Genomic DNA, 288,358 nt, shown 5'->3' with positions numbered 1-288,358 from the left:
TATAGATCAGGGTCTTGAACCCACATCGCAAGTGAGTGCCTGGACCCCCAGGCTGTTGGCTCTCCTTGGGGGCTGCCCCTTTCATTTGTTTCTGAAAAGGTTCAAGGGGCCTTGGCTTCATCCCAGTGCAGAACAGGAAGTCTCACATCATTTTCATGGGATGGGAAAACCGTTTCTCACTCAACTCTACGTGGACCAGCTCTCGAAGTCAGAATATACAACCTGTCCATGCAGCACAGAGCCACACACAGCCGGGCGGACGCCAAGACTCCAAGGATACAGCAGTGAGGAGCTGAACATTCTCAGCATATCTGTGGTGCTGCTGTCATCAGTCTCAGTCAGCGCTAACATGCAAGTCCCAAGGGCTGGGAATGCCCATTTGGTGGACTGACACAGCTGGCACCTATTGTCAAACCACTAAACAAGGCAGAGTTGTTGTGGGGGGCAAGGTGGACATGCATCTACTGCAGCCAATTGTAGCTACTCAGTGGAGCTCCTTCACGATCAGAGTTGGAGAGAAACCAGCAGCTGGAGCAATAGGGGACTCCTTCATTCCACTTCAGGGATGGTGATGGATCCAGCAGTGGTAGGATTGCCACCTTGAAAGCTCTCACCTTGGTCACACACAGCAGCACAGTATCGCAGCTAGATAGCCGGACAGAGGCATGTTCTCCAAAGGCTAACCTCTGCAAAAGATAGATCCCAGTGGGGACAGATAGCTCCAGGCAGGTAGGTCCGTGCCTCTCAGCTATGACTGTGGGTGTCATTTTTGCAACTCAGTGTTCATGGTGGCACCTCACCAGCAGGTGGCCTGTGCCTCCACATATTTGTCTGAGCTAAATGAAAATACCTTCCCCCCCCCGCCCCCCCAACAAAGTTTTAGGAACAAACAAGTTGAGTGGCAGGCTTCCAGCACAGAGGAATGTTTCCCCAGGCAGCAGCAGGGAGGAGGGATGAATCAAGCAATCAAAGCAGCAGAACAAAGGACTCTCCCACCTGTCAGCGGGATGGGTGGGGAGTTACAAACCATCACAGCTCGTACATACCATATCTGTTAGGTAGCTTAACAGCTCAGGACCAGGGCCTGCATCCCAGCACGTACATGAGACACGGTGCTGCGAATGGGATCTGTCTGCAGACACTGTGTCCTGAAAATTTGTAGGACAGGTACGTCCATTCCTTTCCATTACTGCAGAGTCCCTGAGCTAGTAACAATGCACAATGGAGAATAAAAACTGGTATAAAACTGCAAAAAAGTGACACTGTCAAGTCCATGAATCGTGAACAGCTGGGAATTACTTCAACCATTGTTACTGAAATTGCAACACCGCACCTAACTACTGTGTCATTTCCGAAGAGATGCACCAATAGCCTAACTACAATGCTGAATAATAATATGGCAAAAAGCCCAAAGACTATGGGCTTGATGCAAAGTCAGTGGAAGTCTTTCCGTTGACTTCAATGAGTTTTAGACCAGCCCCTACTGATGCAATGTACATTGCCTACTAGGGATTCCTGCAAATAAATCTCTCACTTCTTGAGTCACCAGGTACAAATAATATCAGTTACATCTGTCGCCAGAAGAAAATCAATCTCTCTGTCCCTCACGTGATCATTAATGGCTAGAATGTGCCTGGATCCTGTTTTTAAACACTACAGACTTAGGGACTGAAGATATATGCTAGGGAATAATTTTGGCTTCTGTTTAGAGGGGCCGGCAGAGATCAGGGCCCCATTGTGCTAGGCCAGGGGTAGGCAACCTGCGGCACGCGAGCTGATTTTCAGTGGCACTCACGCTGCCCGGATCCTGGCCACCGGTCCAGGGGGCTCTACATTTTAATTTAATTTTAAATGAAGCTTCTTAAACATTTTAAAAACCTTATTCACTTTATATACAACAATAATTTAGTTATATATTATAGACTCATAGAAAGAGATCTTCTAAAAACATTAAAATGTATTACTGGCATGCGAGACCTTGAATAAGAGTGAATAAATGAAGCCTCAGCACACCACTTCTGAAAGGTTGCCGACCCCTGTGCTAGGCCCTCTACAAACACAGATAGAGTTTCTGCGCCACAGACCTTAGGGTCTAACTAGACAAGGCAGACACAGACTGGGAAACAAGGGGTATTATTATAATGCACTTTTTGTAGGGAATCGAGGTCCAGCTAGATTAAGAGACAGGCTTACAGACTTACTCTCACACGTAACATTAAGCATGGGGTTGGCCCATTGAGCAGATGGCTCCAGAGGCCCTACAATCAGAGGAGCAAAGGGCCATCTCTCCAGCACCCTCTTGAAGGTCCACGGGAAGGGGAAAGGAGCTAGCCAGTACTCTGGCATGAAGGCCACTCCCTAACACTTCTAAATAACCAGGAGAAAGAGTAGCAGCCGGGAGGAGAAGCAAGGACCGAAAAAGCCTCCTAACTCTTCCATGTGTCCAAGAAGCAAGAAGCAGGACACTTGCTCTCTTTCATCAGCACTAAAGTCACCTCCTCCCCTCTTAGAGAGACTCTCTGGAGCTCACGGCTGCCAGGAGATGCAAGCTAGTCATCAGCGGGGCGGGGGGAAGCTTGTCCCTTTTTCTTCCTAAACAACACACATCACCTCCATTTCAGCCACAGGGGATAAGTCCCCATGTAGACAATGCCTAGGTACGTATATGGCCCCCGCATCACCCTACTGTCCAAACACCTAGTCCTATGAGCTCTGCAGCACCAACCCAGCTACAAGAAAGTGAGCTGATTTCTCTTCTGCCTCGTGCACCCTCAACAATTGTTACCTGCATTTCAGCTGGGTAATCCCCTTTCTGGGTGCCAGGCTGACCTGCAGATTTTATAGCACGGTCAGTCAGAAGAATCACCTTTCTGCTTATAGACTGAGCACACCTCATGTAGAAGTCACTGAAACCTGGAAAGCATGGAACCCCACAATGGCACGTCTCTAAGGCCCAACAACTGCTTGTACTTACAGTTGTTGAAAAAGTGTTCTCCATTTTCCTTCTTCATCTCTGAAATGAAACACACAGCAGACAGTCAGAACAGCTCACACTTCCTGTCTCAGTTGGTCAGGGTGGATTTCCTTAAAGTCCTTTTGGGACATATGTGATGATTGTTTTGGGGTGCTGCCAGGGGTATTGTAATAGGAGATAGATGAACATGCCTTACTATTTGAGGGGGGATTTCACAGTTAGTAAGTCTATTTGGGACTTGATTAGGCTACTGTGGGGTCCCCCAAGTACGAGCCCTCAGATAGTCTCTTGGCTTCAAGACTGGAATCCTGCTAAACTCCTGGATTCAGTGGTATCATGTGGCAATGAGTTCCATAGATTAATTGTGCATTATTTTTGTGTGTGTGTGGTGGGGGAATCCTTGTATCAGTTTTAAATTTGCCACCTGTATTGTAATTGATTGCCCTGTTGCTCTCTAGTATTATGAGGGAGAGCAAATAGGGTGTCCATTCGTTAGATTGTCATGTAAACTTTCTATAAGAAAGAGCAGTGGCTGATTACAACTTGGATCCAGCAAATGGTGATGTCCGTGACTTCCAGCCTTATCTTATCTGAACTAATCCATTTAGGGTTTTATACCATGCTCATCCGCACAGCATGTTAGCAGTTGGTTGCATTTACGGAGTTACTTAGACCAGCACTTACAGATACTCCATCCAAAACCAAAGAGGACTAGAGCCATTGATATAGATAATGAGATCATGCACAGGGTTTATTAGATAAGAAAGATATATGATGGACGTAATCTCCTCTGATTCAAGGGATTAACTAACCACTAACTGCTTGGCATAAGGGGAAATTTCCCATAAAGGCAGATTATTCCATAATGCTCTGTTACAGTCATTCTTCCTCTGGAACACCTGGTATTAGACACTATTGGAAACACGATACTGGGCAAGATGGACCTCTGACCTGATCCAGTGCAGCAATTCCTGTGTTCCTACAAGTTACACAATATGGCTAGCATAATTATCCTGACCTCGTTGCTTATGTTGAGGCCAGGATAACGAAGAAAATCAACTGAAAGGTAGCCACTGTACTTCACAGCTATAAAGCTGATCAGATAATGTCTCGGTGTTGCAATTTAAAAAGTAACCATTGCCTGTAATTGAATCATTAAAAAACTATCTGGTTGAATGCAACATATCAGCACAATTAGTTATTTAAGCACCTTTGTCAACACCTCGCCAGCTCAGTATGAGCATAATTCTCACTGTAAGCAATCAGACACCCATATGGGAGAGTTACTGTCCAGGGAGATGGAGAACTACACTCCAACTCATTGCAGGGCAAATCTCACATGCTGGTGCGAGGCACCAGCTTCTCTGCTCCACACACAAAAGCTTCATCTCTTCCAAGGAGGACCATGAGGAAACCATGTTAACTGGGTCCGACTCCATTCCTTGGAGGCATTCCATCCATTATAACGGAAGAGTGGCTGGCTATTATCTCAGCCTGGGAAAACCCCAAGATCCAGCAAGCATGGAGTCTGACCCAGTGCTCCTGCATTGTCATGGCTACTCCTGATGCTTCCACATACCCATATGGCCTATACCTATCTGCAAGGGATAGTGTAAAATAGTGTGGTGATGAAGTGGGGTCAGTGTCTCCAGCCCATTAGGGATTCAAGTGTTCTTCTACAACCCCGGATTCCTGTTACCAGGAGACATGCTTAGATGTGTATTGCATTATCACAGGATGGAGAGATTGGGTAGCTCCATGCATGGGGCTGGAAGTACGTAGAAAGGCTTCACTTCATGATGGCACAGGTGTTTACCTCTCCTTTCCACTCAGGTACTCACCTTGAACAGGGGGCGGTTCCTCCCCCAAAGAAAGAGAGACTAAATAAAGCTCAGTCCTATTCCCACGCCAAGACAAGAGCCTAATGTATTGCATGGAAGTGCCTCAGTCTACAGCAACCCAAGAGAGGGAGTAAGAAGAGTGGGAAACGGAGATTCTTAAAGTGACAGATCTGTAACATTTGATCTGTCAAAATTATAACACCGTTACTTCTAAAACCAATGGAAAAGCTTGCTTTACAATATGTATTTGCCTTAAGAATATACTTTGCAAAGTATTTTAAAAAACACTTCTCCGATTAATCCTATTTTACAGCTTTTCCCCAAAATAACGAAATCTCCTTAGAGAGTATAAAATGACTGCACCAGGCTGATGAGCAGAATGTTCAACTGCATCATTTCCTGCATTCTGATGCTAAGCGATCAATCCGACGTCCATTGGGGAATATTACCGTCCCTTGAGATCAAGAGCTAGGCTGCAAAACTCATTGAGCAGGGGACTGTCAGTGAAGCAGGCAGGGAATTTTTTGATGAAATATTTGTAGATGAAAAATGCCAGTTCGTCAAAAACAAAACTTTGTGGACCAGGGTCGGTTCTGACGACTTTCCCAACATGAACATTTTTTGAAAAATGTTTTCAAAAATTGTCAAAAGGTTTGTTTCAGCGTCTTCTAAAATGAAAAAATTCTGGTTTTGGGTTCAAAATAAGTGTTTCAAAAAGTAAACTAGACAAAAAAAGTGGGGAGGGCGGGAGCTCAAAACTGAAACCAAATATTTCAATAGACCCAAATCCAACCCGTTTTGTTTGTTTGCAAAAATCTGAGATGGACTCTTCATCTTGATTCAAGATAGGAAAATGTTTTGAACTCTCAAAATTATTAATGAGATAAGAAAAGTGTCCTACCCAGTTCTGTCGTATGATAACAGCGAGGACAGAAAACCAGGGGCCCTTTTGTGGAATACTGCCAGGTTTGCATATTTTTAATAGTGTGATGGCTTTATATTTGGGCACCTGACCACAGAGTGGAGAAGTGACCTTTTATTCATTTGTGTCCACACCAAAATTCATTTTTCTCTGTGGTAGGCTGGGAAGGGAGAAGACGGAAGGACACAAAAGCAATCTTCATTCAATATGGATTCTGGGGCTAACTGTGGGGAGAAACAAGTCCAGAAAGGAGGCTGCAAAACAAGAGACATAAGGTGAACCAATAGGAAGGCTCTTCACACCATTGGTTTAGAAAATTTGAAAGCAGAAGCAAAATGCTGTGGAAAAAATAGGAACCTGGAGACAGAGCTTTTGCTGGGGTAAATCAGTGTAGACGGGGTCCCACTGATTTATGTCTGCTTAGAATCTGGCCCACTGACTTCAGTAGCACTAGGTAAAGTTGCATCAGCTGTACCCTTGTCATAGCTTTATAGTACCCTCCCAGGCTATCAGCTGATGAGGGTGGCAGTGCTGTTTGGGAAGAGGGAAGAAGGAAACAGCAGGGACTCACATCAGGGCTATAAAACAAAATCACATTGCACAGAGGAAAGGGAGGCCTGAGCAGCAAAATCAAGTAGAAAAGGGAAAGCTCAAGAAACTTGCCTGAGAATTTAAAAGTTGAAGGGTCAATTTCCAAGTGCCCTGTGTTCATCTGCAGCCGCCTAAGCAAAATGCTCTTGATTCTTTCCGAGAAAGCCTCTCTGTTATCGTGTGAGGCGAATTCAAACATCAGCACCAGCGTTACCAACACTCCGCTGGCATCTGGGCTGCAAACCAACATGACATTAAAGACAGGTGAGTGAGCGTGTTTGCTACTTGTCCTCTCTTTCTACATGGCTTTAGTTTTCATTAGGTCCTCTGGGCCTTACCTGGGGACTGACACACAATAGAAGAAGACAGGGGGACGGGAAGCACCTAAGCAGCTAGCAGGGGATTTTGACTGAGCTCACCCTGTCAGAGTGATCGGGGAGGTCAGTGGGAATCTCGCCGAGAGCAAAGAAAAAGACGTGGGCAAAGGATGATGTTAAGGAGAGCAACATCCCAACTCCAGCCTGATGATGGTGGTGAGGGGGGCTCAGTGAACGACCATGTGCATCATGGTCACAAGATGACACGTGGGCATTGGAACCATCTTGCAGTAATCAGAAGAGCTTCATGCCCAACAGCTCTCATTTAGGCACCTGAATTAAGTGTGTTGAAGGACGGAGCATCCACCACTTCCCTTGCAGCCTAAATTCACCCTTTCTTAATTTCACCCGCTGCTCCACAGCACTCAGTGGTTCCTCTCCTTCTATAGCGATCATGCCCTGGATATGGTCCCCAGCCTTTATTTGTCGCTGAGTGAAGCCCCATTTTCCTTCTCGCCTTGAAAGCCAATCCCCCTCCAGCAACTTCATGACTTCTCTAGCTCAGCACTGAACCCCCTCTCAATTGTCAGTATCTTTCTGGTAACAAAGCACCTGGACCTGAACATACTGTTCCCACGGCATTCACACCAGTACCACATAGTCCGTGCTATAGAGCAGCCGTAGTCTGCAGCCTGCCTATCCCATGATGCTGCCTCTGGGTAGGTTATTCAAAACTGCATGGGCCTTTCTTATTTTTGCACTGCTCTATCACATTGCGTGCACCACTCCACTTATGAGCATCTGATATAAGGTTCACTGAATCCACTCCGAGGACATCGAGATGAGAAAGATCCTGTTACACTGGGCCACTTTGCAGAGCAATCTGGAGACCTTGAACTGGGTCAGGTCCCACTAGAGTTTTGTGCTTCTCTTGGGTCAAGTGGATACCTTAAGTCAGTGGTCCCCAACCTTTTTCATCTGGCAGGTGCCAGACGACAAGCCACGGAGGACCGTGGCGGCAGACGAGCATCCACCAAAATTCCGCCAACAAGTGGCAACGTCAACAGGTGTCACCACCGAAATGCCGCTGACAAGTAGCATCATCCAGAGGCGTTGCCACCGAAATGCCACCGAAAATCGGCAGCATTTCGGTGGCAACACCTCTGGATGATGCAGCTTGTCGGCGGCATTTCGGCAGATGCTCATCCACCGGCCAGTACGCGGACACACTTAGATGCCATGGTGCCCGAGGGCACCACACTGGGCACCCCTGCCTTAAGTGCTCAATCTTGGCTTCTTGGAGGTCAATGACCATAAAGACACTGTTGTGGGAAAGACAGAGGCACTGGGCCTTCCTCTGACTCCCCCTGCCCTGCATCCTGTGCAGACACTTATACTAGCTCAGCACGGCAGCCTTTTATACCCATTTTGCACAGGTGTAAGTGACTGAAGAATGGGCAAGGGGCAGCCATACTCCCCGCAACTGCAAGCCATGCAGGTGGAATAGCCTCCAGGCCGGCATCTTGATACTGAAAATTTCTGGTTGATGGCAAGTGTGCGTTCCCCCTGCCCTCACGCTGCCTGGCCACCCCAGACTGGGAGAAAGGTTCATTCAAGCTAACCTCAAGCAGGAAACAGACCTGCTGAAGAAGAAAGGGGCATTTCATTTTACATACCTCAGATTGACAACGTAGGACCTGATGTACTTCTTATTTAAAATGGAGGCTCGAAACGTATTGGTCACCTGTTAAAAGGATAGAAAATGTTTGTGAAACAACACAATCGGGTGTAAGAGCAGTGCACTCTCAGCTAAGGCGTTCTGCTCGGAGAGGCCCTTGGTTCCCAAAGTGCTATTCCAGCATGGCCCTAGGGTGACCAGATGTCCCAATTTTATAGGGACAGTCCCGATTTTTGGGTCTTTTTCTTATATAGGCTCCTATTACCCCCCACCCCCTGTCCCAATTGCTGTCTGGTCACCCTACATGGCCCAGACTTGCTGTAAATGAAGTGGTAGTAGCTGTTGTGAGAATACACACATTAAATACTACTAAGATGGGGCCAGAGAAAGGCCTCAGACAATTGGAGTGCAGTCCTTTCTATTGCATTATCTTAGCCTGCTTTCAGAGTCGTAGCCGTGTTAGTCTGTATCAGCAAAAACAACGAGGAGTCATTGTGGCACCTTAGAGATTAAATTTATTTGGGCATAAACTTTTGTGGGCTAAAACCCACTTCATCCAATGCATGGAGTGAAAAATACAGTAAGCGGTATACATATGAAAAGATGAGAGTTGCCTTACCAAGTGGGGGAGGGTCAGTGCTAAAGAGGCCAATTCAATTAAGGTGGAAGTGGCCTATTCTCAACAGTTGGTTACTTTTGTAGTGCTAACGAGGCCAATGACCCCCCCACTTGGTAAGGCAACTCCCTTCTTTTCATATATATACCGCTTACTGTATTTTTCACTCCATGCATCTGATGAAGTGGGTTTTAGCCCACGAAAGCTTATGCCCAAATAAATGTGTTAGTCTCGAAGGTGCCGCAAGACTCCTCGTTGTTTCAGCCTGCTTTATAAGCCTTAATGAATTAACTCTACGAGGGAGGAATCATCATTCTCATTTCTTCCACTGGGAAACTAAGGCATGGAGGGATTGGGTGACTCAGGTCACACACCAGGTGAATGGCAGAGCCGGGAATTAAATGCAAATTTCCTGACTCTTAGCCTTCTTCTTTACCCCCAAGACTATCCTTCCCTTTGGGTGGAGCCCGAACACTATGGCCTGGAGAAGAACAGCATCTCATTCTGGTTTCCAGTCATGTAGCCCAGGACATTCAGGGACACCCTTGGAGGGGGAAAGAAAAGTTCTGATTTACCAGCATCTCGATGCTTGTGCTCAGGTCTCTGAACTCTTTTGAGGTGTGCTTGTCAAACTCATGGCTGTACTGGACATTAGTGATTTTAAAGGACCCATTGTAAAAGTACGTATCCTGATCTATAGAGGGAGAGAGAAGGAAAGGTCAATGCCTAGGTTACCATTCGGAGATGGGTAGCGTGGCAGAACTAGATAGCAGATATCATGGCTCCCAGAACAGGAATCTGGGTTCCTGGTTCTAATCTCACTTATTCCACATCAATGGAGTTACATGGACTAGATCTGCAGCTGAGCTCTGCTCAGTGCTGTGGGCAAAGGTGGCTCTAAGCCACCTTCTGATCCTTGGACAGCCAGAGGCTCACTTTTGTCTTCAGTGTTAACCTGAAGGAGCCTTTAAGATGCTCTAAGGGAGGCCAGCTGCAATAGGGCGCTCAGGGACCACTCTGTCAGCCAGGGATTGGCAGCATACAAGGCACACCAGCCACATGCCCATTCCGTCCCGCCACAAGCCTTCCCCTCTGCTCCATGCCCTGCCCTGGAATGTCCCCATCCCCAAGAGGGAGCAGTAGAGGCAGCACAGTGCTAGCTACACCACCTTGACTTCCCTGTGCAAGGATTGGTCCACACAGGGGTAAAGTGGAGGATTAAACCCGGGATATTGCATCCAAGCCTACATTTATTTACAACTCTGAAGCAGAGACAGCAGAAGCCACCGTGCATCACAGAACCAGAGCTACAGAATGACTTGAGGCTTTCCGAGCCTGCTCTATTCGCCACCTTCTACAGGATGGACCATGTATGAAGTTTATGAATTTGCAATATCCTTTCAGCTAAGAGCGGCTTCTTCAGCTGAAACAGTAGGGGCTTGTGCTTTTAGATTCAGACATCCTAGGTTCAGTCCTTGAAGACAACCCAGCCAGGGACATCATTACATAAAACACTAAAACGAGAACATAATCCTCCAGTGGCTGGATGTTAGTAGACCTCAGATTTACTGTGATAACTGTCCATCAACCGCTCTACCTGGACCCCAGCACAGGAGACAGAAATAGAATGGACAGAAACTTTAAATCCCTGCTTTAGACAAATGGCTGGTTTTTAAAAGGTGTTTTTAGGAAACTGTTAATTACACCCTTAACATGAGACTAAAAGGCCCTAAATGGGCTCACGCCCTGGGGTTAATTCCATCCTTTGTACATCACATAAAGATCACAATAGTAAACTCCCAGCACATACAATTCACCCATGATAGCAAGACTGTCACACTTACCAAAGAGCAAAAAATATACAAGCAGACCAATGACTAGTGCCATAAAGAGCACAACGGCCAGAATAATAAGGGCGAACTTCCATGGTTCCAGAAGCTTCATTCTTGTGTCCAGCTGAGTCAGCCTAAGAAGGCGGGGAAAAATCAGACTTTGTAATAACAATAATAATGATCCCCTGAGCCAGACTCTCTGCACAGGTAAGTTGGCTCAGCTCCATTGACTTCAATGGAGTTACTCTGCTTTGCCTGAGCTGGAGATCTGGACAGTTACCTTCATAAACATTCCCTGCTGATGGAACAGCAACGACACTATGCTGAGCCAGGAGGACGGCTATATGGGTGCATTGAGCATTTCCGCACTCAGAGAAGGAATAAAGGAGGCTCCAGGGACACGAACTGTACCTCTACTTTCAGGAGCTTTCTAGATGACACGCACTCAGTAAGGCATTTACTCTGAACCCAAAGGGCAGACAGGAAATGCTCATTTCCTAAATCGAGTCTCTATTTTAGTAATTTTTTTAAAAAATAAACATGCTTTTGGATGGTTTCCCAACATTTGTCACATTCACCATGTTCTTCAATCAATCACTCTCTGTTTATGTCCAATCCAGTGCTGTGGACACACCATCTTCCATGCTGAAATGAATATCGGGAAGTCGTGGATGCAGCAGAATACTTCCAGCTAAACTCCAGGGAGCTCATTCCCATCGCGGGAACTTGCTGGTCTCACGTTAGACATTACAGGAGGTGCACAGAGAGCAAAATAATTCCTTTCTATACCCCAGGGCTTGGGGAGAATCCAGGCTCTGGAGGTCCAATCCATGGAGAATGCTGAACACTCAGTTTGTCTGCACCCAACTCACTCTGTCTCTACAGAGACGCCAGCTATGGACACTGCTAAGATACAGGCCAGATTGTAACTAGTGCACAAGAGATAAGGAGGGTACAAGGAGCCTCACTTCCCTTGCAAACCAAACTGCATTCCCTTCTAGTTCCCTCAGGGGCGCAAATCAGTCTAAAAGGGGACACAGAGCCTACAGGACCACCCGCCAATCAGCAGACATGGCCTGCTGCAGCGCGAGGAGCACCCTGGAAGGAGTGTAGCCATGGACATGCACTCCCTCTCTGAGTACAGTACATGTCGCCACACTCTGAACCGCTCCGCAAGCTGCTGTGAATGGCATCTCACTCTGGCATCTCAAGTGCATGGACCTTGAGCTGTAGGGAGAGCTGATAAAAGTACCACCAATACTATTTTATATCCCACTTTATCCCCCTTTTCCCTTGTGGGGGAAGAGTCAAAATGCCTGGGAGGAGGGGGGAAATCCTAGGAAAACCCAGAGAAAGAATAAAATATCCAATAAAATCAGTCACCCCAGAGATGTTTGGTTAAACAACAAAATATGTCTGCATATATTATTGAATATTTGGACTGCAGTAGTGCCTATGATCCCCAAACATAGATGAGGATCTCATTGTGCTAGGCACAAACAGAGAAGAAATATGATGCTCGCCCCCAAAGAGCTTACAATCCAAGTAAAAGGCAACTTTCCTCACACATCCCTCCAGTTCTAGAGACAGAAGTAGACTGTCATTCAGCGAGAGGTTCGAGAGCTGCAGATAAAGCAGCACCCTGACTTTTGCCCCCTCCCTGGGTGAAATAGTTAGGGAATACCTTGTCAGAGAGCACTGAAGTTCTGGGAATAGAGAAAAGACCTAGAATACATATTTAAACTCATGCCATAAATTAAAGCAACAGGCTCAGAAAGAAAAAAGAAGGAAGATTCCCACTCCACACTGTCAAAGGCTTTCTCTGCATCCAAAGACTTCCAGAGACAAACAGCCCATTGCACAGAGCAATCATCTATTATTTATTACTTAGTGCCTTCCCATGTCAAACTCAGTTTGATCAGGTGACAAAAGAGGTTTCAAGAGTGAAGCTCCGAGCTTGGAAAGTATTTGGACATCTAGATTAAGAAATAAAATCTGGGATAATAGGACCCACACGCTGTATTTGAGATTCTCATCAGGTTTTAAAATGAGGGTGATATTGGCCAGATTGGAAAATAATAGGAGGGTCCCGGTGTCAAAATATTGCAAATATACAATGAACCCATCCCTCAGTCCTGCAATTGTGTGGGTGAATTGCTGTGTGCATATGGAACCCCGTTGACTTCAATGGTGCAGCAGGTAACAGTCTGCATGCATGCTGTCAGTTGCAGGGTTAAATTCACTAAGGCCTGTGAAATTTCATCCACCTGCAAGCTCATCAAGTCCAGGAGCATAACTCAACCTACCTTAAGGGGAAAATAGTAGAAATCTTACACTGAACTGGCCATCTATAGAGCAAAAGTGCTTATCTGGTCCCCATAACTGTAATATCTGAGCCCCTCACAATTTTTAATATATTTATCCTCAGTACCCTGTGAAGTAGGGCAGTGCTATTATCTCTGTTGTACAGATGGGGAACTGAGGGACAGAGAATCTAAGAGATTTGGCCAAGGTTACACGGAAGTTTGTGGCACATCAGATAACTGAACCTGTCTTCTAAGTCCCAACTACCATCCTAACTCCTGGGCCATCCTTGCTCCCCACTCCCTTCCTCTACTTTGCCATTCTTCAGGAACCTGACTTGCAATTCCTTGATTTGCCCCCCTGCTTCAAAAAGCTTTACATCTGACTCCCTTTACTGGTTCAGGAATCTGACTGGCTACCTCTGTGGCTGCTTTCTTCTAAGAGAACTACATTACTATTCTTTATGGGTTTCATTTCCTTAGAGAATCTAAACGGATGCTCTGGATACACTGAATGCTGAAACAGAGAATAACCCACCACTGGATTCTCTCTCATCCCCTGCCGAGTGGCTTGGTCCATCATTACATTAATAACAGTCTGGCCTAAAATTAGAGTATTACTGGTGGTAGCTGATAAGACATATTCTACTAAGGAGCTAGTTTGGAAAGTGAACCAGGGAAACTGAACCAAGAAAATGAAGTGAAGTTGGATTTCTCAGTGTGTAACAACCTCCACATATCAATCAGCAAAAGGTCTGCAACCAAACCTCTCAGCAGATTCTAGCATAGCTTCTTGGGTGGGGGTATTTGAAGTAGATGAGATTCTAGGCTACAATTAAAATCCCCACCCACCAGGACGTGTTTTCTTACATGAACAAAGGAAGGGAGAGGGCTGTGCTAAAAATAAAACCTGGGATCAGGATTGCTGGGTGCATACATATTATAGAAGATTAATTCTTCTCCTTATATCATTGCCCTGATTATCATTATTCTACCTCCCTTATCATTGAAAGTTGTCTTATCTGTTAAGACATAGGTCCAGATTCTGTACTGCAAAGAGATGTGCTTGGTGTGGTGCGGGGATGAAGAAAGTAACCCCTCGCCGACTCTTATGACACATTTGTGCCGGTTATATCAGTGTAACTTGGAGCAGCTTAGGGGCTTCTCTAATTTACATCAACTGGCCCCGGTCTCTATAGGACCATATGCCAGGTATGAACTGGCATAATGCAGGCACATTCCACCTCCTTCTCACAATGTGCAAGAGCTAGCTATATACCATCTTACATCAGCTCAGAGCACTCCTACGCTACAGGAATTCACAGCTAGCCAGTTAAGACCAAATTCAAGCTATTTTGCACCATCTGAATAAGGAGAAAATCTGGACAACCTGCTCCTCTGCTCTTTGTGTTGGAGGTGGACGCCTAGACAGCTCCACTCAGTCCCTGCACAATTTAATATTTCCAAGAGAGTTAAGATCGCAGAGGGATAGCTACAGGCACATCTTGCCTCTAAATCATGACTAGGATGTGCTTTCTTTTAAGTCTGTGACAGTGAGTTTAATCCCAAGACACCCATTTAATTACAGGAGCAAGTACGCATTTAACAATCTGAAGTAATGAACCTGTCCCAAAGCCAAATAACAAGGCTGAAGAGGAGTCAGTTGTGTAAAAGGGCCAGGTACGGAATTCGGCAAACTTCCTAGTGTAACAGGAATTGTTCCTTGAAATACCACAGCCCAAGTTATTGAAATGGATGCTGCAATACAAATCAATCAGTATAGCAAAGTCCGGAGTCCGTCAGATGTCTTATACAATATGCTGGGCATACATTTATATTTACCACCAAATCAGAAACCAAGCCAGAAATAGCCATGGACACCAGGCAGCGAGAGGGGGACATTGGAGCAGGATAAACCTGACCTGAAAAATCTCTCTGTGGCCCCCGTCATAGTAGTACCTGACCTCTTCGCAACCTTTAATGCATTTATTCTCACAATACGGTTGTGAGGCAGGGCAGTGCTATTATCCCCATTGTACAGATGGGGAACTGAGGCACAGAGAGACTAAGTGACTTGACTAAGGTCACATAGAAAAATCGGTGGCAGAAGTAGGAATCAAACCTGGTTCCCATGCTAGTCCCCAAACCACTGGACCAACTCGCTGTTTGGCCGAATCTTGGGGAGATTTCCAAAAGGCTTGTGCTACTACATTCTTTAGGTGCTTTTGAAAATCTAACCGCTAAGTCTCTGATGACTACCTTTAGGTACCTAAATGTGTGACCAGGTGCCCAGCACTTTTGAAAATAAGGTCACTTGCTTAGAGGTCTAGAGATGGGTGAAGGAACATAACTGTAGGCCCCTGCTTTTGAAAGTTGTAGTCCACGTCCTTATCACCTCAATGCTGGTCTTCTCCATACTGCTCTGCCACACAACACTTCATGATAGCTCAGCCCATGACTGCCTGCCTGTTGGGTAGGGTAGGTGACAGAGAATATAATGCTTGCATTGCCAATTTCACAGCCTGCCAACTCACTCTGTGAAACAAAGCCCGCATTGGGGTAGGACCTAGATATTTCAGAAACTACTTCTTGGCCTATTCCCCACCACCTTCAGCAGGAATCCTTCTGTCCCCAGGGACAAACTTGTAGGAGATGCCAACGGTAGCAGGCCCTCATCCAGGATCTTTCCTCCCTGCAGAAATCTACCTTATCCTAAACTGCACCTGGCTGCTTTTGCAGTTTGATTTAAAGTCCATTGAAGCCAAAGAAGAAACCTCCCATTCATTGGTCTCTTGGGACACAGCACAAAACACCGGGCTTGGCTCAAGCTTTTCACAAAAAAAGAAGTGATGGAATCTCTCCAGCAATTACTATTCTCATTTTACAACAAAACTTTGTTCCCATATAAAGCCAAGTCAATGTGTCTGGATATCTTCATCTGGCACTTTCAGATACAACCATGAATGTTATGAGAGGCAATTATCAGATTATTCAAAAAGCACGCACAATCAGTCTCCTTGCTGGTAATCCCCTGACTCCGATCCATGTTGGGAAAGTAGTTTGGTCAATGAAGAGAGAGTATGCTCCCTGACTGGGGGGAAAGTGTTGCAGTCCCTTGATCTAAGTGAGGTGAAGGGAGCCCAGTTACCAAGATTAGGGCAATGTATAAATGCATGAAGTAATTCTCTCAGTTTAGATTTTGTTTTTTCATTCCAGTTTAAGGCAGCTGTTGCCACTGGATTTTCTTACGCAGTGAGTATTGTGCAGTCAGACGTACCAGTAAGATGTGTGATGTGCTTGATTTCATAAAGTAATTTGAATGCAAGCGTAACATAGCATGGATAATTAAATCCAATTTCTGCATGCTTTGTTTCAGCTCTGTGAAAAAACACCCAACCCATGAGTCAATCTCCTTGACTCTTCTCTGCAGCAGCTATATCACAAGAGCACCCACAAGCCCCCCAAACTGGGATCATGGCCCCATTGTGTCAGGCACTGTGTAAGTACATAGCAAGAGACAGTTCCAGCCCCGAAGTCCTTACCATCGAAATAAGTGAAAAACTAATATAGGGTGGGAGAAATGTTGCCATCCCCCATTCACAGATGGAGGAACTGACACAGAGGTAGTGGCTTGCCAAAGCTACAGAGGGATTTGTGGCACAGCCAGGAACTGAACCAGTGGGGGAAGAGAATCCACAAGGAGCCTCCATCACTTAGGTCCCGCCGATCACAAGCCAAGCACACCTTGGAGCACAAGGTCTGCTCCCACTTAGCAAACCCCGGGGCTGCAGCCTCCTCCAAAGGGTCAGGAAGAGACTGGGAAGGGATGAGAAGATGGGATATTGGCTATATCCCACTGCACCTGCCAGCGAAGCTGGCCAGCCATAAAGAATGTCACAGGCTGCACTGTCCTAAGGGGAGGAGTTCTGGAATAGGGTGTGGTGGGTCTGTACGGTTCCCTAGTGCCCATCAGCTAGAATGCAGCCTACAGCCTTACAGCCTGCAATCACAAGGGTTGAAAATTCACTAGCAACTGATATGCCAAAAAGTTATGACAATAGCACACAGAACTCCAGTCAAAATCGGGGCCCTGTCGTGCTAGGTACTGTACAAACGTAGGAGACAATAAAGTCCCTTCCCAAAGACACTTACAGTCTAAGATGAGAGACAGCAGAAGATTGCGAGATGGAGGGACTTAGGCCAATAGCTACACCATAGTTTTATATCTGTAAACACACACACACACATACACACACACACACATTTGCATTCATTAGACACAGCAGAGTACGTGCTAACTCTCCCCAGCACTCCTCAGTGGAAGCATCACCGACTGGCTGATGTCTTAAAAGCTCCCCCACTGAGGTGGGCCACGTTAGGAAGAGCATAGAGGGGTACAGACCTTTCAGATGCATTCCAGCAGGATGTCCCTCGCGTGCAGGGCGGCGAGGCAGGCGGCATGGGGGGTGCTCGTGTGAGACACTGACAAACAGGTGGACGAGGCTAGCAGCGCGGCACCATACGAAAGCAAAAAGAGGGGCTGAGTGGTGAAGATGAAGACAAGCATCTCAAACCAGAGGCGGCATAACAGGGAGAGCCAGTAGAGGGATAAGGAGCGGTGTGATCATCAGAACAGCCAGAAAGGAGGATGAATCTAGCAGCAGGATTTGAATGGACCAGAAAGGGGCAAGGTGGGTGCTGGAGGCCCGGAGTGAGGGAGGTGATGGGAACTGGATGAGAGAGAGAGCACACTCAGGGAAAGGCCAGGTCTGAGAAAGGCCACAGAGGAGGAAGCAAGATTTGGACACAGCCTGTACATGTGCAACAAGCGAGAGAGGAGTTGGGAGATGACTCACATTTTAATCCTTCTATAGGAAGGCTTGTCTAAAGCTATTGCAGGCCCCTGGCAGATGTCCTCGCCCTCTCCTCCGGAACAACCAGGTCAAGGGTGCGCTGCTGGCACAAAGCGATCATACTCTGAGGGACAGATGGGTGAAGATAACTCCAGACCAAGATCACCACCTACGCAAGGGAACAATCACTGCACATGGGGTAAAATATTGCAGCTAGCCTACATGGGACACCAACGTATTATGCTCTTGAAGGCACTGCACTGGTGGGCCAAGCATTTCTGCCAGGCAGGAGTGGTTATCCCCACGACATAGATGTATACTAGTGACAAGAGCCGTGCAGATTCTCTGCCTGAGACAGCAGTTCTGCTCTGGCACTGGGCAATTCCAGCTTTACCGAGCCTCTTCAACTCCCTATCAGATTAGCTCTGCTTACCAAGCACCAGCCCTGCTTCCAAATGTCAACCTGGGTCATTCCCTCTCTGGCATCATCACTTGGAATGAAGATTCCACCAGCTAGATTATTTTTTTCTCAGTGACACTTGCACAATCCCTTCGTTTCACATAATTTCCTCAGCAACACTGGCTCAACTTCGTTAGTCTCGCTGGGATTGCACGGGTGTTGATGAGTACATAATATGAAGGCAATGGGCTGGTCAGGTTTAGTGGAGGGCATGATCTGAGGACACCATAAGGCCACATGGACCTTCACCCCATGCAAACCCCATTTATATCCTGTGGGATGTCTTCTTCAGGGAAGAACCAGTGGCCTACTATCTCCCTCCAACCTGCTGGACACAAGGACCTCTCTTCCATCCCATGTCTTTCAGGAGGTCCAGGCCCTCAGCACTAAAATCCTGGAAAGCCTGTGCAAGCCTTTTGCATGTGCCGATCCCCAATCCACCCACGCAATCATGGTAACTGCATGCACAAATGAAGTGCACAACAACTTATGCATTTTTGCTTGAGCAAATGCACATATGAGTTTTAAAGAGAGAGGTGCACTATCTTCAGGAGAAGATTTTTTTCGGAAAGTCTCATCTGAGTGGGATTGAGAAGTTTAAACAAGGACCAGGTTCAGGATACAAGACCAGCAAACCAGTAGAGTCAACAGAGGCTGCAGTTCTCGAGTTTTACAGATACACTGAGATTTGCCCTTCACTTATTTGCAGATGTGGGGACAGAGGGCTCTCCTGCTTGCTTTCCAAATAGCAAACTTCCTTCCCCATCAGAGAGAGTCCATCCACTTTACTGAGATGCAGCCTCACACCAAGCTGGGAAAACTTGAGCACTCGACCCCTCTGCTCAGAATACTCATGCCTGGAAAACGAGAAGGCAGCTCTCTGTTGGACTTCATGCTCTGGCAGTGCAAGAGTTCCTCTCATCCCTGCCCATTTTGCATAATGTACAAACTCATCATTATGTAATAAGTTTTAGCGGCTGCTGAAAATAAGTGCAGGAGAAGCGTGTGCCATAGCACCCCCCTCCCCCATTCTCTCCTCCTCCCCTCCTAGTGCAAGTTTAACAGATTTGCAAGGGGAAGGAGATGCTTGGGGGAGTAGGGAGATGAAGTAGATTGAAGAGGATTCTGAAGTAGAGGTGAGAAATACTCCTCCCATCTAGTCCCCTTTCACAATGAAAATCTCGGCTGCATTACAGTAAAGTGTGTGGTGAGAGAATCCCAAGACTTATCCTCCTGCAACTAGACTGGGTTGGGAATTTTTCAGTTGATGTTTTGTCAAAATAGATTGATTTGCCAAAACAAAACTTCTCACAGGAAAGAGTCAATTTCACCAAATGTCTCAACTCCAACTTTTTGAAAAAGCTTCTTTCATTTTTACAATGAACTTCTGGTTTAAAATGACTTTAAATTTAGAAATGTAAGCTAATTAAAATAACTTTTTTAAGTGGTTGAAAACAAACAAAAAAAAGGTATTGATCTGAACTGCATTTTTTTTATTTGATTTTTGGTTCAAACACATTTTCAAGGTTTCAACTTTTTGTCCTGATCCAGAATGGGGAAAAGCTTTTGAAGCCTTGAAAATTCATAGGATGGGAAACAGTTTCCCACCTCGCTCTAATTTGCAAACTACCTGAAGTCACCCAGTGAGAAGACGCTCATGAAAAAGGACTCAGAAAACAAAGCCTTATGCTTCTCTGAGAGAAACTTCTTTCCGACAGCCCGGGTATTTCCCACCTCTCCCTGAAAGGCCTCGTGCTAAGCAGAGTGGAAAGTTGAAACTGAAATACACCAATGCCTTGGAGCGATTCATAGTTTTGCTTTTGCTTCTTCAAAAGCTTCATTTGCTCCCATGGGCCCACCCCACTTCACAATTTTTTCTTGAGACTGGGCTGGTTGACGTTGATAAGAGTTGACGTTAACGCTGTGTAATCGTACATAGGCTTGGTTGAAAGTGACCCAATGGAATGCTTTTCTGTTGGGCAATACCAATTTGTCCCACTCTGCACATTCTCTAGGAGTGCGTCAATTGCAACGAAAGCTATTTGAAAAAAATGTGATGTTTCGAAGTGCTATATTATTAGTTATCATTTAATACAAAAAGTCAGAATGGAAACCAAACATTTTTATTGAACCGAAATCAATATTTTCCAACGTTGTTTTTTAGGATGTTAGTTCGTCGGGCTTTGCTCCAATTCAGAACCAGAACAAATTTTGAAACAGAGAATCTGCCTCACAACAAAAATCCCAGTTGCCGTACAGCTGTATAATTTAACATTGCCAAAGAAAGACTCCGCTCTGAAACATTTTTGTGCAGATCAATGGTCTGTGTTTTGAAGGAACGCATCCCTCTGCAGGGATGCCGGTTCCCAAATAAGCGACTTGATTTGGAGAAGAGACAGTCATTCCTTTCTTTAGTTCCAAAACCATATTTTTTGCATGGTGTCTGCACCCTTTGAGGATTCTGCACAGCTCCACTGTCATCTTCCCAGCTGTTAATATGAACACAATCCAAAGAGGAAACTATTTAATCCCCACGACAACCTGCTCCATTGCTCTCTGAAATGCTGCTGAGACACCAGCTACACCAAATGGGAACAATTCATAACTAAACATTATTTATATTGCAGTAGCACCTTCACGCCCCGCAGGACTTTATAGTGCTAGTACCATACAAGCAGAACAAAGAGACAATCTCTGCCCTACAGAGCTTCTGGTCTAAGAAGCCCGTTATGCACTGCTCTCCCAGCTAGGACTGTTTAGAGTCTGACTCTAAAGGCACTTCCCACTTCCTTGGGACAGGGCAAAGGATGGCCCATGGCACCGTCCTCCAATCCAAAATAAGCTGACAACAAATTCAGGCTCATTTCCTTCAGTCACAATTAGTTATAATGGCAGTTAGGTCCCTTTGTCCTTTACAGTGACTGGAAGGCATCCTATTGTTTCTCTCTCCCTGGCTAAGATTTCCAAAGCTACAACAGCTTGTCAGTTTTACAATAGGAAATTTATATTCCTCCAGTGATCGCCACCTCTATATCCAGTTCTGCTCATTTTCAGAGTCTTTGTTTTTTTGTTAGCCTGACATGGAGCACTGACTACCATGCATTCTGCATTACATGCTGTTCTGGCATAGCCTTGTGCTTGTCATGGGGACTGCATAGTTCCTGAGATGAGTTCCTCTGCAGTCATATAGATAGCCTGGTGATTCACACCTGTAGGCATCAATGACTTCGCCATGCATTTTTCTCTGTGTGCATGACAGGGGATGTGCTGCCCAGGTTTGTCACTCCAGCTTGCTGAAGAAACACTGCTCCAGCTGATGAGATGTTCTCAAACAATGGAAACTTGGATTCCTCCAAATGGATGAGGCACTCTGGGCCATGGTGCCCTGGGTGTCTCCTTTGCCTGTAGACTGGACCATGTGGCAAGTGGGCAGAAGTGCATCCCCTAAGAGAAGAGCATTGTCTTTGGTTGACTTGAACACCAAAGCTACCTCTGCAACTCCCTCCAGCTCCTTTCACACTCATTTCCTTTCCACGAGCCTCTCCCCTTATGTCCTGGCAGGACCAATGTGTCGCTTCCTGAGATACCAAGGGTTGTGAGGCCCCTTGCTACCACCTGCCCTTAGCATGAGGAAACTGGCCTGGGCCTGCCAGGGATCAGCCCCATGACTCCACCAGCCACAGGCAACACAAGCACTCCCCTGTAGGCCTCTCCTCTGCGAGCCTAGGGGCAACGAGAAAGCTGCTGGTCAGCAGGAAGGAGGGGAAGAAGTAAGGAAGAACGGCCTATCTGGATTCAGACTGGAAATAAGGGTGAACTGTGTCCAATTAGTTTTTAGCTGAAGTCAGTAACTGGCAGGGACATCACTGGTTTGTTATAGGGCATTCAAAGTAAACTCTTAAAGGGTTCATTGCTAATGTCGGAGCCAACCACTATGGGTCTGAGCATCCCTGGCTTTAGTTCATTTGTAAGTATCTTGATCAAATGCTTATAAGCATTTTATTACTGTTTGGCTATACAGTATACCCTCACTATAGCACCCTTCATAATAACGAACCTTCAGATATAACGAAGCGGGTCCCTGGATCCCACCTCAAGCCCTGCCAGACCTGTGGCTACAGCGGGGGCAGGAGGAGCTATCACGCCTCCCGATCCCCCCAAGCCCCTCACTATAATGAACAAATGGCTTGGATTCTGAGAGGTTCGTTATAGCAAGGGTGTATTGTAGTAAATTGCTTATTAGTTAGTCTTTAGGCATCTTTACAGTAACTGTATAAATACCATTTGGCCTTTGGATTTAATAAAGGAATTTATGGTTAAATTAGTGTTTGGTGCTTTCCCATATTAAAAATTTCAAATAATAATTCCAACATTTTGGCAACCCACGTGGGACCCCAGACATTAATTTCAGTTGCTCTGAAACCCCAGGGTGAAGGGGGAGTGACTGTCCTCTGGGACCAAGACAGAAGTCTCTCCTAAAGAGAAATTCAGTTACATAAGGGAACTAGAGGGAGGTACTTTGGATATCCTTGTAAAAGAATGCTTGGCAGAGGACAGCAGAGATCCTCTGTATACCATAAATGAATTCCTGGCAGAGCATCGCAAAGATCGGTTGAATGATGTAAATAGATACATTATTAGCAGAACACAGCCACTGAAATTTTAAAAGCAAATGCCCCATGGGCGCCCACAGAGACAAATACCAATACTGCCTTCTTAAACAATCCCAAGGTAAAGAAAACACAGAAGGTTACTGCAGTACAGGGATTGTACTTGGTCGTTAAGTCTTTCCAGGCAAAGTGCACCGTCTTGAAGAATGAGTGCCAAAAAGCACAAAAATAAGCTCCGTGCCTCTGAGAGAAATCAGCAGATAAAGGGGTTGCTTTGGGAGATAAATGATTGAAGGAAAGAGTATGGAGTTAAAAGGAGCGTTGTGCACATTACCACTGCAGAGTGCAGAGGGAATTAAACAGTAGGCGGTTATGGAAATGTTAAAGAGTGAACGTGTTGTAAGAAGAGAATGCTTGGTTTGATTATAAAACCCAGTTATGGCAGTACAGTTTGGTACAGTCACACCAGGTGGAACCCTGGTAGTGAAACAATGGGGGCTGGTTGTGGCTACCACCACCCAGGGTTGCTGGAACTCAGGGTGCAGCAGCAACCCCTGGCTTGCAGTGATTTCCATCGTGTACAGGTTTTACAGTTTTGTTCAATGGCTTTCAGCATCCCCCCCTATAAAAATTGTTCCAACACCATTGCTACCACTACTGTCTTTGTCCCCAGGTGCCTTTATAGCCTCTCTGAGGGAAAATGGGCCCTTTCCCCAAAGGAAAGGTCTGTAAATAATCAATTGTAAAGAACTGCTGCAGGCAGAGAGGCAATTTGATCTGAATCATTTGACTACAGACGATTTAGTCAGAATCACTAACAGGAATTAAGGGGTTTCCACTGGAACTTGACTGCCTCTGAATGTACAAGAAGGGAATGTAATCCGGGTACAGTTGTGTACAAATAATCAGAGCAATGCAAGGGATGTTAAGCAAAAAATGTTTTGGGGGAGATGTAAATATGTTTGTGTAATTGTGGAAGGTTTTTAAGGACCTAAACCAACACAGTCCTGGTTTGTAAAACCCTTATTTTAAAACAAATTGGCTTTTTACAAATGGCACTAAAAATCTATTTGAATCTTTCATTCAAAGGTGCAAAATCGAAAGGTGTTTTTTGCCCGACCCGGGAAGCTTTGCTATTTACCATTGAACTCTTTGGGTCCCTCCATGCTTTTATAAAGGTCAATCTCTTGTTAAAGAAGCACCAAAGGAGGTAGGCATGGCTGTAGCAGGGCAGCCAGAACCAGGAGAATGGGGAAAGACTCTGGATCCTTTTTCAGTAATAAAATAGCAGCTATAAGCCGCAGGAGAAGAATGAAATCATTAAAAAGACAGGGCATTTCTGGGGCAACTGCTGGGAGGAGGTGCACAAGAGAAGCAGTGTTGGGAACACTGAGCTTTGAGGTGACTCTGAGGCCTGGTCCACACTACAGCGTTAAATCGATTTAAACAGCGTTAAATCGATTTAACGCTGTACCCGTCCACACTACAAGGCACTTAAAATCGATTTTAAGGGGTCTTAAAATTGATTTCTGTACTCCTGCTCAACGAGAGGAGTAACCCTAAAATCGATATTACTATATCGATTTAGGGTTAGTGTGGACGGAAATCGAAGTTATTGGTCCCATTCTTTTACTGAGCTACCCAGAGTGCACCGCTCCGGAAATCGATGGTAGCCTGGGACCATGGACGCACACCACCGAAGTAATGTGCCCTAGTGTGGACGCGTAAAATCGATTTTATAAAATCTGTTTTATAAAATCCATTTTATTAATTTCGATTTTACTCTGTAGTGTGGACGTGGCCTGAGTAATCGGACAGTCACTTTAATGAGGGTACAGGCAAACGCTGTAAGCACCAAACAAACAGTTACACTTCATATGAAAATTGACACAGCGAATACAATGCTATAGCAAATCTGAAGTGGAAGTTCAACTATGGAAGGAATGTGCACTTCCCCATGTAATATGCAGTAAAAGAAATGTAAACAAAACACGCTACTTAATTAAAACCCTATAAAGGCTCCAGAGACGAGCCACAATAGGGTGTGTTTTCTTCTCCAGATTGCTGTGTGCTTTGGAAGCTGAAACCAACCCAACACCAAGAAAGATCAGTATATGTATATATGTATTAATCTCAACGAATGAGCAAGGCAAAGCGCTCGGTACTTAAGAATTTGGGAATGTATCAGCTTTTGAACCACTACGTGATCTCATTCATTTGTTGAAGGAAGTACAGCGTAGAGTGAATGCAATAGTTAGCCAAACCAATAAAGATCATCAAAGCAGGGGAATAGCCAGGGCCGTAGCAGGTTCTGTGTCTGGAGAGGATGCACTAGACAGAATCAAAGCCACACTCACGGATGCGGAACAAGGTAAATTGCTCTTTTATCACCGCAAAGAAACTAAAAACTTGGTATGGCAAAGGTCATATTAATAGTGTAAAACAAAAAAACTTCACAGGGGGTTAACTGTAAAAAGGGTACAGGACTCTTTATCCCACTCGCGCAATCCATCCCAGTAATTGCAAAAACCCAGTCATTCAAACCATGGTCAAAATACAACCCGTACTCTGGAGCACTGGAAGACACTGCAACACATAAGATTTGAAAAAAGTTTGTTTCTCCTCCTGTTGCAAAATAATGAAAAGGTATAGAAAGCAATAAACTTGTCCTGTTGTTTGCACCTGGGAGACACTCACACGTGTGAATGTAATATCTTGCAGCCAGAGCTGCTGGCATGTGGGTTCACTCTGGGAGAGAAATCTCCAAACTGCACAGTATGGTTGAGATAGTGGGGAGCTGGTGAAGTAAAAACCGCTCATGCTGGAAATGGTAAATATTGTGTGATGACTGGAAATAATCATTTTCGGTGTGGATCCAAATATGGTTATGTTGATTGGCCAATATTTTGTTTCACACCAAAGTTTGCTGCGGTGATAAATGGAAAAACTTTGCATCCCACACTCATTTTTCGTAATGTAACTGAATTACAGGCTGTATTCAGATAACAGGAGAACGCCTTAAAAGCAGTACCCAAGTCTGGGCATCCTGCTCTTCCCTTGAACCTAGATCTTAAAAGCTTAATAGCCAGGAACAGGGAATTTAGGAGTTAACTAGCCCCTCCTGGTGGAAAAAAGTGTACAAAGTGGGATAACAGCCATGGTGCGGATTGTCATTCAGAGCTTTGGTAGTTATCAATGTCATTGTGGTAATGATCATTTTAATTGTGAACTGTCGAGTTAATTAACTGTACAAGATATTGCAAAATCATAGATGTTTGAAATGCTTAATATAGTAAAACCCTCACAGTACATATGGTTTAAGGTGAGGAATGCAGGATAAGTATAAAATGAAAGAATGAGGGCTTGTCTACACAGGCACGTTAAAACCTGCACCACTGCAATGGATACAGCGGTGTCAATTTAGCAGGTCTGGTGAAGTCATGATAAGTTGATGACAGAGCGCTCTCCCATTGACTTCAGTACTCCGCCTCGCTGAGAGGAGGAAGGTAAGTCGGTGGGAGAGCATCTCCTGTTGACATTGCACAATACAGACACCACATTAGGTCGATGTATGCTACATTGAAGGAGTTCCTGGGTCACAGCCACTCAAAGGTTTTGGGAGGCCCAGGACAAAAATCTGAAACTGAGCTGCCCTCCTCCCCTCCATTCTTTCAGAAAAATTATTACAGAGATGAAAGTGTTTAGGAAGAATAAAATATACATAGAGACCTGATCAAGGAACAACCACAATATAAATCAATATACTTTTGATGTTATATTCATTGTAGAGCTCTACTTTCTAAAGAGAGGACAAAGGAGATGAAGTGGCTTGCTGATTTACAATATGAACCAAGAATAAATCACCAAGTTGGACAGGCTAATTTGAAAAGAAAAAAACCAGCACTTCTTCTCAAAAGAGGATGAGGCACGATTAGAGGTGGTTGAGAAATGATTTCTCGAGAAATTTTTTGCAGGTTTTTGACAACTCCCCTCCAAAAAATTTACTGAAAGTTTCCATTTTACCCAGAAAAGCAAGTCACTTGCTGTCCAAAAAAAAAAGTTTCCATGGAAAGTTTCCAATCAGCCCTACTGCTAACACTGGTCCTGGGGCCTTACCCTGCAAACACGTGTGCGCTGAGTAACTTTGGGTTCATGTGGCCTACTTGTGTGAGTAAAGTTACTCACAAGCATGTTTACGGGCCCTCAAGTCAGTTAACAGTGATTTACAACTCTTCTTTTCTATTGAACTGGGACCTTTCCTTAAGGGGACATTTCACTTTGTCATTTCATCTTTTTCTTTTCGCTTTCAAACCAGGACACTTCCTAAGTGCTGCTTTGTTATCAACGTTGCTTTTAAATTCCCATCCTCATCATGAAGTTTCTTTCTTGCATTTTCCATGCACAACAAACAAAACAAATACTTTCAGTCTGGTAATTTATTTGAAGTTAAGGAAAACAAGCAAAGAACAAATGTAATCTCAGATAGCGAGTACATACTGTTCCAGTATCTACATCAGCCTCTCTTCTCTCCCCTCACACGCCGTTCAAGATTCCCAGTTGTTGCTGCAACCAAAGCAGATCCATTCCAATGGTGGTAGCATTAGTGTAAACAAGTTAATCCCACAACAGTATGGTGATTAAAATACTGGCCCTTTCACTGGCCTTTGCTCCACTGCTGGTTCTGGTGGAACTTCCCTGAGCAGTGCTAGTACCAATGGGGTATCATATAGTCCAGGCCACATGCGTCACTCTAACAATCATTGTGAATAGACTCACAACACTGCCCTCAGCAAGAATGCTGGTCAGGAATGGATTTTCCATTTCATGGGAAATTCCACTATCTCAAAGTTTTGTTTTCGTTCCAAATCTCAGAACAAAACATCAAATTTCAAAAACAAAGTTTGGGAAAAAAATTAATTTGGTGTCAATCAAAATGTTTCATTTTGATAAAAACCAAGATGTTGGTTTAATTTCTCTTCTTTATTTCATTTGGGATTTATTATTTTAGGTTTGCAATATAAAAATGTAATAAAAAATAACATAGAAATATCAATAAGGTCATTATTGAAAATTGTTTAACTTTGTTTAAATGAAATTTCATTGAAACAGACACATTCTTGTGGATTTTGACACATTTGTATTTGCCAGTGGGAAAAATGTTCTGATGGAAACTTTTTGACCAGCCCTAGATGCAGGGAGTCTCCTTAAATTTAAAAAGTGTAGTGCACAATCATTGTACCTCCCCTTCTTTCACACAGCTATCTACTCGACCACTTAGCGTAGTCCCACCATGGATTTACATACACACACACTCACACACACTTCACTTTGCAAGGAGAACCAGGCAGACAGAGCTGTGCTGCAGCGATCCTCAAGGAAGACAATGGGGTTTTGTTTGTGTACAGGAAGTTGCCCATGCAGTTCTCCTGGCAGGATGGGAATCTGATCATGGAGCTGTGTAGCAGTCTGTGTTTAAACACACACATACACAGTACACACACCGTGTATTCCGACAAAAGGCACATTTACACTTCATATCTCATATGAATCTGCTGGCCTGAGTGGTACACTGTGTAATCTGCAGCATATGTCCTGTGCAGTTTAGCAGTACAGGTCAATGGATCACTGGCTCTGTAAGCTTAAAAGCCGGAGCAGCAAAGCCAACAGACCTTGACCGTTTCATCACATCCACCTTATAAATTCTGTTAGGGCCATGACTCCACTTAAAGCCCAGGCTCTGGTGTGCTGCTTAGGCTTTGCTAGACCCACAGTGTCTGTTCAGGACACTTGGGTGATACACCAGTAGGGGTGGCATGTCTGGTAAACCCCAAACCGGTCTGGCTACTAAACAAAGAGTGAGACAGCAGGGTATGGGGGGTGGGAAGGTCTGTTCCTAGCTTTGCCGCAACCTCCCTTTGTGACCCTGGCAACCTTGAGTGATTGGGAAATCCTTAGTTAAAAGATGCTACAGAAAGAGTTGCTTAGCGACCATAGAAATAATTATCTTAGAGTTCAAGGTGTCACAGGGCTGTTCTTAGAGAATGGAAGAGACAATTACACACAAAGCAAACAGTGCATGTGCACTTTTCTGTGCTCCGTTCCAATACAACGTGTCTCCCCACACCTTCTATGTCCCACAACGACAGCAGACACCACACCCCAGCACTCTGCTGTGAAATACTCAACACACAGGACCGAGGCACCAAGTCCCAATGGACACAACCTCACATTTTCCTCTGGTTTCCTCCCTTGACAAGCCAGTTGCAACAATGTCTTGCCTCTTCCCAACTGACTCTCACACACTCCATACTGAGAGCACAAGATTTACATCTGTCTACTGACGTTCCACAAACATTGCCTTCCCTTAACAACTATTCACCGCTCCACCCCTCTAACAATGCTTCAAGTGCTGTTAGATCAATCTAGATGCAATAAAGGCGTTAACATAACCCAGTCACTGTCCAACTTTAAACAGTGTTAAACAAGGCCCAGGACTGGGCATACAGAGACCTCACCCTGCTCAACACTACCGGCAAACCCACCAGTAAACATCCTTTTAACCTTTTGTTCAGGATAAAGGAAAGAAGGGAAAACAGTTACAGCATTGGACATGTAAAGTATTAAGTCGGGCTTTCATTTTAACAACATCTCTTGTTTCCTTGCCCTTTAGGTGGAGAGCATTTTAGAAGGAAACTCCCTTGTTTGACCGTCTCTAGACGGAATCAAAGATGGTAATAATTGTCCTTTGGGAGAGAAAAGAAGTTAGTTGAGTTGGACTGGAGCTGCTGCTGCTGCTGTTGAAGTCCCATCCTGTTTTATCCCAGGTTGTATCTGGAATTCAGCTGAAGCCAGGAGAGTAGGAATTGGCATCTGGGTCCTGCTCTCTGGCCTGGCCAGGACATCTCTCAGGACCAGGATGAGAAAGTCCCGGGGCCCCAGGATATGATAAAGGCAGCAGCCGTGATGATGAAGTTCTCCCCAGTAGCCAATTTTTCTCCCCAAAGTCTCTTTCTTTAAGAGCCACTGATCTGGGCTTCCCCCTGCCCTTCTCCTTCTTGCCTGGTTCTCCTGCTGGTGTCTGCAGTGATGGGGACAGCAAGGACTACGAGGGCAAGGCAGTACTGAGTCCTCCCCCAAGGTCCCGTCCCCCCCCAAACACACACACAAGCACCTCAAAAGGAAGAGGAAACTGCATTTGTACCAGCATAGTACTGCCCCGGGGTGCTGAGGACAAGTCAGCGAGGGCAGAGAGGAAGGGTCCTGTGGCACCAGCAACATAGTGAAATGGTTGGTCTCCCCTCTTCTATCACCCTCCAAACATCGCTTCTCAGGGATGTGCAAGAGATGGAGGAACTGGCACGAACCACCAGTTCTCAACCCTGGAAGCCAGTTAAATCTCAGGAAACACCTAGCCAGCACAGTCCCCTGGACCACGGCATGGCTGCAGATCGCTGCGCTATGGACCTGCACCTGTCCTGAGCTACCAGCCACCAACGGTCAGAGAGGGAACTCTGCACGAACCTCTGGGTGCTGGCTGAGGAGCCCGTCTGTTCTGTCCAGGCTAAGTTCCACTCAGAGCTTCACCATCCGCTGTGCAGCACCTCCGTACAGATTTGAGGTTTTATGGGCTGGATTAGGATTTTTGAAAGGAGAGTCACAGGCAAGTTAGAGAAAACAAGTCCAACAAGTCTTGGTGACAGAGGCTTTACCCAGTAATGCAGTTTCAAAGGAGTAATCATAACAATAACAGTACACTTACTTAGTGCACTGTCTTTCATCCAGGAATCCCAGTGCCTTTTGCAAGTAATTAATTATCCTTACAACACCCTTCACTCACAAAAGCCTTGAGAGTTTTGCAAGGAAGGAAAATTAATCTCCTTCTGCCATCTAAGTAAAGACAAGTGAGACAATAATGGGCAGTACCTAGGCAGGAGATCTACAAAAATCTGCAGGGCGCTGCAGAAATACTATTGGAGATTCTCAGCCAGATCGTTAGCAGTGTCATGCCATTAATTCAGCTATGCCAGTTGACACCAGGTGAGGATCTGGCCCATTGACTTGAGTGGAACTATATAGATTTACACTAACTGAGGGCCTGTCTCTAAAGGTATGGCTAGATTAGGCCATGTCTACACTACCACTTATTTCAGAGTAGCAGCCATGTTAGTCTGTATCCCTAAAAAGAACAGGAGTACTTGTGGCACCTTAGAGACTAACAAATTTATTTGAGCATAAGCTTTCGTGGGCTACAGCCCACTTCATCGGATGCATAGAATGGAACATATAATAAGAATGTATATATACATACAGAGAAGATGCCATACCAGCTCTAAGAGGCTAATTAATTAAGATGACCTATTATCAGCAGGAAAAAAACTTTTGTAATGATAATCAAGATGGTCAATTACAGATGGTTGACAAGAAGTTAAGGATAGTTATAGTAACGTATCAGAGGGGTAGCCGTGTTAATCTGGATCTGTAAAAGCAGCAAAGAATCCTGTGGCACCTTATAGACTAACAAACGTTTTGGAGCATGAGCTTTCGTGGGTGAATACCCACTTTGTCAGATGCATCATCCACGAAAGCTCATGCTCCAAAATGTTTGTTAGTTTATAAAGTGCCACAGGATTCTTTGCTGCTTTTATAGTAACGTAATGACTCAGCCATTCCCCTAGTCTCTATTCAAGGCAGAGTTAATGGTATCTAATTTGCAAATCAATTCAAGCTCAGCAGTTTCTCTTTGGAGTCTGTTTTTGAAGTTTTTCTGTTGCAAAATTGCCATCTTCCGGTCTGTTACTGAGTGGCCAGAGAGGTTGAAGTGTTCTCCTACTGCAGTGGTCCCCAACGGTGTGCCCGTGGGTGCCATGGCACCTGCCGGGGCATTTATGTGCACCCGCCTAGTGCCCAGCAGGGGAGAGAAGCTGTGGCCCCGCCCCTGCCGGGGACAGAGAACTCCGGGGCTGCCGGCTTCATTCTATGTTAAAGTAAGAATAATAAATATATTTGGACCAGCAGTTCAACAATGTTTTACTTTTTAAAAATAAATAAGATGAAAACTGTTTATGATATTTATTTTGTAAAAACTCCTTAATTTTTCTTACAAGTAGATAAAAAAGAGCAAATTCACATAGTAAGGTGAAAGGGTAATTGCCAAATAATTGAATTAATATCTTTTACATGTAAAATTACCCTTTTTATCTTATGGATTCATATATTATGTAATATTAAATATGATGGTTTTTGTATTATTTAACGTACAAATACAAAATAAGCCTGAAAAATTGTTGGTGCCTGCTCCACTCTTCTGAAAACATGAATGTGCTACTGGCCACAAAAAGGTTGGGGACCACTGTCCTACTGGTTTTTGAGTGTTATGATTCCTGATGTCAGATTTGTGTCCATTTATTCTTTTGCGTAGAGACTGTCCGGTTTGGCCAATGTACATGGCAGAAGGGCATTGCTGGCATATGATGGCATATATCACACACCTTGAGTGACAAAATTTGCAAGCATAAGTGGTGGCGAGCACAATGCTGTCGGTAGGGGAGCTTTTTCTACCAACACAGCTACCAGTGCTGGTTGGGGTGGTTTAACTTGTCTCCATGGGAGAACTCTTTCCCACTGGCGCATGAGAGAACTGACAGCCATGCAGTTGCATCAGTACAGCTGTGCCAATGTATGCTTTATAGCCAGCAATTCATGGTCCTCTTTGAAACTTGAGTTAATTGATTGCCAATTAGCTCAACTTAACTAATATGATGGCAAATTCTGGATTAGAACTGCCACAAATGTAGGTGTCCTGAAAAAATGTATTCTAGTAAGTCAATCACTTGTGTGATGGAACAAACATTTGCAAAGTGTCTAGACTAGCATAGTGGTGTTAGTTCTGTCCAGTGAACTGCCCGTCAATTAAGTCAAGATAAAACAAAAGCACAAAAATGAATCTTAGCCAGTTTCTCTCAGCCTTTTCAGGTTGGGGACTCATAACGAAAAAGTGTTCATGAACTCTTTACATTTTTTACTCTTCTACAAAGAAAGAATCCCTGATGATGCTCAGCTACATAATTAACAAATGTGTGTTTTGAGAGACTGACAGAATACTTGACCTTGAGAGGCAAAGATGTGTGCAGAGCAGGGGAGCAAGATTTTCTTTGCTTTAGACTGTAATAAAGTTTTCAATGCCTTGAGCCCCGCCCCAGCCCAATTGCCTTGTGATCCCCTGGTCTAGACAAACGAAGCATAGGAAGAGCTCTGGCCTTTGGGTGAATACTGACTCAGTAGCTAACAGTGCTGTTAGGGGGCACTGTGGTGCCAGAATGACAGTGTGACGCACACTTTGGGTTGCTGAATTCAGTCGAAAATTCCACAGCTGGACCCAGTGTTCTTCATGTTATATCAAACTTCTGTACGCTGCTCAACAGTCACCACACTCCGCTCCAGCAGAGGCTGCACTTTGGCAATGGTAAAGCTACACCTGTTATATATCAGGGTCTGATTCTCCGCTTGCTTCCATCGTTTGGCCGTTGCTGTTATTCCTGTGTCATCAGTGGAGTTACTTCTGCAGGGAGACTCAGGTCTGCCACATGTAAATGAGTTTGCGAACTGCTGAGAGATTTTTCTGGATGAGTTTTGGCTGGCTATGCCATGTGTAAATCATGATTGTTAACCTGGAAAGCAAGGGCCTCTTGGGTACATCAGTGGTTGCTGAACAGAGACTAGGGAAGCATAGTTATAGTTTGGGCTGTGTACTTAAACTTCAGAATCACGGGGTTAGAGACAGTGCTTAATTTGTAATGGAAGAGTTACCGGGGCTCAAGCAATTAGGTCCTAGAGCTCAAGTAATATTGTTTTTTACATTCACAACTGATGCAGCAAGCCCAGAGGTGCTGGGGCTATGAACTGCCAAGTCTAGAGGTGCAGTGGGGCGCAGCCCAGGCATAACTTAAGCACCAGTTAGAAGAGACTGCCAGGGTCATCTAGTCTAACCGCCCGCCAAGATGCAGGATTTGTTGTGTCTAAACCACCCTGGACAGATGGCTGCCCAGCCTCCTTTTGAAAACCTCCAGTGAAGGAGCTTCCACAACCTCCATAGGCATCTGTCCCATTGTCCTCCTGCTCTTACAGTTAGGAAGTTTTTCCTGAGATTTAATCTAAATCTGCTGTGCTGTAGTTTTAACCTGTTGCCCCTGGTCCTGCCCGCTGTGGCAAGACAGAGCAACCTTTCTCTATCTGTTTTATGGCAGCCTTTCAAATATTTGAAGACTGCTGTCATGTCCCTCCCTTAATCTCCTCTTTTCCAAACTAAACATACTCAGTTCCATCAACCTTTGCTCATATGGCTGCATTCCATCTCTGTGATCTTCTTTGTCGCTTGCCTCTGGACCCTTTTCTTTCTGAAAGACAACACATCACCTAACACCAGTTGATTGGAGTACCTTGAAAGGGAAAAGAGAGCTTTGTCACGTGTGGTATATTGAAAACTGTTAAAATTGTAAACAATCACTTTAAATTCCATGGGGTTTTCCTGGTCCTGCTTGCAGTTAAGAGGGCTCTGTAGGGAAGAAGGTGATCTGAGTATTTTGGAGCTAGAACTGACTAGGGGTTTGTACAAATACTAGAACAGTAGAGCCTTGAGCTTGGCTGGATGCCACTCTCATACAAAAATTGACTATTAACAAATCAGGAGGCCTTTACTCAGTTTTTCTAATTTCCGCCCAAATTAAGTCAATGGGAGTTTGCTTGAGTAAAAAGTACCTGAGAACCTCAGGATCTGGAACAATACATACATACCTATTATCCCTCTGGGTCAGGTCCCCAGCAGGTGCCAACTGGCATGGCTTCATTGACACCAGCTATTAGTTTGTATTACAATAGCACCCATTGCATGTAGTCTGTAGAATGGAGGTAAAGATCAATTATACCACTAGTGTCGCAGTAGATCCCAGTTAGCATTCATCTACACAGGGACACAGCCCAACCAAGTCTCCTTGTGTTATTACATTACACGATGCCAGGCGGGTGTCACTGTTTGTGTTCCAAGTTCTCTCATATAGGGCCAAAGGACAATGAAGCCAAACTGAATGGTCCAGTCTAGGATGAGATGAAAATGAAACTCTTCGTCATATATATTGAGGAGGGCTCTTCTTTCTGGGGCGATACTGAGCAAGCAGTACCAAGCACCACCAAGCAGGAGAACTTGGATGCGAATGCTGCACCCAAATCTCCTCTCATTTAGACCAGCATTAACCCCATTGGCCCTGATTCTCCTAATTTACCCCAGCATAAGTGAGGAGAGAAACTGGTGGGCTAGGTGGCTATATATCCTGATTCTCATCTGCCCTGCACCACAAGAGGTCCGATGGGAGGGCAGAGCGAGGATAGGACTCACCATTCTGATTGGGCAGCTTTCCACCCCTACATCACGACATGTGTGCAGTCCTTTACACCTGTAACACCTGTGCTGATAGAGTAAGTGTAGCTCATGCTGTTGTCCAGGTCGCTATTAGCTTAGCAGTATTTGCCTATCAGACTGTGTGGTTGTTGGCACAGCAGATGGGCGGGTGGAAAGCTAGTAGGCACTTGTTGCACTCAGAGCCGGGGTGGTGCCAGTTCCCACATACTTCATCAGTACCTGGGCAAAAAGCAGGAGACACATCTGCTGGAGGAATTATGACAAATTCACCCCTCCAACTCCCAGTCCGCTGGCAAAGCACCGGATTTGCAGCTCCCCAGAGCTAAGCTGAGCTGGAAGCCTTCATTCCCCTGCACAGCCTGGCTCCACACACACTTCGTCCACTCCCGAGTGGGGCCGGCAGTGTGGAGGCAGGGAGCTGCTTCCCTCAAAGGGGTGTAGCAAGGGGCATGCTCCTTTTATGTGCCAGGCAGCTCCAAGAGGGACTCCCCAAGGCAGAATTCCTCTCTGATCTCCCCCGGCGGTTGGGAGGGGAGAGCTTGTGGGCTGCTCCACACCCCATCTAGCACAGAAAGAAAACAGAAAACAATAAATCAAAGCACTGGGCAGCAACTGAAGACTCAGAGATTTGTAAACTACAGGCTACAGAGCATCAAACCCAGAAGTCCTTCCCCAAAAGAAAGTTTCTATTGGCTTCCATGGGAGTTCTTCCCCAGAAAGGACTGCAGGACTGGGCCCCAGAAGAACAGCCGGAGTAAGGCAGTCTTAGGTGGTAGAAACTGAGCTAAGCTGGGAAAAAAGGAAAGGAAACCAGATATGTCCATGACTATGGTCAAGCAGAGAAAGCTTTGTTAGGATTCTCCAACAAACAGGCAGCGTCTCCTGCAGACTGCCTGCCTCCCAAGCAGCAATGGATCCTAACTGTAGCTCTTAGAGGACTTCCTCCACCGGCTCTGAACTTATCCAGAATTAGAAACCTAGGACATCTTACAGCTTATTACTGCTGCAGTGCAGATCTCTACTCTGACAAACCCCACATTACATGTGCCTCTGTCATTGATAGACAGAACTAGCTATGCATCACACACGCTTTACATGGACAGGACATGGACTTGGAAACCACACCATTACCCTGACACAGAAATCCCCATCGGCACCAGGGCTGAAATAACAGCCATGAAATGGATATTATATGAAAGAATGCATATTGCTCTATACCTTACAGTGGCCTAAATTAACTGTATCTACTCTAGGAAGGATCGTAGGCACCACTGTAGACAGGTCAGTGAAAACGTCTGGTTATCGTGCAGCTGTGGTTAAAAAAAAAAAAAAGGCTAAAAAGAGGTTTGAATGAGATGGTGAATCAGACAAAGGATAGTGTATTGTCTTTATACCATTTAGTGGGGAGGTCTCCTCTGGAATACTGTGTGCAGTCCTGGTCATCCCTTCTTTAAAGGGACATTGCAGAAACTAGAGGCGGCTCAGGGCATAACTCCATGGGGACACTCAGGAAAGTAAATTCACATCTTTAGCTAATGTGGATTAAAAATGGATTAGTTAAACTGCTTTAAACCTCTGTGTGGACACACTTATTCAGAATTAAGGTAGCCTTAAATCAGTTTAGTTTAATTCATTTGGAAGTGAATTAAACAAAGCTGAATTAAAGCCACTTGAATTCTGAATGAAAGTGTCCACACGGACATTTAATGCACTATAATCCACTTTAAATTAATACTTTGAATTAATTTAGATTAATTTTCCTAAGCACCCTCATGTAGACGAGCTCTCAGAGATGAGCCACAAGAAAGATCAAGAGCCTGGAAAAGCTCTCATCTGAAGAGAGATTGGATTGTTTACCTTAAAAAAACTAATCCGAAGAAACATAAAAGTATATCGGATAATGAAGGGAACAGAGAAGGTTGATCAGTACTTTCCTTTTCCTTCTCATAGCACAAGAACAAGGAGACATCAGAATATTCAAAACCAATCAAAGGAAATACTTTTTCACACAACATGTAATTAGACTCTGGAACTCCCAGCTACAAGAAGTCGTTGAGGTCAAGAATTGAAGATCTGGTTTGCATGGACATCAAGAACATCCAAAGTTCTCATAATTAAGGAAAATAAAACTTTTGGAAAGTATATCAAACTTCAGAGATCAATTTAAGCCCTGAAGGGTGACTATTTCAGACCAGGATGATACCTTTAGTGAGGGGCAGATTAGCCTACATCTGCCTACTGCAGGGCTCTTACACCTTCTTCTGAGCATCTGGTTCTAGTCAACATCAGAGACAGGACACTGAACTAGATGGACATTGGGTCTCATCCAGTCTGACAATTCCTATGTTCCTGAAATGTGCTATAAGACAAGACACTATGGCTTCTGTGTAGAGCTGCTCAGCATTTAGATACCCAGACTAAGGGCTAGAAGGCTGTGAGGGCAAGAGTGTCTCTTGATTTACACACATACAAAAAGGATTAAGGAGTTGAGGCATTCCCTTCTCCCTCGCATGTTGCAATGTATAACATCACTGTAGCTAAATTTGAGAAGTACATGCCCCCACAAGGTAAACATTGCCCTGTCAGCACAATGAACCATTTACAGCCAACCCTCTTTACAAACAGTAGCTCACAGATTCCATAAATGTCCTAGGAATTATTTTAGTGCATCTTCTGTGATGTCCTTGGGTCTTTGCTGCAAAGATCTGCATATTCCTCCAAATCAAGATTTAAAAAAAAACAACAGGACTTTAAAATTAGGCCTCTAGAGTAGGATTTAAAAAAGGAGGCTGATTTTCAAAAGTGCATGCAATGGGAGCTACTGTGTGCGTATCATGTTGGAAAATCAACCCAGCAAGGACCAGATCTTCACAGGTATTTGGGTTCTCAGAAGTGCCTACGCAGGTTCACTCCATGGGAGTTGAGTGCCTAACCCACTTAGGTGCTTTTCAAAATCCCATTAGGCACCTCTCTCTGCATCTTTGGGTGTCTAAATACCCTTGAAAATCTGACCCTGAATGTGTGGAGCACCAGGAGCTTGCATGTAAGTCCCTGGAAGTTCAGCATTATGCACCGTACATGATCGCTTACTCCTGGCAATTATCCTTCCTGCTTTAATGGAGCAGATGGGTCAGTTTTCCAAAGATAAAATTAGTATCTCGTGCTGGTCCAGTAAAATGGGCGCAGAGGAAGGAATGTGTGCTGGTACGTGCCTTGTATTTCAGCTCTTCTCTCTATTCTCTTGAGGCTATGTTCTGTTGCGGATTGCCAGGAGATTAGCAGCTGGGGTTATTTTCCTGATCATTTGTCTAACTCAAGGCAAAGGTGCCTGGAATCTGAGATAGAAACGAACCCCCCCAAAAGGCACCTACGTTGAAATACATCAATTTTACCAGCTTAACCTCACTGTTTGAACATTAGAATTTACCTGTCAAATTCACTAATAAGAAAACTACTGGCAAATAGAAGATGACAACAAATGACAGTATACAATTAACTCCATTCACAGTCAGCTCTAACCCTAATTACTCAAGTCGTACTTTAATATTATTGCAACCACATAATCCCTGGAGAAAATGCAGGCTGAAGCATGGAAGCAAAGATCTGACAAAGAGTTTAAAAAAGTCTCCATGTACTCAGGGGCCACATCCTCAGCCCCTTTGCACCATTCAACGGGGATTTAAAGTCATCCCCTCACAGCTTCTTCTCTCTCTCACCCACTCGGGGCCTTGCCTACATGGGAAACGGTATAATGCAAGCATTCTTATTTCAGTTTAACCTAACCCTGTTCCCACACGACTTAAACCCAACCAACCAACCAACCAACCAGACAAGCCATTTTAAACTCAAAGAAAAGTGTTAACACAAGAGTTTGTGCCATTTGGTTGTATCAGTTTAAATTCACACCTTAAATTATACTCGTGCAATTTCCCATGTCGACAAGGCATGTTGGATCAGCTACCTACAGCTAATTACTGTCTTCAAAGACTCCAGTAAAGAAGCAGCAATTGTACTTTAGCACTTGCTAAGCTTATTGAGTTAAAGCCTTAACAGATTAAATAAAATCCAAGCAATCATGCTTTCATGAGGTCGAAAGGTACTTTGTAGGATACAGTGGCAGCATGCACCCAAGGCAGCAGAAAGTTACACTGCTGAGCAGGCCCTATATGCACTTTGGTACCGCAGCACAAACCACAGACATATAAGGAGCTTGTGCTTGTCTGCCAACACTATGGTCTGCCAGACTGAAATAGAAGCATCGACCGCACATATAGCAGGCATGGAACAGAGAAACGTGATAATCAAACTACTGCATGGGATAACACACGGTGTGACAGATCACACAGCAAAACCAGCAACAACCTAAAGCATGAGGCATAGCATTGGGCACAGCACCAGTGGTGTTCTTGGGGCCATGGCTTACACCAGGGAACCCTGTTCATTCTGACACACCCGGCTTTCTGGGCTAAGGTGCCGTTTCAGAGAAGCAGCAGGATTTTCTTTGCCCAGCCCACTGTGGGTCTGACACATACACCACTCAGCCAGCACCTGGGAGCAGATCACCATGGAGAAGAGTGTGACTGCATACATCCCCAGCTGGCCTCCAGACCTCAGAAACAGCTCCCTTCTCTGACACCTCGGGATCCTTCTGATGGATCGTCCTCTGGGATTGTGGCTGCCTGCAACAGATTTAACATCCTTTGCTAAATATTATTCCTCTGTGTAGTGCAACAACTCAGTTCACGCCCCTGCCTTTATTGGCCTGGTTAAAAATCCAGATATACCCACTGTTCTGAACAGGGGCGGCTCTAGGCATTTTGCCTCCCCAAGCACGGCAGGCAGGCTGCCTTCGCACCCCCAGTACACGCTTGGCGTGCTGGTGCCTGGAGCCGCCCCTGGTTCTGAAGAGGGTACTAGACTGGTGGTGCCTGAGTATTTATGCAGCCATCTATATGTTTATACTGTTGTATCTGGGTAGATATGAGAGACAAGACACTTGTCTATTGCACGATCCAACCCCTACACCCATCCCCAATACCTATGGCCCTTTTAAAAAAAAATTCCCTGAAAGATTCCCAGGTTTTTAAAAAGCCTTGGGGGGGGGAGGTCACTGATTTTCACCCAAATTTGGGAAGTGCTGGAACTCATTGGACTCAGCTCTGGAAAGGGAGATGGCACCTCATTCCCCCATTGCAGAATCACCTCCAGATGGCGCAGGGCAACTGTGCAGAGGAAGGTAACTTCTAGCTCAGAGGTGGGCAAACTACGGCCCACGGGACCCTCCTCCCAGCCACTGAGCTCCTGGCCGGGGAGGCTGTTCCCCGTCCCCTCCCCTGCTGTTCCCCGTCCCCTGCAGCCTCAGCTCGCTCATCCCGCCGCTGGCGCAACGGTCTCTGTGCTGAGCGGTGTGTGGCTGTCTCCAGCTGGGCAGCGTGGCTGTAGCATCACCAGCCACCGGTGCTTCAGGCAGTGTGTAAGAGGGCAGGGAGCTGCGGGGGGGGGGGGGGGTAGAGGGCAGGGGAGTTCAGGGTGGTGGTCAGGGGGCAGGGGTGTGGCTAGGGGGTGGGGAGGTCGGAGGGCAGGGAACAGGGTGTTGAATGGGGGTTTGGGTCCCAGGGGAGGCCAGTCAGGAATGAGAGGAGGGGTTGGATGGGGCGGGGGGGGCAGTCAGGAGCGGGGGTTTGGAGGCTGTCAGGGGACAGGGAGCGGGGGGTGTTGGATGGGGCAGAGGTCCTGGCGGGGGGTTGGATAGGAGGCAGGGGCTGGGCCACACCTGGCTGTTTGGGGAGGCGCAGCCTCTCCTAACCAGCCCTCCATACAATTTTGGAAACCTGATGTGGCCCTCAGGCCAAAGGTTGCCCGCCTCTGATCTACCTGGCTGCTGCTGTGCTGCATGGGCTGCAGGGGGGGTGAGATAGTCAAGACCCCAACTACTGTAGCAAGAGGCTCACAGTGAATAGAAAACTCCCTCAGCTGCTACATTATAAACACCCCTTCCCCACCACCACCCACTGCCCTTTGCTTTCCATTTTTACATTTCCCCCCATTATAAAATTTTGGATAAACACTGATCAATTCCCTGGAAACGAAGAGTCTTACCCACACTTAGCACGTGCTCTTTGTCAGCGACCGTGATGGGTAGAGCACCAGTGAACCTGGCAGAGCATCCGTTCACTATCAGGAACAAAGGTAGAAATGTTCTCTGACCTTGTGTGAAGCAACCGAGTCAAAGTGAACTATGAGGGATGCAATGGAGTGAACTGCTGCTGGAAGCAGAATGGTCCAAATAACTGATTTTTTGGTTCACTGGCCAGATGGAAAAAAATTCCATTTCAAGTTGAACAAAAGGGTTGGTTTGGCTCCAAAATCTTTAATTTGAAATTGAATTAAAGAAAATAAAACACTGAAGTAAGTGTCTAAATGAAAAATCACTCTGAACTGAAAACTTGAGACGTGTTTCAGTTAGAATGAGCCCCCGAATATTTGAAAGCCTAAATGCTTTGGAAAGTTCAACATGACTTTAATAAACATTTCGGTCCATCTGAATCTGCATTTGCAACTCAAAAAGTTTCAGCTGAAAAGTTTTGTCCAGCTCTTGCTGGCAGGGCCGGCTCTAGCCATTTCGCTGCCCCAAGCACGGCGGCACGCCACAGGGGGCGCTCTGCCGCTCGCCGGTCCCATGACTCCGGTGGACCTCCCTCAGGTGTCCCTGCAGAAGCTCCATCGGAGCCGCAGGACCAGCGGACCCTCCGCAGGCACGCCTGCGGGAGGTCCACCGGAGCCGCCTACCGTCCTCCCAGCAACCGGCAGAGCGCTCCCCACGGCATGCCGCCCCAAGCACACGCTTGGCGCGCTGGGGCCTGGAGCCGGCCCTGCTTGCTGGAAGAGAGAAGGGAGGCCTGAGAGGAGCAGGACACGTGGCTGCTAATCCCCAAGAGCTGCATTTGCTACCCAAAGACAGTAGAACAGAGAGCATGCATGGGATGTTTTACAGCAAAACCATTCGCTTCCCAAGCATGAAAAATTGACAATGACACCAGCACTGGTATCATTATATCTGTTCCCATTCCAGGAGGAAAAAAATCCCCTTCCCTGAAACCTGTTCTGATTCCCTACACTGTAATGTGTGATGCATTGACAGCAAGTTTGTTCCCCTTGTGCGCATAGCACTATTGTGCTGTTAATAAAGTACAGCCTGTTCAGAAACAGATGCATCTTTATTGTAAGCAATGCCATTACAGAACTAGTGCTGGCAAACAGGGGTTTCATACTGCCAGAAAACATCCAACCGGCCAGGTTTACCAGCGCATTTTCTGTCTGCAGACAATGGGTGTGACCATCTCCTTTCCAAAATGGGCCACTAGCACAAGCATCAATAGGTCATGGCCAGGTTGGGGATACTTACAAAGACACAGCAAGGTCAATCCACGCCCCAAAGAGGGAGCTAACAGCTATCCAGCTCACAAATGAGGGTGACTCAGAGCACATAGAGTAGATAGCCACTTAACCCCACCCAGCAGAGGCAACAGAAGCTGGCAGAGTCAGGACCAAACCTGCAAAGAGCAGTGCCCAGGTTAGAGTTCCAGTTTAGCTGGAACCCAGGATTTCTATTCTGACTTAGCTACACCAGCGTGAACTCCCAGTGCAGTGCAGTGCAAGCAGGTGGAAGCCAGGGCAAGCTGCGCCAGGGCAGCCAGTATGACAGGGCTGGAGAGTTCCAACTCTGGGGATTCCTCTGAGTAACTATGCTAGTGCCAGTTTGACCTCATATTGACAGGCCCTAAGAAATCCTCCCCATCTCACATTGCTCAGAGTGGGTCATTCTATTTTAATATTAAACACCCCACATCACAAATTCATTTCCCACTAAGGCAAGGGTTCTCAAACTTTTGTACTGGTGACTCCTTTCACATAGCAAGCCTCTGAGTGTGACCACCCCCCAATATATAAAAAAGTGTTTTTAATTTATTTAACACCATTATAAATGCTGGAGGCAAAGTGGGGTTTGGGTTGGAGACTGACAGCTCGCAATCCCCCGTGTAATAACCTCGCAACCCCCTGAGAGGTCCCGACCCCCCGTTTGAAAACCCCTGCACTAAGGGTATGTCTACAGAGCAGCAAGACACCTGCGGCTGGCCCATGCTAGCAGACTTGGGCTGCAGGGCTATTTCACTGCTGTGTAGACTGCTGGTCTTGGGCTGGGAGGGTCCCAGAACCCAGGAGGCTACAGAGCCTGAGCCAGAGTCAGCTGGACAGGCCAGCCGCAGGTTTTTCTTTGCTGTGTAGACACACTCACTGGTAGGTAGCAACCCATGGCATCTAAGCAGCTATTGGATTCCATTCAAGATAGGCTCATTGGGTCAGGCACTGTGCAAACATGTATAGCAAGGTTTTCTGTCCCAGTGAGTTTATACTGTAGTGACTATAACAGGTGTCCACTTTACATGAACCCCCCATAAATGTAGGCTCCAATCCTGCATGCACGCACGCACACCTTTAAACACAGGAGGGGTGCCACTTCAGACAATGGAGTCTTGTCGCTTTTCCCCAGCTGAGGATCCAGCCCACAGAGCTGGCAGTCACTCTGTACAAGGGTTATGTGATTCTGCACAGTACAGGATAGGGAAAATCGGGGTGGGAGTGTTGTCTTGGGCCTTGTCTGCATATAGAAATTGCGGCAGTTTAAGTAAGCATGGGAATGTCATTAAAGTGGTGCAATCCCCTCTGCGGTCATACTGATCAGTTTACAATTGGTTCGAGTAATTAGGCTTGTGCCTGTACAGTTACAGACATGAACTGAAATAAGCCAGGTTTACACTGAATTAAAGAGTATCCAGGGGGCTTTGCTCTGGTTATCTAAATTGGTTTTAAAAAAAAATCACACACACACACACGCACACACACACAGAGTTAGTGCCAGTCTGTGTAGACCAGGCCTTACAGCAGGAATGCTGCTGTCAGGAGAAGATATATTGATGGCTGTTGTTTTGTGGGCATAGGTGCTAGAACGAGGGGTGCTGCCGCACCCCTTGGCTGGATGTGGTTTCCATCATATACATGATTTACAGTTTGGTCCAATAGCTCTCAGCACCGCCAGTATAAAGTATTTTTCCAGCACCCCTGCGTGTGTGTTGGTTTCCTCTTCTTCAAGAATATGTTGTTTTGGTTTGTTAACTGTGTAGCTGAATCACTGACATTTCTTATCCTGCTGATCAGCCTCTCTCGCAGAGGATAATCCTAAACAAGATCCATCCTGCAGAGTTGCGGTGAGATAATTGTACAGATTGGAAATTTCTGATGCTCTGTCATCCTTCCCTAAAGGAGAGATTAATGTTACATGGAACTGCCCGGACTTGCAAACTGCTGAAAACTAGTGAAGAAAGCTGAAACATTAGCAATTTGTTATGGTATTGGTGTGTCATCATAACATATGACAACTGCTAGTGACCTTCAGAAGACCTGATGACTCAAAAGTCTCTGCCACCCCCAGACATCTTAGCCAACAGAATTACAATATGTAAATGGCTACAATAAATAGTACTGCTACACTGTAACCTTTTCTGGGTTTCCAATGGCCTGATTCTTTATTGTCAAAGCCATTGTTGGGGAGTAGGACTACTATTCATAACTACAGCAAAGTCAATTGTCTGTGTTAAAGGAACCACCTAGCTCACAGAATCAGAAACTGATAGAGAGGAACAGCTCCACAGCTGATGTGAAATAACTTCATCGTAGTCAGTGGAGCTACATGATGCTGATTAACACCAGCTGAGAATCCAGGTGCATAAAGCGATGCACGTGCAAAAGTGTTTGCAAGATCAAGACCCACGTACTGTTAAATTACAAAGGTAACAAATGGAAGGGAAAAAAAGAGAAAAGGAGAGAGAAGCATATTTTTCCTTATAATCTGCTTCAGTACAGTGATCTCAAGAGTTGTTCGTAACATTATCATTTAAAATAAGTCTCCAGAGAGAAATGCAGATTTTAAGCTCCCCCTGTCCCTAGGTACTCTGAAAATACACTAAAATGCAGGAGGATAGAGATGTTTTCTGGATGAATTGAATGAATCAATTCATTTCTATTGTGAAATGTGAAATACAAGAAATGTGATACAAGGAAATCACACCATTGGGTTTTGCTGATATGTCATTCCAGCTTCAGTTCAGTGACTTACTATCTTACCCGAGCCACGCAATCGAATGGTATATTTTGAATGTATTGCTATTGCTATCCTATTGTTCCTGGGAACACCCTTTATGTAACTTCATCATTTTGTGTTTCATATGATTACTTTGTTTATTATGTACATTGGGTGTTGTCTCTTCCAGGGTATTACTCATGTGCTAAAACCGACAAAAGTTCTTCGTTTGCTGGTGAAAAACCATCTTGTTTCAGGTGACAGAACAGGGTGTGGGCTGTTTTTCCTGATGGATGTTAAAGAAAGAGGTAGTAGCAACTCCATAGCTATAGTTACAACCTGCTTCCTTTATGAAACCATAGTTGAGACCCTCTGCAACAAGTCTGAAAGCTGGTTTGGCCTGAAAATGAACAGAAATATTCTGAAAGGAAAATTGATATTCAATGTTTAAAGAAAATTCATCGAGTTGTTTCCAATTTACCAACTTAAGTTGTTCATGAATGAGAGAGAATCAAATACAAAATCTAGGGTGATTTTTAACTGCTGCATCAGTCTTGCCATGTCTTCAGATCTCTTTAAACTCATTCACCAGCTACATTTGAGGTTGCGATTAAGCAAAGGTGTGTTATTTGCTGTTGGTCATTAAAGGGTTCCAACCCAGGTCCTCAAAAGGGATTAAATCAATAGAAGTTAAGTGCCTACATACTTTTGAGGATGTGGGCCTCGCTCCTGACTTCCCTGGGAATGGTGTCAGACATCATTGTGGTTCTCCACTGCCTGGTCTAGTCAGTTACAGCTGCACAACAGGGCCATTCTGCCAGGTACTGTTTTACACCCACTTTGTTCAGGTGTAAGTGACTATACAAGGTGGCAGAGAATCAGGCCCAGCATGTTTTCATGAGCATGACACTTTCCAGGAGCCGGTTCCAGTTAAGAAAGAACGTAAGGGTCTCTCTAGAACTGATTTCACAGACCTTTTATCTCAGCCATAGGGACCTGTAGGAACAGGATCCAGTTCTAACTCTGTAGGTTGATGATGGAGAGACAGTAGCCTAGCCAACTCCAACTCCATTAAAAAGAGACAAGGTGGTGGACGTAACATCTTTTATTGGACCAACTTCTGTTGGTGAGAGAGAAGCTTGGAGCTCACACAGAGCTCTTCTTTGGGAGGTATTATCTCATTCACCTTGTTTCTTTAGTAGCCTAAGACCAACATGGCTACTCCAACTCTGCAATTCAGTTACAAGTCAGCTTGTGACCATTCTTGAAACCCCCCCAAAAAAGGAGAAAACATCCTGATGCTTTCTGACTTTTAGAGTTAGAGCTCACTGGCGCTATAGTTTTTCTATTCACTTTGGATACAATTAAACAAGTATTTTGTGACACTGAAAGTTAAGTCTCACAACTTTGTGTGTGTGTTTTTGTTTTTTTAAGGCCCCAGTCTGCAGGATCAAGTAATTACATCAGAACCTCAGCTTCCTTGTTAAAAAAAAAAAAGTGAACATTTGTTCAAACCCACATGGTTACAGAGAAGAGCTCAAATGTGAACTCTAAAAGCTCAATAACCAAAACCCAAATCAAGAGTTTTAAGCTAATCTCATGGTTTGAGGGGGCTGATTTCATGACTGAGCACTGGGGTTTGGCGATACTAGCCTTTTGAAAGGCACCTACAGTAGTGCTTGACTTCCATGCACACTCCTAACTCCCTTAGGCTCCTTTGTAAAACCCAGCCAAGGCCTTCAATATGGCTGCCTTGCAAATCACGTAACATTTCTGCATGTCCTGGCTGAAACGGCAATCTCTCTCAAAATTCCAAAAAGGTCCATCTCACTAACTTCCCTCAGGCAACCTCCCTGTTAGCTCTCAGTCCATGGGCTGTGATTAGTTACTGTGCTAATTAGTGCCTTAGAAACACTAATGATTAGAGTAGTGTGGAGAACACCTCCATCCAGCAGGAACTTTCCAAGAGAAGAAATAGTAACATTTGAAAAGTGAGTGGTTTTTCGCTCTAAGAAAAAGCTGATGGCAGGTATACTTGAGGCCACATCTCCACAGTTTTTGTACTAGTATAGCTGTTTGGGTTAGAGCATGTGTTTTAGCAGAATAGTTATACATCTGTAAAGGTGCATTATGGTGGGATCGTTTATTTCCCCTCTCACTCATACAGGGATAAGCCATGTTTATAGGAGTAGAACCTATAGGGAGAGCTGTACGGCTTTAACTATATGCCAAAGCTAAAGCCATGGAACTTCTGTGTTTAGACAAGACCTAGGATGACCCCACTCAGTGACCTGCTGATAGTAAGGTGATGAAAATGTACTTTGCACAAGTAATACATCGACATGTTTTCCCATAACAATTTTAAAGCATCTGGGGAAATGTGCATGTTGTTTTCAAGCCATTAGCTAGGGCAGCACCATTCCAGGTTTTAAGTTAATTAGCCAGGGACCTTTCTCACATGATGTCCCAGGGTGGGACGACCTATAGAGCAATCTGCTGGGAGGGGTGGCAAGGAGACAGGCAGGGAAGTTACTTTGCTGTTTACTGTGTATGTCTGTAAAGTGCTAGATTCTTAAGCAATAACGACCTGCCTCATTTTTATCACACACTTCCTATTATCTCTATTTCCTCATTCTTCCCTGAGCAAGCCAGCACTGAGTGTATTTGCCAGGAAATCATTCACCTCTGCACCACTTCCCACTCAGAGTGCTTCAACATGGGCTTTGGTCTTCTTGGCTTCAATTGGCATTAAGCACATACTTAATGCTTCGCTGAATCAGGCCTCTGCCGTGTAGCAGAGAAGTCGATGGGTCTCTTCCTGGAATATTTCAGTGCTGGTTTTGAACACCGATAACATGAAAATATTCTGTCTGCAAAAGTTCTGAGTGTACGTTCAGCTACTACCCACCCACACCCCCCATGACACAGCTATTGCTGGAGCATGCTCCAACTATTACTGTGCTGGTATCAGTTCTCCTTCCTCTCACCCATGGGCTCCTCTTGGTTGCTGCCCTCAGAGCTCTCCAGGCACCCACACCAAACACGGTGGTCTCCTTCCCAACCTGCCACTCCATGCAGGATATGAAGGAGTCAGACTGGAAAGTGCTGAGTACTTTGGCCCCAACTAAGCACGTGCTTAACTTAAAGCACATGAGGGGTGCCACTGAATCAAGCATGGGAAAAGTGTTCTGCTGGATGGCGGCCAGAGCGCGTTGAATGTTGCAAAATGGCGCTCTTGCTCACTTGCCTGAGTCTGTGACCCGGACTCAACAAAAGCATGTGCCTAATTTCTCCCAGCATTTCCCACCACGTGGCACCCGGCAGGAGCACCCGGGGGTTCTGACAGGCACAGGAATTGTTCTCTATCACTTCAGCTCGCCATTAAAAAAAAGGATCAAGTTTCTAGCCTTTATGGCCGTAAAAACATGAACCGAGTTCAACTAGTGCACAGATGTCTGCTTGAGTTTGCCGAGACACAAACAGCAGTTCCATGTGGTGCACCCTGCCCCATTCATCTCAGAGGATGCTAACTCACTTCACGATGACATTTAAGGAATCATTGGCATCTACTTCACAGCTCCAAGAAAGGTCAGGATCAAGCTGGCCTGAGCAGTTAACCATTATTGGAGGTCTTCAGGATTGTTGTTTCTGTTATGAACAATCAATGACTAATCAGGTAGACTGTTGGTGTAATCTTATATACAAAAGAGACACACAATCCTGCTTCCCAGAACACAGTAGACAATTTCCCGGCTCAGAAATCCCCAAATCTTCCAGTCTAACCACCTCTGTGCCCAAGGAGGTCAGTCATGATGCTTCCTTGGGAATCACACCCACAATGACAGTTGTGCTGATGGTTCAGTTAAATGGAAGTTCACAGGGGAGGGAGGAGGATAAATTGGTTCAGGTTGAACCAAAACTCAATTTTTCTGCAAATCAGAAGGGTCAGCAAAGTTTGGTTGGGGTATTTATTGAAACAAAAGGAAGTGAAGAGCTAGACTCACAAAAATGGAGAGGCTTGAGTTGGTGCCACCCTTAGTCCAGTGGCTACAGCACTCACTGGAGAGGTGGGAGACCCCAGTTCAGTTCCCCACTTCGGAGCAGGGACTGGAACTCCCAGATGAGTTTCTCTAACTTCCAGACTATGGGGCAGTCTATGTCTCTCTTGAAGCTGTTTGACATTGTTTCATCATCGGGCCAGAAAAATAGAACAATTTTCTAGCCCAGGGGTTGGCAAACTTTAGGGCAGAGGGCCACATCGGGGAATAGAAATTGTATGATGGGCCATGAATGCAGACAAAATTGGGGTTGGGGTGCAGGTTCCAGCTGGGGGTGTGGGCTCTGGGGTGGGGCTGGGGATGAGAAGTTTGGGGTGTAGGAGGGTGCTCCAGGCCGGGATCAAGGGGTTTGGAGAGTGGGGGGGGATCAGGGCTGGGACAGGGGGTTGAGGCATGGAGAGAGGCTCAGGGGTGCAGGGTCTGATCAGCACTTACCTCAAGCAGCTCCCGGAAGTAGTGGCATGTCCCTTCTCCAGCTCCTATGCGTGGAGTGGCCCCTGACCCTGCTGGAGCGCCAGAGTGGGACCATGCTGCAGCTTCCGGGAGCCACGTGGTGCTGCCCCAGACCCTGCTTCCCAGCAGGAGCTCACAGATCAGCTTAAAATGCCTCACAGGCTGTAGTTTGCCCATCCTTGCTCTAGCCTAATGGTTCAGGTGCTAATGGGAGAAGCAAGGGAACACCTGGGATCCAAGTCCCTGCCCCAGAGCAGAGATTCAAAGGTGGGTCTCCCAGGTGATGTCCCTAACCACTGATCTAAAGGCTATAAGTGAGGTTGCACCAACACCTGTTGTGACTAGTGCCAAACCTCCCCCCCTTGTGAATCCAGCCCCCCAAAATAAAAAGTTATATCAAGATGTCGGGGGTTCTCGCATTTCTGAAATTCTTGTTTTACCCAAAACAATTTGCCAAAGCCATGGTCTGATCGGTCATTCAGGGCATATCTACACAGCAATGAGAAGCCCACAGCTGGCCCATGCCAGCCAACTCAGGCTCACAGCTGGTGGGACACTTTCAGGTGATGCAGACATCTGGGCTCAGGCTGGAGCCTAGGTTCTAAAACCCTGCAGGGTGGGGTGTCTACCTGCTCTGTAGACATACCCTAAGTCTGCTGCTTGGCTAGTCCCCCATTGCCTGCAGCTTCTCTTACTACTGGAAAGGTGTTTAATTGCTCCTTCTGTTATGTCTGAAATGGTGCTTGGCACCCACTGGCTTTAATGAGGTCTGTCTTTGGATCCAAGATTCACCTCATGGCAGCCATTTGCACTCCCTTCCATGTAGTCGTCCATCCATGCCGATGCTGGACAGCTATCCTCCCCCACAACTGCCCGGTGTCGCCTCTCCTTGCCCTTTCCTCAGCAAGGTGAATGAGAAACTGGAAAAAAGCTTTTTCCAGCGGCACCTGACCTCCTCTAACCACCTGACACTTTCCCAGGGAGGACAGAAACAAGTACCTGGAACAGACCTGGGCTGGTTGTGCTAGTACACAATCTCCTCATCTTCTAATGAACACACTTCCAGACTCAGGCCGTGTCTACACTTACAGTTCAGGTCAACACAGACTTTCATGCCCAGGAGCTCTGTAGCTACTAATAGATACCATGTGGTCAGTTACCATGTGTCAAGGCTGATTCCCCACTCTGGCACTCCAAGTACAAAAGGTGGGAGCCCGCAAGGATTCTAAAAATTAACACTGGCCACTCCAGGCTGGTATCGAACTCCTAAGGTTACAGCTTCTCTCTGACCTTGCATTGGTAAATGCCGCTGCCACCCAAGTGCAGAACCCCTTTGATAGCCCAGGAAGACACACTTGGGAATTCCTTCCTGTGGGGTACCCTCAAGTCCTTTCACCCCCCTCCGGGGAAGAGTTGAGGAAGCCGATTTCCTTTGTTTTTCTATTGCCACCAGCTAATTTAAACACATGCACAAACCTCTTAGACACAAAAAATCCAATTCTGTTCTTTAAAAAAGTGTAAATTTTATTAATAAAAAAAGAAAAATACATTTGGGAACTCAGGCTATTGCTAGACTTAAAAAAACCTACAAGGATTAAGCACCAAGAATAGCTTTCTTGAGGTTCAGCTTAAAGGTTACAAGCAAAACAAAAGCGCCTGGGGTTAGCACAGAGGAATCCATAAGCCATAAAGAAATAAAAGGAATAAACCTAATGGCATCTTCCCAGACATTTCCTGATCTACTTATATATCTGAGGTTTTAAATGAGTAGTTTCTAGGTATGATACTGATGATTTTTCATACCTGGCCCAAGCTTATTACAGCATAGCTCTGCCCTGTCCCCTCTCTCTGGGAGAACAACCACAGACTGACAACAGGGGAGTCATTTTCCAATCTTAAAAAGTTCTAGCCTTCCCATTGGCTCTTTTGGCCAGGTGCCCACTCACCTCCTTTTATCTATGCATCGCACTGAGACTTTTTAACCCTTTACAAGTAGAGCGATTAGAGAACAGCTACTAAGAGGGATTTTACAGCTACTGGCTGGGTGTCCAAACCCCTCTCCCCCTTCATTTATCACACCATTCTAACTTGGATTATGTTTATTCTTGCTCACTTATGCTAGGTCATATATCCCACAATGCCCCAAGACAAGTATAGCTCAGTATGTGGCTTAGTCAAATACAGGAACTGTCCAAAGCTGGATGGACGTGTTTTATGAAACAAGCTACTATGTAGTACCAGAAAATAGTGCAAGATGCATGAATGCTTTGTATTAGGGAGCATTTTCATGCCCCTCCCTGTTTGGAATTTAATCTTCAAAATGAGCAGTGGGAAGTTTTACAGGGAGGCACCAGAGACAAAGCCAGGACAAGTTGGCTGGTGAAACTTAAGCTCCAAGTAGTGTGACTGTGAACAACCGTGTGACCAGGATGGACCACTCTGATGATGCCACACTCAGGGCAGACTGCAAGAAATAGGACAGACAATCCCCCAAACTGGTGGTTTGTTCTATATTTAGATTCACCAAACCAGTAACAAGGGAGCTTCTGCAGTACTGTACTGGTTACCAAGAAGCCAAACAAACAGTCCCCTTTAGTCTTTCCAGCCCTTAGCTCCCATCTAGACAGCCAAACCTAATATAGTGAGAGGTTATTGAAAACCCTATTCACCAAATCCCTAAAGGATCGGACACTTACCTTCAAGCCAATATGAATCTCCGATCTTACCCCTGGGGCACTCTGATACCAGCTGCCAACTAGACATTGAGCCATTGATCACTACCCGTTGAGCCTGACAATCTAGCCAGCTTTCTATCCACCTTATAGGCCATTCATCCAGCCCATACTTTTTTAACTGGCTGGCAAGAATACTGTGGGAGACCGTATCAAAAGTTGTGCTAAAGTGAAGATATCTCACATCCACAGAGCCAGTTATCTCATCATAGAAGGCAATCAGGACTACCACCAAAATGGACTTTTAGTCAATACCTGGGCGCTTTTGAAAGTTTCCCCTTTAAATAAGCTAGTACTGCTGGTCTCAAGGGATTTAAGCCTGGGTCTCCCATATCCCACATAAACGTCTCAACCATTGCACTATTGGCTGTTCTGGGTTGGATAGGTGGGCCAGTAAGACTCTTTCCCCGCCCCACCTCCCCACACACACCACACTCCATCCTGGACCTGAGAAATCTTCTCATTGAAGTTTGTCAAAACTAGGGTGACCATATTTCCCTATGCAGAATATTGGACACCTGGTAACATTACTCATATTCAACAGCAATCAATCAGAACTATGCAATACAAACGTTCAAACTAACATCAAGTTGACTGAGCCTCTGCTAAAGAAATACTGCATACACCTCTACCCTGACATAACGCTGTTCTCAGGAGCCAAAAATATCTTACTGCGTTATAGGTGAAACCGTGTTATATTGAACTTGCTTTGATCCGCTGGAGTGTGCAGCCCTGCCCCCCACCCCCAGAGCACTGCTTTACCGTGTTATATCCGAATTCATGTTATATCGCGTCACGTTATATTGGGATACAGGTGTAGTTGGATTCTTTTAATTTACCTTATTACTTATCTTCAAGGCGTTTGGGTTCACACAGGGAGAAGTAACACACACACCTCTCACACAAGGGGTGTGACCAAATGACCTGACCAGGCCTTCCCTGCCTGGCGCTCTCCACCCTGTCTGTCTGGGCCCCCGGGATGACCTTGCCTCTCCTAGTACCTGATACCGCATCTTCCTGAAGCAACACATGGGAGAGGGCACGTAAAGTCACACACACCCCAGCCCCGATTTCCACTGGGGTTCATCCCAGAATGTGGCCAGCAGCAGCCTTTCAGCACTGTGTGGGAGGAAAGGGAAGGGAGCTGCTTCCAGCCAGAGGGGGAGGAGTGTGGGGAGGGGGGAGAGGAGGGATGATCTGGTCTGTGTCTTTGCAGAGCTCTTCTCTTCCCGCTCCCCTGTGTCTGGAAGCTGCTTGTTCTTTCCTGCCCACATAGTGTCCAAAGGCACCTAACACCCCCAAGCTGCTGCTAGCCACTAACATAAACTAGCTGCCTCATGACACTTGGCCACAGTATGGGCAGGAAGGGGTTAAGCCCCAAGGATGCTTTGTGCACCAGGGCCCAGGGAACCTGACTGTAAAGGCTTCAGCAGGGGAGGGTGCCTAGGGGATGGAGCAGCCCCACACTCCCTGGGGGCAGGACCCGGGGGGCGGGGGGTGAAGAGGTTGCTAAGCCTTTGCCCAGGGGGCTGCTGTGGAGCCTGCAGGTTTGGGCCATGAACAAGCTGGAAATTGCTTCCCCCTGACACTCCAGAGTTTAACTGAGGGGCAGAGGCTTCCCCACGCCAGCGCTGTGTGGGGCTTTGGCACATGCAAGGCTCAGCTCCTCCTGGCCAGCACTCGGGGCCAGAGGGTCTTGGGCTTTCCTGGGACACCAACCCAGCCAGAGGCAATGGGGAAAGGAAGGAAGGAAGGAGCTGCCGGCCAGCCTGTGGTGCATGGAGTGCTCTGACCAGGGGCTGGTTCTCCACACAGTACAGAGCAGGATGCGCCCTGCCAGGGGGTAAGGAGGGCAGGATATGGAAGAGCAGTGGGGCTGGGGGTGGTGAGGGGGCAAAGCAGGGAGAGGACAGCGAGAGAAGGAGCACGGAAAGGTGGGCAGCAGAGGTGACATGTAACCGGACACCAGCTGGTGCCTGCCCACACTCACCAGCCACTGCAGCACGCAGCCCATGCTGGCTGGAAACAGGGACGGGGCCCTGCTGGCTGAGAGCCAGCACACAGCAGGGGCTGAGCTGATGGACCAGCACAGGGAGTGATGAGACCCATGCATTGCAGCTTTGCCTCACCACCAGCCTTGCACACCCACCCCTGTCGTCGGCCATTGGGCGGGCAGCTGGCGAGCAGGGATCCGGCCAGCAGCAGGACCCACAAGTATTGATGGGGGGCGGGGAAGACAGAAAATAAGGGACAATTTGCCCATTTTTAAGAAAAAGTTGGGACATCTGCAGGAGGGCTTAAATACAGGACTGTCTTGTCTGGTCACTCTAGTCAAAACCAACCCCTTCCAGCAAGAGGTTTTGACAATGAAAAACACTGTCAAAATATTTCCAGCCAGCTCCACTGGTCTTGCTATGCTTGGAAGCACAGCTTGTTGCTAACTGAACATGTCACTTTGGGTTATTACTGCTAAAACTCATACAGACCTGCCTATACTAGGCTTTTAAATAGCCTTGATCAAATCTGCATAAGTACTGGAATTGGAAAACCAGCTTCTTGTTTTTATGTGGCAGCTATGAAGTAGCTTCTCCCCAACCCCGAGCAGCTCCCCTTTGACCCAACTGCAGCTTCAGCCTTACTCCTTCCTTAAGACCTGCAATCCCTCCAAATCCCCCCCCCCCCATCCCTTTGTCTCTGCCTCCCAGCTCTCCGTGCCCCATTTCTGCCCCCAAAATCTCTGCCTGCCTAGAAGATCTGGTCAATATTTTTAATTTGAATAATGTAACATGGCTTTTTCACAAAAATCTTTCAAACAGATTCTAGTTTTTCCACTGAAATAAAGCCTGTGTTTTGAGTGTTGGTTGTTGTCCCCTCTGCCCTCCCTTTTCATTGGCCACTGGAAGGAACAGATTTTATTTTTTCTCATAATTTTTCTCCCCCACCACCTTGGTACTCTAATAGTTCCAAGATTGTCTTTTCCAAAGCTGAACAAAGAATCTTGGGAAAGTTAGTTTAATTCTTAGGTACATTCGGAAGAGTTACAGTAGCAAAGTCCAAGTGGAAAAAAAAACCTCTAGGCTGGACATTTGCTTTATTGCATTCAGTGGCAGAAAAAAACCCCAACAATTTATGTTTTTAAAAAAATTAATTCGACAAAAGATGGTTTCAGAATAGAAACCAACTTGCAACTTTTCACAAGAATTCCCATCTACCTCTCCATTTTGTAGCCAGCTCCATCCATCTACTGTAGGTGCTTATACATACTACCACACCCCTGTGATGGAAGGAAGTTAACTTTGCCCCCGAGAGACTAAGTGATCTGCCCAAAGCCACAGAAGTAGGCAGGGTCGCTGAGGTCACAGACTAGCATGCTAACCATTGGCCCCATCCTTCTTTCACAAGCCAGCTGTCACTGGCATGCATGTGCTATGCAGAAGGGCTGGGCCAGGGAAGAGAGCCAGAGTTTCAACTTCCTGCCAGGAAATGCAGAGGCCTCTAGTACAGAGGTGGGAAAATTACGGCCTGCAGGCCAGATCCAGCCTGTCAGGGCTTTGGATCCAGCCTGTGGGATTGCCACCCCCGTGGCGCCGCGAGCCCTGCGCCGCTCCCAGAAGTAGACGGCACCAAGTCCTTGCAGCCCCTGGGGGAGCAGAGGGTTCCATGCGCTACCCGCGCCTCCAGACACCGCTCCCTGCAGCTTCCATTGGCCGGGAACGGGGAACCACAGCTAATGGGAGCTTTGGGGTGGAGGGGAGGCGGGGAGGTACCCACAGGCGAGAGCAGCACGTGGAGCCTTCTGCTCCCCCAGGGACGTAGTGCCGGCCACTTCTGGGAGCAGTGTGGGGCCAGCGCAGGCAGACAGCCTGCCTGAGCCCTGCTGCGTGCTGCTGCCACCCCAGAGCCACTCCGGATAAATGGCACTGGGCCAGAGCCTGCACCCTGAACCCTTCCTACATCCTGCACTCCAAGTCCCTGCCCTGAGTCCCCTGCTACACACCCCTGCACCCCAACCCCCTGCCCTGAGCCTCCTGCCACACCCTGCCTGCACCCCAACCCCCTGCCCTGAGCCCCTGCTGTACCTTGCACCCCTCCTGCACCCCAATCCCCTGCCGTACCTCGCACCCCTTCTGCACCTCACACCCCTCCTGCCCCCTGCCCTGAGCCCCCTTGTACACTCCACAACCCTCCTCTGCCCCAACCCCTTGCCCTGAGCCCCTTCCTGCACACCACACCCCCTCGACTCCCCAACCCCCTACTCCAGCCGTACACTCATGCCCGTGCGCAATTTCCCCACCCAGATTTGGCCCTCGGCCAAAGAGTGTGCCCACCCCAGCTCTAGTAGGAGCCAGGAGGGAAAGCTATTAGATTAAATTAACTCTGCTTCACTACCAAGATAAGCTACAGGTGTAGAGTCTCTAGCCAAAAACCACTGGCCTCTGGTGTAACCACAGGGGACTCTGCACTCCTTGCACAACTACATGGCAGTGTCAGAACTAGGCCTGCTCAAAGCTCAATTTCTGCCTCGGAATCCCAGCAGCCAGCCAGGTGTGCTGGAAGGGAGCCGAGCAAGTTTGTCCATGACACACTCCTGGGGAAGGTTTTGGTTCTGACAAGTTGGCATTTTCCACTGAAAACTTTGACCAATTCTAATCAGGTCGGGCCGCATCTCACATCCTGAGAGAAAAGAGAAAGGGAAGTGAGATATGACAGGAAGCAAGACACCTCTACAAGAAAGGGAAGGTATGTCTCCCCAGCACCAGGAGGGGCTGTGCTGTCAGGGTGGCACTTATGTAAAATCCTCCTCCTCCTCCCCCCCCCCCCCGAGTCACCACGCCACCAACTGCCCTGGTGTAGGCAAGGCACTAGCAGCAGCCGGCCACTCCCACAGTTAGTTTCACCTGCTGCATGTATAGTTAAAGGCTAATAATATCTGGGGCCAGAGGAGCTTTAGGGTAAGCGAAAAGGAGGCCTACAGATCTGAGTGATTGAACATTTTAATTGAAATTTTCCAAAGTCACACATGGACAGAGGTCAGTCCTGGAAAGATTCAGCTCCACGGGTAGGAGTGACTAAGCACACAGATTTATAGGCTAAACACTTAGGCTGCTTTAACTATAGCTGTCAGTAGACCTCCAGCTATAATAAATTTCCTGTCTTGTCGCCCCACCTATAAAATGGTGATGAAAACTTACTCACCTGCCCACTAGGTAACTTTAATTAGTTAACATTGGCAAGCATGCTGAAAATGAAGCATGCCCTAAAAATGATGAGGGCACTTGATGAAATTAAAAACATTAGTAGGTTTAAAATAGATTTTTCTATAACAGAAATAGCAGCCCACTGTGGGACAAATAACCTTTTTTAAAAAAAAATATTATAAAGAGTTAGACACTTGCATCACTGGCTAAGAACAGCAGGCCAGTTCCCAGCTGGCATCACTCCACTAACATCAAAGGATAATTTGGCCCAGGAGAGTGATAATGTTAGAGATGCTCTCAGGAAACCTGTGTCAAGGCATGAGGTGAAATCAGGAAGAAGTTTATTCCATGGTATGGTGTTTCAGCTTCTTCTTAAGAATGGTTTTATACACGCCTCTTAAGCGGCAGGCATTTGGCACAGTAAGAGGTAGGCCAGCACACTAGATATGCCAAGGGTGTGCTGGAGTGAGACTCTTCCTTCACCTAACACTTCCTGGCTCCAGACTCTCCCCAAGCATTCTGTATGCAATGGGGGACACACAAAAAGCAATGGCTAAGGGCCAAGCTCATCCATGCCGTATCTCCTGTGAAATCTCATGTTAGGCTCCTATATCCATATTCAGGACCTGTAACAGGGGCCACTTACCTCTCATGAGCGCCTCCTGTTGGCTGGGTGCACAGCTGCACTCTCTCTGCTCTTGGTGCCCTCATCAGCTGGTGTCCTCATCAGGGACTTGGCTTTCCAGCTTAGTCACACAGTCAAACGGACGAACAAACAAACTCATACTAAAAGGCCTAACAGGGCCTGTCCCTGTGCCCTTGGACATGTCTGCAGTCCTGTCTCCAGGCTCAGTCCTCAGCTCCTTCTGGGATAGCTTTAAATCCATCCCCGCCCTGATGTAGAGCAGTGCCCCCAGGACTTCCTCCATGGAGGCTGTTTAAGTTTGCCCTTCACCTGGATCTCTAAACAAGCATTAGCCCTTTCTCCAGGCTTAGGCCACCCTGTCAGTAGCCGGGGGGACATGACCCTGGCCCACACACTGTTCTGGCTCCTGACCCAGGAACCCTACAAAGAGCAGCCACATGCTGCTTCTTATAATAGTTACCACTGCTATTCCCTGGGCCACTTCCCACATAGCCCCTCCCACTTCACCCTTATCTCAGGGTTCTCTGTTGGATCCCTGCTTGAGCAGGGTCTCTCCCAGGTCTATTTACCTAGGAAGTCTCACAGACTTCCCTCCTTCCTCACCCTTCTGGCCCCAACTAAGTAGCCATGGCTCATCAGCTCCTTTTATCTGAGCCTGCTGAGCTCTGATTGGCTGCTTCCCTGCAGACTTTCTAGGCAAGCCTGGAGGACCCACCTTCGCTGCTCCTTTTCTGGATGAGGCTGTGGTAGGATCATGAAGGGGCCTGATACACCCCATCACAGGCCCCTATTCAGCAAAGCATTTAAGCACGTCTAAAGTTAAGCAAGTGCTTAAGTGCTTCCCTGAATGGCAAGGAGTGCTGAATCAGTAATAACCTATTCTTCAGAAGTGCTGAGCACTCACCGTCTGAAAAATCAGACTCCTCCAAGGTGGGGACCCGAAATGATCAGTCACTTTGGAAAACCTTGGCTGTAGTGTGTAACTGGCATTCTCCCTACAAGATTTCCTAAATGTTTTTGTCCAGTGCAAATGAAACCCTCAAGGCCTTTTGACATCTCAGGTCACATAATATTCTTATAGTAGAATGAAGAAGTATATAAGCAGGAACTTGTGTCACATCCAAGCACGGAACAGAGCCTAATTCCCTTGTTTTTAAAAAAAGCATATAAGTGAATGCAGTTTTATGTATATATTGATCTGTTGGAATGTCTTGATGTTGGTATTTATGGAGAAGGGTGGTACACTGAAGTATACACATCAGTACTTCACTATAATAATATCATTATATCATAATATCTTCTAGAGGCTCTAACTGAGATCAGAACCCCATTGTGCTAAGTACTGTAGAAACACGGTTTGAGACAGTCCCCGTGCCAAAGATCTTACTGTGATGATGACAGAGCAGGTGCCAGCTCCTGCCAAGGTCCCCAGGTCTCAGCTGAATACTGACATATACATACTAACTGAGGGCTTGTCTACATCAGAAAGTTGCAGCGCTGGTGAGGGAGTTACAGCGCTGCAACTTAGGAGGTGTACACATCTGCAGGGCACCACCAGCGCTGCAACTCCCTGTTTGCAGCGCTGGCCGTACTCCCGTTTTGTCTCGGGTGTAGAGGATCCAGCGCTGGTGATCCAGCGCTGGTAATCAAGTATAGACACTTACCAGCGCTTTTCTTGACCTCCGTGGAATAAGCAGGTATCCCAGCATACCTGAGGAAGCCTCTGGTAATCAAGCTGGTCTCCTTCCCCAGCTTGCTCTCGCGTTCCCCGAACCCCGAGCAAGCGGGTCTCCTTCCCTGAGGTTTGCTGGGTGGTTCCGGGAACGCGAGAGCAAACCGCGGCGAAGCTGGTCTCCTTCCCCGGTTTGCTCTCTCGTTCCCCGAACCCCCGAGCAAGCAGGTCTCCTTCCCTGCGGTTTGCAGGGTGGTTCGGAGAACGCGAGAGCAAACCGGGAAAGGAGACCAGCTTCGCCGCGGTTTGCTCTCGCGTTCCCTGAACAAGCAGGTCTCCTTCCCTGCGGTTTGCAGGGTGGTTCGGGGAACGCGAGAGCAAACCGCGGCGAAGCTGGCCTCCTTCCCCGGTTTGCTCTCTCGTTCCCCGAACCCCCAAGCAAGCAGGTCTCCTTCCCTGCGGTTTGCAGGGGGGTTCGGGGAACGCGAGAGCAAACCGGGAAAGGAGACCAGCTTCGCCGCGGTTTGCTCTCGCGTTCCCCAAACAAGCAGGTCTCCTTCCCTGCGGTTTGCAGGGTGGTTCGGGGAACGCGAGAGCAAACCGCGGCGAAGCTGGTCTCCTTTCCCGGTTTGCTCTCGCGTTCCCCGAACCCCCCCTTGAAGCCGCCCAACAGCGCTGCAGTGTGGCCACATCTAACACCACTTGCAGCGCTGGTTGCTGTAAGTGTGGCCACTCTGCAGCGCTGGCCCTATACAGCTGTACTAATACAGCTGTAACAACCAGCGCTGCAAAATTTTAGATGTAGACATGGCCTCACATTTAGTGTTTAGACTTTCTGGTATGGTTGTAAGTTGCTGCCCACATTAATCACACTTATAACAGCTGTATCCCATATTATAAGATAATATTTGAGTGCTTGCATTGTAAACCTCTGTCACAGAGTAAATCACCAGACAGGAGAGAGACATTAACTAGTGTGAGATGCTGGTCTCCCAGAGAAGGTGTTACACCGCTCCCCACAGGGAAGATCCATCAGCACCAGATGAACTATTGTAGAACATCAGAGAGGACAACAGACTTTGTTGATTCCTCTTCCCTATCATGAGATGAGTCATACAAGCTGATTCCTCCCATCAGTTGAGGTTGCAGCTCAGAGCACAAGGGGGGAAGGGATTAAAAAAACCCTCACAAAAAGGAGCTGTACCTCTGTACTCCTTGGACTCTGGAGGGCAGGGTTTTCTAGGCATAAGCAAGAGATCCCTAGCTGTTCAGGATGGGTTAGCCCTAAAGGTCATATACAGCTTGCTTATTATAGGAGCTTCTGTTACCCTTTGAAACTTAAGATTGTAACTCATTTGTGTATGCATGTTTATCTGCTTTAACATTGTAAATAATTCTCATTTCCTTTTCCTATTAATAACTCTTAAGATAGTTTACTATAGGATCGGCTACAAGTGTTGTCTTCAGTGTGAAAGCTAAGGAGCGACTGACCTGGGATAAGTGACCGGACCTTTGGGATTGGTAGTAACCTGAATACTGCTGGGAACTGTGTTGTAAGGGACCATCTATCACAAAGGCAGGCTCGCCTGAGTGGCGAGACAGATCAGAGTATCCAAGGAAATTATCTGTGACTCCAAGTTAAGGTTGTATAGTACCTGAGGAGTTTACACCTGATAATTGGTTTGTGACATCTAAATATAGGACTCACAGTCAAGGTGGGGTTTGTGCCACAGTTCTTAACACTCTCTGAGGTTGCTATCCATGCTCCTGAGTCACTGTGGGACAACTTGACACCTACAATCTAAATAGACAGAGACATACAAAGTGAGAGAGGAAGCAGAGATGGGAAGTGATTTCCCCGAGGTCACTTAACAGGTCATTGACAGAGTCAGGCATAGAACCGAAGACTTCCTGAGTCCCAATACAGTATCCTACCCATTGGGCTGTACTGCAGCTCAAGCATAACTATGACAGTGATTTATCATTTGCATAGTGCACTAGGTTAGGTGCTTTGTAGAGAGACAAAGATCATGCCTCTGAAGCTGAAGGCCAAGCGCCACACTGCAAAATCAAAGTAACAGTTTGTGCCTAAGAGTAGGCTGTCTTCAAGGCTATTGCTCTTGAAGACAGCAGGCATTTGTGTCAGTAATTTGGGGATATTCCTAGTTCACATATTGGGGATGTCATAAACAACATATATATATATAGATATAGATATATAAAAGGTCATATAACCCCCTCCTTGGCAGCTGTACTGAATCGCTTTACCTGTAAGGGGTTAAGCAGCTCAAATCACCTAGTTAGCACCTGACCAGAAGGACCAATGAGGGAAGAAAATACTTTCAAATATGGGGTGGGGAGTGTTGTTTGTGGCTCTCTTTGTTTGTTCCTTCTCTGGATGGAGGGAGAGACCAAGCAGGATAACATCTCCTGAAAATATACCTGGAATGATCCATCTAAAATTACAGAAATTGTAAGTAGACAAGGAAATGCGTTAGGTTATCTTTTGTTTTAGCTTGTGAATTTTCCCTATGCTAAAGTGGTAGTTTCATTCCTGTTTTGTAACTGTGAAGCTGAGCCAGAGGGGAATCCTCTGTGTTTTAAATCTGTTTATTTACTCTATAAAGTTACCTTCCATCCTGATTTTGCAGGTGTGATTCTTTTACTTTTTCTTTATTTATAAAGTTCTTCTTTTAAGAACCTGATTGATTTTTAGTGTCCTGAAGACAAACAGTTTGGTCTGTGCTCACATTGCTAACTAATTGGTTGGTATATTATTCTCAAGCCTCCCCAGGAAAGGGAGTGAAGAGGCTTGGGGGGATATTTTTGGGGGACAGGGATTCCAAGTGACCCTCCCCTGAATTTTTGTGTAAATCACTTGGTGATGACAGCAATACCATCCAAGGATAAGGAAAAGAATTTGTGCCTTGGAAGCTTTTAACCTAAGCTGGTAGAATATAAATTTAGGGGGTCTTTCATGTGGGTCCCCACATCTGTACCCCAGCATTCAGAGTGCAGGGTGGGGAAACCTGACAGGGGGTGGGATGGGTTCAATCACAGAGACCTCCTTGGGACTCTCACCTGACATGCTGAATTTACCTCTGAGCCCATTTTCCCTGCCAGCTTGGGACTCCAGAACCCTGCCTTGTTGAGCCAGACATGCTAGCCTGCTGCAACACAGACCCAGGTCTTGTCCATGCCCCCAAAGCTGCAGACTTTAACCAAAAACTGCTGTGGTAAGGCATCTTCTCAGTCTTCCCAGCCTCTGCTGCTTTTAGCACTGGTGAGACAGGCTTGGGTAATGCGGTCCCCCTTGGGACACAGGGGAAGTCTGCTCCCCGTATCTCCACCAGTCCTATTTAGAGTATTCTTTTACTCCCTTGTGGGAAAGAGTACTGCCTCTCCTCCTGGTGAGGCTCGCTGTCTTGCTGCTCCTTCTCTCTCCACTCCTTCCTCCTAGGGAAGGGTTTAAAAAGGTCTCAGGCAGCCCTAAATTGGAATCAGCTGATACTAATTAACCTCAGGTAGCTCCCCTCAGCTGATTCTAATTGCTACCTTGGTAACACTTTCTCAGTAGAACCTGATTGACCTGTAGTTGCCTCCCGTTGATAAGGAGGAGGGCCTTTTAACCCTCTGGGACTGATTCCTACACCTCCCTTGCAGCTGTCTGTCCTGAGTTTATCACACTGCTCAGCAGGTCCCCTATCTCCAGCACCCAGACACCCAATGACCAATGAGATCCAAACCCCAAATAAATCGGTTTTACTCTGTGTAAAGCTTATACAGGGTAAACTCATAAACTGTCCACCCTCTGTAACACTGATAGAGAGAGATGCATGGCTGTTTGCTTCCCCAGATATTAATCACTTACTCTGGGTTAATTAATAAACAGAAGTGATTTTATTACGTAGGATTTAAGTGATTTCAAATAATAACAGAACAAAGTAAGTTACCAAGCAAAATAAAACAAAATACACAAGTCTAAACCTAACACATTAACAAGCTGAATACAGGTAATATCTCACCCTCAGAGATGTTCCAATAAGCTTTTTTCACAGACTAGACTCCTTCCTAGTCAGGGCCCAATCCTTTTCCCTGGTACAATCCTTGTTAGCTCCAGCAGGCATCTTTAGTAAAAAGTCCCTGCTTTTCACCTAACTGGAACCCTCCTTGTCCTGCTCCACCCCCTTTTATAGCTTTGGCACAAGGCAGGAATCCTTTGTCTCTCTGGGTTCCCACCCCTTCTTCTAAATGGAAAAGCACCAGGTTTAAGGTGGATTCCAGAACCAGGTGACATGGTCACATGTCACTGTAAGCCTCGTTTTTCATTGCCCAGGGCCTGGCCTACACATACACAGGCAGGCAGGTAAACAGAGCCATTTACAGTCAATTGTCTTAGTCAAGGAGAGCCATCAAGATTCTAACCCACCATTAATGGCCCACACTTCGCACCATTACAATAGGACCTCAGAGTTAGACTTCATATTTCTAGTTTCAGATACAAGAATGATACATGCATACAAATAGGAAGAATATACTCAGTAGGTTATAACCTTTGCAATGAAACCTTACAAGAAACCTTTTTGCATGAAGCCTATTCAAATTACCTTATATTCACACTCATTAGCATATTTCCATAAAACACTATGGAGTGCAACATCACAGTGGGTACTAACTTTCTTTTCTTTTTTTAAATATAGAGATTGCAACATTCTGGAAGGTGTTTTTTTTTAACTGTTACAGCAGTGGAAACTCTGATGCTTCACCCTGATTTGTGATCTAAACTGTACATCAAACATAAAATGCTGCCATCTTTTGGTTTGGTATGGGATTGACATAACAAATACAAACTGTTTTATATAATGATGGGATCCTATTCTACTTTTCAAGACTGAGGCATTCAACCTACTTAAGAGAGGTCTTGTCTTTAGAGAGAGTTTGTATTTCTCTAAGATTTCCTGGTGTTATAATCAATTTATTTGAACATCTAAAATCTAAGTCACCTGATTAGTAGAATATACAAAATCCCAACACACTTTTAGTTTACTTGGAAAAGAGATGACACCTGCTATCAGTATAACTATTTGGCTAGGAATGCGTGTTGTTCTTTTTTTAACCAAAATAATTATACCAGGAAAAGCCCTAGTGTGGAGGCAGTTATACCAGAATCAAGGTGTTTTATATTGGTATAGTTGTTCCCTTTCCTGTACAGAAATAAACCACACTTTCTCCCTGATATAACTGCAGCCACACTAGGGTATGGTGCCACTTCAACTATCCTGGAGAGAAACATATGGAGAAAGTAGTGCAAGCTTTTATGCACAGACAAGTCCTTAGAGACAACTTACATAGAACTGCACTCATCCAGAGTCTGGAGATCTGCCTCTAAACTGATGCTGCTTTCAGTAAATTACATCATCTGTACTGGACATAGGTAAAAATTAGGGCTGTAGATAAATCACAGTTAACTCATGCGATTAACTCAAAAAAAATTAACTGTGATTAAAAAAATTAAGCACAATTAATCGCACTGTTAAACAATTGAATACCAATTGAAATTTATTGAATATTTTTGGATGTTTTTTACAATTTCAAATATATTGATTTCTATTACAACACAGAATACAAAGTAGCTTTGGGGTCCATTGTATTAAAAATGCAAAATGTATGTGTCATTGTGAGATTTTTTGGAACTTGTCTAGGTGGGAGACATGATTGGTAAATCTCTGGGAAGTGTTAGGAGCTTCAAAGGAGTATTTCAAACAGTGCGCCAGACAAATTTTTGGGACAAAGTGGGTTTCCTAGTAAATACCTGTGGAAAAGCTAGCACTGCTGCAAGCACTGGTCTGTGTGCTCAAGGGAGTGTAAGGCAATTGCTTGACAGAGGTGCCAGAGGTGGTCCCCAACCCTCTGGCCCAGCTGCAGAGGGCCCCAAATGCATAACAGGGTTCATCTCTTCAATTAAAAAGTGGTGGCAAGTCTCAGAGTCTGGGACAATTGAGTCAGGCTTCTGTGGCTCGTGCTACGGGGCTAAAATCTGCAGAGTAGATGTTTGGGCTCAGGCTGGACACCATCTGAGACCCATCCCTTCCAGCCTGAGCCCGAATGTCTCACTGCAATTTCTAGCCCTGCAGCATGGGTCCGAATCAGCTGATGCAGGCCAGCCACAGCTGTGCCATCGCCATAGGTCTTTTATTGTAGTGTAGACATACCCACAGAGACCCCTGAAATAGGTAGCAAAGGGCCTGCATTCATAGCAGCCTTTTAACAAATAAAAAAATAGGTATTCAACTGTAAATGTGACAAAAGAAAACAATAATGAAATTTGCCGTGGTCACCACTGAAAACATGGAGCCAGATGCTCACTGTCATAAATTAGTGTAGCTGCACTGAATGGGGTTACACCTGTTACATTAGCTGGGGATTGGAACCATGAAAATTACTGTGGCCATGTCTACATCTAAAATTTTGCAGCGCTGGTTGTTACAGCTGTATTAGTACAGCTGTATAGGGCCAGCGCTGCAGAGTGGCCACACTTACAGCAACCAGCGCTGCAAGTGGTGTTAGATGTGGCCACACTGCAGCGCTGTTGGGCGGCTTCAAGGGGGGTTCGGGGAACGCGAGAGCAAACCGGGAAAGGAGACCAGCTTCGCCGCGGTTTGCTCTCACGTTCCCCGAACCACCCTGCAAACCGCAGGGAAGGAGACCTGCTTGCTCGGGGGTTCGGGGAACGAGAGAGCAAACCGGGAAAGGAGACCAGCTTCGCCGCGGTTTGCTCTCGCGTTCCCCGAACCACCCTGCAAACCGCAGGGAAGGAGACCTGCTTGCTCGGGAGTTCGGGGAACGAGAGAGCAAACCGGGAAAGGAGACCAGCTTCGCCGCGGTTTGCTCTCGCGTTCCCCGAACCACCCTGCAAACCGCAGGGAAGGAGACCTGCTTGCTCGGGGTTCGGGGAACGCGAGAGCAAACCGGGGAAGGAGACCAGCTTGATTACCAGAGGCTTCCTCAGGTATGCTGGGATACCTGCTTATTCCACGGAGGTCAAGAAAAGCGCTGGTAAGTGTCTATACTTGATTACCAGCGCTGGATCACCAGCGCTGGATCCTCTACACCCGAGACAAAACGGGAGTACGGCCAGCGCTGCAAACAGGGAGTTGCAGCGCTGGTGGTGCCCTGCAGATGTGTACACCTCCTAAGTTGCAGCGCTGTAACTCTCTCACCAGCGCTGCAACTTTCTGATGTAGACAAGCCCTGTGTTCAGATACAATTATTGTTGCTTTTTTTGTTCCTTTTTTATCCAAGCAGCTTGTCAAAGTTTGAGGCCCTAGTGATATTTTAGACAAGAGTCGAAATTGTTTATGGAGTTTGGTATTTTCTTTTATTCAGTCTTGTTTATTTACCAGGAATGTACAAAATCCTGCTTCTCCAAATGCAGAAGGAAAAAACAAGAAACAAAAGGAACATTTTTTTTTTTAAATTTACAGGTCCGTATTTCCTTTCTGACAGTATCCCTGAGCCAGAACTTCTCTCTAGGTTTATATCAGGGTCATGCCATGCTCACAGGCTTCTGCTTGGATTTCTTCATGCTGATCTCTCTCTCTCTCTCTGTGGTTGTGTGTTCTCCTTTCCCCTCCTACAGACATCCTTACCTGAAACAATAACTTAGCAAAAACTCCTCCAGCCACAGAGTCCAAAAGTCCTGGGCAGGTTCGCATAACCATTTTGTCTTAGATGGAGGATTTTGATCAACTTATCCTCAGAGTTATGTTAACTGATGGCAGTATTCACACCTACCAATCTCAGTGAGGTTTTAACTCAACTCTAACACAATTTCAGCCACATCACAACACTGCTGGTTATGTCATTTCCTCTCCTACAATGCACTGACAGGGCCAGAGTCTCAGCTGGTGTAAACTGAGCTATGCTGATTTACACCGGCTGAGACTCGGACTACAATGGAGCTACACCAATTTACACCAAGGATCTGACCCAGAATTTGGAATATTGCAAAATACACCCGATAAATGCTCTGCTGCTGTAAATGGACATGACTTAAATGGAATTTAGTCCATTACCAGCAGCAAATTTGGCCCACTGTGTTAATTGTCAAGCTTTTAATGGCAACAAAGGTACTGTAAATTTTTGATGTTCTGTGCAAGAAGGAAGCAGATAGTACTTACGATGTCAACTCCTTGGGGCAGGGACCATCTTTCTGTGGCATGTTTGTACAGTGGCTACCACAATAGAGTTCTGGTCCGTGAGTGGGGCTCCTAGGCACTATTGTAATAAATAAATAAATAGTAATAAAAAAATAACCGGTGGTGTAAAGGTGTAAGAAGAATAATTGTTTATTTAGTCTCTTTTCTACTGTCATTATTGCTATTAACATAAGCAGAAACATGATGGGCCAAATCCTTAGCTGGAGTAAATAGACTTATCACCATGTAAGTTGATGAGCCAGATTCTCAGATGGCGTAAATCACCATAGCTCCACTGATGTCAATGGGACTAAATCTTTCAGCAACCTCTTCCCTCAGTGTGTAAGTACAGACACATCTCGTCATCAGGTATAGAAAATAATTATAAGCAAAATAATTGGCATTTGAACTGAACTAACATATTATTACTTCCCTTAGTAGGAAAGAGAGAAGAAAATAACACATTCATTAATTAAATTCCAGCTGAAAGATAAGGCTGTCATTAGGGACTGTGGCTGGCTGAATGCAGCTGATTCCAGCAACGCAACTAGATTTGGTGGATTATTACTGTAATAAGCCTAAGGATTCATACTAGCACAGCACTTGTGACATTACTGGCAGAAGATTAAATGAGATAAGCTATTTAAATGTCACTGAAACTTTGTAGCAGTCTTACTAAACTTTCCAGAAGTAGCATACCTTAGCTGACTGATTCCTGCCCAGATGTTGCTACTCCAGGCCAAGATTTTAAAAAATAGGAAGCCTAGATCCTTATTTAGGCTTCTAAATAGGCAATTTGATTTTCAAAAATGTTGAGCTGACAGCATCTCCCAGTGAAGTCAACGGGGCTTGCTGGGGGCTGAGAACTTTTAAAAAATAAGGCTATTCACTGATGTGCCTAAATATGCAGCTAGGAGCCTAACTGTAGGTCTCTTTTGCTGTTTTTTTAAATGTTGTGCCTCCATATTAGATGTGGTCTGTAAACATTGGTCCAGTTGGTCAAACGCTGTCCTTTGCTTTTGCACCTATGAATTGCAGGCAGACATAATTGCAGGCACAATTTAGATCACCTAGATGTATAAGCATCTGCACTCATAAATCTAGTATCTATGGTCAAGAGACCTTAGCTGCAGTGTTCCAGCAAATAATTTGCCTCTACAATTAGTTGTGCCTGCAAATTATGGGAACAAAAACAAAATCCCCACCAATACCAGGCTGAAAATCTGGTCCACCTTATCTGTAGGGTTACAATCTAATACCCATTAGTCCATCTGTAAAACTGAATAGAGCTAAGAACTGGGGCCAGATCAAAATCAAGCTTACATTGTAATCAACTGGGTATTCTAAAGCGTCACATGAACCAACTCTAACAACCGTATAACATAGCAAAACAAAATAAAAATTTTTTAAGTACATCAGAAGCAGGACACCCGCCAAACAATCAGTGGGGCCATTAGCTCATTGAGGTGCTAAAGGAGCACTCAAGGAAGACAAAGCTATTACAGAGAAACTAAATTAATTTTTCCCATTGGTCTTCACTGCAGACAATGCGAGGGTGATTCCCACATCTGAACCATGCTTTTTATCTGACAAATCTGAGGAATCGTTCCAGATTGAGGTGGCGATAGAGGAGGTTTTGGAACAAAGCGATAAAGTAAACAGCAATAAGTCACCAGGCCCAGATGGTCTTCACCCAAGAGTTCTGATGGAACTCAAACACGAAATTGCTGTGAAATACTAACTGTGGTACATAACCTTTCATTTAAATCAGCTTTTGTTCCAGATGACTGGAGGATAGCTAATGTCAGGACAATTTTTTAAAAGGCTCCAGAGGCAATCCTGGCAGTTACAGGCCGGTAAGCCTAACTTCCGTACCAGGCAAACTGGTTGAAACTATAGTAAAGAATAGAAATATCAGGCACATAGATGAACATGATTTGTTGAAGTGAAGAAGAGTCAACCTGGCTTTTGTAAAGGGAAATTATGCCTCATCAATCTATCAGAATTCTTTGAGGGGGTCAATAAACACGTGCACAATGTGATCTGGTGGATATAATGTACTTGGACTTTCGGAAAGCCTTTGACAAGGTCATGGGATAAGAGGGAAGGTCCTTGCATGGATCAGTAACTAGTTCAAAGACAGAAAACAGAAGGTCAGAATAAATGTTCAGTTTTCAGAATGGAAAAAGATAAATAGGGTGGTTCCTGCAAGGCAGGGCCACCAGGGGGGGTGGGGGGGTAAGAGGGGCAATTTGCCCGAGGCCCTGCAGGGGCTCCCACAAGAGTTTTTCGGGGCCCCTGGAGTGGGGTCCTTCACTTGCTTCGGGGGCCCCGGAAAACTCTCACAGGGCCCGGGCCCCCGGAGCTTCTTCCGCTCCAGGTCGTCGTCGTCAATTCAGCGGCAGGGGGTCCTTCTGCTCTGGGACCCGCCGCCAAAGTGCCCAGAAGACCCGCGGCGGGGGGTCCTTCTGGCACTTCGGCGGCGGGTCTTCAACTGCAATTCGGCAGCAGGAGCCCCCTGCCTCCGAAGACCCCAAGCCCCCTGAATCCTCTGGGCGGCCCTGCCGCAAGGGTCTGTACTGAGACCAGGGCAGTTCAACATATTCACAAATGATCTGGAAAAAAGTGTAGATAGTGAGGTGGTAAAGTTTGCAGATGATACAAAATTACCAAAGCAGACTGCGAACACTGGGATCTCACAAAGCTAGGTGACTGGGTGACAAAATGGAAATTAAATGTTGATAAATGCAAAACAACGCACATTGGGAAACCTAATCCCAATTATACATACAAAATAATGGAGTCTAAATTAGCTATTATAACTCACCAAAGAGCTCCTGGAGAATCACTGTGGATAGTTCTCTGAAAACATTGGCTCAATGTACAGTGGCAGTCAAAAAAGCTAACAATGTATTAGGAAAGGGATAGATAACACAGTAAATATCATGTCACTTTATAAATCTATGGTACACCGTCACCATGAAACTGCGTGCAGTTCTGGTCACTCCATCTCAAAAAAGATATATTAGAAATGGAAAAGGTACAGAGAAGGGCAACAAAAATGATTAAGGTACAGTGTTTTTGATTCTGTTTCTCCTCATTGCTCTGAATTATCCATGACATCCATACCGCATCACATCGAGTCCAAATCATTAGAGCAGTGGTCCCCAACCTTTTTGTGGCCAGTAGCACATTCATGTTTTCAGAAGAGTGTGGTGGGCGCCAACAATTTTTCAAGGCTTATTTTGTATTTGTACATTAAATAATACAAAAAATCATATTTAATATTACATAATATATGAATCCATAAGATAGGGTAATTTTACATGTAAAAGGTATTAATTAAATTATTCAGCAATTACTCTTTCACCTTACCATGTGAATTTGCTCTTTTTTATCTACCTGTAAGAAAAATTAAGGAGTTTTTACAAAATAAATATCATAAACAGTTTTCATCTTATTTTTAAAAAGTAAAACATTGTTGAACTGCTGGTCCAAATATATTTATTATTCTTACTTTAACATAGAATGAAGCCTGCAGTCCCAGAGTTCTCTGTCCCCGGCAAATGCGGGGCCATAGTTTCTCTCTGGCTTAAGCTGTGGCCCTGCGCCTGCCGGGGACCAAGAACGCCGGTGCCCGCAGCCTGCAGCCCCGGAGAAGCTGGAGAGAAGCCACAGCCCTGCGCCTGCCATTAACAGAGAACACTGGCTCCTGCAGCCTCCAGGCCCCCGAGTTCTCTGTCCCCGGCAGGCACAGGGCCGCGACTTCTCTCCCCTGCTGGGCACTAGGCAGACGCACATAAATGCCCTGACGGGCACCGTGGTAGGCACCACTGCATTAGAGGAATGCCTCTGCTTGCACTGACCGGAGGTGCATTTGGATTCTGATGCCAGTTCTGCAGCCCGACAGGCAGAGGCGGCTCTAGACATTTCGCTGCCCCAAGCACAGTGACATGCCACGGGGGCCATTCTGCCAGTCGCTGGTCCCGCTACTCCGGTGGACCTCCCGCAGGAGTGCCTGCGGAGGGTCCGCTGGTCCCATGGCTTCAGTTCAGCCTGCGGGAGGTCCACCGGAGCCGTAGGACACCGCCCTCCTGACGACTGGCAGAGCTCCCCCTGCGGCATGCCGCCCCAAGCACGCACTTGGCCTGCTGGGGCCTGGAGCCGCCCCTGCTGACAGGAATCAGGTGTTGTCCCCAGTGTACAGAGAATTCTTTGCAGCCAAACTAGTCTAACATGCATCTTGTTAACTGGGACTGGAGCACCGAAACAAAGGAAAAAAGTGCCTCATTTTCCAGCTTTGTGGTTGAGAGAACTATAAGTGAAGATTATAATACCGGACACTGATGGCCTTAAACCAGCTGCCTCAGGAATCTGCGACGAACTTTGCTGAAACTATGTTCCTCATCTTAACGACAGAGCTAAGACTTTTTACACATCTGCCCACCTTTATTCGAATGACACTCCTTCTCACCTGACAGCTCAGGCATTGTAGTTTCATCCAGAACAATTTACAAACTTAGGTAATCCTGTAAACCCTTAATCATTTGATCAATCCCGTTGAAGACAATGGGACTATTTGCATGACTATGGATCGCTTTTGTGGACTGGTAAGAGTTTCAGCAATCTGTTCCTATAAAGCAGTGGTTTCCAAACTTTAACAATTCGCGAACCCCTTTCACTAAAATGTCAGGTCTCATGAACCCCTTCCTAAAAATGAATATTTCCATGGATTTTCTCCTTACCTCAGCATAAATTAGAAGCATTGATCTTTGACATATAAAATTTTTATGACATGCTTATTACACACTATTTATTAATTATTTATCATTACAGTATTTTTATTACATTACGAAAATGGCAACACTCTTCAAAGATCTCACTTCTGTAGCTTGTATCACTTTTGATTAAGCCTGTTATAAGACAAGGCTCCTATCAGAGGTGCCAGTAGAAAAAAGAGGTGCAGGGGCAAAGCCCCCACACACCCTGGGGCCTGGGGGAACTGCCTGAAAAGGGGGGGGGGCTCACAGGGGCCACCAGAAAAAAAGGGCAGGGACCCATGGGGAGGAGTGTTGATGTGGGGGTGGCACGTGATCCTCATTACCCCCCCATACTGGCGCCCCTGGCTCCTATGTTTCATCAAGGAGTATCTGATGTGAAACAGCATGAAGGTATTTAAGAGGCCAACTCAAAGAGTTCCTCCTACACAAGCATTCAGGTCTTGAGCAGTCCAGATAAACAATGCATATTACAACAAAGCTTAAACTTGTTCTTATTAATAATTTAAAAACAGTAGCAGCCTATTTAATTTTAAAAACAGCAAAAAATATCCACCTCCCTTTCTATTTCGTAAAAGGAGTTTTGAAGTTAAAATCTCCTCAGCGTGATAGATATGTTTGCTTTGATCTGCTTAGCTCTTGGAAGTCCCCAAAGCTCCAGGCTGCTGGCCTATGCTGCCCAGGGTCCCTATGGACAGTTCTGTCCACCATTAGGGAATTTTTTCCTGAGAACCCCCATAACATTTAATGAGCCCCAGTTTGGGAACCACTGCTATAAAGGAAGTTGAATCCCTCCATTGAAATGCAATGTTTGGGTATAATACCATAAAGTAGTTTAGGATACAGTTCTACTTAAAAATTGTCTTTAATAAGTCCTACATACGTTGAAATGGCTCCTTTTCCAACTCCCATATTCCATATAAACAGACTGAATACTACATATGGGGGGAAAGTGAGTAGTTAAGCATGTTGATGTTTTATATACAAAAGGGGGCATCAAAGGGGAGGCGGAGTGCAAACTGGGGGTGGGGTGGGGAGAAGTCACATGGAGGGTGGCAAGGGGAGGTCACGTGCCCCACCTTGTGTCTCTCCCATGAGTGCAGTATCCACAATAAATGATTTCTGCTTGCACCACTGCCCTGCTGCCTCACATTAGATGTTTCATAGTGCATTTTCATCCTGTTCCTACCCCACTTTGGATCAGGAGTATATCAAATTGCACAAGGATACTTTTAGTGCGTAACAGCAGGGTCCACATAGATACTTAATGTGAGGCAGACTAGTGTGGGGTCGATTTATACCCACCTGGCTGAGAACTAAGTGTTCATACAGACAAGCCCAAAGTCAATGAAACACTTTTGTAAGTCCTGTGTTGTTATTAGCTATAGAAGTGAGGGAGGAATTGGACTGAATTGCCTGTTGTGTTCTTCACTGTTGTTACATTCATGACAAAAGGAAGCAATAAAACTTGTGGCAAAGTTGTTGATACTTGAGAATTATGGGGCTTGTCTACCAGGGGTATGTATACCCCAGGGGGTATGCAGAGGTCTTCCAGGGGGTACATCAACTCATCTAGATATTTGCCTAGTTTTACAGCAGGCTGCATAAAAAGCACTAGCGAAGTCAGTACAAACTAAAATTTTATATAGACAAGGACTTGTTTATACTGTTCTATATACTGTTCACTGAAATGTAAGTACAATATTTATATTCCAATTGATTTATTTTGTAATTATATGATAAAAATGAGAAAGTGAGCAATTTTTCAGCAATAGTGCGCTGTGACACTTTATATTTTTATGTTTGATTTTGTAAGCAAGTAGTTTTTAAGTGAGTTGAAACTTGGGGGGCATGGAAGACAAATCAGATTCCAGAAAGGGATATAGTAGTCTGGAAAGGTTGAGAGCCATTGGTCTAAGCTACAAAAAATTAAAAATTCTGTCCACAATATTCCAAAATTCTGCTAATTTTGTCAAATAAATTTGGAGGTTCCAGCATGGCATTGGTGAGCACAGTTTACTGGCTGCACAGAGGTGGGACATCACCCTGCAGCTCCCTCTGGGACGCAGACTCAGAGGTGAGGCCACACCCAATCCTGATACATTGCAAGGATTGGGCCTGCCCCAGAAACACCCAAAGGTCCTGCCCCTCTATGCCAGGTGTGGGCAGGCAAGTTTAGTCCGGCAGGATCCAAGTGTGGAGGGGTTTAGTGTGCGGGGATCCAGGTGTGGCTTAAGAGGGTTCTGTGTGGGGCAATCTGCGTGCAGGCAGCTCAGTGGGGGATCCAGGTGCAGGGGTTATCTGGATGCACAGGGGTTGGTTGGGGTGTTCTTGGTGCAATGGTAATGGGACTCTGCAGGGGTGTGTGTCCAGATGAAGGTTGTTGGAGCTCAGTGGGGGACAGGGGTCTGGGTGTGTGTTGGGGGATAGAGCTCGGCAGAAGGGGTCTGAGTATGGAGGGGACAGATGCTGGGGGAGTGGGGCTCAGTGGGGTGGGGATCCGGGTGACTTGTTGGGGTGATCCAGGTGCACGGGGAGTGGGGCTCAGCAGGGGAGGGCCTGGTGTTGACCGAAAGAGGAGTAAAAATTAAAAGTGGTTCAGATCTTTTGGTCTCAGGTTCCTCTCCTACCCGTATCTATCACCGGGGGCTTGTATCTCCATATAAAATTCAAACAAACAAAGGTACAACTTAGTTTATTAAAGGGGGGTGGGGGGAAGGTGGCAAAGACTCCCTGAACAAACAAGGTAAACCAGAGGGCAACCAGGCAGACAATAAAACAAGGTAGGCTGTAACAATCAGGGAACTACATATACAGACAAGTAGTGATCACAATACCATCTCTAGCAGCTTGGCTTCCTGATGTCTCCTTCTCCTTAGGGTGGCACAGCACCACAAGACTACTGGATCTCTTAGATGGAAGCAGGATCTTGAGACAGTATCAGACAATCGTTTCTTCAGGTAAGCTGTTAAATCCTTCCTGCTCCCCAATACCTGCGACGTCGTGTGTGCAGTAAGTGAACTCCATAGGAGATGGATCAGATGCATGTAAGTAAGTATATTCCCTTCAAGTAACCCTTGTGGGGTGAATGGCCTACCCTTAATTACCTGTTCTGTACTCAGGGCCGGCTTTAGGAAGTGCAGGGCCCAATTCGAACAGTTTCTACGGGGCCCCGGCAGGGAAGACAAAAATAAATAAATAAATAAATAACACGTTAAAAAACCACGTGGGGCTTGTACTCACCGGGCGGTGCTCCAAGTCTTCGGCGGCACTTCGATGGCAGGTCCTTCACTCGCTCCAGATCTTCGGCGGCACTGAAGGGCCTGCCGCCGAAGTGCCGCCAAAGACCCAGAACAAGCGAAGGCCCCACCGCCGAAGTGCTGCCGAAGACCCAGAGCGCCGCCAGGTGAGTAAAAATTAAAAAGGCGCCTCTAGCCAGGGAAGAGATTCTCACTGGGCGCAGTGCCCTCTGAGGCACGGGGCCCAATTCGGGGGAATTGGTGGAATTGGCCTAAAGCCGGCTCTGTCTGTACTCTACCACTCAGATGGGCAGCCCCAATCGCATCTAAACATTGCCTTATATAGACTCTTGATCACTAAGCAGATCAGATGATTGACAGCCACTGTCTTTTCCCACCTAAACAGGAAAAAGGCGCCAAACTAGAATAAGGAGGGAACAAGAAGGGCTCACAAAAATGGATGCCTAGTTGTCCTTTAGAGGATCCAAGATGGCCTTAGGATTTTTCCCTCTACAATCCCCTCCTTGGTGATGATGAAATGTAACTATTTACATAATCAGAAGTCGCCACATCCTTAAGGCATATTGGTGTATCTAAACTTATGCTCAACCTCACTTAACTTGGCCTTGGTCCAAGTATACAACCATGTATACAAGATAAACAAAATTAATTGCACACCCAATATAATACAAAATGGATGTGCCAAGAAATGCCAATTCTCAGACATATCAGTTGGACAAAAGAAAAAGGAATTCCAGCAGTGAGCCATCCCTGCTGTCTTGAGCATCCTCTTTAAAACCGCACCAATTATATTGATGGAGTGATGGACAGCTAGCATGGTGACCCTGCCTTGTTTCCACATGTTATTAATTTGTTGTGCCAAATCAGGGTGGTTAACAAGATCTTTCAGCAATGAAGCACTGACACCCAGACTTATAGGCTCTAAGGCCATGTCTACATCTAAAATTTTGCAGCGCTGGTTGTTACAGCTGTATTAGTACAGCTGTATAGGGCCAGCGCTGCAGAGTGGCCACACTTACAGCAACCAGCGCTGCAAGTGGTGTTAGATGTGGCCACACTGCAGCGCTGTTGGGCGGCTTCAAGGGGGGTTCCGGGAACGCGAGAGCAAACCGGGAAAGGACACCAGCTTCGCCGCGGTTTGCTCTCGCGTTCCCGGAGCCACCCAGCAAACCGCAGGGAAGGAGACCTGCTTGCTCGGGGTTCCGGGAACGAGAGAGCAAACCGGGAAAGGAGACCAGCTTCGCCGCGGTTTGCTCTCGCTTTCCCGGAGCCACCCTGCAAACCGCAGGGAAGGAGACCTGCTTGCTCGGGGTTCCGGGAACGAGAGAGCAAGCCGGGGAAGGAGACCAGCTTCGCCGCGGTTTGCTCTCGCGTTCCCGGAGCCACCCTGCAAACCGCAGGGAAGGAGAACCGCTTGCTCGGCGGTTCGGGGAACGAGAGAGCAAACCGGGAAAGGAGACCAGCTTGATTACCAGAGGCTTCCTCCTTCCACGGAGGTCAAGAAAAGCGCTGGTAAATGTCTACATTGGATTACCAGCGCTGGATCACCAGCGCTGGATCCTCTACACCCGAGACAAAACGGGAGTACGGCCAGCGCTGCAAACAGGGAGTTGCAGCGCTGGTGATGCCCTGCAGATGTGTACACCTACAAAGTTGCAGCGCTGGAACTCCCTCACCAGCGCTGCAACTTTCTGATGTAGACAAGCCCTAAATGTTTATATAAGTGATATGCAACCTTTATGGTATGGGATGTCAACTTCTCAGATTTAAACATAATGTCACACCCTCCAATGGTAAACACAAAACATAAACACAGATTAGGTTGCACAAGATTTGATACATTATAATAATAATTAACAACAAAATATTTACATATACTTCTTATACATTCGCAATGATCATTGACAACTACCACCTGTGAACAACTCCTCGGTTGTGGATGCAACTCATAGTGACATCTGCCTTCTTTCAGGCTTAAACAAATGTGTATACCTGGTGCTACTTCAGCCAGGCAATCGTATCCTATTGACTGCCTCCATAGACAAGAACTTACATCTATGGCATAATTCTTTATATCTACGGGGTTACCCATTTAGGAGTATCAGTAGGTAATATAACCAAATCTGGAGCTATTATTCCCAGGGTAAGTAAAGGGTACACCCAGAGGACGTTGGCATTAGTTATAGTCAGGACTCTAGCAGTTATTTGCCGAGTACCGGGAAGAAAATAAAAATCAGTAAGTTCCCACCTGGCAGAATACTGTTTCTCAAAAGGCGAGGCACTCCCCATCATCTTGGGAGAATTCCTTGGAGCCCAGACCTTACCATGTTGCTCGCAATTGACTGTAGCCATAGTTGTGCTTCAACACACGCATGCGACCAGGCAGAAGAGCTTTCTAATACCTCAAATGCCTTCTCCACATGATGCCAGTCTTCCAATTGTTTAGCATTCCATGACTTAATTGCATCAGTGATATTATATGACAAATCTATCACTCTATCAAGGGCAGATGTTAATGGTTGATTGATTGAGAGATGCTCTCTTATGACCCAATGTCCCCATTTTTGTTGTTAAAGACCCTACTCCAAGGGTGCTTACAACACCTAAACCTGCACCTGCACCTCCCAGAATCTGGGCAGTAAGGTCCCTTTTTACCCTGTTGTACCTTGGGTTAGCACTTAGGAGCCAAGATTCCCAGCCTGAGACAGATGGCACCACAAATGGGGTGCAGTTAGACATGATGCCAGAAATTAGAGATTGCACATCCACAACCACTCTTCTAATGGAGTATACTGGGTTAGATCTGACCACTCGTTTAAGATTCTGATTGATGACCAGAGGTCCCACATGATTACTATATAGAGGTGGTACTATAGTTACCTCAATGGTTTAAAGTAACCCAAAAGGACCCGCCAGGGACCAGATTCCAGAATTTAATTGTTGTGTTGGTTTCAAGCACACCAATACACTCAAGCATGAATATCACTCCTGGCTCTTCACTAAACAAAAACTGTTTTTAACACCAGAGGAACTACAAACTTGGGAAGGTTGCTAATACAATCCACAATAACTCCAAAAGACTATACAGAGGTATGTAGCTTAATGTACATTGATGATTGATGAAACTGAGCACGAATAGACAATTTGAATAGGGACAACCCCTCTCTTATGAAAGGTTCAGTATTGGAGCTTAGACACATACACCATTGATAATAACTAGAAGTAACTGGCCCCCCAAAGCACTGCTGTGCTGATAGGGTAATATTCCAAGTACAGCTATTCCAGAGTAATACGACTTGTCCCAGATGGACCAGTTTCACTACTTTCTATATTACGAGAAATCGGTTTTGTACCTGTGACTTTGCCTACAATATTTTCAGTTTCCATGATCCAAATTAGGTCACATTGACATTCATCCTGAACAGTATAAATCATTGCAGTGACTGTTTTATTAGCACACACTATACTATGAGTAGCTTCCACAGATATTAAAAACTTTGGAGTAGCCCACCCAGTTCTTGCATTTCGTGTCAGTTCAATGTTACAGAAATAATGTTCATTAGGCTGTACATAAACAGGTGTATTTACATATATTACAAAGATAAGCATCCAGAATGTTCGATGGATGAGATTTTCCTGCAGGTAAATAGAAGCGATATTTGTTAATGATTTAAGACACACGGCTCAGCTCCTTTCCATGGTTTTAGTCGGCTAGAATGAAAACATTTTATGTTTTTTCTTCTTATCGGGGATCTCTATTTGATACACATTAGGGCTGGCCTTATTAACAATCATAGCTGGGCCTACCCATCTAGGGCTCAGAGCATGACCCTTGTCAGAGCAGTATTAATAAGAACCTTATCCCCTACATCCCATTCCATAACCTTCACATGTCCGAACTTTCCGTTCATGACCTTAATATTGGATTTCAATTGGGCAGCCACTTGTTGTATGTCACTGATGTCACATAATATCTGGGATATGTAAGTATCTATTTTAAGTTTAGGTTGGTAATCCCCTGGGGGCTGTCCGCCTACCCACTAATGTTCTGGAGTTCTCATGGGTCGTCCCATTGTGGCCTCAAATGGAGTAAAACCATGAGATGCTATTATCGACCTAACAGCCATGAGTACAAGAGGAAGCTTTATATCCCAGTCTTTTCCCTGAAAGTCATCTGACTTTTCTTAATGCAGCTTTTAGGGTCCTGTTAGCCCTCTCGACTGAACCAGAGCTTTCGGGGTTGCCTGAGATATGCAAGTGTTGCTTTACTCCCAAAGCCTGACACAACACTTAGGGTGATTTCACCAACGAAGTGGGGACCTTGATCTGAATCAATCTCTAGAGGCAGTCCGAACCTGCACTCTTTCTTTTCCAACAAGTCTTTGATCTGCTGATCTTGCTGCTGAAGCTGCTTGATATCAAACTGGTTATTTACATCAGGATTTGATAGCTGAATCTTAGAGACAGGTAATGGGGTGTGTCTCCAAAGATGGCTCTCATTAGCAAAGCGGCTTCCTTTGCTGAAAGGTCCACTTGATGGGTTGAGCTTGGACACCTCTGTGTAATCCTTACAATGGGCTTTTACCTTGCACATGTAAGTTTGTCCTAACCTGTCGGATGCCAGATTCCAGGCATGTTGGAGGTAGTTAGCATACTTTATGGGCTTTCCGTCCAACAAGCGCATTTGATTCTGAATCCATACAGGCATCCAGTCACTTAAGGCTCAGATCACCCAATCTGAGTTAGAGCAAATGCAAATATTTTCTTCTTGCTTTTCTTCACAGAAGACAGCCACAACTGCCACTATTTCAGCTGCCTGAGACTAATATGGTTTTACTGTTCCCTGCAATGTCTTCTTTGAAGTCGGCTGTACAGCAGCATAACCGGCGTATATCTGGCCATCTTGATGGTAACAACTGCCATCTACAACAGCTAATTTCATCTCCTTGATCTCCAGGAAGCTGGCTTCCATCTTAAAGCGAGACTCGACCACTAGAGTCAACAGTGGTAATGGGCACTGGTGGTCCTGACCTTCAGACAATAGTGCATATAGAAGGATGCTGAACTGGGGAGACTTGTGTACCTTGATGTCTCGGTTCACCAAACTTAAGGTCCAGTTAGAAAGTCGAGGGGATGACACTCGCCCTTCATTAATCTTTCCTGACACCATGTATTTAATAGGGGTGTGTGATGTTAAGATGACTGGAGCTAGCCTCATTAAATATTTCCAGTGGCTGACTGCCCACACCAGCGCCAGGACCTCTTTTTCACAGGGGCTGAATATTCGTTCCACCTGGGTGAGGACTCTTGATCCATAGGCAACTGGGCGTAGTCCACTGCCATGGTCCTGTAAGAGTACTGCACTGATCCCATCTCCATCAGTAGCCAGCTGCAAGTGAAAGGGACTCTCAGGCTTAGGGAAAGCTAAAGCCGGAGCCTTCGCTAATGCTTGCTTCAAGTTATGGAACTGTCATGGTATAAACCCCTGCTCTGAACTTTAGCGTCCAAAAGGTGGGGTACCAGCATGAATTCCTCTAAGCTCAATTACCAGCTTAGTACTTGTAGCGCTGCCACCAACCAGGAATACGAGTGCCTGGTACACTCTGGTCCCCCCAAAACCTTGCCCGGGGACCCCCAAGACCCAGTCCCTCTGGATCTTAACATAAGGAAAGTAAACCCTTTCCCTCACCGTTGCCTCTCCCAGGCTTCCCCTCCCTGAGTTACCCTGGAAGATCACTGTGATTCAAACTCCTTGAATCTTAAAACAGAGAGGAAAATGCACCTTCCCCCTTCCTTCTCTCTCCCCCTCCCAGACTCACCCTGAGAGAGACAGTAATCCTAATATAGAGAGAAACTAGCCTCTCTCTCCCCCTTCCCTCCTTTCTCCCCACCAATTCCCTTGTGGATCCAGACCCCATTCCCTGGGGTCTCACACCAGAATAAAAAAAAAATCAGGTTCTTAAACAAGAAACTTTTAATTAAAGAAGGAAAAACAGTAAAAATTATCTTTGTGAATTTAAAATGGAATAGGTACTGGGTCTTTTAGCTATAGACACTGGGAATACCCTCCCAGCCTAAGTATACAAGTACAAATTAAAATCCTTTCAGCAAAATACAAATTTGAACTCCTTCCAGCCAAATACACATTTGCAAATAAAGAAAACAACCATAAGCCTAACTCGCTTTATCTACCTAGTACTCACTATTCTGAACTTTTAAGAGCCTGTATCGGAGAGATTGGAGAGAAAGCTGGTTGCACATCTGGTCCCTGTGAGCCCCCAGAGTGAACAACAACCAAACACTAACAGCACACACAAAAACTTCCCTCCCTCAAGATTTGAAAGTATCCTGTCCCGATTGGTCCTTTGGTTAGGTGACAGCCTGGCTCACTGATCTTGTTAACCCTTTACAGGCAAAAGAGATATGAAGTACTTCTGTTCTATTAATTTTTAACTATCTGTTTATGACAGGAACGCTTTCTGGTGAGTGACCTCCCACTTCCATTCTTGTTCAACTCTTTGTCTGGTTGTTTTCCATTTGGAGATAAATGGATGCCCAAATATGTTACCATGGTAACATATTTGGGCATCCATTTATCTCCAAATGGAAAACAACCAGACAAAGAGTTGAACTAGTTTGTAAGCTCCTAGTACCTAGAGACATTTCGACATTACAGTCATTCTTAGGCCTTACAGGATTCTCCTGAGAACTTATAGAAGGTTATGCTGTCATCGCAAGACCTTTTATAAATTACTCCAGAAAGGCCAAGAATGGAAGTGGGAGGTCACTCACCAGAAAGTGTTCCATAACTTGAAGGAAGCATTAGCAAAGGCTCCGGCTTTAGCTTTCCCTAAGCCTGGATTTTTGCTGGGTTAACTAGGAAGCCAGTGGAATGGATTTTATCCAAAACTATCCCAAGAATTTGCAGATTCTCCTCATGATTCACCGTGTCAATTAGGATATCATCCACATAACTCAATATCTGGTTCTGATCTGGCATTCCTCTCCACATTCCAGAGACATAACAGTGACATAAACTGGGGGTGATGTGTAGGCCCTGGGGAACGCAGGTCAAAGTCAACTGACGTCCTTCAAAAGCAAAGACGAACTTGTGCTGGGATTCTTGGTGTGCTGATATGCGAAAGAAGGCGTTGCACAAGTCGAGTACTGAAAAGCATTTAGCACCTGCAGTAATGGCAGCCATGATGTCATTAAATTTTGCCACCACGGGGCCATACGAGGGGTTACTCGGTTAAACTCCCTATAGTCTATGGTGAGATGCCATGCCTTCTTGTCAGCCTTCATCACCAGCCAAATAGGTTAGTTGCAGGGGCTTTCCACTTCAACTAGTACTTTCTGCTGCACTAGTGCCTTGACTTGCTTTTACACTCTCTGCAACTTCTGCAGTGTACCTATACTGTTTCAGTGGCCATAGATCAGGTCCATCTACATGTACCATTGCATGTATGTGTGTGCACTGCAGTTTGTTGCTTGCAAAGGTTCCAAGCTGTTCCTGGACTATACAGTTAACATCGGTCTCCGATGGAGAAATGACAAGCTCTTCAGGGGGTCTTTAAAGCAGATATCCTGTGGGAGTCTGGTATGACACAGTTCTGTTCCCTCTTGCCTCCTACGATCAGCTGTCTGTTGGGGAGATCTACAACTATGCCCAGACTCTTCAGATCAATCCCTAAAATCCCCTGTCTGTCAGGCAATCTTTGGCTCCCAAAGGTAGCCTGAATGGTAATTACTGTTAACATACATAATATAGGCACTGTAAATGGAACAGAGCAACAGCCTGCCTTGTTCTAAATTTATCTAAATTAACTGGCACTTTAACGGGCAAACTGGGGGGCAGGGGTCAGTCCCTTCACAAAAGGCTCAGGGATGCTGGTGGTTGCTGGTTCCTGTGGGTCTTCCTGTGTCCAACTAACTTTTCCAGTAACTTGTTGGTTGACAACCCCTCTATGTCTTCCTTGTGTTAAAACTGAAGCGGAGTTTTATTGCTAAACAGTTGTTTTGCTATTTAGCTTAGTTTCCTTCTCTCACCTGTCCCTTGAGGATGCAGAGAGGGGAAGAGCCTGCCTAGGCCTGTCCATGCAACCTACCCAGCCTCACCTGCTGACAGAGTGGAACCCTGTGCACCAAATTCTGCACCCAATATTTTAACATTCTGCAAATTTTATTTGTCAAAATAACACTATATAATTAAAACTGGTATGATCATTTTGGTCATTTATTTCAAAATACCTGTCAGCAAATATGTCTATAACAACAGATACAAACACACAAATTCCCCCAGGAGTAGAGAGGTAAAGAAAACCCTACAACAACCTACTCCCTGCTTCTCTGCCCCCTCCACCCTGCCAGAGAGCATCTAGGGGAGCACGGGGAGGAGGGGTCAGACACACCCCCTTCGCCCCAAAGTCCAGCCACGCTCGCCCAGCTCACTCAGACCCTCTCCCCTACCAGAGGCCAGCTGTGCCCTCCCCCCCACAGACTCTGCCCCCCTAGAGCCCAAGGATCCAGGAGAAACAGCCTGACGCTGAGCCCCAGGCCCGCAGAGGAACCCTCCCAGCCCCTAGTGGCGGCCAACATCTCTGCAGCCCATTTGCAACGTCCGCGAACTGCGGCCTCGCGCAGTGCCCCGGGAGCAGCTCGGGGGGGGGGGGTAAACCCCTCTATGGCGGGTGGGGGGCTGCGACCCCTGCGGATTGGCCCAGGCCGGGACCCGCCGCTAACGCCTCTGCGCTGAGGCTCGAACGGCCCCAACTCCCCTGCCCCCGCCCCCGCCCCCGCCCCTCCCGCACCGCTCCCAGCGGGCACCGCGGAACCCAGGGGCACCGCGCGGGCGGGGCAGACACACCAGCCCGGCGCAAGATGGCGGCGACCGAGAGCGCCCTGTAGAGTCACGTGCTAGGGCCTGCCTCACCTGATGTCCTGGAGCCCTTCCGGGCGGCCTCTACGCGATGAGGTCACACGCCGTCCGCATTGTGACGCCAGAGGCGTAAACAGAGCGGTGCATTATGGGAGGGGGATTGTTTCGCGCAGGAAGCAGCCTCCATCTTAGAGGCTCTCTAGCCACAGGTTTGGCGGCGCGGCGCGGCCCGGTCCGGCCCGGCCCGCAGCGAGACCCCGCAGCCCTGTCTCTTTCCGCGCCCGCCTCTGCAGCGCGCCCCAGCGCCCCGGCCCGCGCCCCAGCGGCCCACCTCGCCGGCGCTGTGAGCAGAGCGCGAGGCGGCCGGCCCCTGAGGGGAGGCGGCGGGATGGCGGCGGACAGCCGGGAGGAGAAAGGTAGCGGGCAACACCAGGGGGCGGGGCATCGCTGCCCTGCGTGCGGGGGGGGGGCTTACGGAAAGGGGTGGATGGGGTGTGGGGGGGGGTCGGCTGCCCTGCGGGGGCGGGCAGGAGGTGGGGGGGGCGGAGGGTCGGCTACCCTGCGGGGGGGGGGACTGGCTGCGAGGGGGGCAGGGGAGGGTCGGCTGCCCTGCGGGGGGGGGACTGGCTGCGAGGGGGGCGGGTCAGTGGGGGGCACTGGCTGTGGGGGGGAGGGTCGGCTGCCCTGCGGGGGGCGGGTCAGTGGGGGGCACTGGGTGTTGGTGGGGGGCACTGGCTGTAGGGGGCGGGGAGGAGGTGGAGGGACTGGCTGAGGTGCTCAGTTGTTCTGTGGGGGGATGTAGCGGATACGGTGGGACTAGCTTGGGGGGGTCAGCTGCCCTGCGGTGGGAGGGGAGGGGTGTGGAGATTTTTATTTTGGTTTTACCAGAATAAATTTAACTAATTACAAAAATCGTTCATAATTTTCTTCTGAAGTGTCAACTGTATTCCAGGGATGAAGGAGCTGGATGTAGATCTATGTGTGAAATCCTTGGGTGGGCTGTATATATAATTTGTTCTATTAGACTTGTTTACAGGTCTGTTGCATCTTAGGCGCATTTAAAATGCACAATTTCAGCTTTACTTGGCAAAAACGAGAGAAAAAAAGGGAGAAAAATAACAATTTAAATGCTGTTTCTGTAGTGCAGGCGATTCCGCTTACCATTACACTCAATGTAATTTTGACTATACGCAATTTTCGCTTTATGTGCTGACTGCGGAACGTAACCCCAGCATAAGATGAGACAGACCTGTAATGGGTTACTGCCCTGAGGTTGAAATAGCCACAATTTTAACCTTTATTTGTACTGTATGCATGTCAGATTACCCCATCATGCAGTGATACCTTTGGGGGGGCGGAGCAGGTGCTCTGCATGCCCTTGTTTAAGGCTCTCTGGTGGGGTTTCTGAGTGCACAGATTCCAAGGTAGGAGCTGCAGCTGCTGTGAGGCACCTTCATGTAACAACTTAGAGATGACTCCTTATATTTATACATTTTGTAGCTCTTCTCAAGGTGATGTGCAATCCCACAGAGTAATAGACTGGAATTACTGAAAGGGGGAGGGGAAATGGACTAAATATCAGGGAAAAGGTAGAGGCCTCAGTACAGTCTATAGAGTTGGAGACCACCAGATTATCTAGTCCAGTGGTTCTCAAACTTCTTGTAGAGGCGACGACCTCTTTCAAACAGCAAGCCTCTGAGTGCGACACCCCCACCACTCCTGCTTATAAATTAAAACAGGGTTTTTTAATTTAATGGGGGCTGTTGTTTCATGTCCTCCGGGTAATAATCTCATGACCCTGTTTGAGAATCCCTGATCTAGTCTCATGTCCTGTATATCACAGGCCACCAACAGCACCCACACACTTAAACCCAACCACCAAAGTTAGGCCAAAGTATTACATTGCTTAGATTGGACATCTCAAACTGCACTCAGCCAAAGTAGTGCAGTAGAACCTCAGAGTTATGAACAATTTGGGAATGGAGGTTGTTCGTAACTCTGAAATGTTCATATCGCTGAACAAAACATTCATTTGGTTATTTCAGTAATTTACAACTAAACAGTGACTAATTCAGCTTTGAAACTTTACTACGCAGAAGAAAAATGTTGCTTTAAACTATCTTAATTTAGATGAAACAAGCACTGAAACAGTTTCCTTACATTATCAAATCTTAATTTTTAAATTTTCCCTTTATTTTTCCATGAGTGCTTAACACAGTACTGTACTATATTTGTTCTTTTTTGTTTCTGCTGCTGCCTGATTGTGTACTTCTGGTTCTATATGAGGTGGCTGACTGATCAGTTCATAATTGTTTGTAACTCTTGGGGTTTTCCTATAAGCAGTATAGCAAAGGGAACAGTCCTGTGGTTGGCAGAATTAGCAGCGTACTCAATGTTGTCAGAGGTGTTGTTGTCAGAGGCTACCAGTGTGGTGCTCTGCTCTGCTCTCTCCTTGTTGGTATCACTCGGCTGCGTGCGTGTGTTCCCTCTGTGTGCTGCCCCAGCTCTGCGCAGATAGCTGACACAGCAGACCCCGAGAGAACCCCCAATGACCACAGAGTCTAGTAAGGTACGAAGGCACGTCGGCCAGGTTTATTGCCGTATGGACACAATTGCAGTTCCCTCCAGATTGTTACTCTACAGGGCATACTACGAGAAAGTGTCGCCGGTCAATGGACTCGGCTCAGTCAGTGGCGGGACTTTCCACTGCCCCCCCGGACGGACAAAGACATCGCCCCAGGGATACATTTTTATACACAGGTACAAACAAGTTACACATCACTCCTGACGTATTGAGGTGCAGCCCCTCTACACAGCAAGGTACAGCCCCTCTACGTAGTAAGGTGCCGCCTCTCACCTTGTACATGTTGGTTTGATCAAAACAACTCTATCCATCATTTTACCCTTTTGCCCGTCATTGGGATGGGTCGGCCTGTTCTTTCTTATCTGTGGAATGTTCCAGTATAAGGTGTTCTGGTACCGTGTTTATACTTCAGTATGCTAGGTGAATATATGTTTATGCAATATCAGCCCTTTCCTTGCCAACATCTGTGAACCGAGCCGGCCTTCAGCTCACAGCTTGACTTTGCTTTCTAGCTAAGTCTTGACATTACTTTAGTTCAGGCCTCAGGCCTCATACTGGGCCTTTATCAGGGCCTTCACTTACTACACTCAAACCAGCCTTTTCTGTCTCAAACTTCCTTAGTGTTGCTCAAAGGATGAGCATGGCTATACAAAGTGATGGTGATGGTAATGGTAATGTCAGTGAGTCCATAGCTATATGTGCATGTTAGTACTACTTAATACATCACATTTAAACATCAAAAGGGAATTGTGAGCTTTGTCTCCAGTCGTGGCATCTCCTCTGGTGTCTGTCTGCTTCTCTGCCTTTTGGAACCAATACTGCAATATGATAGTTCCAAGTGCTCTGATGATGCTTACTGCCATGTGCATGTGTACTTGCTAATATAGTATGTAAAAAGTTACATTGCCAGGTTAATATATTCCCTCGGTTTAGGAATTGTAAATGCAAGCTTTTATAAATTTCCCATAGCATTTGCAAACCAGATGTTATGGCAAAGGTATGATAAGTGAAAAGGAAAATTGATAAATTTCATTTTTTACTGTTCAGTGCTGAGCAAAAATCAAACGTTGATGGATTTTTTCTGGTTTTAATACTCTAGTATACAATTGGTTACATATATGTAAGAATTATTTTTTTAAAAAGGATTAGTTTAACTAGGTCTTTAAACTGCAAGTCATGCATGTGTATAATGTAATAATGTCACTGGTGGTTAAAGTCGGATGCTCTGAGAATACTCAGCAGATACAAATGCTGTTATGGGTGGTATGCTGAGATCCATTAACACTGGGAGGAGCTATTTAAACTGGATTGTGAAAACAACTAGGAGTCCTTATGGCTCCTAGCCCACAAAAGCTTATGCACAAATAAATTTGTTCGTCTCTAAGGTGCCACAAGGACTCCTCATTGTTCTTGCTGATGCAGACTAACAGGGCTACCACTCTGAAATCCGGATTGTGTACTGGTTGAGCATAACAGATACGAATGTGTCAGAAACAAGACTTAGCACTGGTCTACCGTACAGAGTTAGGTTGACACAAGGCAGCTTACAGCGACCTAAATCTGTAAGTTTCTACACTGAAATCTTGCTTCCGCCAATGTAAGTCTCTCCTATGCCGACTTAATAACTCGAGAAGCAGTAGCTCTTAGGTAGACATAGTGTCAGTGTGGTCACTGCGTTGCACTGCTTGAATGTTACTGGCTTTCAGAAGCCATCACACAATGCCCCACACGGACAGTTAAATTGGTCCAAGTACTCCTAGTTAGGACGTGCATCACCGACACATGGAACGTAGTGTGGACCTGCAAAAGCAACTTCATAATTGTGGTGGCTGTATGTCAATGTAACTTAGGTCAACATAATTTTGTAGTGTCGCCATATCCCTAGTCAAACACCCAAAGGGTTATACCCCAACTTACAACCATTATTGCTCATTCTCTGCCTACCAGTTACTACATACAAGGCCTGCAGCAGTCACTGTCTGAATAGCAGGGTTGCATGGGTTGGGGGAGCTTGCATATCCTAGGAGACAATAGCTAGAGCTATTGTTGGCTGATTATGTGATTTATGTAGATTGCTTTGATTGCATTATGTGCTTTTTAACTGTTCTCAGGGATTCAAAGCAGTTCCCTGTACTAGGGCTGGTTAAAATTTTGGTGCCATAGGAGTATCTGAAACATGTCTTAATGCAACCTGAGCTAGTGGTGATTCCAGTGGTACTGCTTGTAGTTACTGGGGTAGCTGGTGTCACTAGTTGCTTTGACAGTGCTGGCTATCCCTCATGTACATACACACTGAGGTAGCACCATGTTATTGGTGGGTTGGGGAGCTCTGTTGAACAGAAGTAGTACTCTTTGGCTGTTTGGGAAACTGGAGATTCAGGACCAAATGTACATCCACAGAGGAAAAAGACACGGAACCCCCCTGGAAGATCAACCTTTCCACACATTTTACAATAAATGACTGAAGTCGCCAATTCTAATTTGGTTCTTGTCCAGCCCTGGGGGTTTCCTGAAAGATCTAGCTGTGGAACAATCACCCTTTAAGTTTGCAATACCCCTGCACCCAGTTCTGAGCCAGTTGGTGAAGGAGTTATGATAGCACTGATACTCCACTGTGGATATTGCTAAAGCGATGTAAGCAAAAATACAACTTATTTGGGGATGCTGCTGCTTCCCCACAAGCCGGATGGCAGTGCGCTATAGCTGGGGCTAAGATTTGAGACTTGCCGCTTGGCTTCCCTAGACTGAGAATTAAGATCCTAAGATGTCCCTGGAAAAATATTTTGTTGGGCTACAGTGGCAACAGATTTTGTTGCAAACTACCTATTCTTTCTGGACGAAGCTCAGCTCAAGCTATGGAAGAGGGCGTGTACCGTTATGGAAAAGCACAATGAATTCTGACAGATTTTATGAGCACTTACACAAGCAGGTGTGTGGCTCTAATGTCATTTGTTGGTAACACTGGCCTTGGGCTTAGGTGCTACGGAGACAAGTGTTTGCTTCTGTCAGACTTTAATACACAGTAACTAGAGCTTGAGGACCTGCTGTGTGACATATGGAGCTTCTTTGGCAAAAGGGTGTCTCAAATACTATAGCAAAGCTAGACTGCATTTTCCTTTTCCACCCCTCCTACTCTAGAGGGCAAGTGCTTATACTAATGAGTTTGGATTCAGACATGGCTGATAAGGACAGAATCAGAATGTGTGGCTTCTTTTTCCTCAGAAATGGAAGAGTTGCAAGCCCCTGAACCCCAAGCAGGAGAACCTCTGATTTATTGTGCAGTTCTGAATCTTCAGAAACAGGCTAGTTTTGGAGAGTAGAGCCCTTCTGATTCTGCTTGGCTTCTGATTGCCTCAAACACAGGAGACCTCAGCATTATTTGGTAGGACTCTGTGGTCTTTCCCCAAAACCTTCCCCAGACCATTTCCTTCAAGAATGCACTCAGTATCTTCTTGATGATGAGTGAGTACAGCAAATCTAGTCCTTTCTGGCAAAGACCTCCATAAAGCTTTGTACTATTGAGGGAAAGAGGCATGGTATTTCCAGATACTTTCGGATGCAGGACAGGCATCAGGGATGTCTCCGTCACTTACACCAACCAGTGCCTTGAATGCAACAGTATGTCTCACTAAAATTGACTGCATTTCTGCACTGAAATGGACAAAATTGTTTGCTGCCATTCTAAATATAAAGTTTGTATTGTATTATCCTTTTTAGCACTTTTTTTTGCTGCTTTTTTTAGTCAGTTAATTTCTGGTTTTTGAAGATACTCATCTTTATTCATTCATGTTCTGCAGAATGTATAGCAGTACTCAGAGAACTCAATACTTGTAAGTGTACAGCACCACAGATCTCTTCGGTCCAAGAAAACACCCTAGGCATGTGTAAATGTACAGTAAGCACCACATAATTCATAGTCTCAGTGAAAGTGTAATAGTGTATAAAGGTAGGAGAACAGAATAATTAATTGGATGGGAAGGGGTATAAGTGTACACCAAGCACTGCACAATTCTTAACAGGCCCGAGAATTTCAGGGCTATGTAGAGCACACTCTGTGTCACATCACACTACTGTGGCAGACTGTTAAAGTGCTCTTTCAAAGCCTCCCTCAACTTCATAGCTCCTCACTGAGCTCCTCTAATAGTCATTGTGTCTGGCAGTTCAGACTCACCAGACAGCTGCTCCTGTCTCTACCCTGGCAGCAGCTTTTCCCTCTTTGTCTCACACATATTGGAATTGGGTTTGTTTAGGAATTGGGTTTGTTTAGTTTGGAAAAGAGAAGACTGAGAGGGGACACGATAGCAGTTTTCAGGTATCTAAAAGGGTGTCATCAGGAGGAGGGAGAAAACTTGTTCACCTTAGCCTCCAATGACAGAACAAGAAGCAATGGGCTTAAACTGCAGCAAGGGAGATTTAGGTTGGACATTAGGAAAAAGTTCCTAACTGTCAGGGTAGTTAAACACTGGAATAGATTGCCTAGGGAAGTTGTGGAATCTCCATCGCTGGAGATATTTAAGAGTAGGTTAGATAAATGTCTATTAGGGATGGTCTAGACAGTATTTGGTCCTGTCATGAGGGCAGGGGACTGGACTCGATGACCTCTCGAGGTCCCTTCCAGTCCTAGAGTCTATGAGTCTATATTATGCAGGACAAAACAGGCAGCTATCACTGTTGGGGTATTTCTCTCTCAAGATTGGATCGCAGTGAGTAAATAACACCAACATGCCTTCAAAAGTACAACTGTCATTCAGCACCTGCTGAGCTGGTAGTTGAATCTTTCTTTGGTGTTGTCAAGGTGGCTTTTATATGGCTTCAGGAGCCAGAGAAGCATGTGATATGCTGGGTCCCCCAGGATTACGGCTGGTATTTCAACATCACCAGTGATAATCCACCAGTCAGGAAAGAATGTCCCTGCTTGCAACTTTCTGAACAATCCTGTGTTCTTAAAGTTGCAAGCACAATGCACCTTCCCTGACTAGCCCACACTGATATCAGTGAAATATCCCAGGTGATCCACCAAGACTTGCACCCTTTCTGTTGATGTGTACTCTGTGGCAAAGTGGTGGTGCCAAAATAGGGGTAGGCATGCCGTTTGTTTGTCCCACCACAGTTCAACAGCACCATTGCTGCAAATTCAACCATGACGTCCTGCACATTGCGGAGAGTCACAGACCTGCATAGCAGGACATGATTAATGACCCTACACACTTGCATGAAAACCGCCCCCACTGAGGATTTTCCAACTCTGTAGTGATTTCCCACTCACTAGTAGCAATCAGGCTTTGCAAGCTTTCCTAATGCAATCATCACTCGCTTCTGAACTGTCTCATTTGTTGTTCATCCACTGGAGAGGTGAGCTCTGCACACAGATCCAGGAATGTGGCCTTTTGCATCCTACAGTTCTGCAGCTACATCTAGTCATCCCAAACCTTCATTGTGATGTGATCCCAGCAGTCAGTGCTTATTTCTTGGGCCCAGAATTGGTGCTCCGCCGTCTGCAGCTGCGTCACGAATGCCACCAACAGCCTTGAATTGTTTTTCACTATGTCCATCAGCAGTCCGTCCTCGAAAAAATCATCATGTTCCCCATTGTTGTGGTTCTTCCTGCATTTCTGATAATACTGGAGGATAATGTATCCTGTATTTGCAACATTCGTGAGACTATACCCAGCTGTGCAGACTTCATCCTTCAGTTAGGGGGTGGACAGTGCCGTGTGGGTTTGTGGGATCTCTCTTTAAAATAAGTGTGAATTATGGGATAGAGAAAGTTGCATGCTGGGAACTTGACCCCAGCTCCAAGTGACCCCTTGATACTTTGTTAGTCTCACTCTGTTCAGACAGCCTCCCTTCTTGCTTAGTTCCTGTAGAACTTTCAGAGCAAAAGGCTGTATTCCTGGTAGAGAAGCGTCTGGTGTCTGTGACCGCTGGCTAATGGAGTTCAAAATTGTGACCAGAGCACCATCAGAGTCTGAATAGACACTACTTTCTCTTGCAGGGTTTTACTTCTCTTCATGTAGGGCTCTCAAACAGGCCGTTGGTTCCTTGCCAGGCTTCTTTTGCATGTGTTTCCCTTAAGCACTTTTCCTTTGACAAGATAAGCTCTCCTGCCTTTCCCCTGTCTCCTGGACAGAGTCATTAAGTTCTGTCATCTCCCTGATCTCCCTTTGCTGCATTCTTTGGTCTGGAATTTTTGTTATTCGCTGCTTTGATGGCAGCATGCAGTTCCCATGACGTTGGGACTTGGAAGTTCCATAATCCCTCTGTTTGGCAGAGACCATATCACAGAAGTGAGCTGGACTTTGACCCTCATACACTTGATGCTGTCACCTTGCAGCACTCTCAGGTTGAATTTGGTTGACACTTGAAGCTAAATTTAAGGAGGAAATTGAAAAGCTGTAAAGTTTCATTGATATGTTAATGCATTTGTAAATTTAATGACATTATAAAAACTAATGCTGGTTACAAACACTTTCGGAGAATTTCTTCAAAATGGATTATTGATAATATTTGTAATTTGTGTATATTATTTTCAGATGGTGAACTGAATGTTCTGGATGACATTTTGACTGATGCTCCAGACCAAGATGATGAGCTGTATAATCCTGATAGTGAGCAAGATAAAAATGAGAAAAAGGGTATGTGGCTTTACTACTCAGATATCTTGCTAAAAAGTAGACAGCAAAATTTTACAGGGCAGGGTGATTAAAGTCTGCAAGGTCACAATGTTCATAACCCGGGTAATGGAATCCCAAACATTTTTTGTGCAACTGCATTATAATGTAATCTCTGACCTTATGGACAAACATAATATAGTAAGGCTTCTCTTTAGCTGAAGATCATAGTGAATCTGGGTTTTCTGCAGATATGGCTGATCTTACAAATTACTTTTTTTCTCTAGTAAACTGAATACAGGAGTAGGAACAAGGAAGTCCTCTTTTCCAGTCCCAGCTCTGCTAGTAACTTTGTTTGGTCTTGCTCTTGTCACTTAGCCTTTCAGCATCAGTATCTCTGTCTCTCAGTATGGAAAACATTAATGTGACTGGGAAGTTAAGGACTTAATATTTGTAAAATGCTATAATCTTGAAAGGTTAATTATTTTTAAGAGTGCTTTGGAACTGAAACTTCAAGTCAGTAAAGCTGATTTTAAGGAGAAATATTATCAAATGTAAAAAAGTCTTCTGATCTGATGTGTAAAATAACTTTGAACTTGGTCTCTACTGGTCTTTATTTAAGGGTCAAAAAGAAAAAGTGACAGGATGGAAAGTGCTGAAAGCAAAAGACAGAAGCCTTCTATGCATTCATCAAGGCAAATGATTCCAAAGCCGCCTAGCTCATCAGTTAGCAATAATAAAAGAATGGTGAGTACAAAAGGAAAGCCACTGTCGGAGTACAAGAATGAGGAATATCAGAGGTCTGATAGAAACAAGCGCCCAGATGATCGAAAGACCCGTATGTCAAGCAGCAGTTCAAGGGAACCATATAAAGGACAACTTGAAAAGACTTGCATGAGGAAAAGAGATGTTGACAGAAGGGCAAAGTCTTCCACACCAGATGGTTCTGAGGTAGTAAAAGTTATTGCAGCCTTAGAATTAAAACAATTGTTTGAGGCTTTTATAAGGCACATTCTCTTAAGGCACTTTGTGCATCCAGACAATGTGTTCTATGACTGCTGATTGATTTTCTCTTTGAACATCAGAGAATTAGGCACGACGTAGATAGAAGACTGAGCAGATCCAGCCATTCTTCTAAAGAAGAGGTGAACTCTGAGGAATATGGCTCAGAACATGAGACTGGCAGCAGTGGTTCCTCTGAGCAAGGGAACACAGAAAATGAGGAGGAAGGAATGGAAGAAGAGGAAGATGATGAAGGGGAGGAGGATGAAGAGGTAGAAGAAGAAGGGGAGGAGGAGGAGGAAGAATACGAACAAGATGAGAGAGATCAAAAGGAAGGAAATGACTATGACACACGAAGTGAAGCCAGTGATTCTGATTCTGAATCCGCATCCTTCACAGATGGGTCAGTCAGATCTGGTTCCGGCTCGGATGCTTCAGGTAGATTGCTGCTTATTATACTACTTGATATCTGATTTTTTCTTACTTGTTGTAAATCTACTGATATTTCAAGATTGACTTCTTTTTGACTTGTGCTAGTGAGGATTAGCTTTGACCTTGGTCATCAGGTGATTTTTTTTTTTTGTTTTTTTGTTTTTTTTTTTGTTTTAAGTGAATTTTTACAGAAGACAATATAATGGAACATTAATACTAAGGCTTGCCTGGAAATAATGACTTTCTACTATACTAGGCTCAAATTGCTGTAGATGAACTGGATTTGGCTTTGCTGGCTTAACACTTAAAGCTTCTACAGTCAGTACTACTTGACACTTCTTATATAGATTTGCTTATGATTTATCTTTTAAAGTTGATGGCAAGAAGTTCAATATAAATCTAGATGTATGGCTGGGTGGAATAGTGAGGCTTTTGCCTTAGCAATTTCTCCAAATGTGTGAGAGAGAACATGGCTGGGCCTTGGTAAAAATGCAGTTAGTGTTCTCATTCATTTGAGAGAACACCACACAACTTGGAATGATGAGAAGTCCAGGATCAAAGTAACTGGGGAAATTGGGACTTAAGAAAATTGCATGGCAACTGCCTGCACCATGCCTGGTTTTCGCTTTCTCTGCTAGTGTTTAATTTTCAGGAATATTAAATTCCTCTCAGAATTTAAGAATAAATGAAGCCCTTTTTATGGGGTGCTGCTAAATTTATTGACTACTTGGTTCTTTTGGTATAGACTAACTTGGAAGGTTGAATGAAATCTTGAAAAAGATCATATAATATAATTTTGCTCAATGGAGAGATCACTTGATGGCATTTCTTTATTGTTGTTTGATTTTGATGAGAAGCATGCTTACAATCTTGTTTAAAAAAAAGTTCCTGTCATGTAGCTTCCTTGTATTGAGAGCTTCATATCTGGTCCTCCTGAGTAGTTTAGGCACAGGTGGGCCAGCCTTGGTATTTGGAGTTAGACAGTGAAAACAGCCTAAAAAAATTAAAAAGGTGTAGTAATTTTTTTCCCCAGGAAAAAAGTTTGAGGTATAATTTAACTTTATGGGGAGAAGAGACCTATTGGCAATGTTCCCCAGTGGGCTTTTTTTATTTATTATTACTTCTGTCACTTTTCTGAGCTTTCAGATACAGAGAGTAGCATTCAGGAGCAGTGTCACTGGTCACAACACAGTTCTCTTATTTTGGTGTCACTGCATATTTCTAAAGCATTGGAGAGAAGAACTAAAGCCACCCCAAACCTAGTGAATCACTTCTGTATCTTAAACTTGGTATGGAACTTGCAGATTTCTTGCTGTTTAACTTTCCCTCATGAACTACAAGTTTTGAAAATTAGGGTAAATTATTGTACATGATATTTGGGGAGGGCCTTAAGACAGAAACCTAAATCTTATTAGAACCATATACCCTTGTAGTTATCACAAATCACACTTGTCTGTTGCCAGTACTTTCATCCATTCTTGCCTTCCATGTGTGATATTTACAGTACTGCTTATCTTTGTTTTGGGATTTTTAGATGAGAAAAAGAAGGAAAGGAAGAGAGCTAGAGGTATCTCTCCAATTGTTTTTGATAGAAGTGGAAGTTCTGCATCAGAATCATATGCAGGTATTTGTTTTCCTTTCACTGCCTGTCATGCTGACTTGTATCAAATCTTGAAATGTGAACACTGTAGAAATTTGTGGGGTATGCAGCTTAATATTTTAATTGTTAATTTTGTATTGACTTTCGGCATGTTCTGTGTGGATAATTTTGGGGAAGTAGACTTTCTTGTTACTTTTAATGCTATTCTGTTGCTTAAGTGGAATTTTCACTTTTTTAAAAAACTTGGAAGATGATGATTCAGTGACTAGTTTTCTGAGTAGGAAACTGTTCAAACAAAAAACAACCAAAACAACCCAAAAAACTAAAACCAAAACACTCGTGCACATTGAGCAGTATTTTTGTGTGTGTGGGTGCGCGCCCGGAGGAATAATTTGTCATGAATGAAAATTGTATGTGACAAGGCTGTAGAAATTGTATCTTATTTCTATCAAGGCTCAATCTGAACAAATGTACTTTGGCTAAACACAGGTTCAGAAAAGAAGCATGAGAAATTATCATCTTCCGTTCGTGCTGTCCAAAAAGGTATCATTTAAATTTGAATTTTTAATGCATGCCCCATCACAAGCCATTGTCTCTGTCTATTCATTATGTTATGTCGAAGTGGTAATGTTCCGATATAACAATCTGAATACTTGATTTGTGAGTGTAAACAGTGATGCATCTCCATCCTGATTTATTTTTGCATGTCATTAGAGGTGCAAAAAACATGTCAATTATTTGCTTGTTGCAGGAGCAGCAAAGAAGCAATGAGATGCTTTTACTTGAAAAGAGGAATGTATTTAACAATACTCTATTCAGCAATGCCTGATGCAAATGTTTCACATTACCTATCTTGGCACTGTAAGCTGGGATACAAGTATATCGGAACATCACTAGGCTATGTTTGATTTTTATCTGAAGTTACTTACGTTTTAATTTTTATTTTATTTTTTTTACATAAAAGCTTGGCATTGTGTTCTCTTTGGCATAGATTTCAAGGTTGCAGCTGGGGGTGGAAGGTTTTAACTCTTGATTTAGGTAGGGGTTGGGAGGGCCTCAAAATAAACACCCACTACCTAGTGGAAATTTTTAAAAGTTTAAACTTGAGCTTATTTAAAATTTGTTTTTCAGACCAAACCAGTAAACTTAAATATATTCTCCAAGATGCAAGATTTTTTCTCATCAAGAGTAACAACCACGAAAATGTCTCTCTTGCCAAAGCTAAGGTACGTCAAACTTTTTTCCTTAAACTGATTTTTTTATCACGAAACTTAGTACAGAAAGGGACTGACACTCAAGTCCATATTATCTCCTGTGCCAAAATTGCAAACCTGTTTTTAGCTTCCTAATTCTCAAATTGTAGCTGCTCTGGCTCCAACACAAATTAGAGCAGCTCGTTGACTGCTCTTAACTTATGCCAGCAGGCTGTAATTACTAACGACTGTATGCCAGGTGAGAATTAGAGTGTACTTTTTATGTACTACTGAGATGCCTCCTATATCTAGAGGGCGGTTGGTGATGGATGACATGGCAGCAGGCCCAGCCAACTTTATGCCACCTGAGTTATTCTCTTCCCTTCCCAGGGGCATCTCAGCTGGGAAGCTTCAGCCAGATTCTGGCCTCTAACTATACCTCTTTCAGTACATGGTGAGAGTTTGATCTGTATGTAATTCCAATTAAAACAAACAAAAAACTGAGTGCCTGAGTTGATGTCTGTTACTCCTGTGACAAGATTCTCTTAATATTAAATTTTGGCAAAAGAAAAATTTAGGTTATTATATTACAGAATCAGTTTAATGTTTGTGTATTCAGAGGTCTAGATAATACTTAGTCCTGTCTTGAGTGCAGGGTACTGGACTAGATGACCTCTTGAGGTCCCTTCCAGTCCTATGATTCTGTGTTTTGGAGTATGGTCATGTAGGAAGTCAGTCAGGAAAATAAGTTCTTCTTCAAATGATGGTCTCTATCTGTATTGCACTGGGGGTTATATGCATGCACCGAGCACTCTGAGCTGAAGCTTTTGAAAGTAGTAGTGTCTGCTGGTCCACATGCGCCCTTGCCTCTGCCTCGTGGTGTCAGCCATGGCAATTAAAGGGCCGGGCATAACGACTGCACCCTTAGTTCCTTCTCACCGCTGCATGGTCTGAGCTGGAGCCTCTTCTGTCTCCTGTGATGCATTTTCCTAAATACAGAAAAAAGACTATTTTACTCTTGCATATAGTTAGGGGGGAGGGATAGCTCAGTGGTTTGAGCAGTGACCTGCTAAACTCAGGGTTGTGAGTACAGTCCTTGAGGGGGCCATTTAGAGATCTGGGGCAAAAATCTGTCTGGGGATTGGCCCTGCTTTGAGCAGGGGGTTGGACTAGATGATCTCCTGAGGTCCCTTTCAACCCTGATATTCTATGATTCTATTGCTGTGGCAGATTTAGTGTTAGAAGTAGTTTTTAGGATTCTAAGGACTTTGGGATGCCTTTTTACCAGCTAACTGCCTCCCCAACTCCCCCGGCACATAGGCCTGGGTATTGGATTAGGCCAAAGACACCAGGGTTCAAGATCTGCATGTCGCACTGAGGTGCAGTATCTGCCTCTGCTCCCAGCCCGTACCTGGGAAGGCCAGACTCTCCGCCTCAAGAAGCACCTCATAGAGGGTGCCATGAGGCCGCACTCAGATCCAGGCTGGGGAAAAGACTCCCACCACCCTGGTACATCAGCCTGAGTAGTTGAGGAACATGTCTTCTACCGTTGAGCTCCAGTGCAGTTCTGCTGGTATGAGCACTAAAGATCCTGTGCAGGGGGCCAAGCCATGAGGTAAGGAAGCATGTGCATAAGCATGACAGTAATTCTGCCTCAACTCCCAAAAAGGATGTTGCATTCTCCATGAGTTCCAGACATGGAGAAGTGGAGCATTCCAAGGCTCACAAACATGACAGGAAGTTGCATAGAACACTGGATCTGCCAGTCTCGGTTACAGAGCCACATACTCTTTCTGGATCAGTATCTCCAAACTCACAGGAATTGTTGGTTCTGAGGCAGTCCTCCATTCCATCCTGGTTCCATGTGTGGAATGCACGTCACTGACACTGGGGAGGCTCGAGTCAGCTCCCAGACCTCATGAACTGTTTGTCCTGGATGAGGTTACATTGCTGTGTCTCCTGGTACGTTTGCCCCATAAGAGACCCGGTTCCTCTGCATTGGACTTGCCACCTTTTGGGTCGTGTTTCTGAGCCCATCCCTCAACTCACCTGGATCCACTCGTTCTGATGGCAGCACCATTCGAACAAGGATCTGACTTCTCAGTGTCTGAGGACTTGGAACACATGATCTGCCTCTTCCATTCCGTTGGCATGAGTACCCAAAAGCTCCATGAGCTCAGTGGTAATATCCTCCCTTTCCTCAGCACAGGAGCCATTGGTACCCCACTCTGTGGGGACCCCTGTAGCAACCGCAATATCCTCCTGGTTGGCCATACTGGGGGTCTTGGCTCCAATATATGCCCATGGAACCTTCCTGATCTGTCCAAGAGGAGGTCCCCTATCTCGCCACTCTGTCCTTCATCAAGTAGATGTTTGCGCCTGGAGTTGGAAAATGCACTGGTTAGTCCGACTTTGTCAGATCCAGAGTAGTTCCCCTCATCTCCAGATATGGCAGTGTTGTGGACTCCTTCCTCCCCCTCTGAATGACTGTTGCCAGTTCCAGGAACTGTTACATAGGGTGGCTGCTGCCCTCCACATTTCACTGGAGGAGGTACAGGACAGCCAACAGTAGTTACTTGATGATCTGCATGTATTGGTACCATCCAGAGTGGTATGCCATTTTCCAACCAGCCCATACTGGCATACCCTGGCCACTTGTACACCCCCCCCCCCAAAAGAAACATAAAAAGATACCGTGTACCAAGAAAGGGTCTAAGTTTCTGCTTTCTCAGCCCACTAACCTCCAATTCCCTGGTTATTCAGGCAGCTACTCAACAGGCCAGGCAGCAACACCCATGTTCCACTCCAACAGACAAGGAGGGTAAGAGAGATTTTGGACTGCCTAGATCATAAGGTCTTTTCTTCAGCCAGCCTTCAGTTTCGTATCTCTAATTGCTTGGCATTACTGACAAAATATGGCTTTTTTTGAATTATGATCAAGCTTCCCTAGCAGGTTCATGCCTGGTTCCAGGCAATTTTAAAAGAAGACAAACTGGTCACGCGGACAATGCTTCAGGCCATGGTGGATTCAGTGGACCCATCTTCATGCACTGTGGCTACAGGCATCATTGTGGAGAGGGAATCCTGGCTGTATTCATGTTGTTTCCCAGGGGAGGTGCAGAACATAATTGAGGATCTCCCTTTTGATGAATCTCACCTCTTCGGCTAGAAGACTGATTCCCTGCAATCCCTCAAAGACTCTAACTCAGTGGTTCTCAAACTTTTGTACTGGTGACCCCTTTCACATAGTAAGCCTCTGAGTGCGACCCCCCCCCCCAAATTAAAAACACTTTTTAAAATATATTTAACACCATTATAAATGCTGGATGCAACGTGGGGTTTGGGGTGCAGGCTGACAGCTTGTGACTCCCCCATATAACTGACCCCCTAAGGGGTCACGACCCCCAGTTTGAGAACCCCTGCCCCAGATCCACACTCTGATCACTGGGTATTTATACACTCACATGCAAATTCTATCATCCACCTCCTGCACAATAGCACCGAGCTCTTCACTTCTTCCATCAGCAACCCTTTGAAACTCCCCATAAGTGTCAAAAGATCCAGTGGCTCTGTCCGCATAGTCCATCAGCTCACACTTTGACATCACACTCTCAATCTTGGTGTAAGCAATAATTTTTTGTGCTGTTAGAGAGCCATCTTGCACCCCACAGTTCATACAACCCACTCCTTTCGGGGCTGTCTAGCACTCTTTCTACCAGCCTGAAGTGCAATAACAATGGACAAGTGAATCCTGTATGATGATCAACATAACTATACGATCAAGTTCACAGTGCTACCTCATCCACATCCCCCGTCCCAATCTCACCTCTTAGACGAGACTCACAATAGTGTCCGCGCCTTAGAGGTGGACTGCAGAGAGGGGCAATAGAGCCTCTTCGTATGACCTTTCAAGGTGCAGGGTTCTACTCCACCTATTTCCTGGTACCCAAAAAAAGGGGGGGAAGGAGACAAATCCTAGATCTCCGTGGTCTTAACCACTTCATATGCAAGCCAAAGTTTTTTGTGCTCATTCTCGCAGCCATCATATTCCTCTTGAAAGAGGCATATGGTATACAGCAAGATGCTTACTTCCACATAGGTATCCACCCAACCCACAGATGGTTCTTGAGATTTACAATGGGCCCTTGGCACTTCCAGTACAGAATTCTACCATTCAGGCTCACCACTGTCCTTCAGCTCTTCTTGTCATGTTCTTGTCATGTCATACACCGCTGCCACTGTTTACTACATAAACAAGCAAGGGGGCACAAGGTCACCAGCACTGTGTGTGGAAACAGTTCGTCTCTGGAGATTGTGCATCATACACAGTATCCTGTTGTCAGCAGCTTTCTCTGTAGTGGCAGCCCATCTCTGGTGTCAAGGGGTCCTCATCTCAATGACTCTCTGGTCGTAGTGCAGTCCAAATGGGAGGCTCGAGTATTGACTTCCCTGCTGCTGCTGCTCCTCCTCCTCCTCCCTGGGCGTGAGTGTAAACATATAAAAATCAACAGTGAACCCCACGCCGTTCCTGAAATTAATTGGGGCACGCATCAAGACAGTCTCTGCATATACCTGCCTACCAGAGGACAGGTTCCTGACCCTGCTACAACTGATTACTAGAGTGACTTCCAGTCCCTCTCTTCTGACCAGAACTTGCCTTTCCCTTCTTGGCCATGTAGTGGCATACACATACGCCACCACCTTCATGCTTTTTTGCTGCTTCTGTCTACAGCTGTGGCACCAGAGAGCCTGTTCCATAGTGCTCCATTCCATGGACACCCTACTGACTGTTCCTTCCCAAGATTCTTTTTCCCTTTGGTGGTAGACAGAGCCAGCTCAGGTTTGCACCTGGAGGCCTTTCCTTCTGTACTCTCTAACCATGATGCTCATTACAGACTCATCAGTTGGTGGATGGTGCACCCACATGGGCAAACACATGATTCAAGGGACTTGGAGTGCTTGGGAATCCTGGATGCACATCACCATCCTAGAACTTGGGGCAGTAAGGAGAGCATGTCGTGTATTTCTCCTATACATCCACTCCCGTCATGTTCTCATTATGTTAGACTTCACCACCACCATTTACTTACATAAACAATCAAGGGAGTACAAGGTCACCAGTGCTGTGTGTGGAGGCATCGCACACAGTATCCTGTTATCAGTGGTTTATCTCCTGGGGACTCAGAATGTGATTGTGGATGTTCTCAGCAGGAATTTCATGGCTGACCACAAATGGGAGCTAAACAATTCCGTGGTAACAGGATTTTTGGCTGTTGGGTGACTCTGACCAAGGATCTCTTTGCCTCCCGTGCCAGCACCGAATGCGGACAGTACTGTTCCGGGACAGGTTTGGAACCTGTTTCCAAGGTTACACCCTAGTTATCTGCTGGTCAGAGCAGTTCAGTTATGCCTTCTCTAATCTATGTCTCCTGCCCTGGGTCCTCCCCAAGATTCCACAGGGGAGAGTGTGACTCATCCTGATCACCCTGTCCTGGCCTCTCTAGTTGTGATTTCTGCTTATTCTCCACCTGTCAAACCATACTTCATTTCTGTTACCAACATTCCCAGAGCTGCTCTCACCACACAACAGCAGGATCAGATATCCTGATCCACAGGTACTTCACTTGACACCTTGGTTTTTGGATGGGCATCTTGACTAGAACAGGAGTGCTCACTGGCTGTACAAGGCCATCCTTGCAAGTAGTAGGAAAGAATCCACTTGGCGATCCTACCAATCCAAGAGGAAACATTTTGCCTCCTAGGCCCTGCAGAAAGGGCTTGCTCCTGAGGCAATGGGCATTCCTCTTCTCTTGAAATATCTCCTGTCCCTGAAAGTGTTGGAACTCAGCTCTTATCAAGATCAAGATACACGGAGCAGCCATTTAGTGCTTTCCACATTCCTGTGGAGGGGCACTTGGTTTTCACTCACATATTAATTGCAAGGTTCTGGAAGGGCCTCATATCCTCCCATTAATCCCATCATTCCTCAGAACTAAGGCTGTCAAGCGATTAAAAAAAATTAATCGTGATTAATCGTGTGATTAAACTATAATAAAATACCATTTATTTAAATATTTTGGATGTTTTCTACATTTTCAAATATGTTGGTTTCAATTACAACAAAATACAAAATATACAGTGCTCATCTTATTTATTACTTTGTTTTTTACAGTGTAAATATTTGTATTTTTCAATTCACCTAATACACTGTAGTGCAATTTCTTTATCATGAAAGTTGAACTTACAAGTGTAGAATTATGTACAAACAAAACCTGCATTCAAAAACAAAACAATATAAAACTTTAGAGCCTACAAGTCCAATCAGACCTACTTCTTGTTCAACCAGTCAAGTTTGTTCACGTTTGCAGGAGATAATGCTGCCTGCTTCTTGTTTACAACGTCACATGAAAGTGAGAACAGGCATTTGCATGGCATTGTTGTAGCCGGCGTCGCAAGATATCTACGTGCCAGATGTGAAAAGATTCCTATGACCCTTGATGCTTCAACCACCATTCCAGAGGACATGTGTCCATGCCGATGATGGGTTCTGCTTGATTACAATCCAAAGCAGAGTGGACCAACTCATGTTCATTTTCATCATCTAAGTCAGATGTAGACCAGCAGAAGGTTGACTTTCTGTTTTTGCTGATATGGGTTCTGTAGTTCCCGCTTAGAAGTGTTGCTCTTTTAAGACTTCTGAAATCATGCTCCACATCTCATCCCTCTCAGATTTTGGAAGGCACTTCAGATTCTTAAACCTTGGGTTGAGTGCTGTAGCTATCTTTAGAAATTTCACGTTGCTATCTGCATTTTGTCAAATTTGCAATGAAAGTGTTCTTAAAATGAACATGTGCTGAGTCATCATCCAAAACTGCTATAACATGAAATATATGGCAGAATGAATAAAACACAACAGGAGACATACAGTTGTCCCCCAAGGAGTTCAGTCAAGAATTTAATTAATGCTTTTTTTTTTTTTTTTTTTAAACAAGCATCATCAGCATGGAAGCATGTCCTCTGGAACAATGGCCAAATCATGAAGAGGCATATGAATCTTTAGTGCATCTGGGACGTAAACCTTACTACGCCATCTACAACAGTGCCAATAGAATGCTTGTTCGTACTTTTAGGTGACGCTGTAATTAAGAAGTAGGCAGCATTATCTCCCATAAATGTAAACAAACTTGTTTCTCTTCGCAGTTGGATGAACACGAAGTAGGACTGAGTAGACTTTTTAGGCTCTAAATTTTACATTGTTTTATTTTTTTAACGCAGTTCTGTAACAAACTAAATTTTTAAGTTGCACTTTCATGATAGAGATTGCACTACTATACTTGTTATGAGGTAAATTTGAAAAATATTATTTCTTTTATAATTTTTACAGTGCAAATATTTGTAATAAAAAATAATATAAAGTGAGCACCGGACACTTGGTAGTCTTTGTTGCAATTTAAATCAATATATTTGAAAATGTAGAAAAACATCAAAAATATTTAAATATCTATTTATATTCTGTTGTTTAACAGTGAGATTAATCATGATTAATTTTTTTGTGAGTTAACTGCGATTAATCAGCAGCCCTACCCTGAACCTCAGCCTTGTCCTCACAGCATTGATGAAATCGCCCTTCGAACCTCCGGCGTCCTGTTTCCTTTTTCTTCTCTCTGTGAAGATTTTTTTCCTGGCAGCTGTTACCTCTGCAAGAAAGATAGGCGAAATGGGGGCCATGATGGCGGACCTCCCTGCTCTCTTCACCATGTTCCATAAGGACAAAGCTTCCCAGTGCTTGTATCCCAACTTTCTGCCAAAGTGGTTTCCCGCTTTCACCTCAACCAACCCATACATGTATGGCCTTCTTTCCGAAGCCACATATCTTCACTCCCTTGATGTCTGTAGGACCCTGGTCTTTTACCTGCAGAGGCCTAAGCCGTTCAGGAAGTCCCCCGGGAGTCTTAGTCACTATAACAGAAGGGATTAAGGGGCAGGCCATCTCCACTCGGAGGATTTCTAAGTGGGTTTCATGCTCTTATCAATTATCAGGGCTGTCTCCACCCCTTGAGGTATGAGCCCACTCCATGAGAGCACAGGCATCAACTATGGCCATGCTTCACAACATGCCACTCATGGATATATATATAGGGCAGCCACATGGAGTTGAGTACATACCTTTACCTCCCCCCCCACCCCCCATTTTACCCTGGTGCAAGACTCTGCTGCAGATGCCTCGTTCAGTGTGGCTGTTCTCCATTCCATGGTTCTGTCATTTTTCCTTGCACCCTCCTCCTGACTAGGTATTGCTTGTCGGTCACCCTCTGTGGAATGCGATAGGGACTACCATTCCAAGAAGAGGAGGAAGTTACTTACCTGTAACTGGAGGTTTTTCTGAGATGTGTGATCCCTATCTGTAGTCTGGTCCCACCCTTCTTTCCCTCTGCTGCGGATCTGTTTGATTTGCGTTGAAGGAACTAAAGGCTCAGTCAGTCCACCGTGCCCCTTAGTGCCTCAGTCGAAACCATGAGGTGGAGCAAGAGCACATGCGCAGACCGGCAGATGCTACTACAGTACTTTCAAAAGCTCCAGGTGCATGAGGTGTATGCATATAACCCCCAGTGGAATACAGATGGGGACCACACATCTCAAAAATCTCTAGCTCCAGGTAAGTAACTTCTTTTTGCAGCAACATTTGACATGCTACAAGAAATGTATTTCAAATATAACCTTCTAAAAAAACTTGTCTGGGCATCTAGGGAAAAATGGGGTATTTAATATTAATATCATTATTGTTGTGGCTCCTGGGAGCCCCGGTGATGGACCAGGCGTTGTGCTAGGTGCTAAACAAACACAGAACAAAGTCCTTTCTGGAAAGAGCTTAATCTCTCAGAACTTGTTAAAAAAATTGGAACATAGCCTCTCTTTGGTTACTAAATGTATTCAGTGCATAGTTCCTCCATTGCCAGATGTGTGGTACATCATGACTTTCGATTTGGAAGCTATTTCATATCAATGCAGTTAGTTTCAATAGTTGTCAAGGAGTGCATGTGTGTGTATACGTGGACACTTCATCAGTTTAAAAATTTTCGTATCTGACGTTTGTTTAATGTAAGTGGGCATGCTCAGGATCTGTGAAATCAGACCACATGTTATTTAGGTGCCTAGTTTTAGGCTTCCAAATTTGACCTTTCCTATCTGTTTAATCTGCTTTTCTTGCAAGGAAATTTATCCCTCACTGAGGGTATGTCTACACTACCCACTGAATTAGCGGGCGCTCTAGTCTAGACGCGATAAATCGATCCCTGAGCGCTCTCCTGTCTACTCCTGTACTCCACCGCCACGAGAGGCACAGGCAGAGTCGATGGGGGAGCGGCAGCAGTTGATTCACGGCGGTGAAGACATTGCAGCGAGTAGGTCTAAGTACGTCAACTTGCGTAACTTAGATCGATTCTCCCCCCGTCCCCGGTGTAGACCGGGCCTGAGTAAACGGTTAAAATACAGCGTGAATTGTAGCCTCACTTAATAAGAGTGGAACGGGGAGCAGACTGTTCAGAAAGGAAATAAGTTCTCACTGCTTCCTGTCAGAGAGAAACTTGTATGGAGTTCCGTGTGCAGGGTTTTCACCATTTCACTGAGGGGCGGGCAGAGTTTGCCCCATTTTAGAATAGGGCACTGGGCTAGATAACTGATGCTTGGTAATAGGGTCTTTTACTGCCATGGCTTCTGAAACCATCAGCTGCCTTGAGACTTCCACTTCCCTTTTAAAATGGGAATTTAACTACACCCATGTGATAGGCTGGGTTGGAGGAGGGGCACAGACCTGTAGTCTCTGGCTGTATAGGTGTCTACTCTGAATAATGTGGAAAGAGGTGGGGATGGTGCATCTCTCTGGCCATCCTGTTGACTGCCCTCCAGATCACCCTTCTAGGATGAAAGAGATGCTGCCACAGGGGCAGCTCAGCTGTCTTTCCACTTACACAGAGGATGATTGGGCAGTTTGTATTTGCACATTACATGTTGGCAATAATGTGGAAAAGAAATAAAGGGAAAAGCCAGTACAATGCGTTACCTGGTTTGGGTGAGGCAAGAGGCCTCTTCCCTTTTTTTAAATTAAACTATGCTAAAATAAATTGAAAAAGTAAAACCATCAAATGAAGCTTAAAATTAAATCCTTTGCAGTCAGGTTTTAACTTTGGGCTTGGATTGTGGAAAGTTATAGCTGTGGGTGCTCTGCACCTTTGCTTTTCTGTTGTCTTTGAGCTGGCAACAGCACAGTCACTGCTCAGATTCTTGACCACTATTACTTTACTTGCAGTCTTTATATGTAAAGTAACTGCTCTTCTGTGCCTTAGGCATGGGCTAGCATCTAATGCATTCAGTGCAGTAATTGAAGCAAAGAGCCTGAAAAACACTGCTGGCAGAGCTCTCCCCCTGACACTGTGGCCTCTCTACAGTATGCTTCAGCTCTGCCAGCCCAGTGTTGCCAATCTTGTGATTTGATTTTTTTTTTTAAATTATCATAAGTCTCTTGATATTTGGTGTTAAACTTAAAGCCCGACCTCCTGGAGTCAGGTTATGTGAGAATCTTTTTTTAAATAAAAACTAAATTTCTTTCTGTCATTGTTACAGAGAAAAACTTGAGAAGAGGACCTGGGTGCACCCTAAAAACTCAAAAACCAGAAGGCAAAGAACCAACACATTGGCTTAAATATGAGACTAATTTTTAAATGTCATGACTTTTTAACACGGGGTTTGGCAATACCATTAGGTCTCCAATACAGCTGCTCCACAGTATTTTCTTCCAGACCACGAGCATGGCCTTTTTCCCCCCCTTTTAAATCTTTTAAAGTATTGAGTTAATGAACAGTTCCTTGCAGTGGCTGACTTGTGTACATTTCCCTTGTTTTTTTTGTAGGGTGTTTGGTCAACTCTTCCAGTGAATGAGAAGAAGCTTAATGCTGCATTTAGAGCAGCAAGAAGTGTTGTTTTAATATTTTCTGTGAGGGAAAGTGGAAAATTCCAAGGTAAATGAAGTAGCATTTGAGATGTGTGTGGTCTGCTGATGGTGTGGTTCTGGTGGCTTTTTTTGTTCTTTTGTTTTTTAAGAAGCTGTTCTGTTACCCTTTGCTATCTCGACTCCTCTAGGATTTGCAAGGCTCTCATCTGAATCCCATCATGGAGGATCCCCAATACACTGGGTTCTGCCTGCAGGAATGAATGCTAAAATGTTGGGCGGTGTCTTTAAAATTGACTGGATTTGCAGGTAAATACTTCTGTTCTTTTAAGTGGGAGCATTTGTATACTACAAATGCTATTGTAGCAAGTCTAATAAGTAGGAATCTCAATCTCAACACTATTTCTAACTTTCATTCGTAAGTAGAAAATGCATGGTCTCCATTCATTCTATCTGTTGTTTGGCTGTGCCCCTTTTGAAAATTCACTTAAATGGGGGAAAAATCTGCCCCATTATTACTATAGCTGGGTTTGGGACTCCTTCCTGTAAGTGAGATTGCTATAGGAAATGCTTTTTTTGTTTGCACAGTCCTAAACTTTTTATACAGGGATTTTTAACCGAGCGGGTTTTTTTTTCCAGTAACCTGATAAACTGAAATTAGAAGCCTTTGTTTGCAGTTTCATCTTAAAATCTTCCTTTTATAAAACAGTGTTCCTTTGAAATGTTCTGGACTCTCAGCCCTGGAGAACAGAATAAAAACTCAAACGGGAAGTGTTTTGTACCATAGGGTCTGGCAAAGCATGAAAGATGCTACTGCCTCAAAAAATGAAGGCCAGGTCGGAAAGAATAGATGCTCCTTTTTGGATGGAATAAATTATGCATATCTGATGTAAAACATTAGGTAAAGTGATAGGATGCATCTGCTAAAAGATCATAAAACATTAGCAAGCAAGACCAAGTTCAGGTAGCATGTGTAGGAAATTTCCTCCAGCGATTATCCGATAATCTAATGCATCCTCAAAGATGTTGTGCTACTGCCACTTGCCTCAGATAAAATTCTAGAGAATTGTACCCACCAGAACTTGAAAGTTACCAGATTTATATGCATTAGCATTTTAGGCCGCAGTATGTGAGAGTTGGAACTCCTGTTATTTAGTAGCACGCTGAACGCTAGTACTCTTATCTATACAATGGAACCTTGCTAACCAGCATTTATAAATTAGTACATGCTCTTTTCACCTCAGAGATCAAATAGCAGAGTGCTGTAGTGAGAGGTCTCAGTGCTAAAATTGTTCGTTGTGTGTGTTTTCTTTTTGTAAAAAAAAGACTAGTATAGTCTGAACTACATAATACTGAATTACAGATGTCTAAATGCATGCACTCTTAAATCAGTAATTCACAAAGGATCATGTCATGGAGCAAATTAATGAGGTTATACAGTACTTAATGTCCTATTGTATGTATTTTTTAAACTAATAGACAAAATAACTATAAATGATGCCACTTGCATATTTAGGCGTGAATTACCCTTCACTAAATCTGCTCACCTGACCAATCCTTGGAATGAACATAAACCAGTAAAGATTGGACGTGACGGACAGGTTTGTCAATTTTTTTAATGAATGCCTTTAGTAATAAAGAGAAACAAGACCTGATTAGATAAACTTACTCAAGATGTGATAACTTTAAGCTCCTATAACTATTCAACTTTGCAGCACAGCTTTTGTTGACTAGGGCATATGTGGGGCAAGATTGATTTCTCTAGTACTGGAGAGGGAGAATTGCAAAAGTAAGTTTGTAGCAGTTAGGTTAAGCAAATTATCAGCAATTTTGGTCTGGGTAGAATGTGACTAGCAGCAATCCGTGCTAACAAACTTTGTAACGTTTCAAAGTTGCAGTGTAGCAAACTTTAATTTTGTGGTAGTATAACTTTCACTTTGTATCAGAGTATTGTGCTTTTTAGAACAAGTCCTGGTGCTTTCAGTCTTTTGCATTGCATTTGCCTTATGTATTAAGTTTCTTCTGACACAGATTCGACCATTATAATAGACACCCCTTTAAAATGCAAGCTGGCACCTCTTAATTCTACCAGATATTTGAGAATACACTGAAATGAACACGGTTAACTCCAGTAACTTAGCCTTTATTTAAAAACACTTAAAAACCATTCATGTTGATTTTGTATTTATTTAAAAAAATTTGTTTTTTGTTTTGAGGGAGGATGGAGGTTAAATATTCCCCTGCAGTGCGGTAGATCCAAACACTTTGTTCCTATGTACAAGATGAATTGTAAAAGTGACTATAGAGGCAGTAGAACTATCTATCTGATTTTACTGTTCAAAATTAATAATTTACAAAAAGCAAATGGACATTGCAAGTCAGAGTGCTTTTTAAAATTAGTAATACTGTTTAAAGGAATTTTATCTGATTCTTTAACAGTTGCCCTTTTAAATGGCTAAACAGATGTTTAAAACAAAAATATTTTCTGTCCACCTGTCAGTAGAATTGCAGTCAATCCCTTTTTAAAATGATTATATGAAATTGCTGAATCTTTGGAGAGAATATTCCAGTATATTCAGGTAACGTGTAATTAAAATGTATGCGTTAAGTTAGCTGTAACAACAAATTGCCTTATGCTAGAAACATATTATACAGTAATTACAAAAATTAAACCTCACTTTCACAAACTACCTGTGGCTCTTTCACTGAGTTTGGATAACATTTAATTCTTGAAAATAAATCTGCTTCACCATGCTTGTGGGATTATCATCCATATATTCCAGACTGCAGTGTAAACTGATTAAGGTACGTGGTGATTATTTTCCTTAATTTTATGTGATTACAAAAAACTCTTTCAACTTTAAACAATAATGAGATGAAGCTGACCTGAATGTCTGTTAGGAAGGTATTGTGTCCCCAGCATAGGGCTGTTTTATGATGATGGTAAATATCCCCTGAAGCTAATGAAACTGTATTGTGCTCATTGTTTTGTGGGATTGAAGTCTCCTCCTCAAAGTGTTTCTGTACCTGGCAAAAGTAATTAATGGGAGATGTTCCCTGTTTTCAGCTTGTAAATCACTGTTTAACTTCTAACTAATTCTAGGAAATTGAGCTTGAATGTGGAACCCAGCTTTGTCTCCTATTCCCTCCTGATGAAAGCATTGACTTGTATCAAGTCATTCATAAAATGCGGCACAAGCGACGAATGCATTCACAGCCCCGATCAAGAGGACGTCCATCCCGGCGAGAACCAGTCCGGGACGTGGGAAGGTTAGAAACGTTCTTTGGACTGATAATAGGCACATGTATCAGAATAACGTGATGGAGGAATATGATTCATCAAAAGCTTCCCCTGCGATAAAGAAGAGAGAAAATCCTCAAATCAAGCTGCATGGACAAGTTTGTGGCTTCATTGAGGATTTCACATTGTCCCCCGATCTGTCATATTTCAAGAGGAAAATGGGGATCTTTGCTTTTGCAGAAAAGTAGTCCTTAAATAAATAAAGCTCTCTAGTTTAGACTAGATCTTTTATACAGATAACACAACATGTAATGTCAGCCATAGGTAAGCTTGGATTTATTATGAGCAGGCTAGATGGAGGAAGAGGAAGTCTTTATATGCCAAAATATGTTAATATCTTGTAAAAGCCTTTTCTTTCAGGTGTGTCTCTGGATAAGCCTTATGAAATATGGGACTTTTATAAGGATCACTTATAATTTTGCAGAAGATGCCGCCTCTTTTGAGGATAAAATATTTAAATAATTTTGATATTCAAGAGGAGCATTATTGGGACTATTTCAAATTGTATCACCGTGATGTGTTAACCCCATTGCCAAATATTCTCTAACATGTAACCACTGAATTCATACATCTTGCTGAGCTTCTGAAAACAGTAGGTTCTTTCCAAAGGGGATGGAGTGGCCCTTGGAGACCCGGCAACAAACCAAAAAGAATGGCTGTTGCTGTGTCTGTATATACAACCTTTCCAGATGTTGGCAGTACCTGTGGACTTTAAAGTGTTTTTAGAGGATCGACATGGTTATTGATCACTGCTTTATGAACTTAACAGCATTTACCAGGAAAAGGGGGTATAACTTGTTACAGAATTGGAGAAGTCTTTGCAAAGAACTGATATAAGCCCTTCTACCAAACACCTTTTCCCTGTGTGTAGCCACTTTGCTTACAGATAAATCTAAAGTTTTTTTTTCTGCTAAAGACTGTATGGTTTGGGCTGAAACCTTTGGTTAAGTTTCCTCTTTGCGGAAACATCCTGTGGTAGGTACAGATACCCAACAAGAGTCCCCATTTCCTTGAGCTTAAAAAGGACACTGTAACGAGTAGGTAGGAGGAAACCTGGCAGCGCCCCCATATTTTTGGCTTTAAAGGACTGAGCACCAAGATGGCTTTTGAAGTTAAGCTAAGAGGTTTCCAGTGCAATAAAGTATTTACAAGTGAAGGTTTTGCAATGGACTGCAAACTATACATATAACACCACCACACCTTCTCAAGCCTGCCAGGGCCTCCATTTTATGTATGTGGCTTACAGCTTAAAGTCAGTAGTTGGACTACTATATGAACTGTTACTATCATGTTTTATACCGGTCGTAAATGCACTCTCAAAACTACAAGAAAGCGGTATGTTTATTCTTTACACCAGCTTTTATTTTTCTTAATCTGATTTTGCTGTAGATGCAACTGCTTTGTTTTTTGGGTTTTTTGCTCAGAGGGTGAAGAATCTGCTTTCATTAAAAAAAAACTTGATCTGGGTAAAGTGGGCTTTTAAAAACTAGAAAGTGGGAAGGGGGAGGAGAATGATTGATTGTTATGGAACCAGGTCAGTTAGTAGAGCTATTAACAGCTGGTATAGTTTGCAAAATGGTTAACTGATTTGAAGGAACTTTAATTTGAATCCTTTATCAAGGGAACTGTACCTGTTGCTGGAAAATTCATTTTTAGCAGAATGATTGGCCATTGTAATGCTATATATTTTCTTGGTGGAGGGGCACTAATGACCAGCAGAAGTCTATTGAAGAACTAACTCAAGCCAATAACTGGAATGGAGCTGCTTTTAAAATGGGTTCCCCCAGCATGAGTGAAGTTCTTGCAGATTTTTTTTAATGCTTCATATCAGCAACAGAGCAGTCTTCTTTAGAGAAGAGCTCTAATTATTTCAGTTAGGATGCTTCAGAGTTTTTAGAATTAATCCTTCCTTAGAAGGAACCGAAGTTAAACTAGTAATTTAGTGATTAGTCAGTGACAATCCAAAAATACTTCTAGCCCAATCAGGTTAGATAGCTGATGGTGAAAGAGGCATGTGTGCAAAGCATGCACACTTTTTATTTTTAAATGTGCCTGGAAAGAGGCTTTCATTTTACAATAGTTTTGTCTGCCATGTGGCTAACAAATTTTAGCAAAAATGTGTCCATGTAAAAGGGATAAGACACTTTGCAAATGAGGTAACTATATGTAGATTTGACTGATCAGATTTACTAAGTCTCTTTTTTTGTCTAATTCTTTTAGGTTAAATTTAAGATGTAAAGTGGAAAGTATAATGTTAAAGCATAAGTTAAGAGAGTGTTGTTAAATATTCTCATTGGATCAGGTTCCTCTCTTACTGCCAAAGTCTGTTTATATCTATAAAGCGATAATCAAGTGTATGTATCTAGCATAGAGCAGGGCTTCTGATGATTTGAAGTTAAATTTAAAGCTTAAATTTATAAACTCTTGACTGTGAAGCATATGCAAAACTGCCTGAGTTCCGAATGAGATCCTGGCCAGCTCATGGTGCTTTTTTCTGTGAGGGGATGCTGCTGCAAAGAACATGCCAAACAACCTTGTTTAATCTCTAATGTCTAATTTGTATAGGCGTCGACCAGAGGATTATGATATTCATAACAGCAGAAAGAAACCAAGGATTGACTATCCCCCTGAGTTTCACCAAAGACCAGGTTAATATCTCATGTGCACAAATGTAAAAGTATTTGCATTTTTATTATGGAATTTTGAGTTCATACCTGCCTAATGAGCTTTTAATATGTGGCTAGGATTTAAAGTGAGATTTTGCAAAAGCACTCAGCATTGCCTACCTCCCCTCTCATTGCAGTTGATGGTAAATCTCCCACTTGTTTCCCTGGGAGCTGAGTTAGGCCACTGCTGAGCCCTCTTGAAAATCCTACCTTAAATTTAATGTAAATTCTTCAGTAGTCTTAAAATAATCGGACCCCCGAGCTTATACTAGGTGGTAACCTAGACAGTTAAAATAGCCTCTTCAAACTCCATTGTTTTCTAAATGGTGGGAGTGTTTCATTTCTGTGATGAGCGCCTTTCTTGCCTGTAAAAGGTAATCCGAAACGTAATCATGAAGATGACCTATCCAAGTACCACTTTGAATGTATATGCTACAAATGTAGGCCATGATAGACCTATGTTAACTTTTCTCCATAATCGTTGTATTGGTTTCAAATTGAAATTGGTGATTGACAAGCATTTATTTGCAATTAATTGAGCTTTTTGTACCATTTTTTGGTAGACTTTTAACTGGGTTTCACAACTGGGGTCCCATGACCCTTAAGTCATGTGTGGGATGATACTAGAAGTGCCCATTTTGTTTTCAGAGAAACTTTTAAAAACTTGATATAAAGCAAGTCAGTGTCCTCATGCTGTTTTCAAGGGTGGTCCACTGGCAGGGTCGGGAGGAGTTTCAGCTGGAAAGTTAGGGTCTTCAGAAATAAAATAGCCTTTTCAACAGCGTAAATGCAGCAGCTGCAGATTGCAGTATTACCAGTGTACCTTTGCTGCTGAAAAAGGCAGTGTTGGGCCAGGACAGACTTCAGTCTAAGAAGTCTTAATGGAATGTGCACTTCTGCGTGTGATGCAGTATTTCTATAATAGACTTCTAAACCTTAAAAGCCTGCTTATATTTCAGTGTCCAGTTTGAATAGACTTCAGAGGCTGATTTCTTCAAAGAAGAGTTACTTTAATAGAGCGCTGTCATCATTAGTCAGACTTCCAACAGCATTATGTACAGCTGAGAATTAAAGTAAAAAAAAAAAATCACTTCTATAGCACTGCAAAAATGCTTTACGTCATTCTGATTCCTCCCACCTTTTACAAATGCTTTTTGCTGAACTGCTTAAAGCAAGAGGTGCCAATTGCTCATTTTTTTTAAGACTATACTAGTGCAATCATAATCCATTGTAAATTTTGACCTAATTTTTAATATCTCAAGGAACTTCCATCAATTGTTGCATACAGCTGTCCAGATTAACCCTGTCTATTGGACATGCAGTTAGTAGGTAGAAATCTTGCCCAGTTAATCAGTACATGCCAATAGTCAAGTGCATGAGCATTGCCAAGCTCTAGTCCTCAGTCTAGGCTTTGTCTGCACAAATATCCCTTCCCCAATTTCTTTTGTACTGCATACAAGCTCATAAGAGTGTATTTATCCTTCTTTAACGTTGGAATGCCCTTTTCTGTATGCCAATACTTTACCCATCAAAGACATGCAGTAAGTCTGTAGAAATTACTTTGCAAGCGCTTCTGAAATAAGAACAGCAGTACGTACAAGAACATACCTTTAAGAGAAGGTTGTTGCAGAGGAAGGGTGGATGCTATCGACTGTAATTTAGGATTGTTATGGTGAAATGGTAAATTTGATTGATAACACTGCTTGATGTTTGAACAGGGTATATAAAGGATCCCAGGTATCAAGAAGTAGACAGGTAAGATGTGTTCATGTTGTTCATTTTTATGTCCTGGTAACTTGTTGATAACAGTCGCCTGGATTGAGTTTTGCAAATCTTATTCCCAACAGACGATTTTCAGGAGTTCGCCGAGATGTTTTTTTAAATGGGGTAGGTTGACGCATTTGTTTTTAACATAATTTCTTGCACTTCCAAAGTTGTTATCAAATGTTCATGTTGTTCTCTTTCATTGTAGTCCTACAATGATTACGTGAGGGAATTCCACAGCATGGGACCACCGCCACCATGGCAAGGAATGGTTTGTGTCTTGTTCAGCTTCATTTTCTAATTGAAAATAAACCCCCACATTACCCTGTGGATGTGCCCACTCTTCCTGAGCTGCTCTCAGCCTTCGTACTCTGTTTAGTAAAGTGCCAGGTACTTCTGCTGTGTACTCTAAATTGTGAAGTGTTGCAGGAAAACAAAATTGAATGGGGTAAATTACAGTAGGTAATGTCAAGATACTGTAATCACTCTCAATGGCAATGATCAAACAATATGTATCTTGAAGCTGTCTTGACAACCTAATATGTACTAGGACATAGGAATCCAGCTTAGTATGAATGCATAAAAAAGCAAGGAAATTTGTTCTCATAAAACAAACCGACCAAAGAACTCTCCTTACAATGCACTGTAACAGATGTGATCAGACCAGTAATCCATCAATATTTGAAGAAGGCTGAGTAGGAATACAGAATGTAGCAGGAGGGAAACTGGCCACTGAGGAGTCTCTGAGTGTAAGAGTTGTCTGGCATTGGCAGTGAAGGGTCGAGGGAGCACTGGAGTATACTTAGCATGGTCCTGGTTAGGTATGCTGCTCTGTGGCACTGGCTTTTTGGTTACTTGTGTATTCAGCTGAATAACCAACCATACCAGAAAACTATTATTCATACACTGAGTGAATGATAACGTACCAGTCGCTATCTTTGTTTTACTGAGATTAGGTTCTCTGTCAATTGGAGGACAGAAATGATCCGCAGTTACAGAGGAATAACTAAGTTATTCTCAGTTGTCCAATTCCCTCCATTCTGGCTGTATCTGGAGATGGATAATCACTGTGCCGTTATTTCTCAGTAACACTTGCATATTTATAGCATGATCTCTGCACTGACTCGTGTACTTGAGAATTGTCAAATGGTTTGCCAGCAGCAGAGATGCCCCCATGGCTTCTCACTGACTTTTTTTTGGTTCAGCTAAGTGTGCACAAAAATACCCAAACAAATGGGGCAATCAGACTGCAGGAAGGGAAGAGCTCTTCAAAGAAAACTCAGTTCTCTGACCCATCTATCCATCCTTCTGCCCAGCCCGTCTCTACAGGTTGGCTAAATACGCATTTAAACTAGAATCCAGCCCTTTCAGGCAGTTCAGTTTGGAACCACTATGCATGCAAAACACTGTGGTGACTGAGTATGGGAGAACGGCCTGGCTGTTACAGGGAGTGGAAGTAAGACAAGTTGAGGAGACATGGAGGAGAATGGCCAAAACACATTTTTTTTGTTTATTAAGATCAGTTCAGCTTCTGGCTTTTTGGCAGCCTATTTTTATCTTGTGGAATAGGCCTTTCATTCAAACTGTGAATATCCTAATAAAATTCAGCGGAATAACAGGTGCTTTGGCCTTGAAACCTCACTCGGCCTAGGATACACTTGTCTGCATGACTCCTATATGAGGTAGCCAGTACAGCACCTACTGACCTAACGCAAGCTGAAGTGTTCACATTATTTCTCTCTGTCAGCCATGAAAATGGGTATCTTGAAGTGCTTTGGGGATACAGTTTTAAATAAAGGCTGGTAGCTGAAGTTCAGTGAGAAGATCTGGTTGGAATCTACGCAGTGTCCTGCTGTCTACTCCATATGCAAGATAATGTTTTAAGCCATAGTCCTCCTGCAGAGGAGAATATATTTCAATGTATTTGTTTTCCTTCAGAATGGCAAGTAACTTGTCCTTGTAATCCTCACTTTAAGGGTGATTTGCTCTGTATCTTGGAGTGTTCAACAAACATCCTTTAATTTCCTTACAGCCACCCTATCCAGCTATGGAACAGCCTCCACATCACCCCTATTATCAGCACCATGCTCCTCCACCTCAGGCTCACCCTCCATACTCAGGACACCACCCTGTACCACATGAAGCAAGATACCGAGATAAGCGAGTAGTAAGTGTATATGAAAGCAAAGGGGAAGGGGCAAATCCCACAGACCGGCAGAAGTAGGAATAGGGGAGATTTGGGGGTTGTTAGGAGCCTAAGCATAGAGGAGATTTCTTATTTCTGAAAATCTTGGCCTTACACCTGGGCTCCTAAATGTACTTTTGAAATCGGGTCACTGAGGTGCCTAAAGCAAGGCTGTGGGTGCTTTTGAAACCCCCCGAGGGATTTAGGAGCACAAGTCCCACAATTTCTTGGCCCAAGTTTGTGGAAGGCTTCCAGCTGTCAATGCGTACACTTCCCTGGTTGAAATTGAGTCCACATCAGGAAGGATTTTTTTGGTATCTGTAGCTTGTCTGGAGAGGTGAGGAAACTTGTGCTGTTGCTATGAAAAAGTTTGTTAAAGTTTCTTACTATCAGCTGCCTTTGATCCTAGTTTTCCAAAAGGCCCTGGTAGTGGGTGGGTGAAGTGCTGGGACTTTGACTGAGCAGTTAAATAAATAGCATTGTCCTTCCCTTTCACAGCACGACTACGATATGAGGGTAGACGACTTTCTGCGTCGCACACAAGCAGTGGTCAGCGGCCGGAGAAGCAGACCTCGAGAGAGAGAGCGGGAGAGGGAGCGCGATCGTCCCAGAGACAACAGGAGAGACAGAGAACGGGGACGGGATCGGGAAAGGGAGAGAGAGAGAATTTGTGAGCGGGACAGAGACCGAGGGGAAAGAGGCAGATATAGAAGATAATCCATCTGGAACCAGTGGTCATTTGAAACAAAACAAAGCTTGTATTTTTTTGTGTGTTTACAAGTAGTACACTTTATTTTCAGCTGTCTACTTAAAGTTTGTTGTGTAGAAGGTTTTACAATGACCCTCTTTGTTCCAAGCATGCAGTAAACTACGAACTGGAAAAACTCAATCAGCCAAAAGAAAAAATGCACAAAGTTGATATTTGAGTTGACATTTTTATTGGAGAATGGGAAACAGTTAAGAATGTAGATATTGGTTCATTTTCAATAAGTGTTCATCTACTTCTAGTGACTTCCTCCTAGGTTTTTTTTTAAAATATTGATGGATAACTGCCATAATTTTTTTTTTTTTGCTTTATTTTCTTACATGTAGTTTCACATGGTTCAGTGGGGAAAAATGCTGCTATCAGGTATGCAACTGTTGAAGTATGATGATTTGACTGTATGGCAGTGTTGTAGCAGCCTTTTGTTTTTCTGTTTTTAACCTTTGCTGTAGAGTGTTTTGTCAGTCTTCAATAATGAAAGCAATATTAAGAAGACACTATTGAGATCTAATTTTTAATCTTTTTAAAAATCTTCCTGTGTTCAGTAATCCTCTGGTCCATGCTATTGTCTAGCCTCTCTCTAAAATGTACGCATTGCTTGGAATGGTCACAGTTTGCGTGTGTGGCAGCAGAAAATGTTGCTCTATTCTACATTGCTACCATTTTTATAAAAAAATAATAATAATAATAATAAATTGGTAACAATTAAAACAATTGATTTTAGTTTGGCTTGTTATTTTAAAGGCTTCCAGGTTTGCTAACAGTTATAGGAAGGCTGGCCTGTGTATTCAAAAGTTACCTATTTTCCCCCTCAGTAAGATTTCCAATGGGTGAAATTCAACCCAGACAGCTGTAAGCTGGGGCTCCGTGTCGCCAGGACTAAGGGTTGGCCTACACTAACGCTGTAACTCGAAGTTACGCTATTACATAACTGAAGTAGGTTGACTTACAGCGGTATCTACATGGTGCTGTGTCAACGGGAGATGCTCTCTTGTTGACATAGCTTTCACCTCTTGGGGGTGGTGGAGTACAGATCGATTTAGTGTGTCTTCACCAGACCTGCTAAATCAACACGGCTCCATGAATCACAGCAGTGTTGATTTCGCTGGGAGGGCAGACATGGCCTAACATTTACTGGAGTAGGTAGGTTCATAGTCACATCTTCCTGAACCACTGCAGGAGCTTCATGGATTTGGGGATTAAACCAGAACAAAAAACTCAATTGATTAAAACATACTTTTCTTTGTCATGGAGTAGCTGTGTAACCCCTATACCCTCAATAACTAACTTGTAGAGAATTAGTCTCATTGATTTGAAGCAATCTGGTTTTAATGCCCTAGCCCTGTGCCCGTGAGTCAAACCACCCCCATGTCAATCAATTGCTTGATCCAGACAGATTTACAGGGCAGACATCCACTGCAGCACCAACATAGGCATGCCTCTATGTAACATGCCATAGCAAATGCCATGGGATATTGCATTTACAATACATCAGTCAATGATCTTGAACAGGACAGATTTGAATTTAAACTTGCAATAGTAAAAACCAGAGAGCTAACTTACAACTTGAGTTCACTAGGGAAAAAAAACAAAAAACTACTTCTCTGCATGCAGTTAGAGGCATTTCCTTGTTCTCACTTTACTGAGTTAACTTTTGGGTTGAAATATATTATTCTTAGGTCATGTCTACAGTCAATCAGCACTGCTGCAATCAATGCAGCAGATGTCGATTAAGCTGGTCTAGTGAAGACTCACTAAATTGAAGGGAGAGCATGCTCTGGTCAAGCCTGATACTCCACCTCCCCCAGAAGAGTAAGGGAAGTTGACAGGAGAGCATCTCTTGTTGACGCAGTACAGTGTAGACACCACGGAAAGTCGACCTAGTAGCATAACTTAGGTCACCTTACCATGGTAGTATAGACAAGGCCTTAATCTCAGCTCAGGAGGCAGGAACCTCTGGCTCCCAGCACATTTAGACTTACAGCTGTCATACAGTGCAGAGCCATGCATATGCGATCTGTAATTTGCCTTAATTTGTCACCTGAAGCATGGCTTGTAGAGCTACTTCAGTAACTAGCAAGTTACAGTGTGTGTGTGTGTCTGTGCACACTTCCGCCTCATCCTAAGAAGAAGAAATTAGGGCAGTAGCAATGAGGGAGCATCTGGCCAGAGTATAAACGCCAAGCAGGCTTATGTCCAGATTTCACATGTTCAGCTCGTTCATGTGCAGCCAGGCTTGTGAAAGTCTAGCACCCAGCTTGCTACGTTCTTCTGAAAAAGGCAGCCCATTTGTCTCCATATACGTGTTCCCATCCATCTTCATTCAGTCCTACTTCCTCTGACAGCATTTGTCTCCTGCTTAGGCAAACTTTTAAATAACCTGGTCCAGTAAGGCTGCAACTGTGCATGGTAACTTCTGTGGGTAGCAGTCCAGCTGCACAAATTGCAATGCAGGTTACTGGAGGATCTTCTACAGCTGAATTCTCTGACTTGAAACTGACGCTCACCTAAGCTTTGCATATTTTAGTAGAGAAAATCTTACATAGACTTAATCAGCTTGACACTCAGTAATAGGAATTGCTTTTATTAACAAACAGCCCACGGAGCTGAACGTGCTATCCACGAGGCAGCAAATACTTGGTCAGCAGCAGTGGCAATGTAGCAGTATCAAAGCAGCACACAGAAGGGAGCCAGCTCATTCAACAAGTGCAACAAGCATGGAATTACAGAAGTGTGCACTGGCCTAGCTCCACTCACGTGATTACAAGAGGGCAGTTTACACCAGCTGAGGAACTCACCCAGGGTTTCCAGTGATGTACAGTAACAAGGGGAATCTCAGTGATAAATCACAGAACGCTGGTGTCTGGAGCTGACTACCAATTTAGGTATTTTTCTGTATACTCAGAAACATGACCATTCACATTAGTGTGTCTTATACTCATTATATCTGCTATGATAGGACCTGGAGGCTAGAGTCTCCTAAATCAACATCAAGATGTCCCTTTTTCAGTTTAGCATCAAAGCTTTAGCTTTTATGACCAATGCCATTTTTCCATCTTATATAGTTAAGGGTTTACATAGCTTTGAACTAACCGAAGGCTTAAGATTTGTCACAGCCAGCTCCAAAAATTAGCGCTAATAAAATAAGCTTGTATGGGGCAAGAAAATCTATGCAGTAAATGAAGAACTTTACTGTTTTCTCCAGCTGTCTTGTCTGCAGGTAAATAAGTTGCCTTCCATTGAGCGCTGGATCATATTTACAAATGCAACCCAACTCTGACAATAAAGGCAAGTTTAAAGGCACTCTTAGACACAATCTGGTGGCTTGCTTATTGTAGCAACCATGCAATACTGCAAGCCCCAGGATCATAAGTGGGACAGATCCTCAGCTGTTATAAAATTGGCACAGCTTCATGGCACTCAGCAGAATAACTGATACAGATCTACAGCTGCTGAGTTGGCCCACTATGCCGATAATAGGTTTGCCTATTACTAAGGGAAATTAGCAGTTCCACTTGGCAGTTCCAGGAGCATTTTAAGACAACCTCTTACAGACCAATGAAGCCACAAGGCCCATTATTCAGCAGGTCTCCTCTCCAGCAGCTCTGGAATGCTGTAACACAGGTGCCTCGTTCCTCTGTATGGCAGCAGACGCTTGGGAATTACTGATGGCACGATGAGCTAAGCCAGTAAAGGCCTGAGCCAAAGCCCGCTGAAGTTAGTGCGAGTCTTCAGGGAGCTTTGGCAGCTATCAGGATGTGCAAGTTGCTGGTTCTGCTGTGGAGGCCAGCTAGCAAGATGAGCAGAGACCATGTGCCCTAAGACTAACTTTCCACGCCCCACAGAAGGGGGATCACTGGGAAGAGGGAGTCCTGCAGCACAGGGGGATCCCTATACAGCAGGCCAGAAGAATGCATGGATGTGTGTATGGAGGGGATGGGACACAGTGGAATGCCTTCCCCCCACCAGTCAGTCTCCACACTTTGGTTGGGCAGAGCAGCTGTTCCTTCAGCTTGCTGAGTTGCTTTGGGCCAGGGCTGGAGGCTGAGCACTGGACTAGGGAGCAAAAGGGGCAGACCTAGGTACACATAAAACCCCTTGAGTTAGTCTGCCATTTCCTGGATCCCCTTGTGTACTGGTTTGACCATTGGGAGTTCTACGTTGTAGAGACTGTGATATTCCCAGCATATAGAGTTACTGCCCTTCAACTGCATGTCTGGGAAGGCTGCCATTCTAACAGCCACCCTCTTTCTTGGGCCCACACTCTAGCACCTGCCTATTGAATTCCCAGCGCTATAATTCTCAGCCATCAAATTGTGTCTTCACCCACAGAAATGAAACTCAGGGTAAAGTTTCATTAAACGTTAGAAAGATTTTTCATGAGAGCCAATGCAGAAGGGATCCAGTTGGAGCCCCCAAATCACTACACAAACCATTTCCATTTTATACTCCAGATCAGGCTTTCAGACACAGGCCACAAAGTTCTTCTCTTTGGCTGAGATTTTGAAAGGAGGCCAAGAGCGTGTGGTGAAATTCAATGGGAGTGGCGCACCTAACACTGGATTTTCAAAAGAGCCTATTCCTCGATCCTCACCATGGTTGCTAAAAAAACCTGATTTTCAAACATGTTGAGCACCCAGCATCTCCAACTGAAGTCAGGCGGAGCTGCTGCATGCCCAGAACATTTGAAAATCAAGTTATCTATTAAGACACTTAAATATGGACGTATGAACCTACAGGCAGATGGCTATTTTCAGAAGTCTTGGCCTTGCAGGTGGCCATCTTCTAGGAGCAACTGACCACTTATTTGAGCTCCAAACTAGTCAATGTCTGCTTTTCCAGGAGCCATACAACAGAGACACAGACATTCTGGTTCTGGGTGATCTAGTGAGGACACACTCTCACAGATCGCAGGGTGGGCAAATCAACTTTAATACCTGCAGGTGGAAGACACAGCGAAGGACCTAAAACATATCGGCTTCGTCCTTTGAAAATAAAGTCTCCAGAAAGTTACATTCTGAAAATCATTGCCACAGTTAGCATATGACAAGTCCCTGTGTAATCACTGAAGGAGTCCGATTGGTGGATCAAGCTAATGATTCATTCTTATTCAGGCCAAAAGGAAATTACTGTAAACATCACATTCGCTAGGTGCACAGCTTTCCTGATATAACGTCACCGGAACATCGCCCTGATTACACATGAGTATTACAGCATGCGCCTCATTTTCAGCATATGCCTAGAACAACAGGACCATGAACAAGCTGAAGTACCTGGCTGAACCACGGCCTAACCAGAGACAAGCGTGGCCAATGGGAACAGCAAATCTACTCCGTTTTCTTTTTCTTTACAATCCTACCGCATTTCTTACAGCAGAACAAGCAGCACCTGACAGCAATGAAAACAGCAGCTGCTGCACAGACGAGCAAGAATGCCAGGACGTCCAGGCAGTGATACTGGTACCAGGTGAGCTCATGAGCTGCTGGTCTCAAGTGCTTCGCCCCTTTGTGGCGCATGACAAATTCGATCCAGAAGACAGCTCGGTCCAGAGGCTTCATGGGCTGGTCGTGGTGAATCTTGGATAACCTCACTGCATTTTCTTTATAGCTGAAGAAATGGGGGGAAAACCAAAACAAGTGGTGGTTATTCTGAAACAGCGCTTTCCCCAACACAGCTACAGTGTGGGGCAACTTGCAAGCAAAGGGATCGCTGACCAGGCTCCCTGCTCCACACTACAGGGTCAGGTCAATGTAAGCTGCCTTGTGTCCACCTAGCTGCGGAAGCATCTTCACTTAAATTTGGCGCTCACCGACGTAGGTGCCTCTCTATGCCAACTGTGTAACACCCCATGCCCAAGTGGTGTAGAGTCACGGTCGATGTCATTAGGTCCATGCAGTGTCAGTGCAGACACTGCACTGCTTACGGTGACTGCTACCGGCTTTCAGGAGCCATCCCACAATGCCCCCCACTGACAATGCAGTCGATAGAAGCACTCCTGGTGAGGACGTGCACCGCCGACACAAGGAGCCAAGCGTCTGTGCACACAAGCGATTTAATAACTGCGGTGACTGCTGACATAAGTTAGATCAACTTAATTGTGGAGTGTAGGCATGGCCTCGGTCAAGATGTGAAGTGAGCCGAAAAGATGAACTAGCCCCTTTTTCTATTACATAATGAGACTTCTTCAGAGGGTTTGCCACAAGACACTCCTAGCGTCCAGCTTTTTCTGTCATAATTTTCCCTTGTAAAAAGTACTTCTGGGAAGATAATTTGCAGGGTTTTCCCTCCTGATCTGGTGTTTCGCAGCTTGAGACAGGTGGAATTCCCCCAGTGCCCTATGGACAGTGGTAGGAAGTTGGGAAGCTAAGATGCAGGGTCACAAACTAGCCAAGAAGGAAGTTTGCCCGTTGTCGCATGTGTGCATTGGAAATGGACTGGGTGACTTCATTCGAACTCGCTGCAAGAAGGGAGCAGAAAACTACACAATCTCAGGGGCTGCTCCAAGGCCTTTCCAGAGGGATCTTTCTCAAAGAGATCACAAAATACAGTGTGAGAGAAATTGATTTCCGGTCCACCCCTTTCCAGGAGCTGTTGCATGCTCGGATAGAGACATGCTTAATGCAAGAATCTGTGAGGTTACCACTTGGTTTATGCACAGACTGTTCAGCATTTTTGGTGACAAGAGTTCCCAGAAGAGAAAGCCAGCTGGGTTTCTCGCCTCAGCAGCACTGGGTTTCAGTAAACTGACCCTGTCCCATTAGAGATACAAGGTAATAAAAGATACTACCTCACCCAGCTTCTCTCCTTAGTGTCCTTGAACCAACACAGCTACCACAACCCTTTCCCATTTGGCAGAGACTGAACTCACCTGGAGTTCTTAATGACCGTATCCAATGCATCGATTAAATCCTGGGTTTGCATTGTGTTAAAATCCAGCTCCACTGCCATCCCTTTTGCTTTCATGTGAGCAATGTTATCCGGCTGGTCAGCGAAGATGGGAATCCCAACCATGGGAATCCCATGGTAGATAGCTTCATAGATCCCATTGGTTCCACCATGAGTAATAAAGGCTTTGGTCTTGGGGTGGCCTGGAATAGGAGAGAAGCGTTTAGGAACAATGGGTACATAAATGCTCAGATTCCAGAGAAAAGGCAACAGTTTTGTACTAACTAGGTAAATTATGGTTTGTTTGACAAGGAGTTAGTCCTGATTACTCCAGATTAGCATTAGGAATGGATAATAGTGTGTACATGCGCAAATACTAGCCAATGAGGAAGTACCTTGCAAAACTTTACAAACTCTGCTATTGATCTCCGATTAAGGCTGACCCAGCAGGAAGTTATATTTCATTCACACCGATCCCTGCACAGGTTAAGCTGCATGGGTGGAGCTGGAGACAGGGGCGGCTCCAGGCCCCAGCACGCCAAGCGCATGCTTGGGGCGGCAAGCTGCGGGGGGGCGCTCTCCAGCGCCGCAAAGGCGGCAGGCAGGCTGCCCTTGGCAGCTTGCCTGCGGAGGGTCCGCTGGTCCCACGGCTTCAGCGGACCTCCCACAGGTGTGCCTGCGGAGGGTCCGCTGGTCCCACGCCTGCGGAAGGTCCGCCGAAGCCGCGGGACCAGCGGACCGTCCGCAGGCAAGCCGCAGAAGGCAGCCTGCCTGCCGTGCTTGGGGCGGCAAAATTCCTAGAGCCGCCCCTGGCTGGAGAAGTGGGTCTCCTGGAGCCAGGCTGGCTCACATGTTCTGGGACTGGGACACAATCCTTATAGCTAGACGTAGGCAGGAGGGTTACGATGATGATAGATATAGAACCTCCCTAAAAACTACTTCCCCGAAGTGTGCTTTGGGATCTATCCCATCAGCTGGGCAACTCTCCAACTCACAGAAAGCTTGGATCTCTAGAGCCGTGCTTCTAGCCAGACGACTCTGATTGCTCACCTAGATTCCTGGCTCAGTGGCTTTGCTGACCTGGCAGTTAAAGGATGGGAACCATTTCAGAGAAGAGGGACCTCAGACCAAGTATTTTCAAATTGGTTAAACTTTTTGAAACCTTTGACTAATCCCTAGTGGATGGAATCAGAGATGTTACTCTCCTTCCCCTCCTTCACTTCTTTGCTCTTTTTACAATCTTCTTTGTAAAAAGAAGATTCAATAGAATACAAATAAAAAGGGAAAGGCAGTGGCTGCCTTCTAGATACTGATGTTTAAATGCTACACACCAGTTACTGGGTCTGATTCACTCCCATTTATCCCAGTGTAACTCCAGTTTTTGCACCACTTCTGCTCCCCTTCTGTGTGTTTACTCTAGTTTTTGTCTCTGAAGCCACACACACTGATTCCAAGGGTAGTTGCACCAGGACAAAGCAATATTGTTCTCTCTCTGGTTTTATGGCAATGCTATTTCGGGCCATGCAGCTGAGAACAGCACTGGCTGGTTTCAGGACTTCAGACCCAAAGCTGCTACCCAGATAGAGCTTTACTGTCGCTCCCACTTGGCTCACTGCTTTCCTAACAGTCAACTATGCAGTTTACACCCCACTGCCCCAGGAAGAGTCTCCACTTGGCCATACTGAGTCTCACTCGGGTTGTTGCCTGTTCCACTCTCTCCATAGCTCTGGTCTCCATCATGCTTGTCTAACTGATCCCACGTAGGCCAACAACAACCTGGGACACACAACAGCTAGAAGAACAAGTCTTCACTGCTGAAAATGAATTACTAAGGGCCAGGGCCACACAGGTATTCAGGCTTCTAACTTCCACTGTTATCAGGGAGAGTTAAACACCTTAGTACCTTTTGTGAACCCTATCCTTGTTCTGCTACCATCACCAGTGTAATTAAGACTGAGTAAGCACCTCTCCCTAGATCACCAACACACTAAATACCCTAGAGTCCAAGTGACCTCAGGTGCTGCATTTGGCTACAGGATGAGCTTGTGTGTGTATAATGGGCAATCTAGTCTCTTTTTGTCATAAATGAAATGAGTAAAGAGGGGAGGGAACACGCTTGTCAATACTGAGAAAAACTCAGCTAGGAATATTTCCAGCAGAGTCTTACCAAGCAGGTCATTCTGGGGTATCCAGTCGTAAATCCTAGTGTTGGGTCCTAAAGTTTCTGGTTTCTTCCCTTTGTATCGCCAAAGAACCTTGAATGAAAACGTTTGAAGATACACGTGCTGTAGTTCAGGCTGCACCATCGCACTGCAGTGCAATCTGCGGCCCGATCCAAAGCCCACTGACGTCTACTGGAGTCTTTCCATTGATTTCAGTGGGTTTAGATGAGGCCCTTGTTTAGCAAGGCTTCTTTTGAGCTCCTTGAGTTATTTACATGCACATTTGTAGTAAGGTATTATACTACTGATTAGATCTTCCACACAGCGCTTTGAGAGCAGTATCATTATCCCCATTGTACAGATGGGGAAACTGAGGCATGGGTGGGAACATAACTTGCCCAAGGTCACCCAGCAGGAGAGTGGCCAAACCAGGAATGGAACCCAGTCCTGCTCTCTATCCACTAGTCCACACTGCCTCATTGTGGCATGGGAACTCACCCCATGTGGTTTTATTCAAGTGAGTCACATACAAGAAAAAATACTATCAAGTTAATTTCTGTGACCACTCAGGACTCAACCCTGCTTCTTTGCAAGCCTCAAACCCAGTGACTTCAATTGAAGCTGCAGGAGAAAAAAAAATAAAAAATCAGAGCACTTATACTGAGGGGAAGTAACAAGCCTACCTTTAGGCAATGCAGTTTGAAAGCTGCGGCCTGAGGGAAGCAGGGATTTTACAGCAGTGCTGCTGATCTTGTCAGCAGGAAAGCAGTTCACTGACAGTAACTGACCTTTTGTGGAATCTGGCTGAGGGCCAAGGCAACCATGTTACTTTTCTCCTCAGTTAAGTTGTAAATCATCGAGCCAAGAGAAAACACCACGATACCATGTTCCCCTGAACTCTGGACAAACTCTTCCATTTCCTGGAGAGAGACAAGAGCCTTTTAATGTTGGAAAGCAGCCACACCATCCAGTGTATTGTGTTCTGTTCACAGCACACCTACGAAATAAAACCGAAATACTCTAACCTGAAAGTCTAAGCGTAACACTGTTTTTTCCCTTAGACTCCAGAAATCTCTCAGACAACAAACAAATCCAGAGCCGCGCCTCAGGAAGAGAGGCACAACTCAATTCACCATGCCCTAGGCTGGCTCTTTTGCAGACTGACTGCTGATCTCCGCTTCCCTACAGAGTAATCTGCAAACAGGAGAAGAAAACTCCTTAAAATGACAAGCTATCCCTTTAAATTCTAACCCACTTTTCAAGGCACTGGCATATTGAAATAGGTGAAAGGTACTCAGTAGAAATACACATGGCAAGAGACATTTATTTTAATACAAAGCTTATCAAAGAGAAGGCTAAATGTTATTTGATCATGGTCTCTAAGCACCTACATTGGGAAATTTCTTATAGCAGAGGGTTCTTTAATCTAGCTGACACTGGTAAAATGAGCCAATGGCTAGCTTTTAAAAAAAGCGATTGCGTGGGCAGCTGGTTTAACAAAGCTTTCATCGTCATCATTTATTAGCTGTTCAGCACAGATATATGTCCGGCGCCCAGCAGTTCGATCTGTCCATCATTCCTATCTGACTCAGGCAACGTCTACACTACACACTATTTTCGTTGGCCTGTAGCACCACGTCCATGCTGCAGCTGTCAGGGAAAGGGCTCTGGTGGGGGGGGAGAGGCAGCAAGGAAAGCCTCAGTCTGTCCCTGCTGCCTTTTCCCGCTGCCAGAGCCTTTCCCTGCAGCGGGGAACAGGCAGAGCCTTTCCCTGTGGGGGGAGGAAGTCTTTCCCTGATGCTTCCCCCCGCCAAAGGCTCCAGCGGCCAGATGTGATGCTGCTAAAAACAGCAATACAGGTGTGGGAGGCACAGCTTGGATGAGTAGAAAGCCATGGGACGAGGGGTGTACTTGGGTATTTTTTAAGCTAAGCACTGGATTCACTACTGCTTTGCCTTAATGACCCTCTCCCCCATAAGGATCCACAGGTGGGTCCTACACATGGTGTACCTCATCCAGTGCACTAAAGACCTCAGCAATAACGATGGTGAAACCAGATAATAGCTACGCTCTCGAATGAACTCGCACAGGAAAATACTAAAAGACAAAAACACCGTGTCACCTGTGGGTGAACATTTTTCACAGAACAATGGCTCCACATCAGAGCTCTCAGTCCTCATCCTCAAAGGAAACCTGCCCGACGCTTTCAAATGCCGAGCCTGGGAGCTTAAATTCACGACTCTGCTAGAGACTAAAAATCATGGACTGAACAGAAACACTGGATTTATGGCTTATTACAACAATCTGTAACCCCCCAAATGACACCCCCTCACAGGTGCTTTCCCCCGTGCCCCTTTCTTTCCTCCCTATCAGGGCTGGCTCTAGGCTTTTTGCTGCCCCCAAGCAAAACACTTTTGGCTGCCCCCTATCCCAGCCCTCACCCTCTGCCCCCACCAGTGCTCTCCTCCATCCACACCCCCTGCCGCCCCAGCCCTGGGCTCTCCCCCGCCACCTGCACCCCCTGCCGCCCCAGCACTGGGCTCCTCCCTATCAGCGCTGACTCCACCCGCTCCCCCCTCGCCTCCAGCTGTCCAGCGCTGGCAGGGTTGGGGAAAGCAGCAGGGTCCCTCCAGCCAGGGCTCCTGCCTCCAGGACTGGCCGGGACCTGGGAGGGCAGAGCCGGGGGACTACCCCTGCAGCGAGCTGAGGAGCTGGGGCAGGGCATCCCCAGAGGGAGCGGAGCCCCAGAGAGCGGGACATGGGCCCCGCACGGCAGCAACCCACCCTCTATGGCCCCACTGCTGCTGCTGCTTCTGGCCGCCCTGCTGCAGTCCCTGGGTGGCTCGGGCCACTTCGCCGAGCCCCAGCTGTGGCGCTTGGGAGTGGCCACCCTGCAGCACCTGCAGGGGCTCCTTATGCCTTGTGGGGCAGCCCCAAGCCTGAGTGTCCCCCACTTGGAGCCTGCCCAGCCCAGCCACAAGGTGCGGGCGCTGCTCCCCTGTGGGGTGAACTGCAGCAGCCCCCGGGCACCCACACACGACACATTGCTGCTGCGAGGGCTGCCTCTACATTTTTGCCACCCAAAGTAAAAAAAAAAAAGGGGGGGGGGCTGGAATGCCGCCCCTGAAAATGTGCCACCCCAAGCACGTGCTTGGTTTGCCGGTGCCTAGAGCTGGCCCTGCTCCCTATCACCGGAGAGATGTTAACAGGTCACTTCACTTCAAATGGTCACTTGAAATGTGGTAGTTACATGTGCTAAACAATCTGTTCCACCTTGCATTTAGCTATGACACTCTGTTTCCCAGACCTGAAGAATAGCCGTGTGCGGCTGGAATGTTTGTCTCTCTCGCCAATAGAAGTTGGTCCAAAAAAATATATTACCTCACCCATCCTGTCCCCCCAGCAGGCAGAAAGGCGATTGACTACAGGCCAGCTCTTGAGATGGTGTAAATCAGTACAGCTCTGAAACTGGCCCTGTATTTTCAATTAGCAACAGAGCATCATCCAACATTGCAGTGATGCATAACAGATTTTTCTTACCCAAAGCTGACATTGTTCTCAGCGAGCTTCTCAGGATATGGCATACCCTGCATGCGGAAACCAGACAAACAAACAGCTGTTGATCTGAGGGGCAGATGATTAGACCAAGGGGAACTATTAAGGTACCTCAGGTAAAGGCTTTGCAGGCTTGCAATGGAGTCCCCCAACAAACTCAAAGTTAGGCAGGAAAGGACGAGGGAATTCAAAGTCCCAGTACGTTCGGATCAGCCACATCTCTGCTTTGCCCATCGTTTCACACAGCGTCGTGGGCCTTCCTGCAAGCAAAAGATAGGAGTTAAAATTAGCCGCAGGAGGGAGCAATCTTGCTCATTGTCTATTGAAACATACCAGCCCTATATCTGAGACCTGGCACTCCTGGACACTGTTCAGTGCAGTGTGGCCTAGTGAACAGAACTGGGACTCAGGAAACCTGGGTTTTATCACAGCTCTGCCACTGTGTTGTTGCATGGCTTTGGGCAGGTGACCTCAACTCTCTTTCCCCTCCCATCCTTCAGGCTGACACACTGCAGCTTCACTGATTTACTCTAAATTGGGTTTGTTCAAATGGTGCAACTGTGTGTCTGGACTTCCTTATAATTTGGTGTCTGTACACTTATGTATGTAAAGTGAACCAATAGCAGTGGCCACACAAAGTTACAGTGGTTTAACTAAACTGGTATAAAGTTACACCTTTAGCTGAATCGCTACAACTGTGTGTTTAGACCAGGCCTTAGATTGCAAACTCTTCAGGACAGGAATTATGTGTTTGTCTAGGGCTTAGCACAGGGAACAGTCTAACTCAGGGGGGCATCTAAATGTGCCCGCGTCCTGGCCGGGGTCAAGCATCCCATGAAATTCGGCGGCATTTTGGCATCGCCACCTCTGGATGACGCTGCTTGCCGCCGACAAGTGACATCATCCAGAGGTGGCGATGCCGAAACGCCGCCGAATTTCGGCAGCATTTCGGCATATGCTTAACCGTCGCCACAGTCCTTCATCTGGCGCCCGCCAGACGAAAAAGGTTGGGGACCACTGCTCTAGCTGCTACTCTCAGATAAATAATAGGAAATTTTGCCTAGAGTCTCAATCAGGCTGATCACAGCTAGGAATGAAGATTGTCAATGATGCAGCCCCATGTCCTGCCCTGTTTAGAGCTGAAGTGCTGACTAACAGGATTTCATACACACGTGACACCATGATACAGTAAACTTTGATCATGACACAGGTTAGTTAGTATGCAGTGTTGTTGTAGCTGTGTCAGTCCCAGGATATTAGACAGACAAGGTGGGTGAAGTCACCTCTTTTATTGGATCAACTTCTATTGGTGAGAGAGACAAGCTTTTGAGCTACACAGATCTTTCCTTCAGGTCAGGGAAAGGTACTCAGGCCTGGTCAACACTGCACGGTTAGGTCAATGTAAGCTGCCTTGCGTCGACCTAATGCCTCTCTACGCCGAGTTAGTAACACCATCCCCGCCCTGAGAGACTGATCTCTGCTGAGCACAACCTACCTAAACTGGAGAAGGGGAGTGGTGGGGAGGCAGAGAAGACTCTGCAAGAAGCAAATCCTGTCACGGGTGACTGGTTTTTTCTGCTAAAGGAGCGAAGAAGTTCAGCAGCAATCCCAGCAAACTGCTCCCCTGCTGGGCTGCTGATAATCATATAGCCATTTGCTCTCATTTCTGCATAGACACAGTTTGGAAAACAGTCCATAGCCAACAACACTATATGAAGACCTCCCAAATCATCTGGCTACAGCACGTCTGTACTTTGCTGGGCCAAGCGTTCTATTGGGCTTGCAGTGCTTACTCACATCTTTAAAGTGTGTTGGGATCTACGGATAAAGCACTACAGACCTATACATCATTGGTAGTAGCCTTATCTTTTTCAGATGGGTTAACTAAGGCCCGGCGAGGGTCAGGGGCTTGGTTGGGAGGGCCACAGGCCTAGGGCTTAGGGTGTTGGTTGCCTTCTCTCTGATACTTCATTTGCTCTGATCGTTGATCACTTTTTCATGATGTTGAGAGGGAAGGCTGGCTGTGCTGCACACGCCTCGCCGGTGTAGGCCTCAAACCTGCACATACAACTTTACTCCAGGAAGTTGTCTCAATGCGCATAAATTTCAAAAGCTCCCACCTCACAGGGCTCTAGAGCCCAAGCTCCAGCCCGAGTCCAAACACCTACTCTGCAATTAAACAGCCCCACAGCCCGCATGAGCCCAGATCAGCTGGCATGGAACAGCCGTGGGGTTTGAACTGCAGTGTAGACATATCCTAAGTGTTTTAGGGTTAGATTTTCAAAGGTATTTAAGTGCCTAAAGATACCACAGGTGGCAGTGTGAAATTTATAGATGTGCCTAGGCAGGCTAGGTGTTTAACTCCCATTGAAACTCAAAGGGACAAACTCACAGAGGCACTTTTGTAAATCCTGCCAGGAGCCTAAATTCCCTTTGCCAATCAGTTCCTTAGTCACTTTCAGAAATAGGACTTCAATGTGCTTGAAAATGTTGCCTTTTGACTGCACTGGAACTAGCACATGATCCTGCAAAGACGACAACCAAGTCTTCAGGCTGCTCTCTGAAAGCCATGGTCTTACCTCTCATGTCCATTACAAAACTCAAGCACGTACGAGCAAGGAAATGAGCATTTAAGAGCACATGTCTTACACTGTCCATATAATAAACATTATTTTTATAATATACAAGGTAATTAAGATCTCAGAACAATCTGGCCCCAATTCCGGAAAGCACATAAACACGTGCTTAGATCCCATTGACTTCAAGTTAAAGCACATGCTTAAGCACCGTTCTTGAGTAGGGATACTTTACTGAACTGGGGGCTTAACTTTGACCCTGGGCCTCATTTAGATACTTCCCAGGGAAATGGGACTAACGCCTGGTCTACACTGGGGTGGGAAAGGGAGTGTCGATGTAAGATACACAACTTCAGCTATGGTAATACCGTAGCTGAAGTCTAAGGATCTTATTCCGACCTACCTCCCATCCTCACCGCGCGGGATCGACATTCATGGCTCCCCCGCTGACTCCGCTACTGCCACTCACTCCGGTGGAGTTCCGGAGTCGACGGGGAGTGCGTTCGGGGATCGATATATCACATCTAGATGAGACACGATATATCAATTCCCAATAAACTGATCGCTACCCGCAAATACGGCGGGTAGTCTGGACATATCCTAAGAATGCAAAGGTGGTTAATTGGAGATCAGTGGTAAAGCTTAGCTCCTGTTTATTAAAAAGGGAGCGGGACTGTGCCCACATTCAGGGCATGTTTGGCTGACACTTGAGGCTTTGTGAATACAAGTTTCTACAAAACCTAGAACGTTAAATTTCATTTAAAATGTTAACAACTTATCCTTAAGGAATCCTCCGCTGTCCCTGCAGGACTGTGCTCACATGGGAAAACCAGGAAGTGAAATGTATTTGAAACTTTTATAAAACTAATTGTCCCAGCTCAGAGAAATGCAAAAATTGATGAAACAGAGAAAAGAAAATTACATCTAAAATTCCTTTCAATATTTATATCTGGCTTTGGAGGTGAAAGTACTCAGTGCTCTTGAAGAAGAAGGCCACTTAGGGACCTAAATTGAGTTCCTAACCTGAGGCCCCCAATTTTTAAAGTCTTGGCCTGGGCTAAAAAGCTATGTATGTCCAGTCACAGTCTCACCTAAGACATCACTGTAATACTGATTCCATTCATCCCCCCAGAAATGCAGGAAAAACACATCATGGTAAATATAAAGCAGCAAGTTTGTCATCTTCTCTATGAAGGACATCCTGTCTGTCAATCCCCCTGTGCTGGCAGGTACGTATGAAGGAGGGGCTGGAAGCCCCCCACACAGCCGCTCCGCTGTGTTCCCTTCAGAGAACCGGAAAGTATAGACAAAAGGGATTTCAAGCAACTCTGCTACCAGCTCACCGCCCGGAGAAAGAGGGTCTGAGATTAGCACATCAAACCCTGCTTGCTGGAGCTTTGCTGTCAGCCTGGGGTTCAGCACTACACCGTCACAGGTCTGCTTGAACATCTTGATAGAGACTTCCATGAATTCTTTCATTTTCAACATGAGCTCCCAGCAGGACAGACGGGGATGCTCGTACATCCACAGGTGCAGGAAGTCCTCCAACAGGGCCACCCTGGTCTCCTTGGTAAAGGGCACTGGAAGGACCTCAAAATCAAATGGGGAAGAGGACTCATTGTAATCGATGTGCAAATTTACTGAAGGCACCAGCACAGTCACATCATGGCCCCGAAGGGAGAGTTCCTCCAGCACCAGTTTTATGTTGAGCCAGTGACTGGCATCGGTGGGCCAGACCAGCACCTTCCCACAGGATCCTGAGCCCCAGTAGCTCATGTGAACCCACAGCACCAGCAAAAGCCATTTCTTCAACATCCTGGCTGCACCTCTCATTGGAGCTAAGTTCAGTTCCAAAGTCCACAATGTAAACACTTTTAAGCACAGCCCACAAAGACTGGATCTTGAATGTTGCAATCTTCATATAAGGTCATTTCAATGCAAAATTACCATATTTGGGGACATGCTCAGCAAGTACCAAACTCTGTCGTGGATCACCTAGGATTCTGCTACAGGAGAAGGCACCGTTACCTCTGCAGGACAACTGTTGTAATGCAATGCGTGGAGAAGGTGGCTGTGGATGCAGCTGAGGCCTCTTTCCAAGGAGAAGAGAGTGATCCATCCTTGGATGATAGCGCATGGGTCACTATATTATCTTTCCACAGGAAACTCTGCATCACCCTTACTGCCTAGCCTGCCCTACTCAAGGATCACTGGGGCACAATCGGAGCCAGAGCTTTTTGCATTCAATGCCCAGTGCAATACTGCTAGTGCATACAGATCACAGAGCAGCCATCACACACTCATAGCCTTGAATATGAGCATCTGTTTTTATCAGTAAGAGGGAAGTTGGTTAGGAATCAGACCTCTCTGCTTAGTGTTCTCTTCAGCAACGCGGGGAATGCCATCTTTGGATCAACCAATGAACCTCGGAGTTGAAAAGCGTAATCCTCCTTCTGGTGAAGTTTCCATTCTCAGAGCAGGTAGTTGGCAAACACCCAGCTTCCTCGTTACCTTGCCTGTGGGCAAATGCTTGTCTGTGGTGTGTTCTCAGAACTAGTCCCATCCCACAAACTCCAACAGGTTTAACTACCTCTATCACGATGCCAACAAATACCTCGTCTCTGGCACAGTGTATGCATGTGACAGACTGAAAATGCTGCTTTCCTACACAGGCCCCTTTTACTTCAGCTACTTGTTTGCAGTGAATATTTGCTTTACCTGAGCCACATCTTGAAAGGAAAAGTCCACATAATGAATTTATAAGACACCTTTTCTTGGCATTTATTGTTAAATGTCTGGTCTTACCCAACTCCTCCAGCTGGCTCATCCAGGCGGCCGCCTTTCGCTGTGGTCTGTGACCCTTTGATTTTCTTTTCAAGCCGATTTCTCAGATCCTGAACTGCTTGCTGCAGCTCATCTCTGTTAGCAAGTTCCAAACTGGCCAGAGTTTTCTTTGGTCTCCACTAATCCATGGAAAACCTTCTGGTCTATGGCAGTCAGGTAATCTGACTTACTGATCTGATCTGTCTTACTATTGCAAACTGGGAGTGATGCAACTCCAGACTGTCCAGACTCTTTGTAGTTGCCACTCCGATAGAGATTTCACCTCTGCCTGCAATTCATCCCTCAGGCTATTCTGGGAAGACTCCAGATGCTGCTTTAATTCCTTTTGCAAAGTCTCTAATTGTTTTAGGTCTTGGTATACTTCCTTTTGTCCAGCTTCGATTTCTCTGAGCACTTCCATTATTTATTCCATCATTTGTTCCACAGGTCTCTCTGTGAAGCAATCCTGTTTACTTGTAAAGAGTACACAAAGCCCGGCTTCCTTCCACACAACTCTGCTCAAAAAGCTCCCTATAGAAGCTTTCACCCCTAAGGGTCATTCTCCCAGTCCCAGTGCTTGTTCAGCTGTCTCCTTGACTTTCTGTTCCTTTTCTCCTAGCTTCTCTGGTATGTTAGTCTGCTTCTCTGACACAATCCAATCCAATAAATCCCCTGCCCCTTACTGTTATCAGATCACAGAGGAATGCTGTGGGTCACACGACAACTCCTACTCCAGCCTTCCACGTGACTTTGTTCTGGGCAGAGACCCCTAACTGGTTCAGCTATCTGGTTCCATGAAGAAGTTTATTTATCTATTTTTTTTTTTTTTACATTTATCCAGAATGAGGGGGACTGATACTCCCACCAGTTTCAACAAGGTTTAACCCAAGCTATGACTGTATTTATCTGACCAGCACATCACAATGTTTAATATAGTAGTCCTGACAACATCCTTGGGAGGTAATGCACGGCTAGCATCCTCATATACAGATAGGGAACTGAGGTGCAGAGAGATGGAGGCCTTATCTAAACAGGTTTTTTGTTTGTTTGTTTTTAACCAGTACAACTATTTCCATCAAGGTATGTTTGGGGTTTAAAAAAAAAATAGCTATACCAGTATAATCGCTAGCGAGGACTCAGTGATGTTGACTGAAACATGCCTTATACCCATATAACATATTCCCCTTTCCACATGGGAAGAGGTGATGCTGCTATAAACACCTGGACACGTCCCTCCTCACTCCAGGGGTGGTACCATTTTAGCTACAATGGTATAGCTAAAGCAGTACAACTTTTATCTACAGACAAGCCCTATGTGACTTGCCCAAGGTCACCCAGGAAATATGTGGCAGAGCATGAAGTTGAACCAAGGTGTCTGGAGTCCCGGGGTAGCACCCTACCCACTGGACCAGCCTTCCTTTCAGAAAGTGCGGCCCTCCATTTTTGATGTGACAGTATAGACACAATCACGGCAAACAAGAGCAGCCTTACCTAAAACATCGCTGTAGTACTGACTCCATTCTCTCCAGAAAACCTGGTGAAACAGAACATCCTGAAGAGCATAAAAGAGCAGGTTTTGCCATCTCTCCATGAAGGACATCCTGTCCGTCAGTCCCCCTGTGCTGGCAGGCACGTATGAAGGAGGAGCTGGAAGCCCCCCACACAGCCGCTCCGCTGTGTTCCCTTCAGAGAACCGGAAAGTATAGACAAAAGGGATTTCAAGCAACTCTGCTATCAGCTCACCACCCAGAGAAAGAGGGTCTGCGATTAGCATATCAAACCCTGCTTGCTGGAGCTTTGCTGTCAGCCTGGGGTTCAGCACCACACTGTCACAGATCTGCTTCGACATCGTGACAAAGACTTCCATGTTTTCCATCACTTTCACCAGGCCCTCCCAGTAGGACAGATGGGGAAGCTCATACATCCACAGGTGCAAGAAGTCCTCCAACATGGCCGCCATGGTCTCCTTGGTAAAGGGCACCGGAAGGACCTCAAAGTCAAATGGGGAAGAGGACTCATTGTAGTCGATGAACAAATTTGCTGAAGGCACCAGCACAGTCACATCATGGCCCCGAAGGGAGAGTTCCTCCAGCACCAGTTTCATGTTGAGCCAGTGACTGGCCTCAGAGGGCCAGACCAGCACCTTCCCACAGGATCCTGAGCCCCAGTAGCTCATGTGAGCCCACAGCACCAGCAAAAGCCACTTCTTCAACATCATGGCTGTACGCAGCAGCTCTCATCAGAGCTAAATTCAGTTCCAGAGCCCACCGTGTAAACACTTCTAAGCACAGCCCACAAAGACTGGATGCTCAATGTTCCAATCTTGATAGAAGAATAAGGTCATTTCAGTGCAAAATTACCATATGTGGGGAAACACTCAGCAAGTACCAAATCCTGTTCTGGATCACCTAGAATTCTCCTTCTGGAATGAAACTGATGGATTCTCCTGCAGGATTGAAAACAACCTGCTCCCTCTGCTGGACAGCTATTGTTACACAAGGTGCATTTTCAGATCTGCAGGAAAATTGTCATCTTTCAATTGCAAACTATGGCCCCAGTCCAAAGCTCACTAAATCAATGCAAGTCTTTCCAATGATTTCCGTGGGCTTTGGAGCAGACCCTTATTATCAGGACCTCACCCTGTAATCACTGGTTTCTCTTCCACCAATCATGACTCTCTGTCACCAACTTATTCATGATTTGTGATTGGCTGACGAATAGTTTTACAGACGCATTTGGGTCTGCGGTATTTGGGAACACTTGTCTTGAATGTGAATGTCGCCTGGCTTCTGCCTCCATGCTGGGTGATAGGAGTAGTGCTGGAGGAGGTCCCTGGGGATCGTGGGAGGAACTCCAGGAGACGGGCAGGCAGAGGAAGCTTTAGGACATCAGAGTTTCACAGTTCTTGCCCATTTGGGCTGCTGTGGCTTCCCTTGTTCCCCAAGTGAAGCACTCTCACTGGCTCCCAATTTCTCCATGGTGGTGGGGGCAGGGCAACAGAGCCTCTGTGTCACACACACCAGCACCTATTACACACAAAACATAGGGCCAGACTGCCCCTCCCCCTGTGGGAAAACCCCCAGAGCAAAGCAGAGGGGGGCGGGTTCTCCTGAGATGCTCCATGGGGGATGGCTCCATACAGAATGGGGCTGCCCACTAACCCCACCATTCCCTAAGAGCCATGTGGATCTCACCAAATCAGCAAGAGGCCTGGGCAAATTGCATGGAAGCCCTGCGCCTCTACACTCGCACAGAGGGACTCTGAGCCACTCCCTAGCCGTGGCGCAATGGAGCCAGGATTTCAGGGACCCCACCAAACACAGCTGTCTCCAGGATCTCTCCTGTAAGGGGAGTCTCACACGGCATGGGAGGGGCAGAATGATAACAGAGCTGGGGACAGGATTATCTTTCTCTGGGAAACTGCAGGGCTGATGGTGGGACAATCCTAATCACCCTACCCCAGCCCTGTGTGCATGCAGATCCCTGGCCCCACAGAGAGCTCTTTGCTAGCTCTGGGAGCAACTGAGGAAGTGGCTGTGAAGGCAACTGAAGGATGGGGCATGGATCACTGTATTATCTTTCCATGGGACACTGCATCACCTCTACCTTGGCCTCATCCCACTCCATCACTAGGGCACAATCAGGGCCAAAGTTGTTTGCATACACTGCAAAGTGTGATACTGCTAGTGCATTTAGATAATAGCAAAGCTATGACACACTCAGCCTTGAACATTAGAGCCTGCTTTTATCATTAAGAGGGAAATTGGTTAGGAGCAAGGTCTCTCAGCTTAATGTTCTCTTCTGCAGTTGGAGGAATGCCATTTTAGATCAACCAGTTAAGCCTTTGGGAGGGAGTAGAGGTTTTCATGTAAGTGTCCATTCTCAGAGCAGGGGTAATGCTGACAGATCCCGGTTGTCATCAGGCAGGATCGAACGGGGACCTCTGGAGCTAAATGCACGAGCCTCTACTGCATGAGCTAAAAGTCACATGGCTGTTAGCAGGGGCGGTTCTACATATTTTGCTGCCCCAAGCACAGCAGTCAGGCAGCCTTCAGCAGCATGCCTGCGGGAGGTCCGCTGGTAACACGGATTCAGCGGCATGGCTGCGGGAGGTCCATTGGTAACGTGGATTCGGCGGCATGCCTGCGGGAGGTCCGCCAGTCCCGTGCCTTCGGCGTACCTGCCGCTGAATTGCCGCCAAAGCCGCAGAACCGGCGGACCTCCCGCAGGCATGCCGCCAAAGGCTGCCCGACTGCCGCCCTCACGGCGACTGGCAGGCCGCCCCCCCCACGGCTTTCCGACCCAGGCATGCACTTGGTGTGCTGGTGCCTGGAGCCGCCCTGGCTGTGAGCTAAAGCTGTAGAGTGGACTCAATCTCTCCAAGTGGTCTCGGTGCTACTACATGGGACAGAACACCACACCCAGGAGGTGTGGGGGTTACACAGGTACATTGTCAATGCCCGGCTTCCTCATAATATTGACTGTAGTTTATTTAAAAAAACTCTGATAAAAATCAAACTCCAACAAGTTTTAACTACTTCTGCCATGATGCCAACAAATCACTCCTTTCTGGCACTTCTTAGGCATATGGCAAGCTGACAATTTAGCTTCTCTGCTGAACTCACATCAATGTATTGTTCCCGCATCCTCTCAATAGTACATATCCATTTTGTCCACCTCTCACATCAGGTCTGACACCGGGATCTCTGAGTCAGGGCTTACAAGATCTCTGAGTCAGGGCTTATCTTTTCTGTTACTTATCTGTACAAGGCTTAGCACAGGGCCTTGATTGTGGTTCACAGGAGCTACTAAGGAATAAACAACCAATTACCATGAGCATAATAAATTAGATTGGTATCTAGAAAAGTAGCTAGTTGATTTGAATAAATGATAGGAGGGGTTTCAAAAAACACTCAAAGGATTTAGAAGCTCAAGTCCCTCAATGGTGCCTGTGCTCCTAAATCCCTACACACGTTTGAAAATCTCTCCTTTGGTCTAGATTTTTTATTTTGTAAAGACAGTCGAAACTCTTTGTATATAAGACAAAGAGCCAACTACCTAGTGACTTTATATTAGTGGGTTTACATTCTTTTTTCTGTGAGAAATGTCGGTCAATCAAACCAAGGAAAGCAAACCAGCATGACTCCATTTTATATCCGGGTTCACATGGGGAATGATTCATCTTCTCCCCCTTTACATAGCAGCATTATTTGCAGGGCAGTAGCCCCTGATATAGGCTACGTCCTGTACGGACACATAGGACAGCAGGCTGGGCCCCAAAGAGATGACAGTCTCAGAAGACAAAACCAGATGAATGTTACAACAACTCTACAGCTACCCCTTCTCATTTGGGAAACTCACTATGCTGCACTTTCACTGGGTGATGTCCCAAATGTCTCCATTTCAATAGCACTAGGCACTTATAACGAGCTACTCATTCCGTTGCAGTATCTGCCCTGATGACACCTTAATTTGGGCCATTTGAAACACATTCTCTGAAAAGGTAGATTAGTCAGGACCTGACTGATAAGCCCCGGCAGCTTTGTTTACGTCAAGGGGGCCTGCACACGCTTAGCCCCTTTGGAAATCAGGTCTCATTTTGTTATTCTTATAATAAGGTTCAAAATAGAAACTAGAGCCCACAGTATAACATTTGATCAATTCACTGCAAACAGCCAACAGCTTTCAAAATGGTTCCTGGTATACTTATTGTGAGCCACCTTATTATTACTAATGTCACAATAGAACCTAGAAGCCCCAATTGAAAATCTGGCCCCATCGTGCTAGGAGCTGTACAAACACACAGCAAGAAAGCTTGCCCTCGAAACTGGTGAGACGACAAACAGATGGGAGAGAGGAAGGATTATTTTACCCATAGTAAATGGAGCCATGAAGAAGTGAAGTGAGGTGCCCAAGGTCACATGGGTAGTCTGTGGCAGAGCTGGGACTAGAATCCAGATCTCTTGCATCCCCAGTCCAGTGCTTTCACCACAAGTCCTAGTGGTTACTTGTTGTGCTGCTTTATAGGATCATGCCAAAAGAAACTGATGGAATGATTTTAGGCCCCAGTTTCCTCTACCAGGAAATAATCCATGGAGGTGAGAGAAAAAGCTGTGTGTTTCAACCAGCAGAGTTTCCTAGGGTCTTTCCCTTTCTCCTCTGCCTCCCACCTGCTTGGCTGCCCCATGTAAAGCAGGAAGTTGGCACAGCCGGGCACTGAGACCAAGGCTTTTTCTTCACTCCCCTTTCTAGCTGCGAAGGGAAGTGGCAAGGCTAGAAATGTCACAACAATGTACAGCTGGGGAACTAAGCACAGCGCGATGAAGGTGTGGGCTCCACGCAGTTCCTGTATTGATGTACCTTTTCGGTTTAGGGATGTCATTTTTTACCAAAATACCTATGACGGGACAACTCCTGGTGCAGACACAGTTAAACTGATATAGAAGTGCCTTGGGCCAGGAGTGTTTAGCCAGTATCCTAGCTTGGCAAGTGTTCCTTAGAGGACTGCTGCTTATACCAGCAAAACTGGCCTCTTTCGGTGTAGCTTATCCCAGCCCCTCTAAGCAAAACAAGCTATACAAGTGTAAGCAGTCAGGATGAGCACTACCCTGACATCTGGTGGTGAATTGTAGGGAGTGTGGGAAGAATTTCAAGAATTTCAAAGTGTGGAAAGATTTGCATTGGCATCCACCCCCCACTTAGCATAAGCCCACAGCAGACTTGGGATGGTTATTTTAACAGCTCTGGGATCCCCAATTTCTTTGTTACTGGAGCAGGAGGAAAAAAAAAAGTTTGTCACCCTGATTGTGTGAATGGGGAGCTGTGGGACTGCTTTGTGACAGAGATGACTCAACCTCAGTTGGGCGGTACTTGCTAAACATGTGACATGGGTTCCAAAACCCCATGAATGGAGAGAAGTTGGGGACTGGTGTGTGTACCTGAGGGCCTGGAATACCAATTGCACATTCTCCTCTCTCCATGGTTAAAGAGTAGAATTGAATTTTTTATTCTATTAGGAGTCCATCTAGAGACTGCTGAGCTGAATTCATGTTGAGCCAATGGTGCACCAACACCAGGGCTCCCCTACTAAAAGCTGAAATCACTGAAGGGGCTGAGCTGAGATCACTGAGTACAGTGTTAACCTGTGGGGGAGCCTGAAGGCCTACTGTTAAGCAGCTGGCAGAGCAAAGCAGTCTGCAGCATGTTGGAGCAGCCCATGGAACAGTGAGAGGAGTGAAGCGGTTTGCCTGGACAGCTGGAGGAGCGGCACAGCTGGTGTGGTGGAGCTGGTCACAGTGAAGGCTGCAGCAGAACTTCACGGAGAGGTGGAGCAGTTGACCCTGGCCCACGTAAGGTGCCCCTTAGCACCCTGTGTGGACTTCCCCCCACTTTCCACCCAGGCTGGGGGGGTAAAACTCGGCAGATAAACTCTTGAATTCTGGGGTGGCACTGACCAGAGACTTTTGGGTTGTTGAACTTTGGGGTAATTGGACTTAAGACCTTAAAGGGGAAAGGACATTGCCAAATGTACTTGGAGGTGGGTTTTGTTTATGGTTTGTGTTATAATCCTGTTTGTGGTGTTTCTCCAGTGGGATGCCACATTGTTTCCTTCCTTTATTAAAAGGATTTTGCTACACTCAAGACTCCATGCTTGCGAGAGGGAAAGTATTGCCTCCTAGAGGCGCCCAGGAGGGTGTGGTATGTAAGTGTCCCAGGTCACTGGATGGGGGCTCGAGCCGGTTATGCATGGTGTTATTAAAACGGAACCCCTGGATACTGAACCCGGCCCTTGTTGCTGCCAACTTAGAGGGGCAGAAGGGTTACACAAGTAAAGGGGCAGTTTTTCTGATACAACTTTGTTTATGCTAGGGGCTAGTACCAGCACAGCTGCCGGCAGAGATCACAGCCCTGATGGACATCACTATGCCGGCAAAAGCTTGAAATCTAGGCTCGGCCCAGGAAATTGAAGCCGGGTGCCTGGAATCCTCACCCACTGGACTAGGCTTCCTTTCACACAATGCAGCCCACAGTAAAGACACAATCACGGCAAAAAGAGCAGCCTTACCTAAAACATCGCTGTAGTACTGACTCCATTCTCTCCAGAAAACCTGGTGAAACAGAACATCCTGAAGAGCATAAAAGAACATGTTTTTCATCCTCTCCATGAAGGACATCCTGTCCGTCAGGCTGCCCATGCTGGCAGGCACATACGAAGGAGGGGCTGGAAGCTCACCACACAGCCGCTCCACTGTGCTCCCTATAGAGAACCGGATAGTATAGACAAATGGGATGCCAAGCTTCTCCGCCACTAGCTCCCCACCCAGCACTAATGGATCTGCAAGGAGAATGTCGAAGGTAGCCTCTCTCAGCATCTTCATCAGCTCCTCATTCCACACCACCGAATCACAAGTTGCTTTGTTCACAGACCGCATCCGTGATATTAAGTTACACAGCCTGGAAGTGGTCTCCCAGTATGAAAAGTTGGGCAGTTCATAAAGCCACATGTGGAGAAAGTCTTCCAGCAGGGACGCCATATCCTCCTTTGTGAATGGCATAGGGATCACCTCAAAATTGAAAGGGGAAGGTCTGGTGGGATCTATGCCCAGAAAGGATGAAGACAACAGCACAGTCACCTCATGGCCCCTGTCTGCAAGCTCTTCTAAAATGGACTTTACATTGAGCCAGTGACTGTAATCAGCTGGCCAGACCAGCACCTTCCCACAGGACCCTGAGCCCAAGCTAGAGCCCAGAACCAAAAAGAGTGCTGCAATACACTTCCCTGACATCATGTGCTGCGTTTCCTTGTAAGCTGTTGCACTCTGCTTGCTTGCTTGCCTACTTCTTTCGATCCAGGTGCCAGTACACAAGAGGACAGCCCACGGTGGAGATGATGTTCTAAAACTTCCAACACTGATTAACCTTAGTTGTCTCAGAGCACAGGGAATACCTTGGCAGTAAAATCAATCTGTGCCAGCACATAATCCTGTCCTGGATAAGACCATATGAATTGCCTGCTTCAATCTACAGCAGGAAACAAGATTGGAGTTACATCACTCCCTCTGTTGAGCAATCACTAACATTCATTCTTGCTCTGGATGAATCACTGCTCTTTGTACTAACTGCTACTGCCTCTACGGCAGAGAGAGAACTAGTCACCAGATAGAGGAAGGACACTAGAAAAATAATATTGCCTCACTTTAGGAGAAAGAGCATTAAGGAGAAAGAAAGAAATGCATTGCCAACTGTATTGCAGCATGTGGGTTTCTGTAACTGTTTTCCAGTGATAGATCCTACAGGAGCTGTGATAGGGAAGCCAGGAAAGTGACAGCATGTCTACTATATCCAGTCTGTAAAGTTAAGGGCTTGCTTTTGTGAAAGTGAAACGAATTATATTAAAGAAATAGAATGAATTAAAGAATGCTGTATGTGCCTTTAAGTAGAAATGAAAAGAATGCTGTCATCCAGGTGTCAGGAAAGCAGACATTAAGGTAGAACAATTGCTCCGCTTAAGGGCGATTGGTGAAGTATTAGCCTTAGATCGATAAGAGTTAGTAAGGAAGTAGGAGATGCATGCTGTGCCCCAGGTAAATTTTACAGTTTTGCTCTCTTTGTCCCTTTGTGTAGTTCGCACTCTTTTATCTGTATAAATAAGACTGTTTGGGTCTTGCATGGGGGCTCACATTATCTGGGTGTTATTAGCAGAGCACTGTGCTAATAAAACAGAGTGGTATGACAAACTGTGAGTCCTGAGTCTAACTTTGACAATTTGGAGGTACCACTGAGATGGCAACTGGGGCCGTGTGATTCCTGACCATTTTTGTAGGATGACCCTGGCAGCCGGCACCTGGGCATTTGGCCCAAGCAGTCCTCCACCAGAACAGAAAGGCGCACAATCACAGTGAGGTCTACGCCATCGAACCTGTTGGTTCCCACTCTGTTCTGGTAGGGATTCCAGGATCTGACATCAGGAATCTCTCTCACCACCAGACCAAGCGCTCCCCTTTACCCCGTTCTCCAAATCCCAAATCGATCCCAACCCCCTTCATACTCCCATCTCATTGTAAAAAGGACAAAAAGCCCCTTGTTCTATTCCCCTTTGTTGTCTGCCTCAGAAACTGATTCTTTAGTGTTCCACTACCAATTCAGCAAGGAAGGGGGGCTCCTCAACTAGCCCCCACCCTTCCTGGTCCCTTTCCTTAAACATTTCTTTCAAAATTGTGAAATGACCACAGTATCACTCACAAACAGTTCATTGGAAAAAGCAGGATGAGGCCCAGACAAGCAGGCAAGCAACAGATAAAGAAACTGAAAAACAGGTTGGAAGCCCTAAGGGCATAGTGTCAGGAGCAAGAAAAGCAGTAAGTGCAGGCATGAACCCCTGGAACAATACTTAAAATAGTTAAATTTGAGTTCATAAAGGTGTTGTTTTGGGAGATAAATAAGTGATTTAAGGAAAGAGAGTGAAAAGTTAACTCTACAGAGGCTGGACAGAATTAAGCAGTTAAACTTTGTGAAAATGTTAAAAAGGACCATGTTAAAGAGAGAGAATTCTTGGTTTCTTTGCAGCCATTCTGAAGGGAAAATGAGCCCTTTTCCAAAACAATGCCTGTAAATAATCCAAATAAAGAGACTATCTGATTGAAATCATTTAACTATGGACAATTTAGTCAAATTCACTAAAAAAAACACGAGGGGGTTCTACTGAAACGTAACCATCCTAAATGTATAAAGGGAATGTAATCAACCCAAATGTATAAAGAGAATGTAATCTATGTACAGCTATGTAAATACAAAGCAGCGTAAAAGGAACGTTAAGGAAAAGAAAATGTGTATGTATCTATTTGTCTGTGGAAATATGTAAGGTTCTGAGAATCTAAACCAGGACACCTGGTTTGTAAAACTCCTGTTTTGTAGGTTTAAGATAAATTGTTTTTGTTTTTAATGTCACTAAAAATTCATTTAATTCTTTAATTCAAAGTTGCAAAACTGACAAGACCTTTGCCCAGACACAGGTAATCAGTATTGTCTAGCTTTGGAATTTGGCATTTAACCCTTAAAGGGTAACTTGATTCTTTTACAGAATTTAAAATGTTTTTAAATAAAGATCAGCTCATGGCTGCAGCAGGGCAGTCAAAATCAGAAGAATAGGAAAAGATTCTGGATTTTTTCTTTGTTTGTTTTTGTAACAAAATAGCAGACAAGAGCTGTAGTAGAAGCATTAAAAAGACAGTGTCCTTCTGAAGCAACAGCAGAGGTGAGGTGCATAAAACAAAAAGAAGCAATGTTAAAAACACTGAGGGCTTGGCTACACTCAAAACTTCAAAGGCTGCCGCGGGAGCACTGCCGCACTTTGAAGTGTGAGTGTGGTCACAGCGCCAGCGCTGGGAGAGAGCTCTCCCAGTGCTGCACGTACTCCACCTCTCCGTGGGGATTAGCTTGCACTGTTTACACTGGCGCTTTACAGCGCTGTATCTTGCAGCGCTCAGGAGGGTGTTTTTTTCACACCCCTGAGCGAGAAAGTTGCAGCGCTGTAAAGCGCCAGTGTAGCCAAGGCCTGAGCCTTAAAATTGCTCTGTGTAATCAGACTGTCACCGTGATAAGGGTACATGAAAACTCTGTAAGAACAAAAGAAACAGTTACACCTTATGTAAAAATTGATATGGCTAATGTTTTAAAAGTTATAGTATAGAAGGAATGTGCATTTTCCCTCGGACACGTGCAGTGTATATTGTACAAAGGGGTAAAAGAAATGCAAATGAAACATGCTACTGAATTAAAATCCTATTAGGGCTCCCAAAAGAGCCGCAATAGACTGTGTTTTCTTTTTCAGATCTCTGTGTGTTTTGTAAGCAGGAGTCGAAAGTGGAAAGAAATCAAAACTCTAGTGGAAGTTGATTATGTCCCTTTTAAGACAAAGTTTCTGAGCTCTTCTGATGGCTTTGAATCCAAAAGCCAAGCCTGTGTTGATGCAAATTACTTAACTGATAAAGGAAGGTGAGAACTGCCAGCACAAAAGAAGCTGCAAATAAAGGACACACCTGGTCAGCAAACAAATTGCCTAAATAAAAGGCATGATATAACAAGATATCTTTAATAGATTTGACGCTAATGTTATTGTTAATATTAAACATTGAAATAAATTTAATGTTAGTAAGTACCCCTCAACAATGTATAGTGTATATGATTTTTGGAAAAATTCTTTAAGGTAATATGGTAATGATACTTCTCAGCTATTACCTGTGAATAAACTTTTAACACATCAGGAAAAACATTACAAACTTGGTCTGCTATATAAGAAGAAAAACCGAGGTCCACCTCCTCATGAATTTAATAACTAAACAGTGGGATAATTTCCCCATAACCCTTAAAAAGTGGAAGCCATTAAAACCTGGCCTGTCTATAGAACAAAAAGACAGGAAAATATGGGGATAATTCCTCTGTTTTGACTGCAATCAGCAAGGGTATTTGTAAAAGAAAGGAATCTTTTAAGCAATAATCATTGCCAGCCCGAAAGGGGTAGAAAAATGTTATTTCTGTCTTTCAGAAAATCAGAAAAAGGTAATACCAGCTACAGAACAACCTATTACAAAAACAAATGAAAGTAAAAAAACAAACAAACATACTGTGATAGCTATGGAATGTACTGAAATGCAGATATTTAGAACATAAGATGTTTTTGGTAATATCAGAAAATATTAAGGTTTTGATCCATCTGTTAAAGCAAAGGAAAAGATCATTGTTGGATACCTATCAATATAAATGGATGCAGTCTGTCTTCAGTACGGTGAGACCAAATTTGTTAAGTGAAGAAATTGTTGTTAAAATCGCACACCAACAGGCTCTGGAAGCAAAGATATGGAAAGTTAGCCCACTCCCCGGATTGCACCTGGGATCCTTCTGGCTACCCCGGACCTCGAGCCAGTAGGCTGTGGAGGGAGGGAAGCTATTGGGCACCAGAGGTGGTACCAAGTGGACTCCTCAAAAAAGACGGTTACTCACCTTTGTAACTGTTGTTCTTCGAGATGTGTTGCTCATATCCATTCCAGTTAGGTGTGCGCGCCGCGCGTGCATGCTCATCGGAAGATTTTTACCCTAGCAACTCCGGTGGGTCGGCAGGTCACCCCCTGGAGTGGCGCCGCCATGGCGCTGGATATATACCCCTGCCAACCCAACCGCTCCTCAGTTCCTTCTTGCCGGCTACTCCGACAGTGGGGAAGGAGGGTGGGTTTCGAATGGATATGAGCAACACATCTCGAAGAACAACAATTACAAAGGTGAGTAACCGTCTTTTCTTCTTTGAGTGATTGCTCCAATCCATTCCAGTTAGGTGATTCCCAAGCCTTACCTAGGCGCTGGGGTTGGAGTGAGATGTCGCAGAGTGTAACACTGCGGAGCCGAAGGCTGCGTCATCCCTAGACTGCTGAACCAGGGCATAGTGGGAGGCAAAGGTGTGGACCGAGGACCAGGTCGCTGCAAGACAGATTTCATGAATGGGCACGTGAGCGGGGAAAGCAGCCGATGAGGCCTGAGCCCTGGTAGAGTGCGCAGTCACATGGCCCGAGGGGACGTGAGCCAAGTTGTAACAGGCGCGGATGCACGACGTTACCCAGGAGGAAATCTGCTGCGATGAGATGGGTAGGCCCTTGATACGCTCAGCCACCGCGACAAAGAGTTGGGGGGTTCTCAGAAATGGCTTAGTTCGCTCAACATAAAAAGCGAGTGCTCTACGGACGTCTAGGGAGTATAGCTGCTGCTCCCTGCGAGACGAATGTGGCTTTGGGAAGAAGACAGGTAGGAAGAGCTCCTGGTTAACATGGAAGGCTGATACCACTTTGGGGAGAAAGGCCAGATGCGGTCGCAACTGCACCTTGTCCCTGTGGAACACAGTATATGGGGGATCTACCATGAGGGCCCGAAGCTCCGAGACTCGTCTCGCTGATGTGATGGCCACCAGGAAAGTGGTTTTCCAGGAGAGGTAGAGAAGGGAGCAAGTTGCTAACGGCTCAAATGGGGTGGACATGAGTCTGGCAAGAACTAGGTTAAGGTCCCATGTAGGGGCAGGGCGGCGTACCTGGGGGTAGAGGCGCTCTAGGCCCTTAAGGAATCTAGACCCCATCGGGTGTGAGAATACCGAGCGGCCATCCTCTCCTGGGTGGAAGGTAGAGACGGCCGCCAAATGGACCCACAGAGATGATACCGCTAGGCCCTGTTGTTTAAGGGACCAGAGGTAATCCAAGATGTTGGAAATGGAGACCTCAGTGGGAAGGAAGTTCCGCTCCACACACCAGCACGCGAAATGCTTCCACTTGGCCAAATATGTCACTCTAGTGGAAGGCTTCCTGCTACCCAAGAGCACCTGTTGCACTGGGGTAGAGCAACGCAGCTCAGACTGGGTCAGCCACGCAGGAGCCATGCTGTGAGGTGGAGGGACTGAAGGTCCGGGTGACGCAGTTTGCTGTGGTCCTGGGTGATCAGGTCCAGGTGAAGAGGCAGGGGGACAGGGTCGGCTATGCACAGGTCTAGCAACATGGTGTACCAGTGCTGCCGAGGCCACGCTGGAGCTATCATGATCAAGCGGGCTTTGTCCCTGCATACTTTCAGTAGGACCCTGTGGACGAGCGGAAATGGTGGAAAGGCGTAGAGTAGGTGCGTCGTCCACGGTACAAGGAAGGCGTCCGCCACTGAACCCAGTGAGAGGCCTTGAAAGGAGCAGAACATCTGGCATTTCCTGTTCCCGCGGGACGCAAAGAGGTCCATCCGGGGAAACCCCCACCTCCAGAAGAGCGAAAGAGCAACGTCCGGACGAAGGGACCATTCATGGGAAAGGAAGGATCTGCTGAGGCGATCCGCCAGTGTGTTCTGAACTCCCAGGAGAAAGGACGCGATGAGGTGCATAGAGTGGGCTATGCAGAAGTCACAGTCGTAAGGTCTCTTGACACAGGGGTGAAGATCTCGTGCAGCCCTGTTTATTTATATAGTGCATGGCCGTTGTGTTGTCGGTGAATACTGACACACAACGGCCCTGTAAGTGTTGTCGGAATGTCTGGCAAGCGAGGCGAACCGCTCTCAGCTCCTGGACGTTGATGTGGAGGGTCAGCTCTTGAGATGACCAAAGGCCCTGGGTGCGTAGGTGCCTGAGGTAAGCCTCCCAACCTAGGGATGATGTGTCCATTGTCAGGGACGCCGAGGGCTGGGGCGGATGGAACGGGAGCCCTGCACACACCATGGAGGATCCAGCCACCACTCGAAGGAGTCTAGGACGGTCGGAGGAACGGTGACGACCATGTCCATAGGATCCCTGGCTGGACAGTATTGAGAGTTGAGCCACGACTGGAGGGGTCGGAGGCACAGTCTGGCGTAGTTCATTACGAATGTACAGGCTGCCATGTGGCCCAGGAGAGCGAGGCAAGTGCGTACCAAAGTCAACAGTGCCGCTCGCAGTTTCTGGATGATGGCTGCCATAGTCTGGAACCATGACAGTGATAGACAGGCTTTGGCGAGACTGGAGTCCAGGGTGGCGCCAATAAATTCTATCGTCTGAGTAGGGATCAGACTCGATTTTTCCACATTGATCATTAGGCCTAGATGTAGAAAAAGGTCCTTGACAATGCGGACGTGACTGAGGACATGCGCCTCGGAGGTCCCACGGATGAGCCAGTCATCTAGATACGGAAACACGTGTATCCGACTGCGGCGAAGGTGGGCGGCGACTACAGCCATACATTTGGTGAATACTCTTGGGGCTGTAGAGAGGCTGAACAGGAGGACTGCGAACTGAAAATGTTGGCGGTTGGCCACGAACCAGAGGAACCTCCTGTGAGGTGGGAAGATGGCTATGTGGAAGTAGGCATCTTGCACGTCGAGGGCGGAATACCAGTCTCCAGGATCCAGGGATGGGATAATGGTCCCCAGGGATACCATACAGAACTTCAACGTTATCATGTATCTGTTGAGTTCCCGCAGATCGAGGATACGTCTGAGACCTCCCTTTGTCTTGGGGATTAGGAAGTAGTGGGAGTAAAACCCCTTGCCCCACTCGTGCTCCGGCACCTCCTCTATGGCTCCTTTGGCGAGGAGCGTTTGCACCTCCTGTATGAGGAGTTGCTCGTGAGAGGGGTCCCTGAAGAGGGACAAGGGAGGAGGGTGGAAGGGGGGGGTTGAAATAAATTGGAGGTGGTATACAAGTTCCAGCGTGCGTAAGAGACTGTCCAGTTTGGCCAATGAACCTATCCTTAAAGATGATCCCTCACTCTCACAGATCTTGGGAGACAGGCCAGTCCTCGCTTATAGACAGCCTCCCAACCTGAAGCAAATACTCACCAGCAACCGCACACCATACAACATAAACACTAACCCAGGAACATATCCTTGCAACAAAGCCCGATGCCAGCTCTGTCCACATATCAATTCAAGTGACACCATCATAGGACCTAATCACATCAGCCACGCCATCAGGGCCTCATTCACTTGCACATCTACCAATGTGATATATGCCATCATGTGCCAGCAATGCCCCTCTGCCATGTGCATTGGCCAAACCAGACAGTCTCTACGCAAAAGAATAAATGGACTCAAATCTGACATCAGGAATCATAACATTCAAAAACCAGTGGGAGAACACTTCAACCTCTCTACTCACTCAGTGACAGACTTGAAGGTGGCATTTTTGCAACAAAAAACTTCAAAAACAGACTCCAAAGAGAGACTGCTGAACTTGAATTAATATGCAAATTAGATACAATTAACTCGGGCCTAAACAGAGACTGGGAATGGTTGGGTCATTACACTAACTGAATCTATTTCCCTATGTTAAGTTCTCCTCACACCTTCTATTGGTCATCTTAATTATCACTTCAAAAGTTTTTTTTCTCCTGCTGATGATAGCTCATCTCTCAATTGATTAGACTCTTCCTGTTGGTATGCATACTTCCACCTTTTCATGTTCTCTGTATGTATAAATATCTCCTGTCTGTGTGTTCCATTCTATGCATTTGACGAAGTGAGCTGTAGCTCATGAAAGCTCATGTTGAAATAAATTTGTTAGTCTCTAAAGGTGCCACAAGTACTCCTGTTCTTCTTGCGGATACAGACTAACACGGCTGCTACTCTGAAACCTAATGATTTTTGTATGTTTTCAGTTAATCTCCTGCTGTATCCAGAATTGTGTAAGTTATGCCACCCTGGTGACTGCCCAAAAACAGAGTGCTAATATGATGATGTTAAATATCACTGATGAACGAAGAGATAAAGAACGATTAATATATGGAACCCGGTAATTGTTGGTCTTTGCATAAGCTTGACCAAAAGGAGGGACTGTGAAAGTGAAATGAATTATATTAAAGAAATAGAATGAATTAAAGAATGCTGTATGTGCCTTTAAGTAGAAATGAAAAGAATGCTGTCATCCAGGTGTCAGGAAAGCCAACATTAAGGTAGAACAATTGCTCCGCTTAAGGGCGATTGGTGAAGTATTAGCCTTAGATCGATAAGAGTTAGTAAGGAAGTAGGAGATGCATGCTGTGCCCCAGGTAAATTTTACAATTTTGCTCTCTTTGTCTCTTTGTTTAGTTTGCGCCCTTTTATCTGTATAAATAAGACTGTTTGGGTCTTGCATGGGGGCTCACATTATCTGGGTGTTATTAGCAGAGCACTGTGCTAATAAAACAGAGTGGTCTCACAAACTGAGTCCTGAGTCTACCTGACACTTTCACAAGACTTTTATACCTGGAGTTAATTGATTGCCAATTAACTTGAGGTAATTAACAGATTTGTAAAGGCTGGTGTGGACACAGTGCACACAAGGGTGGCTCCAGGTTCCAGCACACCAAGCGCGTGCTTGGGGCAGCAAGCCGTGGGGGGCGCTCTGCCGGCACCACGAGGGTGGCAGGCAGGTTACCCTCGGCGACTTGCCTACAGAGGGTCCAGCGGACACTCCGCAGGCAAGCCGCCGAAGGCAGCCTGCCTGCTGTGCTTGGGGTGGCAAAATGCCTAGAGCTGCCCCTGAGTGCACACATTTCATCATGTTACACAGGTCCTGTTCTTTTCTCCAGGGATCAGCACAGCCTGTCTACAGTGGGGAGAGTCCACAGTAAGTCTTTAGGAACATGTTAAATTTCCTGGAGTTAACTGGCAATCAACTATCTCAAACTAATTGTCAATCAATTATCTCCAGCTACAAAAGTCTAGTGAAAACAAGCATAGGCCCCTTCTATTTGGGATAGTTCATCTGTGATTCTTTTGGCCTCTGTTTTCACCAGTTTTTTTTCTTCTTTCTGCTTTGCCTTGTTTCCTATGTTGGCTGCTTCTCCCTAGGCTAGTAGGCTGGGTTAAATACCCTGGGTCTCTTCTCACTCTGTCATGCCCTCCTTCTATCACTCTGTGGCATAAAAGGACCCCAAAGCCAGCTGACCTGGCCACCTGGAAATTCTTCTTATGCAAGGAATATACAGCCTTTAATCCTCTTCATGCAAGGGTTTCCCTCTTACATGTTAGAAGGGCTCAGTTAAGCCAATGGGGTTCTTTCCAACAGGCTGTCAATCAGACCTAAACTTGTAAGCAGTCCCCAAAAGAAAATAAATGCAGTTTCATCATGAAGCAATTGGAAGAAGCCATGCGGAAAAGCAACAGAATGATTGCAGTCATCAGCTCCAGCTCCTTCGTACGCATTAGATACCCTCAGATGTATCTCTCAGTTTCAAAATTAGGTACAACCTCCATTATCTGAATGCAGTGAAGGCAAGAATAACCTGAGCTAAGTGAGGTTTCAGATAACAGAAGAGTTTCTGGTCTAAGGGCTTGTCTATGTGCAAAGTTGGTTTTAACCAAAGATGGACATGACCCTAGTTTGGATAATTGAGGAGGACCGTGCTGCATTTGACATGAGAAACAAGAAGTGTCTGACTGAGAAGAGAAATTTTCAACCCATGTGCATGATGGCATCCTCCTGCTCTAAAGAAATATTGCACCATGACAAAGAAAATAATTGGAAGTGAACTATTCATGGGTCCTCTTGTTATTCTCTTCCAATGGCATTCCAGGTCAGTTGTGGTTTGGTGAAACATACTGGTAGCAGCCACACGTGACACCACTGTACATAAACAACAAAAGGAGTCTTCATTCCTGCAAGGTTTTCACAAGCGCTTCAGAGGAGATTCCAGCCACACACTTCAGAATGGACAGCGTCACTGGCTGAGGAGAAGAAGGAGAAGGAGGAGAGAGGTCGTATGGATTCAATGTAGCTGCTGTAATCAGAGGGTCCAGGACCTCATTTTTCCCTGTTTTAGGCCAATGTCTCTGTTGACTTCAATAGAGTCACTCCTGAGTTACAACAGTGTCAGAGGAGAGGCAGCCCCACTGACTTCAGATATCTTCCTCTGTCTCAGAGGAAAAGACCATTGATTATGTTTCACTACTTCTGATATACAGATGTTTACCCTCCAGTGAAACCTCTACGTTGACAAGGCCACATACTCAGCTCATAGAAACCCGCGTCGCTCCACTGAAGTCCATTTACACCAGCTGAGGATCTGGCCCTATCCTCAATCATTTTGTCACCTTATGTTACCCATCCCTTTCGAAAATAGAGGTGAGTACTTACGGAAACTCACCCAACACGCTGCTATAATAGGAGTCCCATTCCTTCCAAATCAGGAGCTGCAGAAGGTCATGAATGAGGTAGAGCAATAAGTTTTCAGTCCTCTCCAAGAAGGACATCTTTTCTTGTAGCTCAGAAGTGGCAGCTGGCACGTAAGAAGGAGGAGCCAATATCTGACCACACAGTCTTTCAAATGCAAAGCCTGGGGAAAACCTCAGGGTGAAGATAAACGGCACCCTCAGCAGCTCCGCCAGCAGCTCCCCACAGGGCAGCACTGGGTCTGAGAGAAGGACATCATACTGGGACAACCGCAGCTTTTCCAGCAGCTTCCTGCTTTTTACTGCCCCATCACATATCTGCCTGTGTGTGTGAGAAACGCTACGTGAGAGGCTCCTCATCGTGCTATGCATTTCCCAGAAGGAGACCTGAGCTTTCTCATAAATCCAGAAATGCAGAAATTTTTCCCACAGTGATTGCAGATTGTCAGATGTAAATCCAACCTCGATGGGTTCAAAATGAAGAGCGGAAACTGAAGTAGTGTTGACAGAAAGGGATGCTGAATGGACCAGCACTGTAATGTTATGGCCCATGCTTGCCAGTTCTTCAGTCACCAGTTTCAGATTCATCCAGTGGCTGTAATCCGCAGGCCACACCAGCACCTTCCCAGAGAGCACATTCTCAGCCAGCAGGGAGAGGCAAAGTAGCATCCTGCAGGTGCACTGCAAATTTAGCATCCTTGCAGCAGCTGTGAATCAGCAGACAAAGGCTGTGTTCACACAGGGATCTGCCTTAAAAGAGTGAGTCATAAAAAATTCATGCTGTCAGTAAGAAACATCCCATGATTGATGATACACCCATCTCTTTCTGGAAAACCTGGAGGGGACTTCTATTCAGCATGGAATGGAGCAAACTTTGCAGATCTCCCTATCAGAAGCAGCGAACACCACGAACTTGCTGTTCCATGTGATTTTTAAAGCTAACGGCACAACTGGGAGTTCGGCACCCACTGACTTTTAATCAGAGATAAGGGCAAGATTTACAAAGGTATTTAGGTACCTGATGAGGTAGACAGGTGCTTAACCTGCTTAGATTCCTAGTGGTACTTAGACAAGTGCCCAAGTCTCCTTGGCTTCAAAGGGAGTTAGGCATCTAACCTGCCTAGAATGAAGAACTTGCCTCCTCTACAGCATCCCCAGTGGTCAAGGATGTCTTTCAGATGGTTAAATTGGTCTGCAGCTTGGGGTCCTTCTGGACTCCTCAGTGTTACTGGCTGGCCAAATAACCCTGGCAGCAAACAATACCCACCCACTGCCACCTGCTGAAGAGAATGAAATACCCACGTGCAGCAAGACCAGAGCTCTGTTGAAACAAAAGCATTTGCAGGTAGTCTGTTCTCTCAGTAACTGGATGGATGAGAGGCCTGCTGTGGCCATTGAATCTGCACTGCACTCCAAGTTCAAACTCCAAGTTCTGCCCTTGGCAGAAATGTGAGAATGAGCTACAGGCCTGTTGCCACTATCTGCTTCTGATAAATGGGTTTCCTCTTCTTAGGAATGGGCCCTGAGTAGTACAGCTAATTTAGAAGGGGCTCTAACTTTTCGGGGGGGGGGGGGGCTTTCCTCAAACCCCCATGCAAGCTGGGATCTGGGGGACTCTGCCCCTTCAACACTGGGTCTGAGCTCCTTCCCGCCCCCTATATGTGAGCCAGGTTCTGAGGGCCCCTTTGGGGGAGGGGAAGTTGAGCTTCTTTCCCTGACCCCCCTGGCATCTGAGGTGGCCCTGACTCTGTACAGTGGAGATAATAGCACTTCCTTACCTCACAGGGGTGTTGGGAGGATAAATACATTAAAGATGGTGAAATGCTCAGATGCAATAGTAAGACAGGACAAATAAGTACCTGAAATGGAACTAGACTAGATACCATGCAATGAGATGTTTGGTATAAGAGCTGTATGCTCTTCTGTCTGCCACCAGGGGACAGTAATGTACTATAGACTGGATCTGAAAGTCTAGTAAAGCACTAGCTTTTTCCTGGTAACCTATTTTCTCTGCACTTAAGAAATCACTTAAAGTCCCTTTCACTGTGAGAGAAAAATAGCTTCTAAGCTTCTGCTCTGCAAGAGTTCTCATTGTTTGCCAAGTCACATTGTTATTGTCCTAATGTGTTTCATTGCAGCTTATGCGTACCGTTTGGACCATTCTTTCCTTTTTCATTCTCTCTGTCCATTCTTCCCATACAAAAGCAGACGGGTATTGTAATGGAATAGCTATGGGAAACCAAGGGGAGTCAAGTGATCTGCTGTGATTGCAGTATGACAATAGAGGTTCATTTTCTTAAAGCGTAAAGGGCTCAATCTTGCAAGGTGCCGAGCCTTGGTCAGAGTCAGTGAGAGCTGAAGGTGCAGTTCACAGTTCAAAACCTATTAAAATGTCATTCACTGATCCTATGTCATTAATATTTAAGTAAACTATCAGCATTACAAGACAGATGAGCTCCACTGACAACAAGTCAAAACAAAGGTTCTATGTGAAATGAAACAAATCGCAGTGCCCTCATTGCTTATTATCGGATGCAGTGTATGTAAGCATAATTGTTTTGAAAAGAGAGGCTTGGTTTTAACTAACCTGTGATGTAAGTATGGGCTTTGGTTACAAAGCCATGCTTGATTTCAGTATATCCACTGAGAACCTCTGAATTTTCCTCTCCTTCACCCGGCCAAATTGCCATGCTGGGAAGGAACAGTCACGGCAGAGCGTATTTTGTCTTCAGTCTTTATCCACAACTGATTTGTAGCACGAACACAGAGAAAACTTGAAAGCCATCTTCACTATATTCATAGATTTTAAGGCCAGAAGGTGCTCATTAGATCATCTAATCTGATCTCCTGTGTAACACAGGCCAGAGAATTTCACCCAGTTACCCCTATATTGAGCCCTATATCACAGAAGAGCCTCCAAAGTCTTGCCATTAGGGGAAAATGGCTTGGGTTCTGGGTCATACCAGTGCTACGCAATATGGAAGCGGTTCAAGGAGGAGAGTATCCATGGTGGTTGTTTAGAACATTGTGGCAGCAGCCTCTCTATAATTTAGGCTGTAGTTAGGATTCTAAAAATGCCCCAGAAAAGACAGTTGTTCATTGTGAATGTTGGCAGGTTGTACCATGGGCCAGGGTTCGCTTCATGGGGAGAATCTCAAGTCAGCTGAATTAGGGGTTCCTAAGACAAAGCACACTAAAAAATTGACTCTTCAAAATAAAAATAAAAAAAAGATTGTAACGTTTTCTGCTCACCTTCTATGAGGGGTGAAATGTCTAGCCCTGTGCTTTTGTGGCCGATATCTTGTGCCTTGGACCACAAAGAAAATTTGGCACATAAAATACAGAAAGGTATTAGCAAAAAGAACGAGGAGCACTTGTGGCATCTGAGGTGGCGCAAGTACTCCTCGTTCGTTTTGCTGATACAGACTAACATGGCTACGACTCAGAAAGGTATTAGGCTTTTTTTTTTTTTTTGAGCTATGGAAAGACCATGGGGACTGCTGGTGATTCATGGATAGAGGTCAGACTAAGGGATCTAATGGTCCTGTCTGGCCTTAAAATCTATCAATGTATGGCTCAGTAGCACTGTGTGCAAACACCTGACTGAGTTCAGCACTAGCTCTCCTTTGAACCTAACAAAAAGCACAGAGGGAATGGGCAAAATGATGTCCTTGCTTGCTTCTCATCTGGATTTGAACCCAGGACCTCCAACACCACAGTACAAACCTTTACCACTTGAGCTAAAACAGTAACTACCTCAATGAGCTAGCAGCCCTTGTAGGTTTTATCATCTTATGGGAACCAGCCACTTGAAGAGGACACATAATATCACTGAATCAGTGGGTTACACTTATATACACCCATCAAACATCCTTCAGTCTAGGAGCAGCACTGGGCTAGGACTTCTAGTGTCACCTCTTCCAACACCTGGCACTAGTAGTTCCTCACACCCCTTATTACTGAGATAGTCATTGTGCCCCTGTCCTGCAAGAGAAACAAGCATCATTAACCCTCTTTTAGAGATGGGATAACTCTAGTCCAATGGAAACACAAATTCACTTCTGGCACTGCTGGGAATAAAACCCTGGTCTCTCATCTATCCTCTTGTAAATACACATTATAACAATCTGTAATTACATGACCGCATGCAATTTGTTCTACAGGACCCCTACCTCATTTAGTGCATCAGAGGGACAGTAAATGAGACAGACAGTTGGAAAGGTTGGATTGTAACGTCCTTAAAGTGCCTAGCACAATCGGGTCCCAGGGTGACCAGACAGCTAGTGTGAAAAATCAGGACAGTGGGTAGGGAGTAATAGGTGCCTATATAAGACAAAGCTCCAAATATCAGGACTGTCCCTATAAAATCGGGACATCTGGTCACCCTATTGGGTCCTGGTCCATGAGTTGGACTCCCAGGTCCTACAGTAATACAAATAATAATAATTAATAATAATAAAGGCTGTTCTCCTGTGGTTAAGGCACTGGACTGCAACCTAAGAGAGCTGAATTCTATTCCTAGCTCTGCCATAATGGTGTGGTGTGGGGCAAGGCTCAGTTATGCCCATGCAGATGCACAGTGGGGCCGGACTGATGTTGTCTGGGGCAACTTTAAATCTGATACCTCCTAACTTTTAAGCGCTTGTCTTTGCAACATGAACATTCTTCTGACACAGATTTTTGGATGTAATATCATTTAAGGATGAAAGAGTGAAATGCTTACCTAGAATGTCACTGTAATACGAATCCCATTCTCCCCAGTAGCTCTGAAACACATAGTCCTGTAGGAGGTAAGACACTATGTTTTTCATTCTTTCACCGAATGACAACTTGTCTGTGAGCTCAGATAGGGCTGCGGGTGCATATGAAGGCGGAGAGGGCATCTTCCCACAATGCCTCTCTACTGTTGAGGCTGGTGTGAAACGCAGAGAGTACACAAATGGAATTCCGAGTTTGAGAGCAACTAGGTCACCGCCGATAGTCACGGGATCGGCGAGAAGCACATCATACTTGTCCCTCTGCAGCCGGGCCATTAAATCCCGGCTGCCTAGCACGCCATCACACAGCTGTCTAGTCATCTCATTTGCTTTGCTGATCAGCTTTCCCAGTTCCTTGTAGAAATGCCAGAAGGTCAGTGCAGTTGGTCTGTTATACAGCCACAAGTTCACTATCTCTCTGATCAAAGAGTCAATGTAGTTCCTTCCGAAGGGCACAGTGTACACCTCAAACCTCTCGGCCGTCTCAGCATGCGGTGTGATGAAGAGGGAAGCGTTTGACACTAGGATGGTGACATTGTGCTCTCGGCGTACCAGTTCCTGTATAATGCTCTTAACATTTAGCCAGTGACTGGCTTCCGTAGGCCAAATCAGCACATTCCCACAGAAGACCGTTCCTATCAGAGTGACCTGAAAAGCTATAAATTGGATGTGCTTCTTTGACACACTGGTTCGAGCTGTGGCGGAGGCCATGGCAGGTTTGGTGACTGGATAGGAATATATTTTTTACTCTCAATCACTTTCTCAGCCTCTCTCCGTGATGTAGAATAGCCACTTGACCAGTACTCCTAATGACGAACAGATGCTCCAGAAGAGTGGGTTTTCCAGACCTGTATGGCAATGAATACACCTGGAACACAAGTACAGTTTAGGTGTCTGGAATAAAAAGACAGAAAGGGTTATGACATTTCTTTCTTGTTTAACTCTTCTCTTTCCACTTGTTTTTCAATCGTTAGTTTCAGCTGAGGAGAAAGAGGGACAGTAGAAATCCTAAACATTAGTTAAGTCTTCAAAAACAGGGTTTCAAATGAGACTTAAGTGGCACATGAGCCTTGTGTTGACCTCTCTGCGTAGGGGTGAATTTATCTGTGATAGTACCATAGTATTTCCAGACAAAAATATTAATCCTGGAAATGAAGATAAGTACGGAATGCCTCATGATGCTCTTCATGTATCGATGTGTTAGGGAAGTAAGATGATATGTCTCCTGTTAATTTTTCCCATGCAGGGCCACTGGAAAGCATATCATCATCTCAGGACTGCGAAGGTTAGCTTTTTAAACTGTAGCATGATTGGTATTTATTTGTTCTAATGTTTGTGTTACTTACTATAGTAACTTAAAGATTTTTCTTTTGGTCTAAAGATTTTCTTTTCTTCCCCCCCCCTTTTAGAAAAAGATGTGGTGACACTAGTGGCAGCCAGCAGGTGGTACGGTTATAAGCGGTGTGATAAGGTCTGTTCAAGAAATGCTTATTGGCATTGAGGAAGCAACCTGCCACCACAGCACTGAGCCTTGCATGAGGAAAGGCCGCTACAACAGGGCCAGATGTGGTGAATCCCCTATAGGGCTCTCTGCAATGAGGAGGGGCTGGCGCCTCCCATAACCATCTGCTCCAAGGCTGGTGGGGAGAGCACCGCTTTCCTGGCCCTCTGCCCTGAGGATGGGTGACCCATAGAACAGGAATACTTGGCCAGAGTAGCCCCCTCCCCTCAAAGTCTCATGAGTGGCAGAACCAGCTGCGGTGGGTTTGGGAGGAGTGAGCTTTGCCTGCTCACTGAAGAACCAGTGGTGGAGGCTGGAGAGCTTCCTCCTCCCTAAGGAGAGCCAGCACCAAAGGTCAAAGGCTCCCCTGCTCCCACAATAACCTAGGCTCCAACTCCTCATCCCTATTAGCTGCCTGAAGAGCAGAAACACACTAAGATCCATCTTAACCTTACTCACTGATAGCTTGGCTATCTACCAACCCACATCACTGTGTACATAAGAATGGCCATACTGGTCAAACCTATGTTCCATCTAGCCCAGTAGCCTGTCTCTGACCGTGGCCAATGTCAGGTGCTTTGAAAGGAATGAACAGAACAGGGCAATTATCAAGTGCTCCAACTCTGGTCATCCAGTCCCATCTTCTGGCATTGATGGACCTATACTCCACGAACCTATCTAATTCTTTTTTGAACCCACTTACACTTTTGGCCTTCACAACATCCCCTGGCAATGAGTTCCACAGATTGACTGTGTGTTGTGTGAAGAAGTACTTCCTTTTGTGTGTTTTAAACCTGCTGCCTATTCATCTCCTTGTTCTTGTGTTATGTGAAGGGGTAAAAAAACTCTTCTCTATTCCCTTTCCACATTAATAATGATCTTATAGACCTCTATCATATTCCCGCTTTGTCAACTCTTTTTCAAGCTGAACAGCTCCAGTCTTTTTAATCTCTCCTTATATGGAAGTTGTTCATCATTTTTGTTGGCCTTCTCTATACCTTTTCCAGTTCCAGTATTCAAGGTAGTGGCGTACCAGGGGTTTATATAGTGGCACTATGACATTTTCTGTCCTATTATCTATCCCTTTCCTAATGGTTCCTTACATAACAATAGCTTTTTTGACTGCTGCCGCGTATTTGATGGTCACTGCACACTTAGAGGATGTTTTCAGAGAACTATCTAAGATGACTCCAAGATCTTTCTTGAGTGACAACAGCTAATTTAGACTCCATCATTTTATATGTATAGTTGAGATTATGTTTTCCAATGTGTATTACTTTGCATTTATCAACATTGAATTTTATGACATTTGTAAATTTTGCCACGTCACTGTTTGTTCCCTTTTTCAGATCATTTATGAATAAATTGAATAGCATTAAGTTCTGATGCGGTTCAACAAGGACAAGTGTAGAGTCCTGCACTTAGGATGGAAGATTCTCATGCACTGCTACAGACTAAGGACCGAGTGGCTAGGCAGCAGTTCTGCACAAAAGGACCTAGGAGTCACAGTGGACAAGAAGCTGGATATGAGTCAACAGTGTGCCCTTGTTGCCAAGAAGGCTAATGGCATTTTGGGCTGTATAAGTAGGAGCATTGCCAGCAGATCGAGGGACGTGATCATTCCCCTCTTTTCGGCATTAGTGAGGCCTCATCTGGAGTACTGTCCAGTTTTGGGCCCCACACTACAGGAAGGACATGGAAAAATTGGAAAGAGTCCAGCAGAAGGCAACAAAAATGATTGGGGGGCTGGAGCACATGAATTATGAGGAGAGGCTGATAGAACTGGGATTGTTTAGTTTGCAGAAGAGAAGAATGAGGGGGGATTTGATAGCTGCTTTCAACTACCTGAAAGGGGGTTCCAAAGAGGATAGATCTAGACTGTTCTCAGTGGTACCAGATGACAGAACAAGGAGTAAAGGTCTCGAGTTGCAGTGGGGGAGGTTTAGGTTGGATATCAGGAAAAACTGTTTCACTAGGAGGTGGTGAAGCACTGGAATGGGTTACCTAGGGAGGTGGTGAAATCTCCTTCCTTAGAGGTTTTTAAGGTCAGGCTTGACAAAGCCCTGGCTGGGCTGATTTAATTGGGGATTGGCCCTGCTTTGAGCAGGGGGTTGGACTAGATGACCTTCTGAGGTCCCTTCCAACCCTGATATTCTATGATTCTATGTCCCAGTACAGATCCTTATCTTTCTCCATTCTGAAAACTGAACATTTATTCCTACCCTTTGTTTCCTGTCTTTTAACGAGTTACTGATCCATGAGAGGACCTTCCCTCTTATCACAACTCCTTACTTTGTTTAAGAGCCTTTTGTGTGGGATCTCGTCAAAGACTTTCTGAAAGTCCACATATACTACATCAACTGGATCACCCTTGTCCACATGTGAGCTGATACCCTCAAAGAAATAGATTGGTGAGGCATGATTTTCCCTTTACAAAAGCCATCTTGACTCTTCCCCAAAATATTGTGTTCATCTGTGTGTCTAATAATTCTGTTCCTTACTACCATTTCTACCAGATTGCCTAGTATTGAAGTTAGACTTACTGGCCTGGAATTGCCAACATCATCTCTGCAGCCTTTTTTAAAAAATAGGCATTACATTAGCTCTCCCCTAATCACCTAGTACAGAGGCAGATTTAACAATGTTTTCTAACTGCCATGCCTTTCTGAGCCTCCGTCAACAGCCGTGAATATTGGTCACTCCCGATACCATCCAGCATAACTAGTAATTCACACATGATAACATTTAAAACACAGGCACCGCAAGTTCAACCCCATAGTTCCTACTTCGGTACCTAAATAAGTATCCTCTGAAGCTTTCTCTGACTCTAATAGAAGTTGTGGGTGCTCAAACCCTCTGAAAATCAGACCTGTTATTTAGATGCCTAAATGTGAATGTAGGAGTTTAACTTGACATCCTCGATTTCGAATTTTTTGGCCTTTTTCATATTCAGACTTTCTAAATTGATGAAGTTCCCCAAATCCATGAGTCTAAAGCAAATTAAGGCAGTGTCCTGGAACAGTACAGTATATCCCAAATCAAAATAATTTACCATCACAATAATAATTCATACCTAGTTCTTATAATCAATAGGTAGTTTTTCAATTGCAACTAATTCTATGAATTAAGTAGACAAGTGGGGTTCACTAATATACCCCAACGCAGTTCACCACCAACCTTGTAACATTAACTATTTTGCCAGTGCCCGATTTTCCACTAACCAATTTTACCGTTATGCAGTGGCTATTCTGGAATAGCCCCCGCTGTGGACACACTATTTCAGAATAAAAGTCACTGTATTCTAGAATAATCTGTGCACTCACAAAGTCCACTAATAATTCCAGAATAAAGTGACTAAGTCTGGAATAGACTGCCCAAACTGGGAGCTATTCTGGTTAATTTCCCCATGTAAACAAGCCCTAAGAGATGATGCATACACATGTACCACAAGGCAGTCTTCTTGGGCCCTAATCCAGCAACTGGTTCCTCTTAGGCAGATTTCTGCTTTGGAGCCTGAAAGCACAGATGCAGTTGCAAGACCTGGACTTTGGTTTGCCTGTCATTATCTCAACAAGATGACCCTGTAAGAAGTCGATATAAAATTATATCACCAATCAAACAAAATATAAAACTTCCCCACAGAAAACGGCAGAAAAAATCAGGCAAAAAGCTCTTACCTAACAGAACATCCTGAAACATATTTAAACTAATTACTTCTTTTTCTTCATAATTAAGTACAGTTTATGTCTTTCCAACTGCACACACTGTCCCATTGCTACTCACCTGATCTTTCTCTCGGAAGCTCTGGCAGCACTTGTGCTCCTGCAAAAATAAAAGGAGCTTAAATATGTTTACCCCGAATAGAGCTCTTAAACAGGAAGAAAGTAATATGATAAGCACCAGGAATTATTTTTTGGAATCATTTATCACCTTTTTATGCTCCAGTTACTAAATAATAAATATTATTTCCACAGATCTAGTATGGGTGGGAACATCAGAATTGGCAACCTCCAATAGCCAAATAGGGCCAGATTTTCAAGTGCTAAATATCTACTTCTAGGGCCAGATTTTCAGAAGAGATCAATTCAGTTTAGGCATCTAAATGGAGGCCAAATTCTCAAAAATGCTAGGCACACAGCAGCTCCACTGAAAAACCTGGGAACTTCTGGGTGCTGAACCTTTTTAAAAATCTGGTCAATTCATTTAAGTGCCTAAACAGGAGCGGTGTTTTTCTGAAAATTTGGCCCTTAAATAAAAGCCTAATTTTCAAAGTTGCTGAGCATTCAGTAGTTCCCCGCTGCAGTCCAGAGAGAAACTATTGCTTATGGTTCGTATTTACGATTTTCAGAAATGCTCAGTGCCTCACAGCTCCCATTGACTTCAGCAGGAGCTGCTGGGTCTGCAGCACTTTTGAAAATCAGGACGCTTACTTATGCATTTCATACACACTTAGGAGCCACCATTTTAGAAAATTTTGACCTTAGTATCACATTTCAATTACAACCTTTCAGAAAAAACCTTCAGAATGTTGGGTGCATTCTACCATTAAAATCAGGCCAGAAAGGTGAATGTGAGGCAAGATTTTCAACAGTACCTATGGCCTTGTCTACATGGGAAAGTATAACCTGTAGTGTGAATTTAAACCAACATTGTCATACCACTATAACCTCACGTAAACACTTATTATGATATAACTATCTTTTTTTGGTTTTGTTTATGTTGCATTGGAAAGGATTTTGTTAAATCAAGATAAGGCATTCCAATACCATAAGAAGTGTCAACACAAGGGATTATATCTGTATAATTCTATTGACACAACTGGTAAAACTTTCCTACGTAGACAAGAGATTAAGGGTACATCTAAACCACAAATCAAGGTGTGATTGTAACACAGGTAGGCATACAGTGCTAGCTTTAATCTAGTTTGTGCAGGTAACAACAGCAGTGAAAATGCAGCGGTACAAGCCCTTCAGGGATTCTAGGTATGTACTTGAGTTGCTGCCCTGCGCCAGGATCCTTGCTGTCATATCTTCACTGGTGTTGTTACCTGAAGGTAGTGGAAGGTATACCTGCTCATGTCGCAATTATACCTTTATTTGTGGTGTAGACCAACCCATAGGAGCAAAAGTCCCTGTGAAAGTCAATGGAAGCAGTACCTCTAAATCTTTTAGGTGCTTTTGAAAACCTCCTTCTTAATAAATAGCTCCACGGGAAATTAAAGTCATTTCTAATGGAAGCAAAAAGGTTTCAAGTTCCAGTATTCTCAGTGGTTACTTTTCAAAGCTCATAATCAAATTATCCATAATGCAAAAAGGAGAATAAAAGTCTTTTGAGAGGATTAACTGACAAAGAATTTTTTTAAGGTTTGTGTGGCAAAAAAATGAGGAAAGTAGGTTGGAAAATTGCAGGTGTTATGTTTCAGACCTGTTTCACAGTTCTAATATTACAAATCCCAAATACCACAGCAATTGACGCATCTCTAGCCTGCTTTAGCAGTCTCTGGTTCTTCAAGGTTGAGATTTAGTCACACAAAAGTTATGAAATTCAGAGTTATGGTTCCCATGGTGACCTATGGGACTTAAGCATATGCTAAAATTTAAGTACATGTACAAATTAAGTACTTTGATGAATCGTGGTCTAGGTGTATATGACATTTCTATTTTATTTCCAAATCGGTTTTGAGCCATCCAAAGCCAAGAAGATTCTGAACAGGAAAACAATGTTTCTTCATGTTGGGATCACTCCAAACAACTCTGCAGTTTTCTATTAATTATTCTGAAAAAAGCAACTTCTGAACTGAAGGTTCCATTAGGAATCTAAGCCCAAAAGCTCATTTTATTTGGGAAAATGATCAGACTGCTAAAAGAAGAGGTCTATAATTTAAATCTCAATTCATTCCTAACTAGGGATGCTAGTTACAGTGCAATCATAAAGACTTAACATCAAATTGAAATACCTGCAGTGGCACAAGTGTAACTGTTCAGTAAAGTAAGGCTTATGCTTTTATTATGGCAGAAGTAGTATCCATTGGAAATTTGTCCCAACTGCAGTAATTGATGGCCAGCCAATGATGTAGCTGAACTGGTACAAACTCATAGTGTAGACAGGGAAAGTTGTGATTTGTACTGACCGAGCTTTGCCTGGTTTATAGCACGAGGCCTCTCTTGAGCACTATGTTCCAAATTTTACTAGAATGTGGTGTAGCAACACAGTTTTGTGTGTGAATTACGCAGTGTGCAATCTAGCAAATTAGTAAGGATGGGGACAGGACCAAAACCAGAGTTTACCATGCCAAGCAACTAACTATAACAGAGATTATGAAATGACGAAGTAAGAAATTACAGGTCAGATCTGCAGCTGGTGTGTATCTGCACAACTCCAATTACTTCAGTGAAGCTATGCCAATATACACTAGCTGGGGACATGGCCCTGTACATTCAAACTGTGAGGCTCCATTCCAGAAAATTCTCACAGGTTAAGTTGTTATTTTACAAGGTTTTATTTGTTTAAATTCAAGTTTTTACTAGTTCTTTTTATTCCCATTTCGGCGCTGTGGAGTCATCTTTACATGTAAGTGCACAGATATTGGTGCTGCTCGTGTCGAGGTTTTTGGTACTCTGCAACAAAAAGACAAACAATAAAGGAAAGAGGTTTAACTATCCATGCCTTGCGATATATACTCATTTTCAATCCTTAGGTGGCACCACCTCATTTTTTGGCTGGGTCTACTATAAAATATGGTAACAGAGATTATTCAGAGCTGCTTAAAAGATCAAGACAACCAATTCTTGCCAAAAATAATGGGTTTTGAGCACCCAAATCCCCTAGGTTTGAAAACCTCACTTGGTATAGGTCAACACATCTGCAAATGTTGACAATAGCATTGGGCAAATTCTAAATTTTTTTTGGTGCACTTCTGCAAAACTTGCTCCTCAAGATTTTGCTCTAGGCAAACAAAACCCAAATATGGGGTGCTCTGGATATAGGACCCTTACATCCACATCCCCACAGTTTCAGGGCATAATAGATAAATGCTTCAGGCTCTGACCCATCTCTAGCTGCCAAGCATCTCAAGCTGCCAATCAGGGTTCAAACCGAATAATTTGTTTAGGGATGAGGGCGAGATAAGGCATTGCTAGGTCAATTCTCTGCCAGGAAGTGCTGGTTATTTGGAGCAACTGGAGTCATTCCAAAGGAGAAAAGAAATTATCCTCCAAATATAAATAAATCATAAGAATAAGAATGTTTTAGTAGATATATAGTGCTTTTCATCTTGAAAGCACATAATGTTAAAAGTAAAATAAAATAAATACATATCATAAAAAAAATAAAAATACACCAATTGCCTAAAGAGGATGAGCACATGAATAACAATCCAACATTTAGGTGCATTTAAGGGAATGCAACCTACTCTTCAGTTAAAAATTCAATCTTTCTGAACATACAAAAGAGCTATGCACTGAACGTTATAATGAACTCTTTCAGACAATTGAGAAACCCCCCAAAAGCCACCCCCCATTACCAGTCTCCAGATATCCAGACTCTTGAGTGTGTAAACAGGGGAAGTGATTTTGCCTCTGAATACAGCATTGGTGAGACCAATACCAGAATACTGCATCCACATCGACGTCCATATTTTAAAAAGGATGCCAAAAAATTGAAGAGGGTGCAGAAAAGAGCCACAAAAATGATCTGAGGGCTGGTGAAAATGTCTTGCAGTAAGAAACTTGAAGAGCTGCTTAGTTTATCAAAAGGAAGATAGAGAAGGGACTTGATTACAGTATCTAAGGGTATGTCTTCACTAGCGGCCGGATCTGCGGGCAGCAATCGACCCAGCGGGGATAGATTTATCGCATCTAGACTAGACATGATAAATCAATCCCCAAGTGCTCTCCCGTCGACTCCTGTACTCCAGCTCAGTGAGAGGTGCAGGCAGAGTCGACGGGAGAGCGGCAGCAGTCGACTCACTACGGTGAAGACATCAGGGTAAGTCGATCTAAGTATGGTCGACTTCAGCTATGTTAGTCATGTAGCTGAAGTTGCGCAACTTAGATCGATCCCCTCCAGTGTAGACCTGGCCTAAGTAAAAACAACGAGGAGCCCAGTGGCACCTTAAAGACAAATAGATTTATTTGGGCATAAGCTTTCATGGGTAAAAAAACCCACTTCTTCAGATGCATCTAAGTACCTTCACAAGAAGAAAATAACAGGTACTAAAGATCTCTTTAATCAGCAGAGAAAGACAGTACAAAAACCAATGGCTGGAAGCTGAAGCCAGATAAATTCATATTAGAAAAAAGGCACATTTTTAACAAGGAGGGTGATTAACCATTAGAACAAACTATCAAGGGAAGTGGTGGATTCTCCCTCTCTTGATGTCTTCAGATCAACACGGGATGCCTTTCTGGTAGGGCTGTCAATTAATTGCAGTTAACGCAAAAAAATTAATCACAATTTTAAAAAAATCACGATTAATAGCACTGTTAAACAACAGAATACCAATTGAAATTTATTAAATATTTTTGGATGTTTTTCCACATTTTAAAATATATTGATTTCTATTACAACACAGAATACACAGTGTACAGTGCTCACTTTATATTATTTTTATTACAAATATTTGAACTGTAAAATGATAAACAAGAAAGAATATAATATAATATAATAATAATATATGGAGATATGCCTATCTCATAGAACTGGAAGGGATCTTGAAGGGTCATTGAGTCCAGCCACCTGCCTTCACTAGCAGGACCAAGTGCTAATTTTGCCCCAGATCTCTAGGTGGCCCCCTCAAGGACTGAACTTACAACCTTGGGTTTAGCAGGCCAGTTCACTTTGTACAAATACTATAGCACAGAGGTTCCTCAAACTGTGGTCCATGGACCACCAGTGGTCCATGAGCTCCATTCAGGTGGGCCATGGATAGTTCCTCTAAGGTGCGTGTCTGGGCGGCCGCATATGAGAAAATGAAGAGCCACGCACCTAATTAGCAGAGCGACACGGGCATGGCTCCACTAATTAGGTGCCTGGACCCTGGAGAAGATGCACATGTAAGGTGAGTTGGTGGCCTTGAGGGGAATAGGGCATAGGTGGGAGGGGGCAGTGGGGTGAAATGAGCAGGTGCAGGGAACTTGGGACATGCAGGGCTGAAGAGGCCAGAGAAAGAGGAGACTTTCCCCAGCTCCAGGGCTGTGGCTGCTGGGGAGAGATGGCCCTCCTTCACAGCCTCAGCTCTGTGGCTGCTGCGGCAGGGGAGAGAGCCCTCTCCTTTCCACCCCCAGCTCAGGGGCTGCTGTGGTGGGGGAGAGAGGGCACATTCATTGGAAAGGTAACACTACTGATATTAAAATATGAGGTGTGTGCTTTAATTTGTAGAACAAAAAAATTAAATATTTTTTTTAAATACAGTATAGCGCTTTAATCCAAGCACTTTACAATAGTTAGATAATTGTACAAACAGTATTTGAAAAGATCATTAAGTGGTCTGCTGAAACCCCCAGAAATTTTCAAGTGGTCCACGGGACAGAAAGTTTGAGAACCACTGCTGTAGTGCAATCTCTTTATCATGAAAGTGCAACTTACAAAGGTAGATTTTTTTTGTCAAATAACTGCACTCAAAAATAAAACAATGTAAAACTTTACAGCCTATAAGTCCACTCAGTCCTACTTCTTGTTCAGCCAATCGCTAAGAAAAACAAGTTTATTTACATTTACAGGAGATGCTGCTGCCTGCTTCTTATTTACGTTACCTGAAAGTGAGAACAGGCATTCACATGGCACTTTTGTAGTCGGTGTTGCAAGGTATTTATGTGCCAGATATGCTAAACATTCGTATATCCCTTCATGCTTCAGCCACCTTTCCAGAGGACATGCTTCCATGCTGATGACACTCGTTAAAAAGTAAGGTGTTAATTAAAATTGTGTGACTGAACTCCTTGGGGGAGAACTCTATGTCTTCAGCTATGTTTTACCCATGTTCTGCCATATATTTCATGTTATAGCAGTCTCGGATGATGACCCAGCACATTTGTATTAAAAATACTTTCACTGCAGATTTGACAAAACGCAAAGATACCAATGTGAGATTTCTAAAAACAGCTACAGCACTAGACCCAAGGTTTAAGAATCAGAAGTGCCTTCCAAAATCTGAGAGGAACAAGGTGTGGAGCATGCTTTCAGAAGTCTTAAAAGAGCAACACTCAGATCTGGAAACTACAGAACCCAAACCTCCAAAAAAGAAAATGAACCTTCTGCTAATGGCATCTGACTCAGATGATGAAAATGAACATGCATCAGTCCTTTTTGCTTTGGATCGTTATCAAGCAGAACCCATCATCAGCATGGATGCATGTCCTATGGAAGGGTGGTTGAAGCATGAAGGGACATATGAATCTTTAGTGCATCTGGTATGTAAATATATTGTGACACCGGCTACAACAGTGCCATGCAAATGCCTGTTCTCACTTTCAGGTGATATTTGTAAACAAGAAGTGGGCAGCATTATCTCCTGCAAACCGTAACCAAGTTTGTTTGTCTGAGTGATTAGCTGAAGTAGGACTGAGCAGACTTGTAGTCTCTAAAGTTTTACACTGAAAACTAAAACAATGCAGTTATTTTTTTGTACATAATTCTACATTTGTAAGTTCAACTTTCATGATAAAGAGATTACACTACAGTACTTGTATGAGGTGAATTAAAAAATACTATTTCTTTTGTCTTGCAAATATTTGTAATAAAAAATAAATGTAAAGTGAGCACTATACACTTTGATTCAATTACAACACAGAATACAATATATTTGAAAATGTAGAAAGCATCCAAAAATATTTAAATAAATGGTATTCCATTATTAACAATGCAATTAATCGCGATTCATTTTTTTAATCACATGATTAATCAGGATTAATTTTTTTAATCGCTTGACAGCCCTAATTTCTGGAAGAGGTGCTTTAGCCAAACAAGCTACTGGGCTCAGTACAGGAGTAACTGGGTGAAATGTAATGGCCTGCGCTATACAGAAGCTCAGATTAAATGATCGAATGGCTCCTTCTGGTCTCAAATCCTCTGAATCTGTGGATACAAAGAATGTACTGGTGGTACAAGAGCTACAGGTTTTTCTGAATAGATGAATAAACGGTAAATGGCTTCACAGCTAATTTTCAACCCATCCTTTCAAATCTACACAAAACCGAACACTATATTAGCGTTCTACAATGAAGAAAAGATTGGATGCTCAGCCCTGCAGCAGGGAAAGTATGGCAGAACTAGCTTTTTCTACTTACTTCTTTGATGCTGTACGCTCAGTGACCTTCTTTACCACCCCAGTACCTTGTGGGGGCAAAGTCTTGCTCTTCACAACTGGGAGTTCTTGATATGATGTTTGCACCTGGGCCTCGGTACATAAACGGGATGAACGCCACTTCTTCCCCACAGGTATTTCAACAAGCGAGGTCTGCACCTGGGCCTCGGTATATTCAGGGCGTGGAAGCTTCAGCTCTATCTCCTCCTTCAGCGTCTCCTCTTCTAATATTTTAACATCTGGAGGAGTCAGAGGTGCTGCTTTCTCTTCTGTTATTTCAACCCTGGTGGTTTGCATCTCAGCCTGTGTTTGGGATAGGGAAGGAGCCTTCTCTTTTGCCTCTGGCAATTCAAGCCTGGAGGTTTGCACCTGGGCTTCCACTTGCAGTCGTGATGAACGCCACTTATTCCCTGCTGGTATGTCTACATAGGAAGTTTGCACCTGGGCCTCCATCAGTGTTAGGGGGAGGGGTTTCTCTTTGATTGGGGTAGTGGGCATCTCATCCTCCAACTCTGGTACTTCAAAATACGAAGACTGGATGTGAACCTCAGTTTGTGATGGGGAGGGAAAGGTCGTCTTTGCTTCTGCAAGTTTGGAGGTTTGCATCTCAGCCTCAGTTAGCGAGGGGGAAAGAGGCACCTCCTCCGCTTCCGTTACTGCAAGTTTGGAGGTTTGTACCTGGGCCTCGGTTAGTGAGGGGGCAAGAGGCATTTTCTCCGCTTCCATTACTGCAAGTTTGGAGGTTTGCACCTGGGCCTCGGTTAGTGAAGGGGCAAGAGGCACCTCCTCCGCTTCCGTTATTGAAAGTTTGGAGGTTTGCACCTGGGCCTCGGTTAGTGAGGGGGCAAGAGGCACCTCCTCCGCTTCCGTTATTGAAAGTTTGGAGGTTTGCACCTGGGCCTCGGTTAGTGAGGGGGAAGAAAGCTTCTTCAGTAACTCAATACTTGACGTTTGCACCTGGGCCTCAGCTTGTAGCCGTGATGAACGCCATTTATTCCCTACTGGTATGTCTACAAATATGGTTTGCACAGCAGCGTCAGCTACGGTTTTGGAGAGAGGCTTTTGTTCTATTGGGAATGGGGCTTCCTCCACCTCCGCTTCTGTTATTGCAAGTTCAGAGGTTTGCACTTGGGCCTCAGTCAGTGAGGGGGAAAGAGGCACCTCCTCTGCTTCTGTTACTGCAAGTTTGGAGGTTTGCACCTGGGTCTCAGTTAGCGATGGGGAAGAAAGCTTCTTCAGTAACTCAATACTTGACGTTTGCACCTGGGCCTCAGCTTGTAGCCGTGACAAATGCCACTTATTCCCTGCTGGTATGTCTATATATGAGGTTTGCAGAGCAGCGTCAGCTACGGTTTTGGAGAGAGGCTTTTCCTCTATTGGGAATGGGGCTTCCTCCTCCTCTGCTTCTGTTACTGCAAGTTTGGAGGTTTGCACCTGGGCCTCGGTTAATGATGGGGAAGAAAGCTTCTTCAGTAACTCAATACTTGACGTTTGCACCTGGACCTTGTTTACTAAGAGGGAAGAAAGCTTTTTCAGTAACTCAATACCTGAGGTTTGCACCTGGGCCTCAGCTTGTAGCCGTGATGAACGCCATTTATTCCCTACTGGTACGTCCACAAAGGAGGTTTGCACAGCAGCGTCAGCTATGCTTTTGGAGAGAGGCTTTTCTTCTATTGGGAATGGGGCTTCCTCCTCCTCTGCTTCTGTTACTGCAAGTTTGGAGGTTTGCACCTGGGCCTCGGTTAGTGAGGGGGAAAGAGGCACCTCCTCTGCTACTGCAAGTTTGGAGGTTTGCACCTGGGCCTCAGTTAGCGATGGGGAAGAAAGCCTCTTCAGTAACTCAATACTTGATGTTTGCACCTGGGCCTCAGCTTGTAGCCGTGACAAACGCCACTTATTCCCTGCTGGTATGTCTACATATGAGGTTTGCACAGCAGCTTCACTTTGGGTTGTGGGGACAGGCTTTTCTTCTACCTGGAATGGGGCCACCTCCTCCTCCGTTTCCGTTACTGCAAGTTCAGAGGTTTGCACCTGGGCCTCGGTTAGTGATGGGGGAAGAAGCACTTCCTCTGCTTCTGTTATTGAAAGTTTGGAAGTTTGCACCTGGGCTTCCTTTTGTGAGAGGGAGGAAAGCATCTCTAATAGTTCATGATTTGAGGTTTGCACTTGGGCCTCGGCTTGTAGTCGTGTCGAACGCCAGTTATTCCCTGCTGGTATGTCTACATATGAGGTTTGCACTTCAACTTCAACGAATAATGGGAATAAATTCTTCATCTGCATGTCTTGAAAGTCAAGATCTGGGGTCTGCTCCAGAGGCTCACTTTCAATGGGGAATAAAGTCTCCATATCTAGTACTTCAATAAGTGATGTTTGCACCTGGGCCTCTGTTTGCGATGGCAATGAAGTCTCCTCCTCTAATATTTCAAGATCTGAGGTTTGTACCTGGACCTCACTTTCAAATGGGAGGAAAGTCTCTTCGTCTGGTAGTCCAAGATTTGAGGTTTGCACCTGAGCTTCTGTTTGTAATCGCGACCAACGCCACCTGTCTCCTGGTGGTATTTCCACATAGGAAGTTTGCACCTGGACATCAGCACAGAATGAGTCTTCTGCAATTTGCTGTAAATGACAAAAACCAAACCCCCATAAATATGACCATCTGCTTTCAAAGCAAAAGTGAAGCTCCTGTGACACTGCCCTCCATACGTTTTATGGAAATATTATGAGTGTAAATATGATGTAACTGGAATATGCTTTATGCAAAAGGTCTCTTCTAAGGTATCATAACAAAGGTTATAATCTACAGAATATATTCCTCCTATTTGTATGTATGTATCATTCTTGTATCTGAAGCTAGAAAAATATAAAGTATAAAACTCTGGGATCCTATTGTAATTATGCAAAGTGTTGGCCACTGATGGTGGTTTAGAATCTTGATGGCTCCCATTGACTAGGACAGTTGGTTGTAAATGGCTCTGTTTACTTGCAAGCCTTCCTGTGTTTGTGTAAGCCAGTTCAGGAAGAATGGAGGCTGGGGGAGGGGGTCTCACAGGACATGTGACCATGTCACATGATGCTGAAATCCATCTTAAATCTGGTAGTTTTCCATTTAGAAGGAGGATGAGGACCCAGAGAAACAAAAGATTCCTGACTTGGGCCAAAGCTATAAAAGGGTAGAACAGAACAAAGGGGGCTGCCAGGTCATGAGAAATCCCCTAGTTACCACTTGAGCTGGAACAAACAAGGATGGTACCGAGGAAAGGATGGGGCCCAGACTAGGAAGGAATCTCATCTGTGAAAGAAGCTTATTGGAATATCTCTGAGGGTGAGATTTTACCTCTAAACAGTTTCTTAATGCATTAGGCTTAGACTTGCGGTTTTTTGCTTGGTAACTTATTTTCTGTCTGTTATTACTTGAAACCACTTAAATCCTATTTTTGATAAAATGATTTTATTAAGTATGTATTAGTAAACCCAGAGTAAGTGATTAGTACCTGGGGGGGCAAACAGCTGTGCATCTCTCTCTATCAGTGTTATAGAGGGCAGACAATTTATGAGTTTACCCTTATAAGCTTTATACAGAGTAAAACGGATGGATCCCATTGAAAACTGGGTGTCTGGGTGCTGGAGATAGGTGACTTGCTGAGCAGTTTTTGGTTAAAGTCTGCAGCTTTGAGGGTGTGGACCAGGCCTGGGTCTGTGTTGCAGCAGGCTAGTATGTCTGGCTCAACAAGGCAGGGTTCTGGTGTCCCAAGCTGGCAGGGAGAGTGGGCTCAGAGGTAATTCCAGCATGTCAGGTGACAGTCGCAAGGGGATCTCTCTGACGGAACCTGTCACAGTGGTGTAGTCAGCAGGATCTGTGCACAGCTGATTGCTGAGAGACACTGGTAGTGATTTTAAGTGAGTTTTAAGTGTGGTGGCCAGAAAACAGAAAATGGATACTGGTTTGTTATTTTCTTTTTGCTTATTTTGGGTAAAGGAAATAGAGGCAGGAAAATCAACAAAAAGAGTGAGAGTGAAGCTCAGAAGAAGCTAGAACTGCACAGATTTCATACTGTTGAGAAGGAAAATGAACATAAAAGACAGATGGAATTAAGACAAATGGAAATTGATGAGCAAATTGCCAGGGAAAAAGCTGCTTACGAAAGAGCCATGGAAGCCCACAGCTTAGCCCAACAAGCTGCTCAAGAAGAGAGACATCATGCTCAGGAGAAGAAGGAAAGAGAGAAGCTGCTAGCCCTGGAGTTAAAAGACAAAGAAATTGAGGTCTAGATTGCAGCCCAGAAGCATGAACAGGCTGTAATGGAGTGGAAGAGGCAAAACCCTCTAGCAGCTGGCTCCACTTCCCCAAAAATCCACAAATGGGAATGGTTATGCCCTCAGTATGACGAATCCATTGATATATTGCTGAATATTTCATCACCTTTGAGAGACCATGCACTCTACATGCGATTTCTGAGGACCAAAAAATGACCACTTCAGTTGCAAAATTGACTGGGAGAGCTCTGGACATATTCAGTAGGATGCCTATTGCTGATGCTTCAAACTATGGTAAATTTAAGGAACTGGTTTTGAAACCGTTCCGGATTACAACTGAAGCCTACAGGGTAAAATTCAGGAGTCTTAAGAAGGGATCTGGATTAAGAAGGGATCTGGATTGAGTAATGTGTCTTATGTAAATGAAAGGGAGGGATTTGTTAGACAATTGGGTGAGGGGAAAAGGCATTACAAGCTTGGAAGAAATGTGTGATTTGGTTACTCAGGAACAGTTCCTTAATATGTGCAGTGATGATGTAAAACAATATTTGTGAGACAAAAAGGTGGATGCAGTGGGTGAATTAGCTGAGTTTGCAGACTCTTTTGAGCAATCACCAGCTGCAATTAAACATAAACTGCTGGCAGAGGGGTACAGGGTTGATGGAATGCAGAATCATCATTTTATCCCTGGGAAAAAGGACGCTGGACGTAAGTAAGAGTAAGAGGAGGCCCTGAGATATAAACCTTGGTATCAGAGGCCTTGTATGAGACCTGAACTAAAGTAATGGTCAAGACTTTGCTAACATAAAGCCAAGTTAAGCTGTGAGCCAGAGGCAGGACCTGCTCACAGGGAGCTGGCAAGGAAAATGCTGAGGCTGCAAAAAGAGACATACGTAAAAGGTACCGGACACCAGATATCAGAACATTCACATAGTCGTACACTCCACACAGATAACAAGGAACAGACTGACCCATCCCAATGACAGGGCCAAAAGGGGAATATGATGGATAGAGTTGTTTTGTTCGAACCAACATGTACAAGGTGAGAGGCGGCACCTTGCTATGTACAGGGGTTGTACCTTGCTGCGTAGAGGGGTTCCATCTCCATACATCAGGAGTGATGTGTAACTTGTTTGTACCTGCGTATAAGAATGCATCCCTGGGGCGATGTCTTTGTCCAGCCTAGGAAGAAGTGGAAAGTCCCGCCACTGACTGTGCTGAGTCCATTGCCAGGGGGCACATATTCGTAGTATGTCCTGTAGAGCAAAGTCTAGAGGGAACTATTACTGTGCTTCGTTTGACAATAAACCTGGCCGATGTGCCTTCGTACCTTACTAGAGTCTGTGGTCATTGGGGGTTCTCTTGGGGTCTGCTGTGTCAGTGATCTGCAGTCATTGGGGGTTCTCTTGGGGTCCGCTGTGTCAGTGATCTGCAGAGCTGAGACAGCACACAGCTGATTGATATCAGCATTGAACAGAGAAGAGCACCACACCGGTAGCATCTGATGACAACGTTCATCTCCCCGTTCCCCTATTACTCGTCCGAAGTCTGTACAAGCAGAGGACCCAGAAGGTTCTATCATTGTAAGTCCACTGAGCACCCGAGGAATAAATGCCCTTGTCTGAATGGGAACAGGCATCACGTAAAACATGAAGCTGCTGCTTCTCAGCACACAGGGGTATCCCAGGCTACTGCCTCTTACCACACAGGATTTGTAAAGGTTGCTTCTACACGACTAAGCAGTGAGCATGTGCATGCTGTTAAGTTTAATGACAAAGTGCTTCAAGGTTTGACGGATACTGGTGCAGAAATCTCTGTGGTCAGGATGGACCTGATCCAGGAGAAGGATTTGTTACCAGGAAAAATGGTAGAATTAGAACTGGTGGGAGGTTACAAAGTCTTTGCACCTTTAGCTAAGGTACACATGGAAACTGGTGATTTGCAAGCTGAACTGACTGTTGCAGCAGTGGCAAGCAATTTTGCACCGTTTCTACTAGGGAATCATTTTTTTGATGTGGCAGAATCTGTCCCAGGGTTTGTTAGCAGCAAGGAGGAATTTTGTGCTGAAGGCCCCAGAGGGGAGGGTAAAGTCGCATGTGCTGCTGGGGAAATAGGAGAGTGTCTGTTTAATTCCTTGGTAGCAGTGGAAAATGGGCCGTGTAGCTCTGGGGCTCAAGAGAGGTCCCCTGCAGGAAGGGCTGGATAGAGCCAGCTCCTGTCCTGTGATCCTCTCCCTGGGGGAGGGGGATGTTCCACCCTGTAACAGCGAGGCCTTCCCAGCTGACTGCCAGGAAGTTGCAGGTCAGCAGGGGACAGGTCCTGCCCTGGGATGCACAGAAACATGAATCCCGGAGATGGAAGTTGGGATCCTGACAACTGCTGCGGTTGGAACAACCCCAAGGGCTCTGTAGCCCCAAGCTGAGTGAAAGGTAGGGGATTTCGCTGGCCAGTGAAGGGTGAGCCCACAAGGCAGGGTTCTGGAGTCCCAAGCTGGCAGGGAAAGCAGGCTCAGAGGTAATTCCAGCATGTCAGGTGACAGTCCCAAGGGGGACTCTGTGACCGAACCTGTCACAGCTCCACAGGTAGAAAGTCCTTCACCCCTGCTGGCTTGGCACAGCAACCCATACAAGCCAACAAAATAAAGAACAGCCAAAGAGACCTACAGTGGGGTGAAACCTACCATCAAAGATTATTGGATGGTGGGGGAAACACATGAAACAAATCAAAGGACAAATAAATTCCAAATCCTGTTAGAAACAGGAGGATGGGAGGAGCTGTAGGATTTCATTATGTGCACAGTGGAAAACGATAAAAACAGAAAGACATTTTATTATTGAAATCAATGGAAGAATAAAATTACTTTTATATCCCTTGACAGTGTTTCTTTAAATTTTAAAAGGACGCATTCTCTGTAGCATAATAATGAACTGCAAGCGATTAAGAGCTAAATTCTGATACAGGTACTCCCAATGAATAGGACCTTACTCCACAAGTAGCACCTGTAAGAATAAACGGGACTACTTCCAGAGTACACTAGCATTCAGCGTGCAGTAAGGGTATCAGGGGCTAGCCTTACATGATATATATTGTGATTTTCAAAAGCGCCTAAGAGAGGTAGATGCCCAAATCCCATTAAAATCCATGCGCGCACATAGATAGGGTAGGACATATCGAAAAGGCTAGTATCTTTCTGGGACGTACTAACAGGAGTGTTATTTGAAAGACACAGAAAGTAATTGTCCCACGGCACTGGTGAGGCCTCAGCTGGAGTACTTGTCCAGCTTTGGGTGCCACACATTGGGAAAGAGGCAGACAAACTGGAAAGAGTCCAGAGCAAAGCAACAAAAATGAGGTTTAAAAAACCTGATCTGTGAGGAAAGGTTAAAAAAAAAAATGGGCTTGTTTAGTCCTGAGAAAAGACGACTGAGGGGAGACCTGATAACAGTCTTCAAATATGCTAAGAGCTACTACAAAAGAGGATGGTTCTCCATGTTCACTGAAAGTAGGACCAAAAGTAATAAGCTTAATCTGAAGCAAGAGAGATTAGGAAAAAACTTTCCAACTATAAGGGTAGTTACGCTCTGGAATACTCTTCCAAGGATGGTTGTGGAATCCCATCACTGAAGGTTTTTAAGAACAGGCTGGACAAACACCTGGCGATGGTCTACGTTTACTTGGTTCTGCCTCTCAAGATCCCTTCCAGGCCTATAGGTCTATGATAATATAACCCAAAGGCACTCCAGATGTTGTCTATGTTTATCATAGTGAATTTAGCAGAGAGGCTGTCAGAAAGATGCGACTCAAAGTGCACACAACCCATGTGATTATATGTAACACGCGCTGTCTCATCCCTTATTTACTTAAAAGAGCATATGTAATTAAAGCTACCACTCACCACAGGTGCTTCTGCTCATGCAAATATTTACCTGTTTTATTTCTTCTGCCTCCTCAGCAGGTTCCTCTGGCTCAACATTGTTTATATTTATACTGCAACACAGGATGGGACAGAGAGATTCAGAGCCTGTTAATTTCTCAGTAATGGTGCATTTAATACATACAATAAAACAGGGGTCCCCAATGCGATGCCCGCAGGCACCATGGCGCCCGCCGGGGCATCTATGTGCGCCCGCCTACTGGCTGCTGGACAAGCAGCCACCGAAAACCAGCATCATCAAGAAGAGTCACTGCAGAAATGCCACTGATTTTCGGCGGCATTTCGACGGCGATGCCTCTCAACGACGCTGGTTCTCTACAGCAGGTCGGCAGCGACGCCTCTTGATGACGCTGGTTCTCGGCAGCTGCTTGTCCGGCACCCGCCACACTAAAAGGTTGGGGACCCCTGCAGCAAGGTAATGCGTAGCTATCATAATACACAACACAGAAAATCTGTAAAATAGGAAGAACATGACCCCAACAGATTGTAACAATTTTTGGGTGACTTCAAGCAAAATGTCTTTCCCTCACGTTTGGCACAGGAAGGAATGATACTTGTAGAGGTGCTGTGCTTTCTCCCTTGCCACCCCTTATGTGTAGGAAAACCTCCTCATACAAATGCATGAAGTTGCCATCCTATATTCTTTCAGTCCTTCCTTAAAAACTGCTTCTGCCAAAACACCTATAAATCCCTCCTGTCTGGCATTTTGGCAGGCAACCGGCAAGCTGAGACTTAAGCTTTCCTGCTAAACCTTCATTTTATTGTTACTTCACCTTCCAAACTTCAACCCAACATCCTCTCTGCAATCCAGATTTGTTTTGTCCACCTAGCACATCCTGTCATATGTGAAATCCTGGTCCCAGTGACATCAATGAGAGTTTTGCCATTAACTTCAATGGGGCCAAGATTTCACTCCTAGATTGTACACTCTCTAGGCCAGGAACTGGAGATTTTGCTACATATCCCTATACCTACAAACAGCAAAACACAAAACCGTCCTTTCTGAATTGCCTTCTTTAATAATCCAGTGCTGAACATGCTTTCTGGATGGAGGGCCAGAGGTGATGGCAAAGGTGGTTTTAAGCCCTCTTTGCAGCGAAATCTTCAATCACAGGGCCAGCTGGCTGTCAGTCTGGTCGCCAGCATAAAGTAGAGCAACCTCAAGGCTGTTCTACTTCACACTTGGCTGCCTACAGTCCTACACCCCTTTTTTGTCTAGCCATACCATCTCCCACTGGTGGAGAGCTGCTGGAGGAGCACTAAGCCAGTCCCCAGCCCCAGGTGCAGGGTTCATGTCGGGGCAAGGGGCACAAAGGAGCTGGAGCCACAGCGTACTGTGCTCCAGCTATTCTCTGCTTGGCTGGGTCCTTGAGGGCTATGGGAAATGGAGTGTGGGCTGGCAACGGTTCTCAAACTGTGGGTCAGGACCGCAAAGTGGGTTGTGACCCCATTTTATTGGGGTTGCCAGGGCCAGCGACCCAGGGCTGAAGCTGAAATCGGAGCTCCAGCCCCATCTCCCCCCACTCAGGGCAGTGAGAGGCCCATGCCCTGCCTCCCCCTCTCTCCCAGGGATCACGTAGAAATGTTGTTGTCAGAAGGGAGTCAGGCAGGGCCCAAAGGATGGAGAGCAAAGCCGGCCTCGAGCCCCTCCACACTCCCCATACTGGGCGCAGGACAGAGAGCTCAGACTGGCACTGGGCTCTCGCCTCATGATTTTACCTCAGCTGTTGGAGTTTGAGCCGATAGCCCCTTGTTGTGTCTGCTGGGGGCAAGGCGCCCTGCTCTGGACTCACTCACACTCTCCCCTGGCCATGCCTGTGGCTGGCTGGAAGCCCCGAGATACCCCTGGTGAGTCCTCTCAGCTCAAACCGCGCCGTCCCACCCACACACCCAGCCCAGCGGCGCCTGTCCAGGCCTGGCTCTGCATGGAGCCCACTTGGTCACCGGGGCAGCCAGGGTGCTAGCACCAAGGGCAGCAAGATGGTCTCTTCTCCTTGTGGGCACCGTGCCCGTGGAGCCATGGAGAGGGCACAGCTGGATGCCACAGGGCCTTGCCAGCAGCCAGGTAAGAAGGACACAATGAGGGGCAGATCGCTCGGGGGAGGGAATAGGACGTAAGAGGGAACAAGGTAGAGGGAATAGCGGCTCCAAGAAGGAACATGGGGGTTCCCCTTGAGCCCTTCTACCTCCATTCTGCCCTTCCATGAAGCCCGTATTCCCGGGGTCTCAGTTTGGGTCACTCTGTCCCAGCAGGATAAGCTCTGTGCACTTAAACCACCTGCACGGTGTCCCTGAAACATGCCACAGCCAGGGCTGGGATAACCATACAGACCGTAGTAGCCTAGTACTGCATTAGTAGCTGATGGCTGTGAAACTGTCCCCAGCATGCAGGAAGGTCAGGCCAAAGCTTTGTCTGCTTTGAACAGGGTCAGATGGTAAAGGGTTTGGGACCTACTGGTCCAGCTAGGCCAGCATTTGCTGACTTTCAGAGTGTTGCAAGGAACTCTTATAAACATGCTATTTCCAGGAAGATGGGTGAATGGGAGAGAAGGGTTAAGGGGAAAGGCTCTGGATTGGGAAGAATCATTATGGTTGAACTGAGTCAGTTTGAACTTTTGCATGTAATTGATGGCATTGTACATGACTCGGGACCACTGGAAAAGTGCATTTGATAAAGATGAACACCCAGTGTTACTGTATTGTATTTCAGTTACCAACTTTTTGTTAAGTATCAGAGGGGTAGCCATGTTAGTCTGGATCTGTAAAAGCAGCAAAGAATCCTGTGGCACCTTATAGACTAACAGACATTTTGTAGTATGAGCTTTCGTGGGTGAATACCCAGTTCCTCAGATGCAACCTCAGTATTCACCCACGAAAGCTCATACTACAAAAAGTCTGTTAGTCTATAAGGTGCCACAGGATTCTTTGCTGCTTTTACAACTTTTTGTTAAGGACAAAAATAAATTGCTGTTAGTACATTTTGTTATATAAGGATTAAAAGGGAGCATAACAAATGCAAAAGGTAAAAGACTACAGCAGAGCGATGAGGAAAAGGGAATAAACAACATGCCATAATCACACCATCTTCCTCACTTCCTTTCTTACGCTTAAAGCATTGTGTAGTGTTCTTGTGAGCAGTTAAACAGCTACCGTGTTCTACCACAGAAGTGGCTGCATTTCAGCGAAGGATGAAGTGACCCCTACATGTTGTTATGCATAACTGTGCCCATAACCAGTCACACATTTAATACCTTCTGACAATCACAAACTGCATTGCTTTTACAAAACACCTGCACCAACTTTGTTTAGCACCTTTCATCCCAAGGTTTCCTGAAGTGTTTACAAGATTATACATGCAATGTATTGTTAAACTGTCCAACACCACTCAGCCCTCCATCAAAGGGCAGAACAAAGCCATGGAAAGCAGAACTGTTCTGGAGATGCCAACATCTCTCTATTAAAGGGCCCCATCTCTCCCCTACCTTCCCCAGGGCCACATGTTGTCTCATGCCAGACTTACAACTAAGGCCTTGTCTACTCTAGATGGGGTGCTTATTTAGTTATAGTGGAAAAACACTCTTAGAGGAGACACAGTCTATACTGTGTGGCAAAGTACATTCTTCTCAGGAGGCTCAGTCTTTTTTAGCCTCAGAGACACAGGCTTCGGCAAGGCACATCCTTACAGGTAGCATAGGGTCTGGCTACTCTTTTCCTCAGTCAATCCCTTGTGCTGGTTTTCCTTCCCTTCACAGGGGGGAAGGGGGTGGGGGAGCAGAGGGGAAGTGCAGCCAGCCTTCCTTCCTAGAAGGGTTCAATGTCTTGCTACACCTAACCTATTAGCAACTTCCTATTAGTAACATGCAGGGGAGGGTTTAAAAAGGTCACAAGCAGTTGGAGACAGCTGAACCTAATTAGTTCCCTGGTAACCCCTTTTCCAGCTGAAATTTATTTCCCAGTGGTTATCTCTTCTCAGTGGGTAGACCGAGGCCTTTTAACTTCCTGGGACTAATTCCCTCCCCGCTTGTCCTGGGTTTACCACAACTGGCAAAAGAATTCTTACTGCTTATACTAGTTCCCCAAACAAAATAAGCTAGACCAGCAAAAGGATGTTTTTGTTAGTACAACTCCTGTATCTACATGACCATTTTTGCTGGTGCAGATGCTATATCAGGTAGGGGGCAATTTTTCCACACTACCTACTGACATAGATAAACCAACAAAACTTTCAAGTTAGTCAATTCCTTAGAAACAGTAATGTGCCTTACCTTATTGAAGATTTTGTTTGCGGAGAGCCAGCACAGCAAAAACATTGTTTCCAGCTCCCTGTGAGCAGAACAGCAAAAGACAGAAGGACAGTAGGGCTTTTGCCTTCCAATTTATTCATCCCAGGGATTGCAATGTACCCTAAACCTGGAAAGCAATTGATTTATAGCTTCCCAAGGTCAGAAGGGACATCTAGTTTGATCTCCTGTATAATATAGGTGATAGAATGCCTCCCAAATAGTTCCTACAGCATATATTTTAGAAAAATATCCAATATAAATCCAATCTTGATTTAAAAATTGTCAGTGATGGAGACTTTACCATGGTAAATTGTTTCCATGATTGATTACACTCACCATTAAAAATTTACACCTTATTAAGATGAACCCTGACTCTGGCTGAACTCTCTAAACCTAGTATCAGAGGGGTAGCCATGTTAGTCTGGATCTGTAAAAGCAGCAAAGAGTCCTGGGGAACCTTATAGACTAACAGACGTTTCGGAGCATGAGCTCTCGTGGGTGAATGCCCACTTCGTCAGATGCATGTAGTGGAAATTTCCAGGGGCAGGTATATATATGCAGGCAAGCTAATGAGTCTGGCCCTGACTTCAAAGAGAAACTGCTGAGCTTCAGTTCATCTTCAAATTTGACACCATCAGCTCAGGATTAAACAAAGACTGTGAATGGCTTGCCAGTTACAGAACCAGTTTCTCCTCCCTTGGTTTTCACACCTCAACTGCTAGAACAGGGCCTCATCCTCCCTGATTGAACTACCTCATTATCTCTAGCTTGCCTGCATATATATACCTGCCCCTGGAAATTTTCACTACATGCATCTGACGAAGTGGGCATTCACCCACGAAAGCTCATGCTCCGAAACGTCTGTTAGTCTATAAGGTTCCCCAGGACTCTTCGCTGCTCTCTAAACCTAAACACAAACTGAGCAACTGGTGCTGATTATATGCATAGGCTAGGTCTATACTAGGAAATGTTTGCAAAAGATTGCTACCATTGCAGTGTTAGAGCCAGAAAGCTACCTACACGGGGGCCCCATCAGCCATTTTCAGCATCAGCTTATTTAAGCGAGCCTAGTTGACACAGTGCTGACACACTTCCTCACATGGCTAACACAGCAATATTAGCAACAGTGGAACTCTTTTAGACAATGCCATTCAGAAAAGAAAAATCTTAGTCACTGGGGACTCCTGTTTCTGTTAAGTGAGCATTTTTTGGAGTGGGAAGACATGACCAAACTAGTTCCATCATCAAACAACTCTACTGCCTCCCTATGCATTGCAAAATCCAGTTCTAAATTGACTACTTTAACTCATGCCCCTGGGATGCCAATCTCACAGATTTTGTCTAGACCCTCTCTTTTCACATCTCTTGTTTTAATGTGGCCTTCTCTGCTTCCCTCCGTGCAACTGGCTGCTGCCTGTGAAGGAGGCTTGTCCTTTACTGTTATTGCCATCTGAAACAGCCTGATTGTATCTCTCTTCCTCTCCAATTATCCATCTCATTTCAAACAGCTGGTGGAAACATAATTTTTCTCTCTGCTCAGTTTTTCTTTCTCCGCTGTTATTGTATTGTTTAACTCAGCAAAGCAATATGGGATACAATTTGAATGAAAGAGATACAAAATTAAGTTGCACAGTGTACCAGTATTCCTCAGAAATGCCATGCAAGAATCCTTGTGACCATTAGGTAATTTGGAAGCACCATAGAGGGACCCCAACCTTTCTCATACGTGATGTAGCACTATAATATAATAATGAAGTGGCACCTTGTGAAATAAAAGCAGCAAAGAGTCCTGTGGCACCTTATAGACTAACAGACGTATTGGAGCATGAGCTTTCGTGGGTGAATACCCACTTCGTCGGATGCATGACGAAATTTTGTGAAATAAGCTTTAGGTATCTCAGCTCTGCTTTAATATAATGCAGTAAAGGCTTCAGAGCATGATGCAAAATTCATGGATTTGTTGAGCCGCTCAGGAGGCATCAGAGGACTGAGACACAATGACAATACACTCCCACATCGGAAACCCAAAGATGCTAGCGACCTTTTGAGCACTGTTACCATACACCAAGAGACATACATAGACTCCCTGAACTGGTATAAACCCCAGTGCAGACTATGTTTTAAACAACCTCAGAAGCAGGACATGAAACAGATGTGTAAACACACCTCCTGGGGATCTGTGGCTTACTAAAGCTTTCTTGAGTTTTAGCCACATGGACTTGCCTGGATGGAGGGGCTTTTCTTAGATCACCAGGGCTGCTCTTGCTGACAAGTCCTAGGACTCCATTGTCTGGGCAGGGCATTTCCAGGTCAGGATCCAAATTTCCCCCTTTCTGGGTCCAAGGTATATTTGTTCTGGCAGGCCGTTCAGTAATCATCATACTGGTAAATTTGCAGTTTAGTATTTTGGGCCAGCTGACTTGAACTGTGACTCCTGAGGGCAGAGCTGGGCTTGAACTGCTGCCATGCTTCCTGGATGCTAGCGCAATGGTTGTCATTTAAAATACATTTGGGGGCGCAGAGGGAGCCAGCAGCATTTCCAGCTTGGGGCCCAGGGCAGCTGCCAGCTGAGCGTGGGCTGGGACATCAATGCTAAAGTGAGGCTGGGTACACAGGGAGAGCTGGGAGCCTGCCCTGTGCCCTATAGCAGGGGTTGCTGCGCCCCACAGGGGCAAAGAGGGGCAGCCTGGTCTCTGTGCAGGAAAGCCCCACAGGGCACAGCCTCCTCCCTCTTAGGGTGACCAGATGTCCTGGTCCCTCTCACCTTTCTTCTCCCCCATAGCATCAGCTGCCTCTGCCTCTCTCAGCCCCAGTGGGGCTGGGCAGCCGGTGGGGGACGCTGGGTGGCTGCCTTCTCCGCCCGGTGCACTAAACCCCCCTCCATCCCTCCCGCCCTATGGGAAACTCAGGGGCCCCGTGACGTCCCGAGGGGCTTTTCTGACGTCACGTGGGCAAATACCCCGCACGCAATACAGCCGGGCGCCTTTAGCTGGAGAGGAGCGTCCTGCTTGGGGTGGGCACAGCAGGGGTGCAGGCTGCCGGCTCGCCCGGCTGCGCTCCGGAGTCAGCGATCCGGTCTGCGTGCAACGTGGATCCAGCGTGCTCATCCGTGTGCATTGTCCTGCTGCGTCCACATGATTGTACTGCTGCCAAATCCACATCGCTCACGGATTGTATCGCTGCAGCCAGTGTCGATCTGGCGCTGTAATCGATGTGGATCCAGGAATACAAGCTATGTGCAGTGTCGATTCAGCCGTGTAATCCATGTACTGTGATTCATCAGCATGGTCCATGTGCAATATGGATTCACCACTGTAATCTATCTGCAGTACTGGAGCTGGTGATTTGGCTCTGATCATCTCTTTGCAGGCAGGCAAGAAGAGCCTAGCAAGAAGTATTCATTTGTTTTGAGGGTATGTATTAACATGTACTATTCTTATTTGAGTTTTAGCAAAACAGAACAAAGTGCAGTAACTGCCAATAAAAAATGACAAACTCTTGTAATGTACATATACCAGGAATGTATAATTTGATTTCTTGAAGCATTCTTTTCTAGGGGTACTTTATATTTAAAGAGTAGTGAGACTAGTTCATTGCTGGTGTGTTTAATCAACCCTTTCTCAATGATTAGCCCTACAAAGAACTCATACAGAGGACACCCCAGAAGGGAACAATCATGTTAATTATTTGTTAAACTAAGATTTATAGTCAAAACTTCTTTGTGCAGTGAATACAAATATAATTATAAAGTTAGGAGCGCTCATAATAGTGAACTCTCTCTGTATATTTTCTAGTTGGTAGGTCTCCAGGTTTTCAGAGCAGCACAAGTCAAACAAGGCCAGTAGTTAAGTGTGAAAACGTTTAGTTGAAGATAACCAGTTTAAGTAACACTTCATCATAAAGACATTTTATTTTCCACTCATGTGAACCCTGCTGGTAGTTTTGCTCACTGCCCTGCTCATTAACAAGACTAGGGGGCAGCCTTTCCTCATGTTAAGCAGCACTTATTTGCAGAAGAGATCCCATTGTGCACCCAGGCACATACTCAAAAAAGTCCCCACTTGCCAGTATTCCCCTTGGGGAAGAGGGTTGAAGAAGGAGGTACACGCTGCTTGTTGCATTGGTGAATGGAAGGTGCACAGATACCAGGGTGACAGGAAGGCTGCAAGAACTTGAATAGACTAAGCTACACAGGTGAGCAAGCCCTTTTCAGTTTAATTCAGATTTGTAGAATTTGACTTTGTAAAATTAGCATAAACTAGAAGAAGGAGAAGTAGTTTTATACAGGAGTTCTCATATTTAGTCAGAATGTGAAGCAGTTCTTAAGAGAGAACTTGTCGCCCACCTTCCTGGCACTATCCCCCTTATGAGCCACCATTCTCTAGAGAAATTACAATACTTGATGAATCTGTACATCTACAATTAATACCTTCAAAATCAAGAAAGCCTCCTTTCCCAAACCAGATTCCACTATTTCATTTTTCTCTTCATTAAATCTCCCCAGCACCTCCCTCCCCACCAAGCTACCTCTCCCCTCCTATTTGCCCCACTCCCTTGTTAAAGTGTCTTATTGAGCGATTGCCTGGCTTCAGCCTCACTGGTGGATTTGGTTGTCTTGGTGACATGTTGCTCTTTCCCCAGTAATGACTATAGGCTCCTCTTCCCTTAGAGTTTTAGAAGCTTCTTGTGAAGGCTGTGACGTTCTTGTGAAGGCTGTGAGGTTTGCCCTTCCATCGTTCCAGCTGTTTTTACAGGGAAAGCCAGATGCAGAGAAGGACCAACCAAGTGCTCTATCTATGGACCAGAGTTTGCAAACTGTTGCATTACAGAGTTGGCTGAATAAACAGTGGTCAAAAAGTCAGCTAGATATGCCCAAACGGTGGTATCTTCATGCATCTGAATCATTCAGGTCTAGAGCTTCAAAGGTAGTTAGGTGCTTAATTCCCTTTCATTTCAAGGGACTGGGAGCTAGGTGACTTTGAGGATCTGGGCCTGAGTCCTTTGCCTCACTTGAACCTGGCCAGTATTCAAAGTCTAACATAAAAGAAGGTGTGTGTGTGGTGGGGCTAACCACAGAACAAGGAGCCTTTCCTGCTACTCAGACCCTATATGGAATCCAAGACTCTTGGAACAGTTCCTCTGCTCTGGAGTGTAATTGCACCATGGTCTAGATGGCCCAAGACTCCAGGTTCAAGTAGCAAAGAATCTACTAAGCAGGTTCAAGTGTCTGACCATCACCAAGGCAGAGACACTCTTCAGTGTACTACTTCTAGTTGAAGAAAGGATGGAGGGGGAGAAGCTATTCTCAACAGAAACGGCAGAGACCCATGTATTAGAACTACAGCACTAAGATGCCAGGCTCCTTCAGATCTCTGTTCGGAACTGCAGTGTGGTTCCAGCCATTTTCCTCTTGTAATCTTCATTGAATGTCTCATTCTGGGCCACAGTAAAGTGATTCTTCCAGTCCCCAGCAATCCCTGAAACAAAACAAACAAACAAAACAAAACAAAACAAAAAAGACAGTGAATGAAACATCAGAGCCCTTGATAAAGCAATGGTGGAAAGTGCAATAGAAAAGAATATCAAGAAAACATTAGTGGTCTAAATTCTACTCTCAGTCACATTTTTTTCTTTGGCTCAGGGGTTCTCAAACTGGGGATCATGACCCCTCAGGTGGTCACAACGTTATTACATGGAGGGTCACAAGCTGTCAGCCTCCACCCCAAACCCCACTTCACCTCCATCGTTTATAATAGTGTTAGATATTTAAAATGCGTTTTTAATTTGTAACAGGGGTCGCACTCAGAGGCTTGCTATGTGAAAGGGGTCACCAATACAAAAGTTTGACAACCACTGCCTCAAGCTCTAAAAGATTTGTGAGGATGTAACTGAGAATTTGAACCTCGATCTATTCAGTGAATATATTTTTCATGCACCACAAACAAAAATGTAGTTAAACTGAGTGTTCGTTAGATAAAAGCTCCTAACAGGTTAACACTTGGAGCACCTTTTCCATAGACTGAGCACAAAAGGCATTGAGAAAAATGTTGCTGTCCAGGATGGCGGATTGATAAAAATAGCAGCCTTTGAAAAAAATGTTTTGGTAGCAATTAGCTTCTAACTGGAATTTAGTCACTGGAAAATTGGTGAATTGAAATATTGTATTGGTCAATTTTCTAACAGTTTGTGGAAGCACTGGGTGGATGCCAGAGAAAGCAAACCAGCTAACCAGATCCTGCATTCCATAGTGATTGTTTTAAACATAGTTTTAGTATGGAAATTATTCCCTCTCACCAATATTATTATTAATAAATATATTTATTATGGTAGTGTCCAGGGAACAGCAAAACTGGGTCCCCATTGTGCTAGGCACTGTACACAGTAATAAAGAGGCTTAGTCCCAAGTGGCTCATGCTGTATCATTCTGTCTTGTGGCAGAGCTCCGGCTTTGCCTCAGGGGGTCCTGCACTTCTAGGCGGTTAGGGCTGGTCTCAGAGGTTTGCTGTGACCCTCAGTTTAGCCTCTCTCCCCTCCTAGAGACAAAGGTTACAGCTTACTGACCCACCTTCATCATCGGTCAGTCAATGGGTTTGCTGTAAGAGCCCTCTTTAGTCCCCGTCTTCCTACTCAGGGAGCGCTTTTGTAGAGGTGTGGAGAGGGTTGGGGGGAACCCAGGCCCATCCTCTTCTCCAGGTTCCAGCCCAGGCATCCTAATGGCACCAGCAACAGGTAGTTTTCCTACACTACCAGAGCTATAGCCCTTCCCTGGGCTACTTCCCCAAATGGTCCCTCCTAGCACCCCCCTTGGTACCTGACCATGCTTGTTCTCCAGGGTCTCTTACTGCACACCTTCTGTCTCCCCATCTTCCCACAACACATCTTCTTACTCCCAGCTCCTACCAGCCAACCTCACTGAGGGGGCTTCCTTTTAAACTAACCCGAGCCGGTTTTAAATGGGCTTCAGGTGACCTGATTAGCCTGTTTCCCTTGATTGCTTCTAATCCATTCTTAATTGGTTCCAGGTGTCTTATGGAATCTGCCTGACTTAATTGCTTCTAGCACCTTCCTCACTGCTCTGGGGCAGACTCTGCCCTGATCACTCAGGGAACAGAATACTATTCAGCCAGCGTCCAGTACGTTTTCCTTCTACCAGACTCCTGCACCCAACCGGTCTGGGTCTATCACAATCTGCACTCCTCCCTTTGGTTCTATTTTTATTTTTCCTCAGTTGTCTCCTGTAGCCAACGTGCTTCTTTGCTTTTCTTTTTCTAGTGACTGTGAGGCATGACAAAGATATCATATGGAGACGGGATTTAGGGTCAAATTTTGAAAGACCGTAGCTCCCATTTAGGCACCGAAAAAAGTGGCCAGATTTTCGGAAGGGTTTAACATGCCGCAGCTCCCGTTGTTCTCAGTGGGAGCCGCTGGATGCTCGGCACTTCTGAAAAATCCAGTCACTTTGTTTTGATGTTTAACTGGAGCTGAGCTCTTGAAAATCTGGCTCTGTTGCCCCCATTTAGTCAAAGATCAAGTTCTAAACAGGTATCAGCAGCAGAGTGCAGGCTTCCCCAATGCCACTCTGGTCTGTTTTTCGGGTGACTACTTCTAGGGGTGAGAGTGTACTTCAGTCTCCATGCCCACTCAGTCCTTGGCTGCTTTCATGAGACTGGGATCACTAATTAGTGTCTTCTGTCAAGGCATCTGTGAGATATAAACACCTATCCACTAGAAACGGTATCACTAACCTGTTTTACACAAGCCACTGAAAAGCTATCAGATATAAACATGACCACCTTTCTGGGTAGCGTACGAAGGAAAACTGGATGAAAAAGCATCTTCCTGTTACAACTGAGGAGAAGAAAAATGGTTGCTAGTGCCTGTGCGAATACTTACCTTTACGCATGAAAGGGGAGATGCTTTGATCCATAACATCATTTGGGGTCATCTTATAATTTGTGGTGGGATTCTCTTTCATCGTTTCAAATGAAGTGTGATAGACGATCTTGTCCAGAACCTCTTCCTTCAGATCCTTCCCCAGGAAATGCATCACCTTGCGAATTTCACGCTTTGGATCCTACAGAAAAACAAGTGGCACTTCAGGTGGTAGGACCCTGTGGCTCAACTAGTCAGGTTATCACCATGTAACACAGTGAAAGTCTAGAACTTTTATGAGATGCCAGCAACCTTAGTTGTTCCACTGTATCAAAACTAATATCCAGCAACCCATCAATACATTTCATCAACCTTGCACCCAATTCTTATACCCTTTCCCAAAATAGAAAGGAGATTAATAGCCCAAAAAGAAAAAAACCCTTCCCTGTCTCCCTCCCTAGCATTAGCACGATGCACAGGCAAGCTTAATTCTGGCTCTGCCTAACTTTTGAGTACTTGATTTTGCAACCCAAATAATGTTATTTTAATATAGTTTTTTGGGGGGTGCAAGATGTGTAGGGAGAGAGAGAGACCAAGACTGGTCTGTAACTCACCACCACCACTTTATTTAGAAAGTGATGCAGACAGCCACTCCAGAGGGACCCTAATTTCAGCCACATCTTCCCCAGCCAGGCACAGAATTCTTAGGGCCAGATCCACAGCTGCTGCAGCCCTAACGACTACACCAGTGGAACTCTGCTGATTTAAGCACCTGGCCCTTACTCTCAAACTTCACTTCCTGTTCTTCAGCAATACGTGTATGCTAAGCTTCAGGATAAGCCAGCTCCAAATACTAGCCCATATTACTGTTACTTGGGAAGGTAGTGACTAATTCCATTTCGTGTAGTTCAAAGCTATAGTTGGGATGTTTATCCAAATCTCTCTGGTATGGAAATCATCCAAGATCAGGCTCTCAGGAGATTTCTGGTACTGCTGTATTGAAAATACCCAATTCCTCTCCCAGCTAAAACCAGGAAATCCAGAGTGAAATTAAAGGGAACAGGAACAACTGTTCTTTTTCAAATCCCCATCTAAGGTTCACTTTGGGCCTGAGCAAGAGGTTAAGTCACTTCTGGACTAGCTCCCCCATCTTTAAAGATATGCTTCCCTAACTTCCCCCTCCTCTTCCTGCCTCTTAATAAATGTACTACATCTGCATTTTTAAATGAGAGGGTTAAAAGTCTCTTTAAAGAAAGGAGCTTTCTTTTGGTGCTTACTCTTCACGAGATGCACTCCCACAAGCCTGAACTCCAGCATGGGCAAGAGGCTTTGGGAAAGCAAAATGGCCCAGTGGTTAGGGCACTAGCTTGGGACTCGGGACACCTGGATTCAGTTCCTTGTTCTGCCACACACTTCCTGTGTGACCCTGGGCAAGTCACTTAACCTCTGTATGCCTCAGTTCCGTAAAAATGGGGAATAGCAGCACTGACCTCCCTCACAGGGGTGTTATGAGGATAAATCCATTTGATATCATGAGGCTCATGATAAATCTAGACACATTTCTAGATAAGGGAGTAAAGTGGGGAAGGAGGGAGGCTCACAGCTCAGGGGTAGTATTAGCACCAGCCAAAGCATTTAATAAGTCACAGTCTGGCTCTTTTACTCATGGTGAACCGCACTACCCTAGAGAGACAAATTCTCTTCAGGACAGCCAGACTGCTCTTCAGATGGACATTGCACAGTAGGGTAAGGCATTCAACAGGTGTCAGATTCATGGCCTCCATCCTGGTGTGTGGGGAGTGGCCCCTCAAGTGGGTACCTCGTGCCCTCTCACCTCTTTCATGTCCTCATAGAACAGGTATAAAATGGGATGATCCTTTCTCTTCTCCCACCAGCCTTTCACATGGTCATACCAGGAACCATACGCAACTGAACTTAGAGAAAAAGGCACATACACAAATACTCTTAGTAACATGAGCATGTCAGGTCCCTGGGAGTCGTGTTCTTTTCTGGCTTAACGCCACTGAAATGCATTGTGTGTGCAATTACTATGACATCACGTGTAAATTGGGTAACTGGGCACAAACCACCAGCTGTGGCTATTCGCCTACACTAGGTCAAATTCTTTGTCCCTTTGGTTCCACTGTCAGGTTAGAATCCTCATCTATTATTTTGTGTGACTGGAGCAGAAACTAGATATTAACAAACTCTTATATAAATACAGCTTAGGGCCAGATCCCAGCTGGTACTGGCATACTTTCAATGAAGTCAATGGCCAGATCCCTAGCTGGTGTAAATCAGCATAGCTTCATTAAAGTAAATGGGCCAGATCCTTAGCTAGTGTAAATTAGCCATACACCTCTACCTTGATATAACGCCACCTGATATAACACAAATTCAGAGATAATGCGATAAAGCAGCGCTCTGTGGGGGCAGGGCTGCGCGCTCTGGCAAATCAAATCCAGTTCTATATAACGCGGTAGGATTATACCTATACCAAATCCAGTTTCACCTATAACGCGGTAAGATTTTTTGGCTCTCAAGGACAGCGTTATATCGAGGTAGAGGTGTAGCTCCCTTGAAGTCAATGCATCTATGCTGATTTACAGCTGCTGAGGATCTGGCCCTACGTTATAGTTATATAAGGTCTGGGCCAGTGGATGCACTGCTATGCAGATTCCCCAACCACTGCTCCCTCTGAAGGGGAGCACAGATGCAGTGGAGGCTACTCAAACTCTCTGGTCTACTAGAAAAATTCCCTCCCTCAGTTCTCACTGCATTTCCTAGTATACAGAGAGTACATTGAAAGGCACAGCATCCAATTTTTCCACCAAGAGGCAGAACCTGGCCTGGAGAAATTCACCTGCAGTTGCAAGTCTCTTTTCCTTTATGCTTCAAGCAGCATCAATTTAAAACCTCAGGAACATGAATTGCTAACAGATGTCAGTCTCACCTCTGCCTGCCATGTATTTCTCAATGTATTGCTCCCACGTGCCAGGGTCTGGATGCAGCTTGTTCATCAAGTCAAAATGGTAGAAGGAGACAGCTACATCTTTGGCATTTCGGGCAACATAGATCATCTGTGGCAGGAAGAAGAGAAGAATCCATGTTTCCTCGGTGTCCCTGAGTTCTGAGTGGCTCCAGACTTGGATTTTCAGAGGTACCTAAGGGAGTTGGGTGCCTAATTGCCTTAGTCTCCTTTCAGAATCCCAGCCCTACTGCAGGGGATCCAAACTGTGGCTCAAGGCCCAAATTAAAGCTGCAGGGACTGAAAGTGCCCCTGGACACTGTGGTCTGAGAGTAGCGCACCATGGACTGGACATGGGAATGGAAGCTACAGGAGCTCAAATCCTGGCTCTGACACTAGCTTTTTCACTGGCTTTGTGGTCTCGGGTCAAGTTCTCTGTTTCTCAGCTTCCCCATCTGTAAAAACAAACCACACATTTCTGCCAATGTAGCCTATTGCACAGGCCCCGCAGGGATGGAAACTCTGGCAGTACTAGTACTCCACTAGGAGAACAACAGGTGGTCAGCACAACTGCCAAAGGGAGTGGTGTTTGCCAAGGAGGGATTGTGACCAGTATGCCTGGGGGATTAGTTAAGTCAGTGCATCCCCCTGGGGACCTCCTATAGAGCCTGAGTCGCAGATTAAACCAGCCTACCTCTGAAGGATGGAAACAATGCAATCCCGATGTGCCCTGCCCTTGGGGCACATCATCCTACTCCCCTGGGTGTAGCAGTCAGTGGGTCTGCTCCCATGTGTATTCAGATATAGCCATTCATATCGTGGCAAAATACATCATGCCCTGCAGGGCCAACATGGCTACAGAGTTGTGAGCTGGATTGTACTCTGGCTCTCATACTATCTGGCGGAATTGTTAGTTGAGTTGCAATTGCAAGACCACATTTACCCCCCAGTTATGGGTGGGTAACCCCATTGAAGACAATGGGGATTGCCCAGGAAACAGTATTTTAAGACAATGGGTGTTGCACAGATGTTGGTGATATTGGCAAAATTTGTTTTCTGGGATCTTTGTTACTGATGACGATGTATGAGCCCGAAAGAACCCAGTCTGATTGTCAGATCCCAGGGGGAGCCTGCAAAGCTGAAGGCTGGAAAAACATCATACTCAACACTCAACTAAAGGCACTGGAATCCCATGAGGCCAATTTTAATGGGATCTGGACATCCGGATCCCTTAGGGATCTTTGAAAATCTCAGCCTAACTATGCATCCCAATGTTGTAAAGGTAAAGCTGCAAAAATGCTGCTCTAGGTAGATATCACCATGGAAACCCACAATTAAACCTCTTCCCACTGGAGAAGGGAGTCAATGGGTAAAAATGAGGAAGAGGAACCTGGCGGAGGGTGGGACTACCATGAGTATTATGTGTGCTCAAAGCACACGATACTTCCCCTATCATCCTATTGTCCAGAAGGTCTGAGTTCCCAGCTACTGGTTACCTTGCAGCCATTTTCCCAGAAGGACACTGGAAGGAGCTGGACTGGGAGGTGAGTTTTCACTAAACGAGGAGATGACTTCTCGGCCAGTTTCTCTGTACCTGGTAAGCAGAGGTTCAAAGGGATCATTGATGCCGATAGAAGGCATTAAAGGTAACATTTCCAAAAGCACCCAAGTCTCACTGAAAGTCAGGAACCAAACCTAGATCTTCTGAGTCTTGAGCAAGTCCTCTAGCCACAATCCCTTCTTTCCTCTCCTGAGCTGCAAGCCAGCCACACAGAATCATTGACCTTTTTGTCTGGAATCACCCGACACTAGTGCTACGTTTACCTGATGGCATCTTTCCAGGGGCAGCAAATTCCAACATGGGCACTTTGTTGAAAATTGCATCCCTCTTGCATTTGTCAGGATCTCCGTCGTTCAGAATCATGTCCACAATTTCACTCATCCATGTAGTGCCTGGAAAGAAGACGAGAGAACAAAAATCCAGTCAAGAACCAAGTTTATCCCACAAGGAACAGTCAAGCAGGAACCCCATTCACTGTTCTTCCAGCCAAAACAGCACTTATGATATTCAGCCTATTCATTTAGGATCTTCAATATTCTAGCTCAGGAGTTCTCCACTGTGGGTTGGGACCCCAAAGTGAGTCATGACCCCATTTTAATGGAGTTGCCAGGGCTGGCTTAGACTTGCTGGGACCCCCACCATCTGTTCCTCTGCCTGGGACTGAAGCCCTTGGGCTTTGTCTTTGGGCCCCTCCCCGACCTGAGGCAGTGGGGGCGGGGATCAGGCTTTGGCTTTGGCCCCCAACCAAGGCGGCAGAGCTCAGGTGGATTCAGGCTTTGGTCATCCCTCCTGGAGTCTTGTAGCAATTTTTGTTATCAGAAGGGGGGATTGCAGAGTGGAATGAAGTTTGAGAACCCTGTTTTAGCTACATCTCTTCTGCTCGCCTGAGGCTGAGTAGCAAAGGAATATCATTAATCTGTAGTCAAACATGATAGTTTGCCAGTGTTGTCAAATACAGTTACTGATGGCAAGCAAGCTCACTTCACAGCTCTTTGTGTGGAAGGTCTGCAAGCCCATGCAACCACATCCATTTTCAGGGATGGTGTGAGGCCTCTCCTAGGCCAACACAACTGCTAGTTGATTTTCCATTGTTATGTTTTTGATGGGTGTCATCACTGTGCTCAGCAGCTGCCTACATGACACAGGAGAAGACATGGTTGCAGCCCCGAGGGGAGTTTACCATTTATATAATGCACCGCACTGACCTATCCAAGCTAATGTGGGACAAGAGAGATGCTGCTGCCCCCTCTGACATCCCAACATCTTAATTTCCCCTCTTCTAACCCCTGCCGGGTTCCCTATGAGCCAGTGCAGCAGAGCTGCTTGTGCTACGATCCTCCACGCTATGCCATACAGTCACAGCAAGCTTTGCCGTCCGTGACTGCTTCCTTGCTGGAATGGTAGGTGATCTCTGGTTGGAAAGATGAAACAGTAATTTGAACTCTGAGCCCTTCTGGCTCACAACCATTTAAACCATCCACACCATAATGGAGAAAATCCAGATCTTTAATTCCATCTCCTCTGAGCCTGCTGCTTTGTTTATGGTTAAAGTAAAATAAACGAACCATTCAAAATCAACCTATCAATTCAAGGGCCAGATTCTGCCAGTGTTGCTTACATTTAATATTACTTCACTCTGGGAGCTATCCCTGGCAGGAAAGTGCTAATCACGATGAGTGACAGTGACAGAAACTGCTGCAAAAATCAGTAAAAATACAATAAATAAATAAAGACATTATTGGTCAGATGGCAAATGAACTGCCTGAGATTGCTCAGAATTCACCCATCCCTGGAACCAAAGACCTTTTACTTGTCAAATGATTCATGGGTGCCTCAATTTCCCTCTTCTTCTATAGCACCTGGGCTCTAAGGCATTGCACTGCGGTGATCACAGTTTGTGAATCAGTCTCTCTCCTTAATCAACCAGAACAACTCAAGGTATCCCAGGAACTGACCTTAGTGACTCCACAAAGTCTCCAGCCTCTTACAACTGAATAGTGTTACACTGGAAACATACATTAATAAATCGACCTAACGCAGCTTTTGTCAGCCTAACTTTGTAGTGTAGACCAGGCCTGAGTCTCCAGCCTAGCAAGGCACATCACCAAACACTAGGACAGCCCAAGAAAATACACCTCTACCCCAATATAACGTGACCTGATATAACACAAATTCAGCTATAACGTGGTAAAGCAGTGCTCAGCGGGAAACGGGGCAGGGGGGCGGGGGGCTGCGCACTCCGGTGGATCAAAGCAAGTTCAATATAACCCGGTTTCACCTATAACGCAGTAAGATTTTTTGGCTCCCGAGGACAGTGTTATATTGAGGTAGAGGAGTACTATGTTAAGTTTGTCCCTTTACATTCTGGGGCAGGGGACGTGCCCATCCATCTCCCTGTGACTGCATGGTGCCTGGGTATTCCTCTTTCAGATGCTGGAGGCCATAGAAAGATAATTTCAGAAAGGAACTAATCCCCAGTCCAGAAGGGTTTGGCATTAAATTTGATGTGATCGTTTCCAACAGGGCCAGTTCTGGCTTTTTTGCCACCCTAAGCAAAAAAAAAAATGTGTGTGGGGGCGGCCGGAGCGGCAAAGCAGGGGGAAAAAAACAAAAACACAATGCGGCCGCAGCGGCAAAGCGGGGGGTAACCGTATGGCTGGAGCGGCAAAGCGGGGGGAAACACGGCGCAGCTGGAGCGGCAAAGCAGGGGGGGAAACACGGCGCAGCTGGAGCGGCAAAGCAGGGGGGGAAACACGGCGCAGCTGGAGCGGCAAAGCAGGGGGGGGAAACACGGCACAGCTGGAGCGGCAAAGCGGGGGGGGAAACACGGCACAGCTGGAGCGGCAAAGCAGGGGGGGAAACACGGCACAGCTGGAGCGGCAAAGCAGGGTTACAAAACAAAACAAAAAAAAACCCTGCAGGGAGACTGGAGCCAGGGTGCAGGGGGACTCCCTGTGCTGCAGAGTGCGCACCCGGTCTAGTGGAGGGGAGGAGGAGGGAGCAGGGGGGAGAGAGAGAAGGGGGGCAGCCAGTGCTTCAGCAGGGCACTCGCCACGCGGCCCCAACCACTGCACCACCTGCCGGGAGGGCTCCGCTCCGATCCGGTCAGCGGGGAGGGAAGGACGCGGGCTGCCCTGCCGAGTTTGCTGCAGAGCGCTCCCCTCCTCCGCCCCCAACAGGGCAGCCAGAGCAGCAAAGAAAAAAAATAAGCGGCCGTGCCGCCCTAGGTTTGGGCAGAATGCCGCCCCATAGACTCTGCCACCCCAAGCACGAGCTTGCTCAGCTTCTGCCTGGAGCCGGCCCTGGTTTCCAATGAGCGAAATGTAGGCTGGGAGCTGTGAAATACTGGAAAGGCGCCTTGGCATTCTTGCTCATTATTGTTAGCAACAGCTGTGACTAAGTGGAGCTGCTTAGCTTTCAGAAGGGGAGCATGATGGGGTTTAGGGGACTCCCCCTACATTTCCAGGACCAAAGGACTCATTGTGGCTCCTAATCCTGAAAGCCATGAAAACTCACCAGATTTGGGGTACGTGGTTATGACGATGTCATCTGGCCTGCTCTGGAAGTTGTCAATCCTTTCCCAATGGTAGGAAAATGCACAGACCATTGGAATGTCATGGACTATCCTCCAGTCCTGCCGAAGGTAATCTTCTGGTGAAGTCATGCTGGGGGGGGAAGAGTTCAACAGAGTATAACTGGAGGGGAGAAGATGGGAGAGCAGCTGGGCAGGAAGCTCAGTTATGTTCCCAGTGCTCCCAGGCACTCAGTTGAGTGTGGTGGGATATTTCTTCTTTTTTTTTTTTTTTTTTTTTGCAGTAGCTGGCCAGTCCGTTTCCAACTGTTTACTAGTGCGTGCCCTTGGCAATGTTTCCACTGAAAACTGAGGCAGCCAAGGAATTTCTGATGAGCACACACTGCACCACATTACATACCACATTACATAACAGACAGCAGAATGCTTCAAAAGAGTTTGTTGCTCAGCTACTGACTCTTTTGTCACCACAAAGGTGTACAGGGGAGTGGAGCTGGGGGGTCTGCAGACATCTGATGTGCATGCAGGCTCTCTCAGATCTCTCTCTTCTTTGGGGCAGAGGCTGACTTTCTACGTGTTTGTACAGCTCCTAACGCAATTGTTGCAGGGGGGCAACAGTTGGGGTTCGTTTGCCCGGTGCACATATCCCCTATGACCACACCGGAGTGGAGAAGCACGTCTCTTTATTTGAGTTCAAATAAGGTGTCGGGAGATATACAATCTCAAATCCTCCACAAATTACTATCCTCTTCCCCACCTTATATACCCCACTTGTTTACAAAGATGTTCACAGGTGCCACAATTGATCATTTACAATTCATTAAGTAGCGGATCCTTTAATTAACTATAACCTTTACCCACACTACAGAGCCCCCCTTTGCTTGATTACATTTTATACCATAAACAAAAGAAAATAATAAATAATTACATGTACTCATGCTAGCTTCAAAGGAACATATTGATTAATCTAAGGGGCAATTCGAGGGTGATGGCAGGCCTGAGAATGTAAACTTTTAACCCCACGCCATATTGCCAGTTATTTGGGGCCTAGCCCCCCCCCCCCCAACAAAATGGAGCCCTGAATTTAATCAAGGTCTCTAACTGCTACCATGATAAAAATAATACTAATCATTTCTTGTAACAGCCCTTTCTCAGGCGAGACCATTGGATTAATTCAGGCTGCTTCCAAGTGCTTTCATCAAGCAAAAATGTTGAGAGTCCAGTGCTCCAGATTTATTACTTACATATGCTGGGCACATCCTAAAGCCCAGGCCCAGGGACAGTAACTTCAGCCACCAGGGATGTAGTGTTACACCCTAGGAATGCAGGTCCTGGAGTGAGTTATTGCTCCAGATTCAAGGGTACGTCTACACAGCAGTTAAACAGCTGGCCTGTGTCACCTGAGTCAAGTTTGCAAGCTTGGGTTGTAAAACTGCAGTGTAGCTGTTTGGGCCTGGGCTGGAGCCCTCCCCATCATGGGCTACCAGAGCACGGGTTCCAACCTGAGTCTAAATGACTGCAGTTTTACAGCCCTGCGGCTGGAGTCCCATGAGTCCAACTCAGCTGACATGGGCCAGCTGTGCGTGTTTAACTGCTGAGTAGCCCCATCCCAAGGAAAGAGGAAGGACCCCAGGAAAACAAGAGACCTGGGTGCAGGCACTTTCATGGCCCAAGTTAGGCCAACACCAAATGCTTTTGAAAATCTCACGACATGCATTTTGTGAAATCTGCAGTTCAAAACTATTAAGTCCTAAAAAGAGAGAACTTATCTGCAGCAAGTCAAGTAACCATGTTCTATGACCCCATAACTAGTTAATAATCAAACTTTCAGCTGAGCAGGGCTGCAACCACCATGACCAGAAGGAACACACAGCATTCTCATTCACTGATTAAAAAATAAACTTTAAGCAGTAAGGAAATCTCATTAGTTCCAGTTAGTGACAATGGCAGACTGTTACTACTTCTGTGTATGTCTGTGTATGAGGAATCACGTGTTCTTCAGCCTGAAATCAGCTGGCTTTGAAGCACTCTCAAATGACAGTGTCAACTCTAATTAGCCTTCATGAACCCTCATCATTCCTGCCAACACACAAAGGCAGGAGAAGAAAGTTCAGTTTTGTCTCTTCAGACCTCATTTTCCTCTGAAAAGAGCAAATGAAAAATATTTTAGCTGCTGCTCAGAAATAGTCACATTTTAAAAGCTGCTGAGCAAAGGAATTTTAGAATCTCAGGGTTGGAGGTCATCTAGTCCAATTCCCTGCTCAAAGCAGGACCCATCCCCAGACAGATTTTCACCCCCAGTTCCCTAAATGGGACTGAACTCACATCCCTGGGTTTAACTGGCCAATGCTCAAACCACAGAGCTATCCCTCCCCAGTAGCTTTTAGAGGAAGGCAAATAAAGATGCTGTAAACTAGCAAATAATTGACCATTGTGAATCTTAAATTCATATGTAAATCACCAGGCAATTCATAATCCTGCCCCCCTCTCCTTTTACAAAACCTAAGCTTGGAGTCTGCAACACCGACCATTTCTGAGGTCCCAGACTAAAATGAGTCAAGTGTTGAAGCCCCAATAAATTTATAGACCCATTTTATAACTGCGCATCCAGTCATACTCTTCCTCAACGCACACAGCTCCTCTTCCATGCTCTTAAAGGAGGAAATCACAAGACTATGCCTTGAACATTCTGGTCTGGAAAGCTTGCAGTGTCAAATCCTACTAAAAATGCCCAGGTTTCTTCCTAGATGTGTATCCCACCAGTCCTAGACAGGCTGCTCTGCCTGGCTGTTCGCTCTGACAACAGAACAGACAGACAAACTCCTAACAGTAACAGGCCAAAGAGCTGAAGTCTGAAATGTACCTTTCTCCTCTGGCGGTGCTGCTCTTGTAGGCAGAAGGAAAGGCTGTATGTAAATATGCATGATCTTTACAAGGAGATTGTGAAAGTATTGGGGCGGGCTCAAAGCCCTCAGGAACCCAGCCAAGGGAAACACAACCTCCCAGTTCTATGAACAGTGTGTTGGAGAGGGAGGGGCTTGGGAGTAAGAGACAAGCTCTGTGTAAGGCCAGGGAGGAATACATTCAACTTGCTGAGAGGCTTCACAATGAGGCCAACTGGAAAAAGCAGGAAGCCAGGGACACCATGTCCCCTAGGCTATTCCAAGAGCAGTGAGGAATGCAAGTGTTTCTTCTGGGTCAAGGTCATATTCAGGAGCAGGCGATGCATGCGACTGCCTGGGTTGCCAGGCTTGAGGGGCTCCGGGTGCTGGGATAATAGAATGTTTCAAGTGAAATGTTGTGGATTCATTTTTAACTAACCTCCTAGAATGTTCTGGACCTTTGCAGAAGTTTATGGAATCTTCCAGACTTTCTCAGAACCACATTTTCCTTGACCCTCCTAGAGTGTTATCAGCCATGGTCCACAGGTCTATAAGGGGCGGGGCGTTGCCAGTCACTCAGTGAGATATGAGAACAAAGTGAAGCAAAGTGAGAGCCCAGCTGCAATATGGTGAAAGTGTATTTGTGTTTTAAGAGTTGAAGAGTCTAAGTAGCAGCTAATAAAGGGCATATTTAATGAGACACCAGAGATATCTATCGAACCCCTATCTGTGCAACAATATAAAAGAAATACTGTTACTTCTCTTGTCATGCATAATGTGTAATGTTTGATGACTTTTTAAGACCTTTCCTGTCCCTAATGCTGTCCGTTTTCCCCCACAGATGTCCCCAAAAAAGCCTTCAGGAGCTCAGTATTGCAGCAAGGTGCAAATGTGATGGGAACATAGGCGCTGACTCCATGGGTGCTCCAGGGTCGGAGCACCCATGGGGAAAAATTATTGGTGCTCTGCACCCACTGGGAGCCAAGCTCCCCCCTCCTCGCCTCCTTCTCCCCCCCCCCAGCACGCCTCGTCCCCCCATGCCACCTAACTGCTGTCTGGTAGCACTTAGGACTTTCTGGGAGGGAGGAGGAGGAGCTGCGATGCGGTGTGCTCAGGGGAGGAGGTGGAGGAGAGGTGGGGCAGGGACTTGGGGGAAGGGGATAGAATGGGGATAGGGCTGGGGTGGGAAAAGGCGGGGTGGGGTGGGAACTTTGGGGAAGGGGTGGAATGGGGGTGGGGCAAGGGTGGGAAGGGGTGGGGCCAGGGGCTGGGCGGGAGTTCGAGCACCAACCTGGCAGAGGGGAAGTCGGCACCTATGGATGGGAAAATATCTGAAACGGAACAACATAGACCAGGCTTTAGGCAGTAGTGCTCATCCCTGGGGCAAAGACTATCAGTACGAGGGCAAAGGCGAGAAAAGCGCCTTTTGAACTAAAGGACTAGGGTTAATATTCGAAGGCTGTCCCCTACTGTAACACTATTTAGTACTGGTCCACCCAATGTTGGTGCACAGTTCAATTATTTGATGTTAGTACATTTCAGTTATTCTTGAAATTGAAAAGTTTCTATAAGCTGAGAGGAAACCATTTTTTAAAAATTGCTTATATATGGCATGAATAAATACTGATGTACAGATCCTAGCATGCAAATTTGTCATCCTATATGACAGTGATAAATCATGCATGCAAATTGTGCAATAAAAAACAAGGTATTCAAAAGTTTAGCAAACGGAGGGGGGGACGCTGAAGACACTCTTCACCTGGAGCGCCATATGGTCTAGGGATGCCCCTTTTCTGGGCCACACCCATGTCCATGTGGCACATCATGTTACAAAACCATGGGGAAGTCACATCGCCCAGGCTACCAGCCTCCAGACATTATGGGGGTTCAATGACAATGTCAAATGTAGTAGAAAGCAAACTCAGATTGACAGCCTTTAATCTGTGTGTGTGAGTATGCTCACAGGCGGGCACGTTTGACATGTATATGCAATGTGAATGAAAGACTCTTTTGGAGGGCATCACTTAATATCTAGCTCTTACAGTGCTTTTCGTCTCAAAGCACCTAACGGTCTACACATCAGTTTTGGCATAGCTAGACTTTCTGGAACCTGGTGGTTTGAGTCACAGCAGGCTCAGCTCAGCTTTTCAGGTATAGTAGACAAACTTGGTACCATATAGTTTGCTGTGTAGGGCCTTGTAGATGAGACCTTAAAAACTGAGGCCAAGATTCCCAATGATAGCTTGCTGTTGTTTGCTAATGATAGTGGCTGCGTAATCACTCTGGTGGAGTAACCTCAGTATTGCCATCTCCTGTGATTTTACCACAAGACACATGATATTTAGAGGGTTTTCTTCAAGCCCCAGCCCCTGGAGTCATGTGGTTATGTGAGAATCTCAGCACACAACAGCTGAAACCATTACTGATCCCAGTGACAGTCCAGGGGGTGGGGCTTGACGTCCCATCTGCATTATCCAAATGGCAGTTATGGAACTTAAGACCCCACAAAAATAGAAACATATGGAAAAAATCATATCTAAAGTAGTTAATAGTTGCTGTTTGCTTTGGTGCCCTCATTTAATTTCAGTTTCTCCCTTGTCCAAGCCAACTAAACACCTAAGCCAGATGGGGAAGGAAGCTACTGCTGCATCAGATCTCCATTCGGAACTGCAGTGTCGATCCCTTCATCTTCTCTTTATAATCTGAGTCAAATGCCTCGTTCTGCGCCACGGTGAAGTGATTCTTCCAGTCGCCCGCAATACCTGGAGGAGAAACCAGGAATCACTGAGTGAAATTCTGTGGCCTGTGCTGTGCAGGAGTTCAGACTAGATGATAACCATAATGGTCCCTTCTGGCCTATAAATCTGTGAAAACAAAGGAATGATTCACTCTATAATCTACTTTCCCCCTTCTGTCTCTTGCCTCTTTCAGAGAGCTCACGAGAGCTTGGTTAAATGGTGACAATTTTTCACCCTAATTCCCGATTAGTTCCATTTCTCCTTGAGCAGTGTTTTTCCTAGGCAGCTCCATCATTAGCCAGGTTTGGCTGGTAAAGAATAAAACGTGGATCCTGAGATTTTCCCCACCTATGGAAGCAGAACTAGTGGCTGGCTTTTCCTCAGATTATAGCTGTTATTGGCCCTGCTTCCATGTTACCAGCCATTCCCCCTTTCCTGTCAGGAGGCTCTCACCTTTTCTCATAAAGGGAGACACACTGTGATCCATGTGAGCTTTTGGTACCATCTTATAATTGGCAGTGGGGTTCTTCTGCATCTCCTGGAATGAGGTGTGATGGAGGATTTTATTCACCACATCCTCCTTCAAGTCCTTTCCCAGAAACTGTAACACCTTTTGTATTTCACATTTAGGATCCTAGAAAGAAAGACACTTTGTCAAATGCCACACAGAATGATGTGGAAACTATTAAAAGGTGCTGGTACAATGTCACTTTTTCAGCCCAGGTGGTGGGGACTTGGGACAGCGAGAATGGAGGGGTTTGGCATTTCCTTTCAAAGGGAGATCCCTAATCTTCCAAATCCATGTGTGTGTAATATTATTAGGAATCACCAGATAGCACTATTGCAAATTATATTGGCTAGTTCTGTGTATTTGAATGTACAGGAGTTGGATCTTGGAGACATGCCTATTGTCAGCTGTGATGTAGTTCTTTCCAGAACTTGAGCATATTACCTGTGAAGCCTGATCCCTTTGCCTGATTCTCTTGCTCTCTGAATAAGTATTGTTGATAGGCATAGCTGCTTCCTACTTGTTATACTCATGCACACAAACAACGCATGTGGGGCCAAAACATTACATGAGTTTATATTCTTTCTCTCCCTCACCTCTTTCATGTCCTCATAGAACAGGTACAGAATCGGCTTGTCCTTTCTCTTCTCCCACCAGCCTTTCACATGATCATACCAAGATCCAAACGCAACTAAAGCAAAGAGAGAGGAGTAGAAGAAAAGGGAAACATTCACATTTAATATGGATTCACTGATATCAGCAAAGAAGTCAGGTTAAATAGTGAATATTTTGGGTGACTCTCAAAAAAAACCCAATAATGGCACATTCATACCAGGATAATGGGTTGATAGGGAAATAAGGGGGTGCTGGATGTCTTGAGATACCCCTTTTACACAGCTCATTCCCGTCCCCTCTCCAGGAATGGATAACTTGAGACTTTAGCTAGGCAAGCTGACTGCCTGAGCATCTAAGACCTGGTTTACACTACGAGCTTAGGTTGAATTTAGCCACATTAGGTCGATTTAAAAATGAATGTGTCCACACAACCAACCCCATTTTGTCGACTTAAAGGCTCTTAAAATCGACTTCTGTACTCCTCCCCAGTCAGGGGAGTAGCACTAAAATCGACTTTGCTGGGTCAAATTTGGGGTAGTGCGGATGCAAAATTGACGGTATTGGCCTCCGGGAGCTATCCCAGCGTGCTCCATTGTGACCGCTCTGGACAGCATTTTGAACTCCATTGCACTAGCCAGGCACACAGGAAAAGCCCCAGGAACTTTTGAATTTCATTTCCTGTTTGGTCAGCATGGCGAACTCAGCAGCACAGGTGACCATGCAGTGCCCCCAGAATCGAAGAGCGTAGAATGTTTCTATGCTCCCCCTATCATTTCCGTCCCTGAGGTTATCGCAGATTAGAAGGCGAAAAAAACTCACTCACGATGCTCATGCGGGCTCATGCAGTCTCCCGCACTAATAGGGCACAGCTTAATGCATGGAGGCATTCAATGGCAGAGGCCAGGAAAGAATTAAGTGAGCGCAAAGAGCAGAGGCAGGACGTGATGCTGAGGCTAATGGGGGAGCAAACGGACATAATGAAGCATCTGTTGGAGCTGCAGGAAAGCCAACAACAGCACAGACCCGCGCTGCATCCACTGTATATCTGCCTCCTCTCCTCCCCATGTTGCATAGCGTCCTCACCCGGACGCCCAAGAACATGGGGTTGGTGGGGGAGGCTCCGGGCACCCAGCCCCTCCATTGCAAAGGATGGCCCAAGCAACAGAAGGCTGTCATTCAAACAGTTTGATTTTTAGTGTGGCTACAATAAGCAATGTGGCCTTGTCCTTCCCTTCTCCCTGACCCCACCCAGGCTACCTTGTCCATTATCTCAATTTTTTTTTAATTAAGAAAGAAAGAACACATGGTTTCAAAACAATAGTTACTTTATTTCAAAGTAGGGAGGGTGGTTGGCTTACAGGGAAATAAAATCTACAAGGGGGGCGGGTTTGCATCAAGGAGAAACACACACAACTGTCACACTGAAGCCTGGCCAGTCATGAAACTGGTTTTCAAAGCCTCTCTGATGCGCAGCGTGCCTTGCTTTGCTCTTCTAATCACCCTAGTGTCTGGCGCGAAACGATTGTCTGTTGTTGCTTTTACGGAGGGAGGGGTGACTGATGACGTACCTAAAACCACCCGCAACAATGTTTTTGCCCCATCAGGCATTGGGAGCTTAACCCAGAATTCCAATGGGCAGCAGACACTGTGGGAACTGTGGGATAGCTACCCACAGTGCACTGCTCTGTAAGTCAATGCTAGCCATGGTAGTGAGGACACACTCCGCCAACTTAATGCACTTAGTGTGGACATACACAATCAACTGTATAAAATAGATTTCTAAAAATCGACCTAATTTCGTAGTGTAGACATACCCTTAGAGATGTTCTAAGTGAATCCGGTCCTTGTTTCTGGACCAGAAACCAAGAACTGGAGGTTGATGGGAGATGTGCACATGGGAGACTTGTCAATATTAAATTGCTAGTGATAACCTGAGCCACATTCCTGTTTGTGTAATAGTTTTAGGGCTTGTGTGCAATGTTGAATGTTGCACTAGAGGGTGATGTGACAAAATAGACTTGCGCCTATCCCTAGAAGAGGGAAGCACTATTTACATATTCATTGAGCCAGATCCCCAGCTGGTTTAAATTGGCATAAAGTCAATGGGACTCTACTGTACGCTACTGAAAAGCTGGTTCATAAAGTCTTGAATGTTAAAAGAGTTCTATCCTAATTCTCAGCAGCAGAAGTAGCCATGCTCTCAGCTGAAGGAAGGAACAAGATGAGAGTAATGGGGACAGGGGGGAAAAAATGAAGCAAGTTGTAGAATTTTGAACCGATTGCAAACATTATTGAGAAGGCAGGGAAACAGCACTCAGAGCACTACAGTAAATGACTATAATGGGAACCAACATTTTGATTCTAGCCAGAACATTAATGGGAATTTATGCATGCTCCAAGAAGAAAAACAACAATAACGATACCTAGCATTTTCATTTATAAAAGGCCAGATTCTGTCACCTACTTGACATGAGTTAGAGGGTCATATTGTGATTCCTCATCCTTAGCAATATATATCTAAATCTTTATTTGAATGAATTGTCTCTGTTTATATCCTATAAAATAGCCTAAGTTACTACATATAGCCCAGACTTGTATATTTGCACTTTTTTAAAACACAGCTTGATTTTATCCAACTTTCACAACAAATTTTGTTTTATGAGAGCTATGATACTGGCCAATTATTCCCACATACAATACAAATACATTAAAGACGTTCAGGCACTCAGCTCCTCTGGAAATGTTGTGGGGCGTGTAAGTCTGATTGACAGATAAATAGGCAGGTAGATTGGATACTTGAATCCTCACAAAACTTCACGAGCCATGATAGAAATGATTATTTTTAAGATTAGATCTTCAGCTGGTGTTAGTGTAAGTGCTGATTTAAACCAGCTGAGGATGTTGGCCTTGTACTCTTTTTCCTACATTAAAAATAATGCAAAAATCAAACCCCTGACTCAGAGATGAACAGCTGGGTGAGTGCCATTAAGCTAGCTGCAGGTCATGCTGCACTATATGAAAATGGTTTTACTTAAGGTGTATTTCAAGAGGCATCCACCACATAAATAGAAAGATTATCACCGCAAAAATGTATAGTAAAGAACAAAATTGTCAGACACACAGATGAACATAACTTGTTGGGGGAAGAGTCAACATGGTTTTTGTAAAGGGAAATCATGCCTCACCAATCTATTTGAATTCTTTGAGGGGGTCAGCAAGCATGTGGACAAGGAGGATCCAGTGGATATGGCATATTTAGATTTTCAGAAAGCCTTTGACAAGGTCCCTCACCAAAGGCTCTTAAGCAAAGTAAGCTGCCATGGGATAAAAGGGAAGGTCCTCTCCTAAATTCTCTCTAAACTGCGTAGCCACGCTGCAGGCTATCAAGGGCTGCATAGGTGGGGAGAGGTGCCCCTCCCCTGGTCTCGCCCAGCCTTGCCTTGTCCAGCCAGAGCTGCCACAGCCAGGGAAAAGCGTCCCTCCCCTGGCCCAGCCTAGCTGAAGCTGCCATGGTTGGGTCCGGGACAGGTCATCTGGAGTGGAGAGGAATTAAAACCCCAAGACAAACAGCGGCGACCCCTGCCCATTGTGCTTCAGCCAACTCATGTGGTGGGTTTAATGAGCAACTGCGAGTTAGCGGGAAGTGCCTGAGCTCCCGTCTCAAGACCCAGCTGCAAACCGCGGGATGAAGTGCCATGCTGCCCTGGGCCCCCCAATGTGTCAGGCCTGCCCCCAAGCTCTCCCAACCTTGCAAGCCAGCCAGTGGGATTAGTGAGGCAAAGGCTGATCCCCTGTGTGGCTCGTGGGGTGTGTGTGACCACGCACGGGCTCAGCCGTGAGTGCAATTCCAGTGGCTGATGCCACCAAGGGTGGTTTTACCCCTTTTGTGGGAGCTGGGGAGCTTGAACCTACCCATGAGCACCTCCCCCAGGGGGCACAGGGGGCAGAAGGCAGAGCCCCACCCCACCCCGTGCAAAGCTGCCCACTAGGCCAGCAGCCTGTGAAGCTGGAGGTGCCCACAGTGGTGTGGGGAGTCTGTGTTGGGGAGCACCCCATGGGCAGCCTCATACCCTGAACTTTTCTGGGCTGGAGGGGCTGTGGGGAGTAGAGCTGCTTGTGACCATGGGCTGGGACAGCGGTGCTATTTCCCCAGCCCTACACAGAGAGGCACCCCAACCCAGCCCCGCCGGAGCTGCCGTGGCCAGGGAGAAGCCCCTCCCCCAGCCCAAGCTGCTGCAGTGAGAGAGAGCTAGGGGTTCCTTTCTCCCCACTGCAGCCCTGGGGCAGCTTGCACCCCAAACCCCTCATCCTCGGCCCCACCCCAGAGCCTTTATCCCCAGCTGTAGCCCTCACTACCATTAGGGGTATGGAACGGCTTCCGTATGAGAAGAGATTAAAAAGACTGGAACTACTTAGCATGGAAAAGAGACAACTAAGGGGGGATATGATGGAGGTTTATAAAATCATGACTGGGGTGGAGAAAGTAAATAAGGAGCGTTATTTACTCCTCATAACACAAGAATCAGGGGTCACCAAATGAAAATATTAGGCAGCAGGTTTAAAACAAACAAAAGGAAGTATTTTTTCACACAGTGCACAGTCAACTTGTGGAACTCCTTGCTAGAGGATGTTGTGAAGGCCAAGGGTTCAAAAAAGAACTAGATAAGTTCATGGAGGATAGGTCCATCAATGGCTATTGGCCAGGATGGGCAGGGATGGCATCCTTAGCCTCCGTTTGCCAGAAGCTGGGAATGGGCGACAGGATGGATCATTTGATGACTGCCTGTTCTGTTCATTCTCTTTGGGGCACCTGGCATTGGCCACTGTCAGAAGACAGGATACTGGGCGAGATGGACCTTTGGTCTGACCCAGTATGGACACTCTTATGTTCTTAAACTGAATATGCATAGACATTTCTGTGGAAACCACTTCTTTTTTAGTGGACATTTCATGTAGATTTAAAAATTGTTGCTGCCAGGTGAATCCAACTTGCCTCATTCTGGAATAAATCATTTTATGAGAGCTCATTAAACCTGGGCAGTGTCTTGCATGCAAGAGACTAGCTCTCTCTCAAAATAATGAGCTACAATCTCTAAGCGTGAGAGCATGAGAATGTTCTAGCTTCAGTAGCTCTAAAGCAGACCTTTCACCGAATATGAGGGCTTATCTATATTAGCAAACATCACTGGTATATGTGAATCAGTGTTAAATTGTTTTATTACATCAGAGCAAACTCCTAGTGCAGACACATTTAAACTACTTTAAACCATGTTTATACTGGTTCCCATATTTGGGGTCGGGAAGGAATTTTCCTCCAGGGCGGATTGGCAGGGGCCCTGGAGGTTTTTCGCCTTCCCCTGCAGCGTGGGGCACGGGTCGCTTGCTGGTGGTTTCTCTGCAGCTTGAGGTCTTCAAACCAGTTTTGAAGATTTCAATAACTCGATCCTGGGATAGGGGTTGTTATAAAATTGGATGGGTGGGGTTCTGTGGCCTGCCTTGTGCAGGAGGTCAGACTAGATGATCAGATTGGTCCCTTCTGACCTATTAGTCTATGAGTCTATGAGTCTATGTAATTCAGTAAAATAATCAGATCAAGCTAAACTGCTTTAAAAATGACTTAAACCAGTTTAACTGCATGTACATTAAAAGTTTGCATTAGTGTAAGTTGATTAGGTTACATAAGAGCAAAATACCATGTGGAGATGTGCCCTCTAGATACCTGTATTTTATCCCTTTCACTCTAGCTAACTGATTAACCACCCAAAACAAAGCACAAATTGAGGGGATAGGTGGTTCTGTTATGCCCACACGTCTCAGTGATGCCAATAAGAAAAAACATGTTAAAAGGGGTGGGGAAAGTTGGCACATATCAACATTTATTCTTCCATTTAGAGCGGCTCTCCACTCTGCAGTCAATACTGGGAACAGGCAACTATAGATTTTATAAAAATTTCATCTGCCTGGCTTTTGAAAATAAGAAGTTACTTTCTGCGCTGGAGATTTTAAAGCCAGCAAGGATCATTATGATCATCTAATCTGACTAGCTGCATTACACAGGCCTGAAAATTTCTTCCAGTGATTCCTACATCCATCCCAATAACTGATTTTGGAAGCCTCTCTCAGCACTATACAAAAGACCTAGACAGCCATTGTGGCAACACTCTGCATAGAGAAAATCATAACACATAATACAAAGAATGTTGAAAACGTACTGGCCTCTGTTTATTGAATGTCTATTCAGCCCACTAATACTCAGCAGTGACTTAAGCTGTTTCAGTAAATTAGAGGAGTTTCTAGTTTCCTTTATAACACTGTTGTTTACTTTGTGGTGTAGGAGGTCATGAGAGATTAGCAAACTCCAGAGACTGACGTTAATAGCTCTGAAAAGATCTTTGCTGCTGCAAGTTTTCATTAACCCATATTTGTGCCGTATTTGCCCAATAACTTGTCACATCACCCACTGTTATGCAGTCAGCCTATACTGATGAGTATGCCTCTAAATAAACCATGTAAGGAAAGGTCCTGCGATCATTAGGGTGACCAGACAGCAAGTGTGAAAAATCAGGACGGGGTGGGGAGTAATAGGAGCCTATATGAGAAAAAGCCCCAAATATTGGGACTGTCCCTATAAAATTGGGACATCTGGTCACCCTAGCTGTCATTCACTTGCACGTGAGCTTATGCTGCCATGAGAATTAAACAGTTTTCTCTCTGTTTTTGTTTTAAAATCTCAGACTTAGCATTGCACTGACATAGATTGTCCCCTCTGGCATTAATAGCCATGACAGGGGAATGTTTACTGAAAATCGTCATAAAGATGAACCCAAATTGCCTCATTGAGGGAGCAAGATTGCCATCTCCCAGACCTTTCGATTCCACAAGATTCACCTCGATCCTGGGGGGATCTGCAAGAGGCCACGGCCATCTGTACAAAGACCCCACATTCCTTCTCTTGTTTATTGGACACTCGAACCCCCTGCCAGTGCTACTGGATTCCCCCTGTGGCTGTGGAAGCTCCCAGGTTCCTGGGACAAGGGCTGCCAAGATAAGTCCCTATGGCCTGGAACAGTATTATTTTTTTCAGGCATCTTCTGGGGAGTTGGAGGGTTGATGATATGCCTCTCTGTGATTCTACTCCAGCCCTCTCCTCCCCCAGTGTGGATCTTAGAGCCTGCAGTGAGCCCTCTGCAGAGTCTAGGAAGTGCAGGGGGATGGTGCCAAGGAGCTCCAGTTACATGTGGAGGAGGGGAGATGCACTCACCGGATCTCCATGCAGCTCTCAGCAGGATGATTCTTACACTAGTCCTACTGTATGTGTTAGGCAGTGGAAGAGTTAACTGAGCTTATGGTTGTTTGGAGACCAAAGGTGCCTATGCTAGCCTTGATCGGCAAAACAGGATGGCAGCTGCAGATTGGTTGTCATGATTGTGTCCCCCTTAGGGCTTAGCTCTTTTATAATGCGTATTGGCCAAGGCCCTACTTAACTTGCAATTTTGTGGAAATCAGGGATTCCGCAATATTAGGCTTCCACCATGATTTTGACAGTGGGAGCCCCCACAGTCAGCCCCATGTTCCCGCTCTCAGCCCCAGGCCCCAGCTCTCAGTCCCGGGTGGCCGATAGTGGAAAATGGCGGAAAAGTAATAATGGACTTTATTATTGCAAATAACAAGGTAATTACTTTTCCACGGCTTGTCTGCAAGTGAGCTGCAATTTTTTGACAATCATCCCACAATTCAAGTAGGGCCTTTGTAATTGCACTTTTTTTAGTTCATTCTTAAACAGAGCAGGGAGAACTCTTTGCCGTGAATTGTTTTTCAGCCTGAGCTGGCCTTTTTCTGTTTGGAAGTGAGTCATGAGAAGACTTTGATTCTTACAAATGTATTTATTATCATTATTACAGTTCTTCCTATGAGCCTCAACTGAGACTGGGGCCCTGTGGTTTTAGGTACTGTACGAACAAACAGCTAGGGCCAGTCTCTGCTGTGAGAGCTGACAGTCTAAACAGGCAAGGGATGGAGAAAGGATAGTGAACTGAGACACGGAGAGAGTAAGTGATGGGTTGACCACGTCACTGCTCTGTGCCTCAGTTTCCCCATCTGTGTAATAAGGATAAAAATACCGACCTCTTTTGTAAAGTGCTTTGAAATCTGCTGATGGAAAGCTGTTGCAGAGCTGGGACATGAAGCCAGGTCTCCTTAGTTTCAGTCCAGTGCCTTATCCACAAGAACATGCTGCTTCTCAAATGTGCGTGTTTGTGGAACATTTTGTATGAACTTCTCTTGGACTAGAGGCCATTTGAAAACTAGGTTTGTTACGTACGTTTGCTATTCTCAATCATCCCCGTGTGACTGGTCCTATGCAGACAGCAGCATCTGCCAGCAAAGCTTTGCCCTCACACCTGTGTTCTTTTGCTAGCGGGAGGCAGATCACAGTAAACTGCTGTCTGGAGAGAGTTTTTTATTGCCAAAATGAGTGGGAAAAGCAGGAAGGCAGAGTGAGTCCCCATGTGTCAAGAGAATGAGGTGCAGCTTTATACAGTGAGATCGGAGTATCTGGAAGAGTGTGTTGATCTGCAAAGTAATGTGCACATCATGGTTTTTTGACAGAGAAGATGAGGGCACTAGCGCAATCCCCTGGGAGAAGAGGGAGGAACAGGAGGACTCCAACAACCAAGAGCAAGGCACGCTGAAGGAGAGGGAATTTTTGATCACTAATCACATGATCCATCCATCACATGCTCCCCGCAGAACACTTGAGGGGAAAAAGGCATGAAATGATTGTAATGACTTGGTTTGTCAGCAGGACAAATGGGTGGATTGACTGTGGGTTGATAATTTGACATGCTTATCTGTGGACAAGTTTTAATGATTGTTCAGTACCTGGAGGGGAAGCAGCATAACTGACATTGGTAAATGCTCTAGATTGACTAAAATAACAACATACACAACAATTCAGAAGAGGAGGAAAACAGGTACTAAATAAGAAGTTGAACAAGTAACATCCCTGTGATGCTTTCCAAGGATGCTCAGAGTTGTGAGGCCCCTCGCTGCTGTCTGCCCTTGGTGTGAGGAAGCGTTGGCTGTGCCTGCTGAGGGTCAGCTCCCCAACTCCATTGACCAGGGGCAACACAAGCCCTCCCCGATACGCCTTGCAGGCCCTGCTGTCTCTCTACAAGTTAGCAATCAGCACACTCCAGCTCTTAAACCCTCTGAACCTCTTCCCAGTGTGTCCACCTCTGGTCCACTGGACACTAGCAGTAGTCACAGATTTGCTGCTTCCAAAGGAACAGTACCCCCAGCTTATCAGTTTCACCTCAGATCCCCGCTCCACTTAACATCCAGCCTATGTATATAGTCAAATAAAGTAAAAGTTTATTTAACACAGCAGAGAGCTACAAGGCAGGAGGGATAGCTCAGTGGTTTGTGCATTGGCCTGCTAAACCCAGGGTTGTGAGCTCAATCCTTAAGAGGACCATTTAGGGATCTGGGGCAAAAAAATCTGTCAGGGGGTACTTGATCCTGTTGTGAAGGCAGGGGACTGGACTCAATGATCTTTCATAGTCCCTTCTCACTCTATGAGATAGGTACAGCTCAAATAAAAGATAGCAAGTAGAAATATTAGAAACAGATGATTATGTACAAAACAAAATCATAACATGCATTCTAGACTTAATTAACAAAATACTCTGATGTCTTGTAGAGTATTGCTCACCCAAAATCTTTACAGAATTTCACAGCCAGGCTGGCTATGCCCCTTTCATAAGACAAACACAGTTAGCTTGCTTCCTTGATGAAGGACTCTCTGTGTTTCCTTGTATCCCCCAGATATACCCTAACAATCCTCTGTCTTTAGTCAGAAACAGGACACCCCCTACTCTCTGGTAGTTTTCAAAACCTTTTCTTCTGCCTGGGGCTCACTATGAAAATAGACCCAACATTGCCGTGAATTGTAAGCCTGACACACATATGACCAGTCAGGAAAATAGGCAATTTGGTACCGCTTGCCTGAAAGGAACTTGCCTGAGTTATGTCACCTCCTGGTGACCTGCTTCAACTTTAAGACCTTAGGAACATGATTTTCAGTATAGATACTTAACTGCTTAAATCTGATCTGTACACACATTTTGGTGTGATTTTGTTAACCAGTGGGCTAGTGGCTCTCTGTAGCGACCTCACATGCCCCTTTTGGTGAACTATTTTACGTACATCTGACCCTGGAATTCCCGTAAAAAAGACTCTATGCACTCCTGTGCCCTCTGCCAGCTGGCATGCAGAGGTCTCTGGGTCACGAGTCTCTTAATTCAAAATACAGTCAATGGAGCTGAAATGAGTATCATAAACTAAACACAACACAATAATTCCTCTGAAGGCTGCTTTTGACTATTTCTATTAAAACTTGTCAGCTCATTGGAACTGCCCATTTAACTGATAACAAACCTACATCCCTATAAACCACGGGGGTAACCTACGGCACGCATACCAAACACGGCACGCAAGCCGATTTTGAGTGGCAAGCTGCTGCCTGCCGCAGTCCCGGCCCCCAGCCCCACTAATCACCCCTGCAGGGCAGGATGCAGAAGCTTAGACCTGGGGCAGCCAAGCTTCCCCCTCCCCCGCTTCTTCCCCCAGCATGCTGCTTTCCTGCCCCCCTTCCTCTCCTTCCCTACGCCAACCAGCTGATGGCCCTTGCAAGGGGGAGGGCGGAGAGTGGCAGCGTGCTCGCTGCTCCCGTACAGGCTGCAGAGAGAGGTAGGGATGGGGCCTTGGGGAAGGGGGTGGAACAGGGCACATCCCTTCCAACCCTCTGCCATGAGCCGCTCAGGGCAGGGGGCTGGGAACACCCCCACGAGCTGAGCACCCCAGCCCTCTGCCCTGACCCCCACATACACACTCAGCCTTCTACCCTGCATCCCCAGGCCCTCTGCCCTGAACCCCCCCACCCCCAGCCCTCTGCCCTGACCCCTCACACACACTCAGCCTTCTGCCCTGCACCCCCCCACCCCTAGCCCTCTGCCCTGACCCCTGAACCCCTCCACACATAGCCTTCTGCCCTGCACCCCCCATACCTCTGCCCTGACTCCTGAACCCTCCCACACACCCAGCCTTCTGCCTTACACCCCCTACACACCGCAGCCCTCTGCCCTGACCCACCCCCCCACACACAGCCTCCTGCCCTGCAGCTCCCATATCCCCAGCCCTCTTCCCTGACCCTTGACCCCCCCATACTCCCAACCCTCTTCCCTGACCCCCGAACACCCCCACACACACACACCCAGCCTTCTGCCCTGCACCGCCCACACCTCTGCCCTGACCCCTGAACCCTCCCACACACCCAGCCTTCTGCCCTACAACCCCCACACACTCCAGCCCTCTGCCCTGACCCTTGTACCTCGCTCCCGCCCCCCATCTGGGGTCCCAGCTGCCAGCCCGCGTCCCGGCCGCAGGCCCTTCTCAGCCCACTGCTGGCCTAGGTGAACAGAACCACATGCTGGCAGCGAGCTGAGCACGCTGGCAGCGTAAGATCAGCATTTTAATTTAATTTTAAATGAAGCTTCTTAAACATTTTGAAAACCTTGTTTATATTATATAACTAAACTATTACTGTATGTACACTTATAGAAAGAGACCTTCTAAAAACGTTAAAATGTATTACTGGCAGGCAAAACTTTGAATTAGCGTGAATAAATGAACACTCGGCACACCACTTCTGAAAGGTTGCCGACCCTTGCTATAAACCTTACTCACTGATCCGAAGTTAAGGACCCCCTTGTGCCGTAAAGCTGGGGAACTTACTGTGTATTCAGTTTGGTTGTTGTAGGCTTTTTCACTGATCAGAGCCTAGGATCCCTTCTGGGCTCTAGCAGTTTTCTTCGTCATTCAGTTGCTGTTTTCTAAGATTAGTTGCACTCCTTTCCTCTTCCCCAGTGCTATGTTACACGATTCGCCCTGCTTCTTGGACCGTGGGACAGGCCACTTTTGGATAGCATCCACCTTGGCCTGTAGGGGGTTTATGGTTCCTCGACCCACCTGGTGCCCCAGGTAAGTGACTCTGTTTTGGCCTATTTGACACTTTTTGGCCTTAACAGTTAGTCCTGCCTGCCTGATGCGCTCAAAGACCTTTTCCAGGTGGAGTAGGTGTTCGGGCCAGGAGTCTGAAAAAATGGCCACATCATCGAGGTAGGCAACTGCAAATTCTCCCAGTCCAGCTAGTAGACCATCTACCAGCCTTTGGAAGGTGGCGGGTGCATTTCGAAGGCCGAAAGGAAGGACATTGAATTCATACACCCCCGCATGGGTGACGAATGCTGACCTCTCCTTGGCAGGTTCATCTAGCGGTACTTGCCAGTACCCCTTGGTTAAGTCTATTGTAGAGATGAACTGGGCACGTCCCAACTTCTCCAATAGCTCATCGGTACGTGGCATTGGATAGTTGTCCGGACGAGTTACAGCATTTAGCTTACGGTAGTCCACGCAAAAGCGTACTTCCCCATCTGGTTTGGGTACCAGAACCACTGGAGATGCCCATGCACTGGTAGATGGGCAGATTATACCCATCTGTAGCATGTTCTGGATCTCCCGTTCTATAGCAGCTTGGGCATGAGGAGACACCCGGTAGGGTGGGGTTCTGATTGGGTGAGCATTACCTGTATCAATGGAGTGGTATGCCCGTTCAGTCCGTCCTGGGGTGGCTGAGAACAATGGGGCGAAGCTAGTGCACAGCTCCTTGATTTGTTGCCGCTGCAGACGTTCCAGGGTGGTTGAGAGGTTCACCTCTTCCACGCCACCGTCTTTTTTCCCGTCGTAGTAGACACCGTCAGGCCACTCAGCATCATCTCCCTGGACTGTAAACTGACAAACCTGTAAGTCTCTGGAATAGAAAGGCTTGAGAGAATTAACATGGTACACTTTAGGCTTTAGTGAGGAATTGGGAAATGCTATGAGGTAGTTCACAGCTCCCAGGCGCTCTTGGACCGTGAATGGCCCTTCCCATGATGCTTCCATCTTATGGGCCTGTTGCGCCTTCAAGACCATAACCTGGTCTCCTACCTTGAAGGAACGTTCTCTGGCATGTCTGTCATACCAGGCCTTTTGCTCTTCTTGAGCATCCTTTAGGTTCTCTCTAGCAAGGGCTAAAGAGTGTCGGAGGGTGCTTTGTAGGTTGCTTACAAAGTCCAGAATGTTAGTTCCTGGAGAAGGCGTAAACCCCTCCCATTGCTGCTTCACCAACTGTAATGGCCCCTTAACCTCGTGACCATACACAAGTTCAAATGGTGAAAACCCTAAACTGGGATGTGGTACAGCCCTGTAGGCAAACAGCAACTGCTGCAACACTAGGTCCCAATTATTGGAGAATTCGTTGATGAATTTTCGTATCATGGCCCCCAAAGTTCCATTGAACCTTTCCACCAGCCCATTGGTTTGATGGTGGTACGGGGTGGCAACCAAGTGATTCACCCCATGAGTTTCCCACAGTTTTTCCATGGTCCCTGCCAGGAAATTAGACCCTGAATCTGTAAGGATGTCGGAGGGCCAACCTACCCTGGCAAAGATGTCTGTTAGGGCCAGGCACACAGTGTTAGCCCTGGTGTTGCCTAGAGCTACTGCTTCTGGCCATCGGGTAGCAAAGTCCACTAAAGTCAGTACATATTGCTTTCCTCTGGGCGTCTTTTTTGGGAAAGGGCCCAGAATATCCACAGCTACTCGCTGAAATGGGACCTCAATTATGGGGAGTGGCTGGAGAGGGGCCTTGACCTGGTCTTGAGGCTTACCCACTCTTTGGCATACCTCACAAGACCGGACATACTTGGCAACATCCTTGCCCATCCCCTCCCAGTGGAAGGACTTCCCCAACCGGTCCTTGGTTCTGTTCACCCCAGCATGGCCACTGGGATGATCATGGGCTAAGCTTAAGAGCTTCCCCCGGTACTTAGTGGGAACCACCAACTGTTTTTGCGGCTGCCATTCTTCCCGGTGTCCACCAGAAAGAATTTCCTTGTATAAAAGTCCTTGGTCTATAACAAACCGGGATCGATTAGAAGAGCTGAGAGGCGGTGGGGTGCTCCGTGCCGCCGCCCAAGCTTTCTGAAGGCTGTCATCTGCTTCCTGCTCAGTCTGGAACTGTTCCCTTGAGGCTGGGGTCACCAGTTCTTCCTCAGACTGTGGACTTGGGCTTGGTCCCTCTGGAAGCGATGTAGGTGATGGGGTTGTTTCCGTTGCTGGTGAACCACTCTCCGCTGGTGCACCTGAGGGTATTTCAGGCTCTGGCTGAGCCTTTTGGGTATGGCTGTCTGTTGTTTCTGCCAGTTTTGGCTCGCTGGCGCCCACTGGCGTTGAGTTTGAAGATGTGGTTGCACTTGCTGGTGCTGGTTGCTGTTCCAGTTCCGGGCCTGGGACTGGAGATGCTGTGGCTGTTTCAGTGGTAGGCATGGAATCCGGGTCCACTACCTCTGTCTGGGTCTCTGGTAACACAGACGGGGCCTCTGTGGACGGCTCAGGAACAGGAATGGGTCTGGAAGCTTGCCTGGTTTGGCTACGTGTAACCATTCCCACTCTCTTGGCCCGCCTCACCTGGTTGGCCAAGTCTTCCCCTAGTAGCATGGGGATAGGATAATTGTCATAGACTGCAAAAGTCCACATTCCTGACCAGCCTTTGTACTGGACAGGCAGTTCAGCTGTAGGCAAGTCTACAGCTTGTGACATGAAGGGGTAAATTGTAACTTTGGCCTTTGGGTTGATGAATTTGGGGTCAACGAAGGATTGGTGGATAGCTGACACTTGTGCCCCCGTGTCTCTCCACGCAGTAACCTTCTTTCCGCCCACTTTCAAATTTTCCCTTCGCTCTAAGGGTATTTGAGAGGCATCTGGGCCTGGGGATCTTTGGTGTGATGGAGGTGTAATGAATTGCACTCGCATGGTGTTCTTGGGACAGTTGGCCTTGATATGTCCCAGTTCATTACACTTAAAGCATCTTCCATCTGATGGGTCACTGGGCCGAGGTGAGTTACTGGAGACTGGTGAGGTTGAAGAGTAGGGTATCTGTGGCTTTACTTGGGTGGTATGTAGGGTCTTTGGCTGTCCTCGGTTGTAGGGTTTATGGTCTGTGTGCCCCCTGGGGTAATCGTTCCCCTTGACAGTAGCTTTTTTGCTTTCTGCCAGTTCCATCCATTTGGCTCCAATCTCCCCCGCCTCAGCGATATTTTTGGGATTTCTATTTTGTATGTACCGTGTGATGTCTTCAGGAACACCATCCAAGAACTGCTCCATTTGTATGAGGAGGTTCAGTTCTTCCAAGGTTTGAATGTTGTTTCCTGTTAACCAGGCCTCATAGTTTTTTGCAATGTAGTAGGCGTGTTTGGGAAATGACACCTCTGGTTTCCACTTTTGGGTTCTGAAGCGCCGACGGGCATGATCTGGGGTTATCCCCATCCTGTATCTGGCCTTGGTTTGAAAAAGTTTATAGTCATTCATTTGCTGCTTAGGCATTTCAGCTGCCACCTCTGCTAAAGGCCCACTGAGTTGTGGCCTTAATTCTACCATGTACTGGTCTTCGGGGATGCTGTACCCAAGACAGGCTCTTTCAAAATTTTCCAAGAAGGCCTCGGTGTCATCACCTGCCTTGTAGGTGGGAAATTTCCTGTGCTGTGGAGCAATAATTGGCGCCGGGTTGTTAGGGTTGGCTGGCACATGCAGCCCAGCTTTTGCCAACTCCAGTTCATGTTTTCTCTGTTTTTCCTTCTCTTCATTCTCTTTTTGTTGTTTTTCCATTTCTTTTTGTTGTTTTTCCATTTCTCGGCGGTGGGCCACCTCTTCTTCTTCTAGTTTTCTTTTGTGTGCTGCCTCTTGGGCTGCCTGTTCTCTTTGGAAGGCTGCCAGTTTGAGGCTTTCTTCCTTTTCTTTTATCTCCATCTCTTTTTGTTTTATTTCTAGTTCCTGTTTGTGTTTTTCCATCTCTCGCCTGTGTTCAGCTTCTTTGAATTGGTCTTCGGCCTCCATTTTTGTCCTGGTAGACATGGTTCCTGTTTTCTTGTGTTGGGGTGCCCTCCGGTGTTTATCTTCTGAACTGCAGGCTCTCTGTTGCCTCCTGAAGTCTGCCTAGCAACAGTGCCTTTAGCTAATCTTCAATGTTAAGTAAACCTGAAAAACCACTTTATTTGCATGCATATAAGTGCTGGTACTTGCCTCCTAATGGGAGGGCTATTGCATGACAAAAGACCCTTAACAGTTTGGTAATGGCTTCTCGCTTAACATGCAAACCACAAACTGCTAGAGAGCAGAAAAAAAAATTCTCTCTGGTTCCCTTTTAAAACCAAACTGTTTCTCTCTGCTAAAAAGCCCTTAGCAGAGAAAAGAAAAATATAATATTCCTACTGGCTTCTGGATTCTGTCTAGATCCCACCTACTGCCACCATGTTATAACCTTATTCCCAGATTTGGACCTTAGCGTCCAAAATATGGGGGTTAGCATGAAAGCCTCCAAGCTTAGTTACCAGCTTGGACCTGGTACTTGCTGCCACCACCCAAAAAATTAGAGTGTTTTGGGGCACTCTGGTCCCCCTGAAAAACCTTCCCTGGGGACCCCAAGACCCAAATCCCTTGAGTCTCACAACAAAGGGAAATAATCCTGTTTCCCTTCCCCCCTCCAGGTGCTCCTGGAGAGATACACAGACACAAGCTCTGTGAAACTACACAGAGTGATTCCCCCTCTCCGTTCCCCAGTCCTGGGAACAAAAAGGACTTTCCTATTCCCCAGAGGGAATGCAAAATCAGGCTAGCCAATTCAACACACACAGACCTCCCCTGATTTCTTCCTCCCACCAATTCCCTGGTGAGTACAGACTCAATTTCCCTGAAGTAAAGAAAAACTCCAACAGGTCTTAAAAGAAAGCTTTATAGAAAAAAGAAAGAAAAAATACAAATGTTCTCTCTGTATTAAGATGATACAACACAGGGCTAATTGCTTAAAAGAATATTGAATAAACAGCCTTATTCAAAAAGAATACAAATCAAAGCACTCCAGCACTTATATTCATGCAAATACCAAAGAAAAGAAACCATAGAACTTACTATCTGATCTCTTTGTCCTTACACTTAGAAACAGAAGATTAGAAAATAGAACTACTTCTCCAAAGCTCAGAGGAAGCAGGCAGACAGACAAAAGACTCAGAGACACAATTCCCTCCACCCAAAGTTGAAAAAATCCAGTTTCCTGATTGGTTCTCTGGTCAGGTGTTTCAGGTGAAAGAGACATTAACCCTTAGCTATCTGTTTATGACACCAGTGCTATGTTACACGATTCGCCTTCTGAGAGGCGGAGTCTGGCTCCCGAGATTTTATTTCCAGGAAGTGGTGATCAAAAGATGTTTTTTGAAGATAAGTTTAGAGTTCAGAGTACAAAGCTGGATGTGTGATCAACTTGGAAGCCTGAAGGCAAAAGCTCCCTGAGTGCAAGAGCTACTGCTCAGAAAGGGATCCAGCCTCCCATCAACTTAATAAAAACCTACAACTAAACTGCCCCTCAGTTCTTCAGCTTTGCAATACAATCGAGATTCTGAACATTAACTCAGAGACTGGCAGATAGTAACTAACTTTGTTCTCTATTAAAGGGATAATTTTTAAGGTGATCATTATATCATAGAATAAGAAGGAAAGTCTCAAGAATAGGATCGAAATGGACAATAGTTCAAAAAGAGAGACAAGGTGGGGGAGGTAATATCTTTTATTGGACCAACTTCTTCTGCTGGTGAGAGAGACAAGCTTTCCAAATTAGATAGAGCTCTTCTTCAGGTCTCATCTCTGTCTCTCTCACCAATAGAAATTGGTCCAGTAAAAGATGTTAAATCACCAATCTTGCATCTCTAATACCCCAGGACCAACATGGCTACAACAACACTGCATACAACAATGGTTTCCAAAGGCACTTGGCAATTTTATAAGTTCATATAACCAAGAGACATGATGAGTATCTATTTTTAAAGTGGAGTTACTGTACTTTGTTATTGCTTGCATTGAAAGGGCAATGAGGAATTAGATTAATAATATTTAGCTTTTACTGAGCGCATCCATGGGTCTCAAAGTGCCTTACAAAAGAGGGTGAGCGGATGGGATTTTCAAAAGTGCCTCAGTGACTCAGAAGTACACGTCATATTGACGTTCAGCAGGACGTGCTCCTAAGTCACTTCAGTGCTTCTAATAATGAGCTCCAGCACTCTATTCTATTCTTATATAGGTTTTTATAGGTATCTGAGCACCTTCCAGTCCGGCATTAAGCATCACCATCCCCATGGTACAGAAGGGAAAAGCTGAGACACAAGGTGGGATTTTGCAGCTGGGATGGGAGGTGCCAAGGTAGCTTAAAATTGTTTCAGGAGCCAGAGTGGCCCCTGGTGTAAGTCAGAGTAGCTCTAATTTATGGCAGCAGCACAAAAATCTCATCAACAGAACAATTATCAGACTTGGCTAAGGTTACCCAGCAGGTCATTGTCAGAGTGCAGGTCACTTTACTCCCAGTCCAGAGCTCTAGCCACTGAACCTCACTGCTGCCACGTATGCTCTTCTAGTTATTAACCATTTTACTGCATTGTGCGGAGCCTTTTTTAAAAATCAGCATCACATTTGCTATCCTGCAATCATCTGGTACATAGGCTGATTTAAGTAAACCACAGCTAGTAGTTCTGCAATTTATTTGAGTTCCTTCAGAACTCTTGGGTGAATGCCGTCTGGTCCTGGTGATTTATTACTGTTTAATTTATCAATTTGTCCTGAAACCTCTTCTACGGACACCTCAATCAACAGTTCCTCAGATTTGTCACCTAAAAAGAACGGCTCAGATGTGGGGATCTCCCCTCCTATTCAGTGAAAACCAATTCAAACATTAATTTAGCTTCTCTGCCAGAGCCTTGTCATCTCTGAGAGCACCGTTAGCAACACAATCATCCAGTGGATCCACTGACTGTTTGGCGGGATTTCTGCTTCTGATGTACTTTTTTTGCTGTTAGTTTTTGTGTACTTAGCTAGTTGCTCTTCAAGTTTTTTCTTGGTCTGTTATATTATACATTTACACTTGACTTGCCTGAGTTTATGCTCCTTTCTATTTTCCTCACTAGGACTTAAATTTCCAATTTTTAAAGGATACCTTTTAGCCTCTAATCATCTCTTTTATTCAGCTGCTTAAGCATGGTGGAATTTTTTTGGTCCTTTTACTGCCTCAGTTATGGTGCTTTTAAATAGTCTCCATGCAGTTTGTAGGCATTTCCCACTTGTAACTGTTCCTTTTAATTGCCATCTAACTACCTTCCTCATTTTTGTGTAGTTACTTGTTTTGAAGTTAAATGCTATTGTGGTGGGTTTCTTTGGCATTTCTCCCCCTCCAAGAATGTTAAATTTAATTACTTCATTGTTGCTATTACTGGGACGTTCAGCTATATTTACCTCTCTTGGCCATATTCTGTGCTCCACTTAGGATTAAAATCAAAAATTGCCTCTCCCCTTGAGGGTTCCAGGACAAGCTGAACCAAGACGCAGTCATTTAATGTGTCTACAAATTTTACCTCTGCATCCCTTTTTGAGATGACATGTGCCCAGTCAATATGAGGACAGTTGAAATCCACCATTATTATTGGGCTTTCTGTCTTCATAACCTCTCTAAACTCCGTCAAAGTCACCATCACCTTCCTGGTCAGGTGGTTGGTAGCATATTCCTACTGCTATACTCGGATTATTCAAACATGAAATTTCTATCCATAGAGATTCTATGGTTCAATTTAATTCATTTTAGATTTTTACTTTACTTGATTAGGCTGTCTTTCACATATAGTGCCACTCCCCCACCAGCTCTGTCATTCATATATATTTTGTACCTCGTATTATCGCAAATACACTGATTAGTCTCTTTACACCAAGTTTCCATTATGCTTATTATATCAATATCCTCATTTAAGGCCAGGCACTCTAGTTCACCCATCTTAGTATTTAGACAGCTAGCATTTGTCTGATGAAACATAGGGAAGCCTTTTCTTCATATCTCCATTTGGCATCTGAATGTCGAGCCTTTCATCTGCTCTTTATAATGTGCGTCAAATATCTCATTCTGAGCCACGGTGAAGTAATTCTTCCAGTCTCCTGACATCCCTGATGGGAAGAAAACAAAAGAATGGCTAGTTTATTCTCCCCTTCTAGGCTCCTGCCCCATTTCTGAGGTTCTGTTTCTGTTATCTTCTTTCCCAAACATACTCCAAAAGGCCCTAGCATAGCACTGTGGTCCTAGTGCTGTTCAGACAGAATCCTAAGTCAGGTTTTTGGTGTTCTCTTTGCTTAGATGCTTAACAGGAACAAAGGAGAAAATGTAACAGATCAAAGGACTGCAAGAGACTTTCAAGTTAAGCAAGTTAAGGTTAGAAGCAGCAGGAAACATGTATTTGAGGGGCCAGTCCTTTGAGGTTGATGGGGTTCACACAAACTTTACATTGTCCTCGCTGCTGGGGACTGTGTGTGTGTTGGGAGCAGAGGGGTCCTATGGAACATCTTTTCACACCAGTCATGCATCTCAGGATGTATGATTAATGCACATACATTTTCCAAACTTCCGAGTGATCTTGGATGCTCAACTTGAAACACATTTAATGATCCCCAATTTTCAGAAAATGCTCAGTACCCACTTTCTAAAACTCAAAACCTTAAAAGGTGTCTCAGGCTGGTCACCCAAAAGCACCAGGAACTTTGGAAAACTTAGGCCAGTGTCTATTTTTCCTTCTCAAGAGAGAAAAGGATCTTTGTATCCAAACAATTGTTTTTAAGATGCATGCAAGAAACACCACCAGCAATTAGCACTGTTGAACTGTCAGTGGATATTCTGTGCACTCCCAAATTGAGGATGCTGACATCTGTGATCTCTTCCTGCAGGCCACAGTCACATATTAACTCAGGTCCAGGCATGGCAAATCACTAATGTTATTTGTATTGCACCTGATGTCCCCCACTGGGATAAGTACTGTACGCAGACATAGTATGAGACAAACTGTGCCTGGAGGAGTTTATAGTGTAAACAAACAGGGCACTTCCTTCTGGATATCTCTGTTTTGCAGATGGCAAAAGTGAGGCACATGGAAATCAAGGTCCACTTCCTCAAAGATATTTAGGCTCCTAATAGCCATTGATTTCAGGGCCTCAGAGATTTGCCCAATGCCACATGGCGAGTTAATCTTAGAGCAGGAAACAGAACCCACATTTCCTGAAGGCCCAGTTAGTGCCAAAACCACAAGATCAGTCATGCTCTCCAGAGTGTTACACCAGGATCTACATGCTAGAAACTAAACAGGAGAACCTTCCTTATGGTCATTTATCTGAGCTGGGCCTTCCATATGCCGCTCCACCATTAACTGGGCTTGGCTCACAGAGAAAAACACTGACCCTGGGAATTTCCCTTCCTGTGAAAGTGGAATCAGGAGCTAGTAAGCATTGTAGAAAACGGTTCCTGCTGTTATCTTACGGCTTTTCCTGTAAATCTCTTACCTTTTCTCATGAATGGAGACACACTGTGGTCCATAGCCCAGGCTGGCATCATTTCATAGTTAGCAGTACGATTCTTCTTCATCTCCTGGAAGGAGGTATGGTGGAGGATTTTATTCACCACTTCCTCCTTCAGGTCCTTTCCCAGAAACTGGAGCACCTTCTCTATTTCGCGCTTTGGGTCCTGCAGAGAGACAGGCAGACAGACTCTCAGTTGGTGAGACATGATGAAGGATAATATGTTACTGAGTAGGCGTTTTCCTAGCCACTCTTGGATGTGTTGGTAGAATGTGACACATCTTTCTTGTATTCATTTGGGACCTAATCCAGAGACCAGTGGGTTGTGGAGTAGGCCTCTGATGAGCAAAGAGCAGCTCTTTTAATGAGTGATGCATCATAATAACCAATGATTTCTAGAGCCCAGAAAAACTTTTGAAAAAAAGGCTCAGCAAAGGCTTGCTATCCTGTACAAACAACTTGAAACAAAGCACTCCATTTACCAAGGGGGCTGTGACATACAGTACTAATGCCACACTAGCATTCTAGAAGCAGAGCGTATAAGTTCATAGAATCAGTGAAGAGAGGAGGGACATGGAAAAAAAAAAAGTCAGGAGCCCACTGTAAATATTAAAAGTAAATTCATTTAATCCCAGATCTCACAGAAAGGGCATTAATTAAGCTTCTAAAGTTCTAGCACTGAGAGTCATACGAAATAGCCTGCCCTTTTAAAAGCAGAGACGGAAGCTAGCCGAAACCTTTAAACAAAATTCTCACCAGCCATCAACTCTAACTGCAGCTCAGCTATATAATCTCTTGGCTCCATCCCTTACTGGTTTTAGGCAATCAGCCCCTTCTACATACTTTTTTATTCTTTTGAGTGTACCTGTTGTATTCCCCTCTCTCCCCCCCGCCCCTTTTAAAACACCTTTCCATCTTGTTTTCTGTAGCCAGGAGGAAAAAGGGGTCCCTCACCAACAAACCACCCAAAATCCAAAACAACTAAAGTTAGAACAAACCAACCAAGTAATATTAATCAGTTCCATGAGAAGCTACAGTGTGGCCTTCCCTGAAATGCTGCAGTCCTAGCACCAAGGGGTGCTGTGGAAAGGTATAAATAGCAGCCCTTAGAAACCCCCTGCCTCATATGACCTTAAGTGGAGTCTAGTAGCCCATGGCTAGTATTATAGCTGCTTCTGGTTCCAGTGAGAACTCAACCCAAACCCCTTGCCTTAAGGTAAGAATAGCTAAAGCTTCTCTGCACACACACACAAAAATTACCTGCATAGCTATGCAGATAAAACTCCCTGTATACACACTCCCATCCCAGGCTTTCCCCAAGATATGCCCTAAGTGTCTACTTTTGAGAGATAATTAAGTCAGTTCTGCAGTTTGCAGCCTGCAGTGCAGTGGAGTGGTTTGTTGGTTTGTTTTCCTTCTTTCTTAAGTTATAGCCAACTCAAGGGCTTTAATACCCCTTAACCTCTGTGGAGGTTTGCTGAGTCACAACCAGCTTCACCTGCCAAATAGATTTCAGCTCAATTCACCCCTGCACAGAACATTATGGATGTAATTGTACAACTGCCAGCAATCTCGCTCAGTGTGTGTACACAGAGATCTTCCGGCAGTACGTCAACTCATCTAGATATTTGCCTAGTTTTACAACAGGCTACATAAAAAGCACTAGCAAAGTCAGTACAACCAAAATTTTCATACAGACAAAAGGAGAAAGTAAGTAATTTTTCAGTAATGGTGCGTGGTGACACTTTTATTATTTTTATGTCTCATTTTGCAAGCAAGTAGGTTTTTAAGTGAGGTGAAACTTGGGGTACACAAGACAAATCCGACTCCTGAAAGTGAGTCCAGTAGTCTGGAAACCACTGATCTAGAGCTCCATATTTAGGTGTGTAAATAGGAGCTGGGTTTTTCTGGAAATCTAGTCGCTGTTGTGGATGCACTTTTGAAACTCTTGCCTTAAGTGACTCTGAAGCAGAATGGAACAGACATAAAGCCCCCCTGACTCCCTTCCTGTACTTAGTCACCAAACTACCCTGTGTTCCCCCTCAGCACTTCAGTGTGTAAAATCTGTGACCATGTGTGTTCGTTGTGATGCTGTCTGTCTGAATGCAAAGATGCGAGACATGAGAATATTTAAAGATGGCTCAAATATGAATTGAAGATCCTAATATGTCACTGACTCAGGCTAAGCCTGGTACCTCCTCCCTCTTTGTTAGTGCTCTGGGTGCAAAAGAGAACAGGCTGGGGAAGAAGAACCTTGATTTGCCTGGTGGTGGTGAGGGCCAGCTGGTGGGAGCTCATTAAGAGGCGCAGGATGTGTGTGTTGGCAGGGGGCTTATTGTGTTACCTAGAGGATGAGAGGAGGGTCTTGGTCCCTCCGTCCCCTCCTAGTTCTACCTTCTCTTGGGGTTGATAGGGGCACAAAAGGGAGTGTTTATGGACCAGACTAAAATCAGACCTGGGGAAAAGCCGGGGTCGTTGCTTTCTAAACCAACGAGACATGAGCCATCTAGCAGTTTAGGGATTGTTTACCATATTATTATAAGAAGCTAAGGGGCAGGTTAAAATGAATCATGGCTTGGATCAGCTGAATCCACTGTCATATCTATGGGTGGCGTTGGAGCCATAGGCAGGAAGTTTGGGCCTGTGAACTCACTGCCTTAGTTCCGCACTGAACGTGGCTGGTTCTGGCATTGTTTTGTTAATATTCCAGATAGATGTCAATGTGCCTCAGAGCCAAATGCAAAGTATTGTCCCACTGGGTATAGTAAAATAGGCGACTTCAGAACACCCCTCCACTCCTAACGATGCCAGTGTTGCAAATGGACATGCAGGGGAGGAACGATGAATTTCTGGACTGGCAACTCAGGAGATGTGGGTTCAACTCCCAGGTCTGTAACAGATTCCCTCTAGGCAAATCACTTAATCTGTCAGTATCTCAGTTCAACAGGAGTAACAGTGCTACTCTCCCATCAGGCGTGTTGTGAGGCTACACTCATTAATGACTGGGACATGCTCAGATAGGGCAGTGAGGGGAGCTCTACACATACCTAGATAGATGTTAAAATCACCCTCCTTCCTTAGCGAAAGGGGGCATTTGGAGCAAGATCCCCTGGCATCTGCTCATCGCTTCCCCTGCCTCACCTTTTTCATGTCCTCGTAGAACATGTACAGAATTCGATAGGCCTTTTTCTTCTCCCACCAGCCTTTGACATGATCGTACCAGGATCCATAAGCCACTTCATCCAGACTGAAACGAGCAACAAAGAAAAGGAGGAGAGAGACATCACAGCTAGCACTGAGTGTCACAGGGGACTTGAGCTGTTAGGTTATTATACCAGTCTGCCAGCAGGAGGTTGGGAGCCCCATTGCTTGGGACGTTTAAAACCAGGCTGGACAGAAGAGTGGACTGTGTGCTATGTGCACTAATCCTGCCCAGGGGCAGGGGTGGATGGGATGAACTCCTAGTCCTTTTTCTTCAATAACCAGCTGGAATTTTTAAAGGCATCTAAGGGTACGTCTACACGGTGCTTAAAAATCCGGGGCACTGAATCTCAGAACCTGGATCAGCTGCCTCAGGTTCATGGGGCTCAGGAAGCAGGGCTAAAAATAGCAGTGAAGACATTCAGGCTCAGGCTGGAGCCCTGGCTCTGAGACCCTCCCTATCATGGGGGCTCAGAGTGTGGGCCCAGCTAGGGTTGCCGGTTTTGGTTGGATGTATTCTTGGAGGTTTTATCACATGACATAATCTTTAATTCAAGATTAATCTTTAATTTCTGGAGACTCTGGGACAATCCTGGAGAGGTGGCAAGCCTGGCTCCAGTGCATGCCCAAACATCTACACTACAATTATATAGACCCGCAGCCCAGGCCCCGTGAGCCTGAGTGAATTGAGCCGGTCCCTGAGACTCAGGGCTAGAGGTTTTTTATTGTAGTGTAGACATACCCAGAGGGACCATCCGGTCGGCTGCTTTCTCCTCCCACCCCCTGCACTCACGCTGAATTGAACCTTCTTTCTGTGGGGCAGGCAGAAGATGGGTACCTTGAGTCCCCAGTTCTGGTCCCTCTGTCCAGAGGCATTGACAAGGTGGCTGAGAATGGTTTGGGGGTGGGAGGGATTAAAAAGGTAACTAACCAGATATGTTATATGCTTGTTCTACATTGGCTGGCCAGGGGTTTTGTCTAGTTAGACTGAGCCGTGTCGTTCTCTGTGTGTCCACAGTGCCTGCGTGGAGCTGTTAGGCCCCACTACAATGCCAACATTATTATTTTGGCCTCAACAAGGCTTTGCAAACTCCTGTTCTAAATATTGTGTAAACATTCTGGTTGGTTTGGAGTCTTGGCCCCAGACCAGAAACTGAAATGTTCAGGCTCTGCTCCTGAAGGGGGAGGATTGTGAGGGCACTGAGTATAGTAACAATTATTTCTGTTACAGTAGCCCTGTGAGATTCCTTTGTGTTAGGTACCATACACACATAGTGAGAGACAGTCCCTACCCCTGAGAGCTCACAATCTAAATAGATAAGACAAGGCAGGAGGGCAAATGGAGTCACAGAGCAGTGACTGGCCCAAGGTCACACAGGGAGATGAAGTGACTGGCCTAAGGTCACCCAGCAAGTAAGTGGCAGAGCTGGGACTAGAACCCAGATCATTTCAGTTCTAGCCCTGTGCCCTAGCCACTGAACCATGTTCTAATGTTTACAAATTGCCCTAAGGAACTCACCGTCCTGTCAGGCTCTGAGGAGCCAGGGGAAGTCATTGACTCTGGACCCTTTATAGCCCAACTGAATAACATATCCCTGGATTCCTGTCCAGGGGGTGAAGGGAGAATTGCTTTTCTGTTGTTTACGATCTTATGCCACACCTGTTACTGTGGTGTCTGAGAGGTTACTCCTACCTTTCCCAGCCATAAACTTCCCCAGGAACTCATCCCAGGTGCCAGGGTCTGGATGAATCTTTGCCATCTGGTAGAAATGGTAATAAGAGACAGCCACATCCTTGGCATTTCGGGCAAGGTAGATCATCTGCAGGACAGAAAAGGGAATGTAGTGCAGTCTGAATTAGCAGGGACTGCAGGGACTTTGACCTGACCCCCTGCATAGGTCTGGAAGAGATTTCCCCTGCTCCAGTACAAACACTATCACTGCACAACTGGCATATGAATTATGGGGAGGTTGTCTTTCTGAGATGTTGGGCCCTGGATGCTGCTGGAACCAGGAGGCAGGCCTAGGTGGGCTGACAGATAACAATTCCCGCATCACCATGTCTCTCTGGAGCTGGTTACCTTGCAGTCCTGCTCCCAGAAGGAGACGGGGAGGAGCTGAACTGGGAGGTGGGTCTTCACTAGCCGAGGCAATGGCATCACAGCCAGCTGCTCTGTGCCTGGAAAACACACAGGGGGTTAAAGATATCGTCTGGAGCACCTGGCTCATCCTGAATGAACAGCGTGCACTCACTGGAGAATAAGTCAACACTTCCTGCCTCTTCCTTTCATGATGCCTAGAAAGAGGGAAGTGTGGCTAAATGCCCTTCCCATCCTAACTCTCCTGTGGCTGGCAGCCTTCTCATGCATAACCACTGCACCTGAATCTTTGATCAGCTCCACTGATTTGTTCATTGCAGCCACCAGTCCAAATGTACCTTCTCTCTTTAAACCCGCCCATGGAACCACTTCAGCTTGTCTCTTGGACCCTGCCTGTCCCTCTGCTGCCCTCCCCTGTCCCTCTGCCCATTTAGCTCTGGTTTCCTCTGTGATGCACCAAACAATCCTGTAACTGGTGGTGCAGATTCACACTCTTGGCAACTGCTGCTGGCTAGAATGACTTTCCTGCAGGACCGGCGCTAGAGTTTTTCGTGCCCTAGGCGCACGGCCATTTCGCCGCCCCGCACGCCACTCCCGTGGCTCCGGTGGAGCTGCCGCAGCAATTTCTGCGGAGGGTCCGTTGGTCCACGGCTCCGGTGGAGCTACCGCAGCCGTGCCTGCGAGAGGTCCACCGAAGCTGCAGACCAACGGACCCTCCACAGGCACCACTGCGGCAGGTCCACTGGAGCCGCCTGCCCCTCTCCCCCGGCAAAATGCCGCCCCCCAAAAAATCTGGCACCCTAGACGATTGCCTAGTTCGCCTCAATGAAAGCGCCGGCCCTGCTTTCCTGTATCTCTCCGCCTCATTCAAGAGGGCCTCTCTCATTTCAGATCTCATCCTGGCCGACTACTCTTTAGTTAAGCACTGGAACAGGTAACCAAGGGAGGCTGTCGAATCCCCACCTTTGGAGGTTTTAAGAACGGGTTAGACAAAGACCTATCAAGCATGATTTAGGTATATTTGGTCCTGCCTCTGCACAGGGAGGTGGACTAGAAGGCCTCTCAAAGTGCCTTCCAGCCCAACATTTCTATGATTAGTAGCAGCAAAAGGAAAAATAAATTATGATTATTTTTATAGCACTGCCAGTGCTTTACAGACATGACAGGGTCTCTGAGCCTAAGAGTTTACAGTCTATCTAAACACGGGTAGAGACTTGGGCTATGATAAAGAAAGCCGACCCCAGGCCCAGAGGCCGGGTCTTAATCAAGTTAATAATCATATCAAGGCTTTAGGCCTCAATCACAGTAACATATAGCAAAGTTAAAACATTGATTTATACTAACCCTCCTGAGGCTCACTTTCTGATTTTACTATATTATACACTACTATTATGTTACTTAATGCTGCTAAATCACAGAATGCTGCTATAGGGGGTTAAACTGACATAAAGCCCCTTAAAAAAAAAACCCCTCCATCACTGCCAAATAAACAGCTTGTGCACACAGAAAATTAACCTCTAATAAACTTGGCCGAACATGCATTTTGGGCCCAAGTTCCTCAAATTTGCTTAAGAAACATAGCTGCTGACACTGCAAGTAGGCAAAAACCAGGTGTCAAAGTCCTGACATTAACAAAAACCCGTATAAAGGGGAAGTTGCAAAAAGCAGGCTTGCAAATTAGCTCATAACCGGTATTGTAATGGTAAAAGTTTTGCAGATGGTTAAGAAATGTCATTATATTAACCAAATATGGTATCCTTGGATGTATAAGCTCATATGGTAATTTGCGGTTTTAAGCTTTATAAACCCAGGTATTATTGCTGTAAGGTAGAGCGACTTCCCTCTTGCTAGAGGTCCTGTCGTCTCTCCCTGCATATATGCTTGTAATCTATGATTAATCAATAAAGGAGCCTCAGGCTGTCTGATCAACTCAATTGACTGGTGGTCAATTTCCACGACAATTTTGGTGCATTGGCCGGGAACCCACAAGAGGGCTTCTCCTGGATCGGAGGACCGCAGGCAGTCTCCTTCCAACCCCCGGGCCCAATTAAAAGGTAAGAGACCTTTTGAAATCTCTATGGGGTTTGGCAGAGGACTGGTCTGTAGGCTCCGGTTTGGGTAAGTCACAAGCTGGGTTCGAACTTTTAGCTATCAGACAGACCAGATGCCCTTTCTCTAAGGTTTCTAAGATTCCAAGGTTTTAGCCTTTCCAGAGGCTCCCGTGGTTTCAAAGGTACCGCTAACAACCCACGGACCACGCTCCTTTTGGTCCGGAGAGTCCTGATCCAGGCGTGGATCAGGGGTCCCCTTCCTACCAGGTCTGATGGGGATCCGGGTTTAATGTTCCAGCGTTCCGTGGTTTCGCCTTGACGTCTGTGTCAAGAAAGTGCCTGTGTCTGTGTGTGTGAGGGCCAAGCGGCCAGAGTGAATGCAGCTGTGGGAAGACGCCCCGAGCCTCCTGCGAAGCGAATGCTCGTGACCGGGAGTGTCTCGAAAGCAAGCCCCACAGCTGAGCTTCTGTATGTGCAGAGATTGTGAAGCTTCCCAGCTGGCAGGCCTTGGTAAGTGGCTAGCCTGTTGGGTGCTTGTGTGTTTCCCCGTCCCTCTTCCCTTCCCTTCCACGACCTATGACCCTGTGACCGCTCCTCGAGCACTGTCCTTACAGGACCGCAGAGTCCCTATTTTGCCCACTGGAGCCATAAGCTCCCTTCCCTTCTCGGAGAGGAGGGAAGCCCCCAGGAAAACCGTACCACTGAGTCTGTAGCTTCAGAAGCATCGTTGGCTTAAGGCTGGTGCTCTGGGCTAACGACAGGCGTGCGGGGACCGCGGGTTCTCCGGAAAGGAGCCCGTCCCATCCTTTACCTCCTTCCTTGTAGGTACCTGCTGTTTGGCGGGTCAGAGAAAGCCTACTCCACCTAGTTCCCCTGCCCAGGGCAGGTAAAGACACCACCGGTGTTAGAACCGTGGTAATCCTGATTAGCGCTTCCCTGGTGTGAAAGGCTTGTGTGAAACAAAGGGCTGAAGTGAAAATGGGGTCTACCCAATCTAAAGGGATCCCAATCCCACCAAAAGGCACTCCTGCTGCTTATATGTATGTGCACCGTGGCCCGTCGACATGTAGATATTTGCAAAAGTGGAATTGGTATACTAGAGACGACCCAAAACTGCAATTTCCAGTGGAGGGCAGTTTTGATCTTGATAGGATTGTGCACCTCAGGGGTGCTCTTGTTGCCAACTCTGTAGGACAGGGACAGTTTGATGCTTATTTTGAATGGCATGATGAAATGGGTAAAAGGCGTCAGGAATCCCAAGTTAGGGGGTTAAAAGATACCCAAGAAAAACTAAAAACCCAACTTAAAGAGGCACAGGAAAAATTAAATAGTGCTCAAAATTTGCTCAGTCCCCCTCCCTTAAACGTAGTTCCCCTCTGCCCGTCTCAAACACGCCCGAAACCGACTGCCCCAAAAAGAATCTACCCTTCACCCCCTTCCGATGAGCTAATTGATCTGTTCTTGGAATGTAGACAGTGGCCCGATAATTCTAATAGGCCGCCCGCTTATAGCCCAGATGCTCAGGCAGGGGGTGGGGCTGGACCGGGAGATAGAAGTGAGGCAGAGGACAATCAAGGTAACCATCCAGACACCACATCTCCCTCATCTCCCTCAGGTTCTGATAAACAAACACCTCCCAAGACCCCTTCAGGTGGGTCTACGCCCCGGTCTAATATGTCCGACGACTTAAGGGAAGCTCTAGCTATAGTAGCAGTGGGAGAAAAATGTATAGACGATTGGCAACAGGCATCAGGTGAAGAAAATATAGACTGGGAATGCAGAGAAATTAATTGGGACAAATTATCTCCAAATTCGCCGCTACGGCAGCTGTCAAGTACTATAGCAGAGATGAAACAATTTGTGACATCACCAAAATATGACTCCCTTTTAAATCTCCGCCACCCCCCGGTCTCTGACGACCCTGATGCAATGGCTTTTCATACCCGCCGTAAGGAGTTTCTGCGAAAGGCTGAAAAAATCCCCGACCCACCTAAATCTGTTGCCCTTTTCCCCCTCCATCAGCTGCCAGGAGGCCAGGGAGGTTTAATGACATCTTTATAACCTTATCGAAAAGTTTCCAAAAATCAGGGAAGATCCCGTTAAATTCCAAGAACAATTGGAAATGATAATCAAGTGCTATAACCCCTCACATGCTGATATGCACCAGCTATTATCAGCTATAGTGCCCAAAGAGACCCTTACTCGCCTCTATGCGAGGGCAAATTGGCCGGATGACCCCAGCCAGATGTCAGAGGCCGATTTGGTCCAAAGAAGAAATAACCTAATTGTTGAAGTTCTCAATGTATGCCCAAGGAAAACGGATTGGGCCAAAATAAATGCCTGTAAACAAAGTAAGGGAAAAAATCCGGCCGATTATATGGAACGTATAAAGCAAGTGTTTGAAAGACATTCAGGGATCAATAATGCAGAACAAACGGCCACACAAGCAGTAGTGGCAGCCTTTGTGCAAGAACTCTTGCCAAAGGTAGGAGAGCAGTTAAGGGTTAATTTAGTGGATTGGGAAGGTAAAAATTTAAAAAAAATTCTGGCAGCTGCACAGCACTTCCACCGCCAGTTAGAAAGAAAAAAAGATGAAACAGAATCTAAACTTATGGCTTTACAAATCCAAAGTATGCAAAACTCTGTTGGAAAAGGGCCCGGGAAAAGGTCAAGACAGGCTGTAACTAAAAATCAACCTTTTGCTGGAAGTAGCCCCCTAATTAATCTCAGTTCCACAGCCTGCTTTTCGTGTGGGCAAGTAGGACATTGGAGAGCCAATTGTCCCCAATTAGGGGAAAACCAGTGTCGGTATTGTAAAAAGGAGGGACACCTTATTAAGGATTGTCCCACATGACCCCCTAGACAGTTTCCAAAACAGGAAGGATTGCCTTTTCCTGCTCCGCCAGCCCCAGCTCTTAACTACTAGGAAAGCCAGGAGACTAATAACATCGTCGTCGCCCCCCTTGTTCATGTGGATCAAACTGGCCCAACCGTTTCTTGTCTAATAAATGGTGTCCCTACCCCTTGCTTGGTTGATACAGGAGCTTCTAGGTCTACCTTAAAAGCACAAGATTTCCCTACTGTACCTCTTTCCTCTGAAGTCGTAACTGCTGTGGGGGTAGGAAATACTCCTATTCCCCACCCTGTGTCATCTCCTCTATCTATATCTATCGGTCCTCTTTCTGCTGACCATGCCTTCCTCCTCAGTCCATGCTCCCCTGTAAACCTTTTAGGAAAAGATCTATTATGCAAACTTCGTTGCACTATCTTTTGCTCCCCAGAAGGGGTCTTTTTAGAGGTCCCAGATCCGGCTCATAATGAGGTTTTAGGTCTCCTCCAAATTGATCCAGCCCCAGATCGGGAACCCGATCCCAGTCTTTCCTTGTTGCAACAGGAACTACTGGCAAGGGTACCCCCTTCACTGTGGGCTGAGCATGCTAACAAAGTAGGACGCATTTGTTCTGCTCAACCTGTTAAAATTCGACTTAATCCAAGCAAACCTCTTCCTAGAGTCCGGCAATATCCCCTCTCTCAGCAAGCTGAGGAGGGGATTCGTCCAGTTCTTTCTGCTCTGCTTAAACAGGGGGTCATAGTTCCAACAGTAAGTGAATGTAATACTCCCATTCTACCAAAAACGCGCTTTGTCTTCTTCGCGGGTACAGGCAATTCAAAAAATCCCCAGGCCAATTACAAAAAAGCAGCTCAGGGGATTCTTGGGAATGGCAGGCTACTGTAAACAATGAATTCTGGGTTATGCGTCTCTTGTGCGGCCCTTACAAAATTTAACTCTTAATAAAATCTCTGACCCTATTCCATGGCCCACGGAAGCAAAAAAAAGCGTTTCAACAAATAAAAATTGCTTTAACCAAAGCCCCTGCTCTCGGTTTACCCGATTATAAAAAACCATTTACTCTCTTCTGTCATGAAAGAGAGGGCTCAGCCCAGGGTGTTCTTACTCAGACTCACGAAGAAAAACACAGACCCATAGCTTACTTTAGTTCTTCATTAGACCCGGTAGCAGCTGGGTTACCCCCCTGCCTCCGGTCTGTTGCAGCAGCTGCAATATTAGTTGAAGCCTCCGCCTCCCTAGTTCTCGGCAGTCCGTTAACTGTTGCAGTTCCTCATGCTGTCACCGCTCTCTTGACTAAAAGCAAAACACAGCATCTTTCAAATTCTAGACTCACTAAGTATAAAATGCTTCTGTTAAATGCTGCAAATGTTACTTTGGCTAGATGTCCGGTACTAAATCCTGCTTCTCTTCTCCCCACGGTAACCGATGGGGAACCCCATGATTGTCTATCTGTAACTGCTGAATTATCTGCTCCCAGATCTAATCTACAGGATATTCCCCTGCAAAATCCCGAGTTAATTTATTATGTAAATGGTTCCTGTTTAAAAAATGCGGAAGGGCAGCTGGTAGCAGGCTATGCTGTATGCGATCAACACAGTACTATAAAAGCATTCTCTCTCCCTTCAGTAAAATCAGCTCAGGTTGCTGAACTGTTTGCTCTTACTCGAGCCTGTTGCTTGGCAACCGAAGCGTCTGTTACTATTTATACTGATTCAAAATATGCTTTTAAAGTAGTACATAATTATGGGCAATTGTGAAAATATAGGGGATTTCTTACTTCTACCGGAGCACCTATTAGCCACGGCCCATATGTCAATGCTCTTTTGTCTGCTTTACAGTTACCGTCTGCTATTGCTGTAATCAAATGTGCAGCCCATAAAAAACCCCATGACGATGTTACTCGAGGAAATGCACTGGCGGACTCCTCCGCCAGGCAAGCGGCCCTTTCCGGGTCTCTGGCTCCTACTATAATATTTGCTCTTTGTATGTCCCAGCCCGTCTCTTTAGTTGACTCTTTACAGGACTTAGCACTTACACAGGAGTCAGCATCAGAAGATAAAAAAAACTGCTGGAGACAGTCTGGATGTTCCAAACATCCAGAGGATGCCTTGTGGTATGCCCCAGACGGTCGCCTGGTGGCACCCTTGGCTCTGCTCCCACACCTTGCCCGGCTAGCACACGGGCTAGCCCATGTAGGCAAGGAGGGGATGATTGCTTCTGTAGCTAAATATTGGCATGCTCCAAAGTTTACAAGCATTGCCCAGCAATACTGCCAAACATGCCCTATCTGTCTGGCATACAACAGTGGGCGACCGGTTCGAACCACCCAGGCAGCACACCCACCGCCCTGGGGACCGTTTGTAAACATCCAAATAGACTTTATAAGTATGCCTAAGTGTTGTTCATATAAGTATGTACTTGTGTGTGTGTGCATGTATTCTGGATGGGTGGAAGCTTACCCATGCGCCAAGGCAGACTCAACCACTGTAGCAAAGAAGTTGCTCAAGGAATTTATTCCTCGCTTTGGTATCCCTGTCTCAATTAACAGTGACAGAGGAACCCATTTTACAGGTCAAATCACTCAACAAATCTGTAAGGCCCTTCATGTGAACCAACGTTTGCACTGTGCTCACCATCCTCAAAGCGCGGGAGCAGTGGAACGCAAAAATGGGGATCTAAAAAACAAGCTGGCAAAGCTGTGTACAGAGACAGGCCTTAAATGGCCGGATGCACTCCCTCTGGCACTAATGCAAATGAGGAACACTCCCATGCGTAAACATGGGTTGTCTCCCCATGAAATTCTCATGGCTAGACCAATGAAAATGCCAGTGTCTCCGCCCCTATCCCCAAACTCCCAGCATTTGCAACTCAGTAATAAAAATGTACTAGAATATTGCAAGACGCTAATTAGACATGTCAGATTTATTCATTCACAGGTCCAAAGTGCCCTACCAGATCCAGCTGAGACCGCATGCCATCCCTTGGAGCCTGGTGACTGGGTTTGCTGTAAGGTGTTCCAACGAAAGTCTGCCTTGGAGCCCAGGTGGAAAGGTCCGTTCCAGGTCTTACTGACTACTCACACTGCAGTAAAATGCCAAGGACTCCCAAATTGGGTACACGCATCTCACTGCAAGAAGGTAACGCCTCCTTTGGATCCCATCAGTACCCCGGCTGTTCTACAACCTCGGCTGACAACGTCAGCAGGTGAACCTGAGCAAAAACCCAAGTATCACCTTCGAGGTCGGCAGGTTACATAAGGCATCATGACCAATCCACAGACCAAGATCAAACAGACTGCTCGAGTGCGAAAGTGGCTGTTGCCCTCTATCTGGTTTATTACCATTCTAATGTTCTTTATGTTTCTTTTGGACATTTATGACTCTTACCTACTCTCAGTTGCTGCCCGAAAGACTACTTCGCTACGTCTCCTGTCAACAGGAAAACCAAAAGCCAAAACAACCACTCCACCCTACCCAATGTGCGGGATAGCAGTTAAAAAAAAGGGAAAAATCACTCCCCGTTCCACTCCGTGTGACGAACAAAACCTTGCTGCCAAACAAAGGAAGAAAGTAAAAAGGTCTCGAAAAGCCTCCACTGCTAAACCCAAAACTCTTACTATAGAGGACGTTAAAAATTGGCCATGGTATAAAAGACGTTACGTGATGTGGTATCAGGGAGGCTCTTGTGGCCGACAGGCTTGGTCATGTGGGGTACATTGGTATTTGGGATTTCTCCCCGGTACAGCTGATTGCAACCCACCACAGGTCCCCTGGCCATGTTACGTAATTCCAGAATTACTAGACCACACTTCCACTGTCCCCCCCACGGTCCCTCCTCTAAGTAATCCTCCCATAGTAACCCCATCTATTAATATTTCAAACAGTCGTACCCACCTTGAGCCCCATGCAAATCCATACTTACCCAAAACCTCGACCATCAGGCAATGGCCTAGGCCCTCTTCCACTAATTTGTTTTCCTACTGTCTAACTAAATTAATTTTCTCCTTGCAGGGTCAAGTGTACCAACGGTATGTTAAATGAAATGCGTTTGGTATGGTATACCTTAGTTATCGTAATATAACCTCATATTTAACATACACAGGAGAATCTGACCAAGCCGAAATTTTTATAGATACATGGGACACTGACCATGATATAGACCTTATGCTAATCCCAGGCACATGTTGGCCCCTCACGAACGAGGGTCCCGAATGTTTTGTAGCCACTCATGCCACAAAAACTAATGTTACTGTTAACAGAATATGTTTAGCTGCTGTAGGGTTTGTTTGTGCTCAGGACATTCCCATCACTGAAAACCTGACTTGCACATTACTTCAATACACCCCTTCACACTCAATCAACATCACACTGGCCAAAAAGGGCATTCAGGTGCAAAGCCAACAATTGTGGTATGAGCCCACTGAAAACCCCCATTTATCAGGGTTCAAATGGACAATACTAAATGCTACCTTGGGAACTGTCCATTTCTCCATACCTCTCACTCACTTCCAAATTACTAGTACTCATTCTAATTGCTCTAAAGGTGCGGCTATACACCTACTAAAGCAACAGGCTAAACTTGCAAAAAAAATTAGCAAATTTGAGGAACTTGGGCCCAAAATGCATGTTCGGCCAAGTTTATTAGAGGTTAATTTTCTGTGTGCACAAGCTGCTTGATAAACTATAGTAGCCTAGCAGTTGTTAGTTTATTTGGCAGTGATGGATGGGGTTTTTAAGGGACATTTTATGTCAGTTTAACCCCTTATAGCAGCATTCTGTGATTTAGCAGCATTAACATAATAGTATAATATAGTAAAATCAGAAAGTGAGCCTCAGGAGGGTTAGTATAAAATCAATGTTTTTACTTTGCTATATGTTAGTGTGATTGAGGCCTAAGGCCTTGATATGATTATTAACTTGATTAAGACCCGGCCTTTGGGCCTGGGGTCAGCTTTCTTTATCAATCTGGTGCGTTGGCGCTCCTTTAATCGTTTTGCCTCCTCCCAGGGGAGGCCCCACAGGTAGCCACGCAGATCCGCCAGCGATAGTCCCACCAGCTGTTCATCTGATAGGGGGGTCAGGTCGTATGTGACCTGTACGGTTGAGTTTGATGCGCTATTTGCAGACATCGTTTTATTATTGTGTTTTAAATGAGGACTCCTTTTGAGAAATTAGATACCGTATAGACCCCTTTTACCCTCCATTTAAAGAAAAAAACAATAGCGCTAATTTTGCAATTTAACGGTACTATGGGAAGTGGTCTTACCGGGTTCAGGTTAACTACAGCCAACTGTGCAGATCCAAGGTGCCCAATTGCACTACCGTGCTCACACGGAGGGAGAGACTGTAACCAACCGTTCCTGTTGCAACGAGGAAGGGCTGGGTTAGTCCTTTCTTTACTGTGAGCAGGGTTTGGCACCCCCCCCCCCAGACACACACCAGCTAGGTTAATGTACACTAAATTTTGGGAACACCCTCTACCACTGTTACAACTTTAGTAAAGAAAATGGGGGGATTGTGTTTTTCAGAGCTAGAAGTTTTCATAGCCACCCGGCTGAGGGTAGGGAAGCCATCTAGGAGGGGGCAGTGGGAGAAAAGGAGGTATTGTCTCCTGCCGCGGGTATGGTCTAGCAGGTCGAATAGGGCAATCCTTGAGAAGGTGTCCCTCCTTTTTACAATACCTGCACTGAACTTTTCCTAATTGTGGACAATTGGCCTTCCAATGTCCTTTTTGCCCACACCAGAAGCAAACTATGGGGTTAGAATTAGTCAGGGGGTTATAAGGTTCAATTACTGCTTGTTTTGGTTTATTCCTGGGTTTCTCCCCAGCGGAGTTTTGAATTGTTTGGGAACCTGAGGCCGTAAGCCTAGACTCTGTTTCATTCTTTGTTCTTTCTAACTGACAGTAAAAATGCTGTGCAGCTACCAGAATTCCTTTTAGATCTTTGTCTTTCCAATTTACTACATTGCCTTTTAACCTTTCTTTTACCTTTGGCAAGAGTCCCTGTACAAAGGCCGTCACTACCGCTTGCGTGGCTTTTTGCTCTGCATTTTCAATCCCCGAATGCCTTTCAAACACTTGCTTTATACGTTCCATATAGCTAGCCGGATTTTCTCCCTCACTTTGCTTACAGGCATTTATTTTAGCCCAATCCGTTTTTCTTGGGCATACATTGAGAACTTCAACAATTAGGTTATTTCTTTTTTGGACCAAATCGGCCTCAGACATCTGACTGGGGTCATCCGACCAATTTGCCCTCGCATAGAGGCGAGTAAGGATTTCCTCGGGTACAATAGCTGATAATAGTTGGTGCATAGCAGCATATGAGGGGTTGTAACAGTTAATTATTATTCTTAATTGTTCTTGGAATTTATCGGGATTCTCCCTGATTTCTGGAAACTCTTTAACGAGGTTATAAAGATCACTAGGTGACCAGGCGGCCTGAACTGTTACCAACCCTCCTTGGCCTGGCAATTGGTGAAGAGAGAAATTATTAACGGTCCATGGCAGGGGTTTTATATGTGCTGCCTTACGCAGTAAAGCACTACCGCGAGTGTGAAGGGCAGCAAGATTACAACTGGGAATGGGATTTTCTAGAATGGATTTATATTCTGATGATGTCATAAGCTGCATTATTTCGGCGATGGTACTTGACAATTGCCACAGCGGGGAGTCTGGAGACACCTTTTCCCAATCTATATCTCCTTCCTCCCATTCTACACCCTCTTTGCTTGCCTCAAGTTGCCATTTAGCTATTAACAGTTCCCCCGTTGTTGTTATAGCCCCAAGGGCGTCCATCAACTTTAGCGACAAAGTTGAATGTGATGAGGCTTCACTGGAAAGGGTCGGGGAAGGGGTCAATCTGTCAGAACCCGGGGAAGATAAGGAGGAAAGGTCCTGAAGGATTTCTTCATTTCCAAGGCTGTCTGTGGAGTTTGTGGTTGGGGACTTTTCCCAAGGGGAGTCATCCTGATTACTTAGATCATAGGGAGGAGGGATAGGAGTAGGAGCAGGAGCATCTGGCCATTGTCGATCTTCTGTGAACCGTTCGATTGGTTCCTCAGAAGACGGTGAAGGGTGAATTTTTTCTGGGGAAGCCAATTTCAGGCACGTTTTGGATGGGCTGAGGGGAATCTCGTTTATTAAAGAGGGATGGGGTTCTTTTTTGAATTTTTTCCGTGCGGTAAGCTGAGTTTTTAACTTTCCTTGGGTACTTTTTTGATTCCTTGCTTGGGATTCATCACACCATTCAAAATAAGCATTAAACTGCCCTCGTCCCACAGAATTGGCAAGAAGGGCACCCCGGAGGTGCACGATCCTGTCAAGATCAAAACTGCCCTCTACAGGGAATTGCAGTTTTGGGCTATCTCTGGTATACCAGCTCCACTTTTGCAAATATTTACATGTCGACGGGCCACGGTGCACATACATATAAGCAGCAGGAGTGCCTGTTGGACCAGACTCCATCTTCACTTCAGCCCTTTTTCATACAAGCCTTTCACACCAGGGGAGCGCTAATCAGGATCACCACGGTTCTAACACCGGTGGCGTCTTTACCTGCCCTGGGCAGGGGAACTGGGTAGAGTAGGCTTTCTCTGACCCGACAAACAGGTACCTACAAGGAAGGAGGTAAAGGATGGGATGGGCTTCCTTCCGGAGAACCCGCGGTCCCCGCACGCCTGTCGTCAGCCCAGAGCACCAGCCTTAAGCCAACGATGCTTCTGAAGCTATGGACTTAGCGGTACGGTTTTCCTGGGGGCTTCCCTCCTCTCCGAGAAGGGAAGGGAGCTTATGGCTCCAGTAGGCAAAATAGGGACTCTGCGGTCCTGTAAGGACAGTGCTCGAGGAGCGGTCACAGGGTCATAGGTCGTGGAAGGGAAGGGAAGAGGGACGGGGAAACACACAAGCACCCAACAGGCTAGCCACTTACCAAGGCCTGCCAGCTGGGAAGCTTCACAATCTCTGCACATACAGAAGCTCAGCTGTGGGGCTTGCTTTCGAGACACTCCCGGTCACGAGCATTCACTTCGCAGGAGGCTCGGGGCGTCTTCCCACAGCTGCATTCACTCTGGCCGCTTGGCCCTCACTCACACATATATAGGCACTTTCTTGACACAGACGTCAAGGCGAAACCACGGAACACTGGAACATTAAACCCGGATCCCCATCAGACCTGGTAGGAAGGGGACCCCTGATCCACGCCTGGATCAGGACTCTCCGGACCAAAAGGAGCGTGGTCCGTGGGTTGTTAGCGGTACCTTTGAATTGGACCTCTGTTGTCCCTGACCGATTCCACTCATTGTTATCCCTCCTACCAGACATTCAATCTATTTCACATTTGCAAACCCAAATTCACTACTTAAAAACTGTTTACCAAGAAGCTTTAAATGCTCTTCAAACGGTCCATTTGGTCTCTACCCTTTGTGTTAAAGGTGATGTTCTATGTCAGTTCACAAAAAGTTTTCAGTCACCCCAAAAACACCCTTGGTATGTATGGCTTCTTTTTGCCATTGGTACAGTTACCTTTGTATGTATTTGCTGTTGGTGTTGCTGTAATTGCTTGTCGCATTGTATTTGCCTTAGTACAACTTCCCGTTCCCATCCCCCACCACAATTGGTCTCTGTTAACCCTGTTAAAACTACACCATATTACACACCCACCAATGCCAGTAATGATATTTATGTTACGTTCGACATTAAAACCCCTTCCAGTGCTCCCCAGGAAGGCAATTCAGGCCAAAAAACAGTAAATCAGCAATTAATCGAACACATTGCGCAGGAACTTATAAATATTTCAAATTTTAATAAAGTGTTTGCTGCTGAAAAAAGCCCGGTAGCAGCAAACAAAGAAGGGGATTGATAAAGAAAGCCGACCCCAGGCCCAGAGGCCGGGTCTTAATCAAGTTAATAATCATATCAAGGCCTTAGGCCTCAATCACAGTAACATATAGCAAAGTTAAAACATTGATTTATACTAACCCTCCTGAGGCTCACTTTCTGATTTTACTATATTATACACTACTATTATGTTACTTAATGCTGCTAAATCACAGAATGCTGCTATAGGGGGTTAAACTGACATAAAGCCCCTTAAAAAAAAAACCCCTCCATCACTGCCAGATAAACAGCTTGTGCACACAGAAAATTAACCTCTAATAAACTTGGCCGAACATGCATTTTGGGCCCAAGTTCCTCAAATTTGCTTAAGAAACATAGCTGCTGACACTGCAAGTAGGCGAAAACCAGGTGTCAAAGTCCTGACATTAACAAAAACCCGTATAAAGGGGAAGTTGCAAAAAGCAGGCTTGCAAATTAGCTCATAACCGGTATTGTAATGGTAAAAGTTTTGCAGATGGTTAAGAAATGTCATTATATTAACCAAATATGGTATCCTCGGATGTATAAGCTCATATGGTAATTTGCGGTTTTAAGCTTTATAAACCCAGGTATTATTGCTGTAAGGTAGAGCGACTTCCCTCTTGCTAGAGGTCCTGTCGTCTCTCCCTGCATATATGCTTGTAATCTATGATTAATCAATAAAGGAGCCTCAGGCTGTCTGATCAACTCAATTGACTGGTGGTCAATTTCCACGACAGCTAGGATGGGAAGAAAAGCAGCGTAATTGTCCCTTACTCCCATTTAAACATTTCACATGAGAATCACAGCGAGAGAGCTGCTTTCTTATGACACAGAACAAGGAACTCCACCAGAATAAGCTAAACCTAAGGCTGTGTTCCTAATGCTGCTCTGTTTCACTTTAGAGTTTCTGGCTTCCGGCAACAGATTCAAAGAAGCAGAACACACATCGCACACTGGTGCCACAACATTTTTCTACTGACTTTGTTTTTCTGTGGTGAGGAGCAGGATTAATAAGCAGGAAACAAATGAGTTTTAAGGCAGGCTTTGGGGGAGAAATGGGATAATGTGATGCTGGCCGGGTCAGGGAAGGTGTTCCTGGCTCTTTAATGGCATGTTTAACCCTGTAAAGCAGGTTGGTGTACAGTTGGTACAAAGACAATATAAAACCAGCTGCGTTGTTGTAGAGGTTGAATTACATACAGTATTAGAATCAGTCCAGAGACAGCATTCCTACTTCTCCTTCTTCCATGGCTCCTGTGGGAGGGGACTCCTGCATTTGTCTGCTCTCCTGTACAAGACTTACGACTTCGGAGTCCAGGGCAGCTCATTTCCATGAAAGGGACTCGATTGAAAATTGCATCCCGTTTACATTTCTCCTCGTCCCCGTCGTTGTAAATCATGTCCACGATTTCACTAATCCAGGTTGTGCCTGAAACGTAGATTGAAAGGCAGCATTTCAGAGGTAAGCATATTCTGTCTCCTGCTATTTACATACACTCTTATTTTTACTTGCCTGATTTCGGGTAGGTGGAAATGAGAAGGTCGTCTGGCCTGGCCTGGAATGATTCCACCTGGGCCCACTTCTCCACAAAAGGCCGGTAGAGAGGAATTTCATGGATAACATCTAATTCCTGCCTTGACAAATGTTCCATGTTGAGAGGGCTGAGTTAAGGTGAGGAAAAAAGGAGTTAAATGGCTCTCATTATTTGCATGATAACCGTATGGAAGACATTCCTGCCCATCCTGGGAACTAACATTGGTTTCCAAGATGTGGGGGTGGTAGAATTCCATTTGTATTGATTTCTGTATTCTCTCTTCCATGAATCAATATACTTTGCAACTTCTAAACAAAACAAGCAAACAAACAAACAAAACCCAGAAAACTTTGAGTTTCAACTGGAAGTGTTCCACTGGAGCCTAGTGTAGCCTTTTATTTTATTTAAATTTTGTAACGTGGTATTACACCACCGTGGGTTCAACTCTGATGGCTACAGTTTCAAGCTTAAAGCTTAACAGTGAAAGTCACCTATGCTACTTGCTTTAGATTTAGAGTCTCTAAGGCAGTGGTGGGCAACCTGCGGCCCATAGACTGTATGGAGCCTGTCAGGATAATCCACTGGCAGGCTGTGAGACAGTGTTTACATTGACCATCCACAGTACAGCCACCCGCAGCTCCCAATGGCCGCGGTTTGCCGTTCCCAGCCAATGGAAGCTGTGGGAAGTGGTGCAGGCTGCAGAGACGTGCTGGCCAATGCTTCCCACAGCTCCCATTGGCGGGGAACAGCGAACCGATAGTCAATGGAAACGCTGTCTCACGGCCTGCCAGCTGGTTACCCTGACGGGTTGCATGTGGCCCATGGGCCACAGGTTGCCCACCACTGCTCTAGGGACACACAAAGACCAAGGGTAGTGACCACACAGACATTCACAAGCACAAGGTCTGGTCTGTTTTACAAGTTTTATTAAAGTTACAATTACAGTGATGATTACCCAAGCATGTAGAAATTCTATACAGACCTAGGCACAAGTTACAAATATAGTTCTACTCACATCCTTCACAATAGTGTTAGGGTCTGATGGGTCTCTCATAGACTGATCGTCATCAGAGGGATGGTTCCTGCTGGAGTTTCCCATAGGGAGCTCAATTTTCCTAACCTAGGCAGCCTCTTTTATAATGTGATTCTGACTATGCGTCATTAGCATTTCTGCACATAGTGCACTCTGCGGTTAGGGCATGTGTTAGAAAAATGTGATTACCAGGTATCTTTGCAATATCACCCATTGGTATATCTTTTCCAGTAATCTTAGGGCATCGGGTTATTCTTTGGTCACTTACTTATATCAGCGTTCCTTAACTCTGTGGCTTATGTACGGCTAAGATAAAATTTTACAGGCCTCAGCCCAGAGGCCTTGCTTTTGAACCCTACTTACTTAGATACCTAATACATGAGAATTCCTTCTACATACTCATCAATCTTATACTTCCATAATCCTACAATTTAACTCTATTTAGCATACAATGATTATGTATAACATAACATGTTAGTTAATTATAACATCACACAATAAATGACCAATAAACTAAAATCATTTTCTACGCAAGCTAATGCCCCAGAGCAATATTACTTGTGCTTTGCAAAAATCTAGACTCTTTAAAACAACAGGCACGTTCATGTTGCTGGAAAGGAACAGCTTGATTCCTTGGTGCTATGTAATATTTCCTCATTCATTATCACCCCATGCAACTTGCAGCTTTCACCCAATATCAACTGCCTCCTGGGTTTGTTCCATAATGGAACTCTACTGTTTGATATACTCTTGATTTTATATACTGTTTCTTAAACAGGCAGGATGGTCCAGCAGTTAGGGTTCTGGCTGAGACTTGGGAGACCTGGGTTTAATTCTCTGCCACACACTTCCTGTGTGATCTCAGGCAACTCACTTAGCCTCTGTCGTGCCTCAGTTCCCTATCTGTAAAATTAGGATAATAGTGCTGTCCTACCTCATGAGGTGCTAGATTGAAAAGGTGCTTAGATCCTATGGTAATGAGGTCCATATAAGTACTTAACTAGAAAATGTGAATCTGGTTTTGTAAGGATTATGGTTTTAGGGTATATTAGATTATGAGGAAATGTATAGAATTCTGACAGTGTGGTGTCTGAGTGGATCAGAAGAATATTTATAATGCATAGAATTTGAGTGATCTGATTGTTATGAAATGTTAATTATACAGTATTGTAGGGGTGGGTAGGCATAGGCACATTTTTATTGTGATGCGAATAGCATGCATTTTAAGTGGTTAATGCAAAATACTTGGATTATAATATGTTGAAATTAATCATTGGAATAGAAGATGGGCTGTTAGAAACGGAATCCTCACAACATCATCTTTTTGCCCTAAGTAAAACTTTCAGGAGCATCATGCAGCTAAAACCCAGTTTAAAAATGTTACACTTATGAAATTAATGTTACCAGTGTGTGTTACCATCCAATCTTCGTTACTACAAAGCCAGGTATTCATGTCAATCAGCTTTCGCCATAGCACAAGGAAAAAGAGAGTTAATAGACACAAATAAGCTTGTTAGAAATAAGACTGAACTTCAAATCCCAAAGTTGCAATGTATGCAAATTATTAAGTGTATAAATATATGAACTGATTCTCTTTCTGTTGACCCTGATGTAAATCAATAGGGCAAATGTTGTCACCATCCTAATTACTTTCTCCTTACTGTTAGTCAGTAAAATCTATGGGGCAGATCCTGGGCTGGTGTAAATCAGTGAAACTCCATTGAAGTCAGTGGGTTAGATTCTCAGTGGAGCTATGCTAATGGACACCAATTGAGGATTTGACTCAGTCTCCTTGCTTTAACTGGACCACAACATTAGCAATTTTATGGTACCTCAGTCAAGCAAAAGCCATCTGGAATGGACAAGATTAAACACATCAAATATATTTTCAGCCTGTGGGAGGCTTTAATTACGGAAAGGCAAAATGATGCTATGGCAGCATAAACCCTGATAAGATACTCTTGAGCGTCTCTCTCAGTAGAATGTGGCTTGATTAAAAAATAAAATTTAAACTTTTGTTATCACCAATAAAGTCTTCATTTAATCCTGGGCACCTTGGATGTTCTGAGATTCCAGACGAGCAAGGAGAGACTGGAATGTTGTATTTTTCATACCATTCTTAAAGGCGTAACCTGAGCAGAGGACCTTCCTCTAAATCCCAAAACTTTCAACAGAAACAACAAAAAATGCCTTCTGTAGGGATCATTCCCCAGGCTTTCCCTTCCACACTGCTCCTGAAATGGCGTGTGGGAAGACCCAGTATCTTTCGCAGAATAACAAACTATATGACATTTTTACCTTTTAGGCTCCATATCTCTGCTCCATCTAAAATCTGAGATTGAATTTTAGACAGGAAGACTTTAAGGGCCCAATCCAAAATCCACTGACTTGATGGGATTCTTTCCATTGATTTCACTGGGCTTTGAATCAGGCCATAATGGCACGATGAACCGGACTGCCCCTTGAAGTTGTAGCAGATTTAAAGGGTCCCTGTGTTGCTACCATAGTGTTATGTTTCAGTTGGGAAAAACAATGATTCCATTTCCCCGGGAGGTGAATTGTCAGGCCTGAATATACAAAACCTGTCTTACAACACAACGCTACATAGGAGCTAGCTTCTTTTTGTCTCTGTCCATCTTTCACTCCATTTTTATGGTGGTAATGCACATATCAAGGAAGTGTGGCAGACCCCAGAGAGAGCAAATTGCAGAGTTTTAAATCCCTAAAAAGTAGACGTATACAATATGTTAGAAGTAGATCTTACCTAGCTCTCCATCTAGGGGATATCTCTTGCTTTCAGCCTAGCTTCACCTCTCTCCCACGTAAACCCAAGTCATTACAGTTTTATTATTGCTAATTATCAACCTAAGAAATGCTGAATAGTGCAACCTCAATTAGTAGAGGATAAAACCGCTCTGACCTTGAAGGAAGTAACCCAGAGAAATCTCAGGCTTCCTCCTTGACTGTTTTCCTTGCATTGTTCATTTTTGACCTTTGACCAGGCATTCAAAAATCATGAGTCAGGCTCCCAGAATAATCAGACTGGCTTAAAAATCATGTTTTAAGAAAATTGGAATCTTTCTATTTGCCTTCTGTTTTTTTTTTTTCTTTTTTTTACATTTTGGGTCCACTCAGAAAATGCTTTCAAGCTTTTCCCTACAATCATGAAGGCTAGAAACTTTTTTTTTTAAATGAAAACTGAGAGTACATAACTCCTGGAAATGTCAAAAATCACACAATTCATGATAAAGCTACAAGAGTTAACACTGTTGTCCCAAACAGATGTAAAAGGGTGTTTCCCCAATGCAAATGCAATTTCCACCTGCAAAAAGAGAGGCCAGGCCACGCACTGTGTATTGTAACATCAAAACTAGTGTGGTATTCAGTAACAGCTGCAGGTACGGCCAAGAGCAGATTCTCGGACTGGGAGCTTCCCCACATGGGGAGAGGTGACACACATACACTCCCATACATCTCTCTCTCTCACAGGGAGGTTGACTAACTGACCCAACCCTCCCTGCCCGGTGCTCTCTGTCCTCCATGACTGGCTGGACCCCCAGGATGGACCCGCCTCTCCTAGTGTCTGGTGCCGTGTCTTCCCAAGGCAGCAGATGGGGAGGGGGCATGCGAAGTCACATGACCCCTCCCCACTAGATTTCTACCGGGGTTCATCCTAGAATGTGGCCAGCAGCAGCCTTTCAGCACTGTGTGGGAGGGAAGGTAGGGGAGCTGCTTCCAGCCGCGGGGGAGAGATGACCTGGCCCATGTCTTTGGAGAGGTCATCTCTTCCCTCGCCCTCTGTTCCCCTGTGGCTGGAAGCAGCTTGTCCCTTCCTGCCCTCACAGTGTCGAAAGGCAGCCAACACCCCCAAGCTGCTGCTGGTCACCAACATAACCCAACTGCCTCTTGTCTCCACCATGGGCAGGAAGGAACTAAGCCGTAAGGATGCTTTGTGCACCAGGGCCCAGGAAACCTGACTGCAGGGGCTTTATGGAACCTGGCCAGAGAGGTGATGCAGCAGGGGAGGGTGCCCAGGGGACGGAGCAGCCCTGCGCTCCCTGGAGGCAAGACCCAGGCATTGGGGGGTGGGGCGGGGGTGTGTGAAAGGGGTGCTAAGCTAAGTCCCTGCTCGGGGGGCCCGCTGTGGAGCCTGCCGGTTTGGGGTGTGAACAGGCTGGAAATCGCTTCCCCCTGACACTCCAGAGCTGAGCTGACGGGTGGAGAGGCTTCCCTGGTGTGTGGGGCTTTGGCACATGCAGGGCCCGGCTCTTCCTGGTCAGAAGATCTTGGGCTTTCCTGGAGCAGTGGGGGAAGGAAGGAGCTGCCAGCCAGGCTGCTGGTCAGCTGAGTATTCCGACCAGGGGCTGGTTCTCCGCACACCGTGGGGAGCAGGATGTGCTCCGCCAGGGGGGATGTGGAGGAGTAGTGGGGTGTGTGTGTGAAGGGGCAAAGCAGGGAGAGGACAGCGAAAGAGGGAGCATATAAAGGTGGGCAGCAGAGGCAACATGGAACCGGACACCGGCTGGTGCCTGCCCACACTCACCAGGCACTGCAGCACGCAGCCCGTGCTGGCTGGGAACGGGGACAGGGCCCTGCTGGCCGAGAGCCAGCACGCAGCAGGGGCTGTGCTGATGGACCAGCCCCGTGCGCTGCAGTTTTGCCTCACCACTCGTCCTGCACACCCACCCCCTTCATCAGCCACTGGACCCCCCACTCACCGCTGGTGGGCGGGTGGGCGGCTGGCGAGCAGGAATCTGGCCAGCAGCAGGACCCACAAGTATTGATGTGGGGGAGACAGAAAGTATTGGACAATTTGCCCATATTTAAGAAAAAGTCTGAATACCTGCAAGAGGGCTTAAATATGGGACTGTCCCTTTAAAAACAGGACATCTGGTCACCCTAAGCCTGACAGCTGAGCCTGTATGCAGCTGAGCAGATCACAATTTTCAAGGGCTTGCGCAGTGCACACAAAATGGACCAGACACACTCCCTTTTCTCCCCAGATTCCTTGGATGATCAAGGCCATTTTTCAGACAAGCAAAAGTAAACAATCTGAATGAAAATGCAAATGTATCCCACCCTCTCTCGCCCTGTGCAGTATAATACCTGAGTATCAGGGGGCTTCCACAGGTTTTACTTCAAGGGAAGGTTTTACTTCTTAGAGTTGATCCTTCTCCTGCCAGAGCTCTGAGTGTCTTCAGTCCCAAGTCTCTGTTTTTCCCCCTTTTAGGCCTCAACAAGATAACAAACTATTTATTAACTTTTCAATTCCTGGTTCCACTTTGGACTATGTTTAAAGGGCTAACGACTAAATAAAACAAGCTGATCATGACATGTTCCCACTTGTCCTTTGGCTCTCAGCCCCCATGTAGTTCCTGTAGAGTCTGTCTGTCAGGGTCTGGCATGGCATTGTGCAGCAGATGTATCTCTTTCACTCAGTCTTGTCCAGGATGTTTTCTCAGGTCCTTTGTGTTGCACACAATCCTGGCCCAGCAGGCAACAAGAGGGAGAGAATTTGAGTGAGGGAGACAGCAGTGGGGCCTAAAGAGGGTGGTGTTTCTAAAAGATCGGCAGTAGTTCAACCAGAAGTTGCAGCCCTATGCAGGAGTGACTGGTCAGACTAGATGAACGATACAGGACGGTCAGACTAGATGAACATAATATAGTCCCTTCTGGCTTTAAAATCTATGACTCTGTAGCTGTGGCATGGAGGAGGGTGACTGCTGGAAAGATACTCGCAGACACCCATCAGTGACTTGTGTAAACTTCACACACTCAGGTGGCCAGGAAATGGCATGAATCTCCTCGGTGATTAAACACATCCTTTGAGGGAATGAGTGCATCCCTCATGAGCTCCCATAGTCTCTGTCCCCCTCCATACAAAGTGAGGGGCCCGGACAGCTCCTCCCAGCTCCTCACAGGGAGGTGAAGAGACTGAATGGATTGTGTTTAATACACGTGTGGTATGGCTGAAGCTTCTCCTCCACTCCTCTTGGCCCTTAGGCTAGGTTCCAATGGCTTGTGCCAGCCCTTTCCCCTGGGGTGAATTGCACCCAAACACAGGGTGTGCACTACCTGGCATGAGTGCCTCCTGCACCTCTTCCCTCCCACCACCCCCAGTGTCTCTTGAACGGAGGCAGGGCCGGCGCTTCCATTTAGGCGACCTAGGCAGTCGCTTAGGGCACCAGCATTTGGTAGGGCGGCAGACTGCTCCGGTGGACCTCCCGCAGGCGTGCCTGCGGAGGGTCCGCTGGTCCCGTGGCTCCGGAGGAGCATCCGCAGGCACGCCTGCGGCAGGTCCAACAGAGCCGCGGGACCAGTGGACCATCTGCAGGAACGCCTGTGGGAGGTCCACCGGAGCCGTGGGATCGGCGAGCTGGCCCTCCACCTAGGGCGCCAAAACCCCTGGCACCACTCCTGAACGTAGGAAGAGCCTGTTCCCACTGAGCAGGGAAACCTTTCTACGGTCTAGCCTCCCTTTATAGGGACACTCTGTACCAGGAATGCTTTACACCGAGGTGCTGCTGAGGTCCCAAACAGGGCCCCATAACATGGGCACAGAGGTCCCCGAGAAGGCAATGGTCTGTTTACTTGCAGTACATCATATAGCCACTAGATGTCGGTGCATGCTTAGTAGAGCTCCAGATGGTGGGAAGAAGGAGGAGTGCCCGTGGCACCTTAGACACTAACAAATGTATTTGGGCATAAGCTTTCGTGGGCAAAAACCCACTTCATCAGATGCATGGACTGGAAAATACAGTAGCGAGGTATAAACACACAGCATATGAAAAGATGGGAGTTGCTTTACCAAGTGGTGGGGAGGTCAGTGTTAACAAGCGTGGAAATCACTTTTTTAATGGTAATGAGGCCAATGTAATCAAGGTGACCCATTTCAAACAGCTGACAAGAAGGTGTGAGTATCAGCGGGGGGAGGGAGGGATTAGTTTTTGTAATGACCCAGCCACTCCCAGTCTTTATTCAGGCCTAATTTGATGGTGTCGAATTTGCAAATTAATTCCAGTTCTGCAATTTCTCATTGGAGTCTGTTTTTGAAGTTTTTTTATTGAAGAATTGCCACTTTTAAGTCTGTTATTGAGTGCTCAGGGAGACTGAAGTGTTCTCCTACTGGTTTTTGAATGTTATGATTCTTGATGTCTGATTTGTGTCCATCTATTATGTTGCATAGAGACTGTCCAGTTTGGCCAATGTGCATGGCAGAGGGGCATTGCTGGCACATGATGGCATATATCACACTGGTAGATGTGCAGGTGAACGAGCCCTTGATGATGTGGCTGATGTGTTTGGGTCCTATGATGGTGTCCCTTGAATAGATATGCAGACGGAGTTGGCACTGGAGTTTGTTGCAGGGTTTGATTCCTGGGTTAGTGTTTTTGTTGTGTGGTGTGTAGTTGCTGGTGAGTAGTTGCTTCAGGTTGGGGGGCTGTCTGGGTGACTGGTACCCTGGAGGCAAAGCTAGGGCCAGGCTGCCTGCCTGACTGTGTCTGTGGTTGTGTTCCTTGGTAGCTGCCTGCTAGCTAAGGCAGACTGACTCTGGGTGGGGCGACATGAGAAAGCAGGCTGGGAAAGGGGGAAAGGCTCCCAACAAGGTGGGAAGTTTTGCCTAAATCACGATTTACCACAGACAGGAGTCACATCGTCATGGCCCTGCCTCCCACTCCCTGGAAATCTCCCTTTCCACAGAGCACAACAACCTTACCTGGATAACCCTTTGGGGCTGGTTGGGGATCTCACCATCCACATACACACACCCCATTTCTGGGCACTTCTGAATGCAAAGGCTAATCTCATCTCCTTGAGAGAGAGGGTCAGATTCTAGCCCTTTTCTGCCTCCTGCTAGCCCTGAAAGCGGGACAATTGTCGGGGTTCAAAGTATGTCACTGGGATTCTTCTTGCGGATGGCAGGCTAGTCTCAGCCATCCTAGCCCGGCCTCTGGAAATACATGGGTAGCCCTGTCATAAACAGATAGCTAAGGGTTAATGTCTCTTTCACCTGAAACACCTGACCAGAGAACCAATCAGGAAACCGGATTTTTTCAACTTTGGGTGGAGGGAAGTTTGTGTAAGAGGTCTTTTGTCTGTCTGCCTGTTTCCTCTGAGCTGTGGAGAAGTAGTTCTATTTTCTAGTCTTCTGTTTCTAAGTGTAAGGACAAAGAGATCAGATAGTAAGTTCTATGGTTTCTTTTCTTTGGTATTTGCATGAATATAAGTGCTGGAAATGCTTTGATTTGTATTCTTTTTGAATAAGGCTGTTTATTCAATATTCTTTTAAGCAATTGACCCTGTGTTGTATCATCTTAATACAGAGAGAACATTTGTATTTTTTCTTTCTTTTTTATATAAAGTTTTCTTTTAAGACCTGTTGGAGTTTTTCTTTACTTCAGGGAAATTAAGTCTGTACTCACCAGGGAATTGGTGGGAGGAAGAAATCAGGGGAAAGCTGTGTGTTGGATTGCTAGCCTGCTTTTGCATTTCCTCTGGGTGAAGAGGAAAGTGCTTTTGTTCCAGGATTGGGAACGGAGAGGGGGACTCACTCTGCGTAGTTTCACAGAGCTTGTGTCTGTGTATCTCTCCAGGAGCACCTGGAGGGGGGAAGGGAATCAGGATTATTTCCCTTTGTTGTAAGACTCAAGGGATTTGGGTCTTGTGGTCCCCAGGGAAGGTTTTTCAGGGGGACCAGAGTGCCCCAAAACACTCTAATTTTTTGGGTGGTGGCAGCAGTACCAGGTCCAAGCTGGTAACTAAGCTTGGAGGTTTTCATGCTAACCCCCAAATTTTGGACGCTAAGGTCCAGAATCTGGGAATAAGGTTATGTCATGAGTGGCAGCGGCGGGATATAGACAGAATCCAGAAGCCAGTAGGAATATTATATTTTTCTTTTCTCTGCTAAGGGCTTTTTAGCAGAGAGAAACAGTTTGGTTTTAAAAGGGAACCAGAGAGAATTTTTTTTTTTCTGCTCTCTCTAGCAGTTTGTGGTTTGCATGTTAAGCGAGAAGACTGTTGAGGGTCTTTTGTCATGCAATAGCCCTCCCATTAGGTGGCAAGTATCAGCACTTATATGCATGCAAATAAAGTGGTTTTTCTGGTTTCCCTTCATTGAACATTAGCTAGAGAGAGAAAAGGAAAAAAGCACTGTTGCTAGGCAGACTTCTGGAGGCAACAGAGCCTGCAGTTCAAAAGAGAAACACCGGAGGGCACCCCAACACAAGAAAACAGGAACCATGTCTACCAGGACAAAAATGGAGGCCGAAGACCAATTCAAAGAAGCTGAACACAGGCGAGAGATGGAAAAACACAAACAGGAACTAGAAATAAAACAAAAAGAGATGGAGATAAAAGAAAAGGAAGAAAGCCTCAAACTGGCAGCCTTCCAAAGAGAACAGGCAGCCCAAGAGGCAGCACACAAAAGAAAACTAGAAGAAGAAGAGGTGGCCCACCGCCGAGAAATGGAAAAACAACAAAAAGAAAATGAAGAGAAGGAAAAACAGAGAAAACATGAACTGGACTTGGCAAAAGCTGGGCTGCATGTGCCAGCCAACCCTAACAACCCGGCGCCAATTATTGCTCCACAGCACAGGAAATTTCCCACCTACAAGGCAGGTGATGACACCGAGGCCTTCTTGGAAAATTTTGAAAGAGCCTGTCTTGGGTACAGCATCCCCGAAGACCAGTACATGGTAGAATTAAGGCCACACCTCAGTGGACCTTTAGCAGAGGTGGCAGCTGAAATGCCCAAGCCGCAAATGAATGACTATAAACTTTTTCAAACCAAGGCCAGATACAGGATGGGGATAACCCCAGATCATGCCCGTCGGCGCTTCAGAACCCAAAAATGGAAACCAGAGGTGTCATTTCCCAAACACGCCTACTACATTGCAAAAAACTATGAGGCCTGGTTAACAGGAAACAACATTCAAACCTTGGAAGAAGTGAACCTCCTCATACAAATGGAGCAGTTCTTGGATGGTGTTCCTGAAGACATCACACGGTACATACAAGATAGAAATCCCAAAACTATCGCTGAGGCGGGGGAGATTGGAGCCAAATGGATGGAACTGGCAGAAAGCAAAAAAGCTACTGTCAAGGGGAACGATTACCCCAGGGGGCACACAGACCATAAACCCTACAACCGAGGACAGCCAAAGACCCTACATACCACCCAAGTAAAGCCACAGATACCCTACTCTTCAACCTCACCAGTCTCCAGTAACTCACCTCGGCCCAGTGACCCATCAGATGGAAGATGCTTTAAGTGTAATGAACCGGGACATATCAAGGCCAACTGTCCCAAGAACACCATGCGAGTGCAATTCATTACACCACCATCACACCAAAGATCCCCAGGCCCGGATGCCTCTCAAATACCCTTGGAGCGAAGGGAAAATTTGAGAGTGGGCGGAAAGAAGGTTACTGCGTGGAGAGACACGGGGGCACAAGTGTCAGCTATCCACCAATCCTTCGTTGACCCCAAATTCATCAACCCAAAGGCCAAAGTTACAATTTACCCCTTCATGTCACAAGCTGTAGACTTGCCTACAGCTCAACTGCCTGTCCAGTACAAAGGCTGGTCAGGAATGTGGACTTTTGCAGTCTATGACAATTATCCTATCCCCATGTTACTGGGGGAAGACTTGGCCAACCAGGTGAGGCGGGCCAAGAGAGTGGGAATGGTTACCCGTAGCCAAACCAGGCAAGCTTCCAGACCCATTCCTGTTCCTGAGCCGTCCACAGAAGCCCCGTCTGTGTTACCAGAGACCCAGACAGAGGCAGTGGACCCGGATTCCATGCCTACCACTGAAACAGCCACAGCACCTCCAGTCCCAGGCCCGGAACTGGAACAGCAACCAGCACCAGCAAGTGCAACCACATCTTCAAACTCAACGCCAGAGGGCGCCAGCGAGCCAGAACTGGCAGAAGCACACGACAGCCATACCCAAAAGGCTCAGCCAGAGCCTGAAATACCCTCAGGTGCACCAGCGGAGAGCGGTTCACTAGCAACGAAAACAACCCCACCACCTACATCGCTTCCAGAGGGACCAAGCCCAAGTCCACAGTCTGAGGAAGAACTGGTGACCCCAGCCTCAAGGGAACAGTTCCAGGCTGAGCAGGAAGCAGATGACAGCCTTCAGAAAGCTTGGGCGGCGGCACGGAGCACCCCACCGCCTCTCAGCTCTTCTAATCGATCCCGGTTTGTTATAGACCAAGGACTTTTATACAAGGAAATTCTTTCTGGTGGACACCGGGAAGAATGGCAGCCGCAAAAACAGTTGGTGGTTCCAACTAAGTACCGGGGGAAGCTCTTAAGCTTAGCCCATGATCATCCCAGTGGCCATGCTGGGGTGAACAGAACCAAGGACCGGTTGGGGAAGTCCTTCCACTGGGAGGGGATGGGCAAGAATGTTGCCAAGTATGTCCGGTCTTGTGAGGTATGCCAAAAAGTGGGTAAGCCTCAAGACCAGGTCAAGGCCCCTCTCCAGCCACTCCCCATAATTGAGGTCCCATTTCAGCGAGTAGCTGTGGATATTCTGGGCCCTTTCCCAAAAAAGACGCCCAGAGGAAAGCAGTATGTACTGACTTTAGTGCACTTTGCTACCCGGTGGCCAGAAGCAGTAGCTCTAGGCAACACCAGGGCTAACACTGTGTGCCTGGCCCTAACAGACATCTTTGCCAGGGTAGGTTGGCCCTCTGACATCCTTACAGATTCAGGGTCTAATTTCCTGGCAGGGACCATGGAAAAACTGTGGGAAACTCATGGGGTGAATCACTTGGTTGCCACCCCGTACCACCATCAAACCAATGGCCTGGTGGAAAGGTTCAATGGAACTTTGGGGGCCATGATAATAAAATTCATCAACGAATTCTCCAATAATTGGGACCTAGTGTTGCAGCAGTTGCTGTTTGCCTACAGGGCTGTACCACATCCCAGTTTAGGGTTTTCACCATTTGAACTTGTGTATGGTCACGAGGTTAAGGGGCCATTACAGTTGGTGAAGCAGCAATGGGAGGGGTTTACGCCTTCTCCAGGAACTAACATTCTGGACTTTGTAAGCAACCTACAAAGCACCCTCCAACACTCTTTAGCCCTTGCTAGAGAGAACCTAAAGGATGCTCAAGAAGAGCAAAAGGCCTGGTATGACAGACATGCCAGAGAACGTTCCTTCAAGGTAGGAGACCAGGTTATGGTCTTGAAAGCGCAACAGGCCCATAAGATGGAAGCATCATGGGAAGGGCCATTCACGGTCCAAGAGCGCCTGGGAGCTGTAAACTACCTCATAGCATTTCCCAATTCCTCACTAAAGCCTAAAGTGTACCATGTTAATTCTCTCAAGCCTTTCTATTCCAGAGACTTACAGGTTTGTCAGTTTACAGTCCAGGGACATGATGCTGAGTGGCCTGACGGTGTCTACTACGACGGAAAAAAAGACGGTGGCGTGGAAGAGGTGAACCTCTCAACCACCCTGGAACGTCTGCAGCGGCAACAAATCAAGGAGCTGTGCACTAGCTTCGCCTCATTGTTCTCAGCCACCCCAGGACGGACTGAACGGGCATACCACTCCATTGATACAGGTAATGCTCACCCAATCAGAACCCCACCCTACCGGGTGTCTCCTCATGCCCAAGCTGCTATAGAACGGGAGATCCAGAACATGCTACAGATGGGTATAATCCGCCCATCTACCAGTGCATGGGCATCTCCAGTGGTTCTGGTACCCAAACCAGATGGGGAAATACGCTTCTGCGTGGACTACCGTAAGCTAAATGCTGTAACTCGTCCGGACAACTATCCAATGCCACGTACTGATGAGCTATTGGAAAAGTTGGGACGTGCCCAGTTCATCTCTACAATAGACTTAACCAAGGGGTACTGGCAAGTACCGCTAGATGAACCTGCCAAGGAGAGGTCAGCATTCGTCACCCATGCGGGGGTGTATAAATTCAATGTCCTTCCTTTCGGCCTTCGAAATGCACCCGCCACCTTCCAGAGGCTGGTAGACGGTCTACTAGCTGGACTGGGAGAATTTGCAGTTGCCTACCTCGATGATGTGGCCATTTTTTCAGACTCCTGGCCCGAACACCTACTACACCTGGAAAAGGTCTTTGAGCGCATCAGGCAGGCAGGACTAACTGTTAAGGCCAAAAAGTGTCAAATAGGCCAAAACAGAGTCACTTACCTGGGGCACCAGGTGGGTCGAGGAACCATAAACCCCCTACAGGCCAAGGTGGATGCTATCCAAAAGTGGCCTGTCCCACGGTCCAAAAAGCAGGTCCAATCCTTCTTAGGCTTGGCCGGATACTACAGGCGATTTGTACCACACTACAGCCAAATCGCTGCCCCATTGACCGACTGGACCAAAAAGACCCAGCCAAATGCCGTTAAGTGGACTAATGAGTGTCAAAAAGCCTTTACCCAGCTTAAGGCAACACTCATGTCTGACCCTGTACTCAGGGCCCCGGATTTTGACAAACCATTCCTAGTAACCACAGATGCATCTGAGCGTGGTATAGGAGCAGTACTCATGCAGGAAGCAACAGATCACAACTTCCATCCTGTCGTGTTTCTCAGCAAGAAACTGTCTGAGAGGGAAAGTCACTGGTCAGTCAGTGAAAAGGAATGCTATGCCATTGTGTACGCCCTGGAAAAGCTACGCCCATATGTTTGGGGACGGCGGTTCCAACTACAAACTGACCATGCTGCACTCAAGTGGCTTCATACTGCCAAGGGGAACAACAAGAAACTTCTTCGTTGGAGTTTAGCTCTCCAAGATTTTGATTTTGACATTCAACACATCACAGGAGCTTCTAACAAAGTTGCTGATGCACTCTCCCGTGAGAGTTTCCCAGAATCCAGTAGTTAAAAAGTGTTCTTAACATGTAAAAGTCTGTTAGTTATATACTTCGTAGTATAGGTAAAGGTGCATGTGTTGTATTAATCTGTTTATTTTCAAGTTCTAGAAGGAAATTGCCGCCAGTGAGCTTTCCCACTGTCTGCAATTTGGGGGGCGTGTCATAAACAGATAGCTAAGGGTTAATGTCTCTTTCACCTGAAACACCTGACCAGAGAACCAATCAGGAAACCGGATTTTTTCAACTTTGGGTGGAGGGAAGTTTGTGTAAGAGGTCTTTTGTCTGTCTGCCTGTTTCCTCTGAGCTGTGGAGAAGTAGTTCTATTTTCTAGTCTTCTGTTTCTAAGTGTAAGGACAAAGAGATCAGATAGTAAGTTCTATGGTTTCTTTTCTTTGGTATTTGCATGAATATAAGTGCTGGAAATGCTTTGATTTGTATTCTTTTTGAATAAGGCTGTTTATTCAATATTCTTTTAAGCAATTGACCCTGTGTTGTATCATCTTAATACAGAGAGAACATTTGTATTTTTTCTTTCTTTTTTATATAAAGTTTTCTTTTAAGACCTGTTGGAGTTTTTCTTTACTTCAGGGAAATTAAGTCTGTACTCACCAGGGAATTGGTGGGAGGAAGAAATCAGGGGAAAGCTGTGTGTTGGATTGCTAGCCTGCTTTTGCATTTCCTCTGGGTGAAGAGGAAAGTGCTTTTGTTCCAGGATTGGGAACCGAGAGGGGGACTCACTCTGCGTAGTTTCACAGAGCTTGTGTCTGTGTATCTCTCCAGGAGCACCTGGAGGGGGGAAGGGAATCAGGATTATTTCCCTTTGTTGTAAGACTCAAGGGATTTGGGTCTTGTGGTCCCCAGGGAAGGTTTTTCAGGGGGACCAGAGTGCCCCAAAACACTCTAATTTTTTGGGTGGTGGCAGCAGTACCAGGTCCAAGCTGGTAACTAAGCTTGGAGGTTTTCATGCTAACCCCCAAATTTTGGACGCTAAGGTCCAGAATCTGGGAATAAGGTTATGTCAAGCCCAAAAAGGGGAGTTCTTAATCCCTCCTGGGGTCCCTAGTTCCCATTGGCAGCTCGCTGTGAATGAACAGCATCTAAGAACAGTTCCCCTCCCTGCCTAGACTGCACATGGCAAGGCCTGGGCAAGGGCGCTGCAGCAGTTTGCTTTGCTTTGGGACAAAGATAGAGGTGAGGTGCCCACTCTCCTGGGATCTCTGTCTGACTCGCCCCCCCGGGGACTCCTGCCTTGTTCCCTTCCCCTTCAGGACATAATTACAGGAGGAGATACGTGAGCCCGCCACTGGCTCTGTCTGCCTAGACTGACAGCTGCATCTCCAGCTGCACAAACTTCTCAGTCCTGCCAGGTGTCCGCATGGCATGCTCTGGACTTGTGCATAAAGGACACAATCGAAATACCTGCCCTGGAGCCATTCCTCTCAATGGCCGGGAGAGTCGAGATGTACAGCTCAGCTGGGACAGCAGCGAGCTCTGGTGGAGAAAGGAGGTGGGCGCCAGCGGCGGGAAGAAATTCCTTAGCTGCCTGAAGCGGCTCGTAGCACTGTGACCTCTTCAGACATGAGCCAAAGTCCTGGGGCTTGCGCTGAATGAGGGAGAACTGGCAAGGCGAAGTGTGTCTCGTGCTTCAAGAGTTGTTGGGCTTTGGAAGGGGGCTGCCTGCATTTGCGACTTGGTTTTGTTTTAATATGGGCACTCTTACTCCAGAGAGCACCTGCTGGGAGTGGTGTCGTCTTTCCTTGTTTTAGCCAAGCTCCATTCCAAAACTGAGCCTCTGCCCCTGGCTCCGGGGTGCCACTAGCAGGATGGCAGCCTTGCGGCTATCTCGGGCACTGGTGGGGGGGAGCCCAGGGCTGGGGCGGCAGGGAGTGCGGGTGGAGGAGGGCACTGGTTGTGCGGGTGAGAGCCCAAGGCTGGGGTGGGAGGCAGCCAAAATTTTTTTTGCTTGGGGTGGCAAAAAATCTAGAGCTGGCCCTAATTGCGCTAGGTGCTGTACAAACACATTGAAAGACACACATCTCTCTCCTGAGAGTTTATAATCTAGGTAGACAAAGGGTGGAAGAAAGAAGGATTATGACCTCATTTTTACAGACCAGTCACTGAGGCTCAGAGAGTCTAAGGTCTTGTCTGTATGCGAGGGACAGTTTCTAAAAAATTCTAGGGCAACTCTCATCAGTGTTCAAAACTCCTGTGGCTGCAAGAGGCTTGTCTAGGCTTTGCTTTGTCTACACTAGGGCTCCCATTGTTGGTGAGAGCAACAGGGGGAAATGTTTAGAAAGTCCTACTATAGATAAGGCTTAAGAGACTTGCTCCAGGTCACAGGAAGTCTGTGGCAGAGCTCTGATCATATGACCATCCTTCCTAACTGGTTGGTTGGGTTCTGTGCATCATCATCGTCGTCTTCTTTCTTTTTAACCTTAGGATTGTTAACTGTATGCACCCTGGTTTTGCTGGCAGACTCCTTGGCGGTCTGAGAGAATGGTGTTCTCTCTCGATGAGATATTTCTTATCCTTTATGGAAGAGAGGGGGATGTGGAATCTTTAGCAAACACCTCTTTCCTCCCAGGTGTGGGGCAGGCATTTCCTCTAGTTAAATATCAATAGCCAAGCAGAATAATCAGACACAAAATCCCTTCTCCTCAGGGCCGGTGCAAGGATATTTTACGCCCTAGGCGAAACTTCCACCTTGCGCCCTCTGCCCCCACTCCTCCCCCCAGAGCATTGCTTATTGTGGCATTGTTCATTAGAATTAATACATATTCGGCTTGAAAATTTATTAATTTCATTATTTAGCCTACATATTTAATGAAAATAATTGAATAACCTGACAGGGTGTGGGGCTGGCTGTCTCTGGGCAGGGCAGGGGATGTGAAGCTGGTTGGAGATAGGGTGTGGGGTTGGCTGGAGACAGGGGGTGCGGGACTGGCTGCGTGCAGGGCAGGAGGTGTGGGGCTGGCTGCAGGCAGGGCAGGGGCTGCAGCAGGGGCTGGATGGAGACAGGTGGTGTGGGGCTGGCTATGGACAGGGCAAGGAGTGCAGCAGGGGCTGGCTGCATGCAGGGCAGGGAGTGAGGGGCTGGCTGTGAGCAGGGCAGGGGGTGTGGGGTGGCTGGAGACAGGGGGTGTGGGACTGGCTGCGTGCAGGGCAGGGGGTGTGGGGCTGGCTGCAGGCAGGGCAGGGGCTGCAGCAAGGGCTGGATGGAGACAGGTGGTGTGGGGCTGGTTATGGACAGGGCAAGGAGTGCAGCAGGGGCTGACTGCATGCAGGGCAGGGAGTGAGGGGCTGGCTGTGGGCAGGGAGTGAGGGGCTGGCTGGATACAGGGGTGTGGGGCTGGATAGAGACAGGGCAGGGGGTGTGAGGCTGGCTGTGGGCAGGGCAGGGGGTGCAGCAGGGGTGGCTGCGGGTAGGGCAGGGGGTGAGGGGCTGACTGGAGGCAGGGGAAGGGGTGTGGGGCTGACTGGAGGCAGGGCAGGGGATGAGGGGTTGGCTGCAGTCAGGACAGGGGGTTCAGCTGCCATGGATGGAGCTGGAGCACAAAGGAAGAGCTGTTGGACAGAAGCTTCTGTGAGGAACCGGCTCTGTCCCATGGAGAGGTACCACTGCAAGATCTGCATTTTAAATAGCAGTGGGGACGCCCCTGCAGCCCCTTGCCCTCTCAGCCTTCTGGGCACTGGCTCTCTGCGGCTCACTCCCTAGGGGCTCAGCCCTGCTCCTCTTGCCCCCAGTCCCTCAGTAGGCCTGGGTGCACGGAAAGCATGCAGCATATCTTTGTACTGTGTTAATGACTCCTGAACTGGTGGGGGCTATGTCTAATTGCTGCCACTATCTCTTTCTTTGCTGGGCAATTAGATGACAATTAACTTGGAATAGCCCAGAGGGGTCAGAGTAGAGAAGGAGGGAGGAGAGACCTTTATGTTTCAGTTCTGTGCAAAGTCGGTTAACTTTTCTTTTCAGCTGCCTATAAACAAACCTAGTAGAGAAAAGAGTTTCTTCCCCACATCCCCTCCCCCAAAAAATCGGTTATGACTTTAATGGATCCAGAAGCAAAATAATTCTGTAATCAAAAAGACAAGTTTCCTGCTTTCCCTTCCACAAAGATCTACTTCCAACCCAGGTAACTTATTATTTATTATCTATAGTAACTATGTTCTCACGTTTGAATGATACACTGTAGTGGTGTCGGAGTTCTTTGGAAATCCCTCAGCTCTTTTGCCAGGTTGGGAGTGAATGCTAGACCCTCGGTTAATTACTTTTACCTTACTTCACGTGCCCATCTTTTGGTCATTAATTTTTGAAGTTAAATTAGATTTTCAAAACCCAGCTTTAAAATGATGTTCATGCCGACAATTGCAATTTAATTGTCCAAACAGGGAAATCGATGCCTTGAAATTATGGGATCGAATTTTAAAATTGTATTAAAAATGTGGCATTATAAAGGGGAAATATTTTTAAAGGTTTTACCAGCATCCCCATTACTGTTACCCAGGATTCTGCTTCAAGCAGTAACACAGGAGGGAGAGGGCAATGGACAGCTTAGTGTTCAGTGGTACTTCAAACAAAATGACATTTACTCTTAAATTATCTCGTTGATGCCTAATTGACGATCTAATAGCATGTATCAAGTACATCAAAACTTGGCTGAATAAGCTTGTTAGCATTTCTCAGGGGGACACTGAACGTTCCAAACAGTGATAAGTGGTGCCTGCGGGCGGTCCACCAGAGCCGCACAAGCAGCCGACCGTCCGCAGGCACAACTGCGGCAGCTCAGACTCCCTCTCTGTCCCAGCAGCAGCGGCTGCTCAACCATTTAAAAAAAAATTTGAGGGCGCTTTTTGGCGCCCTCAAATCTCGGCGCCCTAGGCAACCGCCTAGTCTGCCTAAATGGTTGCACCGGCCCTGCTTCTCCTCCCAGCTGTCCAGCTTTCATTCTCCAGTCCAGCTATGTGGCAACCCAGCTCACTCTCTGCTCTCCAAGGCATACACGTTTAAAGTAAAAAACAAGCAGGAGAAAAAGGCCTCTTTCGTGCATCAAAACGAATCAGATAAGGGAAATGACCCCTATTTCTTCCCCTTCACAGGTCACTTTAAAGTCTTTTTTAATGCACAGATACTAGGATCTGATCGATAGCTGTGCATCTGCAGCCATGTTGTGTAAAATCTTTGGAAGGTATGAGCCGTATCAGTCTCCAAGAAAGGCAGGAAAGAAAGCCTGGCCTAAAAGAAGACTGTCAAGACAAGAGCTTCAGACGGGATCCATAGGTGCTGGCCCCCCAACTCTGCAGTCATCCTCGCAGGCGCTGTCCTTGGCTGGTGCCATGTGGCATCCTTAATACTGTGCTGATGAGGAAATGTACGGGGGAGATTTCAGGTCGTGACCCTACAAATTGGTTGGTCTAAGGAGCCCCCCCACCGAGTTCAGTAGAACTGTGCACGGGTAGGTAGAAAAATCTATTTAAAGGATTGGGACTTAAATCTCATCTGGACATTGGGAGAGTCTTCAGTGACACACAGAAAATCAGAAACAACTTATAACAGGTCATTAAACAGAGCAGTCACCTGCACCTAGCTAACCATTTTTATTCCACGGTGACCTTCCTTTGTATGTGATTCACTGACTGCAGAGATAACAAAATGGACTGAAAGCACTTCTGTGTCTTAAGGAAGGGCATTAATTCTTTAATGGAGCTAACCTCCAGTAATAAACCCAGTGAGTAGCAATGGAAGCTGCTTTGCCACACAGTTGTATGGCTGGGCAGTTCTGAAATCGTAAGTGAGCAGCGTCCTGTCTTGTTAATCAGAAAATCTGACCAAAGACTAGCAGTGTGCAGACCTCACGGTGACAGTGAATTTCAGAGTATTGTATTTCCTTTTAATGAAGGTTTCCTTTATACTTGTACTGGATCCCATCGTTTGGACTTTTGAAAGATTTTTGTATGGTATTGTAGTAGCATCTAGAGGCCCATTGTGCCAGGTGCTGGATGCATGTATAGTTAGAGACTCCTCTTGCCCTGACGAGCTTATAGTTGACCTCCTGAGGTCCCTTCCAACCCTGATATTCTATGATTTTATGATTCTAGTCTACACAGACCAGACAGATGCAAAGCAGAAAAAGGGTTATTGTTGTCCCCCGGTTATATATGGGGACCTGAGGCACAGCGAGAGGAAAAGTGATGATGCCTCACCTTGGGAGTCAGGCATCCGATTCCCATTAAAGTACAGTGAGAGACGTAAGAAGCTCTATCTATTTATCTTATCAAAAAAAAAAAATTGAGAGGCGACGACTAGTGTAGAAGTACCTTCCTGGGGAGAAAATACAGGGTACTAACGGGCTCTTTAATCTAGTGGAGAAAGGCAGAAAAGAACCAATGGCTGGAAGCACAAGCCAGACTAAGTCAAGTTAGAAATGTCACAACTTTTTAATACAGAGGGCAATTAACCATTGGAACCCCGTCTCGAAAGCAGTGGTGGAGAAAGGAATGGATACCTTTCTGGAAGAGCTGCTGTAGCCAAAAGACAAGTTCTTGGGCTCAGTACAAGGCTAACTCAGTGAAATGTAATGGCCTGCGGTATTCAGGGGGTCAGACTTGATGATTGAATGGTCCCTTCCGGCCTTAAACTCTGTGAATCTAACTCCCTAAGATATTTTTGAAAATCCCATTTTAATTGAATTACTCAAGCTCACACAGCACAGTGAGTCTATCACAGGGCCATGCATTGAACCCAGATTTCCTGAGTCTCACTCCAGTGCCGTATCCACGTGACTCTTTCCTAGCAGACACCTACCACTTGAGCCAAAAGAAAATCTTTGTGTTGCTTCTGGGATAGAATTTATGGCACAACTGAGCAGCTGTTGTTGGATCCGGTAAAGGGCAGTGGTGTGTAGACCCCCCCCATACATTCTCTCTTCCTCTCTCTCCCCATTACGCTGTTAAAGGAAACTATAGGGTTTGTAGAATGCTGTGACGTTAAAGTCTACATGCAGTCACCTGGAACTGGGAAGTTGGTGGCTCTCTGATGTGCCATAGTTAGCAAGAAAAGGCTACAGCAGGGTCCAAGAGCACAGGCTATGGCAGGGTTGGAGCTGAGACAAGGCCCTTTCCAGAAGACTGAGTTGCAGGGGAGCACGGAGTACTCTGATATTTTTATAACCAGCAGCAGGGCTAAAGAGGGTATCAGGTCATTGCCACTGTGCATGGAAAGAATGTGAAGTTACTCAAGGCAGTGTGGAGGAGAAAGCAGGAGCTTCCCAGTGTAATCGGAGAGGAGGGGCTCGCGCCAACAGGCTAATCTAGTTTGGAATGCTTCAGAAATACCTACCCAGCAACTGTGCTTCCCGCGTGATGGACGGCGGGCCCCATGCTGCCTGCACTTTTGCAAGGGGGTAACCTGACTCATGGGAGACGGCCTGTTGAAGCTACTGGGGCTCTCCACGGGAGTACAGTCATTCACCAGCTGGTGGCACCGGGACGGCTGTTTGTAAATATGGGGAGCTTCCTGGGGGCTCTGGAGAGAGGCTGCAATGTAAACAGCCAAGTGCTTACAGGGAGGACCTCCCGCTCCCGTGTCTCTGCTGTTTGGTTTGGTTTTTTCAACTCCAGCATCTAGGAACAGCCCAAATGCTGCACTCAGCTAAATGGGGTGAAGCTGGCAGATGACTGGACTTCTCTTTCTCTTTGGGGTTGAAGGAAATTTTGCTTGCAGCTTTGCAAATGTCAAAGTGTGTGGCAGCCACTGCCCCTCTACTAGGCAAGCTCAGGTGAAACTGTGTCTAGTGTCTGCTTAAAAGTCCCCTCAAAGAAATCACTGCAACCAGCTGCTATCAGGACAGGAACTGACCAGGGTTTGAGTCGCAAATGCTGCCACTGGGCTACAGGGAGGAGGCAAGCGTGACGTGACGCCCTAAGCCCCCAACCAGAGACACCGGGTGTATCTATGCTTCGAGCTGGAGCTCTCATTCCCAGCTTGAGTAGACTTGTCCACACTAGCTTGGGTCAAGCTAGTGCGCTAAAAAGAGCGGCTTATCCAGGGCGGAGGGAGGGAGGTGCCCCAGATACATAACGGTCCCATACACTAGGCTTATACTTGGGGTGCCTGGCTGCTTTTGTCACCACCGCAGCTACGGTCTGTTTTTGGCACACTAACTCGATCAAAGCTAGCACGGGTATGTCCCTTCGAGCTCCAGCTTGAAGTGTAGGCAGACCCCTTGGCAAGCAGGTCAGGCGCTGGTGCCTGGAGGGTGTGTGTGACTGTGTAGGACACTGCATAGACGAATCAGATGAGAACAGGCTGCTTGCCAGTGGCTGCAGCATGCTGGTTCAACGTCAATTCTCATGGCTAAAGCCCTGTGAATAACCCTCAGAAATAGAACTGGTGACCTCAGATGACCTTTCTTCCTGCTCCCTAGAGGTCCCAAATCCAACAGGAGGACCTCATGGCACTAGTTAGCAGCTCACCGAATCTGTCCTAAGGGCATATGTGATAACCTAGGGTAGAAATCGCCCATGTCCGTTTTTTCCTGCACTCAGGAACTGAAGGGCCTTTTACGCAGGATCATGTGACTTTTGAATGTTTGTACCAATCAGGGCTGGTTTTGCAGGCGCTAGGGAGCGTTTTGTCATGGCCGTTTGGTTCCCCACCATTATTGTGAAATTGACAGATGTGGCCTCATGTGATGGCACAAGTCCCCACCCCTTCCCTGGACTGTACTATCCCCCATGCACCTCCCCAGTTGTGCTGCCACCGGACAAACAGCAGCTCCCTAACCCCTCGGGTCTGGCCGTTCATCTGTGTTTGGCTCTATGGGCCATTGTTCCAGGGAAGGGCAGGCGTTCCAAGTACTGGAATATAATGTCAGAACAGAGCACTGGTTTGCAGCAGTGTATCTCACAGTCCATGTGCCAGTGCACAGCAGCCATTTGCTCTCCTAGGGCAGAACCAGGTGCAAGGTACCAGTTCGTGCCTGCATCAACTTTTCCTACCAAGCCAAGTTCTGGAATCCAGGCCACAGTTTCAGTCTCTCTGTTACATGCTATGAAATTGGTCAAGGAATATTTTGTCAGCACAGTGGGGTCTGGTTAAGCAAGTTTCCACTGAACCATCACTTGCTTAATTCTCTTGAACTAATCTGTCCATTGTTTGTAGTAGACTGATTAGTTCCAGTCCAACATAATGCTTACTGTTAGCTCAACACCTGCAGAGAGCGTGGGATTTAGCTCACTATACATGTTTTGATTATTATGTGTATTGCAGTAGCACCGAGTCTTGAACTGAGATCACCTCCTCATTGTGCTAGGCACTGTACGCGCGCGTGCACACTCCCTCTCTCTCCCCCTCCCCCCAAAGAGCTCATAGCCAAAGAGTGGAAGGGGAGACGGAAGGGACATGACTCACCCATGGCCATGCAGCAGTCGGGGAATCCTGAGCCCCACTTTCAAAATGACTCAGCAGCTCCCATTGTTCTCAGTGAGGTAGGAAAGGGGGATTCTCCACTGTCCTCAGTGGAAGCTGCTGAGTCCTGAGTCCTCTTGAAAACCTGGCCAGTTCTTTTAGGTGCCTAGAAGGGGGAGCTGAGCCCTCTTTAAAATCTGTCTATAAATGCATAGGGCCAAATTCCCTACTGCCGTCACTCCACTGAAGTCAGTGAAGCAAAACCAGCAGAGAATTTGGCCCATTAGTATAACTGACTATATAAACTTTAGACATGTAACCTATGTGATCCTTAATTGAGTTAGGTATAAAACAGCCCATAGCTAATCTGCTTAAATAATGTATCTAGAGAGTTCTCTCAGCAATTCAAAGAATCCAAACAGAAGCTGACAGACAGCATTGAAATCACTGAAGGCGCTGGGAAACCTACATTTGGAAACCAGCAACCCGACTATGGTGAGAGTGGAGAGCTCCTGGCACAGTGAGCTCTGGAATATTATTTTAGATCATGAAACAGCGTGTGTTGTTTTTAGCAAGCACATCTGCCAGGCTAAGCTTGGGATTTTGCTGGATTTTGTTTGTCATTTTCTGCATGCTAACATGGTTCTTGACGGACCATCCAGCAGCACAGCAGCTTTGCTGGTTTCTAATAAAGCAACAGTAGGGCCGACTCTTTAGAAATCCTCTCCCATTTTTTAAAAGTCTGGCTAGGTGACATTCTGCAGGGTCCTATCTCCTCCCAGGACTCCCCTGTCAGTGGGTAAGAGCGCCATGGTTATTAAGGAAGGTCATGAGAGACTCTTGAAAAGTCTTTACGGGCCTCCTCCTGCACGTGTTCTCTGTGTGTGCTTACAGGGGAGGCCCACTGAAGTAGAGTGTCTGACCACGCAGGATTGGGGCCAAGTGCCAAGGCCTATTTTTAGACATGACTGGAGCAGTAGGAGCCTATAGGAGCTGGGCGCTTTTGAACATTTTACCCCTAATCTAAAATTATTTTCCTCCATATACTTCTTGCGGTAACCAGTGTCCTCTCCCCCTGCTGCTCCTGACCCAGACCCTAGTCCTGCAAGCACTTGCACACGTGCCTAACACGAAGCTCGTGAATATTCTGATGGAAATCAATGGGACTCTTCCTGTGCATAAATGTTTGCAGAGGGGGAGGGGATCCGGAACATGGCTATGGAACATAAGGGTTACAGATGCTGGAGAAATCACTGGGAACTGCTGGGTGCTTAGCCTTGTTGAAGATCAAGTCACGTTAAATATAGTGCCCAACCATATATTTAGGAGCCTAACTCTGGGCCCCAAAGCTTGACCCGTATCTCATACAGCAGCTCTCCGGAGATCGCAGGGGAAGGAGACCAAAGCCCTGAGGTAAGAGGGAAAATGGGATACCGGGAGGAAGCACGAGCAGGAGAGTGCAAGAGGGGAGGACTCCTGTCTCAGACCAAGAAAGTGGGACAATCAGTGAGTTATCTTTAAGTGCCTATACACAAATGCAAGAAGCCTGGGAAACAAGCAGGGAAAACTATAAGTCCTGGCACAGTCAAGGAACTATGATGTGATTGGAATAACAGAGATTTGGTGGGATAACTCACATGACTGGAGTACTTCATGGATGGATATAAACTGTTCAGGAAGGAGAGACAGGGCAGAAAAGGTAGGGGAGTTGCATTGTATGTAAGAGAGCAGTAGGACTGCTCAGAGCTCTGATATGAAACTGCAGAAAAACGTGAGAGTCTCTGGATTAAGTTTCGAAGTGTGAGCAACAAGGGTGATGTCGTGGTGGGAGTCTGCTATAGACCACCAGACCAGGGGGAGGAGGTGGACGAGGCTTTCTTCTGGCAACTAGCAGAAGTTAGTAGATCACAGGCCCTGGTTTTCATGGGAGACCTTAATCAGCATGATATCTGCTGGGAGAACAATACAGCAGTGCACAGACAATCCAGGAAGTTTTTGGAAAGTGTAAGGGACAATTTCCTGGTCCAAGTGCTAGAGGAACCAACTATGGGCAGAGCTCTTCTTGACCTGCTGCTCACAAACAGAGAAGAGTTAGTAGGGGAAGCAAAAGTGGATGGGAACCTGGGAGGCAGTGACCATGAGATGGTCGAGTTCAGGATCCTGATACAAGGAAGAAAGGAGAGCAGCAGAATACAGACCTTGGACTTCAGAAAAGCACACTTTGACTCCCTCAGGGAGCTGATGGGCAGGATCCCCTGGGAAAATAACATGAAGGGGAAAGAGTCCAGGAGAGTTGGCTGTATTTTAAAGAATCCTTATTGAGGTTGCAGGAAAAAAACATCCCGATGTGTAGGAAGAATAGTAAATATGGCAGGCGACCAGCTTGGCTTAACAGTGAAATCCTTGCTGATCTTAAATGCAAAAAAGAAGCTTACAAGAAGTGCAAGATTGGACAAATGACCAGGGAGGAGTATAAAGATATGGCTCAGCCATGCAGGAGTGAAATCAGGAAGGCCAATCACACTTGGAGTTGCAGCTAGCAAGAGATGTTAAGAGTAACAAGACGGGTTTCTTCAGGTTGTCATAAACAGATAGTTAAGGGTTAATGTCTCTTTTACCTGTAAAGTGTTAACAAACAGTGAACCGGACACCTGACCAGAGGACCAATCAGGAAACAAGATACTTTCAAATCTCGGTGGAGGGAAGCCTTTGTTTGTGTTTTTTGGGTTTTGCTTTGTTCTCTCTGGGTCCTGGAAGGGACTAGACGGGCAACCAGTTTTTTTGCCAATCTCCCTACTACAGTCTCTTATATATTCAGAATAGTGAGTATTTTAGTAAGAAATACGGTTATAGTCTTTTGATTGTTTCTGTATTTGCAGACGTATAGTTTGCTGGAAGTATTTTAAATTGTATTTTGCTGGATGGAGGCTTCTTTCTAGTGTCTATAAGCTGACAGACCCTGTAACTTTTACCATCTAAAGTACAGAGACAACTTTTACCTTTTTTCTTTCCTTTTATTAAAAGTTTTGCTTTTTAAGACTTGTTTGATTTTTTTCTCCTAATTAAGGCTCAAAGGAACTGAGTCTGTACTCACCAGGGAATTGGTGGGGAGAAGGGAGAGAGAGCAGTGGGAGAAGGGAAAGGTAAATTTCCTCTTTGTTTTAGATTCACGGAGTTTGAATCTGTATTGCCTCTGGGTGAAGGGAAAAGAGGAGGGGGGGGAAGGTAACATTCCTCTCTGTATGGTGATTCAAGGAGTTTGAATCACAGTGATCTCCTAGTGTACCCAGGGCGGGAAAGACCTGGGAGGAAGGAAGGAGGGGGAAGGGAAATGGTTTATTCCCCTTTGTGGTGAGACTCAAGGAATTTGGGTCTTGGGGTCCCCAGGGAAGGTTTTTTGGGGGGGACCAGAGTGTATCAGGCACTGGAATTCCTGATTGGTGGCAGCTTATCAGATCTAAGCACGTAATTAAGCTTAGAGGAATTCATGCTGGTACCCCAACTTTTGGACTCTAAGGTTCAGATTGGGGAAAGATACTATGACATGGTGTGCAGCGTTGGGATAAGAATCCAAAAGCCAGTGAGTTAAAAGCAAAAGCCAATAAGATTATTTTTCTTTTTTCTCTGCTAGCTGCTTATAAGCAGAGAAAAGAGGGTTTTTAAAAGCAAGTCTGCAGGTTCTTTTTTCTTTCTCTCTTCCTTCTGAGTACACTGAAGGCAGAGAGATTAAGGTTCAACAAGGGTCTTTTGTTAAACAAAGCAGGCTTAAGTGGTCAGCAACAGACTCCAGCAAAGCACATCTGCAAATGAAAGGGTTTTATTTTTTTTTTACTTTACCGAGAAAGGCACTGTTGCTAAGCAACCCTAGGAAGGCAACAAATAAGCAGAAGTTCAGGCAGTAAACACCAGAGGGCACCCCAACACAAGAAAGCAGGAACCATGACTACCAAGGACCTGAAACAGGAACTGGCAAGACTGGATGCAGAGGAACACACACCTCAGAGATGCCAACCACAAGCGAGACATGGAAAGAAAACTGGTTGCCCGTCTAGTCCCTTCCAGGACCCAGAGAGAACAAAGCAAAACCCAAAAAACACAAAGGCTTCCCTCCACCGAGATTTGAAAGTATCTTGTTTCCTGATTGGTCCTCTGGTCAGGTGTCTGGTTCACTGTTTGTTAACCCTTTACAGGTAAAAGAGACATTAACCCTTAACTATCTGCTTATGACACAGGTATGTTAGCAACAAGAAAAAAATCAAGGAAAGTGTGGGCTACTGAATGAGGGAGGCAACCTAGTGACAGAAGATGTGGAAAAAGCTAATGTACTCAATGATTTTTTTGCCTCTGTCTTCACGAACAAGGTCAGCTCCCAGACTGCTGCACTGGGCAGCACAGCATGGGGAGGAGGTGACCAGCCCTCTGTGGAGAAAGAAGTGGTTTGGGACTATTTAGAAAAGCTGGACGAGCACAAGTACATGGGGCCGGATGTGCTGCATCCGAGGGTGCTAACGGAGTTGGCGGATGTGATTGCAGAGCCATTAGGCATTATCTTTGAAAACTCATGGCAATTGGGGGAGGTCCCAGATGACTGAAAAAAGGCTAATGTAGTGCCCATCTTTAAAAAAGGGAAGGAGGGGGATCCGGGGAACTACAGGCCAGTCAGCCTCACCTCAGTCCCTGGAAAAATCATGGAGCAGGTCCTCAAAGAATCAATTCTGAAGCACTTGGAGGAGAGGAAATTGATCAGGAACAGTCAGCATGGATTCACCAAGTGCAAGTCATGTCTGACTAACCTAATTGCCTTCTATGAGGAGATAACTGGCTTTGTGGATGAGGGGAAAGCAGTGGATGTGTTATTCCTTGACTTTAGCAAAGCTTTTGATATGGTCTCCCACAGTATTCTTGTCAACGAGTTAAAGAAGTATGAGCTGGATGATTGGACTATAAGGTGGATAGAAAGCTGGCTAGATTGTCGGGCTCAACATGTAGTGATCAATGGCTCCATGTCTAGTTGGCAGCCCGTTTCAAGCGGAGTGCCCCAGGGGTCGGTCCTGGGGCCGGTTTTGTTCAATATCTTCATTAATGTTCTGGAGGATGGTGTGGACTGCACCCTCAGCAAGTTTGAAGAGGACACTAAACTTGGAGGAGTGGTAGATACGCTGGAGGGTAGGAACAGGATACAGAAGGACCAATAAATTAGAGGATAAATTAGAGGACTGGGCCAATAGAAACCTGATGAGGTTCAACAAGGACAAGTGCAGAGTCCTGCACTTAGGACAATGAATCCCATTCACTGTTACAGACTAGGGACCAAATGGCTAGGAAGCAGTTCTGCAGAAAAGGACCTAGGGGTTACAGTGGACGAGAAGCTGGATATTAGTCAACAGTGTGCCCTTGTTGCCAAGAAGGCTTATGGCATTTTGGGCTGTATAAGTAGGGGCACTGCCAGCAGATCGAGGGATGTGATCATTCTCCTCTATTCGACATTGGTGAGGCCTCATCTGTGTCCTACAAGAAGGATGTGGAAAAATTGGAAAGAGTCCAGTATAGGACAACAAAAATGATTAGGGGCTGGAGCACATGACTTATGAGGAGAGGCTGAGGGAACTTGGATTGTTTAATCTGCAGAAGAGAAGAATGGGGGGGGGGGCGGATTTGATAGCTGCTTTCAACTACCTGAAAGGGGGTTCCAAAGAGGATGGATCTAGACTGTTCTCAGTGGTACCTGATGACAGAACAAGGAGTAATGGTCTCAAGTTGCAGTGGGGAGGGGGGTGGTTAGGTTGGATATTAGGAAAAACTTTTTCACTCGGAGGGTGGTGAAGCATTGGAATGGGTTACCTAGGGAGGCGGTGGAATCTCCTTCCTTAGAGGTTTTTAAGGTCAGGCTTGGCAAAGCCCTGGCTGGGATAATTTAGTTGAGAATTGGTCCTGCTTTGAGCAGGGGATTGGACTAGATACCTTCTGAAGCCCCTTCCAACCCTGATATTCTGTGATTCTGTGATGTGTGTTAATTGACCAAACCTCCTTCCCATGTTCTGTTTCTGATGCCTGGCCTACACTGGGTTGTGGGGGGTGGGGATCTAAGATACGCAACTTCAGCTACGAGAATAGTGTAGCTGAAGTCGACATATCTTAGATCAACTTAGAATCACTTACTTCGCGTCCTTGTGGCACGGAATCAGCGGCTGCTGTTCCCCTGTTGACTTTGCTTCCACCTCTCGCCAAGCTGGAGTTAAGCAGTCGACGGGAGAGCGATCGGGGATCGATTTATTGCATCTATACTACACGCCATAAATCGATCGCTGATAGATTGATCGCTACATGCAGATCCAGCGGGGGGTAGTGTAGATATACCCTCAGGTTTCTGTGGTTCTCAGGGCAGGTTTCATTGCCGAACTACACCAAGAGGAACCCTGCAAATAAATAGAATATCAGGATCTCCGCACTTCCTGTAACAATTTATTTAATAGCAGTACTTCTACTGAAAGACTTCTACTGATTTTTTTCCCCAGGACATGTGCAATTGCATGCCTAATATTAATGAATGTGCAACTTCTGTAGTGTGTGTGCAAATCAAGTCTTTGCAAGTGGCCAGCTGGCTAGCTGGCTAAGCAAATAACCCATTTGTGCACACAGCTGCAGCAACTACTTGCAGTTATGTACAGCCATTTTTGAAATCTGCATACCAAGGCAAGGGCCCTGGACCTTGCTGCCAGAGCAGCACCACACGCATTGTTGAGAGAACATGTGGAACCTCAGGACAGGGAGAAATAGCATGTTTGCCTTCCATGCCTGGCACAGGAATTCCCCCACAAGCTGTTCTGTTCCCTTCTCATCATCAGCAAAGAGCAGCTGAGCTCTGTCTACACATCCCATAATCTCATGCAAAGGAGAGGAACCCAAAGCACATAGAGATCCCAACACAATCTCTGCTTGTCTTAGCTCAGCTTCTGGACTGTCTTCCAACTCTCCCACCTCCAGGTTCATGCCACTTCCCTCCCTGAGCTCTTGATGTGACCTGCAGGTTTCTGGGTTGAGGTCAGGAAATGGCAGCAGAGTCAGCTAGTTGCTCAAAGCATAGACTTGGCTGGGAGGAGAGGTAGTTTCTATTGCCAGTGCTGCTGCTGATTCACTGTGTGACCTTGGGTAAATCACTGCACCTCTTGTGAGGCTTCCCGTGGATACGAGGGCTGGGAGACACCTCATTACCACCTGCCCTTAGTGTGAGGCCCCTGGCCCGGGCCTGCCAGGGCTCAGTTCCCTGACTCCGTCAGCCACAGGCAACACAAGCACTTCCCTTCAGGCTCATAGGCCCTGTTCTGGCTCGACAGATTAGCGATAGGCACACCCAGTCCCTGAGCCCTGCAAGCACCTCCTTTGAGTGTCTCCCCGTCCACTGGACATTTCCATCATTCACAGATTGGCTGCTTTCGAGGAAGTGGTGCCCCTTGCTTCCCAGTTCCAGCTCTGCTCCCCGCTCTGCTTAACAGCCAGCACTGGGATGTGACTCTAGTGAAATCAGGGCATGTTTATTTAACAAAGAACAGAGATTCACGTGATAGCAAGTAGACGTATTGGAAACAAATGGGCACATATAAAATAAAATCATAACAGGCATTCTAGACCCTAGACTTACTTGAGCGTAGATACTTTCACGTCTTACAGAGCACTGTTCACCCAAGTCCTTGCAGTCTTTTACGCCCAACTTGGTTCTGAGCGTCTGTTCATGAGAGAAGTCACACAGTCAGCTTGCTGCCTCAGGGCAAGATTTATGGTGTCTACACCCCTAGCCCTATCTGAACGATCCACTGTCCTTATTCATAAACAAGACGGCTCCTGCTAGCTTTTTTCCTATATATTCCTTTTTGTGTAGATTTCACCATCTCCTCGCTCAAGATGTAAACAGGCCTATGCTGTGAGGCACACAGTGACCACACAGAGATGTAAGTATCTGTGACCCCCTGCCTGAAAGGAATCTGTCTGAGGCATGCCACCGCCTGGTGCCCTGTCTCAGCTCTTAGGCTTTGAGAACATCATTTCTAGTATTGATACACAACGCCTTAAATATTGCACAGTGATTAGCAATTATGACGAGCAGTGGGCTACTGGTTCTTGGTAGAGACTTTGCAGGCCTCCCTTTGGTGAATTATTAGCTTCTGTTCCTGGCCTGCTGGGTGACCTTGAGCAAAGCAAGTCTCTTCACTGCTCTGTGCCTCAGTTTCCTCATCTGTAAGATGGGGATAATGATACTGACCTCCTTGGTAAAGTGCTTTGAGATGTACTGATGAAAAGTGTCATGTCTCATTTGTGAGGAAGACGGGACTAACATGGGGAACATGTGAAAAACAAATTATTTTATATTTTACTTCAGCACAGAAAAATGAGAGCCCAGGAGCGGTTAAGGGAGCTTAGACTGTTGCAGTAAGGACCTAGCTTCTTCCTTCCTTCCTGATATAGAAAATAATCTGCTTTAAAATATATGATTTAAATGAATAAAGAGGAAGATTTCCAGAATGGCAGTGGGATTTAAGAGGATTAATCTCATTGGCTTTCAATGGGTCTTATGCTCCTAAATCTCTGAGGAACTTTTGGAAAATTTCTCCCTTAGCGCCATGGACTCTGAGCTAGCCGTTTTGAGCCATCTGTTAGAAGCTGTGATAAGACACTTGTACTATTTAGCCTCAGAAAGTATGATCTTTGGGGGGTAGTTTGGGTGAGTGTCACAATATCCTATGAAAAATTTCACTGTATTGGAAAAAAGCCTGTGGCAGGATTAGGTGTGTTAGAGGGACAAGTAAATAAAAAGCAAACAGACCCCTCCCCTGTGGCTTGCAACACTTTATTTCGGTGCAACCCTGGCTTCAGCTGTTGTGATAGGAGCATTGCCTATTCATACAGTTGCTGGCATCCTGTGTTCATTGATTATATTTCGATGGCAATGCAGACAGGCCTAATAGCAGATTGAGAAAAGAGCTTAGTTTCGATACATGGGATGAGGTTTTCATGTGCTCTGCCCCCATAATCGAGGCTGGAGATTCAAAAGGACTTGGCAGCCATTTAGGTACCTATATAAGGAGATTGCTCAGCATGCTGAGCAATTCAGAAAATCTGGGCCCAATTGCATGTGCCGAGTCCATCTGGGAATCCTGGCCTTAATCTCCTGGGAATGGCCAGGAACAAAGGGTGACATGTTTAAACAATGTCCTGTTTGAGTTTATATAGGGTGTCATGGTGGCCCATTGGCTACGGTGGAGCTATGGCCAATTGGCACCAGCTGAGAGTCTGGCCCAGGATTCTTTGCCAGGTTTAGAAATTGATACTTAAAAACAAATCCCATTTGTTTCTGAAATCTCTTTTAGCTTAATAGTGTGACTCCAGAACCTTTTAGTACCAACTGGCTAAGGGCACAGAGTGAGAACTGGGGGTTACAGGAATCTCCTGAGGCTGTTAGTTATTGCCGCTCTAGGTAAGTGGCACGGGCTGGAGCCCAGAGCCCAAACCCCTCCTGCATCCCAGCCCCCTGCCCTGAGCCCTCTGCCACACACCGCACCTCTCCTTCATCCCAACCTCCTGCCCTGAGCCCCCTCCTGCACTCTGCATCCCTCCTGCACCCCAAACCCTTTCCCTGAGCCTCCTCATACACCCTGCACCCCTCCTCTGCCTCAATCCCTTGCCCTGAACCCCTTCCTGCACACTGCACCCCCTCCCACACCCTGCTCTCCCTCCTGCCCCCCAACCCCCTGCCCTGGCCCTGCATGCAATTTCCCCACCCAGATGTGGCCCTCGGGCCAAAAAGTTTGCCCACCCGATTTAACATAATGTTGACTAGGCTTTCTTTGAAACCAATTGCCCATTGCCAAAGGCGTGTGACTTTACTGATCAAGCAGGGAGAAGGAAGGACTTTCAAAGGTGCCTGTTTGGCTTTGAACTAGCCTCTTGCTGATTGGGTATGGCGCACACAGTCCTTGTTCTCCCCGTGTTTAACCACATAGCTTTGGTGCAGAACTGCAGAAGACATCAGTATACTGGCAGGCAGCCTGAACTGGAACATTAGCTATGGGCATCCATTGTAACGCCAGGGTTACGTGTTGAAAGTACCAGAACAGATTTGCGAGGGTGTGCGCCACCGCTCTCTGGGGACGGAATCAGAACTTACCAGGCCCTGTGCTGGTAGTACCAAAGGGGAATTCTCCTTTAGCTTGCGGGCTGGGGGGAAAGCGGAGCCCTTTACTTGGTGTTGCTGCTAAGTGGTTATGCCATGCAGCCAAGTCATAACCATGATGTCCCAGTGGTTGCAGATGTCCTTGTGCCTTGGTGACATTCATGCCAGGGGCAGCTTCAGGCACCAGAGCGCCAAGCACATGCTTGGGGTGGCAAGCCACAGGGGGCGCTCTACCAGTCACCGCAAGGGCGGCAGGCATGCTGCCTTCAGCGGCTTGCCTGTGGAGGGTCCGATGGTCCCGCGGCTTCGGCGGACCTCCTGCAGGCATGCTGCCGAATCCGCAGGACCGGGGACCTCCCGCAGGCAAGGTCTGCCTGCTGTGCTTGGGGCGGCAAAATGCCTAGAGCCGCCCCTGATTCATGCTATTCAATATAGCATCATCCTATGGGCTCTTTCGGTATTAATGGGACGTAGAGTCCCTGGTAAATAATCCTGGTTTAGCGATAACGCCGTTTCTCTAACCGAATGAGGGTAAGGCTCATCTCTGGGGAATTTCTGCCATTGGGAAGAAGAGTATATTGTATTAGACTGAAATGGGTATCCTTGTTGCTTTCTGTACCTCTGGCTTGGCTGTATTGGGAAGGCCTCCTAGGAGAGAGAGCAGCTATGCTGATTTTTACTCCTGAGGTGTTGGTGTTCAGTGATGAGCCCTTAGTCATGGGAATTAAAACTGCTGAGCGTGGCTCATGGCTTTGCTTTCTGCAGGCACTCAGCAGGTGCTGCTGCTCACTTGCTTTGTCTAGAAGACAGCACTTGTGGGAACTGGGCTTCTTTGGGGCGTGAGATAACGAGTTAAACACACAGTCAGTGGATCCTCAAACAGTCAAGCAAATGCAATGTTACACAGACGATGGAGGCTTCCCACGGCTGGCAATCAAAGCTGCTTGTGTTACTGTTACCTGTTCTCC

At 45.8% G+C, this 288,358-nt stretch overlaps 7 protein-coding genes across 17 annotated transcripts in view; 1 reads left to right on the top strand and 6 right to left on the bottom strand.

Annotated features, from left to right (window-relative positions):
• LOC115652297 (transmembrane protease serine 11E-like) overlaps positions 1–10,883 on the bottom strand; it is a 24,448-nt gene extending 13,565 nt beyond the window's left edge. Inside the window, exons 1-5 of the mRNA XM_030564160.1 lie at positions 10,784–10,883; positions 9,515–9,633; positions 8,322–8,389; positions 6,401–6,564; positions 2,975–3,013 (exon numbers count right to left, since the gene is read on the bottom strand). Coding sequence (XP_030420020.1) covers positions 2,975–3,013; positions 6,401–6,564; positions 8,322–8,389; positions 9,515–9,633; positions 10,784–10,883 — 490 coding nt within the window. The remainder of the gene's footprint in view (positions 1–2,974; positions 3,014–6,400; positions 6,565–8,321; positions 8,390–9,514; positions 9,634–10,783) is intronic.
• Positions 10,884–85,732: 74,849 nt separating this feature from the next.
• YTHDC1 (YTH domain containing 1) lies at positions 85,733–121,180 on the top strand. 3 transcript variants are annotated; one of them, XM_030565354.1, is made up of 17 exons: positions 85,733–85,836; positions 94,538–94,639; positions 95,238–95,362; positions 95,701–96,055; positions 97,584–97,673; positions 98,139–98,192; positions 98,781–98,875; positions 109,749–109,857; positions 109,979–110,096; positions 111,304–111,388; positions 112,891–113,057; positions 115,654–115,736; positions 117,473–117,509; positions 117,602–117,641; positions 117,727–117,789; positions 119,551–119,685; positions 120,202–121,180. In XM_030565354.1, the coding sequence occupies exons 1-17, from the start codon at positions 85,809–85,811 to the stop codon at positions 120,418–120,420; spliced, it is 1,905 nt and encodes a 634-aa protein (XP_030421214.1). In that variant the 5' UTR covers positions 85,733–85,808; the 3' UTR covers positions 120,421–121,180. The 3 variants fall into 3 exon arrangements, with proteins under 3 accessions (XP_030421214.1, XP_030421212.1, XP_030421213.1); XM_030565352.1 differs by having other exon boundaries at positions 95,238–95,566; XM_030565353.1 differs by lacking the exon at positions 98,139–98,192 and having other exon boundaries at positions 95,238–95,566.
• A 365-nt stretch (positions 121,181–121,545) lies between these two features.
• Positions 121,546–163,582, bottom strand: LOC115652830 (UDP-glucuronosyltransferase 2A1-like). Of its 8 annotated transcripts, XM_030565362.1 has the most exons (8): positions 146,917–147,485; positions 142,987–143,001; positions 136,736–137,116; positions 133,180–133,328; positions 130,302–130,433; positions 129,519–129,606; positions 127,335–127,554; positions 121,546–126,073 (listed from the first exon to the last, which is right to left on the bottom strand). In XM_030565362.1, exons 1-8 carry the CDS (start codon positions 147,254–147,256, stop codon positions 125,794–125,796), a joined length of 1,605 nt encoding a protein of 534 aa, XP_030421222.1. In that variant the 5' UTR covers positions 147,257–147,485; the 3' UTR covers positions 121,546–125,793. The 8 variants fall into 8 exon arrangements, with proteins under 8 accessions (XP_030421222.1, XP_030421223.1, XP_030421220.1 ...); XM_030565363.1 differs by lacking the exons at positions 136,736–137,116; positions 142,987–143,001 and adding an exon at positions 139,959–140,345 and having other exon boundaries at positions 146,917–147,481; XM_030565360.1 differs by lacking the exons at positions 142,987–143,001; positions 146,917–147,485 and adding an exon at positions 139,966–140,881 and having other exon boundaries at positions 136,736–137,387.
• A 7,297-nt stretch (positions 163,583–170,879) lies between these two features.
• Positions 170,880–188,238, bottom strand: LOC115652240. Its single transcript, XM_030564026.1, has 4 exons — positions 188,113–188,238; positions 183,840–183,900; positions 175,643–178,275; positions 170,880–170,974 (listed from the first exon to the last, which is right to left on the bottom strand). Exons 1-4 carry the CDS (start codon positions 188,229–188,231, stop codon positions 170,881–170,883), a joined length of 2,907 nt encoding a protein of 968 aa, XP_030419886.1. The 5' UTR covers positions 188,232–188,238; the 3' UTR covers position 170,880.
• A 3,487-nt stretch (positions 188,239–191,725) lies between these two features.
• Positions 191,726–207,036, bottom strand: LOC115652827 (sulfotransferase family cytosolic 1B member 1-like). Of its 2 annotated transcripts, XM_030565348.1 has the most exons (9): positions 206,927–206,943; positions 206,194–206,204; positions 204,048–204,196; positions 200,795–200,923; positions 200,467–200,564; positions 198,956–199,082; positions 197,837–197,931; positions 196,024–196,204; positions 191,726–193,607 (listed from the first exon to the last, which is right to left on the bottom strand). In XM_030565348.1, exons 2-9 carry the CDS (start codon positions 206,196–206,198, stop codon positions 193,495–193,497), a joined length of 897 nt encoding a protein of 298 aa, XP_030421208.1. In that variant the 5' UTR covers positions 206,199–206,204; positions 206,927–206,943; the 3' UTR covers positions 191,726–193,494. The 2 variants fall into 2 exon arrangements, with proteins under 2 accessions (XP_030421208.1, XP_030421207.1); XM_030565347.1 differs by lacking the exon at positions 206,194–206,204 and having other exon boundaries at positions 206,927–207,036.
• Positions 207,037–208,866: 1,830 nt separating this feature from the next.
• Positions 208,867–222,754, bottom strand: LOC115652826 (sulfotransferase 1C1-like). Its single transcript, XM_030565346.1, has 4 exons — positions 222,600–222,754; positions 210,788–210,882; positions 210,137–210,317; positions 208,867–209,707 (listed from the first exon to the last, which is right to left on the bottom strand). Exons 2-4 carry the CDS (start codon positions 210,794–210,796, stop codon positions 209,595–209,597), a joined length of 303 nt encoding a protein of 100 aa, XP_030421206.1. The 5' UTR covers positions 210,797–210,882; positions 222,600–222,754; the 3' UTR covers positions 208,867–209,594.
• Positions 222,755–228,565: 5,811 nt separating this feature from the next.
• Positions 228,566–259,428, bottom strand: LOC115652825 (sulfotransferase 1 family member D1-like). Its single transcript, XM_030565345.1, has 8 exons — positions 259,063–259,428; positions 252,902–253,050; positions 252,692–252,817; positions 237,610–237,707; positions 237,223–237,349; positions 235,470–235,564; positions 232,314–232,494; positions 228,566–230,933 (listed from the first exon to the last, which is right to left on the bottom strand). The coding sequence occupies exons 2-8, from the start codon at positions 253,038–253,040 to the stop codon at positions 230,821–230,823; spliced, it is 879 nt and encodes a 292-aa protein (XP_030421205.1). The 5' UTR covers positions 253,041–253,050; positions 259,063–259,428; the 3' UTR covers positions 228,566–230,820.
• Between the last annotated feature and the right edge of the window lie 28,930 nt (positions 259,429–288,358).

The sequence above is a fragment of the Gopherus evgoodei genome, chromosome 5 (genome assembly GCF_007399415.2).
Source record: "Gopherus evgoodei ecotype Sinaloan lineage chromosome 5, rGopEvg1_v1.p, whole genome shotgun sequence".
Classification (NCBI taxonomy): domain Eukaryota; kingdom Metazoa; phylum Chordata; order Testudines; family Testudinidae; genus Gopherus; species Gopherus evgoodei.
The sequence above is the reverse complement of the archived record's forward strand: the minus strand, read 5'-3'. Positions and strand labels throughout refer to the sequence as shown.

Excerpts from the sequence above, each read along its gene's own strand:
- YTHDC1 (XM_030565352.1), top strand. The coding sequence starts at position 85,809 with ATGGCGGCGGACAGCCGGGAGGAGAAAG. Across the intron at positions 98,876-109,748 it reads TCTCTCTTGCCAAAGCTAAG|GGTGTTTGGTCAACTCTTCC; the intron begins GTACGTCAAACT and ends TTTTTTTTGTAG. Across the intron at positions 119,686-120,201 it reads GATACCGAGATAAGCGAGTA|CACGACTACGATATGAGGGT; the intron begins GTAAGTGTATAT and ends TCCCTTTCACAG.
- LOC115652830 (XM_030565360.1), bottom strand. The coding sequence starts at position 140,685 with ATGATGTTGAAGAAGTGGCTTTTGCTGGTGCTGTGGGCTCACATGAGC. Across the intron at positions 130,434-133,179 it reads CTGCAAAGCCTTTACCTGAG|GAAATGGAAGAGTTTGTCCA; the intron begins GTACCTTAATAG and ends GTCTCTCTCCAG. Across the intron at positions 126,074-127,334 it reads ACGGTCATTAAGAACTCCAG|CTATAAAGAAAATGCAGTGA; the intron begins GTGAGTTCAGTC and ends CCATTTCTTCAG.
- LOC115652240 (XM_030564026.1), bottom strand. The coding sequence starts at position 188,231 with ATGAATAAATTGGAAGGCAAAAGCCCTACTGTCCTTCTGTCTTTTGCT. Across the intron at positions 183,901-188,112 it reads CAAACAAAATCTTCAATAAG|TATAAATATAAACAATGTTG; the intron begins GTAAGGCACATT and ends CCTGTGTTGCAG. Across the intron at positions 170,975-175,642 it reads GAGCGTACAGCATCAAAGAA|AGTACCAAAAACCTCGACAC; the intron begins GTAAGTAGAAAA and ends TTTTTGTTGCAG.
- LOC115652827 (XM_030565348.1), bottom strand. Across the intron at positions 200,924-204,047 it reads AACCACGTACCCCAAATCTG|GCACTACATGGATGAGTGAA; the intron begins GTGAGTTTTCAT and ends TCTTCTTTCCAG. Across the intron at positions 200,565-200,794 it reads CCCTGGAAAGATGCCATCAG|GTACAGAGAAACTGGCCGAG; the intron begins GTAAACGTAGCA and ends TCTGCTTACCAG.
- LOC115652826 (XM_030565346.1), bottom strand. Across the intron at positions 209,708-210,136 it reads GTCTCCCTTTATGAGAAAAG|GTATTGCGGGCGACTGGAAG; the intron begins GTGAGAGCCTCC and ends TTTCTCCTCCAG.
- LOC115652825 (XM_030565345.1), bottom strand. The coding sequence starts at position 253,040 with ATGGAACATTTGTCAAGGCAGGAATTAGATGTTATCCATGAAATTCCT. Across the intron at positions 252,818-252,901 it reads TTCCACCTACCCGAAATCAG|GCACAACCTGGATTAGTGAA; the intron begins GCAAGTAAAAAT and ends TCTACGTTTCAG. Across the intron at positions 237,350-237,609 it reads TCTGGGAGCAGGACTGCAAG|ATGATCTACCTTGCCCGAAA; the intron begins GTAACCAGCTCC and ends TCTGTCCTGCAG.